Source organism: Drosophila innubila (assembly GCF_004354385.1).
Source record: "Drosophila innubila isolate TH190305 chromosome 2L unlocalized genomic scaffold, UK_Dinn_1.0 4_B_2L, whole genome shotgun sequence".
NCBI classification, from domain to species: Eukaryota; Metazoa; Arthropoda; class Insecta; order Diptera; family Drosophilidae; genus Drosophila; species Drosophila innubila.
In genome coordinates, this window is record NW_022995372.1 from 4,094,343 (window position 1) to 4,368,232 (window position 273,890).

The following is a 273,890-nucleotide window of genomic DNA, read 5'->3' on the forward strand; positions in this document are numbered from 1 at the left end:
TTTTCGAAATTGAAATTGATACTTTAAACGTAATTAATTAATTGATAATTTGATAACAAGCAACATGAAAATCACACACTACACAGTGTCAGTGTAAATGTGAAGGCTATTTTACAGGTTTTTGTTTAAACTAATTTGTAGCAAAGATATAAAAATACCACATATTTCTTTTATATATAAATATTATGTAGAATATCACAATTCAAATTCAACGAGAACAATTGAAATACAAATTTAAAGAAATCACAATTTGTTTGCGTCAAATATGTGGAAATGTTTATTTTATTTATGTGTAGTTATTTTTATTATTATAATTATTATTGATTTTTGCTTCGCATCTATAAATTATAATATGTAGTTGGGTTCAATCGTTATAAATATTATTATTATTATTTGAAAAATGCTATACAAATATTATGATACATAAATAAATATCTATTTTAATTTTAGTGTTTAATTTTATTAAATATGTTTTAAATACGAGAAAAACCTAAATAAAAATTTATATACAATATTTAACAAATACAGTTTTATTTTTATTCATTTACTTGTTTTGCAGTTTAACTCATTATGATGCTAAAATGACAACAACAACGAAAAATATTACAAATTTCTTTAAAAAAAAATTATATATAGAATAACCAATATGTGTAAAGACAAAGGCGATATTAACACTTGGGAAAATAGAAATACCTCTCGTTAAGTTCAAAAACAACCTATAATTAAAAAAAAAAAAAAACGAATACAAATTTATATAAAAATTTAATTACTAGTTACCATAGTATAAAATTAGTATATAATATGATGCAATTTAATAGTTTGCATATTATGCATATACATTTGTTTATATCAATGCTAATTGCAAGTTTCATATAAATTAATCAATAAGAATTAAGATGATAACATTTTTTTAAACGTTGCTAATTGAATTTCAGTTATTTAAGAGGCTACATTTAATACAAGTAAATTAAAAATGTGCAGCAAATCGACAATTAAATACCCTTGCAGAATGAATATACTTTTCACAGTATAATACCATAGAATTTTTGATTATACGATTAGTTTTTCGTCCCAATTTGTGACACGATCATTATAGAATTCTGAAATATTAGTTAGGGGGTTATCACAAAGATAATATTTGTTTATACTGAATAAAACCTCAACCGGATAAATAGAAATTGATAAATAAATGATATACACAAGTATACTGCATTTAGAATATAGGTTTTGAATAATCTCAAGTTATTCAAAGATTATCAAGTACGAGTATATTCATAAATAAATATATACGATAAAGTATAATTAAGTGACTTTGCAAAAGGTTATAGTAAATTTCACACACACAGCAACACAAAAAGTACATATAAAGTGCATTAATGAATTTAAGCATTTAATGAAATTAATTAATTTATAAGCATACAAAATATATAGTTATACACACATATATATTATATATTTAGCAAATAAATATTTACAAAAAAAAAGAATACAAAACAAAAAGAATGAAACAAACATTAAATCTTATATGCATAATAAGAATTAATTAATTAAATTGAATACAATACTAAAGCTAGCTATGAATTATACAGCAACCAGAAAAAAATGATAAATTATAAAAATTTAAAAATCTAAATTACGAATTCCATTTTGATAAATATATTTGAATAAGTTACAAGCACATCTATGTATAAGTTAATTATTATTGTATATATAAGCGATTATAATTTTTTTTAATTTTATTCAGTTTTGAACCAACTATTTCCAGTGTATATATTCGTAATCTCTCTCTCTCTCTCCCTCTATCTTTCTGTCTCTCTTACTCGTAATGCAACCTAGTACCATAAATTTGTACCAAACTAAATGATCATAAAGAAAAACAAAAAAATATTAATAAAATGCAACGCCCTGTACCCGTGCATAAGCCTACAAAAAAGAACCGACAAATGGTTAAAAAATATATATAAACAAAATACTATTTACTAATACGATAATTACAAATACAAAGATGCCCTGAACCGTAATAAGTAGTGCCCAAAATACAAAAACAGAAAATAAACACAAATATATTGTAAAATAAATAGCATTTATAACGTTATTACGAGAAGAATTCTAAAAAAAAAAAATAAAAAAAAAACAGCAGCCTAAACAATTAGCTATACACAAAATAGTCAAAAACAAATAGCACAATTTTGTATAAAAACATATTATTAATAACCATTGCATACTTTCAATACAGAAACGTTATTAGAAAACATATTAAACAGACAGAAACACTTACTCACAGTTATGTCAAAATGTATGGCACCGTTCACACACTCACACACACTCGTACATACATAATTATTTGCATTAGGAAAAGCTGGAAGGAAGGAAAATCTTGTTGATTGGCTGTGTTAAAAATGAACAAAGAAAAATCTGAGGAACGATGAAAGAAACAATGAAATTGATAATGAAAATTGAAAACTGATAAAATGATAAAATGAGAATGAGAACGGGCGAGTTTAGTAGAGTTTTTGGATGAAATATATATGTATAAGCCTAACATAGTTAGTTAGTTAACTGATTCTTGATAGATTTGTTTTTGACAGCTTAAAATCTGTAAAATTGAGGCTGCAAACTCCTCGATTCCGAACCGAATTCCTTTTTAAAATACATCCGTTAAAATCTATTTATATATTGTGATATTATTTGAGATTTATATAAAAAAATTTCATAATTATTTGATTTTCATTAAAAAATTTGATCGAAATGTGTTTTTTTATTATGTACAATTTATAAGAAATTTTCTCCATACCCAAAATGTGAATTTCGGACTGAAATTCGTTTTTTAAACAACCTCATTATTTTTCAACTTCAACATCAATTTCCCTGGTTTTAAATTTTTATTTGAATGTATAGAATCCAAATATGGTTAAATATAAATATGTTACAAAAAAAAAACTAAATGTTATATTGTGTTGTTGTCCATTCACTGTTCAAAATACGAAATAAATAAAAATAATAAAAATAAGTATTGTATTTCTATGTATGACACACATGCCCTCTCCCTCTCTCACACACACTTTTACTCTCTCAGACATACACATAAAATGTAATCGGGGAGAATCAACAATTAAACAAATTAACTACTTAACTTACGAGACATTTGTTTAAACTAAGGAGTAATTAATTAAATGGCTAATTATGCCCTGTACTCATTGTAGATGCAAGGGTATTGTATGTAGCCGTGTACAAATAAAACGTAAAAGAAGAAGACCCGAGCCCGTCTGTCTGAAGATTTCGTAGATATTTTCTGTTTACCCTCGAAATCGAAAAAAAAAAAATAAACGAATTACAAACACAATTTAATTATTTAACCTTACCTAACCTAATCTAGCCTCAAAATTTGTATCGAAATCGGATTAAAAGATATTGAGCTATTTTCGAAAATATTTTCCAAAGAGTTTGCGATTGAAACACATTTTGGGGTATCTCAGAACTGGGTACAGGGTATCTCGTAGTCGTGTCAGTCTCGACTGCAGTGCTCTCACTTTTATTTCAAAATAATGTATGTACAATGTGTAAAATGTAATTTGTAAGAGTTTTGAATTTCTAAAATTTAAGAAATCGCACTTTCAATTGAATTTATATGAATGAATATGTTTAAAAACGATGTGCGCTATGTTTATGTTTATATTTACTTAACAAATCTATTAAAAATAATTAAATTTATTAATTAATTATAAATTAAATATACAATGAAATACAAGAACACAACATTACCATTAACATTAAAAGCAACAACAACATCTACACTTAATGTTTGAAAACTGAACAAAAAGAAAGAAGAAAATTCAAAATGAAAATGAAAATGAGAAAAGGAAAAAGACTAAATAAAATATTAATGAATTAAGAGTAAAATGTGAGTTTATTTAACTTTTTCAGCTGCTTCTCAAATCCACCTGACAATTAAAAGAAGGCGGCTTCGCCCCCTGCTCGCTTCGCTCGCCTACCCCCGGCTCGCTTTGCTCACGGCGAGGTGCGGCTACAGTCGAGCACGCTCCACAGTATGATACCCTGAGCCAGGTGCTCTTTTTTAAAAGTTGATTTTCGACCTATTGTTCCTATGGCAGCTATATGATATAGTGGACCGATTTTAACCAAATCTGCTCAGAATGTACAAAGCCAACATTAATGCATATTCTATTAGCTTGGTTAGGTTCTACCAATCGGTCTTATAACAGCTATATGATATAGTCGTCCGGTTTTAACGAACTTCAGCCAGGAGGGACAAAACCAAGTTAAATGCATATTCTAGCAGTTTCATTTTCATACTAAGACTTAATTTTTGATTGAGCGTCTCTATTGCAGCTATATGATATAGTTGACCGATTTTAACCAAACTTGGTCAGGATGTTGAAAACCAGCCCAGATCAACTTTTGGGGGCCTGCCACGCCCCCTTCTGCCTGTTACATACATTCTGCCAAACACAATATACCCTTTTTTGCCCATTTTCAATGGGCTCAGGGTATAAAAATAGGCGGACTGTGTGGGCGTGGCAAAGTCAGGTGGCTTTATTCAATATTACCTTCTTTCAACTACAATGTTTTTGTCTAAATTTTGCCCTGATACCCTGCAAGAACATTAAAAAACACACACACACAAATAAAGACGTCAGTGTTCTCTTCTTGATAGAAAGAGATGGAAACAGAGACAGCTGAAATAATTGAGAGAGATAATTGAGCTACAGATAGAGGGAAAAAGAGAAAGAAAATGATACACAGATAATGTCAATTTCTTTTATTTAAATATTGTACAAACATGCCAGTTACAAGATAAATTGGGGAATCGCAAAATACAATATAATATAACGGTGCAGAAGATTTAAGCATTGTAGAGTCTTACTGTTCACTTCTTTGGGCGTATCATCATGACGGCTCTTTTGAGGGAGTAATCATGACCCTTAAAATGAAACCAATTGACGCCCTTTTGATTGCTGTCATCATTATACGTCCCCGCCAAGTTGCTGTAAGAATTCAAGTTAGAAAACGAAGCTTTAAAATACAATTAATCTTGATCATACCTGAAATGACATTTGCTGTACCACCAGGCACCAGTGGTCAATACGGCGCAGTTGTCCTTTTCCCAAGTATCATTATCTCGATCAAAAGTGCTGAACTTCATGTCAAGATGAGCAGAGAGAGAATCACCTGCAGTTCCACTCGCTTCGCCCAGGGTATGTAGAACATATTGTTGATCCTCATCGCCGATGGCAAAGCTCTCATACAACTCATAAGTTTCATTTCCCTGGCGGTCCTCTAGGACAACAAGTAATTCCTGATTCGTATCTGCCGTCAATGCGTGTATTTTATCGAGTCCCAGGAAGAACTCTCCATTTAGATCTCCGAATCCCTCTTTGTATTCCGTCCAGGTTCGATAGAAGTTGACACTTCCGTCCATCCTCCTCAGCAAAATTGTCCAACCACCTCCTTTAGTGTTCGCATCGCAGGCCACTTTGAAAGGTTGACTACTGAACTTGGCGAGATGTGCTTCGAAAGTTCCACTGAGCTTGGCCTCGCTACAATTGTGTGGGTTGAACCATGAACTGTGTTTATTTGATTCCTGAACAAGTTCCTCTAGCAGCTTTCCCTGCCGTTCCTGTTCCGATCTGAGAGTTTGATTGTTCAATTGGTTATTTGGTTCACCTATCAATTTCCCTAGACGCTCCAGTTCAGCTGTAAGGAAGTGAATCCTTGATTCCTTATCATCTCCGTCTTTCTTCAGTTGTTGCACTTTCGCTTTCAGCTCATCTACGAGTTTTCCTTGTCGTTCCAGTTCCCCTTTAAGTATTTGAAGATCCATTGCTTTGAATAGTCCCTCAATCATGTTAGCAGAATGTTTCTGCTCCGCTCTAAAAAATCATTTATTTTAGTTTTGACTTTGTGAAAACTTATTACCAGTGATAAGGATCTTACCTCACTTCAGATAATTCTGAAATAATCGATTGAAATAAATCCGTCTCATTGCGTTCAGGTTTCAAAGTTGCATTTGAAAATACAACTAGTAAATTTATTAAACAGATTAAACAAATTAGTTTTTGTAACATTTTGCGACTGAATTTCACTGAGTGCCTTAGAAGACTGACTAAGTCGAAATTTGACTAGTGACCAAGAAGTGAATTTGAAAATGATTTTGAGTCCACGCACTTTATATACTTTGTATATTGTTATCACTGTTTTTGTGTTTTTGCCACAAGTGTCTCTTAATTTTTTGGTTGCGAGGGAATAAGTATGAAATGTTTTTCAAATCTAGTTCATGCGTCTAATCATAAGTTCAGATTCATTAATACACACGCACAACACGAACAGAGTGTTAAAAGAGGTAAAGATAAGAGACAGAATTGAGAAATGGGTTAGAGAGAGCATCTTCTTTTGGGTTAAAGCGGAACTGATAGCTGAGCTGACACTTGAACTTTTTGCCTAGATCTATTTTCTGATGATGCCGTTAGACACGCCGAAAATTTGAGGGCCTTGCAGACCTGTGTATTACATTTAAGTCTGATTTTGCCAATGACAACTATATGATATAAAGAACCGATTTAAAGCATATTTCGTCAGGATATATTATACCAACTGAAATGCATATTTTGTCAGATTAGTTGGGATATCTCAAAAAAAAAAATATTATTAGTACTTTCACTGGAGACCAATCGTTCCTATGGCAGTTATATAAGATAGTCGGCCAATCCAAAAATAGAAACAAACTTGATCTGCTTATTCTATACAGAAACCAGCATACCAAATCTGTAGGCTCATTCAAATTACGCTCCCGAGAGTGGGCGTGGCAAAACTTGAAAATAAACTCGACCTACCTAAAATTACAATGAGTCTACATTCCAAATAGCGTGCTCTTAACTCTTATCATCTCTGAGATCTCCGTGTTCATACGGACAGACGAACAGACGGACGGACGGGGCTATATCGACTCGGCGGAAGATGATGATCAGGAATATATACTTTATGGGGTTTGCCACGCCTTCTTCTATCTGTTACATACTTTGCACAAAATTAATCGGGTTAATTAAGGGTATAAAAATGTGCCTTTATTGGAAACGAATAATACTTGAATAATGTGCTTTGCAGGAAAAATATGGAATAAGATTAATTCAAAAACAAAAAGTTAGGAATTTTAATTTTAATTTTTAAAACCGTAACCGAAATAAAATATTTTTCGAAAACCAAGAACTGGAACATGTGTTCCATTACAGCTTCGGTAAATTTTATCAATAATAATTTTATATGTTATGTATACATAAGATTTTTCTTTATATGAATTTATCTCAGGCGCATGTAAATTACTTTTATGCAAGCCAAAATAGAACCTCTTACCGAAAGTTTTGTTTTAGGACGTTCCGGAGCCGAAACCGGAACCAAAATTTATTTCTAATATTTTTAAATTACACAGAGAGATGAAAACATACTAAATGTAAATTTAAGCTCGATTCGAGCTCTTAAAAATTAAATTAACTTTTTCTAGAAAAATCGTTTCCAATCTGAGTTTCGAATTTATATATCAATAATTTCTTCTTTCTATTGTAGTAAATCTGGAATTTACTTGATTTGCATTTGTTATTTTCAGTAATTCATGCTTAAAATAAGCATGGATTTTATAAGTCGCAAATACCCAATTCAAGATAGCTCCAACTTAAATATAGTATTTTTTTTCTCTTTGTGTAGAATAATTTCAAGAAAAATGTACGAACTGCTTTTCCATTTATTAAACAACAAGTTTATAATAAATAAATATGTATTTCACTTGCTAACAAGAAAAACAAACAATTCTATATGAGATACGGAATTTTTCAGGCTTTAAGATATCTGTAAGTAGAACACTCTAATAGTTTTTTTTTTTCATAATTATTTATTGTATAAAATACTAAATACACGACTGTAGAGCTGTGATTATTCAAATGGAGCATTTGATTCGTATTTTCATTAGGCTTGCACTCGTATAATTAGACAAAACGAGTATAAATCTCTTATTTGTACAGTACATTACACTCACATAATACAATTGACACTCTGTGCAAATGAGATTCCAACAAATTGTTTATTAAATAGATATATACAAGATATTTCAGGTAAGAATATGTAAGATCTCTTGCAACTCTTAGGGAAAATAAGCTAGAATAAATATGAATTAGCCAGAATAAATGGAAAAGAAATGTATGAATATATAATATGAATGTATGAATAAACGCATACATACATATGAATTCATCTCACACATTCATTTATATATTAGATGTTCACTTCCTGCTCATGGGGACAGTTTTTTCAACTTTTCCACATATCGATAAGGTCTAATATTTCAAGATCGTTAAACACTATTTAAGTAAAATTTTGATTTAAAGATTGACAAATGAGTTTTAAATAAGTTTTATTAAAATTTAAAATAAAAAAAAATATATAAATAATATATTTTCGGAGTTTTGTGTACAGAAGATCTATATATCTATATATTTCACCTGTTGAGAAATATTCTAGAACCTTAAAGTTGGAAATTAATCGTTCTTAACCTTATTTAAATTTTACAAGAACAATAAATTTATTTCTACTCGGGTAAAGTAATTTCTGAAATGGTTTATATTTGTGAATATTTGTTTAGGAACAATTTTGAACTGGATAATCAGCGGAAAGAAGATCTATAAGTTTCATTTTACAGATTTATTCCAATAGAATCACTACTAAAAGAATCCTCCATTTTATATATTTCAGGCTGAGATCAATTATAATATAACAATAGATCATAATATCTTCTAATTATTTTTAGAGTATAAAATGAATAATTCAAAGTTTTTTAAATCACACTTTATTTATTTCAGTGAGTATGTTTAGATATTCAGTTAATGATAGATAATTTCGCATGCTGCAACCATGTTAATTAAGCTTATTAACAAATCTCAGAGGATATTTCAAAGATATTGCTTGACGCAATAAGAGAGGTAAGTATGGAAACTGAACTAACAGGGGACTCGCTATAAGGATGGATAATGGAACTGGGATTGATATATATTAAAAAAATTAAAGAGACTAAGAGGAAATTTAAGAAATTTTATGGAATTGCCTGTTTTCTCTTTTTGCAGATGTGGCGACATATCTTATATATCTATCTGATAACTGCGGTTTGTTACTGCTTGGAAAATGGTTTGGCAAGGACCCCTCCGATGGGTTGGTTATCCTGGGAGCGTTTTCGATGTAATACGGATTGTACGAATGATCCCTACAATTGCATAAGGTATTCTAAAATAAAAATAATAATTATATTACAATAAATATATTGAAATATATATGTATTTTAGTGAACGACTCTTTCAAGTAATGGCGGATCTTCTTGTCTCGGAGGGTTACGCTTCAGCGGGATATGAATATGTGAATATCGATGATTGTTGGTTGGAAAAACATCGAGGACCCGCTGGACAGCTTTTATCGGATCATAAACGGTTTCCAAACGGAATCAAAGCATTATCTGATTATGTAAGTACTTTCAGTAATGATGTAAATATATAATACAACGAAAATCGGCAGGTCGATTTTCACAAAAATTATATACAACTTCTTGAACGAGATAATATTTTTAAGGATATTTCGAGGCAACTTAATTTATTTGAAAAATCGGCATATCATCATCAATCAAAGTTGAAATCCCAGTTCATTTTTTACACTTTTTTAAACTAACATAACTTTGTCATGTGTTAACTGATTTGAATGCAGATTGTAAATTTTATCATTATTTGACCTCAAATTTTATTCTACATCAAATTTTAAAAATTTTGAAAAAATGGTGCTGTGGGAAACTTGATATATTATTTGTCGAATGATCGACAACTTGACTCGAATTTTTGGATTTTTAAAATTCGATTTTAAGCTCAATTCACAATTTGGATGTATGTACATGACCTTTTTTTTGAATAAGATCAATAGACTCCTTAACACCTCACTGTCTTCAAAAAATTTTATTTTTAGAGTCGTTACTTTTTAAGATTTTTAATACTTTGAAATTAAGTTTACCAAGTATTTTTAATTATTACATTTATAGCAACTATGTATAATCTAAAATATTTATCAGATTTCACAAACTTTAAACACATTTTTCCTATTTAGATACATGCTCGAGGACTTAAATTTGGAATCTATGAGGACTATGGCAATTATACGTGTGCTGGCTATCCAGGCATTATTGGGTATGAGGAATCGGATGCACTGCAGTTTGCGGCCTGGAATGTAGACTATGTAAAACTGGATGGTTGCTATGCTCAACCATATGATATGGATCGGGGTTACTCGGAGTTCGGCCGATATCTGAATAGCACAGGGAAAGCTATGGTTTATTCCTGCAGTTGGCCTGTTTATCAGATATATGCGGGAATTCAGCCAAACTTTTCGGCGATTCAAAGTCACTGCAATCTGTGGAGGAATTACGATGATATTCAGGATTCTTGGGCATCTGTTGAGAATATCATTGATTATTATGGAAATAATCAGGATATAATTGCGCCCAATGCTGGTCCCGGACACTGGAATGATCCTGACATGGTATTTATACAGTTATTGCAGATGTATTTATTAATATATATATATTTTTTTTTATTTTCCGCCTTCATTTCGATAAATATCAATTAATAAACTTGTAAACTTTTTAATTTCAGTTAATTATAGGAAATTTTGGTCTTAGCTATGAGCAAGCAAAAACTCAGTTTGCAGTTTGGGCAATTTTAGCAGCTCCACTTTTAATGTCTGTAGATTTGAGAACTATACGACCGGAATTCAAGGATATATTACTCAATCGAAAGATAATTGCCGTTGATCAAGATCCATTGGGAATCCAAGGACGCAGGATTTACAAACATAAAGGCATCGAGATTTGGTCGAAACCAATTAGTCCTGTTTATCAAATTTATTACTCATATGCAATCGCATTTATAAATCGAAGAACCGACGGTACACCTTCCGATATATCGGTGACCTTAAAGGAACTGGGACTGATAAATTCTTCTGGCTACAGAGTAGAGGTAAGTTTTTAAGATTGAACTATTATATTTAAAAAAAAATATGTATTCTATTTTTTCATCATTTCAGGATCTATATGAAAATGTTGATTATGGCATACTATACCCGCACACTAAAATCAAGGTTAAGGTCAATCCATCGGGAGTTGTTATGTTAAAAGCCGAAACCCAATATCTGAAAAATGTGTAAATCATATAACAAACCTTTAATGTAAATGTATTGTTGCTTTTGATTAATAAAATATAACGCCAAGTAATCGTAAAGTTAAACCCTTTTAAATTTAAACGTCTTTTCAATTTCAGAACTGCATTTAAAGACCTTTTTAACCCATATAGAAGACATTCTTTCATTGAGTAATTTATTACTTATTAGTTTCTTTTTGTTTTTTTGCAGTAATAAAACATTTGGTACATTAAACTGTATGCGTTTTATTTGTAGTTGTGATTACTATATATATTTAATAAAATTGTTGTATTGTTGATAAGCTATTGACTTATTAAGGAATACTTCTTGTTCTACCGGGCAATATTAGTTGTATTGTGTGCTTCGTAGTCCATTACTTCTTCATAAATTAACTCCTTCCATTGCTCAACTGTGTGCTCCCTTTCATCGACGCTGTGATCATATGGCTCTGGTGCAGGCTGTCAAATACATATACAAGATTAATAACAATATATATAGTTACTTTCAAAAAATAAATAATAAATTCTATTCAAATTCCATAATCTTTGAAAGACAATCAACTGTCAGAAATATTCATTATAAAGAAAAATAAAACTATATTGAAAAGTAAATGTATTTTCAATCAAAATTGACTTATTATAATCAATATATGAACTGATAAATATACTCCCAGCCTCGTATACAATTTTTGTAGTTATAATTTTAGAAGATATATATATATATATCTATAAACAAACGGACAATATATCGAATATATGCTGAATGAAGACTTCGATTAACTAACGAAAGTGTTAATAGACAGTAAAGAGAAATAATGAAATGTTATACACAAAGTGTAATTCATATTTGATAATAGTATTAATTGAAATACGTGTTTTATGATTACTTACAGCATCCACCTCTTCAGCATCGTACCAGACATTAATGTACTCATGCTTTAAAGCTTTATCAACCGATATTCGTAGCTCTGGATCAATGACTAGCATCTTACTGAGCAAATCTCTGGCCTCAGCTGCCTTCCTTCGACTATTTTGATTATTATCCGTAGGAAAGAGGCCATCGGGAAATAGTCTATCAAATGAATATCCAGTATATCTTGGACGATTCTCAACATAATTGCGCACAGTTGGCTGCAATCTCTGCATAAAATTTGGCGATGGTGTACCAAGTTGCTCTGCAAATGAATTGTTTCATATGTTTACAATAATTGATTTGATTTTGTTGTTTTGCATTTACCAATGATTTTATTCCACTGATCAATGTGATCGGTACCGGGGAATAGAACACCGCCTCTGATCATCTCACCCATAATGCAACCAACGGACCAAATGTCCACATTTTCGGTATAACCCATTCCCAAAATAACCTCTGGAGCTCTGTAATATCTGGTAACCACATAGGGAGTCATCATAAATGTAGTACCCGCTGTGCGTGCGAGTCCAAAATCCAATATTTTTAAAGTACAGTCGGCCTTAACAACTATATTGGAAGGTTTTAAATCCTGTGAGAAATAGTAAAACTTTATTGTAATAGTTGTAAATTCAAATTTTTAAATATTAAACTGCATAGTATTAAAAAATTTAATTGTAGTACAAATATAAAGAGCTAATACTTAACTCTATGTATAATTCCGGCGGAATGCAAATGCTTTATTCCGCACAACATTTGATAGAGCAAATACGACATGCGATCATGATCTAGATCCATTTGAATAACTTGACATAGATTGGCATCCATCAACTCCATTACAAGATAAACATCCTGGAATTCATCTAAATTACGCTGAGGCGTAAAAGCGTTAAGCAAACCAATTATCTAAAGAAAATACATACAATAAATCAATTATTTTCAATTTGCAAACACAAAATCAATAATAATTTACTAACATTCTTGTGATTCACAAGCTTCATTAGCTTAAATTCTCTGTATGCTCTTTTAGCATGCGTCACATTTTGGAATGGTCGAGATAGTTTTTTAATAGCGACGTGTTGTTCAGTAATCGTGTCATAAGCAGCACTGTAATAAAACCAGTTTAAAACAATATATTTTAGTGAAATCAATCAATTTATTTGTGTACATATGTTGGTCTGAAAATCATATAAAGCTTGTTTCATCTTCTTCTTTAATTAATCGTTTAATATTTTAAATTTTAATTGATTGTTAATAAATTGTATAGTTTTTAAATGCAATTTTTAGATAAACATATATTGCAAGTCAACTTATAAGTTAGATAAGACTGCGTTTGTACAAGACTACAACTGATTAGATAATAACGAAAGTCATCATCGTTTAAAAATGTTAGAAGTTAAAACTAGTTGAGTGAAAATATTGTCACTTTATTTAATAAAGTAATCAACGCAAACAGAAAACTAATACGTAAGTATTTTTTATATTCTGCACGTATATAACTATTATTTATAAATAGAAATTTCATCAAAAAAAATTTTTCTCTCTAGATCTGTGTTTTGATTTTGGACCAAAGGGTCCCCCCTTTGATATTTTGAAAATTCAAAATTTTAAATTTCAAAACAACACTTTAAATTTGAATCTGGGATCTTTAATTTTTTTGTAAAAAATCATGGGAAATTGAACAAAAATTTTGACTTGTAAAGTTGCAAGATTCAATGTCTGACCTTCAAGCCGTCATAACTCTTGCAAAACTGATCCGATTTTCAAGCGGAATGTCATTTTGATAATGGCCTCCTAATTCATTCTGCATTTAAATTTCATTGATTTTGTTTCTCTTGATTTTGACAATAAACATCAAGTTTCAATTTTTAATCAGCTAGTAATAGTTATTTTAAAACGGAACCGATATTTGTTTTGATTTGATTTCGTGTAACTAACTTTAGAAAAAAATTATGTAAAGGTTTTGTAACATTTATATTACAATTCTGTCCAGCTAAGCAGCTGAACAGATTAAAAAATATGTCACACCTTATGGGTATATATTATAAGGTAGGTAAATAAACACACTTACCAAACTATTCCTTGGGCGCCAGATCCAATAGGCCTTAACTTAATATATCGACTTAGAATTGTGAAATTAGTATCACCTACTTCAACAGTATAATGATGCTGGGCGGCCATAATCACTGAGTTTTTTTATTATTATTATTATTTCCGTTAATGACAATTAATGACCATTTCGTTCTGAAATATTGAAAAATAAGTAAACAATTAGTATTTACCCTGGATTACGGTGCCGGTTACGGTTTTCGTCCAAAAAATAACGCAATGAATATTTGTCTATTTTTTAAACTGTTTTGATATTCACATAACTTATCGAGTTTTGTCTAGCTAAAACATATGATAAAGTGGAATAAAATCCATGTGGCAAAATACTCATAAATTATTTAAACATGATTTCTATATTTAATATTAAATAATGTTTATTTTTATGTGATTTAAGTCTTCTAAGTCGATGATTAAATAGCTATTTAATAGCTAAAAATATTTACTCTCCGCAGTTCCAATAAGAAAATTCGATTCAGAGATGTTTCACTGTGTTAGGACACACACACACATAAGCATGTCTGCACGAATTTACATACATACATACTACATACAGATACATGTATCTGAAGCTGGATCGATATTTTACTTGCATACATAAATTTCTATTGTATCGATCCAGCTTAAAGCTCAATATAATATATCCTTGATGTAATATTCATGTACATGCATACATAGATTCATTTTAAGCAATATTTTCTGTTTAAATAAAGTAGTAACATACAAATATATTTGTACTCACTTCTGTATGAATGTATGTACAAATATGTGTGTATCCAAAATGATTACAGCTACTTCTGTATGTCCGTGTATCTTAAGCCAGCAAAACAATTTAATTTCGAAACTAAAACAAACTTTCTATGCGCATATGTAGATACATTTCTCAATTTTACAATTCGCAGATAAAATGTATACTAGCACTCATAAAACTCATGCAAAATACATACACACATGTAAATTCATATATTTTAGTTGAAATCGCTTGATTTTATTTTTTTTGAGTTACTCATATATTATCAGTAAAAAAAATAAAAGATGAAAACACAATCGTACATATGTATGTACATATGTTAGTATAATAATAATAAATAGTGTTCACAGTGCGTTGCGAAATTACCTCTGAGATTGGGAGTAAAAAAATCGATATTTACACAAAATTGACGCGTAACGTGACGACGGAAAAACGCGAGAAAACTGATATGAAATACTTTTATAGCGCTCTTGTAACAGAGAATTGCATGCTTAAGAATATTTATATATGTTAAAAATGATTTAATTTGTTATAGTTTATACACAAGTGGGACCACTTTCTATGCTTGAAATACCAAATTTCTACTGAATACTAAAATACTTGAGCTGATAAAGTATGGACGGTGCTATCGATAACACATACTCGACCATTTTGCTAGTAGAGTTGATTTCATTCGGAGTATCGATTGCAGCAGCTGTAATTTTTTAAGATTTTTAAATTAACATTATAAATAAAAAAAATAATAAATATAATAGCAGAAATAATAGCATTTTACTAAACTAGATATTCTATTTAGCACTAAATAGGTATCGATACTTTAAATTTAAATTAAGAATTAAGAAGACTGTTCCAGAGCTCCAGAGTTAAACCAATATAATTTCGATAATAGAAAATGATGCTTATATAAAAACAATCTTTTATTTTAATTTCCTGTATGAATATTGTATACACATTAAATTGAGTGTTCTTTTAAATCATTTATTACAACTTAAATTTTATTGAATGCAGCAATATCAACACTCTGTACCAACTCATCAATTTTCTCAATTTCCTCAGTTAACCAATCCAACGAAACTTTCTCATCCTCCACCACACACGAAATGGTCAACTTTTGAATTCCAAATGCGACGGGAACAAATTTGGATGCGCCCCATAGGAGACCATCTAAAGTGATTTTACGAATCTCAGCTTCCATGACTTTTAGGTCGGTTTCATCATCCCATGGCTTCACATCCAGAAGAATGCTCGATTTGGCAATAATGACAGTTTTTGTTGCTTTCTTCTCAGCGTATTTGGCCAAACGTTCTTCTCTTATCCGAATATGTTCAGCATCTTCTTCCTCGCTATCTGAGCCAAACAAGTCAACGCTATCATTATCATCATCATCATTGTCTTTGACTTTCTCATTGACATTGGCATTGTCTTCTTTGTTATTTGATGTCTTGAAATGATTCTCCAACTGTGTAAGGCGATTCAAAATAGCCTGGAATGATTGTTTAAACTCCTTGGCTTCTGCTTCAAGAGATGCAATTCTACTTAAGACTTCGGTATTTGCGCAAGGTTCTAATTTCATTCCGTCCAGCTGAAATGAAAAAAACTTTAGTTATTCATATATACAAATTAATTGGTTGTTGTTTAGGTAATAAAAACTTAAGGATTTAAAAAAAAAAAAGGAAAGGAAACTAAGGATAACAAAACTTATGGGTCGCGATGATTGTTGATAAGCCTGAGTATCTTGTATCTTGTATCTTACCTGTTCCAACGAATTTTGTATGTGCTCTCTTGCTTTAACAATTTCGTTTACCAATGGGCTGCAGTTATTTGTCTTCGTGGCCTTCAAATTACAACAAATATTTATAAATAAATTATTTTCATTTAAATGCATATTAGCTAGCTACATATAAACAACTGAATGTTTTTATCTACACATGCATGTGTGTGTACATTTTGTTGTTGCCTAAACTATTTTTATGCACTTGCACAAAATATCGACAGTTAGTCGAGAAAGTGTTTAGACAGAGTTCAAAAATTAGCCAGAATAACAATTTTAGATTATTTATAATTTTGCCTCGTTCTGTGAAATTTTGTGCAAAATATAAGTGAATTACTTTCGTTCAGTGGAATTGATGCGACAATACTTTTACAAATCACTGTGCTAATCCATTTTTTGAGGTTGGAGCTGCTTCCTCAATACCGTTTTATATTTACATATTTATTGCCACCTCATTATCATACATACATATAAGCATTTTAAAGTAAATTCTACCTTTGGTTATACAAAAAACGTGCTCGCATAGATAAGCGTTATACGTATATACGTATGTACATACATTTATATAATGTATAGATGTATTTGCTTAAACTAGATTCTGTTAATACTTACATTAGACAAGCCTTCATAGTACTGTTTTTCCGCATTGTCATAGCGAGTTTTATCAACCCAAATCTTTTCCAAAGCTTCAACTCTCATATTTAAAAGATGTAAAATGGGATATAAAAACACCGCTTCACAATTTTCCGGCACTAATAGTAAGAATCAAGTGTAAGAATGCTTGTTGCATTCGATAGTCTGTCAGAGACGGTAATCTATCGATATTTTCTGCCGCTTCACTGACAAAACAATCGTATTGAAGCATGTGCCTAGAGATGTCAAACATTACACATATAGTCGAATAAAAGTGTGCTAATCGTGTTTATGAACGTTGTTTATACGTTGACCTTATTTGCTTAACATGAAACCAGAATTCTTTGTGTACAGCATGTTTAATAAATGAAATATATTTTGTGGTTACGAAATAATAACATGTATTTATTTATTGCCATGTTTCATTAGACTTGAAGTGAATTAATTAGCATAAGCGAAAATGCTAAAAATTAAAATTAATAATTACAAATAATAATTTTTTTGAACTTCAATAATGAAGACTTTGATAATTTTAAATAGGTGCATTATATTATTGGGAAAGGCACAGAATAGAAATTGTTGTCAGAAATCGACTTGTTACAATATTTTGATAAAAGTGCGACCACTAATGAAACAATAACTTATCGATTGATAGTGAATGATACAACCCTGTTGCTAGAAATGCACTAAATAATCGAACACATTTAGGAATACGTGTCGAAAAGAATGAAGAAAATGGAATTAAATTGGTTATTTTGTTATGTGGCTATAACATATTTATGTTATCAGGCGACAAATGCTGAAATTATTAACAAGAATGTGGAACGAGTTTTGGATTTGTCATCACAACTCGTGAAGACAACATATAAAATAACAGCTGAGGAGACAACCGGCAAACCCATCAAGGAATATGTGTTTATTGTAACCGAGCCAAATATGTCATTTATTTCGGCTAAGGATGGTTTAAATAAGAAAGTGGAAATCCAACAGATAAAAGAAAGTGGAAGCAATCAGAATTCTTACAAGCTGACTTTTAGCGCTGCTTCATCCAAGCAAAGTGTCGTCATAGAGACAGTCTCCACCAAAAATATACTGCCACATCCATCAGAAATTAAACAAAATGATAAGCAATTGGTGAAATATGTTGGAAAGATTCATCTTTACTCAAAGTATCCAACAACTACACAGAAAACCAACGTAATTCTCAGTTCATCCAATATATTGTCGCACACTCTGGCAAAACCGTTTGCCGTATCATCCAATAAGATAAGTTTTGGACCATTTGAGAATATTCCAGGTTGGTTCATGTCTTAAACTCTTTCAGAACCGGTTTAGTAATTTTCAATAATATATCTTTAGCACAATCCGAAGAGGAGCTTGTTCTGCACTATGAGAATCAGTCGCCCTTCCTGACCGTTAATACCCTGGAACGCACAATTGAAGTGTCGCATTGGGGCAACATAGCCGTTAAGGAGGCCATTCAAATGACGCACTCTGGTGCTAAGCTCAAAGGATCATTTTCTCGCTACGATTTCCAAAAGGATGGTCGCTCCGGACAGTCGGCTGTCAAGTCGTATAAAACCTATTTACCAGCAGCCGCTAATGGTGTCTATTATCGTGACACTAATGGTAACATTTCCACATCCAATATGCATTCAATGCGCGACTTTGTTGATCTCGAATTACGTCCGAGATTCCCATTATTTGGTGGCTGGAAAACGCAATATACTCTCGGTTACAATGTTCCCTCGTACGAGTATCTATTCAGCTCGGGCAACAAATACGTTTTAAAGATGCATCTGATTGATCACATTCACGATAATATGTTGATCGATGAGGCCGTCATCAACATCATTTTACCAGAGGGCTCTACAAATATTGAGCTAGTAACTCCATATAGCGTTAAGCGTCATCAAAATGATTTAATGTATACTTATCTGGATACTGTCGGACGTCCCGTTATCTCCTTCTCAAAACAGAATTTGGTGGAGAATCATATTTCCGACTTTACTCTGAAGTACTCATTCTCAAAGATGTCCTTGCTGCAGGAACCATTGTTGGTCATTGCTTTCATTTATATTATATTCTTATTCACTATTGTCTTTCTGCGATTGGATCTGTCCATAACATCTCATTCCCACAAAGATTAGTGCTATCTATATATACAAAAATAATCTGTAAATGTGAACTTTTCAATTTACCGAAAAGCAAATAAAAACGCAGTTTAATAATATTTTTTGGCTCTGATTATTAAACATTCGATTTGCATTTAATTAAATAAAGGCAGAAATTTTCTAAATACAATGTAATGATCGAATTTTTGTTTATAATAAAAACGACATTAAGCAAATCACAAAACTGCTTTCAATTATAATTGTTTCTGTTAATTTTAAAAGGAAGAATTCACTTAAAAGTCCAATTGAAACAAAATGAACTCAATATCATTTGTCACTTCTCTTAAATCTATTCTGTTCGGCAGTCAGTTGGCTAATAATCAAAATTTATTTCATTTAAAAAAAGAATTGTACACATTATAAATTAAAAAGTTTTATTGTAAAAAATAACAATAGTTTATTTCGATTACTTAATGTTAGCGGTTATTTCTATGTAGTTAAATCAATGGAAATTATTCGGCCAGACGAATATGATTGCTGAACAGCTGAATGATTATCTAAAGTAATTGCATCCTCAGTTTGATTAATGTCTTTTCTGTCTGAACTCCAATCCGAAACACCAGTCACCAATTTTTTGGGTAAATTACAATTCTCCTGGTTATGGGACTGTGAAAATGTGTTGTTGTTTGTTGTTGTATGATTCAGTGCTTTAGCCGTAGAACTATTTGATGCAAGACTAAATCGATTCAATACTGAGTTAGTCTTATAATTTGAAAATATATATACGGATTGTTGCAATGGTTTCAGCGAATTATCGTCGCTTGTTTGCGAATAACTGGACAGTGTTGTGCATTCCGAACTTTCCATTAAATGATGATTTTGTTGCCTGTCATCATTCTTATGCGATAATGCAATTATTGCATAGGTCTCTGAATTGAGAATTTTAGGTGTCACTATCGCCGGGGGGGTGTTGTGATCGTCATCATCATTATCGTCTTCTGAGGAACACAAATCAATTGTATCGACAAGAACTTCGCTTGACGGTGAAATTCTCCATTGGGAATTTAGTGAAGTATCGCGAGTTAATCTAATATTAAGTTTACTATTAGTTACATTTACAGGTAATTGCTCTCCAATATTCTCAGTCAATTTTTTTAATCTGACCGAAATTGGACGGCACTGTTTAATCAACGGCGAATTGAGGAACAAAAAGTTCTGTGTTGTATCTCTTCGTTGCAAAAATTGACGACGCGGAAATGCATAAATATGTGAACTATTCTCTTGCATTTTTTTGAATGTAACATGCACATTACTTGGATTTGGTTTCTTTTCAAATATTTTACAATATTTGTAGCTAGGCTTAACGATTAATGGTGTGTAACAGAAGCGATCCAAACGCTCTTGTCTCTCAAACACATATTCCGATGATATTGCCTGTTTCACTGTCTTCAGTAATTTCTGACCAGCTGGAGACGATATTGGGATAAATGAACATCTGTTGAGGGAAGGCACAGCTCGATTCCTTCGTGCTGATATGCGTTTATTTCGATTTGATGTCACGATTACAGTTTCTTCATTGTGCGAATTTACTCCTTGCGTTTTCTTTGTACAATTCGAATCGGGTTCATTTGATTTCAGATTGAAATTTAGCAGGAATGCATTTCGTAATTCCGTATTCTCATTTTTACTTTCAAGTTTACTTTCTGGTTCCGGAGAGTCACATAATATAACATCATCCTCAATATTACATATTTTTTCATGTTCCTGCAATAACATACAAAAAATTCAACTTTTTAATATCATAAATACAAATATTTATAAGAATATCATTTGCACTAAAAACAGGATTCCAATACACATAACATAAATGCTTAAGTGTATCGCTTTAATAATTCGATGGAAGAACTAGGTATCTATAACTATATAAAGTTCATAGTAAAAATAAAATAAAAAGTTCAAGTAAAATAGAATTAAAAAAAAAATTATCGAGTTAAAGAAATTGATAATTGCTTTTGCGAAAATCGATTTTACAATACTTATATATGTAATTGAATCTAATAATTCCAATATCCCAGGGAATCAAAAAAAAATGTAACAGTTTTGATACAAATGTAAAAAATATAATAGCAAATTTGAATACAAAAATAAAAGTTTGCTTGCAAAATATGTAGTTTTTGAGCAGTGGTGCCAAAAACGCGACTTTTTAGCAAAAATGTCTAATAAATGAATATTATATAGATTGTTGTAGAGCTTTTAAATCAGACTTACCAGAATGGCTTCCTTGGAGTATAGTTCAGCATCACAGTTATCGCAAAGATAAATATCGAACGGTGGTGGTTCGACCATCATATATTGTGAATCATCACCATGAGTATCGGTTTTACTGTTATGATTTAACAAACATTTTCTATTTTTTTGCTGTCGATCATAGGACTAGAAAAAAATAAATGTTTTACTTTGGTCAATATATAGGTACTCAGTGAAGCAAAATTCGTTTCGGTGGCCATCTAATCCATATACAAATATTTAATACTCCGATGAGATCAAATTGAGCAGCCGGAAAAGGGATTGGCGTTGCCCAACAATGTTTTAGCTTTTCAAAATATTGCAAGGCATTAGCTGAATAGATATTAAACATTTTGCGTGGGGCTAACGACTTATCTCATCTGAGCACCAAACTAAAATTAAGTTATCTTACCATGTTTTCATTCCGAAACGTCACCAGTAGTTTATTATTTCTTCTATCGTACAAGGATGTAGTTGAGTTATAGTTGTTGATAAACCTTAAGCTTGCGTGCTCGTACGCCGCCAAATCATTACAGAATCGTAATAAAAATAGGCTTTTATGAAACTGATAACAAATAACTACAATTTCCTTCATTTTTTCCATCCAATTCTGTAAGCATATAAATAGTTAGACAGAACAATTTAAGGACCACGTAAACTGGTTCGATAAAAACTTACGCCAAAAAAGTGTTTTGGCTTTTTCAGGGGAATGCCAAAAGGCGCATTTTCTGGCCACCATTCCGGCTCGCTGCAGTCTATTTTCTTTGGCAAATTTATGTGTCCCAAAGAACATTGCACCATAAATGGTATAAAATTTTCCAGTTGAGACTCGGTAATCTTCTCCAGGGAAGTCGGATACCCATTTGCAAACAAAAGCGGCAGATTGGATATCATATTTTGTTGCGATTTGTCCGTTTCGTCCATTGCCACTAAAATTATAAGATAAATACAATCAAAATTAAGGACATCTCTTATTTTTGGAATAATCTTAGCTACAAAAAAACATCTATATCTTTTCTTTTCTAATGAAATAACAGCCCTGTGGGATTTAAGGCGATTTGGTGAGACAAATCTATAAATATTTCTTAAGGAAATGTAGGGATCAAATATTTATAGGTACATATATACGGTTCGAAACGACTTCCACTTGCGATACGATCCCTGCTTATTTCTGCAAATAATTCATTTTACTTCATTTTAGAATGGTTTTAAATGCGAAGGCGGGACTTCAACTTTTTACTTCAAATTCTTTAATTCTTGAACAACGCTTATTCGGTACAAGGACTTCGTAGCATCGCAGAACGGTGTCGACTCTTCAAAATCATTCTTTAACTGGGCATTTTATTCAATGACAGACTTTATATAATATTTTGGACCACCTCCGTTGTAAGAATAAAAAAAAAGATTATCATAATACATACGTAAAGCGTTTTTTTTGACATGGCACGACGTCCTATAGGTATTGTCTTTCAAAATAATCTTTAAATAAGTATTTAAATATGTTTCGGTCAAAAACTCGCAAATTATCAACAAAACAATTTAGCATAGCTCAAAAAAAGAAGAAGACAACACACAAAGCACATAGTTTGGGGTTTTTTTCAGAGTTCCTTATCGCCTTCGGTGTGTATCGATAATCTTTCATATTACGATCTGAAATTTGCGGCAAACTGTCTTCACTATGATCAATTACTAATTGCACTTAGGAGCTAATTGTCTGTTAGCAAAACTTGTAATGAAAAATGTCAGGATCAGTGTGTAATTTTCCCGGAGTTCAGATCTTGGAATAAATTAAATTCGAAACTCAAATTTTATGAATAACTATTAAGTTTGCTGTTAAAAAAATTTGGTTATTTGTTTAGCTCTTTTTCTTTGCAATCTCAGCTATACTTTTTTCATCAGAAACAGCTATTTTTTCCCTAAAATGTAGGCAGCCCTGATTCCAAGTGATCCGTCGATATGGAAACAAGCCTGAAGCTGGAAATGATTTGGCTTGCATTCAAATGGAGTGGCTTAGAAAGTATCCATTAAAACAAACGATCGATTTCCCAGTAGCATAACCATCAATTCCATAACATATAAGATTTAGCGTCGTAATTTTGTCAATGTTTGCTCCTTATTTCGAATTGTAAATAGGGTCGATAGTTTTGCGTTAAGGAATGTTGATATACATATGTATATACATACATACATACATATTTACAATACATGGGTAGATATGTGTGTGTCAAAAATAAATATCTCTCTATGTACACATGTGCTTATTATCATTATGTGTATATTGTCACTATATACATAGTTATGTACAGATTAAAAAACATAGTTTTTGTTCATTTTTAGATTCACAAATGTGTTACATTGGACACTCTTGCATGTGAATTTGTACATACTTATACACACAAATATATCTCTATATATAATAAATATATATATATAATGCTGCATACGTACACATATATTCTTTTCAACACGTATATAAATCTTCCCGTTGGTTTTTTTTAAGCAATTCAAAGCGTACGCTGTTATTTATATGTCGTTTTTATTATAAAATTGGGTTTAGTTTATCCAGACACATTCGTGAATGCATACATACATATGCATGTATTCACTCATCATTTAGTTTTTCGTTACCAAGGCATTTAAAGTTACTATATTTGAAATATAAATTCCAAATTTTTGTAAACACATTAATAACTTTATCTTTATTTCGTTAAAGATTAAGAACTACAAATTAATTACATATTTTACACCGTCAATGAATTTTTTTTTATATTTTTTATAATCTGTTATCGCTTAACAATCGGAACGATGAAAATAGAACAGAATACATTTTGATGATGGACAGTTCTGCTGTTGTTATCGCAATCATGAGAGAACATCTGTTATTATGCATATACATTCCCTATTTTTCTGCTCTATACATATTGTTGAGGGACAACTTCAAGGGCGAAATTAAAATCATTTTAGATAAGAGATTACCTTAAAAATTATTTTATTGGTAGAAAACGCTTTCAAAATATTTTACTTTGCCAGGAGCTCGAGATGACGATAATAATACAGAGGCTAGCGAATTCGAGTTCTTTGACCACACTGTTGCGTCAGCTGGTTCACTGGGATAAACTCCATATAAAAAAAGCAGTGGCGAAACGAAAGATAAATAATCTCGCTTGACTTTCGCTGGTGCGGTACCCACAAAATGCATAAAAATAAGAGTTGCCAGATAAGGTGTGACGTTTTTCAACACTGTTTTTAACAGCTGATATTTCTATGTCGACCGAATAAATATATTTATTTATTTATTTTATAATGTAGACACATCACAGCTGACCCACCAATGTTACCATTCAAAATTTGGTTACTTTTTGGTGTTGCGTTGGTCACACTAATTTTCGTCGCTGAGCGTCCAAATTTATCACTTTTTCTTTTCGTCCTCACAAGCTTTAGTGAGTATTAAGCATACAGAACAGATTTGGACGAAAAAAGGCAATGGGAAATGTCATATATGTGTCTTTCTCAATCTTTTTCCTCCATTTCCTCAATTTTTTTTAAGTATTTGTCTAATATGTGAAACAGTTTTTAATAAAATATATTTCGAGACTATTTCTCTAAAAAAATTAATATTATACATAATTTGGTCTTACAGCTTGTTTTAGTCTTAGAAACTTTGTTTATCCGACGTGAGTACCTAGATAAAGCAAGCACTTACTGTTTTCACTCTAAAGGTCCGTAACGAGTAGACCAGAAAACGTTTTGGTAGGTCGAAATTTTATATAAAAATTTGGGTGCCGTAAAGAGAAAAAGAATTTGACAACTATTCCATAGAAAACTTTCCGCCCGCGAAAATTTGTGGTCTACTCGAAACTGGCCTGATTAGAGGATATCGAAAACTGTTTCATATATCGACAAAAATTTCACGTCTCGTTTCGTACGTTTTACAATCTACGCTATCTTACCGATTTAAATTTTCGATGTCAACATTTAAAATAAAGTCTGTTTTTGTCAAAGTTTTTGTAGTTGTAGTTTATATAAACAGTGTAGCAGGATGAATGCTCTGCGGGTTCTTAGAAATAATTGGAAGAAAAGTGTATTTATATCTGGATTGATGGGCTATGGCTTATCCACCTTAAAAACAAACATAGAGCAAGTAGTGTAATATTTGATTCATATGGTAGTTTTAATTTATGTTTGTATATTATTGCAGAATTAAACAATATATGAATGAATTCTCAAATGACGTTCTTCACGCTGGGCATCAACATGGTTCGCCTCAAAACGTTCTTGTGGTTATGAATCCAATCGCTAACAATAAAAAGGCCGAAAACTTGGTAAGCAATCATACATATATATTCAAATAAAGTAAATGTTCATTTATGAATTTAACGTTTTTATTGTAGTTTAAAAAGTATTGTGAGCCTGTGCTGCATTTAGCTGGATACTCGGTGGAAATACTCCGAACTAATTATATTGGCCATGCCAAAGCATATGTCGAGGAAATGAACAAGTTGCCCGATGTGATTGTTGTTGCTGGTGGAGATGGCACCAAATCTGAGGTTATAACCGGATTGCTGCGTCGTCAGGGGAATCTCTGTCCCATTTCATTCATTCCCCTCGGACGCGATAGACAACCGCATTCGAGTTTCTTTAGTTTCAGCAAACAGCATGAATTGGACTATGTGATAACTTTGAGTAAATCGCTGGTGCCGCTGTTAAAGAACCAGTCCAAGTACGAGAGTGTCATCCAATACGATGTGCTCAATAATCCCGCCGATGAAAACCCGAATCAACTGAAGCCAATCTTTGGTTTGAACGGTTTCTCCTGGGGTCTTCTAAAAGACATTGACACCAGGAAAGATAAATATTGGTATCTTGGTCCACTCAAGCATCATATTGCTGCATTTCTAAGATCATTCTCCGGCACTGTTGATTGGAATATGGATACAGATTATGTGTATACACCGCCTTGTAGTGGCTGCAGTAATTGTCGTGTCCAAAAGGAAAAGACACCCAATACGGGTTTCTTCCTGACCAAACTGGTGACAACTCAAAACGGAAACGGGGATTCCCAGGACTCCCAGATGCACATTGTAAATGATGAGTGCGCCACAAATCTGCAGGGATCCATTAAATCGAACCAAATTAACATAACGCTAAATCAAAATAGTCAAAACTTTGCCGAACTGGAAAGCAAATTCATAGATTCATTACAACCTGGCTGGGATTTTATCAAGAAAATTCCGAATATCACCAATAAGTCAATTGAACCAAATTTAATACTTAAAAGTAGAACTATTAAGCTTTATCCAGCGACAAGTAATCCGAATATATTCTATTCCATCGATGGAGAGGAATACGAACCGCGTCCCATTAAAGTATCTATTGTTCCCAATGCAATTAAAGTGTTTTGTTGAGATCTTATAATACTGCTGTTTATTTTTATTAATTATCAACAAATCATTAGTATAGCATTACACATTCACAGCAAAAATTGACAGCGATTTCCTCCCATATCCAGAGTTGTGTATAATCATTGATGAATTCATCGGATGTGATGAGAATTAGTTTGTCGCTCACATGAATACATGAACCGGGCTTTCTTCGCAACACTTTAATGGTAAAGGATTTGGGCTTGCAATTGAAATGGCCGTACCAACATTTCTTGGCAATACATTCAATCGAACGAATGTAGCGTGGAAAGTAATTCAAACCCAAGTCGATCCAGTTTATGATTGAAGAGCATTCCCAAGGACGGGTCTTGAACATATCATGTTTAGCTGGTCCACTGCCCTCAAATATATTCCTAACATGAATTGTTTTCTTCTTCAGTGAGTCTTCCTCCTTCTTCTCGAAATATGTGAAATGGTTAGTATCCCAAGCGGGAAAACTTCCCAATGAAAGTACATCATCGTCGGCATAGAATGGAATATCAACTGAAGATCTTTTGGATCCAAATTTCGATTGATCCTCTTTAGGTCCATTTCCTCCTCCTCCTCCGCCAGGTGGTTCAATACTCATATAGCGTGGATTGTAGGCTTGGCCCAAAATCAGGCTAAGCGACTTTGGTGATAGTTCCGCACAATAATCCTCCAGTGCCGGACTACACATAAATCCTGCTGTGCAGTATAACTCGCAGATCCAAAACAAACTCAAATTCCTATGGGATACAATAATACCCATTTTGATAAAACAATATCTGTCTACATCTGTATAATGAAAGAAAGGTTACTCTTAAATTAAATTTATTTATACTACAACTGGTTCTTACATATTCAAAACAATTTAATAAACCGCAACAAATACAAACTTTATTTAGGTATGGGAAAACTTTCAAACTCTAAGCTCGGTACGCAGCTCAATCTGTACAAAAAATATTCATTACTACAAATGGAAACAATTTAAATTATTATATGATTTGAAATTGCAATAGGAATAAAAGTTCGTCCTAATTGTGCATGCCGACATTTCATATATTGAATAAGAACACAGTTCAGTGAGGGAAGTGATTTAAAACCACTTTGGTTTAATCAGCTTTAGCTCCTTATAAACATGGCAGCTACTGCAGGCTTTATTAATTGATTTTAAGAACTACAAAATTTTTAACACCATAATAAAGTATTTCATGAAACATATTTAAGTGTGATTTAGTTTTGCCATCAGGTGCTCAAGACAAGACTCCCAGGACACACTTAAAGAATTAATGAAAGCATTTTTTGTTTATAAATAATTTTTTTTAGCATTCGTTCCGTTAATTTTACTTTTCGCTTGCCAATCAGCTCTGCAGTCAGGCTGCCAGCTGTTCACTTGGCTAAATCCAATCAGTGCGTTAACAGCGTTCTAATTTGCTTCAGGAGATTCCCTAGTGTTCTTTCATCATGATATCGTTTAACTCGTGAAATATCGATTAATTTAATATTAAAAGTGACAACACAAAATGTCATTTTCGATAAATATTGTGTATGTGACAGCTTTGCTCATCACTAATATATTTGGATTGTCATCATTCAACAACCAACAAAATACGCCGACGATTTTTCTAAAAAATGGTATAAAGTACAAAATGCATTTGTGCAACATTATGAAATTTAACATTTTATTTATTTATGCAGTTTCGCAATCAATATGATAGTGATGTCACAGTGTGGAGCCCTCAGGGTCGACTGCATCAGGTTGAGTACGCCATGGCGGCTGTCAAACTTGGAACCGCAACCGTGGGCCTAAAGACGCGTGACTATGCGGTTTTGGTTGCACTGTGCAAGCCGGCTTCCGAGCTGTCTGCATCCCAGAGGAAAATAATTCCGATTGACGATCATCTGGGTATATCAATTGCTGGCATTACGGCTGACGCACGAGTTCTAAGCAAGTACTTGCGATCGGAGTGTTTGAGCTATAAGCATTCCTATGGATCGACATACCCTGTGTCTCGATTGATCACCAATTTGGGCAACAAAATGCAGTCCACCACTCAGAGATATGATCGTCGGCCATATGGCGTGGGATTACTGCTGGCTGGTTACGATGAGAAGGGACCTCACATCTATAAGGTGGAACCCTCGGCGAATTTCTTCAATTGCAAAGCAATGACCATCGGATCACGTTCCCAGAGTGCTCGCACTTATTTGGAGCGTCACTTGTCCACATTTAATGCCTGCTCCAAGGATGATATCATTTGCCATGGCATTCACGCTATTCGCAGCACATTGCCGAACGATGAGCTCGTTTCCAAAGATGATGGCGGCTCTCAATTGGTATTTTACTTGATTTTCATTTGATTTACATATTTTAACACACTTTTTTTTCAAGAATATCAATGTTGCAATTGTTGGCAAAGATCAGCCATTTAAGATACTGTCGGATGAGGAGAATCTGAAATATTTGGAAATGGCCAAGCAACGAGGTGCAGCAATTGTGGTAACCAAGTCAGACGAGGATGATGACACGCCATCTACTGGCGATAGTCAGGAACCTTCGACTTCTCGTGATCCACAAGTCGCAGTTGCCACCATGGAGAATCCTTAAAATATATAATGTTTAGTCTTTGTAAGCATCTAATAAAGGTGACTGAAATATTATACATAGTCCAACTATCATTTTACTCTGCATATATATTAGATAATAATGTTTAGGGAATAACACCGGAACTGGTACCGAAGCCGTAACCTATATTGTTTCGGTTTGATTCCCTGGTAATGTTTATTATCTTGGAAGCGTCTGGGATCTGTTTTAAAAAGTATGAGTTTAAAAATTCGTCATTCGAAAGGGAATTCAACAATTTCTTCACAAAACTCGGGAATTCATTAAGATTCTTACTAAAATTAGTTGATATTTTTTTATTTCTCTATATCTATGTTATTTACTTATATCGATTTTTCTTTTTATTAAAATTATTTTTTGCGCGCCCCATGGCGCCACGAAGGAGTTTTTCCGCTGGCTGTGTTGAGTCAACTAGTTGAATGGCTTCTGAAATGTATTCAAATAATATTAGTACAAGTATGAAATAGATTAAATGTATATATTAAAATATATTTACCTAAGAGAGCCGAAAGAAAAGATTCATATGAATTTAAACTCTTTTTGTTGCTGACTCCATTTATATTGTGATCGAAAATTATCTTTTCTATCATAATACTTTTTAATGATTTTGATAGTACGTTTTCGCTGAGCAAACTTTTCATAATATTTACCTGCGAACAACATAAAATTAGTTTATTTATTAAATATTTGGATATTAGAAAAAATTAACAATATTTATGCTGTCTGTTTTTAGAGATATATAGATAGATTATGTTATAGTTAGCTTTCCTGAACTTACATATGTTTCCTTATTTGCCGGTGTAATGTCGTCCTCAATCCTCATCAGATCCTTTTCAGATCTGATGGGGAACGGGAATCTCACCGTCTCGGGTTCTTCTTCATTCAACTCGGGAATCTCTACGCTTTGCGGTGTTTTCTCCTCGTTCATCTGCATCAGTTCCAGTTCAGATCTGAGAGGAAATGTTGATTCCAGATCCTCGCACTTGTTCTGATTCCGCTTAAGGAGTAGCTTTATATACGCCGTTTGGGATTCCACAGCCTCGGTAAGAACAAACAGTTCCGTCCTCATGTCATCCATTGCATTCTTCAGAAATGTCACCATCTCCCGCAAATCTCTATTTTCTATTTGCTCTAAATGAATATTTCCTTGATTCTTTTCTAGACACTCAGCTTCTCTTCGGCTTCGCTTAGCAGCTCTTATTTTCTCGCGTAATACTTCCCTTTCCCTCTTGATTATATGTCTTACATTAACCATTTTAGTGAATATTTAATATCTTTGTCTGGCTTAAGTGTCAGATTTGGGTTGTTTTAATTATAATTTTTATTTTTTTAATATTTTAAAAAATTGAAAGAGAAAATATACATAAACATTATTAGTAAAATCAATTATAAATATCACATCAAACATATGTACATAAAAAAGCATTTGTTTTTAAACTATTTAAGGTCGAATAAATTTTAATACTACTATTTTGAACGCAGCTGTTAAATGCCAAACAATAGTATTATTAGAGTTTTTTAATTTAAATAGTTTAAAGGTAATTAAAAAAAGAATGTTTCTTGATAACGTTAAAACTTTCTATGACTCTATATTTTTGACCGCCACTGTAGATTCGATTTATGGGCAAAGGCGGTACTATTTATTTAAACACAGCTGAACACAGGGGAATTGATTTGCACGGGTTTGCACTGTTTGCTTTGTTATTAAATTGCAAGGTTGTACAACAATAATAATATTATACGTGCATGAAAGCTTTTGGTCACATTTTGTGCATAAAACTAATTAAAGTTATACCTTCTGTCACATGAAATCTTGCGATTGTATCAATTCAATTTGCTTGAGTGCATTTAACTCTCACTAAACTTAATTGGGGATGTGAAAAAACAATACAATTTGTGATGTGCAAAGCAGCGAATAATCGATTTTTGTCAAATGCGATGTTTCCGACTTTCATTCGATGTGAAGTTTTCGATTTATCGATGAATGGTTTCCAATTTACATTAGTACTATTTGTCTGCGAATTCTAAACCTGGTTTCCGTTGCTATTTTTTTTATATCCCTGTTTTAAGTTTACTCGAAATTTTATTAATTTCTTTTTTACTTGTTGCTATCAATACGACTACCGAGTACCTCACCGTCGAGCTCGCCCGACTGTAGCGTTCTTGTTTGTTTATTTAATTCTCGCGATATAAAACCATATTAGCCGGATTTCGACTATTGACATTTCGCCACTTGCTGTATGCTGTTACTAAATCGCATGCAAACACCCATTGATGCCCCCCTCCCACTTTGTGTTTAATAGCCATTATCGATTGTTTATTGCAACTTTAAAACTTTGTTACTTTACAATTAACAAAAGCGCAAGTTGAACCCAAACGGACTTTAATCAAAAACGTTGCATTAGCACAATTTTCATCGATTCTCCAACAGTGGGGGTAAGTTTTGCAAACACAAATATCGATTAGCATTTAATGCAGTTTGAGTGTGGGGACGGATCAGACATATGTATGTAAATTAAACCATTAAACAACTTAGAGCTGTCGATTTAAGTAAACAACGGTGAATGTTCTGAAATCGGTGACAATTTGATAGATTTTGGCATCTTTGAAAATGAATTCGATTATAAAAGTTTTCTTATATAGTTTTACGAAAGATCTCCTCGCAGATCTCGTTTAAATTAAATACAAAAACAACCTTGTGTAAAAATTCAAGTTCAACTTTCAAGCTTTTGCGGTTTTTGCTGTGCATTGTCGGCACAAATACAGCATATCAAGTAAATATTTTGACAACGAAATCAATTCTGATATTTATTAATATGGATATTTTTCTTTTATTTTCTAAAACAATTAAAACAAAATATATTAAAAATTAATTTTTTATTTATTTAGATTTTTTGTTGTCACAATAATTATTTAACATACTGTATTTGAAATTGACAATTACATTGAGATTTATATGTATATGCATAGGTGTTTACATATGTATACTCCATATTTATAAAATTGATTGATTGCTTTCATTATCGAAATGGAAAGGAAAGCTTACGATGTACATATGTATGTATGTACCTACATGTGAATGTATTTTCTTACTTAGAATTGGAAACGACGGAAACAAGTGGTGAAATAACTTCTAAAAACGAACTAGTATATAAAATAATTAGGAATAATATTACATACGTTTGTATGTATGTATGTACAAGCAACTCTAAAAAGGTAGAGTTGTAAATCAGTTTGCCTTTTCACTGAATAAATAAAAACAACACTGCATATGTGAGTACACGAATATACAACATGTGAGCCAAAACATTCAATCTACATTTCCACACACAAACATATGTACGTAGCGGCACGCACTTGTCGCATTCTCTTTTTATTTGTATCAAATGCAGTAAATATACATGTATGTGTACAAATCTTTGTAATTTAACACCAAAGTATGTAACTCAGTCATCTGTACATACATTTATAAATTTAAACGCTCATCTGTATGTATGTTCGTACGTTCACACGCACTAAATTCAAAGCGACGCACACATGTTCACGTATATGTAAGTGAATTTGTATGTACTTCTATGTACGTACACAGTTCAGTTGAGAATTGTTATCAAAGTAAAATATGATGCGGAAGTGTTTCAATTCCGAAACAGTTCAAGATACGTGGAAATGAATTTAATGCTATTCACGAAGCGATAAATTTTATGCTTTCAGTTGACGGAAGAAAATTCTTTATAAATAATATTATATAATGTTAAACTTTGCTAATTTACATTTAATTCCTTCAAAATATGCTGAAAAAGGTATTAAATCGTGCTACAAAACTTAAAGAAAAAGAATATTGATATCTGTACACAATAAAATACACTACTCCGCGATTAAGTTATCTGATCATGTTAAGATAAATTGTAAAAATGTGTATGAGATAGAAACGAAACGGCTTACAATTCTATATTTCGTTCGTTCCGCTTTATTTGAAAAATGCATTGTGACAATCGATAAATATTGGATAAATTTTTTTAAATTAAATTTATCGAACCATATGCGCGGTTGAATTCAACGGCGTTAACTTTATATTAGGAGATGTTGCGATCTGCGTACCGCAATCGAATTTTTCGTACAACGTTGATTGTGTTTCTAAAGATAATAATTAAAATTTTATTTTTTGCAGAACTTCTTACTTATGAAACGGACAAGTATTGCACCAACATAATGTATTCTGGACCAATTAAAAAAGCACGACCGATTTCAAATCGGTCAAGTCTTGGAGGTAAGTTTCTATGTACATTTTTCGCATTTTTGTATGTTTTTATAGAAACATTAATTACTGCTTTTATTTTTATGTTTGCTAATTTTAATTGCAGATAAAATTCCCGCGAGAGTGGTTTTATATTTCCTATCCTGGTCTGGGTTTCTAGTATCGTTCATGATGCGTAATGACATGAATATTGCATTGGTTGCAATGATTACAAATGGCAACGATACGCAATATCAGAACAATAACCATTCCTATGATTTAAATATGGTAATTCTCAACTTTTAAGTAATTAGTAATGATATTGGAATACAACGAAATATCGAAAACTTGATTTACGCGAATGCGGTATTTTAGTACTTTAACTCGTTCAATTTTTTTTTGATGATCTATCGAGTTGATTTAATTCATTTTACCGAAAATCGGTATCTTACTGGAGCTTGTATTAATTCTTCGTTATATCGACAACTCGATTTATTTCCTTTTTTTGTTGTCGATTTAAAATTTCGATATAAAAGTAGATTTTAAGCTTAAACTCATATCGTTAGTAATTTCCATTATAGAAATGACGTTAATGTTTTATTACTATATCTATTACAGGGCGGTGCAACAGCGGACCAGACATCTATAATTAAATCTGTGATAATCGGCTCATTCTACTGTTGGTATGTGCTATCCCAAGTCGTCGGTGGAATCGCGACCCAAGCGCTGGGAACAAAGTGGGTGTTCGGATGGTCGCAGCTGGCAACGGCGTTATGCAGTCTGCTAATGCCATTGGCAGCAGAAGTCCATTATGCAGTGGTGATCGTTTTACGCTCAATTCAGGGATTCGCTTCGGGTTTAACTTGGCCGGCGATGTACGCAATGGTTGGATACTGGATACCGTTGTCGGAGCGTTCGCGATTCATGTCAAGCTTTCAAGGATTTAGTATCGGAATTGGATTAACATATCCGTTGTGTGGTTTTATTATAACCACGGTCGGATGGCCATTTGTTTTTTATACAACTGGTCTACTGGGTGTTGGATGGTGCATTTTGTGGTATACTTTGGCCTACAACACACCTAGGGAACATCCTCGAATAACTAAAGAGGAGTTAAACTATATTGAGCAGAATGTCGGTGAAGATGTTTTAACTTCAGTCACGGTTAAAGTTCCATGGATACAGATATTCACATCTCTGCCCGTTTGGGCAGTTGCAATTACAACATTCGGTCGAATATTTGTACATTATGTATTTATAACGAGTGGTCCGACATTTATGAATGACATACTTAAGTTTAAGTTCTCAACCAATGGACTTTTGTCGGGAATGCCATTCCTTTGCTCATATGTATCTTCTGTATTCTTTTGTTATATTGCCGATAAGCTCTTATTGAATAATGTCTTAAGCCTAACTAATGTAAGAAAACTATTCACTGCTCTCTCGCAAATTGTTCCAGGAGTCCTAATTCTATTTATTGGCTACATAGATAATATTGTAATTCTGTTGATAGTCTGGTTTACAGCTGTAATCTTTATAACGGCATCCTATGCGGGAGCAATGGCCAATATTATAGATCTTGCACCAAATTATGGACATTCTGGAGCAGTATTAGCATTCTGTCAAACAATTCATATGTCAGCATCCTTCATCTCGCCATTGACCGCTGGATATGTTGTTACCATAAAGGTAATCTTTTTTTTTTCAATTTCATTAATTCAAGTATAATTTTTTCTCTTTACTTTTTAGGACTCTATCGATCAATGGCGAATATTTTTTGAAATCTCAGGAATTATTGCTGTGGTGACTTACTTCTTTTATCAGTGGTTTGGTTCCGCAGAAATACAACCTTGGAATGCCTTACGGTCGATTAATGATTCGCCAGATGAGGAGTCAAAGATGTTTCCTAAAGAAAACGGAAAAACTGAGTACATTCCCAAATCTAAATAAGCAAAGGAAACCAACTATTATTTGTAAATAGGATTACGTTATGTTGTTAACTAGATTGATACCTTTGACACTATTGATATAAGGTTGTAGATACTGTTGGTTGGGACTAACATTCTAAATTTTTTGGAGTAGAAATAGAAAATTCTACTAAATATAAAATTTTTTCCTATTTCTAGAACAATATAAACTTTCTTTGAATTATATACCAATGATGATCATTTAAAAAATAAATGTTATAAAATGTATCTTATACATATTCACAGCATCATGCAAAATTTTGAATTACCCTCCTGAATTCGATAGATTTTTATGAAAACATCTCCGATAGATTTTAAATCAAAGCTATCGAATGTTAATACAACAACAAACATTAATCCCATCTTTAAACTATTTAATTTTCAAAAGAGCTTAGCAATATTTAATCCCTTAAGTTTCTTAACATATTAAATTATGCAAAAAAAATCGAACAAATCAGTAGCATAAAAACATCGATGCTTTTTCGAATCACAACGATATCGATAGCAAATCAGCTGATTTCACTACTCTAGTTTAATTACATGAACGTGTTTATATAGAAACTAAGTTTTGCGTAAGCATATTTTAATAGTTAAATAACATACTTCTATTATTATTAAGGTAACTTAACATGTAAACTACATACATGTATATTGCGATTAACTCGTTAAATGTTCAGCTCAGAAAAGAGCGCAACGAATATGTTTGTGAAAACAAAATAGATGCATGCATAACATGCATATGAATGTGTTTATTTACATATAAAACATAATTTGATATGAAAGACTCCAAAAACTGTGCATATGCTCAACATAAGATTCGATTATAATGCGTATTGAGTATCGGAAACCCGACTTAAAAATGTGGAAGTCTTTAAATTTTGCCGGTTTCTGTGAAGCTGCATACATACAGTGGCTCTCAGCTTATTTGATCCACTACTCTGCTACTACTGCAAACATTAAATTAATTTATGTTTTAGCTGGAAGGAGATAAAAATAAACTTTAAACGCAGAAGAAATATAAGAAAGATTGGGTTTTATAAAGAACTTATTACAGCTTTTCATATTAACGACAAAAATATTATTTTAAATAAATATATAATTAAATAATATTTTGATATAAATAATAAAATACAAACAAATCTAGTTACTAAAAAATTTGTTAATTATAATTGTTAATTGTAGATAAATTATAAATATTTGATTTTATTATAATGCATGTTTAAATCGTCTTTCAGGATAAGATGGCCTGGGGTGAACTTATCGCCAGTCTTTCAACAAATCCGTATTTCGGTGCCGGATTCGGTTTATTCGGAGTTGGCGCCAGTGCAGCGATACTAAGGAAGGGTCTACAAGGTGCGGTGGTTTTATTTCGTCGACATTATTTGATTACCTTGGAGGTACCCTGTAGAGATAAATCGTACCAATGGCTTTTGAAATGGATAACCATTAGAGGAGCTAAGAAGACACAACACTTGAGTGTGGAAACGACGTTCTTACAGAACGATAATGGACAGGTGAAAACGAGTTATGACTTTATACCGAGTATTGGAAAACATTTATTTCGGTATAAACGCAATTGGATTCAAGTGGAGCGGACAAGGGAGCAACAAACATTGGATTTACACATGGGAGTTCCATGGGAATCTGTTACGCTGACAGCGTTGGGAAGCAACAAGCAAATGTATTTTGAAATTCTGGAAGAAGCCCGTCAATTGGCGTTACAAGCGACAGAGGGAAAAACACTTATGTATACCGCAATGGGTTCGGAATGGAGGCCATTTGGTCATCCCCGAAGACGCAGACCGACGACTTCAGTAGTATTAGATGAAGGAATTTCCAAAAGGATCATTGCGGACTGCAACGATTTCATTGGGAATTCTTTGTGGTATACACAGCGAGGAATTCCCTATCGCAGAGGCTATTTATTATATGGACCACCTGGATGCGGTAAATCAAGCTTTATAACTGCCTTGGCCGGAGAATTAGAGTATGGCATCTGCTTGCTAAACTTATCGGAACGGGGACTTACAGATGATAGACTGAATCACCTATTAAATGTCGCCCCAGAGCAAACGATAATATTACTCGAAGATATTGATGCTGCATTTGTTTCTCGAGAATCAACGTTACAGCAAAAATCTGCTTACGATGGCTTAAACCGTATAACATTTAGCGGATTGTTAAACTGCCTTGATGGCGTTGCTTCCACCGAAGCACGTATCGTTTTTATGACTACGAATTACTTAGATCGCTTAGATCCCGCCCTAATTAGACCCGGCCGAATTGATTTAAAGGAATACATCGGTTATTGCAGTCAATATCAGCTCGAACAAATGTTTCGACAATTTTTTGGAGATCAGGCAAAGTCAGCATCTACAGAATTCGCTCAACGAATTATTGATACCGGCCGTACAGTGAGTCCGGCGCAAATCCAAGGTTTTTTCATGAAACACAAAATGTCGCCACCGCAAGTTGTGGTCGACAGTTGCCAAAGTATTTGGGAAGACGATCCGAAGTAACTGTTAATTTTAATTAATACAATTTTATTATTTAAATTGTTTTATTACCCAAATGTTGTGTACAAAAATAAATTTGTAAATTAAAACTGAAAACATATGTAACTTCGATTGTTGTTTTGGTTTTTTCTTTGGCTATACATTCTGCTAAGTCTGCATATTAAAATCTAAACTTTTGAATCTTTTGGAATAATACATTTTATTTGATTTAAATTTTGGCTCTATAACCGATTTCAACATCGCCAATGGAATATATCGATGCGTCAGTGCATCAGATATTTCGAAATCGATTTAAAAATCGAAAACATCGGCATTGCATAAATCGACGTATCGATGCTCCCATAATTTTACCATCACTAATTGCAGACAATTCACTGAAGCTGTCAAAACCGCGCATTTGCAATTTGCGAACAATTGGGCCTTGAAAATGATAAATACATAAAACATTCAACTAAATAAGAAATTGAAAGTTATTTTCTTATTATGGGTAAGGAGAAGCCGAGGACACGAAGTGCGGAGACGCCCAAGTCGACGGAATGCATACCAAATAAACGTCAAAGAAAAACATTACAGAAGTGTAATGAGAATGCCAAGAAAAGTTTGGCAAAAAGTAAACAGAATTCAAAAATGTCAGGTAAAGGCAACAATTCCACCAAATCGAACAAGATCGAAAAGAAAAAGGCGTTGAAGGCTGTGCCTTTAACTGATCTGAACGATTTAAAAGAAGCCGAAGCAAAGAAAACGGCGAAAGAGGGCAAAACAAATGCATGTAACAAAAACAACAATTGTATTAATATGGAGGAGCAAGAGGAATCGAATAAAGAGTGGAAGCGCCAGGGGAAACTATTGGAGGCTCTGTGCGACGCACTTGCGGAACCGCCGGAGAAGGAGCCCGAAACCGGCTATACGCACGATGATCTCAAGCAGTTCCTGCTGAACTCGACTATAAAGGACGTGTTTCCTTTTGCCTTGGAGATAAAGAGCACCACTGCGGTGAGCAATTGATTACTTTTTACTCTTAAATATGTGTATACGTTTAGTAAACAAGGAAATAATAGAGTTGGCTCGTTTCGTTCTAAAAAGTTTAGATGAACGGGTCATCAAAATGAATGAGTGAACTTATTCAGCACATTGAACTAGAAATCGCAACCCAAAAACCTTCGCAAAAAATTGATATATCGATAAAGTACATTAAGTATTGTTATCGATAAACATGTCAATGATTGATGTTATATTATATATCAATATATATATTATATTAACAAAGTTGGTCATCTAAACTTATCGATATATTATGTTAACAGACGAAGTATTCAAATTCAAGTGTAAATTATTTTATATATGTATAATCATGTGCATATTTCTATTGCAGCTCTTTCAGCGTCTCATCAGCGCCATATACGAACTGGAGACGGTGCAGTTGGATCAACTGCTCGATCTTTATCATCTGGCTATAATAATGCAGAATTATCAACAGTTGGAGACACACATGGGCTATCGTCACGAGTTATTGGATGCTGTGGGCGAACTATCAGTTGAGCTGCAGCCAAATCATATAGAATATATAGGCATTAGTTTATGTGATCGATTGGTAATTGGCACGGGCATGAAACGCATGGAGAAAGTCGTCGATATGCACAGTTCCATCGTGCTACTGATCAAAAATAGCGATGTCAATTGTAAAATCGCCATGACAACGCTCTTGGCCACAATCTCAAAGATCGCTGGCGTGAATATCCCAGAACAGGACACTGACGTTGTGAGTAGAATATTATCAATTGTAGAATCCATACAAAAATTAATCTATTTGCAGATTAAGAAAGCTTTTGAAATGGCTAAGCTAGTGGATTGGGCGCAACTTGTGGAGTCGGGTCGTGAGGCAGATATGTTTGCGATAGTTCGCAGCTTTTCGCTAATCATAAACACCAAAGAAAATCGCAGCTCGCATCTCAATTGGCATCAGGAAATGGGCAGCGATATACACAAGTTCTTTATGACGGTATTACGCACCGTGCGCTTCTCCAGAAATTACAATTTCTTTGCCATGATGGTGAGCAATTTCCCCATTTTCATTTCTATATTTTTATTTCGTTCCATATCTTGCAGATTGAACGTTATATTGCTTTTTGTGTTGTTCGAGGGGCCACACCACGGTAAGTTTAGATTCAACAATATATTTAAAATGTAATTGAAAATCATAAATAAGGATCAATGAAAATCAAGAATCATTTTAAAAACATTGCAAAGGTTTTTTTGAAAGGTTCATATTCAATTCTTCCTTTTCTTACACATGTGCTTATTGCTTGTCGTTGATTTTTTGATTTCAACAAAAATAAGAATAATCAATATTTATGATTCCTAAAATTTAATGCTTGTAATAAATTTTCATTCTTTACAGTGCCTACTCCCAGCTATAATTTTCCAAATACGGTATTTAGCTTTTATTTTATTATAAACTGAGCTCATTATAAATGGGAATGTTTGTTTATAAAAAAAAAGGAAAACAAGAAAAACATTTTATATGGTCGCGATCTATTCTGAAATTTTCAAAACGATCGGATCTGTTTTTAATTGACATAGCATGCATGGAAAGGAAGAAGCAGCACTCTTGACTACGTTGTTTTTTTTAATTTGAATGTTTTTGATTTTTGAATTTATTTTTATTTTGTTATGTGTTCGACTCTACTGCATGTGATGTCAACAAGTGTTGAAATTTTTGCTTAGTTGTTCTTAAAGTAAGCAAAGTAAAGGACTCGCTAACCTAAAACATTTAAACAAATAAATAAATAAAGAAGTACCAAAATATAACTGAATAAATAAATACAAAAACTTTAAGTTAAATTGTGGGGCATATTTATTTTTAGTGTTCTTTTTTTTTTTAAATAAATAATTATTATGTTAACTTACGTGTTGTCTTATTAGTTTTTATTTATATCGATTATAGCATACCATCAAATCGATTAAATAAGTTGCGTGTCGATGTTTTTACAGTTCGAATCAGAATTCTAACCAAGTGTGAATTGCCTATCGATCACGATAACATACATAAGGGAACAGGAAGCCCAAATTTTAGACAGTGATTAACAAGTGTTCGTCGCGTTTAGTTTGCATCAGCTGGAAAAAATGAGTTTCAAGAGTCAACCAAAAGGTTTTGCCACCAAATCAATCCACGCTGGCCAGGATCCAGAGCAATGGAAAAGTGCCGCTGTTATACCTCCAATTTCACTGAGCACAACCTTTAAACAAGATGCACCTGGAGAACATCGTGTAAGATAACATACGTACATACATGCGTGTGTACATTTATGAATGCTCTCTTAGGACTGTAAATATATATTAATAAATACTAAGTGTTTTGTTTTCACTTGTGGAAAATACCCGCAGGTAAAGTACGTACATATGTATGTACACATGATGGTACACACGCATACATGCACCCATGCAACTTAATTGTTATCTTATTAATGTTGTTGTTGTGAGATAATCAACGCCGGCATAATTGACAGATAATTCTGTCAACTCAGCTGGGAGTCACTGTTAAAGTGTATACTTATATTTATGTACATAGATTTATAAATATGTAACTATGCGATTCACACAAACAAATATACTTACTATGCATATGTACATATACGCGTTAACATTGGTACAGTGGCTCATATCAAATATCATCCATTCTATGTAGAACATCTGACAGGTACAGTGGCTCGCAGCTTAATTTAACCAGTCACTTGTTAGCCTAATAATGTTTTAACATATTAAATACAATTAATTTTATTGGTTATGCATTTTTTTCAAAAATATTTTTAAACTACTTTAAACTAAAAAATCAACCAAAACAGCTTATTTCAAACAGGTAACAACTTTAATTTAAAACGGAAATAATAGAAAAGGGGAATTTGGAAACAAACAGGTTTCACTTTTAAAGTTATAATTGTATTAATTATTAAATTAACCAATATATATGATTGTAAATTTATAACTGTAAAGACAAAGATTAAATAAAATGGAAACAAGGAGAATTTTATTTTTAAAATTATTAAATTATATTTATATAAATAATTATTCGTGGATTGTAATAGAATTATTTATACAATTTTCGTAGGATCAAATAATGTCTAGAATTTTACTATATTTTCTAGACTATCAGCTGTTCTTGTTTGTGAGTTAAGAAAAACAATCATCGAAAGTGTTTTATATTTAGAAAATAGAAATATGTAAAGGTCTACCGAGTTCAGCTTTTTTGCAGATAAGTGTTTCAGGCAACAGTGATCTCTGTTGTCCATGAGATATGATATTTCTAATTTGCCGAATCATGATATTTATTTTCAAATGTATATATACCAAATAAGACTATCAATGAACAAAATGCAAGCTCATTATATTAAATTAATTGAATAGACATTTTATTTCAATAAATATATACACAAAATATATTAAGGGCCCCCTAAAAGATTTTGTGCTTAGAAAACAAAAAATTATAGTGCATTATATTTAAATATTTATTAAAATTGATATTTCATCTTACTTATATAGGGCTTTGAATACTCGAGGAGTGGCAATCCCACCCGCAATGTGCTGGAACAATGCTTGGCAGCACTGGATAATGCCAAGTATGGATTGACCTTCTCGTCTGGTCTGGGAGCAACAACCGCTGTGCTCACCATGCTCAGCAGTGGCGATCATATCATAATGGGAGACGATGTCTATGGTGGAACCAACAGACTCATTAGGTAAGTTTCGACTACAAGTTTAAATATTAACTCAAATTATTTATTTTATTTTCAGACAAGTCGCTGCTCGTTTGGGAATATCTGCTACTTTTGTGGATCCTACTAAATTGGAAAATATTAAAGCTGCTTTCAAACCTGAAACAAAGGTATACCAAAAGAAGATTTAAAAATTCAATTGAGTATTTATCATAAATCTATTGCAGCTTGTTTGGATTGAATCGCCAACGAATCCTTTACTCAAAGTTGCGGACATTGCAGCCATTAGCAAACTTTGCCATGATCATGGCAAAATTATTGTGGCTGTAGACAATACTTTCCTCACCTCGTACTTCCAAAGGCCCTTGGAGCTGGGAGCTGATTTAGTTTGCTATTCGTTGACCAAATATATGAATGGACACACCGATGTTGTAATGGGCGGCATAACAATGAACTGTGAAGATCTATACAACAGATTGAAGTTCTTGCAAAATGGTAAGTAAACTTATATACAGATATAGTTGAATAATGGTTTTGATAAGTTAAAAAATTAATAACTTTTATTTTGCAAAGAAAAAAAATTCACTTCTCTTTGTTTTTTCTTATTTTATTAATTTTTTCGTATGGTTTAAAAATGAAATATTGAGTTCTTTGGACTTGAATATTATTAAGAAAACATATTATTTATTTATCAAAACCCAAATATGGTTAGTTTTTGCTAAATTAAACAGTATGTGCATTTTTTATTATATCTTAACATTGACTTGACTTTTTATTAATTGAATCTTTGTTTAATTCCCTTTTTTCGGCAGCTGTTGGCATTGTTCCCTCGCCATTTGATTGTTACCAAGTTAATCGCAGTCTCAAAACATTGGCACTACGTATGGAACAGCATCAGAAAAATGCCATTCAAGTTGCAAAGTTCCTTGAGTCACATGACTTTGTTGAAAAGGTTTTGCATCCAGGATTGCCTTCTCATCCTCAGCATAAATTGGCACTAAAGCAGACTTATGGCTATAGCGGTGTATTCTCTTTTTATATCAAGGGCGGCACTTTAAAACAATCATCTGCATTCTTGAAGGCTCTGCAATTGTTTACACTTGCCGAAAGTCTTGGCGGATATGAAAGCTTGGCTGAATTACCGTAAGTATTCTCAAGTCTAGTATAAATACTGCAAGGGATTATAAATTTCAATGGGATATGAATAAATTCTTATAAGCATTTTCATATTTTATGATTGTTTAATTTTTGTTTTAATCCTAGATCTGTCATGACTCATGCCTCTGTTCCTGCTGAAGACAGAAAAACTTTGGGTATTACAGATGGTCTCATCCGTTTGTCTGTTGGTCTTGAAGACGCCGAGGATTTGATAAATGATATAAGCCGTGCTCTGGACATTGCAGCAAAGGCTTAAAAAGTAATCCGCACAAACACCATATAAATTTTCCATATTGTCCTGTTAAACAATAAAATGTTGTATACTGCAATGATCCACAAATTAATGTGACTATTCATTAGTATCAAATATATTTATTTAACTTAAAGCAGTTGATGAAAAAATAAAAATATTTAAAATAATATTACAAATGAAAATTATCAACTTTAAGTATATATTACAATGAAAACTGAAAGAAAATAAATTGTTTTATAAAATTCAAATAATCTTGTCATTTAAATATTTAAATTTCAAAAACAATTAATTTGTGTTTGTATCGAAGAACTTATTTGATATCGATATTTGTAGCGATATCGCAGCTAGTGCAATACATCGCAAGCGACCATGTTGGACTTAATCGATACTGGCAGTCGTACATCGATATGCATCGCTACAGTAGTCACATCCCTAATCAGAATGAAATGATAACAATAAAATTATTTTTATAGCCAGGAAAGATGATGTCTGAGTTGGCAGCCACGGCTTTTGTGGCCTTATCACTAAGATCGATTATCTCACTGAACTCCTATTCCGGAAATAACAAGCCGCCGATGTTCGGTGATTATGAAGCTCAGCGCCACTGGCAGGAAGTGACAGTGAATTTGGAGGCAAAACATTGGTACACGAATGGCACAGATAACGACCTGCAATATTGGGGGCTGGATTATCCGCCTCTTACAGCATATCACAGCTACCTTATGGGCCATGTAGCCAAATCACATAACTCCAGTTTTGTGGAATTACACACTAGCCGAGGCATCGAAACAAAGGAGCACAAGAGTTTTATGCGCCTCACGGTTTTGGCAGCAGATTCATTTGTTTATTTTCCAGCAATTTGGGCATTATGCGTTGGCTTAGATCGTGCTTTTCAGAGCAATGTGAAGCAACTCTTGTTGTTGCTACTCGCCTTTTATCCAGGACAAGTGCTGATCGACAACGGACATTTCCAGTATAACAACATTTCCCTTGGATTGGCAGCTGCTGCGATTGCTGCCGTGCTCTGGAATAAACATTATTCTGCCGCCTTTGCCTTCACATTGGCTCTGAACTATAAACAAATGGAATTGTATCACGCTTTGCCATTCTTTTCATATCTTCTCGCTACAACTTTATCACAAAAAAGGTAATATATAAACGAAGCTTAAATTTATTTATCAAAAAACTGTCTTATATGAGATCAGAGCTGTCAAAGCTACGAGGGTGGGTTGAAAAGTTAAGTAGGAAATTTAAATTAATACATCATTTTTTTGGATATTTATTTTAAAGAATTTGCATAATTTTATTATTTAAAAAGTGTATAGAAGCTACCACTAGATAAAATTAATTACTCTATTACCTTTATTTGAAAAGTTTCGCTTAAAAGTTTTTTTTCGCAATATTTGTGGACCGAAAACTAAGACCTATTTTTCATATAAAATCTAAGCATCATATTTTCAATTAGGAAGAATACTACAATTTATTTGAGGGAAATTATGTATAATTGATCATTAATTTCTCTTGCAGCCTTAAATCATTTGCAATTCAGTTAACAACAATAGCTAGCATTGTATTAACAGTATTTGCAATATTATGGTTACCTTGGTTGCATTCACTGGACGCAGCTTCCCAAGTTATACATCGACTGTTTCCACTTGGACGCGGTGTTTTTGAAGATAAAGTTGCCAATGTTTGGTGCAGCATTAATGTTATATTTAAATTAAAGTGAGTAAAACTATAATTACAATTAATCTTATTATAACAATTTATCCATCAATCATTTTCTTTTGTAGAAAACATTTCCTGAATCATCAGATGGCTTTAATCTGTCTGGGATCCACTTTATTAGCTGTGCTTCCCACTAATATCATACTCTTTTGGCGACGCAGCAAATATATGTTCCTGTTAACATTATTTAATACATCAGCAGCGTTTTTCCTATTCTCATTTCAAGTAAGAACTTTAACTTTCAATTATCAAACTTAACAAATTTATTTTGCAGGTTCATGAGAAGTCGATTTTGCTGATTGCCTTGCCAGCTATTTGCTTATTTAACTGGTGGCCTAAAGAGATGCTTTGGTTTCTGGAAGTCTCTGTATTTAGCATGATTCCACTATTAAAACGGGATCAATTATTGGTTTCTACTGTGGCAGCAACTTTTATTTTTCATTTAATCTTTAAATGCGATTACTTAAAAACTAAACAGCAAATTCTGTATGAAAATAATCTGCTAGATTCGGTTATTGTAATATCAGAAATTTTAATGATTTCCATTTTAATTGGCTTTCTAACAATTGAACCAACTCCCAAGTACCCAGACATTTGGCCTTTAATAATTTCCGTTGTAAGCTGTGCACATATTTTCCTGTTTCTAGTTTGGGGATATGTAAAACAGTTTAGCAAAAGTGATTTTTAGTTTAGAGAAATTTGTTCAATAAAAATATATGTCTGAAAACCAAATTGAACCACTATTATACTATAATATTATCACCAAAAAGGGGTTCCCCCAACGATACCAAGTTGTAATTAAAATTGGAAATGGAAAACGTTCCTGATTGAGAGTTTATTCAATTTATTGAACATTACGAGTATGTTGCATTCCATTTAAATAGAGAACACAACGCCATTACACTTTATAATTATTTTTTGTTTTTAGTTTTTTTTTTGTTTTTCTCCAATTTGCACAATGTCTTTAATATCTTTACATTTTTATTTGAACAAGTGTGATGGTGACATAAAGAAATTTTCTAATGATTTACGAAGTGTTTAATTTTGGTTTTCATTTCATTTTAGCACTATTTTTTTTTTATTTGATCTGGAAAAGTCTGCTGATGTGTAGACAATGAGAGTCGGACTACAACCTGTCGGTTATCTTTCCGTCAGGCGCCTCCACACGATGATCTTCTATTCGAGTTGGCTTGAAATTGACCGCATGATTTTAGTTCAGTGAATACTTCTGTGAAGAAAGCTGGCTCTGCATTTATTTTCAGCATTTTATTACTCAATCGGTTCACGATCACGAGGCATCTATAATCAAATGACACAGGTAACAAAAAAAAGTATTCCATAAGTTTAAAATTTTGAAATCCAACTGAATTCTTACCTGTCCCAAAAGTTCTCTTTGGAGTCTTCAACTAGAAATGGCTTGAGGGGATAACTAATCTCGTTACCCATGTATGAATATGACAAATACAAACAAGTAAGAACAGATGCCTGAAGATCAGATTCCTTTGTTTCCTCTCCGCTGACAAGTTCACGAACTAACATGTAGACGAATACAACATTTGCTGGATTTATGAATGCCACATCCTGAAAGCGAAATTATTCTTTTAATTGTCTGCAAAAATCACATTCATCTCTTCCACTATTCACAAATGATAAATGATAATAAAACTAGGCTTAACTTTTGTATATACTATCTAAGCATTAGAAAAATTTCAGTGTGGAAAGATCAAGTTTATTTTCAAACTTTAAAATGTCCCGCAATTAAATAAACTTACAGAATGGGAAAACCAGTATTAGCGCCACCTAGTGGTGTGTAGCTAGCAAATGGTTCAATGGTGTTCGGGTTTTGTTTTCAGAGTTTTAAGGGAATGCAAATATGAGTACATAATATTGGGCTTAGAATATGTAAAAGTCAAGTACTATTTTTGGAGAAAATATTGCGGAATGATATATTAATGACAACATATTTTTTTAATTGTTTTTCAACTTTTTAAAAAATCAAAATTTTTATTAAACTATTCTAAAAACTATTAGCAACCGTAATAAAATAGGCATATATTGCTTTAATCAAGAAAACAAAAATTTTTTTATGTGTCAAGGCTTTGTTTTGTCAGCGTATTAAATATAGAATAAAAATGGATTTTTACCTGCCAGCCTTGCAAGAGGAGGCTACGATCGACGGCTCTTAGCCACATGACAGCATCTCCAGGGTCGAAATTGTTTAACCGATGGCATCGATAATGCAAGAACATGCCTAGGCATTTAAGTAGCTCCGAAGTCGAAGCCTTTTAAATACGTAAATAAATTAATTAGATAAGATAAACTATTATAAGTTATTCGACATGCTTCGATTATCGCAAACTATTGATGTAAATTTGGATTTAAATCGAGTTTTAAGCCCAAACGCAAAAATCGAAAAAAAAGAAACGAGTTTTCGATTTATCGGAAAATAATACGTCGAGCTAAAAATATTGAATTAAAAAAATCGTTATCTGAAGTTGTACCAAAAAAAAAACCGATAACCGGAGCATGGAGTACATACAATGATTTTTAAACAGTGGTGTTCCAGAAATCCAAACCAAACAAAAATGTATGGGTTTTTGGTTAGTTTTCGGTAGATTTGTTTTTTAGGAACACCCTAATGTATCAACAGTGATTTTTTTTTCTCAATTGCGTATTACCTGAATAACGGTTTTGCGTGGAATGTGATTTTGATTGGTGTTCTTAATTTGTATCGAAGAAGCCTGTAACTGCTGGGGCAGTGTCAATGTTAAAGGCTGCTTTTGGATCAGTTTGTTGTGGTTGGTAATGGAATTGGTGTTGTTAACGCGTCCCAATTCCTTAGCTGTTGATGGCTTTTGTGTTTTGGTCGATGGAAAGAATGGCAGTTCCCTGATGACCTGATTTTGATTGCAGTGATGTTGTTGTTGATTTTGATGCTGTTGTTGATGCTGATGCTGATGCTCCTCGATGTGGTTACAGTGGAGTTGAATATTCTTATTTTTATCAGCTGCCGAGGAGGGATACGATGCCTCCAGTAATTGGGCCTTAAAGCAGGCCGACGGAATATTGGCGCATTTATTTTTATTCTCTACTTTCTTCTTGTTATGCGATGTGGATAGTTTTTTCCAGGAGAGCGCATTAATAAATAGCGAATGCTTTTTCAAACTCTTCTCAATCGAACTCTTCTCGGAGATGACAATCGAATTCTCGTTATGCGAGTCCAAATCATTGTTAATCGTATCTTTTGACGTAACTGTTAGATTATTAAAGTTGTGCGAATTGATTTGCGTATGCATATTAAATTGCATGCCTGAATTTGGATTTCTGGAGATTTGATGCGAAATCCCCGATTTCTTATTCTCACGGTTTTTCGCATTGTTCAGCTGCTCATAGGAGAAATTATTCAAATGCGAATCAATTGATCCCGCTGTATCGTTGATTTTCTCCGCCTGATTCTCGGCGGATTGATTGTATGGAAAATTGGGCTGTGACGAATATATAGGATGTCTATCCCGTGGATTAAAACTTAAAACCGTGCCCATGTTGACTACAACAACAAATAAAAGCAATCATACAATCGTATTAGAATTAGCATTAGTATTATATAAGCATTAGAAATCTTTAAATCTCAATAGACATCATGCATTTAATGTATTCCAAGTTATTGATTTATTAAGACACACGTCCAGACTCTTTGTATACATATTTTCACTACGTATTCCACAAATAAATACAGCTTATTTATTAGCCAAGTTAAGGTCCTAAGGAATTTCATATAAAATCACCTAGTTGGATTACCTAAATTCGTGATTTAAAATCAACTCAATTGATTTTAGTAGATTTTCTTTCTGCTGGTTATTTTTCTTGTTTTAATTTGTTTACGTTAGATTTGGATTAAATTAATTTAATCTTATTTATCTAAAGTTTAATTAATAGTCTTGCACTTTACACATTTTTCTGTATAATATTCAGTTATTATTAATATTCAACATATTTTTGAAACACATTAAACTAAAGAACTTCCGAAATATTACTTAAATCGATTTCTTACATGCGAAAATTCTTCTCAAGGGTTGGAATTTCATTAGCCATCACGGAGCATGCTCAGTAAGTATTTCACATTTTTTTGTTACCCCTATTTATGCGGGGATATTTTCTAAATATTTCTTACATATACAATTGTAGAAATCTAAAGGTATTTTTTCTATGTATTAGCAATGAATAATAAAAAAACTTCCTATCTATTAGTTCTAAGGGTTCTAATACAATTCCGATTTGTCTATTTGTCAAGCAACATATTATATACAATATTCGATTTGAGTATATAATATTTTGATTAGCTTAATTGCAGAGATTTAAATAATTAATATTCTTTTAAGTATTTATTAAATTGTTTAATTGAATGTATGACTTTCCATTTTGTTTTACCCATTGCAGATTCCTGAAGTTCTCGATTTTGACATCGCATCTTAAACATTAATTCAAATCTTTCTGGAAATTGTTGTTGTCTTGGACACATAGTTGATATTGTTAGTTATACTTAATTTTCGTTAGTTCATTAAAAACTCAGATGGGATTTTCTTTGATTACTTAAAGATATTTCTAAGATGTCAATGACTTTTAAATCCATGCAGCAAAGATATTGTAATAATCTATCAAACCGTAACAAATATATTTCTGGTACCTCTCGAAACAACTATTTCAGTAAAAGTTTATATTTCGGGTTTGTGCTTTCGGTTTCGGTAGCAGTACAGGTATGTAAACTCTTTATGCTTTTTCAAAATCTTCAAACTCTCATAACTTTGCTAAAACTTACCCGATTTTCTTCCGGAATACTATTTTGATCATTATTTGGCATCCAAATTGATTCTGCATCCAAATTTTGACTATCTAGAAAATTTATTTTTTTGGTCTTCACTGTCCAATTCACTGTCCACTTATTCCGTATTTTCGACTTGACGCTTTTTCAAAATCTTCAAACTCGCATAACTTTGCCAAAACTTACTCGATTTTGATGCGGAATATCATTTTGATCATTATTTGGCCTCCAAATTGATTCTGCATCAAAATTTATTAATTTAAAAAAATTCATTTTTTTGGTCTTCACTGTCCATTTCACTGTCCACTTATTCCATACTTTCCCCATTGACGCTTTTTCAAAATTTTAAACTCTCATAGCTCTGTAAAAACTTACTCGATTTTGATGCGGAATATCATTTTGATCATTATTTGGCCACCAAATTGATTCTTCATCCAAATTTTGACAATCTAGAAAATTCATTTTTTTTTTGTCTTCACTGTCCAATTCACTGTCCACTTATTCCGTATTTTCGACTTGACGCTTTTTCAAAATCTTCAAACTCGCATAACTTTGCCAAAACTTACTCGATTTTGATGCGGAATATCATTTTGATCATTATTTGACCTCCAAATTGATTCTGCATCAAAATTTATTAATTTAAAAAATTCATTTTTTGGTCTTCACTGTCCATTTTACTGTCCACTTATTCCATACTTTTCCCATTGACGCTTTTCAAAATTTTAAACTCTCATAGCTCTGCAAAACTTACTCGATTTTGATGCGAATATCATTTTGATCACTTTGCCACCAAATTGATTCTGCATCCAAATTTTGACAATCTAGAAAATTCATTTTTTTTTGTCTTCACTGTCCAATTCACTGTCCACTTATTCCGTATTTTGACTTGACGCTTCAAAATCTTCAAACTCGCATAACTTTGCCAAAACTTACTCGAGTTTGATGCGGAATATCATTTTGATCATTATTTGGCCTCCAAATTGATTCTGCATCAAAATTTATTAATTTAAAAATAATTAATTTTTTTGGTCTTCACTGTCCATTTTACTGTCCACTTATTCCGTATTTTCGACTTGACGCTTTTTCAAAATCTTCAAACTCGCATAACTTTGCCAAAACTTACTCGATTTTGATGCGGAATATCATTTTGATCATTATTTGGCCTCCAAATTGATTCTGCATCAAAATTTATTAATTTAAAAATAATTAATTTTTTTGGTCTTCACTGTCCATTTTACTGTCCACTTATTCCGTATTTTCGACTTGACGCTTTTTCAAAATCTTCAAACTCGCATAACTTTGCCAAAACTCACTCGATTTTGATGCGGAATACCATTTTGATCATTATTTGGCCTCCAAATTGATTCTGCAAATTTATTAATAAAAAAAAAATCATTATTTTGGTCTTCACTGTCCACTTATTCCTTAGTTTCTCCTTTTTAGAAAATCTTCCAACTCCCATAACTTTGCCAAAACGTACCCTATTTTCACGGAAAATATCAGTTTAATAATTTTTTTGACTAATAATTGATGCTGCAGTAATTTTTATAAAGTTACACTTTATATGTTTAGATACAATAAAAATATCAGTAAATTATAGGTATAGGTTATCTTAATTCGGAAACTCTATTGTACTAAATAAATGTAAAAAAAACTAATATAAATTAAATACAGTTGCAAAAAACTTTTGGTATTTTTTAATAACTGCTTGAAACATGTTGTGTAAACACTTTATCGTTATTTTTCTTCCCCCCAATGCGCATGGCGAAAATAAATGCAGTGGAAAGGAAGGCGAGGAGGGGAAGGGAAAGCGATAGCGAAAGGATAAGCGTTTGTTGAAAAATTACATAGTGTCAAGCTTTGCTTAAATAGTTTAAGTGTTAAATGTCTGCTTAGAAACAAATTGAGACCACAAATCAAATGATGAATGGGTCGCGAATTTGTCGGATTTTAGTTTATATTTGTAAGTTTGGCAGTTGTGCGATAAAATTGAAATCTTTCGTTTGGTATCAAGACTTGTTTTTACCTGAGTGATAACATACGTGTACATAAAATAATATATTGTATCTCAACAGTGTTTTCTAGAGCAACACTATGCCAACGCAGTTATTTCGATCCAAAAGCGAATAATTCGGATATGTTTATGCTAGGGGACGATGTGAATGGCTTCAACATGAATGAGGACCAAATTGTTAAGTTCATAAAGCCACTCGACAGGGGACCCTATTTTGATACATCCGCCACCAAAAATGTGACTTCGTTAGTTGGTAAAACGGGCCATCTCAATTGCCGGATCAAGAATCTTGGCAATAAAACGGTTTGTAGAGCTGGAATTAAAAATCATTATAATTTTAACACAATTTATTGCCGATTTTAGGTATCTTGGATACGACATAGGGACCTACATCTTTTAACGGTAGCTGAAAGCACTTACACATCGGACCAAAGATTTTCATCCATCTATAATAAGCAAACTGGCGATTGGTCCTTACAGGTAAATTTAGGAATAATATTCTTAATATTAATAATATGACACATTACTTTATTTAGTAACTTAAAACCATTTTAAACTTTTTAAAAAACGTGTATTTATTTTATTTAGATCAAATATCCTCAAATAAGAGATTCTGGAGTTTACGAATGTCAAGTCTCAACGACTCCTCCAGTGGGTTATACAATGCTCTTCTCTGTTGTTGGTAAGTTAAAGATATTATATCCAGATCAGAATTTTTTAAGCTTGAAAAATGATATATGTAAAACAATTATCATAGTCGAAAAATATAATAGGTATATGTTTTTGATATCAATAATAAATCGATAACTTTTCTTTCAGAACCAATAACAAGTATTCCGGGGGGTCCCGAATTATACATCGACTTGGGCTCAACGGTTAATTTGACATGCATCGTGAAACATCTTCCGGATCCGCCTTTAATGGTGCACTGGACCCACAATAATCAGGTGAGATTTGTTTGCCAAAAACGATTTGAAAACCATAATTTAATTAAAGTTTATCTTTCAGGAAATAAATTACGATTCGCCAAGGGGAGGAGTATCGGTAATTACCGAAAAGGGGGATATAACTACATCATATCTGCTAATACAACGTGCGCAAATATCCGATTCTGGCAGGTATTCCTGTTTGCCGTCAAATGCGAACTCCAAGTCCGTTAATGTTCACATCTTAAATGGTATGTAGATTTTGTAAATATTATCCTAGCGAAGAATAACCTATTATTTTCTGGATTTATGTAGGAGATCACCCGGCGGCTGTTCAAGGTGCAAACACAATTTTAGGACATAGTTTAAATGTGCTAGTTTTTATAATGGTTATCGCACGTATATAAGATTATTATTATTATATAATAATAAATTTGATTATCTTGTAAATATATAAATACAAAGTACTTACAGAAATTAAAATAAATAAAAAATTAGAAATTTCAAATAATGTATTTTAGTTTCTCCTATCATTTCTGAGTTCTGATTTAACTCTCTAAATCTTTCCTATAACTACAAGATACAAGATCGTTGTTCCAACTAATAATAAAAATGTTCCAGTCCTTTTTAAATAATATCGTAGTATCATCAAGCTATTTATTTATTATTATTTATAATTACTCTTTGGACCAATTGACAATCATTATGTTGAATTTATTAAATTAAAGGGACTATAAAAAGAATGGAAACAGACATATTGGAGGTTTTTTTTATCTTGAAACAACTCAACAAATAATTATTATAATAATCTCTTCAAATGCTTGTTACTACACTGCGATTTATGTACAATTTGAAGCGACGTTTTGACTTTGATTGAATTTAATTTGGTTCGCTAAAAGCTTTATCTTCAGCTAAAAAACCAACGATGGAAGCGGCAGAATCTTCACTTAGCCAGATGAGTCCGATAAATAGAGCTTCAATAACTCCGATTAATGCGCCAGCGCAAACATCCAAAATATAATGGCGTTTTAATATGAGTCTAGAAAGCACAACGCTTACAGCCCATGCAGTAATTGGCATCCAGAAAATAATTGGTAGCGAGTGAAGTTTGGTGAAAAAGATTAGCACATAAAAAGCTCTGGATGCGTGTCCTGAGGGAAAACTGAATTTATCAGGACCAATTGTTAACATATCGGTAGCAGCCACCGGTCGTCGTCTGCGCACGAATGCCTTTAACACAGCCACAATAAGAATGTCCAAGAGTAGGCCGATCAGCATATTGACTTGCATTTGATATAGATCTCTGGAATTCAACAGCCATATGAAGGCAATCCACGTACAAAGCCAAGCAATTCCATCGCAAGACACTTCTAGGAATTTGCAGTGTATCTTGAGAGATTTGAACGATGCAAACTGAAGCAGAAAAGTAACAAAGCGATCTGTCAGCTTAACATCTTTCTCCAGTATGGACTTTAATACAGGTGACATTTGATTCTGCAATTGAATTCATGAATTTCTAATCAATATTTATATATGTATACACATTACCGATTTCATGTTGAACGCTGCTTTTTAGTTTATTACTTTAATACGTAAACAAAGAAAGTTTTATTCAACTGATAAAAATAAACATTTTCTGATGAGTTGTTCATATGTGGTTTTTAGTGATGCTAGACACTGATGCTATCGATGTTTTACTATTCACTATCGTTGTGAAACCGATATATCGAAACTAACAAAGTTTTTCAAGACATCGATGACTTCACTGTTCGCAAACATCGATGGTTTAACTATCAAATGTATTAAAAAGAAAACCTAATAATTATTTTTGATTGAATGTTAAATAAACAATTCAATTTTTGAAACACATTAATAGCTACAAATATATAAATAAATAAAATTATATATATAAAAATTATAGTGAACCGAAACTGACAATTCTCGAGGGCATTGTCATGACTTACCATTAAGTTCAAAACCATTTCCACAACATCGACATCTTTAAATGTTAAAAAACAGCAGCGCTTTGGCAGTACCAAGAAATACCAGAACAATAATACACATGTTTAATTCAATTAATAAATTTATTATAACCGTTAGAAGATTTTGAGATTATTAAATTCGAAAAAATAAATGTGTAACTTTTTCTTAGCTTAATGATTTATTTAATATTACATTATTAAGATCGAAAACTGCATTTGCTTTTGATATTAAGAATCTCTTATTAGAAATATAAATATTTGTTCAATATTTGCTTGAAACTTTAGCATGGTATTATGAATATTGCTTTAAATTGCATAGTTTAACTATTTAAAAATTGTGGAGATTATTTTATTATCACATTATTTTCATTTACAGGCAAGAGATTTTACAAATGTTTTCTAGCTATATAAATCTGCTGATTAAAAAATAAAATGTTTGTTTGTTTCTTTGTTTTTAAACATAGTTCGGATCAAAATATACAGATATATTGCCAAACATACTGCATTACAAATTAAATACACTAAACAATCATTTTCATCAAAAAATGTTTTTAATGATTTAAGCAACACAATACTCAGATTATTATAAAAATTTGAAAGACAGGAATTTAATTCGAAATTTTTCAAAGTTATTTGAAATTACAAATTCGTTTAGCTCAATAGCACATAACTTTCTTTTTGTGATATTTCTATTTTTGACAACCAAATTTTATATCTTTTGCAGAATTACATTTAAATGAGTTTCGAACTACAAAAAATGACAATATTATAATTTTTGTTTACAAAAAATATTCTTTTGAAGCAGTTGATTTAAAAAAAATATACATATTAGCTTCAAAGCCTACAATGGTTATAAATACTTGTCTTACAACTAAATCTGGCAACGACAATATAAACTATAAACTTTTTTTTATCACTTATTGTCGAGCATTTTATAATTCATTTTGAAAAATTTATTTTGATTGATATAAAAATGAATTTAAAATTATATATATATATATAATTATGTTGTTCTGTTAAATTCATTTTTATAAGGATCAATTCCTAGACTATTCAATTTAGAATTTAATAAAGATTGATTAGTAAACCAAAATGGATAATTAATAAAAAACTATCTATGGGATACCCAAACTAAGTTATTGTATCAAAAATTTGTTGAAAATATCTATACCTAACAGCAAGTATCTTTTCATTCAAGCTTGAGCGTTATAGATATGTCCGAGTGAAATCAAAAGGTATAAAAAGAAAAGTGTTTAAGCTTAGTTTGCGATATCCCGTAGTGATGTGAACTAATTGATTTTTTTCGCTTTTTGTTTAGTTAGTGTTTGATTAGAATGCTGAAATGAGTGCATTTGGTTTGTGATAATATAGTTTTGTCGATGGTGTCGTTTTATAATGCCAAGCTACTTAAGTGTGTCATTAAATGTTAAAAATACTGAAGCATGTATTTCAATAAATATCAATATCTCTTTAATTGCTTAAATTTTTATTTTATTTATAAAAAGCATTAAGTAATTCTGTCCGTGCTTAAGTTAATTTATTTCACACCATAAAATTAAAACTTTGAACCGAGTTTTTTTTTTAGTATTTTGGTATTAGTTTCTAAGAATACAAATTAATATGAGTATGAGTATATATGTATATATATACATATGTAAGTATATATCGTGTGTGACACTCTACGTGTATATATAGATTTTAATATATACATATATATAAATTTGAATTTATATATGTATATTTATATTTATATTAGTGTTTAAATTTTATTTTGTTGTTTTCTATTTGTTGTTGGTTTTGAGTTCATAAATAAAATTGTGTGCGCTTGAAGGCTTGATTACTTGATTTCTTTTTTATTTGGCGTTGTATGTTAACTTTGCATTATTTTCACTGGAAACAAGGTTAAGAGGTACAGATAGTTCCTCGCCTTCGCAGGTATCATTAAACTCAGGCAAAGATTGTGATTTTTTTCGTTTTAAAATAACATCTTTTAGTGTTGCTGCCGCTCCTCCTGTTTCAGATAATTCCGATTTGTATTTCTAAAAACAAAAAAAACAAAAGAAGGTTTGCTAAGTTTAAATCAAAAATCATTTATGCTGAGCCTTTTTTTTAGCATTCTTTCAATATTAGTTTTACCTCTTATCCTTTTATTACTTTCTTCAATTCTAACTATTTTTAACTGTCAATAATTGGCAACAGTGGACACAATACTTACGTTAAATACTAGATCTGAAATACTGAGTGTTTCCTGATTTATTGATAAATCCAGTTTCTTGCATTCAACGGGACTACTGATGTTATGCGTTTCATACTCTACCGCCGAATTGCAGGGTAATTGTCGGTTTCCTGCAAATTGTTAACAAAAGTTTATTAATCAAAAATGATTATTCAATAAAAAGAAAAACTTACTTTTCTTCGATTTCTCACATTCTTTTGGACGCCTGCGCCGAGTATGGATGGTATCGCGTCTCATTGAATGGGGTCGATTAACGCCATGTAGCTTAAAGTACAATCCGCAAGCATTACAAACCATTTCACCTCTGACACTACGTCGCCAAATTGTTGTTGTTAAGGTTCCACAATTCGAGCAAGACATGTCCTTCTGTGATGTAGACAGAGCACTTGTGCTGTTGCATTTTAAGCTCTGCGAATGTGAGGTTTTAAATAGAATTAGTATTTAATTAATTGAATTAATACATGCCTTTTTGTCTTTGATTCCTTCTGTCAATGTATTTGATACACTTTCGGAACGAACGAAAGTATCGGTCACCTTAATATCTGGAGACTCGATGCAATCTGTTTTTGTAGGAAAACTTTGCTTTCTTCTACATATTTTGACAACACTCGATTGAGATTCAGACATATCCTAGTCCACAAAAAATAAATATATCGTGTGTTTACGTACATATTTAATAGAATATATATATTTAAATCATATCATTATGTTACCTTTAATAGTGGTAATGGTTCTTCAGGTACTTTTGTCAATGCTATGGTCGACGGCACAGGAAATACAAAAGTTTGATTCATCATGTTTCGCAATAATTGCGATGCTCGACTTTCCTCTTTGTTTTTTGCTAAAATCAAATGAAAAATTAATTGTAATTTTTTAAATACATTTTGTTAAAAATTAAGATTTTCATTAAAAATATGATTTTATAATTATAAAAATATTTTTTATGGAAATAAAATGGAGATTTTAAATTTCCAATTAACAAATTTCTATTTGTCTGATACTTATTTATGGTGCAAAAGAAAGGTAATACAACATTTTTACATAATAACTGTGACAGCTATGTTGTATGAAAATGTCAGCCTCCTAGGTCTTATGGTTTGGGCTGTGCAATGATCAGTCAGTCAGTGAGTGAGTCAGGACAAAGAGTTTTATATATGTATGTATATAGTGCTTACCAGCGGATCGTGCCAATGCTTGCCAAAGTTGTGTCGTCGCCGCATCTGTTGCATGATCAGAATTAACGCTCTCCGGAGTCTTTCGATCGTTCATAGCAGATGCAATATCCATTTCTAGTTTATTCGAATCAGAGCTGTCCTCAGAGTCCGATAGACAAGTGGTAGCAATACTTTCGGTATTCAGTTTTTTAGTGTTCAATTGGTATCCAGACGAGCCAACATCATTAATAGTAATACTATAATTTTTAGGATCGCCATCGCCAATCCTTATAGGATTCGCCTGGATATCAAGTATTGGAGGTTGACCAAATGTGTTACGTGTTGTTGCTGTTGTTGCTATTGTGGCTATTGTTGTTGCTGTTGTTGGAGCTACAACATTCCGTTCAGTGGAATATTCAATTTTCTTCTTTTTCACGGACAAGTCGATTTCAACACTATCTTGCATCTCATTATCGATTGATGGACGTTTTGATTTTATCACAGAACTTTTAATACTTGTATCTACAATTGCAGAGAGACAAGGAGATTGGGGATTCGAGCATGGTGGTGAAATGACAATCTTTTTACTTATATCCATAAGCACTGCGGCAGTCTCTAATTGCTGTTGCAAGCTTTTATATTGCTCAACATCTGGATCTTTTGAATTCATCGCCGTACCGTTATCTAATTCAAAATATTTCTCAGTTTTAATTGTTGCTGTTCGCGCTGTCATTAGATTTGAATCTTGAATCTTCATCGGCTCTCTTTCAATAGCATTACTGGATGTTTGTGATTGGGATGGACTTTCAAATAAGTTTGAATACATTAAAGGCGTCTGAATGTCTCTTATGTTATTCTCCATATGTCGCTCCAGATTCTTTGCTGAATTTAAAGGACCATCAAGTTTTGGTTGCCGTTGGCTATATCTGGTTTTTGAAGATTTGCTTAGTTCAGTCAGTGCCTTTGCCGCTATTGCCTCGGATGTGGACTTTAAAATTTCATCAAGTTTTGATTCCAAATGATTTGTATCCTGCAATTAAATTATTTCAAAATATTAATTAATTTTTTGTTAACTTTAATATTACTATATTTATTTTTTTTTTTTATCAAATATTTATACATTAACTCTTAGCTTATTTGATTCACAATATTGTAAAAATTTTAATCAAATGTATCTTTTAATGGAGTGAAGATACAAATAAAATTTAAGCGTTATTTTTTTTTATTAATATTTTAACTTAAGCAAAATATTTTTATTATTTTTTTAAATTATATTGTTTCTGAGTTAAACAATAAAAACAAAAATGTTGTGGGTCACTTAATTATAATTATATTTAAATGAAATCGTTATATGCTTAAGTAGATAAATCACTTACAAGCTTCGACGATTCCGATATTGTTAAAAATTCTCTTAATGCCAAATGTGAATTCAACGCCATGTTGCGAAACTTCCAAAACGATTCAAGCTTTGTACGACACTCACGGCAGATAACTGTAGGGAATCCATCATTCGGTAATGGCTGAAAAAGACAAGTTTGAAAATTAATCAAAATCTATTTTATTTACTCAGGTACTCTTTTATAAAAGTTTATTTTCGACCATTTCTTCCTATGGCAGCTATATGATATATGGAACCGATTTGAACCAAATGTGGTCAGAATGTACAAAACCAACATTAATGCATATTCTATCAGTTTGGTTCTGATATCTCAACAAACAAAAAAATTTTTCATACTAAAACTTAATTTTCGATGTATCGTTCCTATGGCAGCTATATGATATAGTGGTTCGATCCAAAAATAAAAACAAACTAGATCTGCCTATGGTATCCAGGAACATACGTAACAAGTTTGAAGTCTCTAGCTCTTATGGTTTCTGAGTTCGACGCGTTCAAACAGACGGACAGACAAACAGACGGACATGGCTCAGTCGACTTGGCTGTTGATCCTGACCAAGAATTTATTTCTGCCAGGCCCCTTCTACCTGTTACATACATTCTGACAAACATATTATACCCTTTTTTGCGCATTTTCAATGGGCTCAGGGTATAAAAAGTTAAAACGAATCTTATAATAAATAAATATAGCTATATTAATATAATAAATTTATATAAAAACCAAAGGACAGGTATATTTATATTTCAAAATAAAATACCTACTTTTTTGTGTGGTCAAAACTATTACTTGACTAACTGTAAGTTGCATTAGAGCGGTTAGTCAGTTCGATAACGATAACAATATTTTACTCCTCAAAATAAATGCAAGCAATAGGATTGTAAAATTTAAAGTTATATATTCAAGAACAGACAATAAAGTGTAAGTCGCTTATCATTATCTAGGTGGAAATATATATACATATCTAAGATAATTTGCATTCAGATATTTCGATCAAACGTATCGAATTTTTGATTAAGTACATCCTACCTAACATATCGATGTCTTGTGGCCAATTGGTCCAATAAGAATACATAATGAACTTTGTATGAATTTCTTTTACCTTTTTTCTTTTTGACAACTTCAATTTGTTGTTAAAACAAAATAAAGCAATTGGTATAATTGGAAGAATTTGAAAGGGTATCTAAGTTTCGGTATATATTGCAGATACGCATGTTGTCAATAGCGACAAATGTTTATAAAATAAAAATATAAAACACTTTGTCTCACTCGCACCTATCAGTAATTCATAAGATGCTGAATGTTGTAAAAGTGAGGTGTATAAACGTAATTCCAGCATAATGTATTAATATTTAAGTTGCTGTGTATGTGTATGCATGTATGCCTGTATGTTTTCACATGTGTGCATATGTATGCATGTACCACAATAGAATGGATATTATAGTAATTTATTTAAACACATATTTATTCAAATATACTTAAAAGTACTCGAAATATATATTAACATATGTTTGCAGCTAAGTATAAAAGTATAAAAAGTTGCACGGAAAGGCAACTAACTCAGAGCAGACATTTCTTTTATTTTTGAAGTGATGGTAGCGTAATCACACACAATCACATGTATGTATGTATGTATGCATGTATGAATGTGCATGCATACAAACATCGTGAGCAGACACACACGCACAAGTGCGCTCATACATACCTCGTACATATACACATCGATATATTCATACATGTGTGGGTTTCTGTGTGTGAGTGTGTGTTGTGTGTGTGTGTGTTGAATTAAAAACAACTTTGCCTTACCTTAATAGAGAGACAGTTGAATATCTGAATTGTAATGTGCGGTGATGAATCATCTTTATGCTCTTGATTGTAATTTTCGTTGCTTGAAGTATTTTCGCCGATATCATGAAATACATGATGTTTTGTTGCTGATGATGACTTAGTGGCATTATCGTAAAGAACAATATCATGTTGCTGCTGCTTCTTGTTGTTGTTGTTGTTGTGTATAAATTGTTGTTGCTGCTCCTGGCCAATTGGATTTGTTGCTTCGCTCGTTATTATTACTTCATTTTCCGATTGATTGGAAAACATGCGTGCATACATAATATTGTTGTTGTCAATTTTGCAGGGCGGGTTGGCAATAGCAGAAGGCACACTCGGTGTATAATTGTTTTTATTTGTATTTTTATGTTGAGGATTCGGTTTTGGATTTGGATTATTGCTTTGCACTGCTGATAACGAGTTATCACATTGGCAGCAACATGTATTTGGATTTGGGTCCAATGCATTGCATACACATTTCGAATTCGAATTCGATGCATTCTCATTTATATTGCACTGATTAACATATAATTGGTGTTGGCTACTGCCAACTGTTTCATTTGCGCTTGTCTCACTATTATAAATTTGTAGATCTCCGATATCGCACTCATTAACCAAAGTGAGGCACAATCGACAAACTTGGCGATACTTATGTGGTACATTATACATAATTATGTGTTATTTTTTTATTTGCTTACACTTTTAATCAAATTTACACACACTCTTATTCTGCGTTATATTAAAAATTATAACTTTAAAACAAATTAGAAAACAAATGTAAACACTATTTGTCACTTTTTCATTGTTTTACAATCCACATTCAGCTCACTGAAAATAATTCAGTTCAGTAGTTCGTTTCGACTGCGATAACATCGTGAACTACTAGTTCGCTTCAACTTAATTGATAGCACCACATTGCTGTTGTACTATTAATGGACGTTGAGACTACATACATTTCGATAAATTCAGACATGTTAGAGTAGAATATAATATTTAAGTAAGGCAAAGATGTTACAGGACATTGATGATGATAACATTGTATGCTACGGATATTATTCGGCAAACATCTGCAATAGTAGTAAATAAAATATTATTTATTATTTATTCACTGAACTTAAACCCATTTCCACCTGCAATAAAAATCGATAGACCAGCCATTTATCTCTCCAGTGAGCTTAAGCCAATTTCCACTTGCTATACTATAGGCAGTTATTTTTTACGAGAACTTCACAATATAGGTGTTCTAAACGATGAGTGAAAGTCTTACAAAAATTTACAAATTGAAATTGTTTATTTTGAATAGATTTAAAATATAATATTCCGTAAACTGTTAGAATTCCTCTTGAAAATTAATATAAATATTTTTAAATGTCATTATATGAATAAAAGCAACAAACAAGTTTGCAATATTACTGCCATCTACAGAGATAGGAAAAACTTAGGACAAACATTGTACGCTGCCGCATTTTATAAATTGCTTGTAGAATAAAAAAAAAGATAGTTAGAAAGCCATACATATTAAAAGAGAGCAGCTGTTCTATCTTGGCAAACGTGTTTATTTTTGCTTTTTGAGAATTATTTCTTATCGCCTAACATTGTTTTTTTCGATAACTGCGTCAATAATACAAATTTTACTCGTATGCAATTGTGTACGAAGTATGCAATCAATCGACGTTCTAAGGTGATGTGCGACTAATCGATATTTTCTGTTGCAACCCAACTCTTAATTGGGCGTTCTACGATAAGTTTGATTGCTTACTAGTGCCACCACTATATTTAAAAAAAATCATTAGATTATAAATTAATACATGCATAAATATATATATGCCAATTGAATTCGGAGTATGTATCCTGCATTTATTTATAGCGAATATACAAAATAACTCTCCTTGCATACCGAAACCATATTTGTGCGCAGCAGAATTCGAGCAATATCTAATATTCACAAATATATACACCCGTATGTAGTGTGTACATATGCTTATACATACTTTATATGTGCACATGTATGTAACGGAATGCATGCATATGTATGCGTTAAATGTGTGTTTATAGTACATACATATATACGCACATTGTCTATAGAGTCTTATAGTAACAACGTAGTAAGTCCTTGGGAGCACTTTTTTTTTTACAACACTCGTACCTTTTTTTTTCATTGTTTACGATTGTTGTTTGTGAGTCGCATACGCGAATTACATACATACATAGAATGAACATGTGTATGTTGTTTATGCATAAATGTAATTAAATGGTGTTTAAACAAATGAAAGCCTGTGGATGCAATTACATGGGTCAAATATCAGTTTGTAATAATCTTAAATTTATACAATTCATTTATTTATACATACATGTATGTATAGAAATTGCTAGATTTTCGCTTAAAAAGTGCAAATAAATGTTAAATATTGTTGTTGCTTTCAAGCAAACTATGTAATTAATAAAATTGTTGTTATATTTTTTAAATGATCTATTTGTTAATAGTTATAACAAATAAAACATAACTAATGTTATGTTATATCCAATAATTGTTTTGACAAAGAAAATAATTTATTTATTCAAATAGCTAAATGTAAAAAATTTAATGTTTCTTTTTAAATAAAAAATATGAGATTTACATATGTGAATTGTCGATATTGTCAAAACAAATAAATACTGCAACTGTGTCACTAGGTCAGTAATATAAGTATCTTTGATTGTCTCGCCATATCCTTTAAAGTAAAGCATAAATGTTAATTTAAATGATTTATATTTCTTAATTGCAGTTAACATAATTTAGTGGATTTATGATGGCTTCCACATCAGACAACGGATTAGTTCTAAGCGGATACCAAAAGAAATTGAAAACTATGAAAAAGAAGTTTTTCGTATTGTATAAGGAAACAACGGATAAAGCTGCACGTTTGGAATATTATGATACGGAAAAGAAGTTTTTGCAAAAAACAGATCCAAAGCGGATTATCTATCTGAAGAGTTGCTTTAACATTAATCGACGCATCGATACAAAACATAAATTTGTATTGGCCCTGTCATCCAGAGAAGGTGGCTTTGGAATCGTTTTGAATTCGGAGAATGAGTTACGCAAATGGTTGGATAATCTCTTATCCATACAAAGAGATAATGCAAATAGATCGGATCAAGTCTATACACCTTATGGTAAGTTGAATTAAATCGTACATTTTCATTATATTTTATTCTTTGTATTTTCCTTAAATATATCGCTTCATCATTTTAGAACATGTTTGGCAAGTTATTGTCCAAAGGAAGGGAATGTCGGAAAATGCGGGGATCACTGGAAGCTATCATTGTTGCCTCACATCAAAGTCCCTAACATTTATATGCATAGGACCTGAGAAGTTACCCAACGGAGAGGATCGAATTCTTAAAGTTGAGGTTCTTTTAACAACAATTAGACGGTAAAAAGATTCTTGTTATTGTTATTCTTATTATAACTATTAATATTCGTTCGTTTTATTGCAGATGTGGACACGCTTCCCCACAAAGCATTTTTTATATGGAATTAGGCCGCCAAAGTGTTTTGGGTTCTGGTGAACTGTGGATGGAAACAGAGGATGCTACAATTGCAAAAAATATGCACGACATGATATTAAAGTAAGTATTTGTTCCTTTTTAGAGAAGGCGGCAAAGTCTGTCGAAATAATAGCTATTTAATAGCTATAAAATTTAAAATTATTTGATTGTATCAGTACGATGAAATGTTTAACTATAATTTTATATATGCCAAATAGTTTTAAAAAGTTGTATATTCTTGGCGTCGAAAGATGCTTTAGAAAATCTATCATAACAAAAACATAAAGTATTTATTAAAGAAGTATTATTACTAATTTCTAAAACCCTTTCATATATTTTTAGCGCAATGTCAGCCAAAACGGAGTCTAACATGAACTTGCTAAACGTCTACAAAGGGAAATCGGAATTAAGTAATGAACCAATGAGGAAACGTTCATCATCAGCAACTGAGGCTTCCAAGCCAATAAATGTTTTACAAAAACGACACAATACTATTGAAACTAGAAATAGTTTTTCTCCACAGTACAACAGTAAGTTAAATAATAGCATTCCTTTGTTGACAATATAAGTTACAATATTTTGTACAAACCATATTTTGTTTTTAATTTAAAAATACAAAGGGAATGAGAATATGGCAATTGAAAAGTTGTGCGATTTTTTTTTTTTTTTTTTTGCCAATTATGGTTAAAGTGCAGGTAGAATCATTGATCGTTATTTCTTTAAAATTTAGGCTGAAACTTTTCAGTGAAGTTTACTTTAAATGGAATAATATAATGTCAGAGATTGTTCTTACGGATGACAATCAAGATTCTAACACTTTATTAACACTTTTACTATATGGGCAGGAATATACTTAAGCGGAGACTGTACGATTTTATTCCATTGAGTGACCCGTAAGATATTATTCCATTTAGAGACTAATCGCTCAAGGTAATTGTAAGAGATCGCAGACACGGTTCAAAATTCATTGATATAATTGTGTTGGGTCAAAATACTTCGTTGTGATTCAGCTCGATATTCTAGACTTAAGATAGACTGGACGTTAAATTCATTTATTAACAATAGGGTTAGAAAATACTAATAATATTTAATTTTAGCTAACAAATATTGACCTTAAATAAATTATATAAATATAAATATATAACAAATATTTGCATTTACTTGTAGGCTATGGAAGAGAACGGTGCGACAGTTTACCAACGCGAAATCGAACACTAAGCGAATGCAGCACCCAAACATACATTGCACTAAAACACGGCCATCGATGTAACACAATATCGGGTTCCCGGCCATATACAACCCAACATACAAGACACAGTGATAGCCCTCCAATAACCACACCAATGAAATGCTCTGAAAGTGAAGAATCTTCAATAAGTATCGATGAAGCGGACGATAAAGCCATGATTGATGCGTATCGAATAAAGTAAGTGACGCTTCAAATATGTGAGATACGAGACTCGTATTTAGAAATTTTATTTTCAGTTCAAGAACTTCAAAGGGCGTAATACTAGAGGAAAATATTGATGATTTAAATGTTTCCGATAACAGCAAATTGTCTGGAATCAATGGTAGTTTTCCATTACAAGGTAATATTGTTCGAAATGCTTTTTAATTAATTCTTTTTCATTCATAGAAAATATTGAAAACTATATTTCTATGACCCCAATCAAATCCACGTATGAAAACATAAATGCCAATCATCTGAATCACTGCATAGGATCAAACACCATATTGAGTGTTGCCGATGAGCACTTGAATTACGATTTTCCCGAGCACTCATCCGAAAAGCTTGGAAAAGACTCGGATGTCGATACCCAGTAAGTTTCAAATAAATATTGAACTTGTACATTTAGTTAAGGATCGGATATAAAATCTATATCTTTATATCACTAGACCTAAAAAGTAGAATACAATTTTCATATTTGTAATTTTTGTTTTACAATAATATTTGTATTATTATTTTTTTTTATATAGTTTACTTGATTGTATTTTTGATGATATGATAGTAATGTATATGTGCTCTTTTTAGGTGCGAACGTCCAACGCGGGCTTATTCAATTGGAAATAAAGTGGAGCACACAAAGATGAACAAACTTCTTAAAAATCTAAATGAAGTAGATAATAGTTCAACGCGGGTACGAGCATATTCAGTTGGATCCAAGTCAAAAATACCTCGCTGCGATATTCAGCGTGGCGTTCTTTTCTCAAAAGCTAAAAAAGGCTTAGCCGATATTAATCAATGCACCGAAGTTGTTGGATTTAACACTCCGCGGGCAATTAAGTCAACAAGCGCTCCGCTTTTGAATTTAAGACATTATATAAACACTGATCGAATGAGTGATTTAATGGAAATTGATTTCTCCAATGTCTCCACACCTTCCACGTCATCGCAAGAGCAAAAATCCTTTCAAAATATCCAAATGTCTAATCCTTCTAATCCACATTTATCTTCAAATGGAAATATCATTTGCAATACATTAAAAAATGATTTGCAGAGGCAAGATGAATCACCGAATAAACATTCAATAACAAAATGTGTGGAAAGCTCGGACAATGGATATTTGGAAATGAAACCCGTTGGCAAAGCACCTTTAAATTCCAAACAAACGAGCCTTGAGGATCAGTTAAAAAAGTTACGGCTGCAAAATACGTTACTATCGCCACAGGATGAACCTATGGACAGTTGTAATTCCAGCACTTTAGTATCTGAAAAGAGTTCAATTCAAAGCTTAAGCCCTGTCAAACCCATTAGAAGATTTACCGAGGATAGAAAGGTCGAACCGAGGCCCGATACTAGTACAGATTTAGCAAAAACTACAAACTTGAATAACACTGAGAAGTTGAATAGTTCTCAGCATAAAACTGATAAAACTGACGAGAATACCAAATTGGAAAACAATAAAATAGAAAATACAATATTAAATATTGCCTTAGATATAAGCAGCGCTGCCGCAGTCGGAAGAAAGTTGATACATTCAATAAGTAATGAAGACTATACAAAACATGTTAATAAACCATATGATGCAGCTGATACTAAAGAAGTTGGTTACCAAATTCTGCAGATCAAAAGTGATAGTTCCCTAATTTCAAAAAAGAAAAATCAAAGGCCAATTTATAAGCCACATCAATGTGGTCGACAATTACTGGAAGGTGTAAATAGTCCGGTTCTTGAAACAAATAAGAGTCCCAAATCCAAATTGATATCGACAAATCTTAAGGATTCAGCAACAGATGGTCCTTTAAACAAGGATGATAAGGAATCATCAGCGTCGGGATCGTGTGAACATGAACTGTATTACGCTAGTTTAGATCTTCCTCAGTGTAGCGGACAAATCACCCCAAAATGTCTTAAGAGCGCCACATGTGAATCTCCGCCAGTTGCAGTTTCTTTTGAAAATCGAAATTCTTATGCTAAAATTGATTTTGACCAATCTGATTCATCCTCTGCTTCATCAAAAATTTTTAATGTTTAAAATGTAACAAAAATATATGAATTTTTTCTTAAAAACAGAAATGTCACTGTTGTTTTTTTTTATTTATTCATCTTCTTTAAAATATTTGAAAGTGTCTTCAAAAAGTACCATTTTGCACTGTGTTTGTGTTTTGGTACTCTCAGAAATTTGGTCCACCTTGTAGAACATTCAAGAAGATGGTAGGTAGTCCTCTAACTATTCTAGCTCTTTTCAGATATAATCAATTTGTCTGTTATGAATGTATCTTTCTGAACAGTGTATATTTTTGAATTATGTCGATTTTTTGTTTTTGGAATTAAATTTGTAACTTCTCTCCCCGGGAGTGACGAACTTCAAACCGTTTTTAAAATTATACCCTTATTCTATTTAATTTCGTATTTGAAAATTTCATCACATTTAAATTATTTATTGCAAAGTTATTGCAATTTGAAATTTTATGACTAGAATTTAAATTTAAGGTCTAAAAATCCTGTGTTGAAAAACGACTGCATAAAGTATCGAAACTGAACTATCTCAAGATTTTCATCGATTAGTTTTTCATGTGTTGTATCGATGTCTATTTCACATCTCGAACTTTAATTGTCAACAAAGTTTTTTGTGAAAAAAAGAAATGAAATCTACAAAATTAAAACGAAATTTTTGGCTTACTGCAGAAATAGAATGCATGCTTAACTTAATAAAAGAGGTTAAAACCGAGCAAGGAGCTACGCCAACCACGACGACTCATCACACGTTCACACAAATTGCAAGCAAAATGAAAAAACATGGATTTCCAAACAAATCGCCAACACAAGTTCGTCGAAAATGGTTTCAAATGAAGTCTGCATATCTTTGCTACAAAAAGGGAAACGTAGATCGCTTGTTTCTAATACCAGAGAAGTTTCGTAATGTGATCGCCCAATTTGTAGAAAGTGGTAGCAAATTCGCACACACTCCACCGCCGTCCACAGAGCGTAAATTGAAACCAAAAGATAAACCAGCACCAAAAGGTAAATTGAAAAAAAAAATCATCCTGTATAGTGCATCTTAAAACAAATTATTATTTTTTAGTAGTTACAGTAGCAAAGCCCATGTCTGCAGTGGATACGTTTATGGCCCAAGTGAAGCAGAACAACAAATTACTGAATGCTGAATTCTACAAGCTAGAAGAGACACTTTTAAATTATGAACAAAGGTGTCAAACTATGAGAGACTACAATATTATTAAATATTTAAATAACTAAATAATAAATAAACCACCAATATTTAGCGTCCTTAGTATGTACATACATAATTTAAGCATTGCAATTACAGAAAACCTTGTCAAAAGCTTGAATTAAATCAACGTATATAAATAAATCACATAGTTCTTTTTATTTAATAAAAACAATTTAAATTGTTAATATGCAACCAAAAATAATACTTTTCGATTTGCGTATCTTTTACCAAAAAAAATACTTTTGTATTTGCAGTATCTTTTACGAATTCGAACAAACTGGTAGTCTTGAATCCCCGAAAAAAAATATCGCCAGTTTGAACGTCTGGCAGCCTATCGATTAAGACTTAGTGCCATTGTGAAAAATTTATATTTTGAATTAAGGTATACAACGTCTTCCATCGAAGGCAGACAAACTTCCAACCTTCACAAAAATGAACATCTTTTTATCTAATATTAAATTAAAAATGAGCATCAAATTTAATAATTTATTGCTTAGTGAATGTTCACATTTCAGATGCGCGCGGCCATCGATCAGGTTAAGTTTATTGGAGATACTATCGATACCTTACCAGAACATGAGCTAGTGCAATTGAGCTTGAGCCCGGCAAAAAGAACTAAGTTCTCGATAAGCTAAATAAAACACATGATTTGTAGTGTCATCTCTAAAGAAAATAAAAATATACATTGCAAAAATGATTTAAATATTAAAAAAGTTTCAAAGTCAACGACAAATCAAGTAATATGTTTCGCACACTATCTAAAATAACTTCAATCGATTACTTAACATCTCAGTTAATCCCTGTGCAAATCAATCTGATAAGAGTAAGTTATCAAATTGTTATGCAACGGCATTTGTTGACTTGTATTTATATTGTTATCAGTGTTCTGCAAGCGCCAGGCAAACTCCCAACTGTAAATCCCCTGCAACACATAATGTGACACCAGCAATTGAAGCTCTCGCAGTGCCCGCGCATATTTTAAATGAACCGGAAGCAATACAAAGTCAAAAACAAAAAGTATCCGTAGAGTATCTGCCATGGATGCCAAGTCCGTACACAAATGCGGGAGGACCGTTGAGTCAATATAAAAAGCTGTCCAAGTTTCGTTTGACATGTAAGTAAATGCAATTTGTAATGTGATTCATTAATTAATCCATCTGCACTTTCGATAGCTTTGGTCGTGATAACAACAATGGGAGGATATGCATTGGCGCCGGCTGCATTTGATTTAACCACATTCGTGCTGTGCTCAGTTGGCACAGGATTGGTTTCAGCAGCAGCGAATTCAGTTAATCAATATCACGAAGTACCTTTTGATTCGCAAATGTCGAGAACGAAAAATCGTGTATTGGTCACTGGACAAATAACTCCACTGAAAGCTGTTGGATTCGCTGTGGTATCAGCGACAACTGGATTGAGCTTACTGTATTTCGGAGTTAATGGATTAACAGCAGCATTGGGTGCTGGCAATCTATTTCTATATACCTCAATATACACACCAATGAAACGGATGAGCATCGCCAACACATGGGTAGGCTCCATTGTGGGTGCAATTCCACCGCTAATGGGATGGGCTGGTTGCGCCGGTTCTCTGGACATGGGAGCAATGATTCTTGCCGGAATTCTGTACGCCTGGCAGTTCCCCCATTTCAATGCTCTGTCATGGAACCTTAGGCCGGATTATTCCCGTGCTGGATACCGTATGATGGCTGTTACCAATCCGGGCCTCTGCCGCCGTACCGCATTAAGATATTCGTTTGTGATTGGGGGTCTTTCATTGCTTGCACCAGTTGCTGATGTTACCAATTACTGGTTTGCGTTGGAAACATTGCCTTTGAATGCATACTTTTGTTACCTCGGTAAGTACAATAAATTCATGGAATTTCATATTTATTTGTAGACTATTTTAAAGTCTTATAATAGGATGAAAAACAAGTATCAGAAATTTTATCAAACATTTCAAATTTGCGAGACTCGATATGTATGTGCGATCTTATCGATACTTATCGGTCTACCACCACTTCTGATCCACCAAAACAGCTGGCTTGGTTGTTTTTATGAAAATCGCACAAAGTCGATATTTATATCGCACGCATGAAACCTCAAAATGTTGTCTATAATGAGCTATCGAATTATTGAATCATCTCATATTATTTGTTTTTTTATTAAAAATATTTTTATAATTCGAACTTCTAAAATTTGTAACGTTATTTGCAGCTTACAAATTTCATTACAAATCGGACAGTGGAAGTTCTCGCAAACTGTTTCGTTTCTCCTTAATCCACCTTCCTGCGCTGATGTTATTGTTTTTAGCAAACAAAAAACACTGGTACTTTAATGATGCTGTCGATGAAGAAAATGTAAAAAACGATAAAACGTTCATTTCTGCCCTTCCTACGTCACCACCAAGGGGCCTGGAAAAAGTATTACCAGTTGCTGTGACGGAGGGCTCAAGATGATCGTCCTGACAACTATTGGTTGCAACTGGATACCAAAATTAAAAGGGTATATGTTATTCCTAATAGTGAAAAAAAAAAATACATGTTTGTAAAAAAAAGAATAAACAGAATTGTTTACTTTCAAGTGCTTCTTACTTTATTTAAATAATTAAAAAGGGTAGTGTTTTTATATCTCAATTCCACTGAGCAAAAATGTTATAAATAAAAAAAATGTTTAAAATGTTTTCCAAATCAAGCATGAAGAAGGCTGTGATAAATCGATCAAATCTAGAATTTTATTGCGGGAATACCATCAATAAAATATAATTTCTAAGAAAATATGATTATCGATATTTATATTCGATATTTTTCACCATCTACCTATTTTCTGGTTTCCTCTTTGTGCATTATCGTCTGTCTGCTTCGTTATTCGTTTCGTTCGCAATAATTGTTGGTCGAAAACTAGGTACTTGGATTAGTAATAACTCTAAAACCTTTATCCTATGTAAGCTATCGTTCGCGATCCAATACGTTACTGCAAAAGCACATTAAGTATACAATTAGTGTATTTAGTTAAATATATTTTAAGACTGAGACACACGCACACATTCATACGTGTACTATATACTTAAATATGTATGTATGTGCATACATATGCATGTGTAAATATGTATGTCTCTCTAACTAACTTCGTTTTTCTCTTTTGATTCATTGAAACATATGTATGTACATTATATATACATATGTATGTGTATGTGATAAACAGTTTTTTCGCCAATTTAATTTTTCTCCGTGTCTTGTCATTTACATACATTTATTAATTATTATTCGTGCGAGTTAACAATTTGCCAACTTTCAAAGACTTGCAGTGACAGTTCTATTTATTGTTTCTTTTATTGTCAAAGGTAAATAGCAATATTTATACTATACATATGTATTACGTATTACATACATCCTCATATTGATGTGAATTGATGTACATATGTATGTATGTACAATGCGTGTGTACATAATTGATTTGGATTTATGGTAAAAGCGTTTATTTATTTTCGATCCATAAATGCACATTGCGTATGTACTGAATATATTTTATTTAAATATGTACATGGCGTTATGTATATGTATGTGTGTGTGTGTATTTGTTAAATACTCTCGAAACTGCATTCTATTTTTATTTTTATTTTATACAATATGTTCCACGACAACAACAACAAATATACATATTTATGCTGTGTGCAAAATAAAAAGAGTATTGTTATTGTTATTGTCTAATAGCAACAACCACATATCTGTATTAATTATTTGTATATTTACTTTCACAATATTGTAAATACGTCACACTAAAATATTTACATATTTATACATACAGTGGCTCACAGCTTATTTCACACACTATATTTATAACTGTGCTTTGTTTATATTGTCTAATTCTTATATAAATTGAATAATATATTTCCTTTAAAATTCCCATTACAAGATATATTTATCTTATATTTGTAAATTGTAAGAGTTGTAAGTCAAATAAGTTGTGAGCCACTGTAAATACATACTTAAATATGTTAAATGTCAAGGATACCCTGTTATAAATTGTATTATGGTCTAGCTTGACAATTAATTAAATAAACATATCTAAGATAAGTTCTTGATATCTAAGTTAATGAAGCGTGAAATTAAAAAAATACAAGAGTTCAAGCTCAAATTTTATTTATTTATAAATTAATTATAAATATAGTAGCCTGATTAACTGACTTTCTAATAGCTTAATATTTTAATCCACTAGTCTAGGTCATGATTATATATTATATACCATAATCGTAAAGTAACAAAGTGAAAACATTAAGTAAAAAGCAGTGAATAAAGTGAGATACTGTAGAGAAATAGTATAGAAGGATTGGAATATTGGGGGTGGTTTAGTCTCTTCTCTCAGTCACTACATAATATAGAAAAAAGTAGTTTTTATAACATTTGCCACTTCCTATTGGCGACACTCTACAAATCCTTTCCTTATCTACAATTCAAGTGATTTATTTTAAGTAACTTCTTGACCATAATGAATCCCGAATATTATTATTAAGAATATGATTATGTGGCTAAGATATTTTGATTATCACAGGCTATTTTTTTTGTGTAATTATGAAAATTATCATTAACAAGACAAATATTTAAGTTAAAAGTAATTTAAAAGTCCTACAAGTTTTTAGGATATTTGATTCTTGAGTCTTGATAATAACCTGATTGGGTTTTACGGAGTTTCTCCCAATTTCACCCAATTCTCCCAATTTAGTATTATTGGCTTTGACAAATAACGAAATGAATAACTTGACAAACTGTATGATGACTCATTTAGGTCTCCACCAATTACTGACCAGTTACTTTTTAACAAACTAACCCAACATAATTCAACATAACTTAATAAAAGCGTCTTTAGTCTTAAAGATGATTCATTTTCAGCTGTAGTTTTCTGATCGGAAATTCGATAATACCCATTTCCTGTTCATTACTATAAGAAGTATATAATAACATTATGATTTTATCAACATTTACTAATTAAATGTATTATCTTTATAAAATTTCGCTTTGCAATCAACTTATATATATAATTTATTTTGTTAGTTAATTTAACAACAAAACAATAAATTAATTATATAATAATTAAAAGTCGATACATCTATATTGGATATGGAAAGAATAAAATAATCGAATCTACTTTTTATTATTTCATATTTAAGGTTTTAATATACTTAAATTTATTTTGTATATTTTTTACAGCGATACTACAGCTTCAGTCTCAAAACCCGATTACTAGTTAAAAGTGTATTATACCTTTATCAACTAAATAATGAACGGCCTGGCTAACAACAATGATGACTCTGTAGAGTGCCCTTTGTGTATGGAACCTCTGGAGGTGGATGATCTAACTTTTTTCCCATGTACTTGCGGATATCAAGTGAGTTTAACCAATAATCAAATTAAATCGAATCGAATTCTAAATCTAAATGTCGACAAATTCATTACAGATTTGTAGATTCTGCTGGCACAGAATTCGTACGGATGAAAATAAACTGTGCCCAGCATGTCGAAAAGAGTATCCCGAGAATCCAGCTGACTTTAAGCCTTTATCGCAGGAAGAAGTAAGTTTTTTTAAAATTATTTTATACTAATTAAATACTATTTATTTCATTTATTTTTTTTTTTTGTGCGGTTCTCCTTAAAACTTTTCAAAAGTCCTACATTAATAGTTAAACAAAGTTTTAAAGCTATACAGGTTTATTTATTTAACGTTTCTTATATATAATTTTAATATAGAATTTCCCATTTTCCCAGCATGTGAGCAAATTTTTCGTAAAAAGAAAACATGTGTTAAATCATTGGGACAAAGAATCAAAAAAATTTGCGTAAAATAAATAGTTTTGCAGTCAATTAGTCATGCACTCAGTTATCACAAAGAGTTTTATATTTACCTATAGATATCTACATATGTGACTAATTTATGCAATTAACTTCGAAAACTGCATACTGCATCCTAAATTTTCGGAAAATTTTAAAACGTATTTTTTTTTTTAATTTTAAATAAATTTACATTTGTGTGTACAATTCCCAAATTAGGTTTATTTTTTATAAGAGAAATAGTGTAAATACATTATAAATCTAGTTCAATAAGAGATGGAGTCATATAATTTTTTACATATGTTGGTTCTAACAGATCACAGTGAAACTTTATTTTATTGCTGCATAACTGCAATGTGTTTAATCATATACATATATTAAAAGTAGTTAATTCTTTAATAAAACATTGATAGATGATCGCGTTCAAGTCTCAAAAGCGACAAAGGGATCAACAACGGAAGCAGAAAATTACGGAAAATCGGAAACATTTAGCCAATGTTCGTGTAGTGCAAAAGAATTTGGTATTTGTTGTTGGTCTGCCTCCTCGACTGGCAGATGCAGATGTGAGTAATTATAATGGATAAACATTTTTTATATCTTTTATTATGTAATACATGTATTTACAATACTTACAGATACTAAAAAAGCACGAATACTTTGGCAAGTATGGAAAAATACATAAAGTGGTGATAAACCCGAGTACAACTTACGCTGGAGTGCAGGTGAGAGTTATATAATAATATAGATTACAATCAGAGGTCACAGATACCGCGCAACACTTAAATAATTGTTTAGCTATTATAAATATCTGCAGTTTTGTATAAAAATGTTATTCTTAGTTATAACTGTACACACTTTTGTGTTATTTACAAATGTTTGTTGATAGGAGAAACCAATCTGAAAATACTAATGTGATGAGTGTTATTTGCGACCTCCGCTTCACTCTAAGTTACAATTTTTTAAAATATACGATTCAATTCGATTCCAGGGTCCATCAGCGTCGGCATATGTCACCTATGTGCATAATACAGATGCACTGCGGGCTATACAGAGTGTTAACAATATCATGATAGATGGGCGACTGATCAAGACCAGCTTGGGGACAACCAAATACTGTAGCCACTTCATGAAGAACCAACAGTGTCCCAAAGGCGACTGTATGTACTTACACGAGCTGGGCGATTCAGAAGCTAGTTTCACCAAGGAGGTACAAGTTAAATGTCGACATTTCTTTATTTAAAACTCAACTAAATGTGGTTCAAATTGCAATGTGTTGAAGGAAATGCATCAAGGCAAGCATCAGGAGTATGAGAAACGTTTACACGATGCTTTGATCGCGGCTTCTGGGGCGAATAATGTGACGGGAATCGGGGGATCAGGACCTGGATCAGGATCAGCCAATGGTACAGCTGTAAGCGCTAGTGGAACTTCAAAAGCAACTGGTGAATCCCATGCATTTCAATGTATTTCTAAATTATAATCTAATATACATATAATTTTGTGCAGCTTCAACAACAATGTCATCGTCGTCATCATCATCAGCATCAACATCGTCGGTTTCAATTGCAAATACTTCAACCACAGCAAGTGCCCAACAGAAGGAGGCTTGGCCCAGTTTATCAGTATCACCAGTTAACAGTAAGGAAACATTGGCAAGTGCCTGTAACGGAAGTAGTGGAAAAAGCAAAAAGGAAAAGTTACGCAATGAGAAAACGCGTCATGAGAAAAACAAATCGAAAAGCAAACAAAATGCCTATCCAACATCAAATGCTGCATCCAACAAGGAGAACTTTGTTCCAGAGTCCAAGGGCAATACAAGTGCATCAGCGGCAACAGTGACTGTTTCCACCGATGAGACGTCCACGAAAACGGATGACAATGTTGCCAGCAATCGATCCAAAACGGAACGTAATAAGGAAAGAATTTCGTTAAATCGAACAACTGCTGCAAAGGATCAACGTGAAACTAAGGAGACGAATCAAACACAAAGTAATCAACATTTGGATCATTCTGAAGATGCTTTAAATACCAACAAGGACACGGACACTGACACGTCCAAAGGCAGTGAGAATAACAAGTTATTCGCATTACCAAAAAGATCCTCGCCCAATGTACATCGGTCCCATAGCTCAAGCAGTGAAAACAGTGATGATCCCATATCGGAGAGCAGTGCGAGTGGAAAAAGTTCACCTGGTAATTTTAAGGAGACCCAATCGAATGCTAGTTCAAATGCCGAGGGTCAAACTGAAATTCCGATCAATAATATCAATCATAATAGTAGCGCATTAGAAAACGGTGTGTTTGTAAATACGGATGATGTAAATACTACAGATAGCATTCAGAAAACTTGCGATTCCGACAGTAGAACAAAAGATGAGCTAAATCGGACATCTCAACAAGCAACTGAATTATTGAATCCTGCTGAAAATGACTGTGAAAAGGAAGTCACGGGTAAGATTTCTTTTTACAGCAACTTTTAGACACAACTGTCAACAACTAATTGCATTTGATATCTTTCAGATGCTCTCTCCAAGCTGAACATCTTCGATGACAGCAACAGCTTCTTCTCATCGTCACCCGCATTCCAGCAGTCGCTGTTGTTGAAGAACAAAGTTGAGGGAGATATGCGACAGCCTCAAGTAACATCCTCTCATTTGCCTGACCTGCTGAATGGTAATTTATTTACTCTACTTGTTTTTACTTGCACTTTCTTTAAGTTTCACATATTCAAAGTGAACGCAAAGCTCGAAAATAATTTGTAAAAATATAACGATTTATCAAAAACTTCAGATTCCCCTTCGCACTTCGTCAAAAACTTTAAACTGTCATAAATTTGTCAAATCTTTTCCGATTTTCATGCGGAATATCATTTTGATCATTATTTGGCCTCTTTATTGATTGTGCATCAAAATTTTATGAACCTAGAAAAATTAATTTTTTGCTCATCACTGTCCAATTTTTCCGTAATTTTCTCGTACTTTCTTCTTGACACTTTATTAAAAACTTTAAACTGTCATAACTTTGCCAAAACTTATTCGATTTTTATGGGGAATATCATTTTGATCATTATTTGGCCTCTAATTTGATTCTGCATCAAAATTTTAGTAACTTAAAAAATTTAATTTTTTGGTCATCACTGTCTGTTTTTTCGGTACTTTTCCATACTTTCACTTTTTAAAAAACTTCAAACTGTCATAACTTTGCCAAAACTTATTCGATTTTTATGGGGAATATCATTTTGTACATTATTTGGCCTCTAAATTGATTCTGCATCAAAATTTTAGTACCTTAAAAAATTTAATTTTTTGGTCATCACTGTCTGTTTTTTCGGTACTTCTGCATACTTTCCCCTTGACACTTTTTCAAAAACTTCAAACTGTCATAACTTTGCCAAAACTTCACCGATTTGCCGGAGGAATATCATTTTGATCATTATTTGGCCTCTTAATTAAGTCTGCATCATAATTTTAGTAACTTAAAAAAATTAATTATTTGGTCATCACTGTCTGTTTTTTCGGTACTTTTCCATACTTTCTCCTTGACACTTTTTCAAAAATTTTAAACTGTCATAACTCTGCCAAATCTTCACCGATTTGCAAGCGGATAATCATTTTGATCATTATTTGGCCTCTAATTTGATTCTGCATCAAAATTGTATGAACCTAGAAAAATTAATTTTTTGGTCATCACAGTCCAATTTTTCCGTACATCTCCCGTACTTTCCCCTTGACCCATTTTTAAAGACTTCATTCCTAGTTAAAATTTTTTTTTTATAAATTATAAATCACTAATTAATTTATTACGTATTTCTATATCACTTTCTATGCCGTCGTTACTATTTATTAACTATAAATCTAAATAAATATTTCAGGCATTGATGGATACCAGAAACCAACCAATACAAATGGTAATTATCTCTTTTTATTTTACTTGTATTTCTTTAAATGAGTTACATGATAAGCAAATAGTTATTCAAGTTTAGGCCAGTTATTAATATAGATAAAATTACTACTAATAAAAATAAATAAATGAATTTAGTCGAAATATAATTTATAGTTAAGCTATACAGTGGTTATATACAAAAAATTATTTATTTTTTTTGTTGAGTTAATCTTGTAGATACGAAAAAATTAATACCTAATTGTGTTATTTGTGACTACAGAATGGGAGGAAGCCTTTAAGAATGTGATGATACGCAACACGCGGCAAGTGGAGGAGCAAGTGTTGCATCAACAACACCTGCAACTGCAACAGCAGCATCATCACCAGCAAGTGCTGCAACAGCAGGAAGAATTTCTACGTATGCATGATTTGCAGAAGCGAAATAATTTGGTTAACGGTATGGGAATTGGTCCACTCGCTGGTACGTTATCTACTATACACATATTTATAAAGAAACCAATTTAATAATTGATTTTGAATTTCTAGATTTCCCAAGCCATTTTCATAGCAACACAGTGGACGGCAATAGGAGCCAACCCCATGGACCTCTGCCTCAGCAGCATCTTCTACAGCAGCCGGATGAAAATCAGTTGAATGTAAATAACGCATTTGGTGGAAATATGTCCAAGTTCTTTGACTTTCACAAAAGTCAGCAGCAATTGCATCAGCAGTACATTAATGGGCATTCTCTGCTAAATAATGGTGATTCTCATCGGTTAGCAGTATTTTTGGAAAATAGCCGTGTTAATCCTTCGCTTTTTGATAATGGTAATTGCCTCCCCTTTTTCATTAATAACACATAGTTAATAATTTTTGTTGTTAATTGTAGGAATTTTAAATCAACAAACTCAAGTACAAAAGCAGAGATTAATGGGAGCTTTTGATAAAATCGTAAGTTCATATTCATTTTTAAATTCTTTTATATTATAAATCCGCTAGCGAAAATACTCGTCACAAATATGAAAAAGATTTTTAACTAAATAAATAAATGTAAAAAATATGTTATTAATTCGTCTATCAATATAAAAATTTTATCTTTTTATTTTATTTTTAGTCTCCAAACCAACAACAAAGCACTCAATCACCACAAAATCGATTTTCACAAAGCTCTTTAGTGGACGATGATTTAGGTAATCTATGAACCTGCTTGTTACTTATTATGCAATATAATATACAATCAATACATTATAAACTGTAAAGATAAAAGTTCTTTTTAGAGATAATGGATTTGTTAATCGATAATTGATAATTTAAAATTTCAGTTTCTTGTTATCATAATTATTAGTATAATTCAATCATTATATTAACATGTATATTTTTATTCACATATTAGGTTTCGATCCGTTCACTGAAACCCAAAAGGGACTTGCTGAACTTATGGAGAATGAAGTAGTTCAACAGAATGTCAACATTGGAAATGTTGTACCCAAGCTACCACAACAACAGCAGCATCAGCAACAACAGCAGCAGCAACTACAACAACAACAGTCGCAGGCAACACATCAGCAATTGCTTGACAACATGCAGCGTGCCCGGATGCCTCCTCCAGGCTTTAATCATATGAATGCCTTAGGATTTGATGGCGCCGCTCGCGTACATTCGAGTAAAATTCTGCCCTATTTAAATATGCCCGGCAATGGACTCGGAAATAACAGTACACCGGTCGAGCAACAGCATCAAATTCAAATGGCAACCAACTGGAATCCCCATTTGGCAACACTGCACCAACAACAGCAGCAGCAACAACAACAACAACAACAGGGACCGGGTATTGCCGACTCCCATTTACAGCATCAAATGGCACAAGCTGCTGCTGCTGCCGCTGCTGGCAACCACAACAAAGGCAAGAATCATTATATTTGTTATTTTTAAATACACACTTTATATTCAGTATTCAGGCAACAATTGTTGAAATTTAGTATTAAAAAGAAAGGGTATAATAAAAATGTCTATTAGACAAAACGAAGCTTGTTCGGCCTTACAGGGTATACATTCCACAGTTGTGCCTACTAGCATTATCATTATTATAGCCATATAACAAAAAAACAAGTTATACAGCCACAGAAAACGAAATCAACCGAAAATCTCCAAAAACTTCATACATTTTAGGGAGATTTTCGGTTTGTTTTGTTTTCTGTGGCACTCCTGATAATGAACTCACATTTCACAAGCATAAAAAATTATTATAATGAAATGATTTATTTTTAAAATTAAATAAATGCAGGTGAATGTTTTGGCATTAAAATTTTTTAGTAAATTTAATTTAAATATAAATCATTTCATTATAATAATTTTTTAATGCGTGTGAAAAGTTAATGCACATTTCACAAGCATTCAAATATAAATATAATGAAATGATTTATATTTAAAATTAAATTAATAAAGTTGTATGTTTTGGCATTAAATAATTTTAGTAAATTTAATGAGCAAATAAATTTATTTATTGAATTATTCCTTTTTTTTTGCAAAATTGAAATATTTCTAAGATACCAATACTTTTAAATATTTTCCATAATGTCAATGAATACTCAATTGACTATTTCTTACGAACTTTAAATATATTTTAAGTTTTAAATTATTATTTTTATTATTGCCTGTTTTAAATGTTTACCATAGTTTAAGTCTCCTTTCCTAACATGTTGTATGGAAATTGTGATTGTTTTTAAAAAAAATTCAAATTAACAATATATATATATTATCATTAAACAGGATATAGTAGTAGTGACTGGACGTCAATGGATCCGGCTATACTGTCTTTCCGACAATATTCATCGTTTCCGCATCAAGCTCAAATGCCACTCCATCAACAACAACAAGACCTATTTCTGCAACATTTAGCCCAAAATCAACAACAACAAAACGGTCAAGGTGAGTCTCTACCTCTCTCCCTCCCTCTCTGTCACTAACTAAGCGTTTATTTTAAATTATTTTCACAGGGTTCAGCAATCAATCTCAACAAATGCTTCCTGGTATGAACATGCCTAACAATTTGATTAATGGACAGTCATCTCAGACACAGGTCAATGCCAATGTACAGGGTATGCTGGAGTTCTTAAAAAACCGTCAATTTGTTTAAATAATGTCTGAATATAATAGATTTGTTTACCTGTACTACTTATTAAATACTTATTACAATACATGCATATAGAAAAATCGAATATAAAAAATCGAAAAAAAAAAAAAATGTACATTGCTTTTAATATACGTACACTTATTTTGGAAAGTGTGAATTTCCAACAACGTTATTTAAATAGTCGTTCAACTCTACGTTTATGACATTCAATGTTTTATTTTAAATATTATAGAACGGTGTATTACAATTCGCATTCATTCTTATGGATTTAAGTGTACAATAATAATAGGTATATAAATAATGTTTAAGATCCGCAGGACAAGCATGCATCCTTGTTTTCAAGAGAACACACCATATCAGCCATTTTGCGTTCTCGCTCAATGTCCGTCTCGGTGCTGTTGCTGACATTTAGATCTATTGAAGAATGTTGTTCTGTGGAGTTCTGTCCATTAACTTCCAACAGTGGCCGATTTTTATCTACTGTGAATTGAATAGCATTCGCCGCTGGCTTAGTACGTAGATAATACATTCCGGTCTTGAGACCAGCTTTCCAAGAGTAGAAATGAATGGATGTCAATTTGCCATAGTTGGGTTCAGCAACATGAATATTAAATGACTGGCTTTGATCAATAAACGCTCCTCGATCTGCTGCCATTTTGATAGTTGACTTTACGGATATTTCCCATACGGTTTTATACAGTTCGCGAACTTCTTGGGGAATGGATTCAATATTTTGTATAGATCCGCGACTGGCAATGATTTGATTCTTCATATCATCATCCCACAAGTCCAGCTCGGTTAAATCACGCAACAGATGATGATTTACCACTTGGAATTCCCCGGACAATACTCGTCGTGTGTAAATATTCGAAGTGTACGGTTCAAAGGATTCGTTATTACCCATAATTTGTGCAGTAGATGCTGTGGGCATCGGAGCAACAAGCAAAGAATTCCTTATTCCATGCTCCTTGATAGCCGCCTTAAGGACCTGCCAATCCCAGAGATCGGTCGGTGTCTTGTCCCACATTTCATACTGCAGAATGCCTTTGCTAACTGGACATCCAGCATAGGTTTCATATGGTCCTTCTTTTTGGGCCAGCTCACAACTGGCTTCCAATGCTCCATAGTAGATGGTTTCAAAGATTTGTTGATTCAAAAGAACAGCTTTATCGCTTTCATATGCATAACGCATTAGAATTAAAGCATCCGCCAATCCCTGAATTCCAATTCCAATTGGACGATGTCTTAAATTGGATTTTTTTGCCTCAGGCAATGGATAGAAATTGATGTCGATTATTTTATTCAAGTTTTTGGTAACGATCTTTGTAACTTCCTTCAGTTTCTTGAAATCATATGTCTTTTGGGGTGTCACAAACATATTTAGAGCAATGGATGCCAAATTGCAAACGGCTATTTCATCGGGAGCCGAATATTCAACAATTTCTGTACATAGATTACTGCATTTAATGGTGCCAACATTTTGTTGATTGCTCTTGCGGTTGCAAGAGTCCTTGAAGAGCATGTATGGAGTGCCAGTTTCCACTTGCGATTCAATGATGGCAAACCAAAGAGATTGCGCTTTAATTACACGATTAGCGCGTCCCTCTTGCTCATATTTGGTATAAAGCGTATCAAATTCATCACCCCAAACATCTTCCAAGCCGGGACACTTGTGTGGACACATCAACGACCAATCCCCATTGGCTTCAACGCGTTTCATAAAGAGATCAGGAATCCATAAGGCATAAAACAGATCTCTAGCACGATGTTCTTCTTTGCCCGTGTTCTTCTTCAGATCTAAAAACTCAAAGACATCGGAATGCCAAGGCTCCAGATAAATGGCAAATGCTCCTGGTCTTTTGCCACCACCTTGATCCACATAACGAGCCACATTGTTAAAGACTCGCAGCATGGGAACCAAGCCATTTGAGGTGCCATTTGTGCCACAAATCGAAGTGCCCTTGGCACGAATACAATGCACATTGAGTCCAATGCCACCGGCTGATTTGGAGATCATCGCACATTGTTCAACGGATTTAAAGATGCCTTCAATTGAATCCGCTACCATGGTTAACAGAAAACACGATGACAATTGTGGACGATTTGTGGCAGCAGCAAAAAGTGTTGGCGATGCATGTGTAAAATATCGTTCCGACAATAAATTATATGTCTCCACGGCGGAATCGATGTCTTCACCATGGATTCCAATGGCCACACGCATCAACAAGTGCTGTGGACGTTCAGCAATTTTGCCATTGATCTTTAACAAATAGGAGCGCTCCAGAGTCTTGAATCCAAAATAGTTATAGCCAAAGTCACGATCATAAATGATGGCAGAGTTGAGACGATCTGAATTCTTTTTAACCACGTTGTAATGGAAATCGGAAACCATTGGTGATGCCTGTCCAGTTTCCTTGTTAACGTTCCTATAAAGATCCTCAAACACATCTGCAATGACACAATTGAAATTTGTTATTTAAATGCATTTATAATTGTGTTTATTAGGCGACTTTTTTGTTACCTGAAAATACTTTTCTGGTCTCCTTGTGAAGATTGGAAACTGCAATTCTGGCCGCCAATTGCGCATAATCCGCATGTTGCGTGGTTAAACTCGCTGCAATTTCCGCAGCCAAATTGTCTAATTCTTGGGTTGTTACTCCACAGTACAGGCCATTTATAACTTTCAGGGTGATGGATACCTAAGTAAATTGATACAGAATCATATGGAAATAATGACATTACTTATGATGCTTACACTGTACACTGAAGTACACTGCTTTTTTATTATAATTTTTGTTGTCAGAATATTTACTTGACATACTGTATGCATTTATGTGCGAATACCTGTTGCTGTTATCATTATCGGGACTCACACAGTCGAGCACACTCTTAGTTTTTTTTTTTTTTTTCTGTCAAAACAATTAATTGACTAACTGTATGTAGTGTCAATTAATGTCTGCTGTTAATTTCACCATAAAACATTTATACTATGTGAAGATTAGTACATAATGCTGTCTTCGAATTTATAGGCCGGTATTCAAGCCACTGCATATTTATCACTTTTGGTTTAAAATTAGAATTAACATAAACACTTATTTAATTGCACTACTGCGCATTTCCACGTAATGCAAAAAAACCCTATTTCATTAGCGAAAAGTTTAGAAAAACAATACATACATATCTACTTACATACCATACAATTCACCTTATACTAATTTGGCAGCTTCAGCAGTACTAACCAAAACAGTTGTTAATATCAAAAGTTTTAAATACTTTCATTTTGTTTGACTCACTCTGCATACATTGAACACACATTCACATTTGCACAAAGGAAAATTTCAATATTTTAATACATGCGCGTGTACATTGTAAGTGTTTAGAAAAATCTTAAATACTTACAGGATCCACAAAGTCCATATTCAAATTATAACATAGCTTCTGTATTCTGGATGTAATTTTATCAAAATGTACTTCCTCCTGCCTTCCATCTGCAAATTGATTTTATTTTTTTGCGTTAATACCGGCACACATCAATCAACATATGTGCATATGTAAATATAGTGAGAAATTACCTCTTTTTATAACATATAGTTTGGTTGACTTCATTGTCTTGGATTTATTCATGATTAATTTATGCACACGCAACTGTAAACTTTTCACAAATGATAAATCTGATCGCCAATTACACTAAATGCGCGCCAAAATGCTCTATTGCCGCACATTCACATGGTTCGATAAGCAAAACGATAACAAATTATAATACATACTTCGGCTCGATCACTTCAATGTTTTAGTCAAGGTAGCGTTGAATTTTTATTTGATAAACAGTGAAATTGGCACATAATTATAAATTTGTCAAAATATGTATTAAGGAATATGTATGATTTAAGAAAATTTTTCGAACTAATTTATAATTATATGTATAGTTCATTTGCGTAAGGCTTTACTAATTTGAATATTTCTTACAAAAATGAACATAAATCAACTGATTCTCATATACCAATATTCCTTATGCTTAAAACGTAAACATAAAAAAATATTTAAGTGGCCACTTTAAACACTAAAAATAGAATTGTTTTACGATAAAACTATTTAAGCTATGTCTGTTTTAGCTGCTTTACAAACTGCCCATCGATGGCTGATACTTCTATTGCTTACATACTTTCAGAATAGCTACCTCTATGGAGGACAACAGTGTTATACACGTCACCTTATATACACACACCTCTCTCTCTAGCCTATTCTACACTAAGTCTTGTACATAGCGGAATGCCCAATGCTTCAACTTGAAATTGAGGTTTCTGTCTGCCACACTCGGATCAAGTTTCATTTCAATTTTATATGCCTCACGCTCCAGTCAGCAAAAAAAAAATAAAATCTAAATCCAATAATAAAACAATTATGTGTATGAGATGAGAATTTCATCTATACGCAACTTTTCTGTCTGCATATACCAAAAATGTGTCCTTCGATGCTATCATTCTGCTACAAGCTTTTTATATGGGAAAAAGATGCAGAACATATCGATTGGAAAATTTAAATCGAATAACATAGGGCTACTTAAACTTTAGTTTTATACTTGCTTAAGATAAGAGGAAACATTTGATTTATATAGCCACTGCTAAAATTCTTCGATACTAAAATGCATTTAAATATTTATTTTAAATAATAAATAATTTTAAACTTAGATAATTTATAATACTGTTAAAATAAATACATGTGTACATAAACATTTACATATTATTATATATTTAAATTCTATGTACCCAATTATTGTGACTGATGTGCAGTTATTTTCAATTCTTATTGCCCCTTTTACGCTTTAGCTAATTTTACATACGTATATACGAACATACATATACGTGTCAAGTGTTAATGTAAGCACTTATGTACATATGGATGTGTGTGTGTAAGACGCGAACCTACTCATGGGGTATATTAGGGTATAATAAACTATGCAAATATACAAAATTAAAATAATTTATTTCCTAAAATTTAAACACGGATTTGTTAACTAATTTTATACCCAAAAATTTTAAAAACAAATTGAAGGAATTGTAACTTAAATTTACCACTAACATAAAATAAAAAATGATATAATTAACCAAGTTAAGTCCTTATATGAAGTGCACTGCTTGCCAGATTACACGGTATGCTGTAGTCTGGTACGCTACACTCACTTAAATGAGCTACTTTAAAGCAGTGCAACAACAACAGCATGCAATAATGCTGAGTTTTGATTGCTCGTGTCACAAGTTCACAAACTACATACACACACACACACCCACACACACACATGCATTTCCTAGCCTATAGGGTATCATATGCACTTTATTCAAGCAAACATACATACATACTTACAAGTAAACCAAATATTCAATACGTGCATAAATACATGCAAATATGTATGTATGTATGTATGTTTGTAAATATGTGATTAATGTTGGCATATTCAATTGTTGCGATTTTGCATTTCATTTGCGATTAGCAATTCAGGGCGTCCCGTCGGTTAATCAAGATTATTATTATTTTTCGAAACAAATTAAGCGACTTTTTCTAAATGTTTGAATGTATTCTCATACGTATGTATGCATGTAAATGTATCTGTATCTGTGATCATTTCTCATTTATATGAACTTGATCTTTTTGTAGTCTATTTACAGTTAAAGTGCTCTTTCTAGTAAGTAGGTTGACATTGCATATATACATATGTACATACATATACATTTTCCAGCATACACACTTACATACATACAAGTCAGTGTTACCAAATATACATACATATATCCCGGTTAACGGCCAACATTGGCACCTACAAAGTTAGCTGCAACAGGAATAAAACTTTTTTTTTGTGATATTTTTGTTTATTTTTTTTTGTGAATTTCGAAGTTGGACATGTGAATTAAGAATTAAAAACCATTAATCTTAATCGGAGCTCGGGTTAATTGAAAAAGTCTTAAATGTTACAAACATAATCCAAATATAATAACATCTAAATAAGAATGAAAAGAAACTTCGCATTAAAATATTATTTTGTATTGTAGAAAAAAGTATTCATCTCTGACGCAATAAAAAATATATATAGACGTCAAACTGTGTAAAGTGGAGACTCCAAAATTTGAAATCTATATGTACTTACAGTGGTTCTCAGCTTTTTTGACCCACTACTATTACATACTACAAATTTTAAATGTATTTATCTTTTAATTACAAGGAAATAACAATAAATTTAAAACGCGAATTTGTTAATTAATTTTTAAACCATGGAAACAAAACCTTGCTAAAAATGTAGTGGATCAAATAAGCTGTGAACCACAGTATATAAATATATTGTGCATTGATTTTCCCCCATTAACATGACATCATTCTATCCAAAACTTTTGGTCAGACTTTAATCAATCGTAGCATCTATTTATGATATTTGAGATTAGCTAATATTTCTTAGGTAAGTAATTCGGTATACAAAGTATATGATTTGAAAACTGTTTTTTCTGAACAATCTATTAAAGTTACTTTCTTATTTACAGGCAGCATTATGCACTCTACTTTATTAACGAAAACTTCGACGGCTGAAGGATCTATGGAGGGAAATTATATACGGACAAAGACAAGTAATTAACTCAAATACTTTTTACTCGATTTAAAAAACAAGCCTTTCTTTAAATAAATTATGCTTATAAATTAAGAAAAAATGTCAAGGCTATACCATGATCAAAATGACATTCCGCTTGGAAATTGGTCCAGTTTTGACAAAGCTATGAATGTTTGAAGTTGGTCTAACCTTTGACTTAGCAACTTTACAAGTCAAAATTTTGATCCAATTTGACATGAGTTTTTACAAAACATTAAAGGTCTCAGAATCAAGTGTAAAGTGTTGTTTTATGCTTATTATGATATAAGGAGTTGATTAAAAGTAAAAACTTGAGATTTAAAATTTTCAATTTTCAAAATATCAAAGGGGGGACCATCAAAATCGAATTCTGGCAAAAAATATTGTTTTAATAAATTAATAAAATTTAAATGCAGAATGGATAAATAGGCCAATCCATGATCAAAATGGCACTCCGCTTAAAAAACGGTTTAGTTTGGCCAAAGTTATGAAAGTTTGAAGTTGGTCAAACACTGAAAATAGCAATTTAACTAGTCTAAATTTTTGTTCAATTTTCCTTTAATATTGACAAAAAAATGAAGGATCTTAGAATCAATTTTAAAGTGTTGTTTTATACTCATTATAATATAAGGAGTTGATTAAAAGTAAAAACTTGAGATTTAAAATTTTCAATTTTCAAAATTCCAAAGGGGGGACCCTTAGCATCAAAATCCATGTATGGAATCTAGGGAAGAAAAACTTTTTGATCGAATTTAATAACATTTAAATGCAGAATAAATTTAAATTTTAAAATGAAAAGTCTCAGAAAAAAGTTAATGTGTTGCTTTAAAGCAAGTGACCTTTAATGGTAAAATTGTACCAATTTGGGTACATATAACAGTTTTGAAAAAAACGTACCATTTTTGGTACACGTTTGAAAAGTGTGAGCTGTGTGAACCGCTGCTTTGCGTGCACTGCTTGCAGTGCGTGTGCATATTACTGCAAGCAGTGCATCTATTTAGAGAAATTGATCGGTGTATTTTTTAAATTTATTTTTTTTTTGGGTAAGTTGTAATGCGAACTGATGCTTGTTTCACAGAGTTACCGAAGATGTCTCAAATACGCTGAAAGCTAAGCCACCCTACAGCTACGTTGCCTTGATAGCAATGGCCATACAGGTAAATAAATAACCATTAAGTTAGTTCAATTTTGTTATTATCTTTTGTATGTTTCAGAACTCAACAATGAAGAGAGCCACATTAAATGAAATATACAATTTTATTGCTTTAAAGTTCCCATACTTTGAGCAAAATAAAAAGGGTTGGCAAAACTCGATTCGTCATAATCTGAGTTTAAATGAATGCTTCATCAAAGTGCCAAGAGAGGGAGCGGGCGATAGAAAGGGGAATTATTGGACCCTCGATGTACATTACGAGGATATGTTCGAGAACGGCAATTACCGAAGAAGGCGGCGAATGAAACGGCCATATCGCAATATCAGTCAGTTTTCTGGTTCGCACTCTTTAACCGATACATTCAAGTCAAAATCAACAACAACAACATTGCATCAAATACCGAGTCAAGCCATTTACCAGTACAATTCCAGGTAAATAGAAATATATATCTATATATTTTATATAAATCATGCTCTAATGTTTTTAATTTTAGCTCCCAATGGATGGCTACACAAACATCTCATATTAATGGGTACACTTCTAGAATGAATAACTCCAAAAACTGCATGGTAATATATTAATTTAAAAATCAAAAATTATTTATACTAATCCAATTTTTAGAATTAATCCCAAATTAATTTTAAACTTTATAAAATTATTAATATTTGTAATATTCAGCAAAAAAACAGAGTGCAAATCAATAATTTATTAATTTAAAGATACTTTTTGATTTCTTTTTTTAGATGTATTCACAACAATCGAATTTGGGAGCTGGCAACAATTATGGCAATAAAGTTAACTTGGGTAATAATTTTCCAAAGTATATTTAGAGAAAATATTTTATCTATTATTTTTAGAAATTAAACCTTTTATAAAATATTCAAACCAATACAAAAACACATTACTGATTTACAGAGAGACCTAGTCACTTTATAAAAATTATTAATATTTATTAGAAGTAGTTACAACTTTCTAAATATAATTTAAATTGTCAATTTTGTTATATTTGTTTGTTTATTACTTATAATTTTTTGCCAATAGCTTTTACTTGATGTTAAATAAAATAAAAACTCTCGCACACTAAATTCTCCAGTAATTGTTAAAGCAAGAATGCAATTAATTCCAATTATATAATATTTTAATATCTAACATAAATTTCAGATTTTATGCACGAAAATATCCCTATTGATTGCTCCAAAATATTTGATGGTCATGCAGTTGCTTCTTGGGAAGCAGAAGGTAAGTATATATCCGGATATATACAAATGAAATTACTTTCGTTATTTTAAAGTATTTTCTGAGATAATAGAGAGTTTATTGAATTAAATTTTTAAACAAGGGATTTTCCAATGTTCTTCTCATTTCAGCGTATTATCAATCAATCAAAAGAGAGGGTCCATTTGAGTTATCCACAAGTATAACCAACTACCAAAACTCATATTTATCACAACAATAATTATTGTTTATATAATAAACTGCATTTCTTGTGTCATCACCTAACTTAAGAATAATTTTAGTATAAACGCTTTTAATAAAATACGCATTAATAAAATACGCCATTTTACTACAGTAAATATTCATTATTTAATTTAATATCAAACATACAAAAATGTATATTATTTTTCTGCTAATTAATTCATCAAACTTTTGTTTTCCGTATACAAACTTTACGGAATATTCAAAGTATAAATAAAACAGGTAGTTTATTTTTTTTCCCACTTGATTTCAATCAAGAGTCTGGAGTTTTCAAGACAGGGATTACACAGATGGACAGACAGATGTCGGAGCTGTTCATTTCCGTTTTGCACCTCAATTATTATTTTTAATACCCTCTCAATGGACACAGGGTATGTGCATGCACAGCATGGAAAATGTAATATATTTGATTTCCTACAAGAATTCTCAAAATTGGGGAAACGAAATTGGGAACACAAAAGCTAGGACAAAAACTCGTAATACGGAAATAATGACTATGAAACCAAAATTAGAAACACGGTAAATAGAAAATCAGAATTCGAAAAAACTTTACTCGCTCGATAAAATAAAAATGAAAAGTAATTAATTGAAAGATAGTGCAAACGGATGTTTCCATACTTTCTAAAATTGTATATGCTGAGGGTTTTTCTTGTTTTAATTTTTTGGAATTTTATAATAATAATGACATTGAAGTAAATACCTTGATCCAGAGGAATCATATTTTTTGAGCGAATTTAACATAATTTGAATGCAGAATAAATTATGAGGCCAAACCATGATCAAAGTGACATTCCGCTTGAAGATCGGGACAGTTTTGTTCAAGTTATGACAGTTCAAAGTTGCTCAAGCCTCTGATCTAGCAACTTTACAAGTCAAAATTTTTATTAATTTTGACATGATTTTTTACAAGAAAATGAAAGGTCTCAGAATCAAATTTAAAGTGTTGTCTTATAATAATTACGATATATGGATTTGATTAAAAGTGAAAACTTGAGATTTAAAATTTTGAATTTTCGAAATTTTAAAGGGGGGACCCTTACCAACAAAATCGAGTCTTGGTCGAAAATAATTAAATTTTCTAAATGAATTAAATTTGAATTCAGAATAAATTTGGAGGCCAAACCATGATCAAAATGATATTCCCCTCGAAAATTGGGTCAATTTTGATCAAGTTATGACAGTTGGAAGTTGGTCAACTCTTTAACCTAGCCACTTTACCACAACCGTGTTGGTACGAGCGTTTCGGTTCTCAGTTCTTCTACGGTTTTAGTATCGGTACTAAAAAAGAAACGGTTAGTTTCGGTTAATGGTTCCGATTCCGGTTACGGTGTTATTCCCTGATTTTATCTATGAGAGTTTATTGAAAATATTTGTGCAACATTGTCGTAAGATTTGAACCACTGTTACAGGGTATCAAAAGGGGCGTGTCTTAGCCATTCACCTTAAGAAAAAGAAAGAGACGCCAATAGCGGCGAGCAGTCAAGCCAATATTCTTAGCACAATTCCACTCAAGTTTAAGAAACCGGATCTTGACTAGACACTTGAGTTACGAGAAAATAATCGACTCGAATTTTAGTTATGAATGGGAGTAGTAGTTGTAGGCCAAGTGCCTGCACCTGTTCCATCCAGATGTGGAAATGTGTGTGCGAGTATGTGTTGAGTGTATCTCAATAAGCATCTTATCCAATAGAGAGAGAGCGAGAGCAACAGAGAGTGAGCGAGAATGTCCGAGTGAGAAAGATGGAGCAGGGGAGAGGGATGAGTTGTGGGAAGCGCAAGAATTTGAAGCGAGCTCTGTCAATGATCCTGAGTAAAAGCAGCTCAATGCGCGACTGCGAAATTTCATTCAGGTAAACACATAATGGCCATGTTAACTCCACAAGAGTAAAAACAACAACGCTATAGTCTAGTGCCCGACTATACGATACCTGGTACATCATTTTAATACACATTTTTTAATCTTAAGCTTTCAAATGCCAAATATTATATAATAATTGCATACATTTGGGCGCAACAACTTAAAACTCTCAAAGCTACCCTTATATTTATTCGTTCTTGATGCGATTAATATTAATTAATATTAGTATTAAGAAGAAGTATTTACTTGCCGAAAAGAGTGTTTTGTTTTTAAAACTAAGAGTTGTAAACAGTTTTTTTTGCGGCAGAAATCGTTAGATATTTGAAAAATAAAAATTTTCATGTTTTTGATATAAATTCGCATCGATATATCGATTTGAGAGTAGCTTGCTTTTATAATGTAGGTGCAAGAGGGTTTTTATTGTATTGCGGGAGCTTCGAAAACGTTGATATTTATTTCAGAGAGTCAAGAATTGCAATAATCTTAAGCTATAACTTTTTTGTGCTACTAGCAGCATCAAATAAATAAATTGTTTTAGAATATTTTTAAAATATTACAAAGAAAATTCAATTGATTGACGAAATTAAGTTCATGTTTCTGCCAGGCGATCATTCACTGTTGTACTCAACGAGTACCGGGTATATTGATACAAACGGCAGCAAAAACCAAGGAAGCTGAAGCCGATGCCGAAGTCAAAGACGAAGACGAAGTCAAAGACGAAGTCGAGGCAAACTGAGGCAACGATAACAAGCCGCTCGCTCACCTAACAATGCAACAGGTGATGGACGGCAAAAGCGGTCTGCGTCTTGGAGAAAAGTCAAGTTGCTACCTGTTAAAATATATGTATGTATTTGTGTGTGTTTGTACATCAAACGAAGCCTACAAGCAGTAAGCAAGTAGTGTACACGCATACAAGCACAACTGAGTGACTGTGAGCAGTAAGTGCACTGTGGGAATTTTCAACATTTTTCTGGTATTTATAATACAAACATAATACGTAGTAATAATACGTAACAAATTTTTGTAATAAAATCAAATAAATACACAAGTCTTCTTATTTTTGGCCAATATGTAAATGCAACTGTAAGTGTTTTTGATTTTTTTTTTTAATTTTAATAATATTTTATATCCTAGCACTTTAGGAATTTTCTTACATTTTTCTTGTTCTTTTACATTTTGATTCTTATGGCTAGCATGTGTTTTTCAAACCTATTTATAAGCCTTTTTAAGTTATTATGTTTTTTAGTGTGTTTCAAATATTCTGGAAACAAATAAAATTTTCATCCGTTAATGTTATGGAAAAAGAAGACCAGTTTCTCAAAAATTTTATAAAATATGTAGAAGAATATTAAAAATATTTTTGCTTAAAGAAATTTCGACGTTGAAAGATAATTAATTGATGACCAAAAAAGAGGTATGAAGTGCCCATAGTATATTGTACACATATACTGACCGTGTGACTGTGTGCCAGTGTGTGCCAGTGTGTGTATGAGTGTGTGTGTGGCCAAACGTGCACAGGTGCTCGTTGCTCGTGCCAGAGCGTTCAAGACGAGTTTGTTTGAGATCAATTGATAGCCGTAGCGTTCGTTGTGTAATGTTGATCTTGTTTTGGTAACGTAGTGGAGCATTGAGTTAAATGAGCCCGGCTCTTAATTTTGCTTGTTGCCTGCTGGTCTTGTCCGCAAGACGACTTTTTTCTTTAATACATACTCGTATATTTAGTAGTGTGAGTATTGTGAGTAGTCGCATGAGTCTGAATGGTATTGGTATTTCAAGTGTTTTGCAGTTTTCCTCTCAGAAGGTCATGGCCGATTCAAGCGATCCTGATCACGCAGTATTTGTTGAGCATTGAAAGAAATGGGTGCGCTAACTCACTCGTTAACCAAAATAAACTAAACTAAACTAAATTAAATCATACGAATTTTCCTTATGCACTTGTTCCCTTCATCGCATTGCGGAATAATAAAAATAATAATAATAGTAATAATAATAAAGAAATCAATAAATTAACTCTTCTCGAAAATGGAATCGTGCGTTTTGATACCAAAAGAGTTCGGTTTAGCGCAGACTTTGTTATCGGCGAAAAGCGAGTGTCTCTTAACGGTTTGTGCAACTGCCAATATCAAAAAAGGATCACTCTTTTATCCCTTCCAGGGTACAATTCGTACCGACAAAATCGATAACCTCAAATATCCCAACGAAAATGATGTAAGTATATTTTGTATATTTTCATTTGTATTTTGTAAAGCAAATCTAAGTATTAATAGCTATTATAGATATTAATTTAAGATAATTCCATTCAATTTTGATTTTGACTTAAAAAAAAATATATCATTCACAAAAATTTTAAATAAGGGTAATTTTTTCTTAGATCAGATTTAAAATGAAATCTCTCCCTACACTATGCAGAAATTAAGAAATGTATTTTTAAAAAAATCTTTCATTAAACCGTTAAAATGTTATCTACAGATAATTGAGCATAATATATGACATTTTCTTGATTTAAACAAGTTTCAGTTTGGTAACTATATCTTTTATTAAACTGCTGAATTATGATCGAAAGACATATTATGGTATTTATTACCTTGAACTTATTTTAACCTATAATCAGGTTCAGTCAGAAAAATTTATAAATAGAATTATTAACATTAATGTAGAAATTGTTAATCTTAGTCAAATCTATCCTTAAATTCGCTGTAAATCAGCTTACGTACATTTGAAACATTGGTTGAGAGCAGAAGAAGTCAAGAGAAATGCTGTTAATTTGTGGATGTATATAAATCGTTTTTCAAGAGTTGAAAGCAGGTATTACTTAATCTGCAATTTTTAATTGCTCCCCCTGCCTAGCATCTCATTTTTAAGCGAATTTCAACCGCATTTCAAGTCAACTTGACGTGCTCCGGTTTTTGCAATGCAAAAAGTCTGCAATTTGATCGTTTGCAATTAAATTGCAAAAAGTGCTTGCTTAAAGTAAATTGCATATTAACGAGAAATCTCTACTCGTAAAACTGATTTTATACTGTTCTCGGATGCTTGAAAATGATACCTAGGATTTTAAATATGCAGATATCCTAAAGTAAGAATCTTTAATCTATTATACGCAAAAATCAAATTAAAAGTAATTATTATAAGTATTTATTTTAAAGTTTTTTAAAATAACGCAATTAAACAAACTGTACATTAAAGTTTCAAAATAAAAAGTTTTCCAATTTTAAAAATCCTTCAGAAGCATTCTTCCATATAGCCGAAAATTGTCATAGATTTTATAAGATAGGGTGTCTCTGTCTTCTTCAATAACCGTGAGAAATTTCACATGCTCCTCTATATTTAAGATATAATACTAATTTAGCTTTGACTCGACTGCCCCGGAAGATCAACGTCTATTCTTCCAGAGCCATAACTTGCTTCACATTGTGTGTGTGTGTGTGTGTGTGCGTTTTTCATGCATCGTTGGTGCAGAATTATTTTGGACAAACATGCTTATAAGTATGTACGATTCAGTCCCTCCTAAGTTTTCCCAGACTTGCGTTGAATAATTGCTGAAGCATTAAAGAAAACTGTGAGAACTTCTTTAAAACGTCTTAGGTTCGTCTTTAAGAGTTCCCAACGTCATGGGAGAGTGATCACCCCATAGACTTTATATAAAAATAATTTCCGTAACACATTCCTGTTTACAAATACATACACCCACACACACCCCAATATATCCACACCTACACACACGTATGATTTTTTTTCCCACAAATTAAGATCAAGTGCATTATAATTGTTTAATTTTTTTAAATAACGTTTTTAATGTCATAATTTTATACAAGTTTTTGAAATAAAGAATTGAGAGCCAATTTTGGAAACTAATTGGACCACGATTACACACATAAATATATTCTCTTGACATTTAGAATTATCTAAGATATTAAATCTCATTTCATATTTGATATAATCCAATTATTTCTAAAAAATTTATTGTTTGCATTAAGTAAATAACAGCCCCTAAAAAGTCCTGAAATATTTTAAACTAATTTCCAAATTGGTTCAAACTTCAAATAATAAAAAATATCGATTTGTAGAAGGAAAACGGTTTTAAATAAAGATTTTAACGTTGACTGTTAAGAAATAACTTAGCATTCTATTATTCATTTTCAAATTGATTATCAATTAAGAAAAAACGGTAAATATTAGAAAATTTAATTATGACCGGAATCAAAAAGGTCAATGACATTATTAGGTTATATATAAAAAAAAACAGTCTCTTTGAAATGCAGAAAGCGGGAGGTTCCGAAAAAAAAAATTGAATGAAACCTCAATACCAAATTTGATCTAATTGATTTTTAAAGCTTATAAGATTGAAGCGTTCTTGCCGACGGATATTTTATTTATTCCACATTCGACTGAGTCGTTTTGGCTGTTGAGGCTAAACCAGAATGAGATCACTGAGAGCTATGAGTTTTTATAGATATATGTATCAATGCAAGTTAATGTATATTGAAGCATCCCATCAACTGATCAGTTTAATTAAAACATCCGAAGCATACATCCTTAGGCAAATAAATCTATATTGGAGAGTAATCAAATAAATGTACATATGTGAGTACATAAGTGTGGATGCTTTAGCAACAGTCTGCAATGGTATTAAATCTTCGGCACCTCGAAGATTACAATCCTTGCTGGCAACATATTCAAACGCTTCAGGCTAACCTGTTGTGTCTGAGAGCAAGAGTATCTCTCTTTCAAGTTGCAAGTTGCGATCTGCGAGTTGCGAGTTGCAGCAGAGGTACGGACAGGTATTTACGAGTACAACCGGAAGCGGCTACTGCACAGATAGAGCAACATATATTTATATAAACTTGTGCGCCCATAAATTCTCTTGTACCTGGAACAGTAGCATATGCAACACGTAGCGTTATAAATTATCGAATCAATATATATTTAGCCAGCTGCCCTACCAATTATATATGAAGAGATTGTCTATTTTAACTTTAACTTTGTAATAAATATTTCAAGTCATTTCATTTAAAAATAGATTCAATAATAAATAAGAATATTTTTTAAAACTATTCTGATCATTAATTTTTATTTAAAATAAAATTTCATAAAATTAAATTTAAAAACAATGGTCAATAACTCAGCGCAAAAAAATATTAAGTTATTGTAATAAAATATTTCAGCTTTTTTCTAATTAGACAACATTCCATGGTATTTAGAGTGTGGAATGGAATAAATCCGTCGCTATAGAGTATATGTATCCTTGATCAGCATCAAGAATCTAGTCTAAAAATATAAAGTATAAAAAGGTTATATTTTTTCTTGAAATACGAAATATGTATGGTAAATGAAATCGGAGATAATTATTGTCCTATGACCTGTAATCGATATAAATATAGTTACATTTTTTATTCCATTGTGTATTCCCCAATCCTTGCAACAAATGTTGGATCATTTATAATTATTTGCATAATTTTAATTTTTAATAAATAAAAAATTTGTTTAATCAATATAAATAGATTATAATTATTAATTTTAATTTATGTAAGTTTTATTTACTGAAAATATTTATAAATTTCAGAGGATTAAAAAGGATCATAATAGTGTAGTATTTAAGTGACGTGCCGTTAGACAGATACCCAAGTTACGCATATTGCATATTTGAGGACCCTTAGACATATGCATCCCTCCCCAAGGCTTGTCATGTTGTTGTTGTTCTTACACACACAGATATATGTATATATATATCGAATGTGGCTGAAAAGAGTATTTTAACTCGTAAAACCGGCACATCCAGTTCTGCAACCTCGGCATAATGAATGGCAAATTGCATCTGCTCTTAGCATACGGGTATGAGTATGAGTATGAGTATGAGTACGGATACGAATACGAGTGCAAGGCATCAGTAGGAGGGTTTACAAAAATAGTTAATTGAGAACCAATGATTTCCACTCTCCTCGTTATGCGACTACCAACAACTGGAAAAGCAGTATTTTTAATAAAAAAAATATATTTATCTATGAACATAACAATACAAATTAATAAAAATGGTTATTAAAAATTTTAGTTCTAACCAGAGCAGGAGCATCAATTAATGGAAGCGTGCTCGATGAGTCGATACCCTGTTTCCAATACTCAGAAACCCAAACTAACATGTGCACTCACACAGACACACACATATGCAACTAAGCGAATTAAAACACACACACACGAGAAAACACCTTGCAACGCACGCCAGGTGACGCCAGTACAAAGTGCTACCCCTGCTTCAGGCTGTAGAAAATTGCTACTGGAATAACTTCTTTGTTTATCTGTATACCAAATTTTGAACATATGCATAGCGGCTATTTACTTGGTGGCAAATTCGAATTCTCTCTAAGCGTCAAAATATGTTCATATAATATATTTTGCGAAAAACTACCAAACCAACATGTAGTATTCGTCTCAATATCGGCCGTTATTCGAATGTTCACAATAAAGACAAGTAAAGTAAGCAGTACGCCGGAAGTGCACTGCTTGAAAGTACTGCTTGCGGTGAATGTTTTTGAATGCATATACCGGGGCTTTTAGTTGCACGATTACGTTTGGATTACGATTACATTATTTTGGATACCACTGTGCTAATTATTTTAGATTAAAGTCAAGTGTCAAGTTTCTATATAACTAAAAGGAAGCTCCTTTTGCACTACGTTGGCAGATAAATTGTGAGAAGGGACTTGTAATTTATCTTTAAAATGCTTCTTAAGACTATATTCGGTGTTTGAAGAGGAACTATCTTGGTCTTTGTCTGTCAAAGCTTCAAGTAAAATTATGCAACTTTCAGCTTCACAGTGGCTTTTCAAAAATAATTTTAGGAAATGCGAGTTTTATTCCAACAGAATTTGATATGGTAATTTTGGGAGCAATGTAAAATCTAAATTTCGATAACCGTTTAGTTGTTATGTATAGCATTGGAACAAGGAAATGGAACACTTGGTATACATTTTATTAAGTGTTGGTTAGTGTACGTTAAATTGTGTGTCCAGAAATCTTCTAAAGACTATAGGACTAATATCAAACAAGTGATCTTAGATCTTTCAAAAATCAAAATATATTAGATATTCCACTACATATTTATCCTAACAATATTTATATAAATTTGAGTTTTATTTATATTTCAGTTGAGATATCGGTATGGGCTGTATCATGAGGTGTCACACAAGTATGGAACTCGTGTACACCATTGTAATTGGATTAGATTCCTCAGAACCGCTGGCTCGTTCTCCTCTGATGTAAATCTTATCTGTACAATGGTCAAGGGAGATCCATTGTATGAAGTTATTAAGCCAATTAAAACCTACCAAGAACTAGTTGCATATTATCTACCCGAACGTCCGGAAGAGAGTATATTTATGAACCTACGCTCAACGCTTTATAGACAGGCAATGGACTCGATTCTACAAGGTACTTATTCAAAAATATATATACAGAATATGTTGCTAATTTGTCTATTCTACTTATTAGATACTCCACTGGATTTGTCATTAACCTTAATGTATAAAATACCAAATCTACCACTTTCTCCACCTTCAAGTGAGGATGAGCAAAAGTCCATGCTGAGCGATTCTTCTGGTTCGTTATGTTCACTCAATGAAAGCACAAATGACAATTCAACGACATCGTCAACGTCGCTTGAAGAAATGAAGAAAACGATTTATGAGGATGATACAGTTATCTCACAAAAAAGCAACATAAACCATACAAATTATCAATACTCAGCGTCAAAAAAACGCATAGGGCGCAGTGAAAGATCGCTGCTACCGTGTGAAGTCTGCAGAAAAGCCTTCGATAGACCGAGTCTTCTGAAAAGGCATATGAGAACTCATACGGGTAAATATTACGACAAATTTAAGAAAAAATCTAGTTCTTTCAGGAAATAATCTTTATTAATACGATTTCATTCTTTTTTATTAGGTGAAAAGCCACATATTTGTTTGGTTTGTGGTAAGGGATTCAGTACATCAAGTTCATTAAATACTCATAGGTAAGAAATTATATATTATTAATGTTTATTAAAAATATATAACTCAAATTCTTCCTTTCTAATAACACAGGAGAATTCATTCAGGGGAAAAACCGCACGAATGTCAGGTGTGTGGAAAACGGTTTACAGCGAGCAGTAATCTTTATTATCATAGGATGACACACATCAAGGTAATATACCACCAACAGTTTTGTTATTAAATTTTTAATTGTTTAAGCCTTTATTTAAATACTCTCAATCATTCCCATAAAACCGTATGTAATCTTTAAATATATTGTTTATTATTGTATCCATACAGGAAAAACCACATAAGTGTAATTTATGCGCAAAATCGTTTCCCACTCCTGGAGATTTAAAGTCCCATAAGTACGTCCACAGCGGATCTTGGCCTTTTAAATGTTCGATTTGCTTCCGCGGTTTCTCAAAGCAAACAAATTTAAAGAATCATTTGTTTCTGCATAGTGGTAAGTTCTCTTCAAAATCATTTTAAGTACTCATAAAAGAACTTGTATTTTTGAATTTTTAGGGGATAAACCGCATGGCTGCGAGTTATGTAAAAAAAGATTTGCATTGGCATGCAACTTGAGGGCACATATGAAGACACACGATGGTAAGCTAATCCTGTTTTGTATATATTTCGATTACTACTAAATGTACACTTGAAATTAATCCTACACTTTTATATTACTATGACTATCAACAAGCAAACCTATGAAACCCGAATCTATTAGATCAAATCAAACATTCTTTATGAGAAAAATCCCAAGTCATTTCACTAGTTTTCTTTTATTTCTGTTCTTCTAGGTAATCCACAAGACGGATGCATTAGATGTGGAAAAGTGTTTGTTGTCACGGGCAGCGATCCGCAGCAAAGCAAAAAGTGTACGAAATGTCTGGATTTAAGTGATTCGACTGATGACGGAGAGAAATCTGGTTTTCAATCAGACCAAAGTATTTCGACCGAAGAAGAAGAATATGAGTCTTCAAATGGTGCAACAGAATATAGTGACAAATGAATGAATGAAGAATTATGTTATGTGTATGTGTACTTACGATTACGAGGCCATTCTTTAAGGATCACTTTATAGACCGACCGATGACTGATGCTAATATAATAAATTATTCAGAATTAGTATCAGTAGTTTTAGAATATGACCAAAAATTTTAAATTTTTATATCAATTTATCGATTTGTGTGATTTTATATAACAAACAACGCTTACAAACACAATAAACGAAAACGGATTTAATTTATTAACATACAAATTACACAAATATTATAATTATACCAGTTAAAATAAACATTTTATCTGAGATCAGATAAATTATTATATTCATATTTGTAAATTTAAGTTTGTTTAATTTTTGGTAAAGCGATTGATTTATTTAACATTTTAATTGGTAGCAACAAGCATTTGGCGATTTTTGGTTTTAGGTATGTTTCGAGAAATTATCGGTTTCCAAATGCTTGATAAATTAGTAAGGATTAGCCAGTGAACAAAAAAGCATGCATTTGATGATGGCTAGCGATGGTCAGTGTGTCCGATGTAACACCAAAAAGTAGTTAAGAGTTAAACAAATTCAAATGTAGACAGCGTTAAGCTACGCCAACCGTTTCTGACAACTCTATTTTATCTCATCTGAGTACTGAAAAGCTGATATTCTTGTCAAGTCCCTATCCCGATACATTTTAATTGAGATGGCAGCCCAAGAACACGGAATCAGCTTTACTGAGTACCATGCTTACTGTCCTAGTCTTTGTCGGTGGATAAATATAAAGATGAGCCAGCCGATTTTTAGAATAGTGTGACTTAGTTTATTCGCAGCATTACACGCATTTTATAATTTGAAGAACATTTGATCAAATTTAGACAGAGTTTTTTCAAGTTATATCGCATTAAAAAAAATAGGTTAGCAACTCTCATTATATGTACACTATATGCTGAGAAAAAATATCAGGGAACTAGTTCTTTTGGATAACGGCCCTTGTTTATCCAACTTGTTTTAAGTATTTTATATAAATAGAAAAATAAATTAGAGAATGATAGGTTTATTAAAACTATAATATGCATTAAAATATTACAAAAATTAATAACAATGGCTTAATCAGTTTGAGTTATATTGCGGCGCTAGCTTGACAAAAAGTATTGGGAATACCATTAATACGTGTATCGCAAACGTCCGCAGTAACACGAAAACTAAATGACACATAACTCTTGAAATGCATAGCAATCAGCATTTATACATGAGTGTCGGCCATGTTGGCTTAACACTCGCCATTTGCAGCAAATTAATAAATAAAGTAAAAATTAGTAAAACATAGCTGACGAAAAATACAAATAAATATTGCGTTAAATATGGGATATCGAATCACATAATGGTTACCACAATCAACAGCTACATGAAGAGCTATTCGCATTTATTGCATATGTAATTTTTATAAGACAACCATCCATGGATATTATAGCAATTTACAAACGATGTGCAATTGTATAAATTTGTTTTGCACAAATCAACTGTTCTATTGGTGATAATGTTTGTGCTGGTCTCAGTGTAATAAATATGTGCTTAAAGTGTACAATAGTTATATACATATGCACATATATAGGAATATCATACATTTGTATGTGCATACATAAGAATCTTGCCTACATTTTCTTAACATACATGCGTACATACATATATATGCGTGTATGTTTGGATATAAAGTTTGAACACATTCGAGTTGCAAAATTTAAAGTGCATTGATATCACGAGATATATATATATATTTATATGTTTAAGAAAATTAAATGTCATTTCAAATCAAAACAAAACTGTTTTTCCCCTTCCTCAGATTTGGCAGACATCAGTTTGATTGAAATTATATATTCGTATCTATCAGTTAACTATATCTATAATGGGGGACCGTGACATCCCAAGTGTTCCCGTCACAACATTAGCTGGCCTAACCAGCACTTCGGATTGTAAGTATTCATATATTGTTTATATTTATATATTGTTAATTTAATGAATAACACAAATCTAATGTATTTCAGTGCTCAGCGAATTACCAGTGTCCGATTCCCTTCAGAGTGCAGCATCCTTTAATAAATCGCTACTATTCCATTCGCTGGTGGCCAACGAATCCAACAATTTACTGTCTGTGCGTGATGAGAACCTCGTCAGACAATTAGTGAATGCCATCGAGCAAACAAACTCTGATAATATGTACGTATGTTTGTAAGAAATGCTTTTAAATGATGATAATTGTATATTCCTCCAATTTATCTACAGAGAACTTAAGCCGCAATATAGCATTCAACAACATGGAACCAACATTAGTACATATCCTGAACTATTGCAGGGTATTTACAATTATCGCCCAACTGTATTTAACACGCCCCGTAGAACAGGTAAATATTTGTGGTAACAACTCATTTAATTCATATTAATCAGCATCTATAATTTATATTTGTAGTTATCAGCGATAATACGACACAGCAACACATCCTCCAGGAACATTCACAAATTGAGAGCACCACTGTGCAATGTCAGTCCATGGGGATTGTTAATGAGATATGTCAAACAGCTTACAATTTGAATGCTGATCATAATCAGCTTCATCAGCATAATCAGCATAGGCAACCGAAAGATTATATAGAACAAACAATCAGGTGGGTATCGTTATGTTCATTTAAAACGATAAAAGATCTTTAAAAACTCTTCTTGTATCAATCTTACTACAATGTTTAGTATATTTTATTTAACAAGTCGATATTAATTCTTTAATTTGCATCTTTTAGCCAAGACGGGGCAAGATTAAACAGGATACAGGAGGAATCCATGGAAAAACACATTCAAGTACAACAAATGCCAACATTGGAAGTTTTTCAGTCAACTTTATCGATGCAGGAAGGGCATCAGTCGTCTGTGATCCAAGCGGTGAATCAACATGGACACCAAACGCAAACTTTTTATCCAAATCAGCTAAAGGAACAGCTTGATCCGACCGAGACAAGATCATCCATTTTTCAACATCATCATCAAGTCAATCATCATCAAGTCAATCAGCATCAAGTTAATCAGCATCAAGTCAATCCGCATCAAGTAAATCAGCTTTCCCAGTTAACAGATACAATGCAACCGACGTCATTTCAATCTCAAGTACCAACAACAACAACGTCGACGATACAAGGCAATTTTCAGAATGTATTAAATCTGCAAAGACAACAGATTGCTGAAGTCGCTGCAGCACAGAATCAAGAACAACAACAGCAGCAGCAACAACATTGTGTTACACCTCAAACGGCAGCTCCGCAACCGTTCATACCTGCTGCAACAACAACAATACACGGTAGCAGCACAGCATTTGGTAGTGAATTCAATCCGACATCAACAGCAACATCAACGTCCACATCTTCAAGCGGCAAATCCCAGGTTCGGGTATGTATAAATCGTCTTAACGTTGAAGATGCTCGTCTTATGCAGCAGAGTATTAAAAAGTTTGTACAAAAGTCACCAGAATTGGCTAGAAATCTGGGGTTGCTACAGGACAGTCAAAGATATTTGACTGGTGGTGGTGAATTCAATTCCGTTCCTACAACAGAAGCTACCGCACAATCTTCTGCTTCAGTTGATATGTTTACTGTTATTAAAGCTGATGAGAAACGTGGTGGTACTAAAAGGAAATTGGCCATTTCCCTTGGCGATATTCCGCCAGAACAAATATGTAAGTTGAATCTTGAATATCCATCATCATAGTCCTATTAATCATATACATTTCAGTTTCAAAACCCAAATTGCGTCGCGTCGAGCGAAATACATCGTTATCAACACCAAAAGGTACAAAAGAAGAAGTTACACGTTCCCAAACCTATCAACAATTTATGAGAAACATGGAACAAATTATTGAAATGTTGGATGACACGGAATCGCCCAACTTTGATTCAGGTAATGCAGAAAATTTATGTTGAAAATAAAATGTTAAATTAGATTGGTAACTAGGATTTTAAATTAATTACATCTACTATATATGTATAAAACATGTTTGTCCTGGCTGATTTATTTATCAATCTTACTTTGGTTGCGAGGAACCCAAAATAAACCAAACAACTTAATCAATTAATAACTGCATAAAAATCTGTATCTATTTACAGAGGACGTCGATGAGAATATTGAGTGCATTTCACCGAAACTTCTTAACACAATGAGTGATGATGTAGCCAAATTGAAGGCCAAACAAGCTCTAGATTCAATACCGAAAAACAAATTAACGCTTCTTATTAACTACGCCATGCGAAATGTTTATTTGGCCAGAAACTATTCTGCGGGCCCGGTATGTAATTTTTTGTGTTTAACTCTATATTCATATTTATAAAAAAAAAACATTTAATATTTTTATATTTTATAGGAAGACGATGATGAAATTGTCGATGACGAAGTCATAGATAAAATATTAAATGCTATGGATGCTTGTTTGCTCATTTGCAACATTTACTCAACAGTGAGCGACCTGAAGTTTTTGCAAGAGGACAATATATCGCACATCATTAAATTTGCTCAATTTCAACTACGTGAAACTATATTTCCATTACACGATCCTGTATATACGGTGAAGAATGTGAAAAAATCGAGTCAACGTAAAAAAACAAAGTCACATCAAAATCATCATCGCAGTCTGCAGATATTCTACTCGAAAGTTGTTGAACTTTTGAAGGTATTCGTGGCCCTCTTCGATAAATGTATATTTGTCGATACCATTGTATTACCACTGTCAACGCTCGCTATAGAGCCGTTTTTTGTAGACAATATTGAAACACTGCAATTTGTTTGCTTGGAGCTGGTTACAACCGTGAGTACAATACATATTTCAAAAAGGAGCTTATTTAAAAATTCGGAACCGTAGCACATATTATTTCTAAAATACAAATTGTCAAATGCAAATTATTTGATGATTTTTGTTATTTACTTTAAAATTACTTACTTTCGATTTACATCAAGAGTTTAAATCAATTTTAATAATTAAAGTTAAACATGAGATTTTATCCTTTTCCAGAATAGCGCATCCAAAAACTAGCTTATTTGGGATTTCTCTCATTTATCCACAGAATATGTTTCGTGCTCGATTTAATTAAACTAATCTAAGATTGTAATTTAAAGCCAATTTAAACTCGTAACTTGAATTTGTGCTCCCTGCTTATAATTACAAATAATGTAACTAATTTCATATTTTTCTTGTTTAAATTTTAGATATTTCGAAAGGAAAGATACGATAAAATACGCAACAGTATCCTAGGCGATATATTATCGTCAATCGATCGCTTGCCTTCGTCAAAAAAGAATCTGCGTCCATATAAGCTAACAAATAACGGTGGCAATATTCAAATGGTTACTGCACTTGTGCTGCAATTAATTCAATGTGCAACAATACTGACTGATTCTCTGGCTGATATCGGTAGAGCCAATGCCAAAGTTCAAGCAATTCATGATTTGGACGATGATCTTCCAAGCGGTGCATCGCAAATAATAAAGCCAAATCAAGATATACTTGTGCTTAAGAAATATGATGTTGCTGTCAGTATTGGCGGTAACTTTTTAACGACTTTTTTAAACAAATGCAAGTCGCGTAACAATGAAACGGACTTTCGGCCGCTTTTTGAGAACTTTATTCATGATCTATTGGCTACCGTTAATAAACCCGAATGGCCAGCCTCAGAATTGTTGCTGTCATTGTTGGGAACCATGTTGGTTCGCTATGTGTCGGATAAGTCTATAGAACAAAGTATTCGACTTGTCTCCTTGGATTATTTGGGAATCGTAGCTGCTCGTTTGCGCAAGGATACAGTCGAGTCACGCTGCAAAGTGAATATAATTGATTCAATGATTAAATCAATTAAAGCTGAACAGGAAAAGGAGGGCGATTTAATCCTAACTGATGTGAGTATTTTCTTAATTATGTTTATTTTTAATGTTATTAACAAAATGTATTTATAATTTAGTCAAAAATCGAGCTACATCCGGAAGAACAACGTACGGAATTTCTGCAAAAAATACTACTTGATTTTCTGGCCGTAAATGCACAGGAAGAGAATTTGATCTGGGACTATGCTCGACATTTTTACTTGGCACAGTGGTATCGGGATGTTATCTATCAAAGACGTCGAATAAAGGAGGGCGAAAAGGGATTTGCTTCAAAGAAGCCAAAGTCTCGCCTAAAACAAAGATCTGGTAAGTTCTTAAAATGTATAAATTAAAGTCTTAAAAAAAATAATTATTATTAAATATTGCTTTTTACTGGAGATAAGTTTTTCTTTTTAAATTTTATAAGAAAAATTTCAATTCTTTTATTATTTAAGGAGACTATTCCGACACCTCAGACTCTGGATCCTGCGATGAAAACGACCCGGAAGACTCAAATAAAAATGGAAATCGTGCTGTCGACGCTGTTGACTATGAACTCAATTTGGAAATTTTTAATGTTTTGGAAGAACGAAAAAAATACTTGATCAGCAAAATAAAACCGTATTCGGTGACTGGCGAACACAACCATACATCACTTCAACACATTAAGACTTATATAGATTATAACAATGCACAATTGATAGCACAATATTTGGCTACAAAGCGACCATTTAGTCAATCGTTTGATGGATGTCTTAAAAAAATCATTTTAGTCGTAAAGTAAGTTTAGCATTCTTGTAATTATGTTCATTTATATTCATATAATTAATGTAATCTCATTTAATAACAGTGAGCCATCAATTGCTGTAAGGACTCGTGCAATGAAATGTCTAGCGAACATAGTCGAGGTAGATCCTTTGGTTCTTAAGCGAAAGGACATGCAAATGGGTGTTAATCAGAAATTTCTGGACACAGCTATATCAGTGCGTGAAGCTGCAGTTGATTTAGTTGGCAAATTTGTGCTAAGCAATCAAGAATTAATAGATCAATACTACGACATGTTATCTACTCGAATATTGGTAAGATAAGATATAACATTTAAATTGAGTCGATCAATTGAAAACTATATGCATTTCTCTTACAGGACACCGGTGTTTCAGTGCGCAAACGTGTTATAAAAATATTGCGCGATATTTGTATAGAATATCCGGATTTCGAAAAGATTCCCGAAATCTGTGTGAAAATGATTCGTCGGGTTAACGACGAGGAAGGCATCCAAAAGCTTGTCACGGAAGTATTTATGAAAATGTGGTTTACGCCGTGTATAAAGAATGACAAGGTATGTCTAAATTCATGTCTTATTTATATTTTATTATAAATTTTAACTATAACTGAAAATTACAGCACGGCATACAGCGCAAAATTAATCAAATTATTGATGTGGTGAACACGGCTCATGACACGGGCACCACATGGTTGGAGGGACTCTTAATGAGTGTAAGTGCATTAACAGTTGGTTAAGTAATTGTTTTGACAATATAAAAAAAGCATACTTTATTTTGCAAAAACAAATAAAGTAGCTATTGATGATTTAATTCTTTAATTCTAAATAAGTTACTGGTTTCTGGTCAAAGCCTTTACCTAACTAGGTGTATTTAAATTTTTATTGTGGTTTTTAAATAATTAATTTATTTTAATTTAATTTCTTTAAATTAAGATCTTCAAACCAAAAGAAAATATGCTTAAGCTGGATGGAAGTGCACAGGAGCCGGTGAAAAAGAATACAGAACCACCACAAGAGATTGTATTAGCTTGCCAGCAGTTAGCTGATGGTCTTGTTGACCGCCTAATTGAATTAGAGGATACGGACAATGCTAGAATGCTTGGCTGCATAACAACACTTCATCTGTTAGCTAAAGTGCGACCTCAACTGTTGATTCGGCACGCAATGACCATCGAACCATATTTGAACATTAAATGCCATTCATCTTCAGCTGCGAAATTTATTTGTGCCGTTGCCGATATTCTCGAAAAGGTTGTGCCACTTGTTAACAATGCTAGTGAATCATTTTTGGCATCGCTGGAGGAACATTTGATGCTTCTTGTGGTTTCACGAAACCAAGCTGAAGTTACCAGTTGTGTTTCCTGCTTGGGTGCCCTCGTAAATAAAATAACAAAGAATTATAAACTAATTCGCGATTGTTTTCAAAAGTATGTATTTATTATCAGCAATTTTGCTTACACCTTACTTAAATACCCTTATCTTATAGGTTCTACCGTGTACTCGATCTGTCCCGAAATCAAGTTGTGCAAAACGGTTTTAATATCGATCATATTTACACGCCCAGTTTTCGAAGAAGCCTGTTTACAATTGGTATTCTAATGCGGTATTTTGATTTTAAATCCCCCAATACTCTAGGTAATTATAAATTTATTTGAATATTTTATATTTTGAATTATAAACGAATCTTTCTCTAGGTGAATCCAATAATGGACTTCCCGCTTCAATATGCGACAATGTATTTGAGTGCTTAATGTTCTTTTGTGGTTGCTCCAATCATGAAATTCGAAAACAAGCACTCATATCACTCGGCTCTTTTTGTGTTATGAACGACGATTATCTGACGCGAACAGAGCTTAAGCAATTTTACTGTGATTTACTAAGCTCATCATCAAACGATGGTGGCATTAAAATTATATGTATGCGTAATATTTGGGTTTACTTGACTGAATCCGAAATGTTTATGCACAACAAAGAAAAAGAATGTAAGTAATTTGCATTTTTCTAATACATTTTCTGTAATTCATTATATTGAAATGCCAAAATTGGTATAAGAAAATATAAACACAATACTATATATCTTGTAAAACAAAATTCAGAAAACACAATTAAAAAACAGAAATTAAAATATGAAAATGGTTAAAATTAGAAATACTCAATAATTCGACTTTGGCACTTTTGTCAATATTTTGATAGTGTTTCGTAAATATTCTTCAAAATAAACCAGTAAATACCTTTATAGATTTTCCAATTTTTGCACTGTGTATGTTCGAATTGAACTGTTTAGTTTTATTTTGCTTTTTTCTTTCTTTGCTTATTTTAGTTTCTTGTTATTTTTTTGGTCATTGTCTTTGGAATTCTCTAATTTTCAACATATTGTTGTTTTAGGGGAAAAGCAATCAAAACATGAAGACCTTAAGGAAATGAATGACGTTTCTTCTGGCATGGCGAGTCGAATTATTCAACTGTATTTGGAAGAAATTCTGGACTGTTTTCTTAATCGTGATGACACTGTACGTCTTTGGGCAGTAAAAGTCGTACAAATTGTTTTGCGGCAAGGTCTGGTGCATCCAGTCAGAATGGTGCCCTATTTGATATGTTTGAGCACCGATTGCAAAGTCGAGGTTGGTAACAAATACGCCAATAATATAACTAATGATTAATTCAAATCCGATCAACTATTTATATTTTCTTTACAGTCGGCGCATAGAGCAGATGCCTTGCTGAAAGACATTGACAAAACATATTCGGGCTTTGTAAATATGAAAGTTCAATTTGGACTTCAGCTTTGCTTTAAACTGCAAGAAATTTTGCAAGTTAATAACAAGGCGAAAAATGAAATAATTCGTGGTTATGCGTAAGTTGGACAACAAATAAATTTCAAAATCGATTTGTTAAACTTAATGCAATATTTATTTACAGTAAACGCGGACCAGATCTAGTAACGACAGCTTTAAATGATTTCTTGTATACATTGTTGCGAACAACAAAACCACAAAGACGCGCCTTAGTTCAAACAGTAACGAAACAATTTGATGATCAAAAAACATCGTTACAGCAAATGCTATATATTGCCGATAATCTGGCGTACTTTCCATATGCCGTACAGGATGAGCCATTATATCTGATACATCAAATTGATTTGCTAATATCCATGGCTGGCACACATCTGTTAACCACATTTAAAGAGCATCTCAGACCAAGTGATAAGGGCGGCGATGTCCTTGAGGATGATGACGATGAGGAGGATCCACATGTACTTTTCAACCGATTACCTGAGGATATGACCGAAATCAAGAAGTGCATAACGTCTGCCCAAGCGTGTATGCTACTTCTGGTACTTAAAGAACATTTAAAGGAAATGTACGGACTAACCGATGGCAAAATATCGCGATATTCGCCATCTGAGCAGAAAATCTATGAAAAAGCTGTAACGCGTCGAAGCGTTGCCGATTTTAATCCAAGAACAACAATTGATGTGATTAAAAAGCAACAGTCGCAAAATTACACAAACACTGAATCTGAAAGTTTTTTGAGACCCCTCACAGATGAGGAAAAATTAGATCTTGTCGTGAAATACTTGGATGTATGTATTATAAATTTAATTTTGTTGTTATGCGTACAATTATTTACTCAACTTTCAATTTAAATTCTAGTTCAAACAGCTTATGCTCAAACTGGATCCGGAAGATGCAGATTCTGATGCAGATGAATCTCGCGAAAAATCGAAATTGAATAATTCTGGAGTTTTGGATGATTCAATGAATCAATCTTTGAATTCGAGCAGGACAGGACACATACTAAATGAAAAACCCAACTCACTTTCCACGCCAAACGTTAACAATAGCAACATGCAATCAGCGACTGTTGTAACGGCGGTAAGCTTGAAATAAACATTGTAAAGACTTGTAAATTTTGATAGATAATTTGTAATATAGGAAAACCTAGGTGCGGTGATGCCCTCGCCTCGCTCCACAAAATCAGCACTCTCCCCTGCAAAGTTAATCGCGCGAAAGCCGAGCCAACAGCGAAGTAAAAAGAAGCGACGCAAAATCGTGTCATCCGATGAAGATGATGAATACAGTGGCGAAGACTATGCGTGAGATAAACTGTTTTAGTCTTATTGGTTAAACCATAGTTTGTAAGAATAAGAAGGAGAAGCACATAAAATAATATAAGATGCCTAGGCTTAAAGTGTAATAATGATCTTAAGTAGTGCTACATGTATGTATGTATTATTTATTTTCTAAAATAGTAGTGTATAAATAGCAATAAACATTAACTTTAATCGAAAACGTCTAAAATAAGAAAAATATCTTTTGTAGTATATAAATTCAGTCTTAGTAGTTGTTGTTTAAGGCAAAACAATATAATAAAATACTAAACGTGTATATTTTTTATATCGTATCGTAATATTTTTATGTATTATTTAGCATATATATATATATATATATATATATATATATATATATATATATATATATATATATATATATATATATATATATATATATATGTGTAAAGTTACTCTAGATACATCTAAGTCCAGACTTAAATCGACTACAATAATTTTATACACCGAAGCTAATATACCGTTGCAGAATGACATAATTCAAATTTTTAGTTTTGTTCAAAAATGTAAAAAGCTAACAAAGTCAGAAGTGACTAAAGTTGTATTTTTAAGAAACAAATAAGTTTTCATTCGGGTGATTTTTTCTGAATTCTTCAATTGTCTGGTACTTATCAGACCTCTTAATATATAGATAATCATTCTAAAACACACACACATTTATTTTCAATTTTTTGTAATCGCAAACAACTTTGACTCTTTGTATACCTACCACAATGTACTATAATACAAATGTCTGCAAGGCTAAAGAAAGGAATTTATTACACTCTTATTTTAAACAAAAATCGAGAGCAGACACATATGAAACTAATAGGCGCCACTAAGTGTAACGATGTAAATGGCGAAGCTTTAATAGATCCCCACTACTATGGATCAAATTCAGCCATATCGAATAATGTACATTATTTTAATTCATAGTTGCAAAATTCAAGCTCTAACTAACTTTATTTAAAATCGCACATATATGTACATAAATCTATATTTATTTCATTTAAACAATGATGCAGATATTATAAATATTTATTAATATATGTAGCTAAATTAATGTTGAATAAAAATCTAATTATAAGATCCAAATGGTCAAAGTAATTCAATTTCCATTGTTTTTTTCTCTGAGGGGTTGAGTAAAATTGTGTTAATAAAATAAAGCTGGTATTAAGTAAAGCGTAAGAACTACAATGTGTTTCATTTATCTTATTGGAAATATTTAGAAAAACTTTCGAATTGCGCCTTTTTTCAAACACGATTTTAGTAGAGCCTTTTCTAAAAACCGTTTTTTAGATGTTATCGATAACGGACCTAGTATTTTATTGCAAGCTGCAAATGTGGAATGTGGCTACGCTAACGGTATTTATTTCAATTTATTTTCAGATATTTAAATTAAATTTAAGCAGCTGTCAGTTAATTCTTTATTTCAATGCCACAATAATATAATATAGATAATTATGTTCATGTCTATTAATATTTTTTAATAAATTCTAAATAATTCCAAAGTTCACTGAAATTTTTCATAAACTGTGAATTTAGAAGAAAAAAATGCTGTTTCTGGTTGAATATCAATTTTGCGTGCATTATTGCATAGCTTAAGAAGAAATCCTAATAGCAAAACATAGCTTAATATATATTAAAAATAACTATATTCCGGTAAATAGAAATTTTAACATTTTTCTAGCAATCGAACTTTGAAAATAGCCAGAGCTGGCTATAAAATAGCTAAGCTGGCAACAATAATTGATGGGAAAATAAAATGTTCTAGCAACACTGGTCATCAAAGAGAAAATATGTACAAAACAACAACAACTACTAACAAAAGCACTCTCTTAATGCAATCATCCCTTTTATGCAAAAGTAAATATGTATGTATAAGTGCAACTTATGGTTTTCTCTTATAAAATATACACACCGCAAATATGTACATGTGTGTGTGAATGCATACAAATGAGAATACACACATACTATTTGTATTTGTATTGTAGCACTGTTTAATTCGAGAAACGAATGCGATTGCGTGAGTTACGCAGAGTAGAGAATAATACTTGTTGTCAACTCTAATTTAGTCTCCGTATGGCGCTTCGGGAAAGAGGTCCTTTAAGTAAAGCAATTCGCGTAGCGGCTTCAAATTAGTGTAAATTTGATTTGTGCATTTCACTTCATACAAACATACATAAATACGCATACATGTGTAAGAATAATTGATTTGTTCTTAATGCTCATAATCGGTGAAGAAAATGAATAAAATCCTGTTTAAAATACAAATACAAAATTCAAAAAGTTAATGCATAAATGTGTATACATATGTACATACATGCATACAAACATATATATGTAAATCAAATACACATAATGTGGTTGCACACAAACAGGCATACATATGTTTCTGTGTGTGTGTATGTATGTATGTTTGTAGCTTAATTAATAGAGTAGAATTAAATGCGATAAAGGAGTCTTAGAAAAATGTGTTTACTCGAAATTAATTAGCCTGAAGTACACTCATACACACATGTACTCATGTGTGTGTGTATATATAATCTTGTATTCCAAATTACAACAATTAAACTTTTTTTTACAGTTAGTCAAGAAAGTCATTTGATAAAATATAAAATTCACACATTTTCTCCTGCAAATAATATATACATATTTATTTTATTATTCTTAATGTGTGGTTCTTAAAACAAGTAAAGAAAAGAAATACTAATTTAATTAAATTGAACTATTTTTTTTTTAATTTATTGTCAAAATACTTTTTAAAACAACTGTATGTATTTACATAAGGATGTAACTTTTTTTTTAAAGTTTGTACAAGTGAAATAACCAATATTTGAAAAGTGCATTAAATTTGTCTGTATGTATATATTTATATACATATGTGCGTATTTTTGTAGTTGTATGCCTACCTAAACTGCATACACATACATACTTACATAAATATGTACACTTTAATAAATTCTTAGCAATAAGTTGTTATTTAACACGAGTAGTTAAATTTAAATCAACATCAATTTGTATTTGTACATAAAAGTATATTAAATGCATGTGCAAGAAATTTTTGGCAACAAATATCAGATCAAGTTTATGGAGCACATGCAGTTTATATATGTATATAGATACACTCCTTTGCACTTGAATAGGACAGCCGCTTCAGTGAGTTACATTAGACAGTTGATTTTTTTGTATTATTAAGGTTAAATTTTTGGAGCAACAAAAATATTTAATTCAAAGTCTCTAAATATAAACAACAAATTATTAAACAAAAAAACCGACAAAATTTGGCGTCTTCATATTGCGGGGGTGTCCTATTCAAATGGCGGGGAGTGTATAATTACGCACAACCACATGTGTTGTATACACTTATGTAAATATAAATAATACAAGTTAATGCATTCACATATTTTAATTAAATGATATACTTAATTCTTTTCAGCTAATTACCAAAGAATAAGTTTCCAATTTTAACGAAACATGTTTCATGCGCAAAACATTAATCGTAAATAAGAAATTCGATAGAAAATATAAATGTTGAAATAATGGAATCGAAAAAATGGCATATCCGAATAAGTTTATTTTTGCTTTTAATAACTTCAACATATTCAAGTAAGTTGTACAAATATTTTATTTAGATATATATACATATTTTTTTAAATGATTTATTTATTTGTTTCCACTCTTTATTTTTAATTTTAAAGACTTTTTTTTGATATTTTTCTTAACATCAAAGTGGAGGTTACGGATCTACAAAGTTTTAACAGAGTTACTATTTTACAAATATTTTAGTTAATACTCAATTTGCTCATATTTTTATTAATTTAAAAGATCTAAATTTATTATAAATATTTCAGATTTAGGAAAGATGACGTCTTCTCAAAATCATTTTGGGAACAGCTTGCAGAGTCAATTCAACACCAAAAATAATACTCGGGTCATCGCTCAGAAAGGAGGACTTGCCATTTTACCATGCGTCGTTAAAGTCAATTCTCCGGCTACGGTAAATAATAAGCCCATTGAAAATGGGTAAAAAGAGTATAATTTCTATTTACATACGTCAATCTAAAGAAAAAAAAAATTAAATCTGTATGTATATAATCTGTTTTGAAAGTGAATATATAGGATTATCTATAATTTAATTTGGTATGGTAAAGCTTCTTCTGGACTTTTTTCTATTAATGTTTAATTCTTTTTAAATACATATTTTTTTTTATAATTTTTGGGTTCTAAATGCCCATCTTATTTAAATTTACTGGTGTCTCCTCTTCTCTCTTGTTTTATTTAAATTTTGTACTTAGTTTTTATTCTACTGTCTTCTTTTTTTTTTTGTAATTTATAAAAAAATTAAAATTCAAAGGAGGCAACAGTAAATAGATGCTCACATTTTATATAACTTTACCCGTTTCATTAATTTTCCTTTATCGAAAGTTAATTTAAATTTCCGTTTATACACTCCATGAGACGAAATTTAGCTTGCTTCCGGTTATGGTCTAGAAATAGATTGCACTGCCGTGGATTGAAAACAGTATTCGGCATTTTGTGATAATTTTCAGCATTCTGTTGAAGGAATATTCTTTTTAGACATGTCAAAAAGTTGAGGAGATTGTAAGATTTCTGTGTAGATGCTTAAAATTATCAACTAAAACGTTGATCTGATCCAACAAAGATAAAGAATCGAATCTCTTGTAATTTTATTATAATAAAATAATAATGGTTGATTTATAATAATAATTATAAGGTTTCTCGCAGTTTGTTCAAAGGTTTTTTTGTAATTACATAATTTTCTTGTTTGTTTTTTAGGTTTCTTGGATTCGAAGAAAAGATTTTCAGTTGCTGACAGTGGGTTTATCAACTCATAGCAGCGATAAGCGATTTCTAGTTGAGCACACGCGACACATGGGCCACTGGTCGCTCAGGATTAAAGCTGTGAAGGAGGAGGATCGAGGATTTTACGAGTGTCAATTGTCTATTTATCCAACTCAATCAATTTTAATAGAATTAAAAATTGTTGGTAAGTACATATGATATTTGATCTGCTCTTTTTTTTCTGTTTTTTAAATGTGTTTATTCTGACTCTATTCATTAATTTACATTAAAATCATAGAAGCGGTAGCTGAAATATCAAATGCATCCGATATTCTCATTGATGAAACTTCCACTCTACAACTGCAGTGCAAACTTAAGGGGGCTACGGAAAATCCTTCGTTTGTCTTTTGGTAAGTTACAACGTTGTAAATTATTTTTTATTCGGAATTCTATCTCAAGCATTTTTCGCTTATGCTATTGATATAACAAATATATCTTAATAAACATAAAAAATTTCAAAATTAACTATATATGATTCAGGGAATCGAACCGTAGCAAACATAGGTTCCGGTTTCGGTTTCGGTAAGTCCCGAGTCAACTATTTTGATAAAAGGAAACATTTTAACCTGTTCAGGGGTAGTTTTAAAATAATAAGTTGGTTAAAATGAAATTCGCCTTGAAAATCTGTTAAGTTTTGAGAAAGCTATGATTGTTTTGAGTTGGTCAGACTTCTGATCTAGTAACTTTACGAATCAAACTTAAAGTGTTGTTCTATGCTAATTACGATATCAGAAGTTGATTAAAGGTGAAAACTTAAGATTTAAAACTTTCCATTTTCAAAATTCAAAATTTTCATTAAAATCAAAACAAGATCTATAGGAAAAATATTTTTGTAAAAAATATTAGCAAAATTTGAATGCACAGTGCATTAAGAGGCCAAAAGATGATTAAAATGACATTCCGAATGCAAATCGGTTGAATTTTGATAAAGTTATGAATTTTGGAATGTATTCAGCCAGTATATTTATTTATTATATTAATGATACTTATATAATTATTTTAGGGTATGGACATAATTTTGGATTTTATAACAATATTATATACTTATTTTTTAAGGTATCACGAAAACAAAATGGTTAACTATGATGCACAAGGAGGCTTCGTGGTCACGTCCATAATAGAGAATGCGATCCCTGGATTAGAGAATGTACAACATTTACCGACAAGGGGAAACGGTGGTAAAAATAAAACACTACGCAGCACAATGGAATCAAATGTTGACAACGCGATCGGAGCTGCAACAACTGCAATGCCATATGTATCTCCTTCGCCAATAAGTCCTTTTACAATGTTGCAAATGCAACAATACAAATCCCCATATCTTCCGAATTCTTCAATGAGTGTGCTTACCATAAAAACGGTGACATTTCATCATGCTGGAAATTACACATGTGCACCGTCAAATGCAAGGCCGGCCAGCATTACGGTCCACGTACTAAGAGGTGAGTTTTATTTAATTTAATTAATTGCAATTATATTATTTATCTTTATCTCATTATTTAGGAGAAAAGCCAGCAGCAATGCAACATGCGAACCGAAGCATTCTTGATGGCGAGAATATTTCCAACAACAACAACAGCAACAGCTTTGGATTGAGCAGTATTAAAGGATTCAATGGAACGAATAGTCTACTGGTTACCGTACCCTCACTGTTGTTATCCGTTCTCTGTTTGTTAGCTAATTTGCCTTCTGCATCCCAATTACAAAAGCAGACACCAATGATATTCTTCGTATATCTATTATGTACTTTTAATAGCTGAAAATGCTTAGAGATATTTGAAGCACACTAGATGATTCGTGTAATTTCAATCAATTGACTTTGGCAATTGTAATTAAGGAATTGTATATAATTAATTACATACATAACATACACGTACATAAAATAGATACTCATGCATACCGTAAATACGAATACATAAGTATCACGATACAATTATTAAGATGTTTAAGTTGATAATTGTAAAAAGGACTTGGTTATATGATAAATGAATGAATGCTGTCTTCGGCAAACCAAAACTGATATATCGATGTAGACTTATTCAAAAGTTGTTCCTACGGTAGCTATATGGTAGTTTTGTCACGTTCGATTTATGCATTTCTTATTCTACAAATGGCGGCTATCGGGGTTCAATTAAGGTCTCAGTGTATAGACTGTGATATAATTTGATATAAAATGTAATCAAAAACATTGTCAGTTTAAAAAGAATTGTTCGAAATTTGTTGCTCCCCCCTTAAAAAGTTAAATTTATACTGACTTCACTGTAGAAACTTGTTGAAAGAAACATTTTTCGATTTTATCTCAGACACGCATTATAATCTTTCAATGTAGTTAGTCATTTTAGAAATCAAAACTAATAAAAAACAACATTTTAAATATAAATTTTAAATTACTTGGGCCAAAAGTCTCGTGTATTTCATTATACTAAAGCCGTTGAAACGCATTCGATCAAGATTATTTTTTAGAAATTCAATTAAATATACGTAAATTAAAAATTTGTAAAATAATTGAGCAATGATTTGATGAGATAGAAATATAATTAAGTTTCGAAAATGTAAGTATTAAACAGGCTGAAGCTAAAACTGTTAAGAATGCTACATAGAATGTTTTTGTTTACATATGAATCTATGAAAAAAATTATTTTTAGTAATTCGGAGAATTTTGAAAAAGGCACTTCCGACATTTAGTTAAAATGACAGGGAAAATACAATTTGTATAAATAGATATGAATATAATATGATTAACAAATTGAATTCATAAAATTATATTGAGATACAGTTGAATTACTCTGATTACTTTTAATAAATTTAAAATATTTAATTGATTTTCTAACCAATGTAAAATTCTAAAATTTGCGAGACTCGTTTATTTTAATAGTTTTAATTGTTTGTATATAGTCTCAGTATTTGGGATGATCCTTAAGAGTTGTTTGGAAAATTAAAATGAAAAAGGTTGCTGCCTAGTGTAATCCCATTAGTTAAATTAGTATAATCTTTCGAATAAAATTAATATTTGGGCTTAAAAATATTTTTGCTGATTAGCAATGATAGGTTTTTAGGGATATTTAGCTACCTATATATTCAAAGCGAAGAGTATAGTCTCCTGTACACCATAAACTTCCGATTGTTCCCAGAGCTAACTCTAGTTAAGAGACATATAATGTTTAGACTATATTATAATTATTATTTACATTACATACTACTCTGTTTAAGCCACATTCTTACAGACCGTCTTGTACAGACCATAACTTCAACTTGATGATATGCTTTTGATTAAAAAATGCGGATAGTAAGGGGGTAAAGTTATTAAGTAAAGTGTGCATATAATCTTAAAAGTTAAGCACAGTCTACTTTTCATATTTGCACTAATTTTTTCATTAGCTTATCAGCGTCATCTCTAAAAAATTTAATTTTTTAAATATTGTATAAGCACTGAAGTTTATTAGAATGTATCTAGCGCAGTTTATTAGAATGTATCTACAACTTAAAGTTAGTTTCTCTAACACATAAACATGGGTTTCTTCTGGTAGAGCTTTTAAATTAAGTGTGTGTGGATGAAGAAAAACTATAAACTGGTTCTGAAAATTTAAAAATCAATGATCAATCATGCATTCTTTTTATTTACTGTGAATCTTAAAAGATATCTCGTACTTTGTATATACGGATAAAGGACAGATCAACTGAATTTTTAATTTGGATAGTTTTTAGACTTCTAAGAAACCTTTGTATATTATATTTTAAATGGTTATTCGTTTGTTTTCAATATATGGAACAGGAATCTATTTATATACTTTATAGGATCAGAGACGCCCGTCTCTCCTGACTGTCACATTACCATCCATAGCCATCCATACTTTGTAAAATCTATACTGGAAACTATGTATTTATCGTATAAAATCGGATAACTATTTCATATAGCCGCCAAAGGAATAAACATTTAAATAAACCAAATCTTATACTAATGAAAAATATACATATTCTAAATCTTGGGAGGAATTAAATTGAAGTATTTAAGTATTTCGTAAGTCAAAGTATCACTTAACCTTGAACAAAGTATTTCTGATATAATATTTTGAGAAATGTTATTATATATACTGAGATATAATGTGGAATCGATTGGATGGTAAAACTACTTATACCATATAGCTGCCATGGGGACAGTTGTTAAAATTAAATGATTAAGAACTTAAAACTACCATAGGAACAATCTGCAAGAGTTGAATCTTCTATCTTGTTAAAATTAATTGATGAAACAAAAATCAAATATTGGTGTACAACAAATACAAAAAAATTAGTTTCTCATCCACTTACTTCAAAATTGTTCAACAATTAATGTAAATAAATGGTCTGTTAATGAAATAAGAATATAGCGAGAAACCAATTATTGAAATTTGAAAACGCTTTGTAAACTAAGCATAATATACTCACATTAGTTTTAAAATTGTAAATAAATTATATCTCCCTTATATGTATGCATTTACTATTGTGATTACGTTATGTTTATTGCAAAATAAACACAACTCTCGTAATAAACTATAAATTTTAAAATACTCATAAGTTGTTATTTATCGTTGAATAAATTAATGCAATAACATATTTATTTGCAAACACCATAAAATGTTTTATTATTGTTTTAATTTTTCTTTTTTATTAAGTCCAGCAGAATATTGGAATATTACAAATTTCGACTGTCTTTTCTCTTTCGTTGAGAAACTTCAATGATCATCAGCTGACGACAATCCCAATGATCGACTGGGTATTTCTTATGTTTTTTTACGCTTACAGATCGGCAATTTGGGGTTCTTTGAAGACAAAACTTTGCTAAACGAAAGGATACCTTCTGTTTTTTTAGTTCGAATTCCAATTTGATTCTTTAATTTCGTGTTTTTAACTATTATAATAAATGTACTTATTTCTTATACTTTTTTTTATTTACCCATGGATAAATAAACTAAATTTATTAACGTCCTTTAGCTTTAACTTATGCGCTAGGTTATTCGCGTTATTTAATTCTCACGTAAACATTTAATATTTAAGAGCGTTTAAAAAACGCGTCTTAAATTAGCACTGTTTATTTTTATAATGATTATCACCCCGAAGATAGCTGATTTTTCTTATATTTATTGTGGTATTTAGTATGTCTATTATCATTACTGAAGCTGGATGCAAAAACTAAGTTTTGATATTTTGTTTTAATTAGATCGAATTTTAAAATATAGAAATACAAATAATGAACTATGGTCTAAAATATATGTTATTTAAGTTAAAATATATAATTATATTAGTCCTTTGATCTTCTTGGTCTTCCGACTTTTCCTTTCCGTTGTGCTAATGTTCCATTAGAATTTGAAGGATTTTTAAGCAATTTATGCCAATCTTGTTCACAAACCAGACTAGCTCCTACCATTGCGTACCTAAAACATAAGATATAAAAATAAATATTATATCATTTTCTGTTATATTTATTTTAAGAATCTATTCATTTTGTAAGTTGTTTCATATATTTGATAAAAATTAACTTACCTATCACCAGGACGCAAATTAGAGCCACATTTTGCGCAACTGAAGCATCTAAGATGAAATACACAATTTATAATTTGTTTTTGTTGATTTTGTAAATCGATATTGTTGATTCCAGAAAGAGCCTTTGCTACCATCTCATTCGGGGGTATACTTTCCCCACATCCCGAACAAACCCCGGAAGTGCCGAACATACTGCAAAAATAACAAGGAAATTATATATTAGGTTTAATAAATATATAACAATACAGCTCTCAGTATGTCAAATCGATTTTCATTGTTTTAAAACTTTGTATATTCTCCTCAATACAATTTCAAATTTTGAATTTTCGAAATTTCAAAGGGGGGACCCTTACCATCAAAATCGAGTCTTGGTCAAAAATAATTAAATTTTTTAAATGAATTAAATTTGATTACAGAATGAATAAAGAGGCCAAACCATGATTAAAATGACATTCCGCTTGAAAATCGGTACAGTTTTGCCAAAGTTATGACATTTCGAAGTTGCTCAAGCCTCTGACCTAGCAACTTTACAAGTCAAACTTTTTCTTAATTTTGACATGATTTTTTACAAGAAAATGAAAGGTCTCAGAATCAAGTTTAAAGTGTTGTTTTATACTAATTACAGTATAAGGAGTTGATTAAAAGTGAAAACTTGAGATTTAAAATTTTGAATTTTCGAAAATTTCAAAGGGGGGACCCTTACCATCAAAATCGAGTCTTGGTCAAATATAATGAAATTTTTTAAATTAATTAAATTTGAATACAGAATGAATATAGAAGCCAAACCATGATTAAAATGACATTCCGCTTGAAAATCGGTACAGTTTTGCCAAAGTTATGACATTTCGAAGTTGCTCAAGCCTCTGACTTAGCCAACTTTACATGTCAAAATATTTCTTAATTTTGACATGATTTTTTACAAGAAAAATATAGACATGTCTAGGCAATTCCCTTTTTATTTAAACTTACACTACAGATGATCATATCATTGATTATCGATTCCATCATACCTGGAATAGTCCTTTTTACAGAGTATAAAACCGCGCCTTGTAAAACAACTGGAGCCGACGTCGGCTAACATCGCTCCACAGATGGTACATTTTAGGCAACCGTTATGCCAATATCTGTCTAAAGCATATAAAAGATATCTATCACTTATTTTATCTATGAAAATATAGAAAAAGAAAGAAATTTGTTAGTGCATCAAATATAAAAGGGATATTATTTTGAGATATGTTATATGTATGTTTTGGGCAAATGCAACAATTAGAATAAACATATATGTATTCAGTTGGGAATATACATATACGATATTAAAGAAAGTTAGTCACATATACTGTGTCCTAATTACAACATAGTTAAACTATTAAGTCTTATATTATAAATATATATTCTTATATACTAGACTATTAAATAAGATTCCAGCTAAATTATTGATTTTGTTGTGAAATCAAAAACAGCACAATAAACTCTATTTTTAAAGCTATTCATAAATCCATTCGTTTTTGTTTATAATTTTAGCTTATTTAAATAATTGTAAGGCTTGAAAAGTGTTGAAACTTACCTCCACAACCGGCACACAACTTAGTTAATGTGCTGGGATTTATTAACTGTTGGTTATTGAAGTCATTCGAAGATTCATCCATAAACGACAATTGAGACGATGATATATTTGAGTTACTTTCAGCAATATCCTTGTTGTGGTTCGTCCGATAACCAATAACTACTGATGGAAAGTTTTCCGGACTAGAGGAATCCTGCTGATGTGCCGCTAGTATATCAGTATATGAATGGAACGATGCATTCATTGCAACAAATTGTAATTTCTATGAATTACATTAATAAAGGCATAAAGGTGCTGTTTATTGCACGGAGATTTCTGCAAGTACACAATTAAACAAACAATGTCAGTATTATTATTATGATTTTAAAATATATTATGTTTCTATAATACTATAGGTTTATTATAATAAATTACCATATTTAATTAATCATTAAAGTAATGATTGAAATTTAACAATAAGAATCCACCCAAATTCTTCTAGTTAGTCAAAATACATAATTAATACATTGGTTTTAATTTTTAAAAACAAACAAATTAAGCACAACAAAATTTTGTCAATTTTATTTAACTGCCAAAGTATATTAAAAATATATAAAACCAAGAGATGGCATTTTAAAAATTATGTTAAAACAATTAGTTGACCAACTGTATGTATTCTTAAACCAACACATACGTTTGTATATGTACATATGTATGCACGTGCATACAAAATAAGTTATTCAGTCGCAGAGACTCCCAACCGGTAAATGATTTGGGCTGTCTATGTATATATGTATGTGGATATATGTATGTATTTAGCTGTATGTGCATGTATGTACGTACTGTTGTACATATTTAATTTGCTTGACTATTGAAAAACAAATAATTATTAATACATGCGTATGTATATCTGCATGTGCATGTTGTGTGTATATATGTACTATATATATGTGCAAAGGATTTCTGGTCAAAATGTTGCCGCTTGTTTTTTTGTATTTGGTGTTCGATTTGCATTTTAGTACTTGTTGATGAAACATACATACCTACATACCATACAAATGTATGTATTAGCATATATACATATTAACATGCAAATACTTACAAACACATATACATATTCTGAATGACTTGATAGTTTCACACTATACATATTTACATTTAAGTAATTATGTACATATATGCTTAATTATTTCAATTTGGATTTATGTACATTAATATTGTTCGTTTGCACACTTTCAAATATGTGCAAATACACATACATAACTATTCACAAATGAAACATAAATAGCATTGAAGATTGTTTTTGCAACACAAGTTTCGAGTGCCGGAATGCCCTACTATCGATTACTACTTACATGTCAAAGATATTAAACTAAATTCGGTTTTCCCGTAAACACTTTGGCTCTAATATATAATAACAAAGGTGTTTTGATAATAAATAGCGTTCCTAATGTTAAATACAAAATTCATAGAGATGAAAGTGCTGACAATCGATAACTCTAAGGATGTGGCAAATCTTGATCAATAGAAACATTGCGATTTCTATCGGTTCCAACTACAATAAGTTGATTAATTACTTTTATGAAACATGAAATTTATATTTGCATATTTTACATGTGTTTTGTGTTCATTTTTATTATCTGTGTAGTGTATCTGTGTATCTGAGTTATCCTATAAAATGTAATGTATTATGCCAGCTGAGAAGTTATAAATACATTAAAAGGTTTTTTTAAAGTTCTACTAGATTAAAAGATAAAGTAGAATAGTAATTAGTTGTTTATAAATATAGATGTTATAACAATCATAAATCATTTCGAGCAAATTGTATTATAAAAATTTCTGGTTTAATTTAGTACTCAGGTAATCAGAAAATTCTGCTAGCCCAGTGTGCATATTTTTGATTATGTTTAAGGGCCGTATCGAGTAGAACAAAAAACGTTCTGGTAGGTCTAAGCTTCATATAAAAAAGGCCCTTTTTTAAATGGAGTTGAAACCAGCAGAATCGATTATGCTTATCTAATTACCTAGATATATTAGTCATTGTCAGTGGATTGCAGCTTAATTTTCTGGTCGCATGTGAATCGCTAATCTCCTCTGGGTCTCTTTAAAATTGAATACATATTTTTTTTGCTGATGAGCTTTATTTACTTTATTCACTTCATTGCTAAGCACAAGTTGGCTAAATATTCATTGCTTTCCTTATTGATTTTTATTTTATCTTCTTTTTAACTGAAGGCTAGTAATTTGTTCGTGGTCTGGTTTACTGCTTCTTTATAGCTTGGAACGTCCAATTCGTGTGCAATTTTGCTATTATTTAAACCTACATTGACTTGGATGTTTTCATCATTTTGGAATATATATATATATTTTATTCTTATCAAAATATTTTTAATCACCCATAAATAAAATTTAAAGAAAAATGCAATGAAGTAACCAAAATTGGTCAAAGTATCTAATATAGGTAAAGCTGTGGTTATAATATGTACAATTTTTAAAAATTGTAAACTCAAATGTTTTAAAAAATTATGTAATTTTTTAGAAAATAATTTTCAAAAGTTTAGCAATAATGCGAATTCAAAATAAAATAAAGGCATATTTAAAATACTTAACAACTTTGTAGAAATGTTTGATTATGTGAACTAAATAGATTTTGTCAAAGATATAACAAAAAATACTTACAATATTCAAAAATGTATTTAAAACAAGTAACAGTGCTCTAGTGAAGAGGTCGACTAGAAGATACCATGTAAAAATAAAATTTTTTGTAATTACCATTAATCGCTTTTCGAGTCACAAACGAATGGCACATTATATTTTTACATTCAGATGGACTTTAATACGATTAAAAGGAAAGATATATGCATGTTTTAAAACTTAAAACTTACAAATCTAATGCACTCACTATTGTGAATTTAAGTATAACGACTCCAATGTTTATGGAAAGTGGAGTTTTTGACATTCGTTCTTGTTTAAGCTTTCAGAATAACCCGCTTTTGCTATATGCAGGGTGTTTTGTAGCAGAGCAACACAGAAATGCATTTATGCGGGCTCGTACTTAAAAGGTGAAAGATGAAATTTCGGCAGCCTGCAATACAAATAACAAGAATTTCAAAGAACATTTTGCGAAATGCTCTTTACAATAGGTTATGCGTACACTAAAAATATATTTGCTCGCACGTATGCCTGCCTTATTGCAATTTATTTATCATTTATTTATATAAAAGTAAGTGTATACATATATATATATATTTATATATGTACATTTATATATATAATATATATATGTATGTTTACAATACAATATATGTTAATTTATTTATAGATAATGTTTAGATTCACTTATAAAATAAATCGAATGTTGCAAAAGAAATGCTCTCGTCAATAAAAACTTTAGTTAGTTTGAATTAAGCGAATCTTAAGGTAGTTTAGAAAATCACTACACTGATATATGTACATATATTAGATCATAAGAAGTGTCAATAAAAAAACAAACTTGTCATTATTTTCGTTTAAGAGTTTTATGAATATTTAACGAACAGTGTTCATAATGGCTTACTCTTGGGATAATCGAGTTGACTTCGTTGTGCGATATATGTATGGTAAGTTTTCGAAATAAATGCGTTACTATCATATAATTATTATTAAAGTATTTACCAACACTTTATTTAATTTACTTACATTTATCAATTAACTATTAAAGATTTTAAGAATTATTTTATTACAATTAAACAAATCCTGTAAGGAACCTGTAATATTAAATAACGATGTTCATAGCAATTTTCGACAATTGGGTTATGAGTGAATGTCTGTCAAGTTTCAAGGATTGCAAATACCTTTATTTCAAATATTACATTTATTAAAAAAAAAAGACTACTGCCATTAAAATCGAATTAAAAAGTGCTCGGAGACAGTGGCAAAAACTTACATTATAATTTCCTACATTTATTTCACCTAAAAATAGCTAATATAACAATAAATAGCTACGAGCTAAATAGTTAAAAATAGATTATTTTAGGGTTTCGCGACAAAACGGGTCGAGCTAAGTATTATAATTAATTAACATTGACCGAAAAAACTAATTGAGGAAGCATTGATGCAATATATCAAGGAAAAGCATATAGATTTATAAATAAATTTTAAACTCAACGTTTGTTAACATTTTATATCAACAAATAACTTGATAAATATTGGGAGAAAATGGTTAAGAATTAAAGAAATTTTTACATTATTTGATAAAAAAGGAGTCTATACTAAATAATGCAAGTACAAAAAAAATTTCTTGAAAATAAAGTCCTTTGCTTCAAGGAATACAAATCTTAATGATTCTACAATTAATAAATGAATAATGAAACAAATGATTGTTCGGAACTTCAAAATCTTTTAATTGAAAGTATTAGGACATCGATAGCTGGGGATATAAATATATCTAATGCATAAACATGTAAATAAATAGAACAAAGAAGACACAAATGAAAGTAATTCGGTTCAGAGAAACGAGAGACACTTTTATGAAGGTAAAGCACACAAAGGAACACATCTTAAGCCCAGACAAACGTTCTGAATTTATAATAGTTCTGAAAATACTTCGAATATTAAATAAATTTGCCATTGCTTTAAAATATTGTTTAACAAATCGCATTAAAATTCATTCTCAGTTTTTTATTTTTTATTTTTGAAAGAATTTCTTTAATCGAATTTGGTTTTGAAAAAGAAAAATATAAGTTTAGAAAAATCATTTTCAATTTATTTTGTTATTATTTAGTGCTTCAATCTATTACAGGGGCACAAAGTGAATGTATAAATAGAATTTAGCTTTAATTGGTACTACTTTAAGAATTTCGACATAAATATTAAGATGTATTCTCGTTACTATGCCTTTACTTTCAGATATCGACAACAATGGATTCCTGGACCAAAACGACTTCCAATGCATGGCAGTGCGAGCTTGCGTTGTGGAAGGAAAGGGAGACTGCAGTGCTGGCCGATTGGAAGACTACAGAAAGTTAATGAAGAATCTGTGGGATGAGATTTCTGCCATTGCTGATGACGACAAGGTAAGTTCATTAAAGAATAAAATAAAGTGACATATTGCAAAATTATACTGTTATTTTTTTGCATTATAGGATGGAAAGATTTCCAACCAAGAATTCAAGGATGCCGTGAAAAAGACTTGCGTAGGAAAGAAATATGATGAATTCCCACAGGTAAGATATATGTTCTGAGATTAGAATGTGGTGGTCAAACGGTACAAAATATTGAAAACACTAGGATGCAAAATCCACCCCAAATTATTGCATTTTCTAATATGTAAATATATTTATCGATAAACTTAAAGGCAATGCGCGCATTCATTGAGTCCAACTTTAAACTTCTTGATATTGATAATGACGGAATTGTGGGTATTAAGGAATACCGCTACAACTGCATTACAAGGGTGGCTATTGATGATATTTCACCCGTTGACAAAGCTTTTGAGTCTCTATTGAATGTAAGTGATCTTTACTTTACTAGCTCCTAGTATATTTAAAATTTGTATAAATTTAACAATTCTCTATCTATAGGATGATGACAGGAAGCGTGGTGGACTTTCGCTTGACCGATACAAAGAGCTTTACGGGCAATTTTTGGGTAATACGGCTGATAATCATCCAGCGGTCAATCTATTTGGCCCCTTATAACTTAATTATTTAAAATATTATTGTCTTCGCTGTTGTTCAACTACTATTTTTTTAAGTTTAATATGTAATTACTATGACTTTAAATTAACTAGGTTAAATGCATTCATATCATTTGTGTAGAATCGTCAGATGAACAGTTCGTTAACTTTAAAATGATTTTATAATTAGAATAGATATTTGCTCTCCGAAGTTAACCTCAGCATAAAATGTTGATTTTCTCTCAGATGAAAGCTCTTACAAAATGTTTCTCTCTCCAAACCAAATCTTGTAACATTTATTCAAATTGTTATTATGTTATGTTTATTTAGAAAAGGGTTTTGTGTAAAAGCGAATAAACTAAGCTAAAAGCGAAAATACACTTTGTCTTCAAATACTCGTACAATAAAATTATTGTCAATGGAAAGCTGCAATGAATTTTGGTATAATTTCAGAATCAGAATACCAGAAGGTATCTTTATGGAATACGTTGATAAACTGCCAAGTCTGATATTGAAAAATTAATCAAATCATAATTTTAAAGCTGATACATTTTAACATGTTGAAATAATAATTGAAAATGTTTTACGAGGGCTGTTCAATAAATTCCTACAAAACCTAAGAAATGTCTAAAATTTATCGATACTTATCGGAACAATCTGTTGTGCAACTAAAATCAATTATTGCAATATTGTTGGGATAAAAGCAAATAGATATCAGCTAAATGAACAGCTAGTTGAATGGCCGGGAGAATAAGCAGTTTATGGCAAAAAAAAAAGTCTTCTATAAAGGTAAGCACTTCAAATTCAATGGCAGAAGACAATATATTTTTTATTTCAACGCATCACTTACAAAAAAAAAAAAGGTCCCGTCTAAAATAAAAGTAAAAGCGACACTAATTAAATTGAATAGAAAATTACGTTTATGACTTTATTTCTAGTATTTTCCATCGTAGTAAAAGATGTTATGAATTAATGCAGATATGACAACAAATGTCTATAATTTCTATATTTTTGAACGGAAGAATTATGAAAAACTGTCATATGAGTCTTTAATCGGTTATGATATGAATTTCACAAATTTTAAAAAGTTTTCTTAAATACTTTAAAAAGTTTGTAATGACTTCAATCTTGAACAAAAAGATTTGTATGGCACAAGCAGCTCGATAATTTATTGATAGTAGGCTGATCAATTTGAACTGAAAATTTGTAAATGGAAAAGGTGCTTTCGTATTGACAGTATTACTGAAATCAAAATAAAAGTCTTATTAATTTAGCAAATGTAAAAAAATTTTAAGCAAATATATAACAGCAAAATGCAAAAACATTTCACTCTTGACGTTAAATGTTATCGACATCGGAAATGCCACAATTCTGCTTGATAGAAACGATAAATTATATTATCTTTTAGATTTTAACAATTTGTATTAACAAAACAAACTATTATTTAAATGGCTATAATATATTTTTACTACTATAAATTGTATAAGTCTGTATAAAAATTGTGAGGTTGTTTCTAATTTTTATTGTATACGTCAACACTTATCGACTTTTTAGTCTTTACACATCACTCACTTGCATGCGTTTCTCTACCTATTTTTTTTTTCGAGTGATTGTTTTCGTGTCATTGGTACTATTGATATCAAGTTGTAAGGCTGTAAAGGTTTTTATCGCTCGTTAGAGGTTGTATTTGTGATATTAATGAGCCGTTATAATAAACTCCCTCTGATATTCTGCTTTTTATACTGCTCGGAGCAACCGTAAAACAAAAGAACACTAATTATCAAGTTACAAACAATATTTAATAAAGCAGGTAAAATCAAATCCGTAATCTCTTACAAAATGTGCACAAATAAATTGAAACACCTATATTGTATCTTTAGATCGTAGCTACACTGACAGAATTATAAAATAAAATTGAATAAACCGAAACCGCAAGGATGATGACAGAGAAAATTGTACCCGGTCACTCAAGTTTGGTTAACAAGGGGTATGTATGCATATTAAACGTGTTTTCATTTCAATCTCATTAACTTATTTCCATGTATACACATTCGAATTTGTCTGTGTCTGCATTATAACATCTATAATTTATATATTTTGTAAGTTACGTTAACTACATATTTTATACATGCAAATGTGCGTACATATGTATCTCTATGTGTGTATGTATGTTTATATATGTATGCACGTATTTAAACATGTACTCATGTATGTATTAATATCAAATTTGTTATGTTTTATAAGTTACACATTATGTTTAAGCATCTACATTTCAACAATTACATTACATTCTTTGTTTTTACACGCGTAAAATATTCATCAATAAGTATAATTTTTTATTGTACAGCGTACATAGATATGTACATACATACACTCATGGACAACCAAATAGTTGCAGGCCATTTTCTTTTTTAAGCCTATGAGATTTACAGTTTCTTAAAATTGTATACAGTCGGTCTAGTAATTCGTTTGACACACAAAACTTAAAAAAGATAAGATATTGTAAAGTGAAGTTTTTTCGCTGTAACTATTTAAAAAGTTAAAGAAAAATGTGAATTTTTTTTTTTTCAAAACACAGTCGATATACTGTAAGCTGCAACCTGTTACAGGAAGAATCTTCAAGATATCTGTTGAGGTTAAATTTTAGCAGGAACATAACCTTTAAAACTAAGACTTAGCTTTTAGATTTGCAGAAACTGATGGAAAAATAATTATGTATGTGTTATAAAATAATTTGACAAACTAAATAAATAATTAGTTTAAACTCAATAAATAATTGCAGCTTTTAAGTGATTCTAATAATATTTATTAAAACTTTCGTATTTGTATAACCATGGGAATTTATTAGCACACATACAGTTAGTCCAGCCACTATTATTTATCAACACAATTACTGAAATTAGTGTACATTTATATTGTAATTCGAATTTTTAAGAAACTTAATTTTATTTTTGTAATTTTAAGAGTAATTAAATTTTTTGGTCACTATTAATTTTTTTTTTAATGCTTTAATATATTTGAAGGATGTTGAGTGACCATCAAATTGCGAGCAATCTAAGTGATGATATGGGTTGGAAATCTAAACTGAAACTCCCCCCTAAGGATAATCGATTCAAAACGACAGTAAGTTGAAAAACAGAAATATATATTTTCGAAAAGATGTGCAGTTTATTTGGAAATTAATCGAATGTAAAGTTAAGATATTGTTATTTATATTGATAATTTGTTATATTTTCTAGGATGTGACTGATACACGTGGCAACGAGTTTGAAGAATTTTGCCTTAAGCGAGAACTTTTAATGGGTATTTTCGAAAAGGGTTGGGAACGTCCATCTCCAATTCAAGAAGCTGCCATACCGATTGCTTTAAGTGGAAAAGATGTCTTGGCTCGTGCTAAAAATGGTACTGGAAAAACTGGAGCATATTGCATTCCCGTTTTGGAGCAAATCGATCCAACTAAAGACTACATCCAAGCATTAGTGATGGTCCCCACACGAGAACTTGCCTTGCAGACCTCACAGATATGTATTGAACTAGCTAAGCATCTGGATATTCGGGTAATGGTCACAACTGGAGGCACAATTCTAAAGGATGACATTCTTCGTATATATCAAAAAGGTATACCAACTCATTGAGTAACTAAAATTTGTAAAAATTATATAATTAGCAACAACTGCCCAAGAAAAATTAGATCAAAATTAGCAAATATTTATAATTTATTAAGAAATTAATGTATCTAAAATATATATATATCTTCATTTTCAGTACAATTAATAATTGCAACTCCGGGACGAATTTTGGATTTAATGGATAAGAAAGTAGCGGATATGTCTCATTGCAAGATCTTAGTTTTGGATGAAGCCGATAAACTGCTCTCATTAGATTTTCAAGGCATGCTGGATCATGTTATTTTAAAATTACCGAAAGATCCACAGATATTGCTGTTTTCAGCAACATTTCCATTGACGGTGAAAAACTTTATGGAGAAGCATTTGCGAGAGCCGTACGAGATAAATCTTATGGAGGAGCTGACACTGAAGGGTGTCACCCAGTACTATGCATTTGTGCAGGAGCGACAGAAGGTGCACTGCTTGAATACCCTATTTTCCAAATTGCAAATCAATCAATCAATCATTTTTTGCAATTCAACGCAACGTGTCGAGCTCTTGGCCAAAAAGATCACTGAGCTCGGCTATTGCTGTTATTACATTCATGCCAAAATGGCTCAGGCACACAGAAACCGAGTATTTCATGATTTCCGACAGGGTCTATGCAGAAATTTGGTCTGCTCTGATCTGTTTACCCGTGGTATCGATGTCCAGGCCGTTAATGTCGTTATCAACTTTGATTTTCCACGAATGGCTGAAACATATTTACATCGAATTGGACGATCTGGTCGATTTGGTCATTTAGGTAAGTTTAGAGTTTTTAAATACTTGCCGTTTGTTAAACCTACTTTGAACTTCATTTTCTTTTAGGTATTGCTATTAATTTAATAACCTACGAGGATCGATTTGACCTACATCGCATTGAAAAGGAGTTAGGAACGGAAATTAAACCCATACCGAAAGTAATTGATCCAGCACTTTATGTGGCAAACGTGGGTGGTGTATCATCTGCAGAAACATGCAACAATAGTGATCTGAATAATTCAACAAATGAAGAAGGCAATGTTAGTAAATAGAAAATTAAAAAATTGGTTTTAAAAAATAAAAGAAAAGTTTTGAAATATCTAAAACATGGAAACAATAAACGAAATCTAATATTGCAGTAAATTTGATTCATTTTATTCATAAAGATTTTCAATAGGGACAGGTGGTTTTTCTAATCATTTGAGCAACTAATAATATTATCAGCTGCTATCAAGGAATCAATCCGAAACAAGTATGGGTTACGGTTTCGGTTCCGATGCTTTCCGAAACAACTATTTCGGAAAAAGATTCTATTTCAGTTTTATTCGTTCGGCTTCAGTATCGGTACGCAACGGTAAAACAAAAAAATGTTGAAACATTTTGAAACAAAAAAATGAAAGGTCTCAGAATCAAGTTTAAAGTGTTGTTTTATACTCATTATGATATAAGGAGTTGATTAAAAGTGAAAACTTGAGATTTAAAATTTTCAATTTTAGAAATTTCAAAGGGGGCACCCTTTCCATCAAAATCGAGTCTTGGTCAAAAATAATAAAATTTTTAAATAAATTTAATTTAATTACAGAATGAATAAAGAGGCCAAACCATGACTTAAATGACATTCCGCTTGAAAATCGGTTGGGTTTTCGCGAAGCTAGGACAGTTCGAAGTTGCTCAAGCCTCTGACCTAGCAACTTTACAAGTCAACATTTTACTTAATTTTGACATGATTTTTTACAAGAAAATGAAAAGTCTCAGAATCAAGTTTAAAGTGTTGTTTTATACTAATTATGATATAAGAAGTTGATTAAAAGTGAAAACTTGAGATTTAAAATTTTGAAATTTCAAAATTTCAAAGGGGGGGACGCTTACCATTAAAATCGAGTCTTGGTCAAAAATAATTAAATTTTCTAAATGAATTAAGTTTGAATACAAAATGAATCTAGAGGCCAAAACATGATTAAAATGACATTCCGCTTGAAAATCGGGTCAGTTTTGATCAAGTTATGACAGCTGGAAGTTGGTCAACTCTTTGACCTAGCGACTTTACCACAACCGTAGCGGTACGAACGTTTCAATTTTTGGTTCTTGTTAGAGCATTAATTTCGGCTACGGTTTTAGTTTCGGTACTAAAAAAGAAACGGTTAGTTCCGGTTAACAATTCCCATACCGGTTACGGTGTTATTCCCTAGCTGCTATATTTAATAAAATTATTATATTTATATCATACTTTATCGATCACCTTTACAACAGGTCAGATAGAAATGAACTGTAGGTTGATATTTTTATTAAATAAACAGATCCTACCCCAAGCTGAAATACCTAGTATTATTTCAAATCTAGACAATCTCTCAGTACTTCAAATTATTTGGAATAATAACATATTCACAATATTAATTAATTCACAAAACATAAATTCTAATAAGTTTTATTTTCGTTTCGAATAGAGTATGAGTTTTGTCTTTGCTTAAATACAAATACATTAATAAATTATTTAATTAGCCAGAAGCTACGCCTAATGCAATTCCTCCAACGAATGCGGTTAAGAAAATGTGCAGATCATTTATTTTTGGGCCATCCTCATCGCCAATGTATTTAGCGTACCATTTCTTCACTTTCAAAGCTTTTCCCCTTAATTGATTTTCGGCTTTGTCCAGTTTACGGTCCACAAATCTCTCCGTCTGCAAATAAATTTGAAATTACAAGATAATCAGTTAAAGCTTAAATTATGTTTACCTTATCAATCCAGCTTGGATCTTGGCCAGATATGGAAGACTCCATCTTTTCAGCAATCTTGTCAACACCTCTAGTTAACTTCGGCCAGTCAATTTTGATGAATCCTTCCTGGTGAGCTATTTCAATTAATATAATACTGCCACCAATTGCAAAAGCCGCAAACTTTCCAAACTTCATGGTTGTGTATCCAGTCGCCCTATAAAAATAAACAACAACAAAACACAAGCTAAAATTAAAATTTTTTGATTAAATTAATTACTATTTTTGTTTGCCTATTTATACTGTTTATTATTAATTAATGGTAAATAAATATATCTAATACACAGATAGTACAACTTTAATCTAATAATTCAATTACCAAAAATAAAGTAAATTAATGGGCTCGAAAATGCCTAATTTTATATATCTTAAAAAAATTTAATTAAATATAATTTAAATAAGAGATAACTGAGTTTAAAAAAATATACTAAAATTGTACTCTTTTGGAGGTTCCCAAATTAAATAGTCTATTCACTTCTTGGATTGATTTCAGGTTTCTAAGCTTTCAGTATGATTCATAACAAATTCAATTAAAACAAGATCAAAATGTCACAGTGATCATAAAATCGGCATAGATTAATTATATTCACGTATATAGTCGGCTTATCACACGTCGCAGAAGCACGCGAATCTTCAATCAAATACAAAGCGAAGCCCGCGAAGATTTCCAGATCAAGTAATCTGTATGAGGACGACAATTCAAACATCAGTTTCAGACGCGATCGGAATCGTATTGCACTCAGTTCAGTGCCTAAAATAATACTCATGAAAAGTGTTATAATAAACTGATTAATTGCACAACCTACAGTCAAATTTATAGGAGATATCGAAATTTGTAAGTATTAAAATTTCGTGTATACCCAATTTCTTCAAAGAAAAGATCATTTTTGTCCTATACAGCTAGTAAAATAATTCTTCTGACAAATTATTAATTCAATAATTGTATTTTACAAAAAAAAAATAAATAAATAAATATGCTCATTTTTTGCTGGTAAAAACAATAACTTGAGTCACTTTAATTTATAATTAATAATCGACGATTTGTCTGCATAACATTATTATATAATGTGACAAAAATGATGGAAATACAAAGAAAATAACCAAAATAAAACAAATGCACAGGTCTGTGATTAAAAATTGTTTTACAGAAAATTTAATAAAAATTAAATATGCTTTTAATTCTTCTCGAATTTGTTCAAAGTTATAAAGATGCAAAGAGATTAATTGTTATCTGATGAATTTGTATGAACAGTGAGTCAAATTTATGTTTTGATAAAATCCAAACGAATGGAATTCTTTTTTCCTTTGTCTGAACATTTACTTGACATACTGTATGCAAATTGTTAGCATTAATCGCCGTACAAGCCGGGCAAATAAATGGATGATTTTTTTTGGTTTGGCTAATACGTAAATGTCTATTTTTGTATGTACTCGTACATCTGAATGTAAATACATATTAACAGGCGACGTACATACTATTTGCACAAAGCGCATACCTATAAACATACATACACACATAATAAGCTGCATTACGCATCACATCTGTATGTAGATATGTACTTAGATATAAAGCTGCGTAAAATCACAAGTGGTTAATTCTCAAACTTAGTTCTAGTCGTACCATCCTGAAGTAACGCCAATCAGCATTTGTGAGTAGGCTGAACGGCTGCTTATATCGCCTAAGACTCCTTTTAGAAACTTCGATGCTCCGTCCATCCTCGGGTTCTTTAAAATTTGTTTGCTAACTTTTTGACAGAATCTGCGATAGTTTAAATGACGAGGTAGAGGTGACACAATATATAAATAATATCGATGTTACAATTAATATCGGTAGTTCCTTTTTAGAGCAGCAATATCTTAGAACTTTCGATAGCTTCACCTCACCGCTCATGGTGTATTAAAATAAGATGGTATCACTAATTATTTCAGGTGCATTGTGTTTGCTGCCAGATCACATTTGATCTGAAAGTAGCCTCTATCATTTTCACACGAATTTCCAACTATCCATATACAGTCAGTAAACATTGTGTCGTCCATCAAAAGTAGATTAAAAATGTCACTTGATCTCTTTAATTAGTAGGTTTAAGTCTTTTATTGGAAGACACGCTTATTTTCAATTTCACTTAGATTAAATCGATTAATAGCTAAATCTACTGTTTTTGGCAATTCAACTAAAATGGTACGACTTGCCAGATCGAAAATTTTTCTTTAACCAACCATTTGGGCCGGGTGGCAGCCCCGAAGTATATAAAAGAGTAAAAAATTAACCAACAAGTTGAATAAGTCAGAAGGTTTAAAGTTGCATTAACTTTAATGCCATTAGGTGCCTATATAAAATAAAACATTTGTGTGAACAGTCGTAGTATGAACAATAAAGTTAACTTGTAGGTATTATGACTAATCTTTCTAAATACACTTGTATATCAAATACATACATACACTCAGTCATACTTATGTGCATAGTTACACACAACACAACACAAATACAAAGTGCAAATTAGACTGTTTATTTCTTTGTTTGGAAATACACAAAGATATGTATACATACAAACTTATGTATGTTGACTAGTTTTCCTTAAAATGATAACATTGGTGTGATATGTACATATATATACAACAATATCGACATGCGTAAATATGTGACGCATTAAAAAGTCATCGGTAACTCGTATGCACATATGTATGTATGTACATATATGTATATGTGAAGCGAAGCTATTTACATATGTAAATATACATGGACACATTGTTATTCCGCGTACCCAATGAAAATTGATAAGACGCGAATAAACAAAGTTGTGCAAATGTACAGATATATGTACATATGTAACAGGCAAAAGGTGCTATCTTCGATTCTATAAAGCAAGTCTGTAACGGTTCCTCAGCGTCAATAGCCGATTTGATTTTCTCGTCTCCGCCAGTCTGTCGTTCTGTCTGTCTGTCCGTCTCTGAATTCGGATACACGCGTAGGTCTCAGAGACTCCAGGAACTTGGTATGTAAATAAAAGTACGGGCTTATTTTTCCTGCAGACCTAGGCAATATTTATTTTATTTTTTTAAACCATTCAAAATATTACAGTATATGTATGTTTAATATTTTTTTAACAGCTGAAGTTAATTAGTTGTTTTAATATTAATATTTTTTCACATATCCAAATGGGATCACAAAATTTGTGTTGCAAGCTTCACTGATTTTAAACATCAATATTAAATAAAATAGTTATTATAAATATATTAGCCGATATCAGAAATTGTCTGGGTAAAAAAGCTAGTACAAGGTTTGATTTTAAACACAGTGAGTCTGGTAATTGCTTTGACAAAATGTAAAGAAAATTACGTATTTTTATCTATTAATTTGTTCTGTGATTCATAAGCAACTAAGTTTGATAAAATGACATAAACAAAATAAGTGTATCAAAATAATTACTTGACTAACTGTACATGCTTTAATTACTTCATAAAGAGTTAATCGATATGTGTTTTTTTCGGTTTTGGAATACCCCTTTCAATATTTACATATGTAAATACATATGTAGCGGGGAAATGGTTAGAAAGCTGTAACATGTGTTTTGTTTTTCGTGTGATTGACTTTAAACTAATTAAACTTAAGTAAACCTGATTACAATGACTCTCAGCTTATTTGACACACTACTCTTACATATTACAAAGTTTTGTCATGATCTGTTAATGTACGTAATGTTAATAATACTTAAACGCAGATTTGTTAATAATTGTTTATACTTAAGTAAAATATTTTCTTTTTATTTTTAATGCATGTTTTTATCTCAATGATGCAATAAAAACGAAAAAATTCAAAGTGCAGTGGGTCAAATTTGCTGTGAGCAACTGTATACATATTTTGTGGTTCATCAGGTTGTTGCTAATAGTTTTCACCTCACATTTATTAGCTCATTTACAATGTTGTTCGGTTGATTCATTCCCGTCCGTCTGTTTCACAGAGTGCGTCAATCTGAGCAGCTAAACTAATTCGAGGAATCAGATTGTAAGTTCCAAAATATACATATAGTACATATGTACATTCTTAGGTCACATCTATTTATTTGTTGTGTAACGCATTCCATTATCTGTATACATTTAAGTTTTCTTGGCCCCTGTGTTTATCTATTTGTCTGTTTCCATGTAAACCATGAATGACTCCAGCAAAAGATGTTTCCAGCTCATATTCGCCGAGACTGGCTCGATTTTATTGTCATAAGACTGATTTCAAAATTATCACATGCAAACTATATTTAATTACAGCATGAGTCATTTTCTTCACCCATTAAAGCGTCAGCTTAAAGTATACGCTAACAAATTCATGACCATTCAAGCCTTAAATAAACATTTTAAGTGCTTTATGAATCCATATCTTACTAATTACTATGTATCCATTGCGAATCAATAAAAAAAATTGAACTTTAAGAATAAAAAATACATTTTTTACTGACTTGGGATACCCTTTAAACGGCAACATTTACGCTAAATTAATTGTTTAATTCCTTACTTAATAAATAAATCATTAAATTGTTGATTCTTTCTCCCCGAAATTATTTAAGATTTCAGCGATATTATCTTTAAAATATCAATGAAAGGACAAATCATCTTTTTTTTTTTAAATCAGTTGCTACGTTCTATTTTATTCTTAACCCCTAAAATCTCTTAACTTTCATAATTTTTTCGTTATTTTTTGACAAATTGAAGACTTCTTCGAGCAATATCCGCCCTGACACGAGATATAATAACAGTTTTCTATAATGTACACATTGAAAAATGAATTTTTCTGTGAAATTGGTAAATTTAACAAATTTGAGATTCAGCTGCGAATATGTAAAGCAAAAACGGATAGTGATACAAAATATATATCTGACACAGAAACAATCTGTTACTTTTCACAACTGTAAATACATATATGCATTTATGTATAGGTATATATGTAAAATCACACTTTCAATTGTAGCGAATAAGTTGAATAAATTTTCTGATCCACTGAAGTGCCTCTTTCAAGTTGAAAGTTTCAACTATATTTTCGAAATATATTTCAGTTATTTACTGAAATCTATGCAGTTCGGTTAGTTTCTCGAAACTGTAGTGATAAATATTTGTAAATCTTAAGAATTTCTGCAATTTATTGTATATGACAACATTCAACTATTTTACTTTCTAGATATGTTTAAGAAGACTTTATAATCGACTACAAGATGATTGTACTACCAAGTACTTCAACTGGAGTGTATATCCTCATAGTTGGCATACTGGTTTCCTTTATTGGTATTTCGAAACAGGTTAGTTACAGCCAATAATATTTATTCATTTGATTTTGGCATGATTAATAAATCGAATTTACTTATTTTTCCAGGACTGTGTGTGGTATGGTGTGTGTAATAAAGATGCGTTTGGTCACAATCAATATTGTTCCTACAATGGCACAGCAAAAGCAATGAATGATGAAGGATTGCAATTGCTGGCAGAAAGATGTAGTTTTTTACTTAAATCTGAGCAAAAGAATTTTTGCTGTGACGTTGCGCAGGTAATATCAAAAACATTTCTCTTTTTATTTCAATAGAAAAGAATTCATGTATAAAATAATATTATTTTTTTAGGTAAAAATATTAAACGAACAAGTGAAATTAGCGGCGAATTTTCTTGATCGTTGTCCAGCATGTATGTCCAACTTAGTTCGCCATATTTGCGAATTCTCTTGCTCTCCATCGCAATCTGAATTCGTCAAAGTGGTTGAAACAAAACCAAATAAAAATGGTAATATACAAAACTATATATTTTTGCTAAAAAAAATATTTGTTATTGGAATATATAGAAAAGACAGCATTTTGATGAGTTAAACAATTATAGTTTCAGATGTTCCTTATATAACTTCTATCGACTTACACATAACGGAGGGATATATCAACAAGACTTACAAGTCGTGCTCTCAGGTTGGTAATATTTGTGTTATAAAAGCTTAGTGGCTAGTGCAGTAACTTAAAAGTTTTACTTTTAGCGCTAGGATAAGCCAATAAATTAAATATATAAATAAAGTGATAGCGCTTAAGGCTTAGATTATATAAATATTTGTATTTTCAGGTATCTGTGCCACAGACCGGTCAATTAGCATTAGATCTAATGTGTGGAGCTTATCCAGCGTCACGTTGCAGTCCTACCAAATGGTTTACTTATATGGGAGATAAGCAAAACAATTATTACGTTCCGTTTCAAATAACATATGTTCAACATCAAACAAACTCAACTAAGGATGGCTTTACTCCAGCAGATCCAAAGACTACTCCTTGCGATAAGGCTGTAAATGTGAGTTTTTAATTGAAGCCTTATTTTTATAAATTACAAAAACAATAACAAAAAAAAATTAAAGAATTTGTAATTAGAATGAAAAAGAAAATAATCGAAACTATCATATAGGGAAACATTTGGAATACAACAATTTGGAAACGTTAATATTAGGGAAAATATTTATTTTATTTTTTATTTCTTTTAGAGTGAACTTCCTGCATGCTCATGTTCAGATTGTGATTCGTCATGCCCAATAGCTCCAGTTGATCCGGTAATACCGCCCTCATTTAAAATTGCTGGATTTGATGCGTTTACGGTTATTATGACTGTTGTATTTTCGGTTGGTACGCTTATTTTCCTAATGGGATCATTTCTATTCACCAAAGACTCAATAAATGGTAAGTCGATTTTATAGTATTTGATATCCCACAAAAAAAAACCTCTACACAAGGTAAAAGTCTAGTGACGAAAGCAATTTCTAGCCCCAAAATTTCTGATATCCAATTTTGTGACGAACAAAATTCAGTTTAATCTAAAAATTTTAAATAAAAATATAAATTAATAAAAAAAGGCGAAAATTGGCATTGTGCACTGTGAGCAAAAAGGGTGAGCTTCTTTGTACATAAAAATTACTTTTTGCGCAGTGCCGAATGCCAATTTTCGCTTTTTTTTTATTAATTTATATTTTTATTTAAAATTTTTAGATTAAACTGAATTTTGTTCGTCACAAAATTGGATATCAGAAATTTTGGGGCTAGAAATTGCTTTCGTCACTAGACTTTTACCTTGTGTAGAGGTTTTTTTTGTGGGATATCAGAAATTTTTACAATTGCTTTTGCTTTTGACATTGTAACTTTATCATTAATGCATGCAAATAGTAAAATATATAAATTTAGTTGTTGAACGTATTTCATATTTAAGCAATTTTTGTTCTTTAATTATAAAGAAAAACTAGGGGGCTCCACCCCCTGCTCGCTTTGCTCGCGTTGCTACAGCCGAGCATACTCTACTGTCGGAGATCCGTACTTACTATGAAAAAAAGTTTTCATACTAATACTCGGATTTCGCCCGATCGGTCCTATGACAGCTATATGATATAGTGGTTCGATTAGAACCAACTTTGGTCAGGATATACAAGTCTAACTTAAATGCATATTCTATTAGTTTGGTTAAGATTTCTCATAAAACAATAAAGTTTTTCCGTACTAAAACCTAATTTTGACCCGATCGGTTCTATGACAGCTATATGATATAGTGGTCTGATTTAAACCAACTTTTGTCAGGATATATAAAACCAAGTTAAATGCATATTGTATCAGTTTGGTTGAGATATCTCATAAAACCAAAAAGTTGTTCGTACTAAAACGTGATTTTCGACCGATAGAAAAATGTATTTATTCACTTAACAGATAATATCTTCCAAACCCCTCAACCAAAATTTATGTTTCATATACCAAAAAACGCGAAATTGTACATATAACAACATATTTAACAAAAATCGTTAGAGCCGTTTTGTCAGAAATCGCCAAAATGTAAGCTAAAAACTTTATTTCACCTGTAAAATGTTACCTGAGTGCTTTAGAGCTTGAACCTGTTTCTACGTCCGACTGCGTGCTGTGGAAAATATTTCATGAATAAAATTCCTTGCTCATTCGTCGCGTATTTTGATAAGCTTACAGCTCCGAGCTCTGCACCGATGTCGGTTCCTAAGACCACAGTCAAGACTTCAGTCCTAAGTCAGCCTTGATGACGATGGTCCAATGCAGCGCCGGCTTTATCGACGTTGCGCTTGGAGGCTTTTTGGCAGTTATCACCAGCACTTTACCCCTCACTTAACCCATTCCCAGCTGAGGTCCCAATTTCAATTTCAGCTCCAACCCAAGCTATAACTCCAGCTACAGCAGAGTGTTGTGCGTGTTTTCTTAATGGTTTTCTGCCTAATGTCTGGGCGCTGTTGTGGGTCCCAAAGGGCTACAATTGATTTTGAATTATATGCCCACACTTGGCTGCCCATTCAGACTCTGAATTTTGACTGGAAAGTTATCAAGCCGCAGAATCTACACTCAATAGGGAATATGTAATAGTTTTTAGCATTTTCTGCATTTATTAAAATGCTCAATTCTCAATCAGTACAGATGTTTAATATGAAATGTTTGAATATTCGCCGAAAAATTAAGTATAAAAATTAATGGAACCACAATTTGATAAGAGCAACCCATAAAAATACTTATTCTCGATCAAATATACGGGTCAAACTTCTTTCCGATAAGTAAAACCAATGCTCGAAAGTAGTTAATGAATAAATTATAAGGAAACGAAAGTTATACAATGTTTTGTCAATATTAAGCTTTATCTAGCTTAAGATAATAAATATTTAAAGAATAATGTGCTTAACTGCCTCAGTAATTAAATATTTCAACCCAGTTATGTTTATTTTGTTCTAAGAAAATTAGTTTTCTATGAAAAATATTTGTTTATTTCCATTCAAGTTAAGCGCACTTTGAACTGTTATTTTTAGGAATATATGGTGTTTAAAAAATAAGCGAATATTTAATAATTGTTGTCAATGATCTCAATATGAATATTGAAAAAATACGATTCGATCGACTGTCATTTTATAACTTACTAAAGGGCTCCGGCTTTATCGACGTTGCGCTTGGAGGCTTTTGGCATTTATCACCAGCACTTTACCCCTCACTTAACCCATTCCCAGCTGAGGTCCCAATTTCAATTTCAGCTCCAACCCAAGCTATAACTCCAGCTACAGCAGAGTGTTGTGCGTGTTTTCTTAATGGTTTTCTGCCTAATGTCTGGACGCTGTTGTGGGTCGCAAAGGGCTACAATTGATTTTGAATTATATGCCCACACTTGGCTGCCCATTCGGACTCTGAATTTTGACTGGAAAGTTATCAAGCCGCAGAATCTACACTCAATAGGGAATATGTAATAGTTTTTAGCATTTTCTGCATTTATTAAAATGCTCAATTCTCAATCAGTACAGATGTTTAATATGAAATGTTTGAATATTCGCCGAAAAATTAAGTATAAAAATTAATGGAACCACAATTTGATAAGAGCAACCCATAAAAATACTTATTCTCGATCAAATATACGGGTCAAACTTCTTTCCGATAAGTAAAACCAATGCTCGAAAGTAGTTAATGAATAAATTATAAGGAAACGAAAGTTATACAATGTTTTGTCAATATTAAGCTTTATCTAGCTTAAGATAATAAATATTTAAAGAATAATGTGCTTAACTGCCTCAGTAATTTAATATTTCAACCCAGTTATGTTTATTTTGTTCTAAGAAAATCAGTTTTCTATGAAAAATATTTGTTTATTTCCATTCAAGTTAAGCGCACTTTGAACTGTTATTTTTAGGAATATATGGTGTTTAAAAAATAAGTGAATATTTAATAATTGTTGTCAATGATCTCAATATGAATATTGAAAAATACGATTCGATCGACTATCATTTTATATAAGGCTCCGCCTGTTTCGCTCGCCAATACGCGGCTCGTTAGTTATTATATATATTATGAATCAATAAATATTAAATAATTTGTTAACAGAAATTGTTAGAGCCATTTTGTCAGAAATCGCCAAAACGTAAGCTAAAAAACTTTATTTCACCTGTAAAATGTTACCTGAGTGCTTTAGAAAAAAAGTTTAAGGGTAAGCATAAAAGCCCTCAATCACACCTTTCAAATGATATATAGAACATATCGGTAGCTTTTATTTAGCGTTTTCCCGCTAAACTAGCGGTTTTTTCAAAAAGTCGTAGAACAAACATTTCTAGATTTTCGAAAAGGAATAAATCCCCATCACTACATTTAAGCTTCTTTAGCGCTTTGATGCAAACAGACAAACAAACTGACTTTTCATTTCATTTTGAGAAGTCCACTAAAATTTTCAACTTTATTTATCTTTTGAACCAGTTATGGAATTTGGGTGATTGAGGTATCAATCGACGCGTATTTTTAAGTAGAATTTTTAAAAATTAAATTTAAATTTAATTAAATTTTACCAAAAGGCCCCAACAGCCCCATTAGCTGCAATCATCTAAATTTTTCCCCTCCCACTTACACCTCCGTATCTCATGACCCAGGTTGGTTAGAAAAAGTTTTAGTATGCCATTTTGTAAGTTAGGACTAAACCTTTCGATCGGTATAACTCCACTGATCGAACAGTCGTAGCAAATTTTCCAACTTAGCTGTATATATAGTTAGTCGCCTTTCGCACCCTTCGTGATGCTTTCGTCACTAACGCGAACTGCCGTCCGCAGTGATTAAATAGTTTAATTAGATTCAAATTCAACTTATTAATCATGTTGTTGTGAAATCTGCACCATTAATCGACTAAATATTTACATGCACAATATGCAATTCTATACAAACTTTAACTTTTCCAGATGAAGATTTTCAAGTTGGCAATGATGGTGCCACAGACGATTCTATGTATAAACAGGAACCCAGATATTTTGAAAAGCTTGGAGCACGCACAGAATTCTTTTTGGAAAACTTTTTCACCAGATGGGGCACATTTTTTGCAAGCTATCCGTGGATAACATTACTTGGCGGCATTGTCCTTGTTGTGGCGTTCGGATATGGTATAACATTTGTGCAAATTACCACAGATCCTGTCAAACTCTGGGCATCGCCTACATCAAAATCCAGAATCGAAAGAGAATATTTTGACTCCAAATTTGAGCCATTCTTTAGAGTTGAGCAGGTAAATTAGAATACAAGATGCATAAATTTAATGTTTTCTAATGATATACTATATTATATTTTAGATTATAATCAAGGCCGTAGACTTGCCATATATCAATCACAATACATCGAATGGACCAATTAAATTTGGTCCTATTTTCAAAAAGGATTTTCTAGCCAATGTCCTAGATCTGCAGGAACAAATAAAAAGTCTCGATGCAAATGGTACATTTCTGAATGATATATGCTATGCACCTTTAAAGGATGACGGCAGTACTGTAATGGCTTCAGATTGTGTTGTACAATCAATTTGGGGCTACTTTCAAGATAATATAGATCGATTAGAGGATAGTGAGGAAGATAATGGTTATAATGTGAGTATTGAGAAGATAACAAATATGCCATGAATGCTGGAATATAAATATATGTTTATATGATGTAGTTTTATTTATTTAACATTAAATGTTTTTTTTTTCTTTTTCAGGTTACCTATTTGGATGAATTGTATCAGTGCATGAGTAATCCATATTTATGTTTAGCTTCTTATGGTGGACCCATAGATCCAGCTATTGCTTTAGGCGGGTTCTTAAAGCCCGGTGATCAGCTGACAGGCAGTACTAAATTTGAGCTTGCTGATGCGATCATTTTAACATTTTTAGTTCGAAATCATCATGATAAAGCGCAATTAGTTCGTGCATTAGAATGGGAGAAACGTTTTGTTGAGTTTATGACTGACTATATAAAGAATACTAAGAGTGCCTCAATGGATATTGCATTCACAACTGAGCGATCTATAGAGGATGAATTAAATAGAGAATCGCAGTCGGATGTATTAACGATTTTAGTGTCATATATTATCATGTTTATTTATATAGCAATATCTCTAGGACATGTACAGGAGCTTAAGCGATCACTGATCGATAGTAAAATAACATTGGGTATTGGCGGTGTTATCATAGTCTTAGCATCGGTTGTCTCTTCGGTTGGCATTTTCGGTTACATCGGCCTGCCAGCAACTTTAATTATCGTGGAAGTGATACCGTTTTTGGTACTGGCCGTTGGAGTCGATAATATCTTTATTCTGGTTCAGACCTATCAAAGGGATCAGCGTCGAACAGATGAAGCAATCGAGCAGCAGGTGGGACGTGTCCTTGGACGTGTGGGTCCTAGTATGCTCCTAACTTCCGTTAGTGAATGCTGTTGTTTCTTCCTTGGCGGATTGTCTGATATGCCGGCGGTTAGAGCATTTGCATTGTACGCCGGAGTAGCTTTGTTAATTGATTTCATTTTGCAAATCACATGCTTTGTGGGCTTGTTCACCTTGGATATTAAACGCAAAGAGGAGAATCGCTTAGATATATGTTGTTTTATCAAATGTAAAAAGTCGGACATTATGCACAGTAGCGAAGGTCTTTTGTATAAGATCATCAGTGGCGCCTTTGTTCCCTTCCTGATGAAAAAGGTTGTTCGAGCATTTGTAATGATCATATTCTTCGCTTGGTTCTGTGCTAGCATTGCGCTTGTTCCAAAAATTGATATTGGTCTTGATCAGGAGTTGGCTATGCCCGAGGATAGTTTTGTTTTACATTATATTAAATCTTTGAACGAACATCTCAACATTGGACCCCCAGTATATTTTGTTCTCAAGGGCGATATTGATTTTGCCAATACTTCCAATCAGAATTTGGTGTGCTCGGGACGATATTGCAATGATGATAGTGCTTTAACACAGTTATACTTGGCTAGCCGAAGATCCAACTTGACGTACATTGCTCGACCTGCTTCCAGTTGGATTGATGATTATTTCGATTGGACGGCGTCAACATCCTGTTGCAAATTTCATCCTGATAATGGCAGCTTCTGTCCTCATGAAGGTAAGTTGTAATAAATGATTGTTATTAAAGATTTCTACAACATTTCATTTTGTATTTTGCAGATACAACCTGTTCAAAATGCAATATAAGTAAAAATCATCTGAAGCGACCAGATACACATGATTTTGGCGAATATCTGCCGTTTTTCTTAAAGGATAATCCAGATGATTCCTGTGTCAAGGGCGGTCACGCTGCCTATAGCGGAGCAGTGCGATACAATTATGATAGAAAGTCTTTAAATGTGGACGCTTCATATTTTATGGCATACCACTCGATATTGAAAACATCGTCAGACTATTTCCTAGCTTTAGAGTCAGCCAGAAAAATATCGGCAAATATTACGCAAATGTTGCAGCGCAATCTTATTTCGAACGGTCTACCAATGGACTTGGCACTGCAAGTCGAAGTATTTCCCTATTCAGTATTTTATGTGTTCTATGAACAATATTTAACCATGTGGTCAGATACATTACAAAGCATGGGCATTTCAATACTTTCCATATTTATAGTTACGTTTATTTTAATGGGCTTTGATATACATTCCGCTCTTGTTGTAATTATCACAATAACAATGATAGTCGTTAACCTTGGAGGCCTTATGTATTATTGGAATATCTCTCTCAATGCTGTTTCTTTAGTCAATCTTGTTATGGCTGTTGGAATTTCTGTAGAGTTTTGTTCGCATCTTGTGCACAGTTTCTCTCTCTCCAAAGAGCAGAGTCAAGTAAATAGAGCTGCTGATAGCTTATCAAAAATGGGTAGTTCAATATTTTCAGGCATAACGCTTACCAAATTTGCGGGGATATTAGTGTTAGCTTTTGCAAAAAGTCAAATATTCCAAGTATTTTACTTCCGTATGTACTTTGGAATTGTTGTTATCGGTGCAACTCACGGGCTAATCTTTCTGCCTGTGCTCCTAAGTTATATTGGTAAGTAAAGATACATTTTTATTTTTCATTATTCATTTCAATAATATTTCTCATTTTTACTTTCAGGTGCACCGCAAAATAATGCACGGCTTGAATCTCATCACCAAGAAAATGGTGAACAGGAAACATCCTTATCTGGGGTTAGATAATTATTAGTTGTAAGACATTTATAGAAGGAGTATACAAATCTCTATGAACTCAAAATTGTTATAAATCAAAATAATTTTGTTTAGGTCTCGACATGTTGTCAGAAATTGTATTATTATAATTTTGTTGATAGACATTTAATAGGAATTTACGAGTATGTGACACCATTGAATTGTTTAGTTTTTGTTTTATTTTACAAACTGTACATGTAAACTGGCTAAGGTGTGATAATTTTTAATCAATATTTATGTAAATAGCTATACAGCGCTAATAAAGAACTACATGAAAAACTTGTTTCTATCTATGTTGAACACATATTACAAAAAAAAAACATATCAAATAGCAAAGAAGATTTTTAGAATGAAACAAAAAAATTGAAACATAATTGCCGTTTGAAAATGAATTCAGTTTTGTTAAAGTTATGAAAGTTTGAAGTTGTTACACGTCAAAATTTTTGTTGAATTTGACATGATTTTTTAACGGGAAAATTAAATTTTTCAGAATCGAATTTAAAGTGTTGTATTAAACTAATTATGATATAATTAGTTGATTAAAAGTAAAATCTTGAGATTTCAAAATTTCAAAGGGGCTAAATTGAATTTTCACCTTTACAAGTCAACATTTTTATTATTTCTTAATATAAAGCTAAATTATAAATAAAAGAAATAACATAAATTATTTTTGGAAAAAATGTTCGGTACTACAAATAAAACGGTTAGTTTCGATTAAAGTTTTCGGTACTGGTATTATTCGCTGATCCAAACCATTGAATATATGCGTAGTACACATATCTGTTCCGATTTTAAATTGAGTACAACAATAAGTTTTCAGTATTATAAATTTATTTGTATTATACAAAGTGAAACTATTTCTTAGCATTCGATATGTGTGCTTGCATATAAATATAGCTGCCTGTATATCCATAACAAGACATTAATAGCTTCATGGGCTTGGTCACTTTGGAAATCCGGTATCTCCAAAGAGAAGATCCTGTCTTCTTGCTGTACGCCCACGCACCTTTGGACTCTTGTCGGAAGAGCTAATATTAAAAAATAATATAAAATAATAGAAATCAATTTGTGAGTTACTAACATAAGCCACATCTTAATAATCCGAGAACTTGCATACTGTTTCAAATAATTGGTTGATTGTTGAATAAGCTTCGTTCTTTTTTAATCGAATTGTGAGCATTCCCAATTTTCTTGCATCATGTAAAAAAATTAAAAAATTCTTTCTGTTTTTAAAGCAAATTAATTACATTTAGTTAATGATATCGTGCATCGAATTTTAGCACACGAAATTCAAGAAGTAAATGTAAAAAATTATTACAAAAGGACTAATTTGTCAATCGAAATTATTGCTAAATAAACAATATATTAAAAAAACAATATCTTACGTTTCAATTGTAGTGTTAGGTGATGCACACTTGGTTTTCGAAAACGGTTCCTCGTTAAGGGAGCCATATTGTAATGCTTCGGACCGGGGAATATCGTAAGTCCCATTGCTGATCAACGATTTCTGGGACCAACTTCGATTTAAATTGTTGATATTAAGTTTGTCATCAAGATTCAATGAATCAAATAGATCGGATATTTGCACATTGGTATTGTTTGACAGAAAATATTGCAATAATTGTTGTTGTATGCCACTTTCATGTTGGGCTTCCTTAAGTAATGCCTCACGCTCTTGCATCCGGCTTTCGATCATTGATGAATTGCATGTCATATAGATAGCGTTGTCCGACAATTTTTGTAGCAGATATTTGGCTTCCTCAATTGTGTTGATTTTGTCAAATATATTTTGTATTTTACTTGTATCACTATGCACCGGGTCCTTGACATCTTCAAATTCCATAATTGCCTTCTGAACATGCTCAATATTTTCTTGTAAATATCCAATGTTGGTTTTCAAATTATCCTCTTCATTTGAATATTCAGATGCTCTTTCTAGATTTTCGGGATCCTGAATACGTGCCAGTTCACGGCAAAGTTCTTCCCTTTCCTTAACTAGACGTTCCAATTCAGTTTCCAGCTGTGTTATCAGTTGCTTGTTTCTCGCCGAATGCAATATCGTACGAGATAAAGTTTCCCAGCGATGATGTGGAGAACGATTCTGATCCATTTTCGATACTGACTGTCGACCCATTCTTTGAAATGTAAGTCCGCGTTGGCTTTTACGCAGTGCCGACACTTCCTCGGACTTTCTTTTCAATATTTGTTCCTTGGCATTCATTTTTGCCTGCAATGTCAAAACTGCATTCTTTTGCCGGCGTTGCTCTTTGCGTAACTGAGCAATTTCTCGAGTTTTTCTTGTGTTTTCCTCTTTGTGACGATTGCATTGCTCAGAGATTTTCTTCATTAGCCTTACCTGAAATATTTAAATTGCATTAATAACAGTATTAGACCAATTATCAATGTCAGTACATACCTTACTGCATTTCAATTCATTCAGCTCCATTCGTAAGTTTTGTAATTTAACTTCCTGTGTTTTGAGCTCTTTTTGTTGACGAATATGTTCGCGTTGTGTTTGTTGTAATCTTTTCATTTCACGATTCATGTCATTCAGTTTACGTTCATATTCCATCTTAACAGCCTTTAAGTTGTCTTTGGGGTTGTTTGTCGAACCGGAAACGGAACCTGCTAATTAAATAGATACATATTTATTAATACGTATGGTAATGCATCTACATACACATTTACCCATGTTTGCTAAAACTTCATCTCTTTCTTTTTGTGTGTTGAAAATTTTCGAAGTTAAAGCCGTTAGTTTCTCCTCATAATGTTGCCGCATTAGTTGAATTCTCTCTTGCGACAGTTCCAACTGTTCAATTAATTTAGTTTTTATCTCTATATCTGAATTAATTTCATTCAAGTTTTCTTCCATTTCCATTTCTGTAAAGATAACATTTATTTTCAAGTTTATTTAATTAAATTTTAGTTTTAATTTACCATTTGAATCACTTCCACTATCAGAAGACTCCAAATCCACTTGCTGATTACTGTCATTCGGTATGCCAGGCAATGAACGAGACATCAAGAGTTCTCGATCTTTTTCCAAGCCTCGTTTAGCTATATTTATAATGACATTTGGATCTGCAAAAAATCATTTTTTATTTTTTAACCAGGGTGTCAATTTTCTTATTTTAATCGAGGATAATTAAGATAAATAATTTTAAAAGTTCGATTTTCAATCTTACCATCGTAGGCACTTTTTGTTGCACGTGGCGAATTCCCAGTTGAACTTAATTTATTTAATTGTTGGCACATAGATTCCGATTCTATTACTTTTGCTTGTAATTTTTCAATTTCGCCCAAATAATTGCCAACCAAATTGGCGACCGCCAACTCTGTGCTCTCGTTCCTTGTCCATTCATGAGCTTGTTTCTCCAGTTTGAGCTGAGCATTTCGATCCGTTAAGATGTCTATAGTCTGTTGCATTGACTTCAGTCGCTGCTGCAAACGCTTATTATCAGCTAATAGCATTGAGTTCTCATAAAATGTATCCGATATTAATGTATTTCCTTCCGAGTCTAATACACGTTTTCCCTGCAAAATATATATAATATTCAAGATTAAAATATAGCTTGGGTTTTATAATTTTGTATTATTACCTGTTTATATTCCAAAAGCTCTAATTGCAATGCAGCTATATCCCTTCGCAATAGGGAAATGGTTCGAGATGTTTGATCCTGGTTAATTTGAACCTTATTTTTAATATTGCGGGCTCTATTGGCATACTTTAATGTATTCAGTGTTTCCATAAAGTCCCGATCACTTGGCGATATGCAAGCAATCATCAATGTTTGGCTATTGCCACCCAATGAATCCTGAAGCAGACGTGTCAACTTCGAGTCTCGATAGGGCACATGCGACACCCTCTTTGACTTGTCACCCAGAGCTGAAATACAGTTGCCAAGTGCCAAGAGTCCACAATTAATGGATATGCCTTCCCGGGCCCGCTCTCCTGTTGCCAATGTTCGCTTCAATCGTTCTGAGCCAGCTAAATCAACAAAATGAAACTTGGATGTCAACGTTTCAAAGTCATTATCTGTGAAATTGTTTTTAGATTCCAGTACGTGTTGGCGCCGTACAAACAATGTGAAAACCGCATGAGATCGAGATGACAAATCATTCATCTTGGTTGACGCTGTGGTTCGTGCCAAGGCACCTTGCTGGAGCAATCTGCAATAAAAACAACAATTTATACCATATTGTAATAAGCAAAGACCGCAACGATTATAACTCCTATTGTAAAATACAAATTTTTCACATCACAGTATTTCATTATTTTCTTTTAGTATAAACTTACTTAAGTGCATCTTGTGGTTCATTTATTGGTTTAATGGTAGCACCTGATATTGTTATTTGTCCAGTTCCACTTTCATGAATTTTAAAGGTTGTACTCTTGTTAAATGGATCCAAAAGGTCGATAATGTCCTCGTTGTAGAGCTCTATAAATTGAACAGCCACACTAAACTGTGGAGCTGTACCGGAGGAGCCTTCATTATTTTCTGTATACTGCGCTCCATCGATGCCAGCAAATATATGGCGAATCGCTCGTGGTATTATGCCAAGTTGATGGTCCCCAGAGGCCTGATCGAAGCCTGTTCCCATTGTGTAGGTCTTGCCAGAGCCCGTCTGTCCATATGCAAGTACTGTGGCATTGTAACCATGCAAGGTTCCCTCAACTAAACGATCCACACATTCGGTATATATATCACACTATCAGACAGATAAATTAGTGAAGCATTTTAGTTGTTAAGGCCAGATAACTTACCTGATTTGAGTCCACATCATAGACATAATCAAAGGTGAAGGCCTTGTCAGATCCTAAAACAATTTGTTGCTCGCCTGGAGTTACCGTAGTGCATACTCGACACATGTCAATCAACTCTCTTGAATTTTGTGGACGAATTCTAAGCAAATAACAATTGTATCATTAGCTATTAGAAATTATGTAAGACAATGTACGAGGGTGCTGTTGTTTTTCATGGAAATAAATTTACTATTCAATCAAATCCTTATTTGGAGCAATTTAATTAAACTGGCACAATTAATTTAATTAAAATTTTAATATTTGAAAATATTGACTGGTTTTTATCGAACAAAAAAATAGTTATAGAAATGTTAGAAAAACATTAAAGTATAAGCCAAAATTCGTTCATTTAAAAAAAATCTAAATATGATCACTATTTAAATGAAAAATCAAAATTGGTTTGAAAAACGACGATTTCATCATAAAAACATAATTAAATGTAATGTTTGATTAAAAGAAAACTAACCGTTTTACATGAATCGGTGACTAATCGGTTCGGTATTTTCGTTTGCGCTATTAAAAAAAGATTTTAGGCTGTTTGGGGTGGTTCAGTTAATACCGGTTAAAGGAGACGATTTTGATAACGGTTTTAGACCCTGTGTTCAGGTGTCTTTCTACATAGGTAATGGCTATGATATTAATCATCCTTATTTCATATGAAATTATATCTTACCGCACGGCCACTCGAACTAAACAATCCTTGTCTATAGCATCACTTTCAGCAGCCATAATGGATTTCCACACTAAAAATATACAAAATATTGTGTGTGACTAAGTAAAAATATATGATATTAATTACATATTAACAAAAAAGAGCAATTTGCTTATATGGATGGTGACTGATATTGCTTATAAATAAACGAAAATTCTACAAGACGAGACAAATTTAAAATCGTTCACTTCATCTACCCTTTTTTGGAATTGAATATATACACATACACATATAAAAATAATACAATATTTTCGTTATGAATGTATGTATGTAAGTATACTAAATATCGCAAATCCATCGTATTTTAATCTGGCAACAGGCTCATTAGTTGTTGAGATCTCTGATCTTGAACTTAATTGTTGGAATACACCTATTTGCATTAATTTCATTACAGATAATTTGGTCACAGTAAATACTACATGTATTCGTTTAACAATAAACATGTATGTGTATGTATATACCATATGTATACAAATGTATGTATGTATGTGTAACCTGCATTTAATTGAATACAACCTGGCTTAAACCATTAGACACCTGCTGCTTAAAAATACGTACAGAACTTTATTAAAGTATAAATACATATATAAATCAGTTTATATATTATTTTAGTGGCATACCAACAAATATAATTCACATTTACGCTGTTGAAATACTCACAAACTTATTAACTCTTATTATTTTCCAGATAAACAGATTATACGTGCATTTATATTTTTACACACGCAAATACATATGTAAACACTTAACAGCTGACAACAGCTGATGACATTAGAGATGGCCAATATTTTTATATTCACCAATGAGTGTTGTGCCAGGCTACCATCACTCGATTTCTATTCAAAACTTTACAAGATATCGATAGCATAGATGAAAATAAATATAAAATCCGACCATTTACATGTAATTTAAAGCTTTAAATTATGACTAAATATTTAATTACAATCATTTCTGCTCATGAAAGAATTTTATCATGAATAAAAATGCGAAATTAATATATCGATATATGATGGCATTGTTACGTGCTATTTTTTTTTTTAAGAAACACATCTCTAATACAAATAATTATTGATATACAACAAATCAACATTGGATTAGTTCATTCAACAAATACTTGAATAAAGCAGAGATACAACACAACAAGGGTCAGGACGATGGCACAAGCAAGTGAACTTAATTTTAAAGGAAAAAAGAGTAAATATTGAATACATCATGTACATTATTTAATTTTTCATCAACATTTCCTTTTTAATTTCAGCTTCAGAAAAAATATCCGAAAACATACATATTTTTGCCAATGACCCCTCCTTGGCTTTCTTTCGGATTCAGGTTGTTTTTCATTATTAGAGAATTGCCAATGAAACTAAGTGTATGCTTTGATTTTAGGAACACATTCGTAAGGTCCTACCTGCAATTCTAGAGAAACGAACTGAAGTCTTAAGTTTGCAAAGCAGTTTGCAAGGACATTGCTATGACATGGAATATGGTGTCCAAGCACTTAAGTCGATAGAAAAATCAGAAAATTCATTCCACAATATCCAAGAAATGATAAAGACTTCAATATTTCTGAAGCAACAGCTAAAATATGAAGAAAGTAAAAAAAGAACAAAAAAGGATAGCGTGAAAAACTCGGTGTATAAACGTTTTTCGGCACACCTCGCATTAGATCTTCCAGATTTGCCCGATTTCAGTGTTGTAATGCGCGACACGACCCAACGAATGGAGACAATAATTGCACCAGGTCAAGGACGTACAGAAACCACAAACTCTCTATCTAATTCGGGGGAACTTCAAAGATCGCACACCACATTACATTAAAAATATATTTTTAAATTATTGAATACTTACTGGCATTGTGTGCAAAAGCTAAGAATGGATTTTCGACGAAATTAATAATTAGTCTGGTCTCATAATTATAAAAAAAAAAAGAAAAATTAAAAACAAAGAAGTTGTTTTTTTTCAAGGGCGTAGGCAGGGGGGTGAGCATTGACCCTACATTCATCCAAAGTGTTATAACACCACATCAAATATTAAAAAAAATTCAAACTGGATTTTGCGTTGAATAAGTGTTAAGTAATTGCAAAACCATTCGGCGAATTTTAATGCAGTATATCAAATACTAAAACTTTTCTCCAAAATATTGTTTTTCTCGGCATGCATCTACATATTTATCAAAAAGAAAAAATTCTTGCTTATCTTTGAGATTGTTGACATTTTATTATTACATATTATCTGTTTAAAACAATTTATATTTGTGGAGTACCGTTCATTAATAAATAATATCGATATCTTCTCAACGATATTTCTGTCATATTTACCTATGCATCGCAAAATTTATAAAGCACATCACTAATTCTGATTATTACAATGCGATATTTGTATCATCAACGTCAGTGCAAATTCATTGTTCGTGCATTATATCTTGGAACTGCAAGCAAACGTAAGTATTAAGCAAACCATATATGCATGAATTTGGTGGAACTTTTTGTTAATTTCTATGCCACGCTAATTTAGGTACGCTAAGTATTAACAACGGTATGGCAGAACAGACTGTAAACGTTGCTAAAACAATTAAAGAAAAATTCGTGTATCCGGTTGCCCGCAAGGATACAACAATTGAGGATAACTTTCATGGCGTTAAAGTACAGGACGTTTACCGTTGGCTTGAGGATCCCGACTCGGCTGAAACACAAAAATATGTCGATGGCCAAAATAATATAAGCCAACCATTTCTTGAGAACTGCGAACAGTGGAAAAAAGTAAATAGTAAACTGACCAAGTTATGGAACTATCCGAAATATGGATGTCCGATGCAATATGGCAAATACTATTACTTTTTCATGAATACCGGCTTGCAAAATCAAAGGTAATTACATTTTATCAAACACTAGGGGTATTCCTGCAACACATTAAAATTAATCATTTGTTTGTCATTTTTAATCTTATCTTTTCTAATCTTATCTCAGTGTTATGTATCAGCAAGACTCTTTAGATGGAGAGAGCAAAGTATTTCTTGATCCCAACAGTCTATCGGAGGATGGCACGATCGCCCTATCCCAAAAATCCTTCTCCGACGATGGTAAATATATGGCATATGGACTTAGTGAAAGTGGCTCCGATTGGATTAAGATTCGCATACGAAATGCTGAAACCGGTAAGGACTTTGACGAAGTACTCGAAAAGGTAAAATTTTCGGATATTTCATGGACAAAGGACAACAAGGGATTCTTTTACGGAGTATGTTAAACAAACCGAAAATAATATGTACCATACTAAAGCAAATCATTTTAATCAACAGAGATATCCCGATCAGGACGGTAAAACTGATGGTTCAGAAACGCAACAAAATCAGAACCAGAAACTTTACTATCATCTCATTGGCGAAAGTCAGGATAAGGATGTGTTGGTTGTTCAGATTCCCAAGGAACCATCGTGGCGTTTGTATGAAATTATTATTTAAAAAACTTGAGATTTTCTATCTTAGAAATATGCATTAAATCGTTCCTTTATTACATTTACACATTTAGCCAAACTGTTGTATCCGACTGTGGAAAATATTTGATACTGGCTATTGTTAAGGATTGCCGTGACAATATAATATACTATGCTGATCTTATACCTGGAGAGGATATTAAGTCTGAACTGGATGTCAAGATCATCGTAGATAAGTTTGAGTCGGACTATGACGTAAGTGAACTGGTGTTTCTAATTTTATAAAGTTTTCTAATGGTTAGTTCTTATATGTATTTTTAGTATGTCACCAATGTCGGCTCAAAAGTATATTTCCGTACAAATAAAAATGCACCAAATTATCGCATCATATGCATCGATTTTGAAAATCCAGCTGAAGAAAATTGGGAAACCCTTATACCGGTAAGTACATACTAAACATGGTACAAATTTTAACCCATTATAAAATGTATCAAATTGTACTTTAAAGGAACACGAAAAAGATGTTTTGGACTGGGCCAAATGCGTCAATGAGGATAAGATTCTTCTTTGTTATATTAGAGATGTTAAAGTGAGTTTATTTGCATAACAATATCTTCATTAATAACCGACAATTTACAATTAGACAATCTTGCAAGCCAATTCGCTACAAACTGGAAAACTTATACGCGAATTTGATTTGGATATTGGCACTATTGTTGGCACCTCTGGCAAAAAGAAATATTCCGAAATCTTTTATAATTTCTCATCATTTTTAAATCCGGGCACGATTTATCATTATGATTTCAAAACACCAGATGAGCCACCAAAAGTGTTTCGGGAAATTGAACTCAATTTGGAAGGATTCAAGCGGGAAGACTACACAGTTGAGCAAATCTTCTACTCCAGCAAAGATGGTACCCAGGTGCCAATGTTTATAATTCGCAAGAAGCGAGATACTATCAAACCCCGACCATGTTTACTATATGGTTATGGCGGTTTCAACATTAGCATGCTGCCATCATTTGGACTTACGGGGTAAATACCTATTATATAAACTTGATCAATAACAACTTCCTAAACCAAACGAATATAGTCTTATGTTTGTAGACACCTTCGATGGCGTTTTGGCCTATCCCAATATTCGTGGAGGTGGCGAATACGGCGAAAGATGGCACAACGGCGGACGTTTGCTAAACAAGCAGAATGTATTTGATGATTTTCAATGTGCTGCTGAATACTTGATCAAGCACAACTATACGTCCAAGGACCGACTGGCGATTCAAGGAGGCTCCAACGGCGGTCTTCTAGTCGGTGCCTGTATCAATCAACGGCCAGATTTGTTTGGAGCAGCTGTTGCTCAAGTCGGGTAAGTACATAGATTTAAGAATCTTGCATTTTTATTCATTGTTTTTAAAGAATAAAATACAAGGATTTAGGAGAATGTAAGGCATATCCCGATTATATTGTGAAGAAGATATTCAATAAGACAAAAATAATTCAGAGTACAACATATAGGAATTTTCCGACTTTTGTTCTAGAATTATCTTGGGTTATCTTTTTAAAAAGTATTTAAATATTTTTCCTAAAAATACTATGTCACACTTAACTGATTCCACAAGATTTTAGGTATATGGTCCGATAAAGTGTATTATGTGCAAGTTCCTCGATTACAATAGTTATGATTTTATTTTTTCTAAAATGAATCATATTTTTATTAAATATCCAACTGTTTTAAATTTCTAAATTAATATTTTTGTATTTTTATTTTCCAATACAAAAAAACTGTACTTTTTATAAATTAATATATACAATTTCTTTTTTGACAGTGTTATGGATATGTTACGTTTCCATAAGTTCACCATAGGACACGCTTGGTGCTCGGACTATGGCAATCCCTCTGAGAAGGAGCACTTTGACAATCTTTACAAGTTTTCGCCCCTGCACAACGTCCACACCCCGAACAGTGAGAGCAAAGAATATCCTTCCACACTGATTTTAACTGCAGATCATGACGATCGCGTCAGTCCATTGCATTCATTGAAGTTTGCTGCCGCATTGCAAGATGCTGTACGCGAATCACAAGTCCAAAAAAATCCGGTGCTACTGCGCGTATATAAAAAAGCTGGTCACGGTTCCGGAAAACCAACATCCAAGAGAATCGAGGAGGCCACGGACATTATTACATTCATGATAAGGAGCCTTAACGTGGACGTCATTAATCTATAATCAATTAATTTACATTTTTACATGATTTTATTTGCAACAAATTTCTTATGTCTATTAAAATTGCAGTGATGTAAAAATCGTGTGTACCCAAAATAAAGTGCATTTACATTTGAATGATTCAGCAGAATAACTAAAATGTAATATTTTCTGAAAACTAATTTATTATTTTTAGCAACTCGGGTGGAATATCTATTATATGGGAGTAATTTAATTTATTTTGCAGTCTAAAGTATCTTTATACCTGAACTAAATTGTTTACAATATATTAGCGATCATTCGAAAATTTAAATGTAAGTGTATAAAGTCGTAGGCGTGCCTAAAATATCTTTAATTTATTGTTTTATTGTTTATTATAAACCTATCTGACGATTAAGCTGGTTAAAGCCACATTCTGAAATTTTTTTAGGAAATCATCGAAGAAACTGTTGCCATCGAGAGTAATTGAAAGTCTCAGTAACAGAAACGTGTATTATTTCTAGAATTAGCTAACTTTTTATAAGATTAGAAATTGGTGTCATATTTTGTTAATGCCTTGCAATTTGATAACAGGCAATATAACTGGAATATCATCTTTTTGTTGTACATAAATGGATTCTTTAGAATGTTCAACAGTTTGCATAAAAAGTAACTACAGAAATATTTAAAACAAATAATACAAAAGATAGATTTCAGGCAAATCAATTCATTTTATTAATTCAATTACACTGTTTTTTGAACTGATGCCTCACTTAATACGCCATCATCATCCCAGTCTACTTTACTTTTCTTCTGGTTTGCTGAACACAAAAGTCAAGTTGCATTTGCCGCAGTAGTGACGATCCTCGTGAGCAGCCATAAAGACTCCAGCACCACAGTTCTCTCCGGGACACTCACGTCTCAGACGATGGATCTTTCCATTCTCGTCAACCTGTAACATACAACAACAAATTAAAGGAAAACAAACACATAAATGATGTTGGAGCAGGAAAATGTAAATAGATTTGAGCGGAGCACTTAACCAAACCTAACAGTCAAGTCAATAAGCCCAAGATCAAGACTCAAGAATTCCAAGAACAGATCAAAGTATTGCTACTGTGGTTACTCTGTTTAAATTGATTGATGGATGTATACCTTGTAGTATTTCAAGACAGCTAGCTTGACCTTCTTCCTCTTGTGCTTGATCTTCTTGGGTGTGGAGTAATTCTTCTTCTTGCGCTTCTTGGCACCACCACGAAGACGGAGCACCAAGTGCAACGTGGATTCTTTCTGAATGTTGTAATCGGAAAGAGTGCGTCCATCTTCCAGCTGCTTGCCGGCAAAGATCAAACGTTGCTGATCTGGTGGAATTCCTTCTTTGTCCTGAATCTTGGCTTTGACATTTTCGATGGTATCCGACGGTTCGACCTCAAGAGTGATGGTCTTACCCGTGAGGGTTTTGACGAAGATCTGCATCGTACACTTCAGTCACCAACTGCAAAATACAAATAAATATATTGGAATCATTAATATTAGTACACTTTTATAAACACTAGACTATTACTATAGTTATACAAATACAAACACATGTTGCATGTTTTGTTTTAATATTTATTTATTTGTAGTTTTGTTTGTTTGGAAATCACTTAGAATCTAATTACACAAGTAATACAGCATTTATGACGCCATCGTTCTCGGGATTGTTTGTGACTTGTGCGTATTTACCCCAAACAACTTTGCCGGTTTGCGTTACCAAACCCAGCTCCGAGATGTTGACCTCAATCACTGTACCCTTGGTGATGACTCCCAGCGATGTGAACATTGGCGAGCTTGGATTCTTCTTCACCCCAATGATGGGCAGATGAAAGGTGGCCTTTAATTCGGGATGCGTTACATGCGCCTTCTTCATGCGCAGTGCCATCGGTCGGATGAAGCGTTCAAACTTGGGCGGTTTCCGTGTAAAGTTCTCGCCAACAAATGTGACTTTTGTGACCATACGCTTCCAGGCCTTTCGCTTTGTTTTTCCCGTCCTCAGCACCTTGAATACCTCGGCATCCGATTGGGCGCGCACTTTTGGTATGGGCACATCCCATTTGCCGGCCTTCTCCTTGCGCTTCTGCTTAATCATGTTGGACAGGACCTTGGCACTCGATTGGATGCCTCTGTCCAGTAGATAGTGTGGCAGTGCTCCATCTTCAACCTTTTCCTCCTGCTTCTTCACCTTCTTCTCTTCATGGGCTTGAATCTTCTTCTTGATCTGAATCTTTTCGTTGCGTCGCTCCTTGTTAAACAACTTGGCCTTGATGCCGCGCAACTTGCGGGCTTTGCGTGCCCGATCCTTGGGAAGACGTGCTTCCTTCTTGCGTTTACGCTCCTCATAATCGAGTCGTCTACCGTATAATTTACGGTGACGTTCCATATACTCATTCTGCGGCATGGTTTGTGTGTGTGTGTCTTCTGCAGACCTGCAACATTCAATGATATCGGTAAAAACAACAAGAACATTACAATTTGAAAAATATGTGCACTGTGAACTATCAAAAGTACATACATACATATATACGTACATACATAATCGCTTTACTTTTGACGATCCACAAGTGACATATTTAATAAATTTTATCATCACTCACCTTCATCATGTTAATTGCATATTTCTTTCACACAAGTTGTATGTATGTACATATGTATATATTATTTTAAACTTATTATAAAACATAACCACATGCATTAAATACGACAATGGCGGCACACATACATGCACATGTGTGTGTGTGCGTATGTACGTATGCATGTAGTCATATGAAATTCACGCGATCACAAATTTGATAAAAACCTTACAATTAATATACACTAAACTATATTTAGAACATATTCTCTTGATCTACTGTATTACTAGCACAATTATTTAACTTATTTACTAGCAAATTAACATAGAGAAAAATTCACCCACCTTAGTCTGGCAAAAGTACGATAGGAAAGAGTTCAGCACACGCGGCGTAGACAGGAAATGGAACTGACAACATGCAGAGTTGCTTTGAAGTATTCATTTATCGAGCCAGTCTCAAATGAACCAACAAAAGAACTTTATTCAAGCAATGTCAAACCTTAGGAACGTCGGAATGAAATGCAAATATAAAATGACAATTTTTTATACATTAAAAACGTTTTTAAATTATTTTTTATTAAATTGTTTATATAAATTAATTACCCTTAATGAGATAGCACATTCAAGTAAGTAGTTAAATCGAAGTAATTCTACACGATTGGATACAACACCGGTTTCGGATTATAATGATAATTTTTATGAATTTTGGCAGTTCGCCACTTTTATAATTAACTCTAAAAGTGAAAGTCGACAAAAATTCTAATTGATCCCTTGTTCTGGGAAACAGAACTCTTGTTTTCGAGGTCAAGGCTGCCAAACCGTTTGGGTTTTGAAAGTACCATACAAGAATTCCCCGATGCTGTGACCGTGAAATGCCAAATTTCATAGACACATCAACTAATTTTTTTTTCCATCAATCTTAGTTTAAAAAAAGGGTTTGGAAAACTTTGCATTCGAAGACATTACCATGAAGTAAATTTTTGAATATATATTCGAATAACTTAAAAAAGACTATTCGCCCGGGTGATCCATAATTTAATTCGACTGTATGAACTCGTTAGAATTTTTCAAGATTATATTTTATTAATACATTTATTTTTATACATTTAAAAGAAGTTTCTTGATTTCGTCTTTTTCTGCTACGTCAACATAGCTCTGGCCATCTGGAGTTGCTCCATTTTTATCTGCACCCTTTAATTGAAAAAATATAAAATTGGAAATATTTTTTATATTTTTATTAAACTTACATTTTCTAATAGATACGCCACGCAGTTTGTGTGTCCTTCCCATACGGCAGCCAAAAGAGGAGTAATACCATGTTTGTCTTTTCTCTGTATCAAAAATAGAATAAAATTAGAAATGATATTTGTCATTTGTTTGGGGATAAAAATTATATATATGTATGTACACATATGTGTATACAAATTGTAATACATGTAAATGTAATTTTTAAATTTTTGTTACCAATCCAACTTTAGAAAAAGACAAAACTTCCTATAAAATAGCTAACTTGGCAGCACTGATGCGAATACGCCAACTAATATAATTTAGTGTTTCATCTGATACCTAGTTACCACCACCAATTCCCTAGGTTTTCCCCGGTCATTCGTACCGCAGGGTAGTTGCCGGTAGTCGAATTTCCAGTAGATTGATAACAACTGTGTCATCGCTGATCTTATAAATTACCTAAAATTTAGTAATCACTTTCAATTACTGAGATATTTAAAAAATTATATACATATCAGCATAAACTAATTTGTTACACCAATACTTATTGCTTAAAGGCTTTTCAACTAAGCCGACTTTAACTTGTGCATGTATATATGTACATATGTATGTAAATATATTAATTAAACTATAAATGTAAAATACATACAACCTGTAGACACCTTATGTATACAACTCCATATACATATGTATGTATGTCTGTCAGTTTGTTGTACACTCGTACACATCTACATATTCGAATATGAGTAATGTATAAAGTATGTATACATTTGTATATATGAAGATAAGTTTTTTGGTTTGCAAAAAAATTGCACATGCTTACATTCACATCAGCCCCTAATTTAATAAGAAACTTGAGCACATTGAGCTGACCAAAATCCGCAGCATAATGTATTGGAAATCGTCCTTTGATCTCGTCGTTAACTTTCTGAGTCTGCAAAAAAAATTGAATTGTTAGTCTGGCAGTATTTGACGAATTATTCGTACGCACATCATTGCTAAACGTGGTTTGCACGGCATCTAATTCTCCATTCTTTATAGTCCAGATTATATTTTCATTATTATCTTCGCTCATATTTTGACAATATTAATTATAACCTTTTTATACTTTGTCCAAATAAGAAAATAAGTGCAAAAATTGTTGATGTTTCATCGATACTTTCGATAACTTAATGTGCGATACGATAACGCTGCGATGGTATTAGGGATGGCATTGGGTTACGCATGTGTTATTAAAAAAATATTAAAATCATTAAATATTTTACTTTAAAATTGAGGTATAATTTAATTAACATGAAATAAAAAAATAAATATATTATTGAAAGGAATATTCGATAGCTCGATTGAATGATTGGATGTTAAACTGGCGCCACCTGTCGCTTATATTTTGCATTAAAAGCCTTGCATTACGCGTTATCACTGATAACAGGTTTCCCGTGCTTTTTACGACCAATACGAGCAATATCTGATAAGATTAGATAAACGTCGGGCGAAATAAGTTGGCTTAGCCTAAAAACGAAATGTTCACTACTTTAGTTGTTAGTTAGTTATTTTTGAACGTGCATCGTTGAGTTCATATAATTTTTTAGTGATTAAAATTGTTGGTCATAAGATATCATGAAAAAAGTAATACATATTACATTTCTTCTAACGGCGCTTCTACTTCTATTACCTGCGAGCTACACACTCGCTGATTCCCAAAATGACGCACCAAAAACTACAGCAAATACAACAACAAATACAACAACAACTCCGAAGGTTTGAATTACGCATTTAATTACTGTTACTTACATTGTGTAATAGATTTTTGAAAATATATGTATAGGTTGATCAATAAGTTCTATATCTGACTCATAACGGTGCACACTCATGTACATATGTATATAAATATAAATACGTCCATACTTAAAGATATGATAAGCTTATGGCTCTTTAATTATTTAGCCGTGTATAAAAAATGACGAAGTTGCAATACCCTTCTTAGCAGTTTGAGGACACACCCTGTTTAGTTTTATCGCATATGTAAGCTTATTTAAAAATAACGGCCATTTTTATTTAGCCTATGCCCCGGTTAACCGCTTAGTTGAAAATATTCGTATATTTTTTTACTACAAAATTTATATATTTTAGTTTTTTGTTATACAAATATATTTGAGCTCATATTTTTGATTTCTTTAATGCCAATTGGACATCAGAATAAAAAGGAAATATAAAAAAAAAAACCATATAAAAATTTTGTTTATTGCAGCCAAAAACAGATGTTATGACAAGCAAAATATGCAAAAAGTGCAATTGCGATTCAGACAATAGTCTGATAGATTGTACAAATAAACTGGACGGTTGGTTTTCTGCAGATGAATGGGAAATTCTTCAAAATGGAAAAATAACGTTTGAAACTATTAGATTATCACACAACAATTTTACAAATATTCCCATATTGCCAACATATGGAGTGAAAAATTTGTTCTTGGATTATAATCAGATTTCAACGATTACAATCGGAGCTTTTCAGAATTTGACAAAGCTTACGAAACTTGATTTGTCCAACAATAAGTTGACTAAAAAGGCTTTAGTACCCGATGTATTCAAAGGTCCATATTCGGCTCAGGACTTTTTGCCATTGGAAAATCTTAAATCACTGAATTTAGGATATAATCAATTGCATTCCTTGGATGATGATTTATTTGAGCATGTTCCACATCTTGAGGAGCTGATTTTATGCTCAAACATTTTTCAAGTGATCGATAAACTTACAGAAACTGCACTCTCAGGATGTTCGTCATTAAAGGTAATTACATTTGATATTATTTTCAAATTGTAAATAAAGTAAAGGAGACTTTTATTCTTTTTTAAATTTAGATTTTGGATATATCTTATATGGAACTTAAAACCTTACCTGATACAATCCTTCATGGTCCCCGAGATCTGGATACGCTTATTGCCTCTGGAAATCTATTTGACAAATTACCCAAAGCTTTAATGTATGCAAAGAACTTGAAAACTCTGGTTCTAGACGAGAACCCTATCACAAACTTGGAAGGAGACAAGTATGTGTTAGGCAAAATTAATTAAATGAAATTTTGTACTTAATTTGTTTACATTTTCAGTGTTTTTCCTGCAATGACAAGCTTAACATATCTTAGTCTGTGTTATATGCCCGATATCTATAAAATTGGTCCAGGTGCTCTGAGCGAACTTCAAAGTATGAATATTAATACTAATTTTAAGCTAAAATCTAATATGTATAATATTTGTATTTATAATTCTTTGCAGATCTAACTGAATTAATTTTAAATGAAAACACGCACCTTTTCGAAATAGACCCTCTTGCTTTCTCAAAGAATGTAACAGGAGGTGACTATTTGGACTATCCTGCACTTGAGAAGGTAAATTCTTTCTATATAGTAATATAACTCTTATTTATCAATTTTTTTTCATTATAGATTTATTTAAATAATTGCAACCTTACTGTGTTACCAAGAGACTTAATTATTCGCTGGGATAAATTGCACGCTTTGGATCTGCGTTTTAATCCATGGTCATGCGATATGTCTAACGAATATATGATTAACTATCTAATTCAACATGTTAACAAAACAACACCAACCTTAGCAACAGGTGTTACTTGTGTTTATCCAAATGAACTCAAAGGTGTTGAAATTCTGAAAGTTTCTAATGACAAACTGATGGAAGCTTCACACTCGGGAACCAGTTGGATTTGGATTGTTTTACTAACCGTTCTATTATCCATATTGCTTGTCTTGATGGGTATCGTATCATATCGACGGGGATACTGCGGATTGGGGAAGAGAAGGGAGGCAGCTAGACGAGCATTGTATAATCGCACAAGTTTTAATGAAGACTTTCATATATAATTTATAAATGTATGTAACCAAAAATTATTTTCCTTAAATAAATAAAATATAATAAAATTGTGTTCTTATATATATATGTTCTTTTCAAACGGAGAACTGAAAGTTTGATAGATATCAAATAATATAGTCATCTATATAGTTATGGATTCTTTTTCATGTATAGTCAACCAGTTTATACATTTCATTAGCTTTATTAATTTCTCTCGTTAGTAAATAATTGTATATTTGGTTTTTAATATTTTCTTTTCATACTTTTAAAAAGTAATTATATATTTTGTTCGTATATTAACAAGCACTGACTATAAGAAAATAGTAGTTATGAGTTGATATTTTATAATCGAGTGTATACAAATAAATTTTTTTTGCTTAGGTGTGTATACATGTAGTTAAAAAAAATATTTGACAAAAACAATTGAAGATTATTCACTAAACTTAATGTGCAAAATAAATACATATTGTATGTAAGGTAATAGCTTTACAGGTCTTTTAAGTTACATTTGATTTTTTCTAGTTTTTTTTGTTTGTTCTTTTAATTTCACTACCAATTAAATCAACAACAATTCCCATGCACGTGATAAACTTTGATAAATGTGCTTTTAACATTTACTTTGACGCATAATTAATTTAAAATACTATTCTCTATATTATGTTAAATATATATGAATTACTCATTTTTAAGGTCAACATTGTATATATATCAAATATGCAAATATGCATATAGTGTATTCAGTTAGTCGATTATTGTATTACAAATCAGTACACGTGGATTGTTCTTTCCTATGGATTTTTTTTGCTTTGTCGTGCGAACAACATTTAGTCATATCAATAACAAAAATTCACAAGACACGCACATAAGACGATTAAACATTATGTAAAATAAATTTGTATATAGTATAACAATATCTGGCCAACAATAATGTCGAGTATATTGGTACATATTTGACTTCGTTGTGCTCTTATTGTTTTTTGTTCTTTTCTTTTCAACTTTTTTTTTTATTTTAATTTTTTCTACTGTGCTTTTCAAGGCATTCCTGATAGGCCAGTCAAGGTGCCTCCAACAAGATGCTGCTGCTGTTGCTGCTGTTGATGTATGAGGTTGACGCGTGCTCTTTGCTGTTCAAGTCGTTGAACGGTGGCTGTCAAATGTGAATTCTCCACATATAATTCCTTGACAAGAATGTCAGCATTCTGCAGACGTTGAGTCTGATCCGCTAGCATAACTGTCTGCGCTTCTATCCGACCATGCAAATCATTGAGATCCACTTGATGCTGTCGCCAGGATTCTGTAAAATAACACATGTATTTTATGATTAACTATAACAAATAATACTGAAAACCATTTTTTCTTTGTCTAGTTAGGGTCTCAGCTAAATAACTGACACATATTTTTGTACGTAGAATTTTTAGAATTCAAAAATAACTCTTCGTTTAAATTTAACTGGACTACCAAAACAAGAAACTGGTAGTTAGAAAACCAAAATTACGTTAAATGTCATAAAGTAATTAAAATCAGAAAATAAAATTAAATAGTGCATAATTATAAATACAAAAATCATCTTTTCTTGAGATTCTTTAAATTTGATTCCTAGTATTTTTTGATTTTGTTATTTTAAAATAAATATTTAGAATTAATTTGGCATTTATTTTAAGCACTCGTACTTACGCTGCATCAGGGACTCGGTGTATTTTTGTTGCTGCTTGATCACATTTTGCAAATGACGATTACGCAATTCTAGTTGGTTAAGTCGTTGCTGCAGCGTCGGATGCGTTGTTCGCTGAAAACCGAAAGCGGATTTAAATAACAGAATTACTAACAAATCGATCGATTAATACTGTAATTTATCTCACCGCATAAGCCTTCTCGAGCACGGGACGCGCCTCCTGCAACTGTTGCAGTTCCATTACCAAACCGTCACGTTGCAGGCTCAAGTCCTTAATCTGCTCCTTGAGTGAGAGCTCGAAGAACTTGAGGCGCTTCAGCTCCTCCTTTAAAAGGCTTGGACTGTTGCACTTCTCGTTGCTGAGGCAAGATGTTTTGCTGGTCGACACAAGACTGTGCGAATCAAAGCTCTTGTTCGATGCTGTTGATGAGGTCTCACAATCCGCAATCTCACCCTCCGACTGCGTCTGCTTGGGCTTACAAATGGGCGGAGGCGGACACGCGGATGAGGCATATGTTGTATCGATGTTTGTGGGCGATGGACCCGACGATGAACTATCTAGCGGTGTAGTACTAAAGATGGAGGTCTCCGATGTGGTAAGATTGTTTCTAAAAGATACAGTCTCATTAGCATAAACTCAACACAAAGAAATGCCTCGATTAAATGCTATTTTCTATATATTTAAATATAGGCTTAATAATAAATAATAATAAGCAAGTTAGAATTATTTTGTCGAGAGATATTTATTTAGACATGTTCTACGGATCGTACAGCATTTAAAACCCTGCCAAGGTATTCTTAAATGTAAAAATTTAACTTGTTTTTTATTATACTTATTACACAAAATAATAAAATCATAAAGTATTTAATGTATATCAATCAGGAATCTAAAAAAGATCCTAAAAAAATGTCCAATACATAATTTTTTGTTAAAGTACCCTGTAAAGGATTCATTTTTTTTTTTATTTTAAAAAATATTTTTATGTTTATATTTGATGTTGATAAAAAAATAAGCCCAGGTTTTTTTTTCAGTGAATTTAGAAATGGAAAATAGGAGTTTTTCAGTTTTCATTTTAAATAATAAGTGAAATTTAATTTATGTATATTTATTTTATTGATAGAAATCCATATTAATAATTTTTAATTTAAAAGAATAAGAGCGCTACTAAAAAATGTAAATGTACAAAATCGTACGAAAGTAAATACGTACTTATAAAATCAGCTTAAATTAATTTAAATTAAAATCTAGAATGTTTATTTATTTAAAAGGAAATACTAAATAAGTAATAAATTTAGAGGAAACATAAAACATTAAGTTACGCACAAAAACATGGACACTGGACAGCTGCAAAACATTCATACACAAAAATCAGAGATGTGAATTAATTTACTCACCGGCTGGTGGCTTTGTGTGTGGGAGATCCAGCAAGCAAAGCCATGTTGTTAGCATTACTTTCCTCTGTGGCGCCATCAAAGGATTTGATGGGTTCTTGGATGGTGCTTTGGTGCCATAGATAGCTAATGGGTGAACTGGCCGGACTCTGGCCGACCTGCACATTGATCTGATGCAGTGCATCGGGATTAATCTCGCTGGCACCCGTGAGTATTTCCACACTCTCGCCGAGACGCGTGCGCAGATCCTCAACCTCGCATTGCAATTGACTAATTTGCTGTGATTTTTCCTCCAGCATGCGTATGGAATTGGTGCGCAGTGTGGTGGCCTCTTCTTCGAGTTCCATGTACTGCTGCTCCAGCATATCGCGCTCGTCGATGGGCGACAGTCGTCCATCCTTGCTGAACTGCTCCTCGTATTCGCGCACCTTTTCCATTAGTTCGGTGAACTTCTTGTCGCTCTCCAGCTGCTCATCCTCATAGATGTGTCGCTCCTTCTCAAACATTTGTCGTTCCTCGCTGAGTTTCGATTGCCAGTAGTCCTCGCAATCTTCGTACGCCCGCTGCATTTGCTCCAGACTGCTTTCCAGCTCCTTACAGCGTGTCTCCGGCGTGGTGGCACGACTGTCATTCCCACTTCCACTTGCCACTGCTGCCTTTGGCGTTGCTGCCTGCAATTGCTGTTCCAACTGTGCGACACTCTGTCGCAAGTTGGCAATCTCCTCCTCATGGCTTTTACAGCGTTGCAGCTCGGAATTGAGTGCCAACCAATCTCCGCTATTGTCGCTCACCTCGCCATCTTCCGAGCACTTGCGCTGTTTGCCCAGACGCGGACTTTCCTCGGTTATGTGCGTCTTGCTTGGCGAGTCTCCACGCCGCTTGGTGGCCAATCCCACCGATACCGCCTCCAGCTCATCGTAATCTTGTTTCTTTTTTTGCCTAGACTTTGTGCGCGCCAAGTCAACACATAAATTCTCAATTTCCATGGTAAGCTCATCGGTTTTGTCACGCAATTGTGCGTTCTCCATTTGCAATGCCGTCATTTTCTCAATCACATGCAACATGTCATCATCTTCCGAGATCTTATCCTTGCTAACGCTCTCCTCTGGCTTGTTCAGCGGCTGCACAAGCTCACAACTGGCCAGATCCTGATTCAATTTAATATTTTGTTCCAGCAATTCAGTCATTTGCAGCTGTGCATTTTGCTGTTCCATCTCCAGTTCGGAGTTCTCGTTACGCACCAGCTCCAGTTCGGTCTTTAGTTTAATCTCCTCCTGCTCTAGGGTTTTAATTTGCGCTTCTAGCTTGGCCGTCATGCTCGTCCAATGGTCACGATCGTTGCTCATGCGCTGCGTAAATTCGCGTACCATACTCGCATGTTTCTGCTCCAGCTGAAGCACCTGCTGCTTGCAATTGTCCTCCATCATGGCATGACGCTCATCCACCTCGGCGGCCAGCATTGCCACACGCTGATTGGCCGCCTTGTTATCCGCTCGCAGCTTGAGATTCTCCTCGTGCTGCTGCCGGAATGCCTGACGCACTGATCCCAACTCCATTGACTGCAGGGATACCAAGGCACGTAACATATTCGTTTGCGGATCCATCTCTAGGCCACGCAATTCCTCTTCCAGCACTTTGGTCAGCTGACTGAGGTTCACCTCCTCTTCATCAAAGCCCAGGGCGTGCAACAATCCGTGACTGTTGACAATACTTGACATTTCCCAGCTCTCAATAATACTGTGCGCACTTACGCTCTCCAGTTGCTGTGGAGTCACAATATCTGCAATTATTTATTTAGAACAATTAATTGACCATTGAAATATATAATAGTTGATATGCAATACACTGTATACACTAGGAGTTGTAGCCCAAATTACCAGATGGAAAATGTAGACGAAAGCTTAAATGGTTGCATCTCATAGAAGCGTTACATTAATTTAAAAAACAGATAATTCAAACATCTGATTAGCTCTACCGTATCATCATACAAAAAGATAATACTACTGACTACAAATATGAGGAGTTTAATAAATGCCTATCTATAATTAATCAATAATCTTACTAACAAAATTAATTTGTTTGCTTTTTTTTCGAAACATTTTGTAGACAGTACCTTGCAGTAAATATCCTGTTACTTTTCTAGCAAATATTGTGAAATTTTTCGAAATAACTTTGAATTAATTTGTATTTTAAAAATGTAAAATATAAATTTGTTCTCTTGTATTATGCCTTATGTATCGAAAATAGATTTGAAATTTTCTCAATTAGCCAGATATTTGTTGTTGGGTCTGCTTTTTTTTTAACTCATAATTCCTATTGCCAATGACAAATTTTTAGACCCAATTTTTAAAAATTCTGTGCATATTTGAATTTTTTCAATTTTGCAGCTATGTAAAAAAATTAAAAGCAACTTTTATGTAGTGCCTATTTAATAAATTTCTCTAAAAAGTTAGGTGATGTTTCTCTCAAGAAATATCTCACGATGTTCCTGTGGAAACTGTTATCTAAATAAAATGTTCTATTCTTCAAAAACGCAACTAGGGAGTAAAGAAATGATTTTTTTTTTGGCTTAAACAGTGCAGAACAGAGTGCGAATATGATAAAGTGGTTTTGTTGTTGTTGTTGTTTAAAAGGGGAAAAGGTGGATCTGAGGTTTATGCTTTTACAGTGTTACTGTGTGTGTTTCCGAATACGGACAAACCTTTGCAACTCAAACGGCATCCGGCGCTGCAGTGCTCTAACCGTGCTGACTGATGATGCCCTGCAGTGTGTGTAGAACCAACAAGTGTTCATTATAATTATCATTATAATTACAATTACATAATTGGTAAACTGGGCTAACGGCTAAGAGTGTTTGAATGTTGTGTCTCTCTATCTCTCTCTCTCACTTGGCACTTACCCAACGATTCCACGCTACTACATTCTTGATTCGCCTCTCGAAGATTACTTCGATTACTACTACTACATCTATTATTGCCAACCTGAGTGGCGACTGTTGTCGATTTCGTTGTTATTGTCGTGGAAGGCAGCATTTTAAATTGAAGATTCTTGCGCGCTGGTAACGAGGCACAGCGTTTAAGCTTGCTGCCACTTGTGTGGATGGAACGCATACGCCGGCTGCCTGGCAGATCGCTTTGCGATGATGAACGTTGCACCTGCAAAATTGAAAAATCAGTATTTATTTGGAATTTTTAAATGCAAACCCTAAACCAAACAATTTAAAAAACCAAAATAGGATGCAAAAAATATAGCATAAATTTCGAACAGAAAATCAAACCGAAACAACTATCGGTTTCGGTATTATTCAACGATTAGAATATTCATTAAGAAGCGTCCAGTTCATTAATATAAGGACAACATTGCACTTATTTTTATACAGGAATGTTCCAGAAATGACCACCCAAATGCAACGTGAAAAATCACATTTTTTTAAATCAGATAAAATAGGAAGTGAAAACCGGAGCAGGCCTGTACACCCTTTTTCATGATATTTTAATTAAGTGTTCCTCTAATGTTTGTTTCCTAATTTTAATATTATAATTTAAAGTTACCTAGTTTTGTTTTGCTAATAATTTCTTTGCCCTATTTTGGAATTCTTTATATTATTTGTTTAAATTAGAAACTCACTTGCGCTAACTGTTCGTTACAGCCATTGAGACTTCGGTGCGGATCTTCATCGGTATTGTCGGAATCCGTAGCCGAAAGCGCATTGAGACCAAGATCTTGTTGCGGTCTTGAACGTCGTCCGTATTTCTTGGTGCCCACTATTAGCTTAGGTGATACCTCACGATCGGACGCCTCGGCCTCTGGTGGACTCTCAACATATGTGCTGGTTGGTTCGTCACTAATGACTAGGGAACGCTCTAGAAATATAAAAACATAATTATATATCAAAAGATGTTTAATATGTCCTCTGTAACGTATTAAGTTAATTAATATGTCAATACGTAACTAAATAGAGTGAAAAATTATAGTTTCTTTTTTTATTTATCTAAATAATTTACCAAAGCGAGCTGCCAATTTTTCAATGATTGCATCGGAACCCTTTTTCTGCTTATAATACAGTCGTGTGCCCATCTTGTCACTATTAGCAGCTAATTACAACTGATGTAATAAGTGTGGAACGACCAATATTTATATGTAAATTGTTATACCTGACCGACAGGTTAAATACCTAATGCAGGTAGACACCCCATTTTAGTGTCATAAAAAAGAATTCATCATTTATGATGAGCAGCTGACGCCTGAGCTGTTAATCCTTACCTTTCAAACCAGATGATGTTCCCAATCCCGGTCGTGATGTTGAGCCGTCAAATTCCGTACCTAAAAAATTAAGCAGTGCCTCCTTGAACTGTTCAAACGATACGCCCAGTTTGGGGCTACTATTCGAGGTAAGACTGGATATTAGAGCCGATCCTTGATCACGCAGCTGGAGCAGTTGGCAAAGACGCGTGAGTGAAGCTTCATCGAGCAGACCTTTGTTGTGTTGCTGGGATGTATCGCAGCTTTGGAACATTTGATATAGTTTCTGCTCATATGGATCGGCCGACACTTCCATTATCTAAGCCGTCGCGAATTCAGTTCCCAGCTGATGCTAACATAATTGTAAGCATAAAAAAAACATTATTAATAAAAGTAAATCAATTTTCTAAGCATAGTGAGCATTTTCAAATACCCTTGCAGATTTATTTATTACTAAGAAGTTTGTTTATTTCCAACTAAATGTGACAAGTACCTCATATTTTCGAAATAACTTAAAGAACGACAGAAAATTAGAATATAATTTAAAGAAACCATAAGGATAGAAAAATGAAATTAAATGCTAGAAAATTTTGGAGTAAAAAAGAAAACTATTTTGAAATATTATTAAAATGTAAATGATAATTTTTGTGATCCGAATCATAACACACAAAACCCGCTAGCCGTTACAAAGATCTTGCTGAACCACTTTTAAAATATTCTTAGTATTCAGATGTTTATGTAGATTTAAAAATGGTATACTTTAAGTTGAAACAAATACATTTAAGCAACTACATTTTTCTCGCACATTAACTACATACTCATATATGTAAATATAACAACTTTAAGTACACACATTTTTAGATGGCACTGTTCCCTTACCCATTCGCGTTTAGTCTTATGAGTGCAAATAATTTGTATTTGTTTTTCTTTTACGCATCCGTAATCATTTTTAAGTTCTCTGTTTACGGAAAATGACTTTCTTGAAGATTCATGATTCTATTTGGATATTAATAATAGAAGAAGAATACATTAGATCAAATATATAGAATTCTAATATTATGTTAAGTTTGTATATTGAATTGCTTAATTAATAATGGAAATTATAATACATTACGAAAATGGTTATATTTGCAACAAACAACAATAATAATCAAATATGAACATGCTAAAGACAAATTTCTCGCCTTAAAGACAATAATATATTCATGGAGAAAACCATTTCAGAAGATACTTTTTTGGGAATATACATACATGCATAACTGTTATAGCTCCCAAAAGTGTATTGTTAGAAACACATACATAATAATGAAAAGCTTTAATAAAGCAGCGTCTTAGTTAATTGACAAGGACTATATTATATACACAAGCAGATAAATACATAACAATACTTTTACACAAAGTCCTAACTCTATTTACTATAAGAATGCATATAAACAAGTATATATGTACATACGCACATGCCTACACGCATACATATCTATTTATATATGTACATACAACTCATACATTGTTAACAGTGTATTAAGTAGATTAATCCATTGATGCGTGATATTAATATTAATAAATTCTGCATGGGTACAAACAACAATGAAAAGTTATATAAATTAAATTTGTGTTTATACTGTGTTTAGGTGAAATCGATAAAAGACTACTATTGTGTAGCTGTTGTAAACTCCGCCTCGGCTTCTCAGTTGGTGGTCGATTTGAGCGTTTACAAGTAGAGTTGCAGTTTTTAAACACTTATATGCACGTAATAACATAAATTTAGAGACGAAAAATTGCACGATTTTAATATTTTAGCACTAGATACGTAAATTTTTGAGAATTGATAAAAAACATAATTATAATACAGTAATAAACTAGTGGGGGGTTTTGTTACTTATCGATATTTCGATATCTTAGCTATAAACGATATGTCATTAAATTAAACATGTTTCCATGGTAACGTGTTTTACAGAACGCGAGTAGACCGATACATTGAACTTCCTACATTTCAAGTAATTTTCCGATAACGTTGTAAGTAAATTGTATGCCAAATTTGAAAAAAAAAAACAGTATACGATATATAAAAAAAACCTGATGTAAAGTAGAGATAAAATATTTAAAGTCTATAGATCGTTTATACCATAAAATATAATTTTATATATTATAATTATATAAATAATTTCTCTTTTCACATCCGATCAGTGAATGTAATATATGTCTTATAAAGCTGGTTTCCGTGAAGCAAGGTGCTCCGATGTTTAGTTCTGTGGTAACGCACACAATCTGAGAGCTAATGAATGGCAAAGAACCAAACCCATTTTATTTTTTATTTGCTTATATTATTAATTAAATAAAACAATTATGTTAAATATAAATATATATTATGTGTACAATTGGAATTTGTTTTTGCTCTATGTGCAGTAAATGGTTAATGTTTACATCGATAACTTTCAGAATTTAGTATTTGTGCGATAGGAATACTCTATATTTGCTTATCACCATATGCATTTATGTAACAGGATTGCTTCGAGTAATATCGTTTTGCCACCACAAAAACGTAGCGATAGTTTTGCAGCTCCACAGCGACATAAAAAACATAAAAATAAGACAAAATTTTTTGAATTGTTAATAGTTATTGAGTGCAAAAGTAAAAGCATGTGAAACACAAAATTAAACACTAAAGACTATAAGAAGAGTGTTAACATTGCATGTTATTTGTCGTTGACATACCCACTTCCTCCCCCCACCTCTGACACTTCCTCGGTCAAAGAGCAGTTTTTAAATAATTTTTCATTTATTACGAAACTGGGGAAAACGCATGCAAATGCATTAAAGCAATCAAACAACGGACCGGCTTGCAATCCGGCAACTTGTCAAATAGCAACATCAGTATGGCCATGCATTCGTATATGCGGGCCAACGCGAACCCGAATCCGAACCAAAACCAAACAAACACAGTGAGCGTCAATTTGAGTGCCGATGAGATGCACAGCTTCCTTAAGGACAAACAGGCATGGGAGCATGCCATATCGCTATACCAGGGACCCGATCCGCTAGATCATTGGTACAATTACATCTGCTGGTATGAGAATCACGCACACAGCGATCCAGAACTCAAGTTTCGTGAGACGCTCGAACGTTGTCTCACTGTCTATGAGCACAATGATTACTATCGACAGGATGTCCGACTAGTGCGTCTCTGGCTCAAGTACATTGCCATGCAGACGGACCAGTTGCGCTTCTATCAGGTGCTCTTCCAGCGTGGCACTGGACGACATGTGGCCGCCTTTTATATAGGCTGGGCCAGCTACTATGAGGCGCGGGAGCAGTTCAAGGATGCCGAAGCAGTATTCAATCTGGCCTTCCAGGAGAAGGCACAGAGCAATGCCGAGCTGCAGAATGCGCATACCAAGTTTACATACGTTCGTTCCTTGTTCTATCAGCAGCAGCAACATCTGCAGCAGCAACAGCAGCTGCAACAACAACAACAACAGCTGCATCAGCCAGCACCTCATGATGCACTACAACAGCTGACCACATACACACAACAGGCACAACATCATGCACAGCAGTCGCCACAAGTCTATCCCCATCCAGCCCCCGCCCCTGCCCCTGCCCCAACGACACCATCGCGTCTGCATCAGCTGCCCCAGCTTCCACAGCTGCCCCAAGAGAACTATCATCAATATCAACCGCATCCGCAAGAGCTCGCATATCATTCTCAACAACAGGCGGCGCCACAAACGCACTATCAGCATCCAGAACAGGTAATCTTCAGGAAATTAACTCAATATCATATACAAGAGAGTTACTTTTGGAAATATACATAAATATTATATTACAAAATCATTACCTATAAGAATTTCGTCAAATAATACTAAGGAGACAAAAATGAAAAACAGTCAAAGACAATTAGAAAAACAAATCAAGCACAATTTTAAAAATTAAATAAATATAACGCCAAATTCAGTTAGAAAATTAAAATGAGGAAAAGAAACAAATTTGCAATGTTTGCCTACTACTTTTAAAAAATAAATCAATAAAATATAATAGTAGTTGCATAATAAATTCAAAATGTATATTACAAGCGGAATCTACAAAAAATCAAAGCTACATTTAGTCAATTATTAATTAACTAGTTTTTTCTACAGTATACAATTTTTTTATTTGATTTTTCTACCTTTTGCTTTCTTTCTTTTTATTTTATAACTAGTCATTTTGACTTTGAATTGATATCAGTTACCTAAAGAGTCGATTTAATTTATATTTTCTTTGCAGCCGCCACCGCCAACGCGCTATGAGCCAGAGTTCCAACATTCGGCACCTGCAGCTGCACAAAATCAACCGCTTCAACATCCGCATTATCCACAACAGATGGTGCAAGAAACTCGGGTAAGCAGAACAGAACTGCAACATTCTAGACATTGTAAATAGTTGTTATTAATGCTGTTAATTTGTTTGTAGCCCGCCACAAATCCACATGCACCCTATGAGCCACAGCTGCAGCCGCAGCTTGAGCAGGTGACAGGTGCCACCGAAGAGGCCAACGTGATGCCAACGATTCAGCCAGAATTGGAGACACAATCAGCGAATGTTGCTGACACGTCAACGGAAATTGCTGGCATACGTTTGCCGCGAAATTTTCATGCATATGGCCGGAATAATCATGAGACGTGGAAGCCAGCGTTGACACTGGAGGAGCCGGATGATCCCTCACGGGTCTGTCACTATGCCAAACAGCTGGTTTATCCGGCAGGCGCTGGCATCGAGTACAGTCCTGAAGAGCTCTTGGCCCGCAAATATGCACATGTGCTGGAACAGCGCAAACAGCAATCTCAAGGGCAACAGTTGAAAGAAGAGACTGCTTATCCAGCTGGACAGCAGCTGGAGCAACTGGAGCAACAGCAACAACCATTGTACAATTCCTACGAATCGGAGAATTCATATTATATGACTGCTATGAATGGTCAAATCTTTGAACAGCACGCAAACGAGGCTGAGGAGGAGCAGGAGCAGGAGGAAGAGGAGGAACACTCGGAGGCTGAGGATGCAGCAGAGCAGGCACAGCAATCAACGCAATCCGCTGAGGAGTCGGAGGCTGAGGAATCCGACGAGGAGGAGGACGAGGACAACGATGATGACAATGATGATGATGATGATGATGGCAATGAGCCAGTGAAGCAGCCATATACAAATGGCGTGGCAGCGGAAATGCAATTCCGTGCACACACAACGTTCGAGCAACAGAATCGCTCCATCAAGATGAAGTTTAAGAAGGAGCGAACGCTGGAGAGCAGCACCTACAGTGCCTATACCATCGAAAGCATTTATCATCATCAGCAACAGGAATTGCCAGCAACAGCGACTGCAGCAACAATAAATACACTACCCGCTTCACCCAAGACGGCACAGGATTGGAATGCAGCTGGATTAGGAGTTGGAACTGCTACAACTGCAGCCGGCACAGTGTCACAGCGTCAGCGTAATGGTGGCCATCATTTCCATCCCTATATGCTGGGTCAAACGTCGACGCCAAAGAGCACAATCCATGACAATCGGCGAGCGCGCGTCAAGTCGAAACTGGGCAAATTCCAAGTGGAATCGCACAGCAATAGCAACTCCTCCTGTTCGGTGGCAGATCAGGCGGCCAATGGTGTTGATGCATTGCCACCACCACCATCAACATCAACCATACACAATGCTACCTTCAATGACAATGCCAACTTTTCATTCTCCAGTGCCGGTGGCTTGGATAATTCGAATAGCTCTTTGGCCTTGGCCGTGGGTAGACTTCATTTTCGTGATGCCTCGCAAGTGGCCAACAAAACGCTGCAGAACAATAACAATAATAACAACAACAACCTGACGACACCAACAACTGCAACAGCAATAACAAGAACCACATTGAATGACTTTTCCACGTTCCAGGAGAACTCTTATTTTGCCACACAACATGATGTGGAGGCGCAGGAGCGTCGTCTTTCCAAGGCGCTGGAGACAATCGAACGCCATTTGGCCAAAGAAGCCATCGATCCATTTAACAGCGAACTTTGCCGTGCATTTCTGGCCAAACTCAATTTTCCAGGGGACGATGATGCTCATGCCAGCTATAAAGTTGTGCAAACCCTACTGCCAAAAATCTCCAACACTCGCACTCTCAATGTACTCGAAAGCGTGCAGTTCAACATTGACAAGGAAGTGGGTCGTGGCTCCTACGGATCCGTCTACAAAGCCACCGACACTCGCACCTCCAGCGTTGTGGCACTCAAGTATCAAAAGCCCCCAAACACTTGGGAGATCTATATCTGCGATCAGGTGAGTTAAGCAGTTAAACTTATAGTTTTCCCCTCTGTATCTTGGTAAGGATTTAAATCCCTTGTGTTTTTAAGAAATAGGAACATTTTAAAACTCAAATTTTAACTTTTACTCAACTTCACTTTAAATTAAATTCAGAGACTTTTCATTTTCCTTTAAAAAATCATGCCAAATTCAACAAAATTTTGACTTGTAAAGTTGCTACATCAAAGATCGGGCCAACTTCAAACTTTCATAACTTTATCAAACCTGACCCGATTTTCAAACGAAATGTCATTTTGATCATGGTTTGGCCTCTAAATTTATTCTGCATTCAAATTTAATTAATTAAAAAAAATATTATTCTTCTAGATCTTGTTTTTGATTTTAATGCTAAGGGTCCCCCCTTTGGAATTTCAAAAAATTTTAATTTTAAAAACTCATATTTTCATTTTTAGTCAACTCCTGATACCGTTATTAGTATAAAACAACACTTTAAATTCAATTCTGAGACTTTTCATTATCCTGTAAAAAATTATGTCAAGTTCAATAAAAATTTGGACTTGTAAAGATCAAAGATCGGAAAAACTGCAAACTTTCATAGCTTTATCAAAACTGAACCGATTTTAAAGCGGAATGTCATTTTGATTATGATTTAGCCTTAAAATTCATTCTATGTTCAATTTAATTGATCTCGTTAAAAAAATTTTTCGTCTTGATTTTGATGCAAGTATAGGAAAATAGACAGTGTCTTGGAAAAATTCGATTTTTTAATTTTGATGCAAAAAAAAAAATAAGAACACAAATAACACTAATTTTAACATATCGCAGGTTTATCTGTTAAGATTTGACAAAGTTATGACTGAAGTTTTTGAAAAAGTGTAGTGTTCAAGAAGTAGAACTTACAATTTCGATGCAGCATCAAATAAAAGTCCAAATAATGATAAATATTCTGTTTTTTTTTTTCAACAGGTACTAAAGCGTGTCAAAGAGGCGGAGGTGCTTCCCGGACTGATGGACATATCGACGGCGATAATAGCACCCAATGCGAGTCTAATTGCGACTGAATTCTCGCCATTTGGCTCCCTGCTGGACATCAACAACAAGATACGTCAGGCGACCACAAAGGTGATGCACGAATCCCTGGTGATGCACTTCTCAGCCCAGATCTGTAACATTGTCGATCACCTACATCGTCAGCATATAATACATGCGGATATCAAACCGGATAACTTTTTGCTGATGCGTGTGCCAAGTGTGGACAGTGTGGAGCCATCATTGCGTCTGATTGATTTTGGCTGTGCGATTGACATGTCCCTCTTCCCGGATGCCGAGCATACCAAGTTCCGGAAGGTGGTACAAACGGATGGCTTCACATGCATCGAGATGCAGGAGGGTCGTCCCTGGTCATATGAAACGGATCTGTTCTGCATTGCCAGCACGGTGCATGTGATGCTCTTTGGCGAATATATGCAGCCGCAAAAACGACCGGCTGGTTGGGAAATTCGCCAAAAATTGCCGCGATATCTGAAGAAGCACGTGTGGTCAAAGTTCTTTACGGATCTGCTCAACATGCAGGCCAATAATTTACCCGAATTGCAGCCGATGCGTAAGATCTTTGAGGAGGAATGCTATCGCATGGACTCGGAACTGCAGAAACAAATTCGCACTCTATCCAATATCCTGCATCGGCGATAACCAAACTCATTACAACAACTCATCATTGTCATTGTTAACGTTGTCCGTTTTAGCCACGTTTATAGTTTAAACTTTCTTGTATTCTCAGTTGAACAAATGGTTGGTTAATCAATTCAACAATCTGATCTTTAAAACAACTGGTTGGAAATTTATAGCCAAAAAAGATATTTTGATTGTTTATTTATTACACTTCACTTAACATATTTAATTTTCAATTGAAAACAAACCAATTTTTCATGTTTTCCAGTGAAACTTAAATATTTAAATTGTCTTTTGGAACCAAAAAACTTTTCATGTTTTCAAGTTAAACTTAAAATATTTAATATCCTATTGAAAACAAACAAACTTTTTATGTTTTTAAGTCAAACCTAAAAATTTTAATTGTCTTTTTGGAGCAAACAAACTTTTCATGATTTTAAGATAAACTTAAAAATTTAAATACTAATTTTTCATATTTTCAATAGGAACTTGAGCAAAATTGAACAATTTGTATTTATTATAATATTTTGGTTTATACAAAAAAGAAATTTTGTATTGGAGACAAAAATCTGTTTGAACAAAATAATTATTATACACATTTTCTTATTTCAATTTAGTTTAATCATTCTAAATTCAAAATAAAAAATTATATAGAAAATCAGTTTGACTCCACATGCAAAATACCTAAAAATTTGACGTTTAACGTTTGACTTAAAGATACTTTTGAGTTTGACCTGAAGTACTAGTCAAGGGATTTAAACTTGATTCACGATCTTTAACTTGATTTGTCAACAAAATTCTTACTCACATTCAATCACATTATTCATATGCTATTCATAATTTGAAAAAATAGTTTTTTTCAACTGGACCACAAACTAATTAATTAATTGGCTGATAACTTTTTTAATTTGTTTAAAAATTTACTTAACATGTAAATATTGCGCACAATTGTAAAAAGTTTTGTGCGCTAAATTATCAAAGAGCAAAGAAATAATTATTTTAATTTTTCATGTACAGGAGAAAATGCATAATAAGAAAACTGAAAGAAAAAAAAATAAAATAAAAGTTAAGATCGTTTAACGCAATGTAAAATAAAAAAAAATATATTGTAAGATTTGCTGTACTATTGAGTAATATATATGATTAACTTAAATGATAGAGAATAATAAAAATTGAGGAAATGTGTTAAATGAAAAGTTTAATGAAAAAAAGAAAAGAAACTGAGAAAAGACAAAGAAAAGAGAAAATCATCGTGGTAACCCATTTTCGCGTAAATGAAATGCAAATGCCAGAAAAACGAAATTCACAATTTGCCCCGCTTGGCAATTGTCAAGTAAGTGCAGCATGCAACAAGTAACAAGAGCCGTGTGGCAGCAACATAACGACAACAGCAACAACAACGACAACAACAATCATGGGCCACAATGCTGCGCTTGACCCACTTTTCCTTTTTGCCAACAGGCAACGGTAAACAATTTCCACCAAGCAAGCGACTGGAAAAAGTTGCAACTTTTCATGCAACACACTCACACACACACATAATCTGCAAGCGACACAAAGTCAAAGTCGACGGCGTCGTTAACGCTGACGTCAACGTCGGCAGCGCTGCAGCTGCTGCGCCGTTACTGTGCAAGCCAGTGTTGCCAAATTTTGAGAAGTATAAAAAAGAGCTAACGAAAAAACAGCTAAATTTGCAATCAAGAAAAAATATTGAAACATTTTTATGCTTAATTTCAATAGCATCCAATATCCTTCACAAATGCATTATAAATATGTGGCGCCAAAGCATTTTTTAAGATGTTTGAACGTAAGCACGATTATCTTGATTTATTAATTAGGGTGTACCTGAAACGGTTTCTAATTAGATTTTCATTTTATTAAATATCTGAATCAGTTCCAGCAACGATCCTTTTAGCCAACTGATTGGATTTGATTATGTGAATTTTAAACATTAGATGCGAAAAAACAAAAAGACAAATAATTACTTTTTAAGACTTTTTAATAATAGTTTACTTGCAGTATAGTAAAATTAGCATGCTACAATCTAGATTTAATGCTTAGACTGCAATTTAAACATTATCTAATCTGAGTTTTTTTTTCAGAAATACCGGTAATGTTAAGTGCAGAATAAGGCTAAAATTTTTACTGATTTGGCGGGAAAAACAATCTGTTGTGGCAACACTGGTGGAAGCGACCATGCGCGATTGCAGTTTGCAGTTGCATTCGCAATTCGAATTCGACGCTGACTCTCGCCAAGTGAAAGTAAAGTGGGACAAATGTAATTATTATTACTTCTAGTAACCGTAACCGAGTTAGAAGCCTCCATTGCAGTTGGAAAGTTGGCAACAACGACGACAGCGACGCAGACGGCGACGTCGACGTTGACGTCAACGACGACGACTTTTACACAATATTTTATTTAATCAAATTGCAAAGAGAAAATTGCAGCAAATGCTAGCAACTGCAACAGGCAAATAATGCAACACGAAAAACTTTCTATTTTTTGTGTGTCGGCTTTGACGTCAACTTTGATTGCAACTGCAGCATTCACACACACACATACACGCTACTCTCATTTTGCATAAAATGCACACACATACAAACATTAGGTGTTTGCAGCTTGTTGCATGCATGAATTAATGAGTGTGCCCCAGTTTGCAACACGTTGGCGATTGGCTTTGAATTTGAGTGACAAACTAATTTGTGTGACACAAAGAATTGAAATCAATTTGGGAAACAGAGCGCGCATAACAGTCAAAAGTTTCTTCGATCATAGTGTTGGGACTCAAATCGATTTTTAATCGATTATTATTAGTTTTGTGTAGATCGATTTAGTTTTATAAAGTTCTTTGAACGAAATAGAACTAGGACTAAAACAAACGAAAGAACTGGACAGGACTTTTATTCTGTTCATTTAGTTCATTTATTGGCTTGTTCCTTTCTCCACAACTATACAAATTTTTTTTGTATCAGATCATTTTTAGTTTGAAGCCATTCTCGTTATTTTTGAGTTCCTTTGTGTTTCAATCTCGTTCGTTCCTTTGCTTACGTTGCACTTTTGTTAGAAATCATTTAACAAACTCTGAAATTCTATATTAATAGCGCATTGCAGGATATCTCGTACACGTATGTATGTATTAAATTACTCTACTTGTTGTTAATTTAAAATTTCGATTAGCATGTGAAAGGACGTTTCACCCACATACTCTAAAGTTGCCCCTCTATTAGTCATTTGATGGTCATGACCAACTTAACACTGTTGTTGCTGTTTCCCCCTTTCCTCTTTCCACATGGAGTGGCATGGATAATACTATGCAACGCCATAGCACAAATTGCACAGCAATGTGAAACTGGGAAAATAGTTAAGTAATTTGCAGTGAAAAGCGGCGTGAAGTTTGCGCATTGGTGAAATTTGCTTTTGTTGCACTGTCGGTTATTATACGCTAGCGGTAAGGGTATTTTGATTTTGTCAAACGATATGTGACGATCTGCAAATATGAAATTGAACATAAATTTGGACTTGTAAAGTGGCTAAATCTGCAGTCTGATCAGCAAAACTGAACCGATTTTCAACAGATTGTCATTTTGATCATGATTTGGCCTCTAAATACATTCTACATTCAAATATTTTTAAATTCGTTCAAAATTCGTTTTTTGCCCTAGGCCTGCTTATTTGGATGTCATATTTATTATAAAACGAAATCTTAAAATTTTAAAATGTTTCAAAATTGATTTGCTAAATCTTATAATTTAACGCACTAGTCACTACATTTACTAGCTGAAACTAAATGTAAGGGTATCACAATCTTCGACAATCCAAAAAGGCCAGTTTTTTTTTGCTTTTTTGCTTGGGTTGTTGTTGTTACTGCTGTTGCATTTGGCACACATAATGCGGCTGCTGCGATCCACATCCGTTAGCAGTTGTAGCCGCAATTTCAGCTGCAGCCGTTGCATGTGGCAGTTGCAGTTGCATTAGAAAGTTTCAGCTTTTCTTTTCCCCCACCCGCGCAATAAACCAGATTCAAAAACAGATACAAACATATCTGAACAAACTGTTTGCCTAGTTATTCATATGTACTCGCTTATTACACTCAATTGTTGGCCCATTCCAAATAATCGTTTAATAATGATGACAAAAGATTTCAATCAATTTTAACTTATTTAGTTCAATCATTATGCTGTTCGGAGAGAGTTCCCAGCCTAGCAAATAAAACCAAAAGAATACCTATTTGCTCTTATTTAATAGATGATAATCATTTTTAGCTTTAAGAAGTTTCTAAATAAAAGAATATTTTCAGTTAACACATTATTTTAATAGGAAGCTGAAGATTTTTATATTTTCAAATAGTTTTATTATTTATTTCAATGTGGGTATAATTGGATAACTTAAACTTAACTTCTAAACTTGAAAAAAAAAAAAAAACAAATACACATATTTTAAAATCCATATTTACATTCTATGTACAATATTTGAGATGGTAATGCTCTAAAAAAGGTTACCAAAGTACAACTGAGTAAATACGTGAACATTCTACGGCACTTTCAGGACAGACGCCAGGGCAGCGACACTTCGTCTGTTGACCGTGGAAAGGACCTTGCACTTGCTGGAGGTTCAAGTCAATGGCCAAAAGGAGAGCCGCAAAATATCCTACGCAATATATCCTAAATATATACATATGTACTATTATTGTTGTTGCTTTCGTAACGTGGCAAAGTTCGACGGCATCCGAAATTACAAGACCCTTCTTGCAAACTCGGCAGTCGTCGTCTGATGAACCGCCCCCCAAACCACAAGAGGGTTGACGCTTCCGTCGACTCACCAATCCCAAAAGTGAAAGGTTATTATAACAATAAGGAGCAGTCGTGGCCAATGTCTGGGCCAAGTCTAATAACCTTTCCCTTTCACTGAGCACAGCAGCAGACAACGCACACATCCAGAACAATAACAAGGACAACACCCCTGAATCCTATCCCGTGTAGGGGTGCGGATAGGGAGAGGAACGACAGTCCTCGTCCCTGTGCAGCTTACAGTGGTTCATTATCACCTAAAATATATTTTCTTTTTTTTAATACTAGCAAATTAATTCAACGTATAAAAAATGTACCATAAAATACAAATTTCTTTAGTTTTTCAAAAAATATTTGTAATTAATCAACCAAAACCAATCTTTAATCAGATAAAATATATTATAGTAAGACCATCAAAAAGTGAATGCTAGAATAAATTATTATTATAAATTATTATATTTATTATATGTATAATATTTACATCCTTTAGAGACCATTTTGAGGCTTTTTGTTAAATTTTTGGAGCACCTGCAACGTAATTATTTAACCTTTGAAGGCTGATTCAAGTCCTTTTCAAGTGTTGGTTGAAATAAGCTGTGAGCCAATGTACATACATATGTATGTATGTATATGCAAAAGTTTTGCAGCAAAACTAATAAAAAATTGACAGTCTGTCGCGCACATACAAACAGATATATTACATATACTTGTGTGTATGTAAGTACTTATTTATTTGTGAGCATTAAGTGTAAAAGTATTAGTGTTCGGCTGCGACAAACGGGCAATTTTTCCATTTGCTTAAGGACGTCCTGCATGCCGGTCTATATAGTACATACATACAAACATACAGCCATAAGCTCGAACGAACGAAGCATAGTGTGCATCCTGAGAATGCGAACGTGAGCAATAACAAGAAGACGGGCAGACATTGTGCAGACGAGAGAACGTAAGAACACGAGAGAGAGAGAGAGAGAGAGGACACGCACACTGAAACGCAAGTGATAATATCAGCAGACAATTGTCAAGCAATAAGAACAAGCCGATTGCAGAGTCAAGCTATCAATGATATTTGCTTAATTAACTCTAATAAACATGTGTATGTATGTATGTATAAAGTGCATTGTATATGTTTATCTATATTTATAACACTCTTTGTTCTATTATAAATATAAATACAGAGTATGAAGGTAGACATTCTTGCAAAATTGGTTCCACTGTCAAACGGTCGATGCCTCTCTGGCAACCAAATGTCATTGGACGACGCCGGCAAGCTTAACCTTGAAAGTGGGCAGCAACAAAAAGGACGAACAAGAACTGAGAGGCAGATGCATAAAGGCGAGAGAGCGAGATAAGTAGAGAGACTGGAAGAGTGTGAGAAGTTCAAGAGTAAAGAGTCGTTGGACTTTACAGCTGAGTCACAGTCGTGGGTTCATTACAAATTTGATGATAATACATATTTACATATGTATGTATGTACGTACCTATGTAAGTATTTATATACATATGTTAATACATAGAAATGGAAATTAAATCAAAAGTTCACATTGGCGCAAGAAATGAGAACAAATTCAAAACATAGCGCAGCATATCAATTGACTTGGCCAAAATAAAAAGAGAAAGCGGGCCTCCGCTTAAAGAACACTAAGCACCAAATCGTGGAGATGGGGACAACTAACAGCAACAACAACAACAAAATAAGCGGCCAACATAAAATTACTACCAACAACAACAGCAAAAAAAAGCAACGGCAACAAATAATAAAACTGGGTCGGCACGCTGCTGCTGCGCTCGTTTTAAACGAACCCGGCTCGCTCGAACATGTTCGATGTTGTGAGTCTGCGTTTGAGTCGGACGGTGCAGTTGTATTCCAATTGGACAATAATACACATAGGACCTAAGCATACACATACATGCATGTATACAGAAACGATCTCTCTGCAAGACACATTGCAGGCTTTGAACTCTGCAGCAAGAACTCTTTCTCTCTCTCAGAACGCAAAGCACAGAGAACCCAGAGAGCGCACTGTGACCGCAGGAAGAGCAGCAGATTCAGTTTTCTTGAGGCGGCAGTTTTATAACACGCCTTTTGGTCACTTGTTGTGTAATTTGTGAGCGATAAACAAAATTGAGATAAATTTTAATGAAATCAAGAAATTGCAATAAACTGATCAAGTGACTGTACGGGTACTTTAAGTCAAGAAAGTCTTTTGACAAACATAACTAAAAGTGTATACATTTAATTTGGCAAAAAATATAAATATTTTTCGTGGGATATTTATTATAATTCTTATTTTAAAATTAAGTTAAAAAAAGAATATTTTTTTATTGAATTTTACTGTTTTTTAAATTAAAATACATATATTATTTATATTGCTTAAAAAAATAATTGTGAATTAATGAATCTTGTTTATTTTATTTAAACTGGTTTTAAGATCCATGAGCAATTTTAATAAAATTTAAAACAAAATAGAATTTGAACATTTTTTAATTTGTCAAAACAGTTGCTCGACTAACTGTATTTTTTTTTTTTACCATGTGTGTTAAGGTGCATGAATGTGTAAGTATGTTATGCAGCCTTCGGCCACGCCCACGCCTTTGACACGAGCAACGAAGACTTGATCAAAACAAACAGCTGAAGATTCTTAAAACAAACAGGTAAGTAATATATATATATGTACATACAATACACACATATATATGTAAGTATATTTAAATATATATATTACATAAATGCATTTAAGGTGTTCTTTTATTAGATTTACAAACTTATAATATGTATGTATTTATACATATGTATATTCATCTTTATCCTTTCTTTCATTTAGCAAAGCTTAATTTGACTGCTTCGTGCTCTATGGTTGTATTACTTACTCTCTGTCATACTCTCTCTTTCTCTCTCTGTCTTCTTATGTAGCACTGAGTCACGCTTCTGCTGCAACGTCGCTGCGCTGCGCTTCTCTGCTGCTGTTGTTGCTGTTTGTGTAGTTCTTGTGATTAAGCTGTTTGTCCTCCAAATTCGAGTGTCGTTTGATTCTTGATCGCGTTTCTCGCTCTGGAATTGCTTTCGTTCGTTCATTCATGAACTTTAAAGTTTTCCTGGTCCCTCAGATAAAATCGTTACACAAATACTAAACACAAGTGCGCCAGACGACGTTGACGTCGACAGTGAAGTCGACGGAGGCGTCATTTGATTTGCGATTACACGCAATTCTCACACGCGGAAGTCGTTGGACTTGACAACAACAACAACAGCAATGCAATGTCACAGTGCAACGGAAAAGTTGTTCCTTTGTTTCGCAATAAATGTACATATTTATGCATACATATGTATGTATTTATTTACATACAGTTATGTTAATAACATTTTTGTAAGTGTGCATTCATGTGATATCAGAATTTAACCAGAAGTCATAAGACATTGATAGAAAAGTAAAGTTTTTGTCAATATGTATTAATTACTGCATTTATTATTTAATTAGAAATACATACATACATACATACATACAGAAAACTTACAATTGTTCACTATTCACATACAACATACACACCAATTTGCAGTGTTTTGTAAGTGTATAACAGTTTCAACGTATGACAGTTATTGGCAGCGTTTAAAAAAAAATTGTGATGGACTTCGGTAAAATAGTTTGATGTATTTATTTTTTTAAAATAAGTATTAAATGTTATAGTAAATAATTTAGCCAATATTGTAAGTGTATTTCATATTTTATATATGTACATAAGAAAGTTTCAAGACATTTTTCTTAAAAAATAGCCAAACTTGTCTTAAGCGTCTTCAAGCTGTTTCCTTATTTACTTTGCTAATTAAAAATTTCAAATCTTGAGTTATTTATTTGATTACGATTTGTTTTATCTATAACAAAGCACGTTTTTCGGTATAAAACTCGATTCGCAGTTTGAGCTCACATCACTAGCATACAGTATAACAATTTAAAAATATGACAGTTATTGTTTTCACCTTCAATTAGATCGATAAGTTTTAATGCATACCAACACTTGAGTTGTAAGTGTGTTTGTGTGTGTGAGAGTGTATGTGTGTTTGCATGCATTTATGTAAATAAACAGATGGGGAGACAGAGTGTAACAATCTCAAGGTCTTGCGTCAGAACATGTGCAATGTTGTGTGGGGTCAGGCAAATGCAAAATTCGAAGTTCGAGACTGAATATGAAATACAAATACTTGCACAAATACATATGAATATTTCAAGATGCATACCTATGCATATTACATGTATGTACATATGTATGTATGCATGTGTGTATTGTGGGTGTGTGTGCATTGAACAAAACAAAAAACAGAAACAAAAATAAAATGCAGCAGGCCAAGCCCAAGTCCAGGTCCCGTCACAAAGAATGAAATAAATACACACACACAAACATGTTGTTGTTATTATTTTTATAACTCCCCACTCAACGGTGCAAATGTGTGGGTATCTGTCGCTGTCGTCGTCTCTGTCGCCCGATCGGCAGTAGGTTCAAGGCCAACGCCTGAAAGGTTCAAAATGCTCACCGCGCGCCTCTGTGTGTGTGTGTGTGTGTGTGTATGTGTGTGAATGCAGAGAGCAGTCAGCAAAAAAGGGAAACGATCGCTTGACTGTATGTGTGTTCCTATGCACATATACATACATATGCATAATTACCCCACACCCACATACATACATACAGGATTCTTACATAAAGACAAAACTTATCGCTTTGTTGATCTCCATTTATTGCTGCTTATGTAATACAATCCTGTATGAGGGTGCATACATACATACATATATACATACAGTGTGCTTACAAATATACAGTTAGTCAAGAAAGTGTTTTGACAAATTTAAATATAATTTCTTTGTTTAAGCTTAAGCACTAATTAACAAGATTGCATTTACATTTTATTTACATGCAGACATATGTTTAACCATTAAAAGATAAATTCATTTAAAAATTATAGCAAAAATAAGAGTAGTGGGTCAAATAAGCTGTGAGCCACTGTACATAACTAAATTTCCTGTGTGTGAGTGTAGAGTATGACAAAACCGCATTCTAGATTCTAGATTACATAAAGCAACAGCACAGCCTACAAAGAGATCAGACAGCGCCAACAGACAGACATATGTACATACATATAAATGCAGGCCGTACAAAAATTCTTACTCGCAGTTGCCCTCTCTTGAATACACACACACGCATGCTTTAGCAACAACAAAAAATTCTGTTTTTTTTGCAAACACAAGCAGCGCAGTTGCTTTCGTAGCTGTTGTGTGCGTGCGTTTGTGTGTCTCGGATTGTGTGTATTTGCTCGGCCGCAGAGTTAATGCACTCCAATGAGAAGTTCAAGGCTGAACAAATCAGTCGTTCGCTCAGCTTGTTCATGTTCATGGCGTCAAGGCATATGTATGTATGTTTTGTATGTGTGTATGTATGTAAATAAAACTTATGCAGGACAGTGTGAGCACATCTGTATCTTTTTCCAATAAGATCATTTTAGCTGCAGCAAAAGAATAAAACAAAAACAACAAGACTATGAAGAAGGGAGAGAATAAGGGTAAAGTGTTGCCGCCTTTTTTGTTGTTTATTGTAAATATGTAAATTTGCATAGGATTAAGCAGTATGTATGCATGTATTTACAATTTTTAAATAAAGTTAAGAAAGTTAAAAATTCAAATAACCCAATAATAAAAAGGATATCGTTAAAAAACAGAAGTTTGTTCTTTGTCAAAACAATTTCAAACAAATATGTACATACATATGTATATTAATTAATGCATCGAATATAAATATGTATGTGCTTTATTTACATACATTTTTGCATTACATTCAAAAACATGTTCATTTATTTAATTTGTTTACCTCAAATGTTGTTGCTTATCTGAATCTTGGCCAACGCAATAATAATCAGTGCTTCATAATTCACCCAGCTGGGTTGGGGAGGTGGGGGAGTGTAAGGGTCGTTGCCACGACGGCAAAAGTTCACACATCCATACATATATACATATTGTACGCAAAGTTCATGTTTTGGATACCATAATTTGAGTATATGTATCTTGTTCTATTTGATTGCTGATGTTGTTGTTGTTCTTATTGGCAATGTTCCGGCTGCAACTGCGCAAATTGCTTAACTGAGCGCCGAGCAGAAGCTCGCAATTAAGAGAGCCAAACACAGTAAGTGAGCTAGAGAGAGAGCGCTTGCGAGAGAACAGTTTCTGGTTTATTGAATGACCAATCAACCTACTGCTTGGTGGGGGTTGCAGTCAACTGCTGCGTCGACTGCAGCTGAGGAGGATTTTGAATGTGTTGTGATGATGGCGCGGTTGAAGAGGGATTGGAGACTGCTGTTGTTGCTGTTGCTGCTGCTCTAAATTTAGCATTTCTTAAGAATTTGTGATGAGTGCGAAGCGACGCGACGATCGCTGCCTGCGCCGTTGGCATTTTCTCCTATAAAAGGGATAATACGTTGTTGCGTCTGCTCGTTCTAGAACTGTTGAATACATACATACAAGCATCCGTATTTACATATGTATGTCGGTATGTGTGTAAAAGCATGTGCATCTGTCGGTATATGCAATTGTGCATGTGTCGCTGTACTTTTTCTCTTGTTTTCTCTTATTTTTTAGTATGCATTTCGTTTTTGCTGTTGTGCTGCGCATTTCATTCTTATTCTTCGTTTATTTCGTAATAATCGCAACATCCGCTGCGATCAGAAATGGGGTGTGGTGTCACCAAGGGCGTAGTCAGGAATTTGCAGGAGGTGCAGACCACCCCACACCCTCCCCCACCTCGAGGTGAAGGAGGGAAATTTAATTTATTATCTTGAGTAATTCTATCAAAAAATGTAATCTAAGTTCATTTAAGCTTTCGCAATTTACATCAAAATATGTTCAATAGTCTGTCATTATATCAGTAACTTTAAAATAAAGTAAGTAAGGATTATGAAAATAAATCAATAAATTTGACCAAATTAAACTTGTCGGAAATATTTCATCTTATTTAATTTTTTAATTGTTTAATTATATCTTCATTATTATTTGTAAAAAACTTAAGGAAATCAGAAATTTTAGTTTTCTTTTCATTTAATTATATCTTCATTGTTGTTAGTAAAAAATTAAGGAAATCAGAAATTTATATAAAAACTTAAATTTAAATAATCATATGATGTCGCAAATGTAAGTACAACTATAACACCCTTTTTCTAAGTTTAAAAATATATATATATTGAAATTAATATACATATTTTGTTTCGAATTCCTACAAAAGTCTATAAATCGATGAATCGAGTTGCTTTACATCACTAATTACAATTAGTGTGATCTTCATTCTAATCTATAAGCTTTTTCAAACTATTTGGGAATCGAGGCCACTAATTTTTATACCCTGTGCTCTTAAAAATGGGCAAAAAGAGTAATTTTTGGTAGCTTCAGCATTGATTATTGACCATTCTTCAATAGGAGTTGAATTTAATATATATGAACGTATGTATATCTAAACCCCTCTAAATTCATATATCTGTATTCTGACTACGCCCATGTGTGTGTTGTTCGGTTTTTGCTTTGTTCTTTGTATCTCTGCGCCTGTTGTAAGAAGAGGCGTCGTAATAAAAATGACTCTTTGTTGGCTAAATGATTGCAATACCAATCTCACTGTGCCTTTATTTATTTATTTTTTGTTGTGCTTATCTTTGCATGTATTATATAATTGTAATTAACAGCCTATTTGTTCGTAAACAAGATGTACTACATATTTGCATACATACATGCATATGTATATACTTTATTATTTCATGAGATATATCATGTTCAATTGACAATTGTTAAATGCTAGAGTTTTCTATTTGGCAACAAGTGTAAATGAAAAGAGCTAAATAACTGGACAATGGTAACTGTAGAAGCAACAACAATTAGACAAAATAGCAACGAAAGCAATTTGGAAAGTTTTAGTTGCTGAAATGCATAATTCATTTGTATGTGTGTATGTATGTACGTATCTATGTATGTATGACTCGTTCGACGTACAGTTGACACATTAGCAATAGACGCAGACACAATTGCAAAATGGCTAGCAAAAGAATTAAAGTCGCAGCCAAGTGAAAAGCCAAAGTCAAGCGCGAAAGCAACTGACGAACGATCAGCGCACTATGGAACAATTGGCTAAAGAACGTGGCAAAAATATTGATATGGTTATAATATATATTTTAAAGATATTACTGAATGTGAAAAAGGCCTTGAAAAGTAGATCTCAGAGACTATAAGAGATAGAGAAAACAAACTTTTATCCACAGACTCCAAATGCGTTGGAGCAGGTCAAGTTTGTTTTACATTTTTGACACCCCCCTTTCGCCCCCGCAAATCGCGTTCGTTCGTTCGTTCGTCTGTATAAACAAAAGGATCTCAGAGACTTAAAGTGATAGTAGTTTCTTGAAAGTACTTTTATATATATTGAAATAAGTAACGGGTATCCTATGGTCGGGATCTCGACAAAAGCCTTTCCCACTTGTTTTTATAACGAACTTTATAACAAAAACATTAAAATAGCAAATACAATTATTTTGTTTTATTTCTATGAACCGAAAATTAATGTTATCGGTTCTTAAACGTTGAAGCACTGCAATTTAGTTTTGATCATTATTTTAAGCACTTTCTCATGCCACGCCTACTCTTATTTTGTTGTCTTGATTTTCTTTGAAGTGTTTACAATATATATTTAAAATTTCAAACCGATATCTTTATAAGTTGAAAAGTTACAGTTTATTGCCAACTAATTTTCTAAATTGAGCCATAGTGCGAAGAAGATTGAAGTGGAGTGAGGCGATGGAAGAGAAGAGAAGCGTCACGAAGGAAGAGAAGGGCAGAGAAGATGTTGTCAAATGAACAACAAATGAAGCGCATTGTGCAAAACTTTTACTCAGTGGTTATTGACACCGCAACGCATACATACACACATAAATGTGTATCTATGTGCATATAAGTCGAGTAGCTTCTACTCGCATACAAGTGGCAAGAAGCAAAATTAATTAAACAATCAATTGGCGTAACACTTTCTCTTCTTGAGCAATAAAACCGAAGAAAGAAACAAAAGATCTTTATAGCGTTGCCATAATGGGCATTGAGCATTGGGCGTGAGTGAACGTTCTAAACCGGTGTCTCTTGCCCACCGTCTAGCTCATTATTATTTTCACCAGGTGGAGAGTTGAAATGTAGAACACACACGCACACACACACACACACACACACACACACATGCACTGCATATCACATCATACATACAAAGTGAAGTTCGAGCTTAAAACGTTTCGTTGCAGCATGTTTGACCCGCAACCTGCATGAAAGCTACAATGCCGGCCACTAGGTGAGCAGAGCGACAGCGCGAGAGCGAGAACGCAATCGAAAGAGAGCGTCAACCGGTTTCTTGTGCTCTGAATTTGAAATTCGGTTTCTGTGCTGAGCCGCGCAGACAAAAAACGGACAAGAAGCGGTGAAGTGAGTGATGATGACGCAGCTTTGGAGCTTTGATACGTTCTTGAGCTGATCTTGCCACAGCAGAAGTTTTGTTTGTATGTTTGACTGTGTGTTGCTGTTGCTGCTGCCACGCAAGAGGCAAATACACAAATCCGTTATTTGACCCAATTCTAAACTGGAAACGAAAGACGAAAAGTTTCAAAAAATAAAAACGTTGCAGCAGCGACAGAACGTTAATGCTAAGAGAAGAGAGACGCGCATACACTCTTACATCTGCACATGACTTGTGTGTGTGTGTGTGTCTTGCGTGAAAGTTTCGTAATTACATGATGTGTGTTGTGTTGTGTGTTGTGTTTGTTAATCGTGCTCTGTCGGCCTACTTAAATGGAGAAAGTAAGAACGAACTCTCCAATCGGGCTTTCTTTCATTATCATTATTCTTATTGTAATTGATTACATAAGACGAAAATCTTGCGCGCTCTTTTTATTTTTGTATCGCTTCGCTTACGTTGCTTTGTTGTCTAACTGACTGACTGACTGAGCAACTGGCTGACTGACCCATTGATCGTCGCTCTTACGGTTCTTGTCCTCCGCTTCGCATAACGGCATTCTGGTCTCGAAATGTGTCTAATAATGCTGTTTACCTAATTCTGAAAACTTGTTTTTAGCATTGTCTTTCGTTGCGCTTTATCGGTGTGTGTGTGCTTTGTGTACCATTTTCACCGTTTACTATTTGACCCGATTAACTATCAACAATGTAGATTCTACATACACACATACATACACATTTAACTACAAAGATACAGATACAAAATTAAGGTGCTTAATCTATTGAAGTTACATAATTGCACGCACACACACACTCAAAAAGATATACGAGTTTATTCAAAAATGAGTTTTTAATGGTAAAAAAAAATCGAAATTAATATTTTAGGTTTATACCCGATTCAAATGAACTACAGATAAGCTGTAATCAATTTCATATTATTTATTATAAATACTTGAGATTCTTTCATAATTTGTTCATTTAAATTAAAATTTTAGGTTTATACCCGATTCAAATGAACTACAGATAAGCTATAATCAATTTCATATTATTTGTTATCAATACTTGAGATTCTTTTGCTGGAATTTTTATTGTTTTTTTTTTTTAAATGGTATATTTTTGAATTTACGTGACAAATTTTAAAATTGAGGAAATTTAACCGCGGAATTATATAAAATTTTTGGAAAGGAATATTCCATGCAAATTGACCCATATATCTTTTATGTATGTTATCAATACCAAAAACCCATGCGTTTGCTTGGTTTTCGGTTGGTTTACATTTTTGGAACCCGACTGAATAAATTTCTTTTTTTATAAATTACACAAGTTTTAAAAATAATACTTAATTTTTTTTTGGTAATTCCTTAAATTACGTACATATTTTAAAATCTGGAAAAATTGTGTTGATAGAAGTTTTGTAGATTCGGAAGTAGACATAATAAATGTCACAGGTCTCAGCACCAAAACCCCACAATTTTAATGAGAAACAGAAAAAAAGTACGACACATTAAACACAAAATAATTGTTTAATTGTCTATATATAAATATTGTCATAATCATAAATTAAAATACAAATTACATAAGAGCCAAATATAAATTTGTATAAGAACCATAATTACGTAAGAGTTATTCGAAAACCATTTTGTATAACTTAGCATTATATCGAACAATTTTTCGTCTGGTTCTTAAAGTATTTCTAGTCTTGTTTGTTAAGAATTCATTGAATTTAGAAATTTTATATAGTAAGATCTGCTACAGAGTTTACCAAGAAAAAAAAAAGATTTAAAGAGCTCTTAATCAAATTAAATCCGCAATACGAAAACAAAGATCTGCAATTCAAGATGGCCAACTCAGATTTCTATTCTTTTTCGTACGGTATACAGATTTATTAGCGATTATTTTTATTGCGCAGACTTAATTTATGCAATTTTGGTATATACCAATGTACATACCAAAGAAATAAGAAAAAAACACCAAGTAAACAAATTAATTTCGTCAATTATAATAATAATTAGCAGCTTAGACTTGATTTGCCACAATGCCAAAGACATTATGTGAAATTCTAATAATAATTTCATTACGAAAAAGAAAGCAAGCACAATAAACATGTCACGTTGTTGTTGTTATTGTTAATGTTGTTGTTATTGTTCAAATTTAAGCTGCTTTGCGTCGCGTCGCTGTCGCTGCGTGCATTGACTTTCCATTCTTCTGCGAGGGGGGGAGGAGAGCTTTTGTGCTGTGTGTGTGTGTGTGTGTGTGTGTGTGTGTGTGTGTGTGTGTGTGTGTGTGTGTTTGTGTGTGTGTGACTGTGTGATATTTGCTTTCATTATTCTATTTTTTTCTTATTTTTAATAAAGGCAAACAAACATGTACTTATAATATGTATTATCAATTATTAAAAAAAATGTATAAACAAAGTGATAAATGAAATAAAATTGAATAAGCAATAATTATTTGAATATTACATATTAAAAATGTATATTTACACTTCGAATGGCATATTTTTCTGAGTGTATGTATGTGAGTACACGTGTATGTATGTGCACACGTATGACAAATTTCTTTCATACACTTATTGACAACAACGCAACGCAAAAGTTGCACGATAAAAAGAAAGCAGAAAGCGATGACCGTCATCCCCCCACTCACACCTCACCCTCCCCCATTCATTTCATTCCCGTCCGCTCTGTCTGTCCACTCTGTCTGTCCGCTTCTGTCTGCGCGTAGACGTTTCTATATATGACGCGTGAGTTCTGCACAACGCAAGAGAGCTCACACTCCCTCTCTCTCTCTCTCTCTCTCTCTCTCTCTCTCTCTCTCTCTCTCTCTTTGTTGCGCTCTTGCATACACTGAGCTTTTATTTTTTTTGGCTTTGCAATCGATCATTGAACTTTGGTTGTGAAAACTAGAGCAAGACCCAAATTTCTTCATTGCTTAGGAGTCTTTGACAGCGGGTGCGCAACTGCGTATGTATGCGTGCACACACATACGCATACATATGTAGGCGCTTTGCTTGTGTTATCAGCTTCTCGCTCTTTCGCTCTCAATCTGCTGTGGCGTCGACTGCTTTCTTTCTGCGTTGCGTTGCGTCGCTGCGATTGCGATTGTTGCTTATGTCAAATGATTTCTCAAGTGCCCGATAAAAAAGAAATCAAATGCTTTTTGTTGCTCACTGTGATAAGCGACAATTATGGAGTATGTGTGTATATACATACATACATATGTAAATGTGCACACATATTTACATATGTATGTATTAATGCATTTACATACATTTTTAACTATGTTTTGTTTTTCTTATTATATTTAGACATAACAAATAAAAACATTAATAAATCAATCTACGTTTAATTTTTTACTTATAAAAATAAATAAATTCGTTTAAAGTTTCCAATATGTAACAGTAGTGAAACAAATAAGCTGAAAGCCACTGTATGCCAAAATATGTACTAATTATACCAGTTAGCAATTGGTCGGCTTAGAATAGCACAGTATATCAGTTTGACAGAGTGGTGGGAGGGGGGAAGCTCTACCTTTCACATGTGTAAGCGTCTGTTTTCAACTGCTGCGTGAAAGTTATAAGCCAACAGTATTATTTTTGTTGCTTTTGTTTTGTTTGTCGAGATTTTGTTGGTTCGCTTTGGTTTGGCAGAACGGCGAGAGTGAGCGAGCAAGTGTGAGTGTGAGTGTGTGAGTGAGTAGCTATGGCTGCGTGTGCGTCTGCGGCAAGTTCATTCACATTTGCACTCATTACGCGGCCAAAGACAACGCCAACGCCGACGCTGACGCCGATGCGAACGTCAACGTCGCTGCTCTTGAAATTGAAACTGCTGCGAGCAGTCGAAAACTGCAAGAGAGGTCAGCATCAATAATGTTGCCACAGTTTGTCATGTAATTGTTTTCTCAAAACAAAAAATGCACATACATATGAACATTGAGTCAAGTAATTGTTGTGACAATGAGACTAAAGTCACCTATTGGTTTTTCTTTTTGAAAAATTGTTAACTCAAATGGATCTATTTTTTTGCTTTTAATTTAAAAAGTATAATAAGAAACTAGGCTAAAGTAATAAAATAAAATAATATGCATACATATGTAATTTTCAAATTATGTCCAAACAATTATTTGACTAACTGTATGCTGTTGTTATTTTAATTATAATAAAAAATAAAACAGTATTTGAACTTCGGCTTGTTAACTGAACTGGGTTCGATTCCTACAAAATCTGTTATACATAGTACCTGTCTTGTTAAAATTCCTGCTATGACACTGAAAATGCTTTAATTTGCTTTAATAATAGAAATAATGTACCATTAAAATAAATAAATAAATAAATTATATTTGCAAGAATAAATTTATTGACGTCCCCATTTTTATCACGTGGCAGGCTCACAGGTGAGCATCTGATTGCCGCATGCTGTAAGCATTGGATTGTCTGTCATGCAATAACATATATAGTACATATTCTACACATATGAATAATTTCCCCAAGGGCGTACGCAAATATTGACAGGGGGTGATGCTTCAAAATAAAGAATAAAAAAACCTATTAAGTATTTTACTCTAAGTAGAAAAATTAAAATAATGATTTTAAAAATGTATCAAAATCAATGCAATTAGATAATCCGTTCAAAAATCATTATTGAGGCAAGCATTTTTAAGCTAATAAATACAAAGTTGGACTCCGCTTTAAAAACTTTTCTGTAATACTATTTTTTTTAAATCTTATTTCCATAGGGTAGTTTGCATATTTGAACATTATAAGAGGATCTCAATGCCGAATTACACATGTTAAAAGAATAATTACATATATATTTTTAAAATAAACAAAATATATATTTTTTTTTATATTTTCGATTGGGATTTTATTTCCGAGGGTAGAAGGATGATTTCAGCATTTCTGATTATTCAAGATATAATATTTTTGGCGCGATCTTTTCGAAGATGTAAAAATTTTTCCAAACAATTGTATTTATAATCTTTTAGGGGGATTTTTAAAAAGTCTATTAAAAATACCTAAATAAATACTATTTTAAAATAAATTTCTGCTCTGTCCCCCCTTTAAATTTGTATACTGCGTGCGCCATTGAATTTCCCCTTCTACAAATCGAACAATCATATTTGCAGTCTCGCCTCTCTCCCCTCCCTTCCATCTCTTACTGCCTTCGTTCGTCAACGTGCCAGCAACATACAATGTAAATTGCTCAATCGAAGCACCCCCTGCCCCATAACCCACCCCCCGCTAGCGTCATCACCTGTTCAGTAGGCCAGCTTGATATCGTATCGAACTTGCCGTCACGTTTGCCGTCTTGGCCTACTCACGTTTTTCCAGCAGCACTGCCGACGTCGCACTTAAAACAGCATCGAACATGCTCGACTGCAACTGACAACGTAACGAACGAATGACAAATGATGGGTTAGAAGTTTCAGCAGAAGATGGTAAACGTAGCGAAGGGGAGGGGGAAGGGGAAACGTTGGTTTTGTAATGCAACAAATTTTGACTCTTCTCACGTTGCACAGCCGCGTTCCATACATAGAAGTTGAAGTATCAAAAGTTCGTTTCGAGGTCATATTGGGTGGGCGAGTGAAAAGTTTACAGATTTCTGTGCTTAGTTCCCGTTACCAGTTCCAGTTCCAGTTTAGCTTCAACTTTATCTTGGATCGCTTGGTACCTTCTAAGACCCTCAAAATTGGAGCAATTCTTAAAAAAAAATTATGTATCCAAAATTATTTAATTCTTTATCGCAATTACAAATCTTGACAAATTCTATAATCAATTTAGGACTCCACTAAATAGTGATATTTTAAGTAATTTACATTTTGTAGCCCTCGAAAATGCAGAACAAAGAACGAATCGAATAAGCGAAGTCAAGAACAAATATGTTACTGACAATAGAATATTTGATATAAAATATATATAGTTTTATATTTAGTTTGGTGAAATCTCTAAATTTTCATTTAGAAGTTCAAATATTTATGTTTTTGCAATATATATAGTATACTTTATAGGGCTGTAAGTAGTTGCATACGTCTCTAGTGCAAATGTTGTACTCGCTTATTATACCCGTTCTTTTTAATTATTGGCAAACAAATGCAGGGTATGGTCGTAATAAATAAATGCATTAGCACAACTTAATAAAAATTTGCATATTTCATCGTCAGTTGTAGACAAAGGAAAGTACAAATGGGTATATTTGTTGTAAATATTGAACCCAGTTTATGTTAGTGTAGTATTGCTTATAACATGTAAATTATTTAATATTTCTCTGTAAGAAAAATAAAATGATCTACAATATTTTATTAAATTAAAAATATCATAGCAATAGAAGAAATTTCATGAAATAATTCAAAAGCAATTGAGATTATAACCTTTTGAGATCTTTGATAAAATATTAAAAATGTTCCTAATGCGGTCAGCAGTTGTCTTCAAGAAAATAAATCATGCATAAAACAAAAAAAATTTGAAAAGAATGAACCAAATATTATTTAAATAAAGTGTGGTTAATTTATAATGATTTAGTTCTTAGGAAAATTAACAATGGACAAGTTATAAATAGGAAGAAAAATGAATTTATTTAACTAATATATACTTTAATAGATAAAAACTTTAAGTAAATGATAAAGTAAATAAATAAACAAAAAATATTTACATACATAAATAAAAAAAAGAAAAGAGAAATGAAAAATGAAAGCGAGAGAAAGGGAAATAAATTAAGTAATATTTTTAAAAAATAGAACTGAAGTAAATAATAGTTTATTTATTATAATGCAATTTTACTTAATAGGAATAAAAAAAAAAATATATATATATATATATATTTAAATATAGACTACAATAAATTTGAATTATAATAAATTCACAATAGCTTCTGCTCTGTTGCTTAATATTGCGTTAACGCCTTGCTTACAGGGTATTTACGCTTCAGTTCTGTTTGCGTTGTGTTCATTTGCGTTATCAGTGGTTACAGTTACATCAGCGGCAATCACGTTGCTAGTGCAACGATAAGCATCTAAATTTCAGCTGAGAACTAAAATCAATGCATAACACAACCAAAGCGAGTCTCTCCCCCTCTACCGCCTACACTCAGGTAAAATGTTGTATTATTTAAGGCGACAACAACATCAACAACAACAACAACAAAGAGTAGTAAGTAGTAAAATAAGCATAACAATTACAATTCTAAAATAAGCGCAAAAACCAGAAAGAGAAACAGAGAAAAAAAGCTCATTTCCATAGCGGACTCAAGTCGCGAACATGTGAGCTGACGCGTCGCGGGAGCGTTGCACTGACGACTGCACATTGTGTGACACGTGACCAGCGTCAGGGCCCGCCAAGTATTAAGTGTAAGTGCGAGAGAGTCAGTGAGTGAGTGAGTGAGAAGGGCAGCAGATATGCATGGGATAAAGGCATGTAGAGCAGGAGAGCGGGAGAGCGAGCTTAATGGCGATAGCTTATATTACGTTCTTGTTGCTGCTGCGCTGCTGACTTTGACGTCGACGCCAGCAGTGACGTTGTTTCGTAACAGCTTGACGTCTTATTCGCTGTGTGTGTGTGCGTAGTCAGCAAGATTGTAACAGCAGCAATTCTCGACAACGTGAACCCACCCCTCGTTATACCCACCACATTGACCGCATGTGGCGTAAACAATGAGTGAACCCGCAATTATTTATATTTATATTTTATTAAAAATCATAATTTTCTTAATTCCCCAATTAAATAGCAGCTAAAGTAATTTTTAAAAATTTAAGTTGTGACCGACTTTTAATTTCGCCTTTTTCTAATGCATTTTTTCAAGTTATTTTCTTATTAAAGTCTTAGACGATTAAAAAAAAATTTTTTTTTTTAATTTGTTGACGAATTTGAGTATTTTTTTTTATTACATTTTAATTCTCAAGATAATAACTTACTATTTAGCACTAAAACTCTTAAATTTATAAATTAATATAGTATTCAAGTGATATATTGGTAAATATATAAAATTTAAGTAATACGCATAAATTTTTTATAATATGTGAATGACTATATTTCCCATATTTCAAGAGGCGTAAAATCTAAGCTCTAAAAAAAATTATTAAAAATATAAAATTTTAATAGACATAAAATAAGTTTTAGCATAGAAATGTTGGTTTGGTAACATTTAAAAAGAAAAATTTATTTTTTCCTTCCCAGTGTTACCTAAGTCAACGAGAACAAGTCATATTCAAACTCACCCTCATATTCAAATTCACATTCTTTCGCTCTGTCAATTTCCATGGAAAAACGTTAGTTGAACTTCAACACATGATTGTGTTTATACATGTTCATGTTAAATCATCATGATGTTTGGAGTGGGCTGTAGGGTGGGGTGAGGGGTAGCGGATGTGGCGCGATTGGCTGGACCACGTGAGTGTATCGACTCACGTGTAACGGAAACTGGACCTGTAGAATTGACGCCATAATCATTTTGTAATCATGCAAATTATTTATTCCTCTTAAATATTGAATATAAACTAAGAGAAGTATGATTATAAATCGTTAAACAGCTCTTGTCACCTGTTGAGCATACTCATACGAGTACTTTTAACACTAACTGTAAATATAACGTACAAGATTAATCTACGACTTAAAGATAAATTCAAAACTGAATCGATAATTGCTTCAGAAATTCCAAAGAAACCAAAACTAGCTTGAACATTTTTTGCTTGTTTTCAAAACTTAAAAAAAAGTCTCTATTTTTCAAGTATATATCTGCTCTACATATATTTTTATAATTTTTAGAACCCATTTAGCTAAACATATCTAAATATTTTTTCAGCCTATACCATTTTTAATCTCATAATTACAAAGAAAAGTGAAGTAATTAAGGTAAAATATGTATTTAGTTTTTTCATTGGATCAGATTCTTAAGCTTATATGTTCAGCAACAAATTAATTCGTATTGCATAAGAATGTTTGAATACAAAATTAGCAGTTTTTTTGTTTTGTTGTTATTTCACACTTTTTGTAATAAATTATAGGGGCAGAGACAATTGCATAAGTAGCTCAAGTAAATAAATTAACTGATAAGGTTATTCAAGTCGAGTATACTTATACATATGTAATTCTTTCCCGCATAATATTAAAAATCTTATAATAAATGTATATTATTAATTCAAGTTAGCTTTTATATATAATAACTATATTATTATTCATTGTTAGAAAATGCAGTATTACTTGATAACCACAAATTTTTGACCTCTTTTCTACTCTTTCCCCCTCAATTTATAGTCGTTTAATTCCAAGATTTTTTTAACGGCTCTACATGTTATATACTTGTATGTATATGTATTTTATATGTGCTGGCATTTTGTAATCACAATTGAGTATATTTTAATACTAATTCCGTAGAATTCACAGTTTAGCAAGTCAATTAGCCAGTCATTCTTTCAGTCGGTCGGTCAGTTAGTCATACTTGTCCATAATGATCGCTCGTAAAACTTACATAATGTCTCCCGACCTAACTCTAGCTCGTCTGCACATGTTCCTGCCCCTGTCTATATCTATTCTCTCTGTTATACCCTGCACACATCAAATAATGGGTATATTGTGCAAATCAGTTTCATCTACATGTTATGTTCGATCAGGAAGAAAATGGTTTCTATTTAATAAAAAATAAAAAAAAAATATAGTACTTAAGTATATAGTCTTGTTTTGTCTAAAAGAAAATATTTTCCTGCGTTTTAAAGAAAATTGTTATTATATTTTGAATAATAAAATAAAAGTTTTTTCCTTGCTAAAGATAATAGTTTTTTTCTTTCTATAGACAACAATTGTATTTATTTCTTAAAGAAAATAGTTTCTTTTCTTCCCAAAAAATTTTTATATTTTCTCCATGATGAAAGTAGCACCTTTTTTCTGGAAAGAAGAAGTTATTTTCAAAGTGGAAATGTAAACTTTTTTCTTTAGGAATAAATTATACAATTTTCTTCCTAGGAAGAAAATAGTTTAAGTTTTTTCTCAGTATATGTATATAAAGTATACGCATACTAGTTTTTATATCTTACATATTTCATTAATATCAAATAAAATAGACATAATATTGAAGGATTTAAGTGCATAATATTCTTTGGTTACTTTCCCCTTGGGTCTAGGGTATATACCAATCGGGTACGGTCGACTATACAATAGTTTCTTCATTCAATTGCAACAATATTTTTATTGGGGGGTCGTAAATGCATTAGCTTCCTGATAAGATAATTTCAATGACTTTAAACAAGCGACTCGAATTGCTTGAGGGTGTTTTTTTGTTTGAAAAATAAGTAGACTTGTATCAGACCGAAGGGTATATATATAATCTAGAGCTATCAACAAATAACTGTACTTTTTATACACTTTCTATCAGAAAATAGGCAGTTGTCAATTCAATTTCCAGCTGTGGAAAGTATAACAGTTTGCATTACTTAAATGGGTAAAAGAAGAATAGAAGTAAAAACTGCAATGTTAATTAACATCTGAAAAAGAAGAATAGGTAACATAGTCCTGTTTAGCGCTGATAATTAACATAACATAGAAGTTGCGTGTGGAATGTAGACACGCATGAAGTTAACATACTTGCAATCCTGCCAAGCGCTGTTAATTAACATAACATAAAAGTTCCGCTCGATCTGTTTGCAGGCTTGGAAGTATTTTCCTAAATGTTTTACTTTTGCAATTAATAATGATGCAAAATAAATTATACATTCTATCATATTATTTAACAGGTGTTTAATATTATGTATAAAGAACTCAATTAGCAGCGATCGAAGCGTGGCGAATTTCTGTGTCAACTTATGTAAGGTGTAAAATATTTCAAATAATATTTAGACTTAAATTACCGTGGAATGTTGAATTTAGAAAGGGACAACAAGTAGAACTCAATTGCATATTGAATCGCCGTCAGATTATGATGATTCGTTTGTACTTTGAGTATTTTGTTGTCGGTGTTGTTGTTGTTGGAAGCGCTTGCGTCACCTCAAGACAAACTGGCACAGTGTACTTACAGTTAGTCATGCAATTGTGTTGACAACATGTAGAATTTAGATACTGGTTTTTTAATTCTTAAAATTGGCACAGTCAGGAATAATGGAACTGGTTCCGGAACCACTAACAGAAATTAGAAATTTAATCGGAGCCGTAACCAAATTATATTCTTTTTTTCGGTATACATTTATAATGTAATAAAACAGATTAAAAATATAAAGTCCAAGAATAAAATATATAAATTTATTATTTTGTCAAAGCAATTACTTGACATACTGTATGTATATATAGAATATATTCATATATATAGAATATATTCAAACAAAGCACCTTCCCGTCTTCCCGTCATCATATTCTGCCCTCTGCCCTTTCCCCACTTTTCCGCCCTTCGTCTGTATTCGGCGCAATCATGTTCTAGTTTCCAAATGTGCAGCTTAAAACGATACCAGATTGACGCTGATTACTCAACAGCCGAACAGTCGAACAGCTGAACAGCTGAACAGAGAGGCAGAGAAATGTGATCGGTTGCAACGCGCAACAGGCAAACGTCAGTCCAAGTCCAATCAGACGCAAAATTTCACTTTTACCCATGCCACGCCGAGCTGAGCGATTGCTTCAAACAAGTTCGATGCTCGACGCTCGAAGCGTTGTCGCGTGTCGCTACTGCGTGCAGCGACAACGTGACCAGGCTCCGATTCGACTGCGGCTGTCGAGTGAAATGCTTTTACAAATTCAATTGCGATTCAGCATTCGTTCGAAGCGGTTGTGAATGCGCTCGCGAGTCGCGCTACAAATTTGTGAGATTAACAGATGAAAGCAAAAAAAAATATTAAAAGCTACAAGTGTTAACCGTTAAAAGTGTTTAGGCCAGAAACACATCAAAACATTGGCCAGCAACAAAACAAATTAGAGAAACAATTACAAATACTTAATAATTTAAGATCGTCACAAAGATCTCGAAAAGTGCAAGAAATAACAACTTTTAAAACAAAAAATTCTGACGGTTACAATTTGAATTGTTGTGAAAGTGTTTCTTGATAAAAATGCAAATTTAAAAAGGAATATAATAAATTTGTATTTAATCGAAACTGAAGAAATCGAATGGAATTTAACGTTGCAATTTGAAAACATTATGTCGATTGTGTGCACGTTAGAACAGAAAGTGCAATTGTTTAAAGAGGCTGCAACCAACAACAATTTTCTTATACTCAAGAACAACAACAGCAACAACAACTGCAGGGATAATATTAATAACACTCACTTTACGCAGTTTACAACATCAACAACAACAAATAACAACAGCAACGCACAATGTAAGTGCAACAATAAAAAAAAAAACTGAATAAATTTGTTTATAAGTTAACAACGCAAAATAAACTCATGCGAAATATGTAGGCAGCAAGAGAGTGAGAGAGTGTGTAAGAGTGTGGAGAGCATGAGAGAAAGAGAGCGCAGCAGCAGCGCGCTTAGTCATGTTGTTTTTGTGAATTTCGAATCAAGCAGCCGACTGCGGCTGCGACGCTGACTGCGACTGCAAATGGGGCTGTGCCGTCGGCGTAGGAGTCGTAGGGGTTGCCGGCGGCAGCGACGTTGGCAGCGTCTGGCTGCTGACGTGAGTAAGCCAGTTTATGGGGAATGAGAATAACTGACTGTGAATGTGTGCGAGTGTGTGTTTGCTGTAGCACATTGAACTGCAAATGCCAATTCGATGGTCACGGTGAGGGTGAGAGACGACAACGACAACAACGAACACAAACACAGACACAGACACTAACAAATCTTTCCGTGTGATTTCTTGTTTACGTTGCCATTGCCATTCTCATGCATACATACAGTGGCTCACAGCTTATTTGATCTACTGCATTTTAAATTGATTAATTCAGATATAATGTAAAAAATAATACATTTAAAATATGTTTAAGTCTTAACATTTAAAAATAAATCAGCGCTTTAATTATTTATTTTTGTGTACTTATATGTAATTATATATCATTTCCATTAAAAGATAAATTAATTTAAAATTTGTGATACGATCAAATAAGCTGAGGGCCACTGTGCAAATGTATGTATGCATGTGTGTGTATATGTGCTGCCCTTGTGTTGGTGCTGTCGTCTAATTCGCTGATTCTTGCATCATTTGCCGTAATCATTGTGTAAAAATGAAAGCAAATGTGCACTCACACAAATGCACCCACATACATACTATGTATGCAATATATGTGTATATGTATTTTCATACATATTTTGTCTATTGTCGTCGTATTTTGGGAGAGCGAGAGCGAGAACAAGTGTAAGGCCAAGGACTAGACAAAGGAACACACACACATGCACATCTATAATTGCACGCGCGTATGTGTGAGTGTGTGTGTGTGTGTGCTTTCACTAGCTCTTATTAGACTGTTTGGCGTTGGCTGCGTTCTCATTGTCTGCACTCACATTTTAAACTCGATTAGGGTCGATTGTCTGATTAGAACATTAGGCCAATTCATTGATAAGACTTTAGTGTTCAATTGATTGATTAGGCGAGAGTTAACAAATTAATATATCAGATGAAATCTAAATATATTCTAATTGGAATTACACTACAATAGAAGTTTTTTTTGTAATATTTGAAATCAAAATTTATATGATGTAATGTTTATTATTTTCTCAATGCTAATGCAGTCGGATGGGAATGTTCTACAATTTTCGATTCTATCTATAAATTTAATATACAAACAATATAATAAATATTACAATTTGCATTTCACTTAAATTATTTCCTTTGGTTAGTGAGTATCTAGTTGGGTCTAATTGGAACATTATAAATACAGGTTAATTGCAAAATAGAAAAATAATTATAAATGATCATTATGATGATCGTTGACCACTGCCAAGTACTAGAAAATTTACAGAATAGGAAAGAGAAAGTGGAATATGTTTGCTTATTTATTATTCCGACTTTTAAAAGTTAAATGACTATAAAATATTATTTCACAAGCAAAAAAACTTGGGAAATTTTAAAGATAAGGTAAAATTCATAATAATTATTTGTTTTTTTTGGCTTGTTGATTAAAATTCCAATTGGAGTCGTCATGCTCTGGAAATTCCGCTTGAATTTAGAATCAGCTAGTTAAAAAATCCGGGAATTTCTAATTGATAGACATATTAAAAGAACATAAATCTAAAATTCTTCAAAAAGAAACCAATTGCGAAAAATTAAAAGTTTTAAAATTAATAAAATAAGCATGTACTTGTAAATTTTATATAACGGTTTAAGTGTTGTTTAAAATTAAAGGGAAAATTTACAAATAAATTCTTTATTTATAAATATAAAATTGGATATATCGTTAATGAGGTTATAATAGGAAATTGTTATAAACATATGAGAGAAATTATAAAATGTACATGGCTTGTCTTTAATTATGAATTAAAATATAAATTTAGATTTTCCGACTTATCTAATTATCTTCAATTTTTTTTTTTGCTCTATTTTGCAGTTGTGCAGGAGAATAAGCTGAAAGTGCAGTATTATTCTGTGCAGGATCAGCATAGAGAGTATTTGACGCGTCAACTGTTGCACTCCGTGGCACTTAAGCAAGAGCAGGGGAGCGAACAGGAGCAGGAACAGAAACAGGAAGTAACAATACCGACGGCAATGCCCGAGGTGCTCACCCAGAATCACAACAAAGCCTCCTCCATGATCATGAGCAGAATGACGACAATATCACCAACGCTGTCCATGAACGGCAGCTCCAATGAAGCCACAAATTGTAAGTAATCATTAATAGGCATCAAATAGATCTCTTTAATAACAAAATGTCACTCTTTGCTGCAGTGCATCCATTGTCCATGTATGGCGGATCCATCAGTCCACAGTCCAATGACAGCGGCATGTCGGACAGTCACAGTATGGCCAGATCTGGCTATGGCGAGAGTCACGGTCACGGTCACAGTCACAATCTGATGGGCAAACCAAGTAATGGAGGTGGAGGTGGCGGTGGAGGCGGAGGTGGAGGTGGATCACAATCCACATTGACAGCCGCACAGAAGGAGCTCTTCTCGCAGCGCAAACAACGCGAATTTACGCCGGATAATAAGAAGGATGAAAGCTATTGGGATCGTCGGAGGCGCAACAATGAGGCAGCTAAGCGGAGTCGCGAAAAGAGACGCTACAATGACATGGTGCTGGAACAGCGTGTCATTGAGCTGACCAAGGAGAATCATGTGCTCAAAGCCCAACTCGATGCCATACGCGACAAGTTCAACATCTCTGGCGAGAATCTGGTCAGTGTGGAGAAGATACTGGCATCGCTGCCCACCAGCGAACAGGTGCTCAGCAATACCAAACGGGCCAAGATGAGCAGCGGCTCATGCTCCTCCTCATCGTCCTCCTCCTCCTCATCCTCATCCTGCTCGGCCTCGTCGTCGTCGGGAGCGTCACCCGCTGGTGCCGGTGATGGTTACAGCGTTGCAGGCGTTGCTCCTCCCCTGTCACCCATCATCTATGGTCCCAGCTCGAATGCACGCGCCAATGAGGCGACATCCCAGAAGAGCGGCCATCATCATCACCATGTGCAACAGTTGCCACATGGCGCAGCTGCTCCGAGCGCTCCTCCTCCGCATCTACAGTCGCATCTGCAGTCGCATCCACATCCACATGCGTATCAGCAACAGTTGCATGCGGATGCAGTTGCTCCTGCCAATGAACGTCCGCCCAACAACAACAATCACAGCAACAGCAACAATGCCATTGCCAATCTGCATGTGCTGCAACAGGCGCTGCATCGCAATGTGCGTCCCGAGGATTTGGACAGCTTGCGCAAGGTTGTCGCCGTCGGAGCTCTGTACAATGCCGGAGTCGGAGTGGGAGTGGGAGCAACGGTAACGGGCGCAACCGGAACAGGTACGGTAACGGGAGCTGCTCTGTATGCCAGCTCTGCTGCCACGCCCACATCCGCCTATGTCAGCATAAGCAAGGAGCAACTGGAGGCGGCCAATTATCTGCATAATCACAGCATCGATGCTGCCGTCAGCAGCAGCGCCGTGGATGCAGTGAGCAGCACCTGCTCCTCCTCCAACTCTAACTCCAACGCCTCCAACTCCAACTCCGCCACCTCCAGCTCCAACTCTCACTCTTCGTCGTCTGCTGTGAGTTCCGCCGCCGCCAGCGTCTTGAATCTGTCGAGGCGTGCCTGCTCCCCCAGCTATGAGCACATGTTGTCCTCGACCACATCCTCGACACATCACTCGTCCGCCTCCTCAGCTCTCTCGTCCGCCTCATCGTCGGGCGCCGTTTCCGGTGACGATGAGCAGGACCACGACATGGCCGAGGAGACAACGCATCCACATCCGCATTCACATCCGCCTCCGCATGGGCTTCCACATGGCGTTCACTTGGCACCGCCAGCGAGTGACGCCAACAATTGTCTGCCCCTCAAGCTGCGTCACAAATCCCATCTGGGGGACAAGGATGCGGCTGCCACCGCGCTCCTCTCGCTGCAGCACATCAAGCAGGAGCCAAACTGCAATCGGGCATCCCCGCCAGCGTGGAACGATGGTGGTGACAACTCCAGCGATGAGCGCGACTCGGGCATCTCCATTGCCAGCGCCGAGTGGACAGCACAGTTCCAAAGGAAACTCCTGGCACCTAAAGAGGTCGCAGTTGGAGTCGCAGTCGGAGTTGGAGTTGTCTCCAATGTGGAGCGGGAGCAGATGCTTAAGAGCCAGCTGGAACGCTTGGAGTCGGAGGTGGCAAGCATCAAGAGCATGATGATTCTCGCCGATTAAACACAGCGGCGCAAAGAGTATAGAAGAGAAGAGAAGAGAAGAGAAAGTGTGAGAGAAAGATAGAGAGGAGAGGAGAGAGAGCGAAGAGACAGACAAAATTTGTAAAAAGGCAGAGACTTTGGTTCGAGATATTTGAATTCAATGAGAAGGCTAATGCTAATGCTAATGTGAAAGCTGATGATGATGTTGATGCTAATGCTAATGTGAAAGCTGATGTTAATGTTGATGCGAGAGCTGATGCTAAAGCTCAAGCCGAATCTGATGCAAATGCTAATGCTAATGGTAATAAAAAAGCTAATGAACATGGCAATGCAATAGCTTATGAAGATGCCAATTCATTAGGAGTGAATGCAAAAGTTGATGATAACACTTTAATGCTTAACTAATGCAAAATGCTGATGCTGATGCTAATGATAATGCTAATGAAAAAGCCTACGCAAATGATAATTCTGATGCTAAAGCTGGACTTGATTAAGTTGATGGTAAAGCAAATGCTAATGGAAAAACTAATGCAATGGCTAATGCTAATGCTAATGCACACGTACTATATAAAATTGTTTATTCAATTAACTATTTCTGTGTAGAGTTTTTTTCTTAAACGTATCTAAAAAACATATGTATTTCTAAAAACTTATATATATGCGATAAAAACTTTATAGATCTCGTCTTAAACGGACTTCAGTCCAATCAAAAATCAATTAAGAGAATTTTTCATTTCACACACACTCAAACACATATAAAGAATTCATTTATTGTTAAAAAAAAAAAAAAACATCAATTATTTGTGTGTTTAAAAACTATTATTCATTGTTGTTCTCTAAGTTTCCTTATTCGCAAAATGATTATCTATGTATAGATATAGACATATGTTTATACTCTATACAACTTATTTAAAATATATATGTATATTTATATGTTGCTAAGTATTTGCTATTGTTACCAATTTGTTTAAGATAACTACCATAAGAGAAAATATCAACTATATAATTTGTAATTCCAACTGATGAGTCAGAGGAATAAAATCCTATATTATCACTGTACATACATAGTTGTAAGCTTAGCTTACTTATATATTAATTAAAAAGTATATATATTCACACCAGATCATAAAGCAAATAGAAACACTTATATAAAATGCGAGATTAAACTATAAACATTATATTTAATACACATTTTCAATTGGAAGAAACTTTTTTAAAGAAGTTTCAGATTTTACCTTAACAGAGTTTTAAAAAATTATAAAAAAAAAAACATTTTAAATGATATGTGTATATGTATTGATGTAATATAGAATGGAAAGTGAGATGTTATCATGCCAATACCCCGCCACGCCCCCTTTCTCCCCCTCTTACTCGTATTTATATTGTGTTGTACTTGTAGTTTCTGTGTAAACGCTTAAGAAGCTTAAGCTTAGTTATTTTTTAAGTACTAAGTTGTATTATTGTTAATTTATTTACCCATAATTATATATTACAATATATTTATACATATGTATATCTATATAGAATACACGCACCACTATAAAGGTTTTACTACTTTTATTTATGTATCTAGAATTAGTTAAGTGAGAGGTAAATGAGAATAATTACATATGTACATAGTACATATGTATGTACATACAATATATACATACATTGTGTACGATGCGACTCTCTAAATACATACAGACGCATACCAACTAAATACATATATTAAATCGTTTGTTCTGATCAATGAAAATAAATATACAATATTAATATTGAATTAACCAGGTGTAGTTTCAATTTGGGGACTATTATATAATGATAATACGGAAAGAAAAGAGCTCAGATCCAACTATGTAAAAAATCCATGTTAGAAAATTTTGTCAAAATTTAGAATGATGTTAGCTAAAATAATTCAAATGTTTTTTGCTTTATTATTTTTCTTGGCGTCGTGGCACGTGAAAGCCAAACTATTGCTTAGGAGATCGGATATATCACTCGATCCCAATGGCTTTGAAGTGTGCATAGAAAAGGATTTGTTCTCGTTGAGTTCTATGTCCCCGAATGTGTGCAGTGTACGCGTCTATATACCCTATTAACTGAATTGAAATTCACAGTAGAAGAAGAAAGCATCAGCTATAGAAATATCACAGTTGCCGCGATTAATTGCACGAAATATGAAGAATTTTGTACTGATAAGAATATTACAACCTATCCAAGTTTATTATTATTCGAAAAAAATAATAAATTCAGAGAACTTTCGATCTATCTCGATCTGATCGCTTTATTGAAGCTATTGGGATTTCCAAACACAAAAACTTGCAGCTCTGGCGAGGTATTTAAACTGAAACCTCATAACTTCAATTCAACGATTTCTCAGGGAAAATATTTTGTTAAATTTTTTAAGCCCAGTTGTCCCAAATGCGTTTTATTGGCTCCGATATGGAAAGATTTAGCCAAGGAAATGAAAAATGAGACCAACTTATGTGTAACCGAATACAATTGTGAGTCGAACATTTCCGTTTGTCGAGATTTAAATATTCGAACAGTACCGCAGATTCTCTGGTTTGAAAATGGAATAAATGTTCGACAGTACAAAGGCGGACGAAACGTGACGGCCTTGAAGAGATTTGCCGAAGAAATGATCAGATCCGATGGAATCTATAGATCTGGAACTCTATCAACATTTGTAGTTAATAAAATAACTACTTTGAGTGTATCTATAATAATTATAAAACTGTACATTTCTGAAATTTGATCAAAAAATACAATATTTTAATTTGCATAAATCTCAAGTATACAAGACATAAAAAATGTCACTTATTTTAATATTACCAGACCTACTTTCTTACAAATCTGATATTGTCTTTTCTATTTTAATTATTTTTTTTACCTTGTCCTTAACAATGTTTAATGAAGACTCGTTTTCTAAACAATTTTAAAGATCTTGCACACTTAAGGATTTTTTTTGAGACGAGATTGACTGATTTTCTTATAACTCATAAAAACTATACATACAAGATAAATAATAACTCACTATTATCGGAATTTCGTGCAGTAAAATGTGTGAATTTGTAACCAATGTCCTAAAGTTTTCAATAATAAAATATATCACAGCTTTGTATTAGAGATTTATTTATTAGAATTTTTCTTTTGCTTACAACGAAAAAAGGTTGAAAATACTTATATATTTAGAATAATATCATGTATCCCTAAATTTACATTTGTTGCACGCTGTCGGTTAAATTAATATGAAATACAATCCAAAATGAGTATATTAATTAAATTACTTTAAATGTTATTCATGTATATATCTGAATATACATATATATGTATAATATTTATTATGTAATATATATTTTTTATGTGTAAATGTAAATCTTAAACATCACATGAAAAGTTTCTAGTTTTGTTTCTTTTACGGGGAATATTTGCAAATTTGTTGATCGTTATCAATATCGTTATCTTTGGTTTATCGTTCACAAAAAAATCGTTCGTTTGTTATCGTTATCGTTCTTGCAATCGTTATCGTTAGCCTAGGAAAAGCCATCCAGTCCACAAAAGTTAAAGACGTAGGATGAAGACCTGTTTTATAAATTTCATATAAGTGCATATGTAGTATGTATGGTTGTATGTATGTATGTACGTATAAAAGATGCCATACATACATACCTATGAATGTGTGTAGATATTGTACATATGGATTAAGGGAAAAGGGAAATGATTCTAAATAGGATTTGGTTGTAAACATTCTGTATGTATGTCAAGTAATTGTTTTAACAAATTTAACAATTCACTTATTATTATTACTCTTATTATTTAAAATAAAATAAAGAATTAATAAAGAAATTTTTTGTCTTAAACTATTTTCTAATAAATTATAAACAATGCATTTTTTATATGATCTAAACAATTACTTGACTAACTGTATTTGTATTTAACTATTGGTGTACGTGATGCATATATATATATATGTATATATATATATATATATTGTATTTTTTTGTGTCCTTAAATCTTCGATTTGAAAAACAGCAGGCGAGATATTTGTATAGAGGTCGGTTTCTGACGTATTTAGATACATCGATTGTTTAAGTAAAATTTAAGGTGTAACTGTAAATTGTAAGTACTTAGCACTAACTACGAGACCACAATGGCACCTAAAAAGATGCTCCCCATTACAGTTGTAAATTTATTTCGATTTCATTTCATTTTCATTATATTTTTGTTTCGTTTTTTCTGAAAAAAATCCATCAAAATTCGTCTTTCTATCTACAAAGATTTGGGTTTTCTTGATTTGCATGAATTTCTTGTTGCTTTTTTTTTCTTTGGCATTATCTAAGAGAGGTCGAAAGTTTAACGTTTTTGGAAAACGTTGATTTTGGCCTTAAATATTTTGGTAAATTTGGTAAATTTGGTAGATTTGGTAAACTTGGTAGTTTCGGTTGGGTTTCGGTTCATTTTTTGGTGTGATCTTGTGTAAAAGGTACATGAATAAGATTGTTAATCGTGAGCTTCAGTTGCTAGAGATGTGGATAGAGGTGTGGTTCCACTTCCAACTGGTTGGGTACTCTGCTCCTGATTCCATGGATGCACCATGTCGTAATACTTGATGTAATCGTAATCGAACAGCTCGAAGTCGATGCGATATATCTTGAGCAATTGGTCCAATGTTGAGCGATCGAGATCGGCAAAATAACGTTCCACCAACGCCTCGGATTTGATGCCACTCTTGGCCAGATTCCCAATCTTGCGCAGCTTGCGACGTGGCAGTTTTCCCAGCAGCAGAGACTCGAGACCCGCCTGGCGTATGATAAACTCCGAGTCCCTCTGGAATGTCTCCGTTTTCCCAATAATGCTGAAATTTACACTGCACGGCGTGCAGAAACTATAAACTGGTGCCCAGTGCTCATCGAATCGTCGTCTTGCCCTGTGCTCCGCGATGAGAAAGCGCACAAACTCCTCAAAGGTGGGACCGCAACGTGGCCAAGGACCTCCCATACTTTTCTGTCGAAAGCGATGCACAATCTTCGTTCCCAGCGCCTTGTAGAAACTGTTGCGATTCCCCTCCAACTTGTTGCGATACGCGCTCAGAATCCGCTCAAAAGGATCGCGTACAAACAGAAAGGATAACGCACTCGGCAACAGTTCCAGCAGCTCGGACAGCTCTGGACGCGGAAATCGCTGTCTCGCCAATTCCAGAGGCTGCACCTCCGTTCGCTGCAGATACTTGAGATCGTAGCCAGCTGTTGGAATGAATTTAAGCAATCCATTTAACAAATCTATGACAGTATGGAGCTTTTAAAAACTATCAAGAGGAAAGTAAGGACAAAGTAGACAAGAATGGCCAAAAAATTAAATTTTCTAGCTAAATTAAATAAATGATGCAAAATAAATTTAGGGGCCAAATAAAAATAAAAACGATATTCCTCATTAAAATCGGATAAGTTTTGGCAAAGTTATGACAGTTTGAAGTTTATGAAAAAATGTCGAGGGGAAAGTATGGAAAAGTACCGAAAAAACAGATAGTAATGACCAAAAAATTAATTTTTTTAAGTAACTAAAATTTTGATGCAGAATCAATTTAAAGGCCAAAAAATGATCAAAATTGTATTCCGCATGGAAATCGGTAAAGTTTTCGCAAAGTTCTGCCAGTTTGAATTTCTTGAAAAAGTGTCAAGGGGAAAGTATAGAAAAGTAGCCAAAACTCAGACAGTGATGCCCACAAAATTTAATTTTTTAAGTTACGAAAATTTTGATGTAAAATTAATTTAGGGTCCAAATAATGATCAAAATGGTATTCCGCATGAAAATCGGTCAATTTTTGGCAAAGTTATAACAGTTTGAAGTCTTTGAAAAAGTGTCAAGGGGGAAGGATGGAAACCTACGGAAAAAACAGACAGTGATGACGAAAAAATTAATTTTTTTAAGTTACTAAAATTTTAATGCAGAATCAATTTAAAGGCCAAATAATAATGAAAACGATATTCCGCATGAAAATCGGATAAGATTTGGCAAAGTTATGACGGGTTGACGTTTGCGGAAAAGTGTCAAGGGGGGAGTACGGTGAAAGTACAAGAAAATGGTCAGTGATGACCAAAAAATAAATTTTGAATAGTTGCTTAAATTATGATGCAGAATCAATTGCGAGGCCAAATAATGATCAAAATGATATTCCGCATGAGAATCGGTTAAGTTTTGGCAAAGTCATGAGAGTTTAAAGTTTTTGAAAAAGTGTCAAGGGGAAAGTATGGAAAAGTAGCGAAAAAACCGACAGTGATGACCAAAAAATTAATTTTTTTAAGTTACTAAAATTTTAATGCAGAATCAATTTATAGATCAAATAATGATCAAAATGATACTCCGCATGAAAATCGGGTAATTTTTGGCAAAGTTATGGCAGTTTGAAATTTTTGTAAACATGCCAAGGGAAATAATCGACAGTGATGAAAAAAAATTTGTGTTTTCTAACCATGATGCTGAATCAAATAAGAGTTGAGTTGTTGTTTTTCCATGAAAATCGTTAGAATTAATTCGATTGATCAACAAAAAATAAATCGAGATAAACTAGTTGAGAATCGATTCCACTAAAATCTAGCTGTCGATTTAACGATGGATTTTCATACGTATAAAGTTTTAAGTAGTTTAAAGTAATATGTATAATAAAAATTGAAAAATAAATGTGGCTTAAAAATTATAATACTCAAGCACTCACCTAGTATGTTAAAGTAGTACATCCAGGTGCTGCTGGCCGCCTTGAAGACATTGCACCACACAAGATTGTTGTGGCCGGGCGAGATAAAGAACTCCCAGGGATTCGGTGGGTACTTTTCCTGCAGATTGTATCGCTCGCAGACCGTCGCCAAATGTTCGCGACGCAGCTTCAAGTCACGTTCAGTGCGACTGTGAAGCTCCTCGGAGTACTCGTAAACCGGGTTAAGAGTGCTAACAGGAATTTCCGTTGTCCTGACGGCAATTGCAGAGCTTCCATTGCCATTGCTATTGTTATTGGCAGTAGCTGAGTTGGCTCGTTGCTGATCAATTAATCGCTGACGTTGAAGTTGTTGGCGTTTCAGCTTGAGCTGTTGCTTCGATGGCTCCGTGAATTCCGCCGCCTCCAATTCGGCGGCCGTTGCCCGCTCCCGATGCTCGAAGGCGTTGAGCGACTCCCGAAAGAGGAAGGCAAAGTAAAAGACGCCCACCAGGACACAGGTGCCGATCTTCAGGTACGTCTGCAGGCGACGGCTCGATCGCAAGCGAAGGTGCATTTTGTGGATTCGGATCCCTATTCTCCTGTTCTCCAGACACCGCACAGCAGCTACTACATGTTCCAGATATCTGTAAGATGGCAGTTATTCAACCGATCAATTAACATACAAATTTATTATTTATTTATTTTTATTTTTCTATCTACTCCCTTGTACTGTGAATATTTTTCTTAGTTGAATTTATTAGTTTTATTATTCTATTTTTTGCTCATCCTTATTTTCTTTTCTTAAAGAGTATAAATCTTTGTTTTTGGTATGCCTAAAAAAAATATTCGGAATTCGTATGAGGTAGTAATCTGTGAACTTTTTAAATAAAAGTAAATAAAATACACTCGTCTTCAAAGCGGACAGTCGAACTCAATAGGAAACGACACTTGTTGGTGAGTGTACATACACACATACACACAATCACATTTACTGGGTTGCTGGCAATCTACGTCACACTTGAGGCACACACACACACACACACACACACACACACACACATTCATTTAGTCAACACACTCGAAAAATAGGACATCATCCTTAAGTGTCAACATTTGCTTTTGTTTCTGTGAGATTTCATGCTGTCACCCGCAGTTTGACTAGTCCCTGTCTCCCCTCCCCACTCCTTCTACTCCTGCTACTCCTCCACCTTCCAACAGTTATCGCTTTATTTATAGAACTAAGGATTTCTTTTCACTGTACATTTGCTTTAATCCCTTGAGGGAAATTCACAGTTCATATTTGTAAATTCACCAGCATACTTAATGTACTTTATATATATGTATGTATATACAATATGTGCGGTGTTTGTATGTCTTGCAACAACAAATAAAAGATAGTTAAGGTGTCACCACTTTATACTTAATATCCCCACCTGGGAGTATTGGTTATGGCCTCTTTCTTTGGTATCCTGCCTGACAGCTCAACCGTGCTGCTCCCGACGGCGACTCGCACTCAACTGTCGACTGTCGTTTTGCTGGCCGCCTGTGATGCCTTTGGATGAGACTTCCATCCCAAGTCGATTGCTCCTGCGCTTTGCGCATGCCCTTGGAGAGCAACTCATCGGACTGTAACTTGGTGAGTGTAACGAATGGAATTTGAATACTTGGTCGCATTCAGCGTCCAATTACAAAGGCTAGCATTATTTAACAAAATAAAAATCCTGTTGATCTCAAAATTTGTGAAATAATAATTATTATTTCAATTATAATTGGTTTTAAATTTTTACTTATAAATTATAACATAAACTCTTTTACTAATTTTTTATATACGTACTATAATCAAAAAATAAAAGTTATATTTCCATTTGTATTAAAATAAATGAAAAACAATTTTAATTTTTTTTTTAACAAAACTTGAAATTTAATCATTATTTCATAGTATTTATTTTTGGTTCAAAAAATAAAAAAAATAAATTTTTTTCATGAAAAAAATTAAAGTTAAGGTTTATCTTGTTTCCGGAATATTGCACCCCGAAAAAGTACGTCTAACGCTATCCCATTCATATAGTCCATTATGAGGTTTGAAATCATAACTTTTATATACGATTCCTGGATATAAGTATTTGCATTTTCGAATTCTTGCATTTGAATAAAAATCAACGTTTTATTTTTGCATTTTTGTGTATATTAAATCTTTGTATTTTCTTTTTTTCTATAAATAATTTTTTACTTTAAAGTTAAAGTACAAACAAATAATTAATAATAAACTTCTAATACTACGTTTTAAGACACTTTCGTTTTTGTTGTTGTTGTTCTTCTTCATCTTGTGTTGTTGTTTAATGCAATTTTCTTTTAAAATATATTATATATTTTTCCTTTTTCTTTTTCTATATGTGTGTGTATGTCTTTGTTGCATGTATTTGTGTATTGTTGTTGTTGTTCTCTTGTTATTGGTATATAAAAATTAATTATGCTTTTTACAATTCTGTCATTAACATTTTTGCTGCTAATTATTGTGATAAATTTAAATTTGTTATTGTTTTTGCATTTTGTGTAGGGAAAGGTTTGAAAACGGCACTAAATATGCTTTAAATTGTTGACATCCAATAGATTTTTATTGTTTTTTTTTGGGCTTTTGTATGCATAAACGAATCTGCTTTATATATGTATACATAAATTTAATATATACATATATCGGTTCTATATATGCTCGTTATTCTAAGGGGTATTGTAAGGTTTTTGTATTGTGTTCTTCCTTTCTTTAAAATAAACATGTACAAAGTATCAAAAGTCTTATTTAATATAGCAATCATACAATACACATAAGATAATAATATTGAACAATATATATATGCGTGTGAAGAAATATATATATATAATATATACACATACATGAAACACACATAAGTAAATAAATACATATATTAAGATATATATTTATTTATACATAAATATGCCCATATATGTATATATCTATACTTTGTTTTAAATGTGTTTTTGTTTAGCGCTTTGCTTTTGCTGTGCATCTTTGTTTTCCCCTTATTTGTTCAAATAACATTTAGCAAAAATAGAGCCTGCCTTATATACAATGTACAATACAACTGTTGTTGCTGTGGTTTATTTTTTCATTTCTTTTTCTTTTGTATTTTTTTTTTTGTTTTTTGTGGTTTTGTGTAAGCAAAATATATAACATTATATACGATTTGTTTCTCATCTATTATTTGTATATAAGTATATACAGATGTGTTCACTCGCTTTGCAAAACGACAAACAGTTTTCTTATATAATTTTCTCTGTTTCTCTGTGGATATTACGCGGTTCTCCCTGTGAGTTGCCTTGACTAACTTATTGCAGAGGTTTTCATGCGCATATTGTATTGGTAAAGGAGTTTCGTTAATATAATGCATGACTTACAATCTAGTTTTTAAAACTAAAAAACAAATTTTATTCTTTTCGAAACAACGCAAACTTATATAAATATATATATATATATGGTATTATATATAAATATACATATATAAATATGTATGGTAATACATAATAATATACACATATATAGATATATAAAACTATATAGACTATCTGTATATCTTGTGCCTATATATCTAAGAAATTATTAAATAAAAAGTTGTTCTAAATGTATGGTCTGTTTTTTTCTAATGTTCGACTTGCATTAGCGTGCTAAAGATAACCTTTTGTTTTGTTTTTCGTATGTTGCATTTATCAGAATTATGTCTAAAATATATACAATAGCTGAGATGTGAAAAAGAAATACGCATGCGTGTCAGAGCAGGGTGTCTCGGTCTCGGTTAACTACTTTCTTATATAGATGGTAATATATATTTCTGCACATACAATATATTTGATTTTCAACTAATTTGTTCAAGTTTCTTGTTTTCATTTTCATTTAATTTTTTGTAAATTTTTTTTTTTTTCTGTTTTTAATGGTTTTTTGAGCTATACACAAATTGTCTGTTCCACTTGACTAGCAAATCCATTTACCAAGGGATAATTGATGGAAAGTAGCGCTAAATTAGCAGGGGAATAAGTAAGTCTCAAGTCTAAAATTAAAGGCAAAGAATATATAAACATCATAGATGGGCGTATGAGTGTGTGTGTGTGATGCTGCTCGCTTTGAGATGCAACATTATTGCAACCTTTGGATACAACTAACTATACAAAATTCAATACAGTATAATGTGCTTAATTGCACAATTATCGACAATTCGTCAATTAAGCGTATCATACTGTATATATTCAAAAATTAAACACCTTTTTAAATTACAAAACGAAATCGAAAAGTGAGTTAAATATTTACAAGCAACATTATAAACAATTGAGTAACTAATCGTCACTAGGCCAATTGCGACGAGCTGCTGCTGCCGGAACGATCATCGGCAGTCACACTTGACTCGGTAGAAAACTCCTGAAAGGTCAGCCCTAAATTATTATTTAATGGCACTATGCTGAGTACATCGCTGACATCATGCCACTGCGGATGTTGATGTTGGTGCTGGTTCTTGCCAGCATTCAAATTCGAGTCGGGGTTGACAGCGAGTTCCTCGTCATTGTCCTGCTCGCTGAGTATGTTGTTCAGACACATGTTAAACTCATCATAATCCACATAATTGCCACAGTCCAAGGCTGTTGCATTGGCCAATTCCGGCATTAGCAAGCTAACCGCATCGACATTCACATCAGTTTCCGTGTAGCTGCTCCTGCTGCTGTTGTGATAATTCAACATGTGCAGATGATCGGTCTCATCGGCCCCCTCAGCACTCTCAATGAGACTTAACGCTGAAGAGAGATCCACAAGATGCTCTTCATGGTCATCGCCAACATCTCCATCATCATTATCATCGTTCGCCTGTGACTCGCCATCAATGTTTTGCGCCTGGACCAAAGGGAAACTAGTGCTGAAATCAAACCGCTCCACAGCATCCAGTTCGATCAGCTCGATCAAGTCATCCTCGTTAGCATCGCCTGCATGGTTCAAACCCTTAGCCAAGGCGCAAAACTCTGGTCACTTGTAGTCACGCGATGTTCTTCTCCGTCGTCCCTCGGTCAACATGGACTCGCCAATTACTGCAATTTGGAATTTCGTTAGTTGCAATTTCTCTCTCTTAATTCTCTCTTCCCTCACCTGCACTTCGTGTCTTGCGACGCGCTTCTGCCACACTCTCAATATTTGCACTTGTTGCATTCGAATTATTTGCACCAAGAACTCCAGTTGCGCCGCCTCCTCCTCCTCCTGCAGCTTTGCCAGGCGTCCCTTTGGCTCTGCCGCGGCAGCTGCAGCCGCTGCAGCAGCTGCTGCATTGCTGCGACTGTAAATGATCTTGTTGGCAGCTGCACTTGCTCTCACGCTTCTCCTCGTGCCGATCTTCTCGTCTGTTGGCGAGCTCGCATTCATGTTGTTGTTGACTGTGTTGCTGCTGGTAGCAGCTGCTGCTGTTGCACCTCGTGTTGCATGCACAACATTCGAGTTGTTGCTAATGTTGGATGTTGTTGCTGCTGCTGCTACTGCTGTTGTTGCTGCTGCTGCATTGCTGACCGACTGCAACGTTGCACTGGGACTATTGCTGTTGTTTGTGGCAGCAACTGGCTGTGTTTTGCCTGCCTTCTGCACCTGAGTGGCTGCAGCATTCACATGGATCGCTTCTGTAAAGTGAGAAGGAATTAATAAACAACAGAATCTTATATTTTTGTAATTACTAAAACAATGTTAATAATACTTGGAATAAAATTTAACGAAGTTTAAGTCGAGATGGAAAAAAAAGAAATCCATCTAGTTAATAATTGGTTAATTTATTAATATTTCTTTCCAATAGATTTAAAATCCGTCGTTGTGGAACATTCATTAAATTATATGACTGTAACTTAGCTGGCTAAAGATATATATTTATGACTTTTCCTTTAGCTTGGCAACTTGGTATTCGTACCCACATTTTTAATTTACAAACTGTAGTTCGATAATAATTTTGGTATTCTTAGTATTATTAGTCAAATTTCTAATAGGAGCAATCATTTATAAATAAAAATAATAATAATAATCTAACTGCAATTTGTGTCAACTCACTTGGCTGTTGCTGTTGTTGTTGGGCTTGTTGTTGTTGCTGAGCATTGCGTCGGGTCACGTGTTTTTCCTCGACCTGCGCCTTCGAATTTCGCACCTTGCCGGCAACTTCAATTAACGGCTCATCCGAATCCGAAGACTCAATCTCAATCTTTTTCGTAATCAGATGATTGAGACCCGTTGATGACTCAGTGCTCTCAGCATTGTTGTTGTTGCTGCTGCCGCTGCTGATGCGTGTGCGTTTGCTGCTGATGTTGTTGTTGTTGCCACTGTTGGTCTCAGCACCAACAACAAGTGTGGCATCTGTGGCATCATCATTGCTGCTGCCACACTCGGACTCCTGGCGACGTCGCTTGTTGTTGTTGTTGTTGCTGCTGCTACTGCTACTGTTGTTGTTGTTGTTGTGAATTGGCGTTGGCGTGCCCAGGCGAGGACTTGCAACTGACAATACACGTGCTGCACTCTCACCAGAATTGCTGGCGATGCTGCTGCTGCTGTTGTTGTTGTTGTCGTTGTTGCTGATGTTGTTACTAGTGCTTCCGGACTGGGTTTCTGCGCATCCAGGGGACTCTCCAGGCGACTGCTGGCACGTGTTCTTTTCCGTGGCGTCTCCGCAGGAATTTCAATCGATATGGGCTGCAGTGACTCAGTCTGTGGCTTCTCTTGCTCTTCATTGATCTCTTTGCTCTCTTTGCTCGTCACAGTTTCCAGTTTCTCTTCGCTTTTCGACTCTTTCTTCTGCTCTGCTGTAACTGGCTCCTTTTTAATCGCGTGTAGTGTTGGCAATTCCTCCTGCTTAATCTTCTCCAGCTTCACTTTCACTTCAGTTTTTTCAGCAACAACCTTGTTATCATCTTTGTTACCGATGTTGTCCGTCAGCTTCTTGATGAGATCATCGTGCTCGAGTATTTCACTTTTCACTTTTGTATTGTTGGGCGTCAAGTTGAAACCACAGTTCATATTCGACGCTGCCGTCTCCTTCAGTACACTGGCCACAATGTTCTCCAAGTCGTCGGGAAAGTCGCCTTCCATTTTGGCCAGTGCCTTTTCAATCTCATCATCCGCATGTTGCAGCTGCAGTTTGTTGCTGTTGCAACTACCCGCTGTTGTTTTTGTTGTTGTCACAGCGACACCAACTGTTGCTGATGGTGTTGCTGTTGTTGTTGCTGCTGTGGCAGTTGTAGTTGACGTTGCCGGCGTGTTCTGTTTACTAACCAATTGCTGCTGTATGGGACTGCTGGAGGATTGCTGATGTGGACTCTTCTCGGAGAGCGCATCCATGGACTCGATGCCACTATCCTCGCCACCGCCATTGTTGCCGTGTCCGGGCGTGCCACTGCCATTGCTGGCGGGCGAGTTACGCAATGTGTTGGCTAAAACGGCAGCTGGCGTTGGTGACGCTGTGTTGGCCACAGTCTGCTGGCTCACATGGTTATTTTTTTGTTGCACAGTTGCTGGCAGCTCACATACATTATTGAGTTGTTGCTGTTGCTGCTGTTGTTGTTGCTGTTGTTGTTGCTGTTGCTGCTGTTGTTGCTGCTGTTGCAGGTTGCTGTTCATTGAGAGCGCCACTGGCAACTTTCTATCGGCAAGCGTTGCTGTTGAGGTTGATGTTGCAGTTGTTGTTGGTGCTGCTGCTGTTGCTGCTGTGGAGGGTGAGGTTGTTGTTGTTACAGTTGTTATTGTTGCTGCATCTGCTGCTGTTGGGGCCACTTTTGTTATTTCGACACGCTTCAGCGTCGTCGCACTGGGCAACATTGTTACGGCCGCCGCCAGTTGTTGTTGCTGCTGTTGCTGTTGCTGCTTCTGTAGCTGCAGCTGTTGCACGGCGGTTATATATGGCGGCGGCTTATGGTTTTTTGTCAACGGTTTGCCACCCAAAATGGGTGTGATGGTCGCTGCAGTCTTGATGGGATTCTTCAGACTCAAATTGCTGAGCATGCGACTGTTGTTGTTGTTGTTGCTGCTGTTGATGTTTGTATTGCAGCTGGCATTGTTATTGTTATTACTGCTGCTGTTATTATTATTATTGTTGTTATTGTTGCTGTTATTATTATTATTGTTGTTGGTGTTGCTGGTGATTGCACTCAGTGTTATGCTGCTTGGCAGCGATGTTGCAATTTTGCTGAGCTGCTGCTGCTGTTGCTGCAACGTTGTGGCTGTTCCCGTATTGGTTGAACCCACCGACAACAGTTGCCCATCGACAATTTGTGATTGCGATTGCGTCTTGTGCGCCTCAACAATCGCACTAATTGTCAGCCCATTCTTGCCAGCAACAATTGTTGTTGTCTTGGCATTTGCCGGCAACTGTTGTTGTTGCTGTTGCTGAGCTGGTTGTGTGCTGGTTTTTTGTATAACAACACTCGAGTTGGGCAAACCATTTACATGCGTTGTTGTTGGCGTTGTTGTTGCTGCTGTTAACTTGGTCTGCTTATTCTCAGTCGCTCCATCTATAATCACTAGTTGCTGCTGCTGCTGCGTTTCCTGCTCGCTAAATACGCGTTTGAGCTGACGAATCTTGTGCTCCTCCTCCGCATTAACGGTTGCCTTCTTTCGCTCCTTTCGTGTATTCTTCACAACCACCGAGTTTTTGCCGCGTAAACGTATTTGCAATGGTGGAACACGTGGCTCGTTGAGTCCAGCAGCAGCAGCAACTTGTTGCTGTTGTCCGGTTTGTTGCTGCTGTGCCATGTTGCTGTAGACGGGATGATGCTGTTGCGGTTGTTGAAGGTGTTGTTGCTGATGCTGTTGTGCTTGCAGAGGTTGTGGTTGTAGATGTTGCTGTTGAAGGTGTTGCTGCTGTTGCAGATGTTGCTGCTGCTGTTGTGGCAACGTTAGCAACTGCGTCTGCAACGGCATTTGTTGCTGCTGCTGATTATGATTATTATCCATGATGGCATTGAGTTGCATGTGCTGCTGTTGTTGTTGTTGTTGTTGTTGCTGCTGCTGCTGTTGCTCATAGGCAACTTGCGGCATATCTACTTTGTCTAGCTTCAGTCGCAGCTTAATTTTCTCCTCAGCCATTGCTGCTGCTGCAGCTGCTGCCGCCGTCGCTGCCGCCGTTTTAGCCTTGGCATTGCCCTTGGCACGTTCCCGCTTCGGTTTTGGAGTCGTTGTCATCGTCGTCGTCGGTGTTGTTGTTGTTGCATCCTTGGATTTACGCTCCTTAACACCTTGTTGCAGTTTCTCACGCAGCAGATTGGGCTTAGCCTTCTTGTTGTTGCTGCTGGTGGCAAGCGGAGAATTGCTGCCAATCAATGGCGAACTATTGCCAGATCGTGGTGAATCTGCACTGCCCGTGGACAACTGTTGCAGCTGCTGCATTTGTTGTATTTGCATTTGCATGGGATGGCATGAGTTTGCCATTTGCTGTTGCTGTTGTTGTTGCTGCTTTTGATTGCTGTGATTCACCTTCAGTAGCGGCGTTTTTCTTGCCCGATTTGTTGCCGATTTGTTGGAGTTGAGTGAGTCACGTGAACGCTCCTGATCGCTGTTAATTGCCAGCGGCAACTGCTGACCACCGCCTGACATGGCCGAGTTGGAATCCTCCTCGGAGAAGAGATTGTTCGGCAGCAGCATATCATTGGCAGGATTGAAGCCACCATAACCACTTAAGCCACTCGAAATGCTTCGGAATTGCAGCTGCGTCGTTTCTTGTTCCGCCTCCGTGTCGCTATCGTCGCTGGCCATTGGTTCCATGTCGCCAGTGTGCGGATTAATAATGAATTGCTTCTGCTGCACATTGCCAATACGTTGTGGTTGCGGCTGCTGCTGTTGTTGTTGTTGCTGCTGCAACTGTTGCAATTTCTTTTGAGCTACCAATTGCTGTTGTTGTTGCATTTGCAATGGTTGCTGCTGTTGCCCACGTTGTACCACTTGTTGCTGTTGCTGTTGTTGAAGTTGCATCTGACGCTGCAACTGCTGTCGCTGCTGTTGTTGCAGCTGTTGCATCTGAGTCAGTTGATGCCGCTGCTGTTGTTGTTGCTGTTGCAGCATTTGTTGTTGATTATAGGGCTGCATATCGAGCATTTGTGATTGTTGCTGTGTCTGCTGTTGCTGCGTTGGTTGTTGCTCCAAGCAATTGGGGGCATCTTGCAGCGTGCTGAGTGCATCTCCCACATCCATGCCCACCGCTGACAAATTATCCTCGATCAAGTCCAAGTCCAGATCCTTAGCATCCTGCAGCAACGATTCGAGCTCATTCTTATCCTCGAGGCTCAGCGTTGAGTCGAGATCACAGTTTAGAGTTGGCAGTAAAGCGTCCAAGTCGTTGGTGGTTAAGGCGTCCAGGTCGGACAATGAAATCAGCGGATCATTTAGGCCATGGCCAACAGACGAAGTGTTTGCCACATTCGCCTGTGTTTGCTGGGTTTGTTGTTGTTGTGCTGCCATTTGTTGAACTGGCATTGGCAGCAGTTGTTGTGGCTGTTGTTGTTGTGGTTGTTGCTGCTGCTGTGGTTGTTGTTGTTGCTGCTGCTGCTGCAACTGTTGCTGTTGCCGTTGTCCTGTTGGTGGCACCAGTTCCACTGCATTCGCTGCTGTCTGCATTGGGCCATTGCCCAAGTTGATTTGTTGCTGCTGCTGCTGTAGATTGTATTGCATCTGATAGCGTGTAAACTCCTGAAAGCTGCTCTTCGTAGCTGAATCCATCGGTTTATTAAGCGCCGGCCAGCGTGAATTTGCCGCCGCCTGGTTATAGTCCGGAGGCGGTGCTACAGGTACAAGGTGTGCATTTTGCATATTAGAGATTGAACTCAGCTCTTTCTGTTGCTGCTGCTGTTGTTGCTGTTGCTGTTGAAGCTGCGCTAATTGCTGCGGGTGCGGGCTATTGGGCGCTGTAGAGGGCGACAACATTGAAGATGGCGGCAGCGGCGCTGTCTGGTGATTTGACATCAACGGACTGTGCATCGAGTGGTGGCTGGAGGCAGGTGAATGGGCAATCGGCGAGGCACCGCCATGACCCATAAACTGCTGAGCTTGTGGCGATGCCAACGGCATGCTCATAAGTCGCTGCTGCTGCTGTTGATGTTGCTGTTGCGGATGTGGTGGCGGCGGTGGCAGACCGGCTCGGATTTGCTGCTGTCTCAACTGTTGCTGCGGCTGTTGCAGGTTTAAATTACTGAAGCAATCTGTGGGAATAAAGAATATTGAGTGAGTATCTATTTCTGTTAATTAATACATATCCAAAAGGTGATTCATTTAAAACCTTTTTTAAATTAATAAATAATAAATAAATCACTTGAAATAGAAGAAACATAATTTTGTGTTAGTCAAATTTGATTCAATTATTTTTTTTTTTATTGAAACGTTACTAAGACATAAAAGCAGAATCTCTAACAAATAATTGTTAAATATAATTTAATTCAATGGTGACGTCTATAAACCAAATTGTTGCCAAAACAATATATAAATTGGTAACATTCGAGTGAACATTTCTATGAAATTATATTTAACAATTAGTGTTCGCAGATTGTTCTTTTGGTTCACAATAAAGATTCCTCTTTTAAGTGTTTCGTTTAAAATAATCATATAATTAAGTCTAAATGAATCAGCTTTTACTTACCATTTGGCTGTTGTTGTGGAATAAACTGTTGCTGCTGCTGTTGTTGTGGTGGCATAAAGCGTGGTGGCATTCCTTGCAACTGATGTTGGCGCTGCTGAAGCAACTGCTGCTGCTGCACCTGCTGCTGTTGCACCTGTTGCTGGTGCCGCAAACCTGTCGCGTGTGGAAAGCGATGTGTTGCTGGCCCTTGGTTATACAGATTCGGTGTGCTGCTGGGACTGAGAAGCAATTGTTGCTGCTGCTGCTGTTGTTGTTGTTGCTGCTGTTGTTGTTGTTGCTGCTGCTGTAGATGCTGCATGCCTCGGATTACCACGGACCCGCCGCCTGTCGGAGATGAGGGCACATTCCCGTTGTCGAGTGACGCCAAGTGGACAAAATCACTGGGTGTCGCCGGTAACGAGCATGGACGCAAAGGTGAGGAGCTGCAGTCCATCAATTGTGGTGACTTCAATTGGCTTGTCAACGCATTGCCATCGTTTTGCAGCAGATTAACCAACAATGGGGATGATATTGCAATGTTGTTACTGCCCGTCGACGTGGCTGTTGGCGTGACTGCTCCTCCTCCTCCTCCAGGTGCAACTCCTCCTGCTGCAGCTGCTGATGATGACGATGATGAGGACGTTGGCATGTGATAGCTTTGCGTTGGCTTTGTACACGCACTCGGTGCGACAGCTGCTGAATTGCTGTTATTGCTTGTTGCAGTCAGACTCGAACTCGGTCCCAGACCAGGATATGGCGGTGGCGGATGTATGAACTGAGATTTATTGGACACGCCTTCGCCATTTGGTGCCGCTTGATTGTTTAATAGCTTGAGAGTTACATTTGGGGGCGGCGGCGGTGGCCCAAGACCGCCAATGACGGGCGTGCCCGCCGTCGTCTCCCTGCCCTGTAGGACACGTGCCTGCCGCATGCTTTCGAACGGGAAATCCCTTGGCACGTTGAGTGCCCCAGCAGGCGATGGCAACAGCGGCACCTTGCCCTCCATTGGACACACCGTATTGGGGGACTTGAAAACGGGCGGCGTTGTGGCCGCATTATTGTTGTACGGCGAGGGTGGCGTCTGTGGCGGCGGCAACGTTTGTTGTTGCATTATTTTCTGCTGCGGCAGCACATTCCTCCTCTGCTGTTGTTGTTGCTGTTGTTGTAGGTGCTGTTGGCTTGAGATTGCATCGACAAGTCGCTGTTGTTGTTGCTGTTGTTGCTGCTGCTGCAAATAAGCTGCCTTGCTTGTACTGGGGCCATCGAATGCGGGCACCGACAAATGTGTCGTCCCGGTGAGAGCGGCTTTGTTGGAAGACGTGCCAGCCGCCTCAATTGCACCGCCTGCGACATCGTTTAAATGATCTGCAAATGACAACCGCAATTAGCACGCAAATGGCATTGCAACAATTAATATAAGTACATACCCTTGATTTTAATATCTTTTCCTCCAACTTTTAAAGTTATCACAGAATCGCCTTCAGGCTGCACGGACAGAATTCCGAGGGCACGCAGTGTGGGATTCCCCTCGGCGGCCAGTTGACGCAGACGTTGTGCTGCATCCCAGGGCAGAGACACCGATATCCGCACTGACGGTTCAAGCTGCTGCAATATTTATAGCAATATTTATGTCATTATTTAAAAATAATTTTTTTTTTTGCGCATTTTGTATAATTCTTAAGCTATCGAATTGATAAACTTAATTTATATCTAAATTGGAATTTAACTTTTGTAATTTTGCAAAATTAAACATTTCTTCAAATTTTTTTTATTTAATTTACGCGCTTAGATTACTTCTGGGTCCGAACACTCGACAGTTATCGATGTATTTGCATTTATCGACTATCGGTGACAGCAATTGCAGCCCTGGTCCAGTTAGCCACACAGAGTATTCGTATGCTATGTACATACGCTTGTATTTACAGTGTATTCAGCACTTAAGCATAACTGCTAAGTTGTCTAATTATTTATTCAAAAATTGTTTAATAATGTAACTAACTAACTAATTTCCGCTGTATTGTTGAAATACACAGTGGCAGAAAAAACCAATTAAACATTTTGACATTTCTGTTTTGTGCTGCTGCTTTGTGCAGAGTGCGAGCGAGATGGTTATATGAACTTGTTGGAAATTCCAACAACAATTTATTTCAACAACAGAAATATTATATGGACTTAAATCCGAATTTATCAAACTAATGCACTCATTGAAAAGCCATTAAAATATTTATTAAAACTTCTTTAGAAAAAAGTAAAATAACAACATTTCGCCTTGATTAGTGGCCACAGGTTGCTCACGTTCTCATTTTAGTGTCTTGTTATCGATACCCCGTCGCCATTTTTCTTCTGGCTGTTGGAAGGGTGTGTGTGCAAGAGGGAAAAGGTAACCAAAATACTGCTGCTCTGTCCACCTTCGTTCGTAAACGGCAGGCAGTGGATCGCGCCTCAATAAAATCCCAAAAAATAGAACCACACACACAGACACACGAACACACACATATGCTCACTGAACGCATGACACGTCCAAAAAAAAAGAGTTTTTCTGTAAATGAAAACTACGTGGGTGACGCAAGTGTTTAATAAGCACCCGCGACTCCCACTCCCCCCGCCCCATCCATCAGCCAACACTAGCGCCATCTATAACTTCCTCATAGCAAATGCAATAATCTTAGATCAGCTGTTTTTGCACACTTGATGGCGGCAAAAAGAAAGAAAGCTAAAGACACGGACACAATTTTTGGAGAAGAGAAGAGGAGAGGAGAATGCACTTGTACTTAGTTAGTTTATTAAATGTTTACTCACCTGTTTAAGTGGCATATCATCACACGGCAATCGCACCCGTCGTAGATTTAATTGGCAAAGTGATGCAAAAATTTTGCATTTAGCACAAAATCACACACAATTCTTGCTATTTCGTTTTGAATTTGTATAATCACGAATGCGTATCGAAATCATCATTGTGACCAACAATAAATGAATTCTTTATAAAATTTATAAGCCGCTCATTTGGTTTATCTCGTCCTTTGCATTTAAGCAATTGCATCTTTGCACTACGCGCATTTTTAACAATTTATCGTAATCTTGTTGTTTCCTTTATGTATATTTATATATACCGATTACCGACTCCCACACTTTGAATTGTTTTTGCTCACGTTACACACTCTTGTGGTTGCTGTTGTTTTTGTTGTCTTTGTCCGTCTCAGCGGCTGATGCTTGTATACATGCATGCATCCACATACATATGCATATATATGTATGTTTATCTGTAGCTAAAAATTAATTTGTTGTTATTTTACTTTATTTAACTTTAACCTCTGCATCTTTTGTTGTTGCCGACGCGTTTTTCGTTTCGTTTTTGAGACAACGTGCGGAGCGGAGCGGACACGGACGGGCAGCACTTGGGCGCTCCTCTGCTAGCTTCTCTGCTGCTGCTGCTTCTACTGCCGATTGCGATTTTCGTGAGTTTTTCAACGTTTTTAAATGCTGTTAACTGCATGAAAACGCGCACATTGCTATTTACAAATTTGATAATGCACTTTTCACAGCTTTAAGTGAACTATTATGATAACACTGTTGTTCATTTTATGCATACAAACTAATAATATTGCTTTTCACTGGGCGCTGAATCTTTTTCTTGTCACGATTTGCGTTTCGAAGCACAATTTCTGGCGTAAATTAAGACGATGTGCGAGCGGGTAAAAAGTTTTTAACCACACATGCAGTTAACTGATTAATTATATTTGCTTTTTAGCTTATTGCTATGTCTATAGCGTAGTGTTTTTGTTGTTTATTTTGTACAAAAATCTTCTTAATTATTGAAATTCCACGAACAATAACAACCGCCATTTGCATTCGCCTTCAGTGGTAGCCATTTTTATTTTCCAGTCAGTGTTTACCTACTGTGCTGGTACAAAATACACTAAATATTACCAAAGTATTTAATTTCAGGGCTACCATGTAACACGATTGTACAGAGTAATCGTATAATATACTTTAAATCATTGATTGAATTTGATCGATATTTATTTAGTTGCAAGTCTTGGCTTAAATGAGACTATTGTGTTAAGCACAATTTTAGAATTGTGGAAGATGATACTTTCAATTCAATAGATCGATAAATACTGAAATTATAGTATAATTTACTTATAATCATTGATTGAATTTTATCGATTTTTATTTACTTGCAAGTCTTGGCTTAAATGAGACTATTGTGTTAAGCACAATTTTAGAATTGTTGAAGATGATACTTTCAATTCAATAATTCAATAGATCGATAAATACTGAAATTCTAGAAAATATCGAAAAATTTTATAGATATCGCACACATGTCCAGCCACTATTGCCAATTTCTACATTTTATAGCTAGTTTTGACTATTTTTCTTTTAATTTTAGTTGCTAGAAAAATCTTAAAATTGCTAATAGCCGTAAATATGTCCGTTTTTAATATATATTCAGCTATGTTTTGCAAGTATTTCATAGAAAACTATGCAAAAGTGCGCGCAAATATGATTCCAGTCAAAAACAGCTAAATTTTCCGCTAAAAAGTTGGCAGCACTATGTCCAGCATAATCTTGTTGATACAGTGATGCCACAATTAAAAAGAAAATACATGACAGCTTTATTTAGCTTAAATTTTTAATCATCCAAGCTGTATGTTTAGTAATAAACAAAATTGTGTTGCTACATTTGCTGCAGCGTCATGTATCCCAGCATACATAATTAGAGATGGTGGCAACCATATAGAAATGAGAACAGTGTGGCAGCATTTATCACGCATTTATATAGTTTGGCAACATTGAACAGTGAATATTCTTTGCGAAATGTGAGTAATTGAAATAAAAACTACAATTACAATTTTTAAATATTGGTCTATATCGAACTAGCCCAAAGAGTATTTAATCCAATGAATATGACCAAATTTACAAACTGTAATTGTTTGCAAAATGCAGAGTTGTGATGAACGATAAATGTTGCACAAAAAGTTACATAACACAGCTGACCGATGAAATTTGTCTTTGCAGTCCCCGTTTGTAATAAAGGTTAACATGGCCAACACTCCAGCAACGTCGTCGAGCAGCGCCGGACCCGTGCTGCGTGGTCTGCACAATGCTACCATCAAGCGTAATCTGGCCGTGGCACTCGGTCTGACAGCTGTCGTCACGGTTGCCTACAAACTGCTCATCAACGATCCCAAGAAGGCCGCCTATGCTGAGTTCTACCAGTGAGTATTGAATTTTCCCAACATCCATTGAGAACTGAAAACTGATCTGATTATAATTGCAGGAAATATGACGCCAACAAATCCTTTGAGCGCATGAAGGCCGCTGGCCGTTTCCAGTCGTGCTAAGCGATAAGTGGATTAGTCTAAGACATAAAGTGTGTTACTATCCTGTATTGAAAACTAAATAAGATTTCAATTCCGGTTGAGCTGTTTTATTTGAATGACCCTGCCCCGCCCGCACCCACGCCCACACCCCTTGAAGTCAAGGTCGTTGCTGTGTCTGGTATTATAACCATTTATTTACTGGAATTTACAATCTTATCGAAATAGTCCACATAACAAACACGAAAACTAGAAATATATAGAAGTATGATCGCATACTTGTAGAAAGTACATTTAAAATCTAATGGCAAAGTCCTTGTAATCCAGTCGGTTCAAATTGCTTTGATTTCGCAGCTCGCATCGCTCGATCTGACAACCCGGCGAGCCTTCGCTGGATAGCCAGGTGATCCTATTAAATATATTAATTAGATAGGAACTTGTAGTCGATTGTAATACATACATTTTGTCCACTTCCTCTTTGGGACCTTGCATCTTTCCCACTATTGTGCCACGCTTACTGTTCTTCACCCATCCCGTTATTCCCGCCTTGGTGCAACGATCGCGCGTGTCTTTTGTGAGATTCAGGCCTGTCGATTACACAAGCAGTGAGTCTTTTATAATTACTTTCGTCTCTTTATAAGACCCTGTACTTGAAAAGTATCTAGGGTCTATGAAGTTTACCTCCGGAATGAGGTATATCATAGACTAGTCACCAGAAGTCCCTTATTGATGGCATGATTTTTAAAATAATTTTTTCAAATTTTTTTATTGCTATTAATTTTCATGCAGGTCAAATCGCAAATCAAAATATAAAAACAGCCTTGTGTTATGGCACACATGGTAACAATTAATACGATTAAGATTATAATCGTAGTCCCTATATGTCCTTTAAATTTAATTACGATCGGATAATAGACACGTTACTTTTTTTTTTATAAACAATTTGTCCGTCCAAGGAAAGAAGAAGATAACACTGACGTAGATTTGTTGGATTGCGTCATTGACATTATTTGATTTTAAACAAGATTCGAATTTTTACACAATAAGTACCGGGTCTCTCATAGTCTAGTTTATTCTACTGCAGACTTTTGTACCAGTTTACTGCTAAATTCAAAATAAAACAATGGAAGACGAAACAAAGCCAAGGACATTTAAATAACGAGCTACTGTCTATAGCTTATTTTTAGCATATGGCTATTTCTATACTTTGATATATAATAAATCCCCGTCTGCATATTCTACACTCCACCTTGTACATGTCCGTACACCTCGAATTCCAGTGTGATCAGATGACGTATATCCGGAATGCCCATCATGAATAAATTTTATTTTCTTCTCCCTTTTATCAGAGAGCTTCCTCGCGATTATATAAAGCTGCGATCGATATTATAAAGTTTTAGTTTGTTTTCAGACACAACGATTAACGCGTGGACTTTAATACATATTAATATGATAGTAATAAAAATTATATACTATAGTTATGTCAGATATATAAATGTGCAACTATTTTTGTTGCAATTGCGGGTGTGTTTTTCAGCAAACCGTCGACAAATTGAAACTAAAATGCCAATTTTCTTTATTTTACGCCTTGCTAGCAATATCAATTGCTTTCTATTTTGCGCTTTCGATTTGTATTTACGTGTTTATTTTAGCTGCGCATTTTTTGTCCCCCAGTTTCCTTTTACTTTTTTATTTTAAGCAAAATTGGCCTGACGATTCGGGCACAACAATCGCTGTGTTCCCTACACGTGTTCTAAGAGAATCTACAAGAGCTCGGGACATAGTTGGTACAGGCTGTGAGTCCTTGACCAAGTCTTGAATGTTATCATAGATAAAGGGAAGGCCATTTAATTAAAATGTTTTTTTTTGCTTCAAAAGTATACCAAATATGTAACTATGTACATAATATTTATTAAAATACCATGATTAAAATGTATTCCGCTTAAAAAGCGGTTCGGTTTTCCCAGTGTTATGACAGTTTGAAGTTGTCCCGATCTTTGATCCAGCATCTTTACAAGTCAAAATTTTGGTCCTATTTGGCATGATTTTTTACAGGAAAATGAAATGTCTCAGAATCGAATTTAAAGTGTTGTTTTATACTAATTACGATATCAGGAGTTGATTAAAGGTGAAAATTATAGTTTTAAAACTTTCAATTTTCAAAATTCCAAAGGGGCGACCCTTAGCATTAAAATCAAGATCTAGAGAGAAAATATTTTTTTTTTAAAGTTAATTAAATTTGAATGCAGAATGAATTTGGAGGCAAAACCATGACCAAAATGGCATTGCGTTTGAAAATCAGTTTAGTTTTGACTAAGTTATGAAAGTTTGAAGTTGGTCAAGCCTTTGAACTAGCAGCTTTACAAGCCAAAAGTTCTCATGAATTTGACATTATTTTTTACAGGAAAATTAAATATCTAAGAATCGAATTTAAAGTGTTGTTTTATACTAATTACGATATCAGGAGCTCTTTAAACGTGAAAACTTGAGATTTAAAACTATCAAATCTATATAATTATACGTGTCAGAGTAAAATTTAAAGCGTAGTTTTATACCAATTACGATATAAGGAGTTGATCGGTTAATCGGTTTTTATTTTTAGAAAAATGTGTACCATTTAAAATGGTCTCATTTCAGGCAACCGTGTCTTTATGTACAGGCACATGTCTTATAATGATGACATTGATGAAATTAACATTGTTCTTGTTATTAAAGGGAAATAAATCAGAGATAAATCTGTTTTAAGTATGTAGACTTCTACGTATGCACGCTTTTGGTAATGCCAGGAATGACAAGTGCATGGGTTGTACCTCGAAAAGTTTTCTAGACGAAAGAAAATATATTTCATTATATTTGTCTTTTGTATTTACAAATATTTATTATGTGTGTGTGTATGTTTGTGTATTGAAAGCGAAATTGAAATTTCAATGTACAATGTACTTATAAAATGAAATCGAAAACAGAAATAAAAAACAATAAAAAAAAACAGAAATAGAAATGCAATAGGAAATTTCTAAGAACATATGTGTGTATATATAATCGTATGGTAGAGTACTCGAATATAATATTATAATTATTTTGTACAGTTCTAGATAAAAATATAGAGGGCCCAATGTTAACAATGCAGGCTTTTTAAGTATGCTTGATTTAACCAAGCACGAGTTACAATTAAGTTAATGCATTTAAAATTAGTTTAACACCTAGTATACAATATTATACTTATATAGTTTAAAATAGCTTAATGGTAACGGAAAGAGTATCTGGAATTCACCCTCTTAAATGATCTGTGCTGCGGTGTGCGGTTTCTCGATAAGACTGTGCTGTGCCTCCTTGTCCTTCTCCAAATGCTTCCCCAGCGTCGCATGCTCCCCCTTCAGATAATAATGTGGGGGTTCCGAATGTCCGGAATGCCCGGAGTGTCGATATTGTTCAGATTCCAATTTCTTGCGACGTTCTCGCAAGAAATGTAAACGAATATAGTTAATCGGTAAGTGGACACATTCGGCTCCTGATCCCTCGGCATCGATGAATACTCCACGCACTAGGATGGAGTTGGAACACTTAAGTGCGGCGAGCAGCAGAAAGGGAATAATGTGTGTGATCCAGAAGCTCAATATGCGATCATCTGTAGTACAAATATAAATATATTATATTTATTTAAATTTAATATATTTATTTAAATTTAAAAAAACATTACAATGTACAGTAATGGTATTAACAACAATAAGAAAATTAAGAAAAACTCTGCACCAAATATCAAATATATTTGAAAGAAGTACTAAACCAAACACATGGAAAATTAGATTAAAATAAAGAGTACCAAAATAACAATAAAAATAAGAAAGCCAAAACAAGGAAATTCAAATAAATACTAAAAAGATTGTTTTTTTTACTCTGGTATAATTTTCTTTTCATAATATATATTTCTTTATTATTGTCCGAATTATTTTAAGTACTAACGGTTTTGATTTCCAACTATGGAGAAATATACTAAAGAAGTGCATGATAAAATTTTATCTTATTTGCTTTTCGCTTGTATGGAATGTTTACTGTATAAGCTGTTCTGCTGGTTCTTTTTTTAGAGTATATTTTTAACTTAACAAATATATAAATCAGTAGTAGGAAAAAATGGATAAGGCGATATTAAAAATAAAGCAGGAGCGTTGTTTAATAAAATATTTTTTCTAACCCGGTTTTTCATAACTTTTTCCTCCCAAATTATATATATTTTTGTAATAATTTGCCTAGTTTAGTTTGCGATCCTTATTTTTTATTATTCCAAGTTGTTATGGGGAATCAAAAAACAAAGATTGAAAATATTTTAAATTTCCATACTTTACCTGGATACACATAAACATCGAGCAGATTCCAAATGCCACGCCATGCATTAACCGCTCCAAAGAAGATCATCAGATAGTAAATATCGCAAATGATTAGCTTCAAGATGCCGTTGATGCGACGGCAGACATAACGCATTAGGGGTTGTATGACAAAGGTAACAAAAACAGTTAGGTAACCAATGAGCTGGAGAAAAGTAGAAGATTTAAACAGGTCAATCACGACATGAAAAGGTCGGAAAGGTCAGGTGCTTACCAGTGAACCCCATGCTGACTTTGCCTTGTCCTGTGGAAATAAGGTTAAATCAAAGATGCCCCACAGACCGCGCCAGGCAATTACCACTAAGGTACCAATTACGAAAACCGAGAACAACGTGTCCAGCAGGTAGAGACCTGGTTGATCGAAGCCCTTAAAAATAAAATATTTTAATAATTAATAATATTTAATAATACACTTAATTAATTATATATATTGGTAAAGGTAAATAAAAACCAGCTCTTCTCATTTCTCATTCAAGTTGTACAACCATTATTAGAATAATTATTTAAATTGCTGACGAACCTGTCGCATTACTTTCCTGACAAATAGCTGTTTTTCCGTCTTTTGGAATTTTAGAAAACAAGAACTTCTGTGCAACAAATGATGATGTAATTTTTGCACTTAATAAACAGTTTCATAAAGTCATATTCTTGCCATAGAACATTATTCTTTGTAATACAATTTCAAGAGAGTAATTAAAAAAAACAGAGTCAATATGTTTACCCTTACTTTAAAGTTCTTAAAATTTATATTTTTCTACGAACTTTCGTAAAAACTGTGTCGAGAACACAATTCTTTAGTTTAATCAGTGTGATCAATCTAATAATCTTGATTCTATGGATGGGTGTATTAAATTAATGAATTTTATTTAATTTATTCAATTATTAGGCTATATATAAAATGAATAGGAGCAGTTCCTTCTGTAGTTGTGAAAGTCGAAATCTACGAAATATATCGAAAAGTATATTTCAACTTACCGATATTTTGAACATAGTGTCCACCTCGAAATAGTCGCTCTTGTGATCCATGGTGACAGTGTAGGGAGCAGCGCCAAGATTGCGTAGAGTGCGAGTTCCGACCAAGAAGAGAAGTGCGACGAGAGTCACCACTGAGATGATGGCCAGGGAATCGATGCTCGTTAACCAATCGCAGATCATCCACGAACCACGCCACATATTGACACAGATGATGCCAAAGACGGCGGTGTAAATGCGTGAGATGACATAGTAGGTGAGTCGTCGCTTGTCGGGATGTATGTGATCCTTGAAGAAGTTCTGTGTCATTATGAATATAAAGTGTCCCAGTCCGCCAATGACAAAGGAGCACAGCGCCGACAGCGGCAAACTGCTGGGGAAGAGCAGGACGCCCATGAGCTCCCAAGTGCCGCGCCAATAGGCGATCACACAGGGTGCAACGACAAGGCAGGAGAGCAGCAGGTCCAGCAGTTCCAGCAGCAGCTCATGGAGATTTCGACGCGGTGCATCCGCTGAGTATTTCTGTGAATGTGTGTGAGTGTGCTGCAGATTCGAATGGGAATGGGGATGAGTAAGGGGATGATGATGGGTATGGGAATGGGAATGGGGATGCTGTAGATGCTGCTCCGCTGTCTGGCATTGAGATTTGCAACTGCTGACGATGATCGGCGTTGGGGCAACTGATGTGCACTTATCCGTGGTTAACATTTTGAATTAATTTCTTAACTGCTAATTACGAATTATTGTTTTTATTTTCCGATTTTATTTATTTTTTTTTGGGAACTGCGCTTGTTACACGGGCACGATCTCGACCTCAACCTGAACCTGAACGCCTCTCAACTGTTCATCGGGGTTTTAATACTGTTTTTGCAGTGTTTTCGGTTTTGGCGAATCGCAAATGTTGACATTGTGTTGATTACGGAGAGCTCGCTTCCTCCTCCACTTGCTCCTCCTCTTCTTCTCCCCCTCCTCCCTCTCCTCTTCCTGTTGCTCTTGCCTGCCAGTCGCCTCTTAATGATCGTTGCACCGCTGCACTGATAATACTCCGTGCACTGATAATTATTATAGTAGTTAACTATTTGTCTGATTGCCTCAGTCTCTCAGTCCGTCCAGCTGCCAGCCGCCATTCGTCTATCTCGGTTGTATAATCCACAATCCCATCCACATTCACAATCACATCCCAACCAAATTCTTATTCTTCTTGTTGCTGTTGCTGCAAAATCCAATAAATAAAGAGAAACATCATTAAATAATGCCACGCGATTTGCATTTGTTTTATGACAACTCGAATCGAGTTGACGTAGATATTATGGCCAGGTTTATTCTATTAACTTTATGAGTTTGTTTTGTATGCAATTCAGTTAATCTAGTCTTTATTAATTTACTACATTTCAGGTAAACAATTAATTGCGAGCATCGCAATTGATATTTCGAGAAGAATATACTAAAAACAAACTTCCAATTTTACGCAAAGGCAAGGAATATGGTTTGGAATGACTTTTTTATTAATATATGAAAATAATAATAAAGAATTATTACATTTGGATTTATAAAATAAAAATATAGCAGCTATCTGGGGACTTATTTAATAAAGCTCAACAAATAACTATTAAAAATTGGTTTTAGATATAAATATTAAAATTATTTTGTCACTGATAATGTTTTCCAGTTTAATTTATCAAAGAATCGCTCAAAAATGTCCATTACTTTTGGAAACTTTTTGCTTTTACTAAATAAACTTAAGTTCAAAAAATAATGAATTAAACTGATATAAACTAATGCTCGTGATTAATTTGCTTACTGAATGACCTACGACCTGTAATTCCGATTGGCTTTTCGCAATGTGATCCACATGGGGGTTGGGGATGTTCAATAGAGGGTGTGCGTGTGAGTGCCCCTACTGTTCACTTAAATATCGCTTCAGTCAAGTGCTTAATGGATTCAATTTAAGATGTCATGAGCATAGCTAAAATAAAAGTAAAATCCACAACGTGACAAAAGCGAAAGTGTTCACAGCTCAAGACACAGACAAGACATTGACAGAGGCTCAGAATTGAATTGTCATTTGTACATATGTATTCTATGTACCTATTATATACATATTTACAAATGTAAATATTATTGTGGATAGGTGACTATTGGGGTTGAATATGATTTGAACTGCGAACGTGTCAAGGCTTAAGGTAAATTTTAATACCAGAGAGTATTCTAAATTAGACATGGACTATATATTTCAAATCTTAAGAACAATCGCCCGAGAATACCATATTTTAATGTGAACAACTTTTTGTTTCTTAAGCTATCTCAGTCAATCTTAGATATTTTCTAAAATCGGGCTACTACATTGCATAATATATAGCTAACATAGGAATCAACAGTCCAGAGTTGAATATTGGGCTCTGCAAATATATTTCTTATATGAATACATCAATGGCGTCTTAACGATACTAGTAATCTTTTAATTTAGGCATGCCAGAGCCTACTTAAAGACCTGATATATTTACAGTATAAACATAGATATATATACGATATATGTGCATGTTAACAGTGCAGAACAACGCTTGATGAGTGTGTTGCTAATTAGACAAAACCCAAAACATATGTCTGAATTGAAATGAATGAATTTAAACAGCGCAGGATGTTTGTGATTTGCTATTTCGAGAGCGTAATAATTAAACATTCTGACGCGAATCGCACTTGGAATAGGTCTCTGTCTCTGACTCTTTCTCTATCTCTTCTCTCTATCGTTGGCATTGACTAGTTGAAGGTTCAGCTAGTGCGACTGCAAAAGCATCAAAAATACAAATACAAAACGTTGCTGAGTTTGGGTCAAGCGCATTCGCATTTATATCAAAGTGGTGAATTCACTAGATAACTGTAATGAAAGTCCCGCTGAGCAGCTCATTAAAGTTGTGGGCCTCCCAGCAAGACTTCCTCGTAATTCCAGGGGTCCCCAGTTGATGGTACTGATCCAATGATTATATGTTATGGAAAATTATACTAGGCCTACACTTAGCGAAAAATGCCTTAAACATTTCCATTTTAAAATATTTCAAAGCATACTATATATATATACATTTTTTAGGCTTTAAAGACTTGAACTAAAATTTAAGATTTCTAAAATCTTTTACACTTAACTTAACTTTAAATGAACTTAAAATTTGGATAGTCCATTTATACTTTTTTATCAATGTCTATTTTTCCCTACTTTCCCGCTTTTTTAAAAAAAAACTTCAGATTATCATAACTTTATCATAACTTAACCGATTTCCTTGTGGAATACCAATTTTATCAATATTCGCCACTTTTTAGATTCTGCATTTAAATAACAATCTTTTTCCATCACTGTACATTTTTTTTTATTCCTTCCCTTGACACTTTCAAAAAATAAGTGATTTGGGAAAACTCGATATATGTAACTCGATGTGTTATTTGCCAATCGAACGTCAACTTGATTCTTTTTTCTTCCGATTTAACAATTGATTAATTCACAATTAAGATTGATTACGATAGATTCACAATTTGGATTTGCATCACTATTTAAAATCAAATATGACCGAATTTATCGTTTGCAATGAATTTTTTAGCTGTGTGTACCACATGCATTTCAAGATCAACAGGGACAGTAATAGAATGTGAGTGAGAGCGAGAGGGATGTGACCCAACAAACATTATTCAAGTTCAAATCTAAAAGTAGACCAACTAACACGTACCATTCCAATCACATTGTACTCCAATTATCTCAGCCAATTTACAAGGAACGGGTGACAATACAAATTTCAATTGCAACTTTTTGCAAGGCTTATCAGAACAACCCCCAGATCTGCTTAGCTCTAAGCTAATTACATTTATCAACAAAGATCTACAGCTACAATATTAAATGATATATGTACATTTATGTATATGGCATAAGTATGTCTCTAATCGAATGTTTGCTTTAGTATAACTGCCTCTATTGTAAAGCACTTGTGAATATTATTACCTTTTACAGCTTTCCCGCGAGATTCTTGTACAAACAGGTGGAGATTTGCATAAGACTCAAACTTAACACACAACTGTTGCCCCTATTTTTATCATTTTTTATGCCCCGATTTGCTTTATTCATTAACATTAGAAGATCTATATAAATTGCGAAAACGACAACAGTTGAATATTGTTCTCAAATAGCTCGTCAGTCTAAAATTACATAAATTTTAGACAAAGGAGAGCTGTGATTACTTTTTTTTGTAAATGCGTTTAGTTCGCAAAGATTGTGTTCTTCTGAATACAATTTTTTATTTAAATTTATAACTAATGGACAGACATTATAAATGAAGAAAACTAAAATTAAATAAATATATATTTTTTTTTAAAATTTTATCTCTGGCTATTAAGGCGATTTTGATATTGAAAGTACGTGTTGATTTGTCACATTACTAGAACTTCAGTTTGAAAAAAAAAATTTATTATATTCCTGTCGTTTTAAAAATCTCCTCATATGAAACAGAAAAGTATGTCTGCGTTTTCTAAAATTTCCTTAAACAAAAAAACATTATCAAATACCTTTTACAGAAGTTAATTTGATTTTCTTACTAAGCTTAATGTTTTTTTTAATTTTCGAGCGCTTAGTTTGAAAATATTTAAAGAATTTCAAGTCGATATTAAAAAATATTTTTTATGTTTGATGTTTATAATAAAAATACGAGCAATGTCGGATAAGAGTCCACTAAGAACTGTGTTGGCGCCAATCACGCAAAATGTCTATCTTATCAGAAAAGCGAGTCTTATCAACTATCGATTTACAATCCTGAACGAGAAATCAATTAAACAAAAGGAAACAATACTTAGTCCGAGTATAACTTATGCAAAATAACAACAAAATATATATAACAATAAAAAAAAATACACAAATATAATCACACTTCATAGCGGTAGCAATTGTTTACCGTTCAAAATTAGCAGCAGAGCAGTTATGCTGTGACGGCGTCGACGTCAGCGTCTGCGTCGGCGTCTCCGGCGACTGCAATTGTGGGTGCGTGTGCGAAAGAGTGCGATAGAGAGAGGGGACAAGTCGATTTGTATTTTTTATATACATATATATACATATAAGTATAAATATGTATATACTTTAGCTATAACAATATGTATTTGTCAATTATTCGCACTGATTGTGAAACACGTGTAAATTGTAGAAAACGTAAATGATTTTCTAATCGAAAGCTTCGGCCATCTTCCAGGCTTTCAGTCTTCCAGCCTTCCAATGGACGCGACACACCGGAAGTGAACTGTATCTTTTTCTTTTATTTCCTATCGAACTTCGATTTCGATTGTTTTCGATTTATGATCCGTTACACTTTGACGTTTGTCGAAGAAGTTTGATGTTCGAATGAGCAGACGCGACTTTTGGCGCTACTATATATACTTATATAGAAATGGACAGACACACATACAGACAGAGACAAACATACACACACTGAGACAAATGCAATCTAGTTTATTTGTACGGTTATTTGAACTCGGAGATATTTTTGCGCGTCGCGCTTACGGCACTTGGAGGCTGCAACCGTCGGACTCGTCGTCAGTCGTCAGTCGTCAATGGCAGCAAAAGCTGAACTGCGTTTCATATGAGATTCGGATTTGAACTGAGTTAGGGTCGTCAGCCGTAGCCGTCGCCGTAGCCATAACCATGTCTCGCTACCCAGATTTCACATTTCACACGAGTGCCCGGTGAGCGAGCTTATCAAAATATAGTTCGTAGCGTCACATCAGCAGCAATCGGTTGTTTTGGATAAACCATACTGTCGTACCAACGTCGTACCGTCGTTTTACCGATCTGACGATCTCTGAGCTTAGCATAAAGCATGCTCACTCTGTTGATAACGATCTCCGAATTCGGAATCCATCTCTTTAATTGTTTGATTCTATACCGTTCTTTTTTTTTTATTTGTTTTTTTTTGAATGTGCAGCTTTTTACTGAGCTTTCTGAGTTGTTATACTTTTCCGAGAAAAATATATCCCGAAAAACTTAATAGATTTTCATACAAAAATACATATAGTCTGATTTTAATCAAATTTAATAAGATTATGTAAGACAATACCAATTACCCAGTCATCAAGAGTATTTATTCCTTTGTACTGCCTTACACATAACGAGATACAATTTGGAATATGATGACACGTGTCCGAAAAATGGCAAGTAAATTTAAAAATTAGTATATTATGACGCGGCGGAAGTGTTAAGCTTTGTATCGCTTTTAGCATGTATCTATTTAATTCTACATCTGTTTAAATACTTGAAGCATTAATATAATTTAACAATGAATTGTTAAAGGTGCAAAAATAGGCAAATTATCAAGAAATTCTTCTATTTAATTTCCCAACTTATGAAAGAATTAACTAATTTTCTTATTTGGGGTCCAATGCAATAAGCAAAAGAAAATCTGTTGTAGTAGAAGAATTGCAATAAGTAAACTGATGGCGCACTTAGCACTTGGACTTATTAAACCTAGAATATCTAATAAAACTTTAAAATCACTTGCACTTAATAAACTCATAAGAATACATTACGATCTACTTAGTAAATAAATATTCATTTTACAATTCTCATGAGAAACTGCAACTGATACAACTGCTATTTGGTGACCAACTTTCCCCTTTACTTCTCGTCGTTAATTTATGCGTGAATAAAATTAATATTAGATAACAGAAAATATTAAAATATCATTACTACTATTGTGTAAATATCAAATTCACTCAATCAGCAATTCTATTCGATAATCAGCCGATATATAATGATACAATTTAATGACTTTTCTATCGTTCGCAGATCTTTAAGTTGTGTTTCGCATATAGTTTAATTTTTCTTATACATTTTTTAAAAATTATTTTGTAGGCAATTATACGTACTTTCGTAGAAACCGCAAGTTTCCCACCAAGGGAATAGCATAACATTTATAGAAACTTTTCTATCAAGTTTTCTACCTTTTCCTAGATCGATTATTCGCATCTATCAAATTTTTCTTATTGAATTTTGAACACAGATTTAAGTCAATCGTATTTAGATTTTACTTTAGCCCATTCAACCTTGAAAAGTAAATTTCCCACCAAGGGGGCAACATTAATACTTACGAGTGTTAAGCATATATGTACACATGAATAAACAAATGCACTCACGCCTTAATATCTTGAAGTATTGACTGTAATTATCGGAAATTAAAAGATAGCTCTAATCAGCAATTGCGATTTTTTATGATTTTTTTGTCTTCACAATTCCCAATATTCCTTATGAGAACAATAATAATCATTAATAATCAAGTATATAAAAAAGGTTCGGCATGGAATAAACAGTTTTATAAATTTTATACTTTTGCAATGTAATTAGAAATAAATGAATGAATCATAATTAAATGTAATATTATGTTAGATTCATTAAAAAATTGTCAAATTTGTTATTAAACAAATTTATCGTTTATTATTAATAATAATAAACGAAAATTGAAAAAATATGGCTATTTTGTTGCATTTAACTTATTTTCTTCAGTTTAATGAATTTTAAATATATAGATACTGAATTTTGGTAGACTCATTTTTCATATTGAAGTTAAATTTAAGCTTTTTTTGAACTTATCATAACATTTTAAAATCAATTTGCTGGCTTACAACATAATAAAACTTATCCGATCATAATTAGGAAAGTTATATAATATAAAATTTTTCCTTAGTCTAGACTCTAGAGAAATAGAATGAATATGGGTTCCAGGTAAAATGCTCGCCAAGATGATTAGAAATATTTATAATGCTCGTCAAGATAAATATAAATATCTATAATGCTCTTACAAACACTTACAGTATTTGCAAACTATAAAATGATAATGGAAAAATTTAACATGAAGATCGCATGTAACATTTACTCAAGTATTCGATTATTGGATTAGCATATATAAAATGTGCGAGACATGATTATGATGCGGCTATAACTGACCTAGCATAAAGTTCATTTAATAAAACTGTTTTCGATTCCAATATGCAAATTCATGTGACACACATTTTATTTCAGATCAACTTACTGTTTGTTATGCTCAAGATATCTATGTGTTAGTTTTAAAGCAATTACCTATGCAAATTAATTGGCGTTGATAACTAAATCGATGAGGTATTAACTAGCTAATTATTAGCTTATTAGTATAAATTAATGTCGGCCACAACAAATTTAAGTCTTTCAATTCGAACGCTTGTCTTCCGTAAACTGAAAACTTGTCAAATATTTGGGCAAAATACTAAGTTCCCGAATTCAATCCAACCCAAATCAGACCAGACTGTGGCTTATCAGCAGTGATAAGGGTAATTTGGAGGAATATAGGTACATATTTATAATCCATATAAATATTCTTGTTCTTAATACAATGTGTATATTTATTTTATTCTATTAATTTTGAGACAACGCGACAATTGTGAAATCACACACATTTAAAGGCGTGCGAAAACAAACAATTGACAGTAAAGTCGGGAATGCAATACTAACAGATACCCTGTAGAAGATTTGATATTCGTGCTACATTTTAATCTCAGAGCAATTAATGTAGCATACTTTTAGGATCCCACAATGCTTCTGCATTCAGAAAGTTTATCTTCAGGTTGATTTAGATTTAGATAGCTAAATTACAAGATATCATTTAGTGATTAACTCTTACTGCTATTCAAAACAATGCATTAAAATTGTTTATATAAATAAGTACAGAGTATACAAAAGTTTTGCAATTAGACTACAAAGTTAAGGGTCATAAAACTCGGGCAATGGCTTCTTATCAATTGCTTATCAATATACCAGTGCACAAGTAAGAATAAACGACTATTAAACTCATTTTAATTTTTTTTGTATACTTCTCATTATACTCTTAAATAATAAAACAATCAAGTGTGCGCTAATTGAAAGTGCTTGGCTGCGAGATACCCTATAATTGAGTTTCGCTATCTGTAATTGATCTTAGAGAAACAGTAAAAGAAACGTTTGTATATATTAATATTTTGTATTCAACATAAAAACCCCAAACTAATCAACCTGGTATTTATTGTCTGCCTGTCTGTTTATCTACAGAGAGTATCTACGCCAATAATGGTTGCTCTTTCCACTAAGAAATGAATTCTTAATTCTAAGCCGATCCATGTAAATTTATTGTATTCATTCCTTAAGCATGTAGACTTACTTTAAAATAATTTGTTAATCCTTTCACAGATTGCAAAACTGTTAATCTTCCAATAACAAGATATAGTCGATTTCAATATATTCCAGGGAATCAAACCGATACAAATATAGGTTACGGGTTTGGTTCCGGTACGTCCCGAAATTCCTATTTCGGGAAAAGGTTTTATTTCAGTTTTTTTCTTTCGGTTCCGGTATCAGTACCGGTACGTAACGGTACAACAAATCAATTTTGAAACATTTTAAAATTTTAGGATGTCGTTTTATATAATAAATATGACATGGAAATAAATAGCTAGACCTAGAGCATAACAATTTTTTAAACTAGTTTAAAAATATTTAAATGCAGAATGTATTTAAAGGCCAAATCATGACATTCCGCTTGAAAATCGGCTCAGTTTTGATCAAGCTATGACAGTTTGAAGTTGGTCAGACTTTGGAGCTACTCAATTTACAAGTCAAAACTTTTGTTAAATTTCACGATTTTTTACAAAAAAACGAAAGGTCTCAGAATCAAGTTTGAAGTGTTGTTTTATACTAATTACGGTACAAGGACTTGATTAAAAGTGAAAACTTGAGATTTAAAATTTTTAATTTTCGAAATTTCAAAGGGGGGACCCTTACCATCAAAATCAAATCGTGGTCGAAAATAATTAAATTTTCTACATTGAATGCAGAATGAATTTAGACCAAAATGACATTCCAATTGAAAATCGGTTTAGTTTTGATCAAGTTATGACAGTTTGAAGTTGGTCAGACTTGAGATTTAATTTTAAATTTTCATGATTTTTAAATGAAGGGTCTCAGAATCAAGTTTTAAGTGTTGTTTTATACTAATTGCGATATAACGAGTTGGTTACCATCAAAATCGAATCTTAGTCGAAAATAATTAAATTTTCTAAATGAAAAAAAATGGAACACAGAAAGAATTAAGAGGCCAAATCATGATCAAAATGACATTCCGTTTGAAAATCTATTCAATTTTGATCAAGTTATCACAGTTGGAAGTTGGACAACTCCTTGACCTAGCAACTTTACCACAACCGTAGGGGTTCTTGTTCTTGACAGAGAATTTTCATTCGGTTGCGGTTTCAGTTCCGGTACTAAAAATGAACGGTTAGTTTCGGTTAACGGTTCCGGTGTTATTCCCTGGTATACTCTGTTAATGATCCTTAATTAATTGTACGTTTTTTAAGTGTCTCTCTAAAGAAAGACAAACTAAAAGAAAGCCGATTGATCCCGCTATTTAGTCTAATATCAACAATAAATGTCGTGTATCAAATGTTTTACTTTCATTTGTTCTTAAGATTTTTCTTTGAATTAAATTCTTCGCATTAAATGAAATAACAATTTGAAATGGATATTTTTGAAGTTTTTTTTGTTTATTTATATTGATTTTATATATGCCCAATAATTATGAGTGATAATTTTGTACGTCTATTTTATACATCAAAATAACAAACAGGATTAGTTTGATTTTTGTTTGTTCATATTTTTTTTTTTTTTTTTGTATAGATTAGGAATGAAACTCATTACATGTGAGACTATAAACATCTTTAGACTTAGGATACTAATTAAAACTAAAAGATGCGACAAATGTGCACATATTTATAGCGTATATATATATATATATAGATATATTTGGTAAGTTGGGACGTCTAGTGCCGTAGCTGTGGCTCTCAAGGAATGCTGCTATTCCCGTATGCTTATAATGAAGTTAGGTAGAGAACTGCCAGGAATCGCAGAGGATGTTGACAACATTTTTGGACCTGGATGAGAACAGACTCTGCAAGACGGCAGTTCCAAATGATTTGTGATGATTCCGTAGATGATTTAGTGCTAAGCATTCCTTGTAGCGCGATTATATAAATTCATTAACTAAATGTGCTAGCTAGAATTACAATGTTACGATGAAGCTGTGCATTTTCCTTTTTTAAAAAAAGGATAGAGAGCGAAGGAGATTTCCATATATATAACTATATATATGGATTACAGAAAACATGAGTATTCTTTATGTTTATGTGCGCGTGTTTCCAAAATCTGGCTAAGATAGCTAATTGAAGAGTCGCTTCAATATACTCTGTATGGTTGCCAGGGACTGATCCTCAATCAGGAACGTGCGATGGTTGCCCTCTACTGTGTGCACCTCAACGGGTTTTGTGCAGACCTTAATGGAAACAAAAACAAGTTAATAAAAGAAAAAGATAGTTTTCTATCTATCCATCTCAACGCACCTCTTTAAGACGATAGTCCTCGTCCAACTTGGCTGAATTATCTGTTGGCTTGACCAGCGTGACCTTTGACTTTAGCTTCAGCGTTGGCTTATAGGTGTCGGCCAGCACTAGTTTCTTGTAGAACAGTTTAGCCGCTGTGCGAATCTATGTATTAGATTAAGATGGATTAGTCACTGTTTAAAGAAGAAGTGCGTGTGAAGTAACTTACAGTTTCCTCGGGCTTCTTAATTTCCACACTTATCATCTCGGCAAATTTCTCGAGTTTTTCCTCCCACGTGGGTATCAAGAGTAGCAAGCGAACCAGCTGTAAAAGAAGATTCAAGGTGTTATTAAGGGATAGTATTTTTAGAGTTTGTACTTAAAGAAACCTAGAATTTAAGACCCCAGATCTGATGTCATGACGTTAGGATAATAAACTCGCAAGCTATTCAAAATACAAGTGTCGTACAGGGTGTTTTGCAGTCGGGTTGCCTCGACTGTAGTATTTGCGATTTTACACTTACCGCCTTGTAGTCAATGTTGGCCAACACGATGCCAAAGTAGGCCAGGCCGTAGCTCTGTTTGCTGTTGTCGTCATCGACATCATAACGCTGCTTGAAGCTGCTTGTGAACCAGTTGACATAGGTGGGTGCTCCGTCCAGCATGATGACGCTGGCAATCTCGTTGGTCTCCTCGAGGAGGGCAGCCATCACGTACGTAAGCAGGCAGCCAAAGGAGTAGCCGGCCAGTTTGTAGGGTCCCTTGGGTTGCACTGTGCGCAGTTGCTTCACATAGAATCTCGCGGCCGACTCGATGGAGTCCATGGGCACCTCGTTTGTGAACTGCAGGCCGTAGGCTGGCACCTCCAATCTCTTGGCAAGGGGAGCAAGTGCCGTGGCAAATCCCTCAATGGGTGACATGAAGAAAATGGGCGTCTGTTTGCTATTTGCCGGAGCTTGTGTCTCCAGACGCACAATCTCCTCTGTGGGTATGAGATCCCTGGTGAAGACCACCTGGGTGCCATCGCCCAATGGACTGGCCGTTCTCGATGGCGCCACCGTATTGGCAACCGGCTCCGTTGTGGCAACTGACGCTGTCGCTGTGGCTGTGGCTGTCGCCGGCTTCACCTCGGCTCCTCCGTCCATTTGCTTGAGTGCTCCGAAGCTGAGTTGACGAATCTCTTGCGTGGACAGCACAATGTCAAAGTTACGCTCCAAGGTTTGCTTGATTTCCGCTCCCATCAGCGAATCCATGCCCAGATCGGCCAGGGAAGCGGCATCCTGAATGTTCTTGGTGTCACGTAATCCCAAAATATTCGAAATGGTGGAAATGAGACTAACACCTGCCGAGGAGTCGGATTTGCGTTTCTCTGCGACCACCATGGAGGCGAGCACGGGATGTGGTTGTTGCAGGAACAGATCGATGGTCTGCAGGCAAGATGGCATCCGTTGAGGCAATGTGCCTCCAATAACCGTATCATTGTCACCGAGGTTCTCCAGCACCAATCCCGTGTCTCCGATGGCGCCCCATTGGATGGCTGTGCCGGGGAAGCCACTAATCTGTCGCTGCTCGCAGATTCGCTCCATGGCTGAGTTGGCCAGGCCGTAGTTGGATTGACCAATGTTGCCACGTCCGCAGGACACGCTGGAGAAGCAGATGAAGTAGTCCAACTCGGTGCAAATGGTGCGGGAGTACTGATCCAAGAACTTGGTCGCTGTCACCTTGGGATCGGCAACGGTCTTAAAGTCCTTGGCCGTCTGATCCTCAATCAGAGCATCGCGCAGCACGGCGGCCAGGTTAAAGATGCCTCCAACCAGGGCCAACTTATTGCTGCTCTCCAGGAGCTTCTTGGCACCATCCGCTGTGGTCACATCATTGGTATCGATCACCACCTTAACGCCACGTTCCTGCCAGCGACGGATCATAAGTCCCTGGTAGCCGGTCTTCACTCCCGAACGGGAGGTAAGCACAATATAACGGGCACCACGGGTCACCAGCCAGTTGGTCAACTCCAAGCCGAAACCGCCGAGACCTCCAACCAGGATGTAGCTCTTCTCCGGATGCATATAAGTACGGGGAATGGCGTTGATCAGACGCGCCTTGGGCACCAGAGCCTTCTTGCCGTCCTCCTCGTCGCGCACCTTGATGACCACCTTGCCAATGTGCTTTCCGGATGCCATGAAACGGAACGCCTGCTCTACCTGCTTGTCGTTGAACACGGAGGTCGGCAGAGGCACAACAGCTCCGTTCTTGATGCCCTCGGCAACGAGGGATACCACCTGATCCTGCATTGCCTCCTCGCCCTCCATCACACTGTCGAGCAGAATGCCATGGAACGAGGTGTTCTTCAGGAACACGGACATACCCAGTGGACTGTTGTTGCTCAAATCAAATTTGCCAATCTCCAAGAAGCGTCCATTGAGTCCCAGACAGCGTACGGATGCCTGGAGTTTCTCCTCGGACAACGAATTGAGCACAAGGTCAACACCCTGTCCCTTTGTCTCCATCATGACCAGTTGCTCAAAGGATGTGTCTCGGGAGTTGCCAATGTTGCGATCCTGGAGCTTGGGGAAACGCTTCAAGAGGAACTCGCGCTTCTCCTTGCTTCCCACCGTGGTGAAGACCGTCAGTCCATGATGCAAGGCCACGGAGATGGCAGCCTGGCCCACACCGCCAGATCCTGCATGGATCAGGATGCGTTCACCCTTCTTCATCTGTCCACGGACAACCAGAGCGTAGTAGACGGTAGCATAGACACAGGGCACCGTGGAGGCCTCCTCCATGGTCCACTTGTCGGGGATTTGCCACATCATGCGCTTGCTGGCCAGACACGTGGTGGCCAGGGACTTGGCCGGCACCATGGCCATCACGACGTCCGGTGGTGTCACGTCCGGCAAACTCCAGACCCAGCACACAATCCTGCTCGGCCAAATCACCTGGTAGAGCATCGGCAGCCAGTTTTCCCGAGGACAACATCACGTCACGGAAGTTAACGGGAGCATAGTAAACGGTACAGGTCTCCAGATCCTTCTTAATGGAGCCATCCGACTTGGCGCCCTCGATCCACTTGAGGGAGGCCAAGTCACCCTTGACGAGAGCATTCACATAGGCATGCTCCACCTGCAGGGTGGCTTGTTGGGTCTCCAGCTTCAGATGACGGAAGGTGCCCCAGTTGCCGTTCTTCAGTACATTCGAGATGAGATCCTTCTCCAGCTGATTGGCGTAAATGGGTGCCGTCAAGGAGAACTTGTCAGACACCTTGTCCTGGACAAAGACCAGACGTGCCAGCTTGCCGCCATTCTCATTCTTGATGCAGGTCATCAGACCGACGGCGCCGAAGAGCTCCTCATTCTGGCACACCACATAGACGTACTGCTCCTCCGTGGCGGCTGTGGCCAGAGCCACCTTGAGGTCATCCACCCAGCTGAAGTTCTGTTCCGTGACCTGGACAACAATGGACTTGCGGGTCTTTAGGTCAACCCGACGACGTGCCAAGATCAGAATGCGAGTACCTCCGAGAGTCTGCTCCTGCACGGGCACGAAACCGAACTTGCCGAGCAAAGCACGTCCGGACTTGGTGTAAGTGGTTAGACCCTCCTCCAATATGAGGAATCCCGTGTCCCGGATGCTGGCAATGCTATTCTCCAGCGTTTTCGTATCCGGACGGGACAGCACATCGATGCCGTAGACAAAGTGACAGTTCTGCTCAACCGGTTCCTTCACAACATCCTTGGACACGACACGCACGCCGGAGTCACCCAGGGAGCTGGCAATGAGCTCCTCATTGTTGTTGGAGGTGACAACAGCGACGTCACCGGTGAGGACTGGTTCACCCTCGATGATCTGCAGCAGATGATTGGCCATCAGGACATCGGGATTGCGTCCGTTGGCGAGTTCCACACCCTTGAGTTTCACCGCACCACTGGAATTCTCAATGATGAGCTGGATGGCCACGTCCAAGGCATGCAGACGCGCCTTATCCGTGTTCTCGTTCAATTCCGTGGTATTGTTGTTGGCCACAAAGCTGTAGCGTTCCAATGTGGGAGGATTCTGTGTGCCAGGACGACGCTGAGCCAGCGAGGCCTTCAATCCCCGCAGCTCCACGCCACCGCTCTTGATGACATTGATGCTGTCATACCAGGAGACGGGCAAACCCACATTTGTCTGCGATTCCTTGCTGAGTCCGTTGATCAGCTGCAAATGCTTGAGGGGATTGATGACAGCCTTCTCAATGCGAGTGGGTAAATAGAGCTCCCGCAGATTCTTGCTGAGAATGCTGAACTGCAGCATTGTATCCATAAAGCTAACCCAATTCTCCACCCACTGCAAGTGTCCAGCCGAAGCAAACGTATCTGAATTGACAATACCACGGAAGATTCCGGAGTAATCGTAACCACGAAGACGCAACTCCTTGTAGACATCATTAGTGGCCAGCTGCTTGGCCACATTGCTGGCCATCTGAGGCTCCAGGGGCAGCTCCTCGCTGTCAATGCTCTCGGGGATGCTGATCTTTCCAGAGACGGCCAAGCTGCCGCTCTCACAGATCTCAAAGTTGCCGGTGCCGTCAAAGAAATTGATGCCGAACTTGACCACAGCGCTCTTATTGAGAATCGTGGCACGATGGAACACCAGATTCTCCATGACAACCGGCGTCTTGTGGAACTCGCCACCCCGCATCTTGGCGTAGGACATCCAGGCGAGAGTCATGTAGCCGGTGGCCGGGAATAGGATGCGTCCATCAATGGTATGGCCAGCGAGGAAGGCGTCCTCCTCCTTGGACAGATCCACCTCAATGATGGTCTCACCCGACGACGTTTCCTTGTCAAACTTGGCCACCAGCCACTTCTGGCTGTGATCCCATCCAATCTTCGAGTTCAACATGGGAGTACCACGACCCACGGGATAACTGATGGGACGCACCAGATTCAACACCTGAGGCTGAGCACCGGCGGCAAACAGTTTACCCACATTGGTCAGGAAGAACTCGACGTTGTTCTCATGTCCACGCTTCACCAGGCTCAAGTTGGTGGCCTCCGCACCCAGAGCACGCTTAAGAATGGCCTGCAGGAGACCATGGGGCGCAATCTCAATGGCAATGGCATTCTTGGGCACATGCTGCAGTGCCTCATGGAACAGCACCGGCGACAGCAAGTTGTTCACATGATAAGCAGCCGAAGATTGCATCGCAACTGGTGTTCCCCAGGCGGATTCCGGAATGCTGGTGCTCACCCAGCGTGCGGTACGGTTCTTGGCATTCGGTATAATCTTCTCCAGACTCTTGCGCAATTTGGGACCAGCGTCGGCAATGTATTTGCTGTGGAACGCATAGCCACTGCTGTTGACCGCCTTGGCGAAGACCTCCTGTCCGTTAAGCTTGGCCACGAACGCCTCGATGGATGCATCCGGTCCAGAAATCGTGCAGTTATCCTCGCTGTTGTGACAGACGGGGAAACAATCGCTGGGCACACGCTTATGGGCCTCATCCCAGCTCAGGCCGATAGCGGCCATCTTACCCTTGGGTAGCTGGGTGTCCAGGATGCTCTTGCCACGCCAGTAGGCAGCTAGGACAGTCTGCTCCGGGGTGAAACAGCCGTCGGCATAGGCGCAACCCAATTCACCCACCGAGTGACCGATAATGCCATCGGGATGGATGTTCAGGGAGGTCAGGAGATCGGTCAAAGCCACCTGCATGGCGGCAATCGAGATGAACGAGTTGAGAATGTTCTCAAAGCTCTTATCCGTGGATCGGGTAAGGACATCGATAAGATCGACGCCCTCGGGCTTTAGGACATCGGCGCAACGTTGAATCGTCTTGGCAAAGACATCGATCTGCATGAGATCCTTGGCCATGCTGGCCCACTGGCTGCCCATGCCCGAATAGATGTACCACACCGGACGCTTTTCATCGCTGGAATCCAGCACCTCCCGCTGCAGAGATCCCTTGTTGTTCACCACACTGTAGCCCCGGAAATAGTGCAGGGGAATGGGCTTGGAATGGATGTCGTTGAGGAGCTGCAAGTATTCATCATCATCAGAGTGGATTGCTGTGGATTCCAGCAACTGTTGGACGGCCTCAAAGGTACGGCCCGAGGCAACCACTAGCTTGGGTGCCGTATTCAGAGGAGTCACCGTCTTGGGCTTGGGATTCGATTTGAGAATGACGTGAGCATTGGCGCCGCCAAAGCCAAAGGAGTTGAGACCAATGATGCCACCATTCCATGGTAGATTCTTGTCCACCACCTTGAGGCGACCATCGACCAGACCGTATAGATCCGGATTGGGTTTGTTATAGTGCAGATTGGCGGGAATGACGCCCTCCTCCATGGCAATCAGGATCTTGGCCACAGAGCAAACACCCGAAGCGGGTTCCGAGTGACCCATGTTGGATTTGACGGAGCCAATCAACAGCGGAGTCGTGCGATTCTTGCAAAAGAAGTCCGTAATGGAGTTAACCTCCTGGGGATCGCCGACCTTGGTACCAGTGCCGTGGGCCTCCACATAGACCACTTCGTTGGGATTGAGGCCAATCTCCTCATAGGTTTCGCGTATCAAACGATTCTGCATGCTGCCAATGGGATACGTGATTCCCTGCTCCTTGTAGCCATCTGTATTGGTGCGCACATTCAAGATGGAGGCGTACACACGCTTGGCAGCCGATGTCCGCTGAAGTAGAAGGACCACACAGCCCTCGGAGCGTACATATCCATTGCCGGATTCATCAAAGGCCTTGCAACTTCCATCCGGACTCAACATGTTCAATCTCTTGAACTGCAGCGACATGGTTGGCTTCAGGATCAAACCACAGCCGGCGACCAAGGCATTATCGATCTTGCCCTCCTTCATGTCCGAGAAGGCCTGCTCCATCGCATACAACGAACTGGAGCAGGCAGTGTCAATGCTGTAACTGGGACCCTTGAAATCGAATGTAAACGATATACGATTGGCGAACATGGCCCTTGCACATCCAGTCAATCCATAGCCATTTACACGATCCGCATCATGGCACCAATGCTGCTCGGTCTCCGATGTGGACACACCAATGTAGACCCCAGTGCGAGATCCGCGCAAATCTACCGGATTCAGACCAGCATCGATAATTGCCTCGTGTGTCAATTCGAGCATTATCCGAAGCATGGGATCCATGCACTCCGCTTGCTTCTGATGCACACCAAAGAACTGCTGATCAAAGTTCTCCAGATCGCTCTGCTTGAGCTTGCCAATCCTGTCCGGCAAGCCATAAAGACCTTAGAAGATACAAGACAAAATATTTAGATAAATTATACATATATTTATTTTGGAATCTAAACTGAACTTAGATTGTAAACATCGCCAATGAAAACATTAAATTGTCGATTCATCGGGATAATTAAATATGTATTATTATTTACATGCAATTTCTACGAAAGGAAATGAAACCGATTTTCCGCACAAAATTTTCAAATATTGAAAAAAAAAAATGTAATTTTTAGTTCTTGGTTTTATTTTTGGATATTATTTATATGTCATTTATAGAGAAAAAAGTAGACGAATTAATAGATTCAAAGATTTTTTCTTACAAATTTTTAAATATTCTAAAAAATAGAATGTTGCTTATATTTCTTTGGTACTGTATATTTTTGGATATTAGTATAATGCAAATTTAATATTTTTTTTTTGGCAGATTTGATATGATCATCGATTCATTTTATTCCATTCATATTAAAAAAAAAACGCATATAATTAAAGTATCTAATAATCATAGATGTATCGATGTTTCGTTGTTTCGTTGTACATATTTATACATCACTAATTACAGTTTGCAAGAAAAACTAAAGTAAATGATAAAGGACTCACCCCGCTCCCAACGTCTAGGTTCATCGTTGACCATGTCGACGCCATCGAATAGATTCTGCTTAAACTCCTCAATGGTGGAACTCTCGGGCAGACGGCCGGAGAAGCCAGTGATGGCAATCTCATCGTTCAACAGGTGCTGCTGCTGCTGCCGGGACGCATAGTGTCCACCACCCAGGTCCAATTGGGGGGCAGTACGCGTCGCTGGCTCAGCGGTGATGACGTCATCGGCAAATCGGGCTGGCATCTTGTTGTTATCGGTTATCGAATCTTCTTTTTCGCAGTGGAAATTGGAGGTGCTCGGTGTTAGCTGCTCGTTGTTGGGCTTGGGATCCTCAAAGCAGTCAGGTTGTTGCGAATTTTGTTGCTTCTTATTGCGACGGCGACGGCGACGCAGCGCCCGTGCACTTTTACCGTTATTCTCTGCAGTCTGCGGGCTTTTGTTGTTGTTATTGTGCTTGACCGCAACAGCTTGCTGATCCACGGCTTTCAACAGCTTCTCGCGACTGCAAGAAAAAACCCAAATACCAACATAAATACTCTGTCTTGTTTTGTAATAAAAGTATATCATGAAGTAATATAGTTACTATGTTTACCATAATATATATAATCAGAAAATATGTATTTATAAATATAAGTCATAAACCAAGTAATTCCACTCTGTCATCATCTTATCATAAACAGTCGACTCCATGTCTTCATTTCCCAATTTAAAACAAAAACTATAAAAGCTATATATATCAAATTTAATACCTACTATAGATACACACATACCATAAAATTATTGGGTTTCTTTTATCTTTTCAATAATTTCTTTAGCTCCCCTAAAATATGTAATAAAACTGTTTCTCGACGTTAGATAAAAATGAAATTTAAATTTAGATACTAATATACTCAAAATTTTACAAATAATTTGAACTATTGGCAACACTTAAAAAGCAATTTGAAACTTTATTATTATGAGACGAAATTTATATTTTGTAAATTCTGTTAACAGTAGCTAACTTGATCTATGAATATTGATAAGACTTGCGCGTGGCATTTTGAGATACATTGCTTACTTTCATTGCATTAAGTAAAATTATAGCAGATTTCACTGAGAAAACAATATAACTGTAAAACATTTCACTAAAAAATAATATAATTTCCATGACTATTTTTTAAAATACTGCTTAATATTTTTTTAGATACATTCGTCATAGATACACTGGTGGCAAATTTGAGGGATCTAATGCTGCTATGTTAACATACAGTGTTTCTACAGCCGCTGTTAAAAGTGTTTACTGCTAACGCAAAGCTTTTTAATGTTTTTCTCTATGGAGCTTAGCAGCAGCAGCCCGGCCGGTCGTCGGTTGTACTGGAAAGTTAGTAGTAATTGAAAATCAGGTGATTTCTGGAGAAGCTGTGCGCGTGCATTGACTGCTGCCTGTGGCGTGATTAGTGAATGCCCAACTGTAGATGTACATGCATACATATATTATACGTGTGTATGTAATATATGTACATCTCTCTGTAGCAAGCATAACAGTGCAACGTAAAATATGTTAACATAGGAGTGCGCATCGCAGCTGACAGCTTACTCATACAAACAAACAAACATTGGGCACGCTGCTTTCTTATTCGCCGACAAAACTCGTACGATGTGCAGAATGAGAATGGCACAACAAAAGGAAAAGAGAATTAGGCAGTTAAAGTTGAACCGGTGGTTGGCAAGTTTGTTTGTATGCCAAATAAGACGAATAGCGCGCCACAAGAGCAGTTCTTACATACATACATACAGTGACTGACAGCTTTTTAGAATTTATCTTTTAATAAGATACAAAAAAAATTGATTTTTTTGATAAAGATAAATAAATAAGAGATATTTTTATTTCAAATTTAACAAATAAGATTTATTCTGTATTTTTTTGATTTTATAAATTAAAATAAAATGTAAGGCTTAGTCAAAACTGAGGTTTAAACAAGCTGTGAGCCACTGTATGTTTGTTTATATGTATGTATGTATGTATGTAGATGTGTGAGCATGTGTACATAGAAACAATGAAAACAATAACAGAAAGCTTTCTCTGAATATTTAACACAGCAGCTATACGTGCATAAAAACATATTTATATACTTATTAAGGTATTAAAACAATAATTGTGTTGCGTAGGTTATGAACACATGTATGTACATTTAAACCGATAACTTAGTACAAATGTACAGATGACTGCGATTAGAATAGGTTACTCAATTTTTTTTATCTTTAACACATATGCACCTAGAATATGTACATAAAATGTTTGCTCTGCCGGCAAAATCGTAAACCAAGGGTGCACACAGTCATGCATATACAATATGTGTTTATGTTTATTATAGAGGAAAGAGCGGCAAACAGTGAGGGAGCTTGCGATAGTAACAGAAGAGAGACGCTAACTTTTTTTCGGCATAATTTTGCACGACAGCCGGCAACGCACAAAACCACATATATATATGTATGTATGCTCTCTCTCATACACACGCAGCCACACACGCACATTGTGACATGAGCATGACGCCTGTTCATGAGCAATTTGTAGAGAGTGAGATAAGGTGGCGTGATTTCCTCAAGTTCAATGAAGTATAATTTCTACATACATATGTATGTACATATTTCTGTTAGTTTTAAGCGTCGTCATCTCTGTCTAATTTCGTATTGTTATTTGTTTTGATTCATTTTATTTGCCTATGGCAACAATCATTCGCATATCCTTTTTCTTTAATTACTTAGACAGCGTAAATATCTACATATATATAGATCTATACATATATATATTGATTATCAGCACTTTTGTGGCAACACAATCCGAAAATTGCGTCATTGGATACATAAACAAAAGTGTAAACAAAAGTGTCCACTACCAGTATTAAGTATTGAGTACATCCCCTCACACTTGCATTATTTATTTATGCACTTAGTTCTATTTCCACAATTATCGATTATGGGACACATTTGCACCTGCTGTTAAAATACAGTGTCACCAAGCACGCATCTATCGCCCACGCTTCGGGTCGTACGAGGAACGCGCCTCAAGTTCATTGCCAATGATAAGCGGGAAAATGGGGTGATTACCGCGAATTGACTCAGCATAGCGATAAGGCGATCTCCTTAGTCAAGTAATTGTTTTGACAAAATATGTATTAATGCATATACAGTGACTCCCAGATTATTTAAGCCACTCAATATTTGACTATGCTTTATTTTTAATGCTTAATTTAGATATAATATATTTAGGCCGGTTTTTCATAGTCTAGCTAAACTATATCTGAGAAATATATAATATTAGAAAGTAAAATTATAGAAGTTATAAAACGAAAGTATTTTGTTCAAACTATAATTAAAAAATCTGCCTTAAAATTGTATTTATATTCACTTTTCGTTTAAAATGTAATCAAAAATTGTATTATTTAAAGTAATAATACAAATTATAAGTAATATTTAAATAATAAGCTGAGAACCACAGTACCTAATTTATTTTGCTAAATAGATAGAATTTCTTAGTTTTTTTTTTTCAATTTAAAAATAACTGAGTTTCATTCGGCCTAAAAAAAAACCGTTATAGTTGGCTAAGATACTGTTTTGACGTATTACAAAAGCCGCTAATTTTATTTAAAAAAAAAAAATGATCTAGTTATTTTTTTTAATGTTTTTTATATTATACACACTATATGGTTTCTAAAAAAATACAATTATAAACAAATCAATATTCAACTATATTTAAAAATAAAAAAAGCATACATTTATTATATGTTATTTTGTGAGGTTCAGTATTATTTGTATAATCTGACCAAACAATTTCTAAACTAACTGTGTGCAATTGGTTTTAGTAGTCTTGATATTGTCTGTACGTGAAAGCAAATGAAATTTTCCAATCAATTAAGTCATCTAATTTTCCCTTTCTTTTGTTTGAAAGGAAATCGTAGAAATCGAACAACTTGTCAATTAGTAGCTGAAACCCTATCAAGTTCCTTACACTCAGAATGAAGCCTTTAAGCATTAGTTCATAGGAGTCGCAATTTGACCAGTTTTTTTTTTACTATTTTGAGACAATGGCAATATAAATTTTGGGGAATTTGGACTTAAGGTAAAATAATTAACAAAAATTTACTAAGGGAGGCTGCAGTTAAGCGCTGTATAATTTGTCTGGGTATTTAAAAAATATTAAAGTGAGCCCAAAGGTTTGAAAGGTCAACTCTTACATGACAGGTGTGAAATGAGAGATAAAGTTCAAATTTAGACCACTTAGTCAGCTGATTTATGGCAAACAATAGGACGGGAAATTTAAAATTCTACATTTTGGAATTTATCTTAATTTCAAGTTCAAATGCTAGATGGTTAAGTTGAGCTTTAAAGCCCGCGTTTCATCTTCACTAACACTAATACATCATTATTTTCTCTCCCTTTTGAACTCATTCACTCCACAATTTGCACACATAAAACTACATACATATATACATACATATTTATGTACTTCTCTATAGATGTATGTATGTATGCTTGCAGAATACATACCTAAAAATCAGGCGATTCCTCGACAGCTGTTTTGTGAGTCAACAGCAACCACTTGCCCCTGGGAGCTTCTCTCTGGTTTATGGGAGTGATAAAAGTCGATAGGAGTTTTGGGACAGTTGGTCCTTACTGTTGGCCAAAAACCATTGACAACTTTTAATTAACTCTTAGATCCAAAGCTGCAATGCAGATCTTAGCCAAAACTTTTGTTTTGGTCTATTGTTGGGCACTTTCGAGCACTTTTCGTATTTTCGTAAACGTTTGATTTATTTAAATTTTAAAATATTTTTAAATTCAAATTGCCATATACACTTTACTGAGTGCAATTGATGCGAAGCACTTGTAAATGCGGGGGTGTTGGGTGGTAGCGGTTAATGGCAAAAACTACCGTACAAATTTGCGCGATCTAACGACGAAATGTGAATAACGAATATTCGCGGCATCAGGTGAGCGCTCGCTTTTATACGACAGCAACAGCGGCTACAGCGACGATGGCGCAAAAGCTTCTCTTCTCTGCGCACTGAGAGTAAGAGAGCCAGCCGCGGCAGAAGCAGCATCGAAAGCTCTCTTTTGTTCGCTGTTAACCTTTCATTGTAGGGCAGCTGTAATGCTCTTGCGCTGTTGTTGTTGCCGCCCTTGTTTAACATTATGTTTCTGCGTTAGTAGTTAACAGCTGTTTGTACGTTAAGTTTAAATTTTAGTTATGAAAATTGCAATATCCAATAAATTATTACATTTGACAAAAATTTGAAATTCGAAATTAAATAAAATGAAGATAAAACGGTTGCGTGACAGTTGGGAAATCGGCAGACATCACAATCGGACCATTTTTTTTTTTTTTTGTTCAAGTCAATATAAATACATATACAGTATGAAATATGTACACATTTAGTATAAATTGATAGACAAAAGCAATAAGCGGGAGCAGTTATGGGCTGATTAATAATCTCCTTATAGATGAGTGGCGTTGATAAAAATATATAATAAGTGTTTGCCCATTAAAAGTGTGTTCTTATTATGAAATGATTTGCTTAGCGAAAAGGTTCCGTTGAATTTTTCAAGGGTCATGAGAAGGCAGACTGACGTCTGAATCATCAATTAAACGAGTGAATTAGGAAAAAGAAAACAATATTTTATAGAACTTAAATTTGTGAAAGACTTAAACAATTTAAAGTTGATATATTAATTGTGTAGCTAATTGAAACTTGCACATTATATGGTAGTATTAAGCTATTAATTTAATGAAAGTTAATTGGTCTACGGTGACTATTTGCTCAAAACACGCTCGATGATCTGTAACGTCTGGGCCTCCTTAAGGAAAGTTCGGTGTGTGCCCTCAACAACATGCATATCAATCTGGGCAGTGCAAATCTATAGAGATTTTTAAGATAAATATTTTCCAAAAATTTCCAAACACTTGTATTTTTTTTGATCGCTTACCTCTTTAAGACCGTAGTCGTCTTGTGACATTATCGCATTGTGTTCCGCCGATTTGATCAGTACAACATCACTGTTAAGCTGCTTTACTCCCTTGTAGCTCTCGGATAACAAAAGCTTCTGCTTGAAGCATGATCGGCAGCTGTTCTTGATCGTGACTGAACATGCAATTTAATGTATATTTATTTCTTGGAATTAAATGAAATTGTTATCAATATGTTTAGTTGTGTTTAAAATGCTTAAAAATTATTATTTTTTTATTTATTTTATCTTATATAGACATTTTCAGTGTTGACCAAAATTAAATAAGTTAGTTGCAGACTCCCAAATAATGATGTGCCACATGAAAATCGAGTCTTGGCTAAGTTATGACAGTTTGAAGTTTTTTATGGAAAAGTCCCAAAGTGATCAAAATTGCCAAATAATGATCAAAATGGCATGAAAATCGGATAGATTTGGCAAAGTTATGCAGTTTGAAGTTTTTCTAGTTCAAAATAATGATGAAAATTACGCATGAAAAAAAGCAAAGTTAAACAGACGAAAAGTAAAGTTCGGTGGAGTTTTTTCCTATCACTGAACATTGATATTTAAGTGGCTAGACACTCACCACGTCCTTGGTTTGCTGAGTGTGCGCTGCCAGGGTATCCGCCAGCTTGTCCAGCTTTAATGTCCAGGTCTTGACGCCGTCGAGCAGTTGCAATAGCTGCCAAAGTTATAAAATATTAGTTTAAAAAATTGTTAGGGGAGTGAATGTGAGATAATGACCTGGTTGTAGTCCACATCGGCGAGCAGTGCTCCAAAGTAAGCCAGTGTCATGGATTGCTGGCGATTTAGGTCGTCAGTCTGCTTCTTGGCCTCCTGGACATAGCCACTGGCCATGGTGGGAGCTCCGTCCAACATAATGACTTTGACGCCACATCGACGCTGCTCCAAGGCGACCCCAATGGCATGAGCCAGAAGGCAGCCATAGGAGTAGCCCACAATGTTGTAGGGACCACGCGGCTGAAGTTTCTGTATCTGTTGCAAGTAGTATGCGGCACAGGCTTCAACTGAGTCGAGGGGCACCTGCTCCGTGCACTGCAGTCCGTACGCTGGGCAGGTGAGGGAGGCGGCGAGGGCCTCAACGGCTATTGTGAAACCCTCGATGGGGGCAAGGAAGAAGACGGCCGGTTCGCTGGACTCCTTGGTCGCCATGGAATCCAGACGCACAAGTACGTCCTGGGGTAATACTTCCTTGGCGAATACCTTGCGGGTTTCATCAGTTTGTGCAATGGTCGTCGACTGATTCGCCGACGGATTCGATGTGGCAATTGACGCAGAGCCAGCTGTTGATGAAGTCGGTGCCACTTGTGTCGCCTGGCTATCAATCTGTTTGAGTGCACTAAAGTCCAACTGTCGGATTTCCTGCGCTGACAAGACCAAATCAAAGTTCCTCTCCAGCGTTTGTTTTATCTCCGTGCTCATTAGGGAATCCATGCCCAAGTCAAATAGTGTCGTCTTATCCTGAATGCTATTCACGTCCCGCAGTCCCATGATATTGGCTATGGTTGAGATGAGACTTTGTCCGGTTGATGCCTCCGCCTTACGCTTTTCCGCCAGCACCATCGATGCCAGGACAGGATGAGGCTGTTGCATGAAGATATCCAATGTTTGGAGGCAGCTACCCATACGCTGGGGCAGAGTCCCTCCGATGACAGTATCATTGTTTCCCATATGCTCGATAATGAGGCCCGTATCTCCGATTGCTCCCCATTGGATGGCAGTACCAGGATAACCCTCAGCCTGTCGTTGCTCACAGATGCGCTCCATAGCCGAGTTTGCCAGCCCGTAGCTGGTCTGTCCCGGATTACCCTTCCAGATGCCAAGCTGGAGAAGCAAATGAAGTGTTCCAGAGCTGGGCACATACTCCGCGAGTATTGGTCTAGGTGCTTTGTGATTAATATCTTGGGCGCTGCGACTGCCTCGAAGTTCTTTATCGTTTGTTCCTCAAAAAGTGAATCTCTTAGCACCGCGGCCAG

The 273,890-nt window shown here is 34.0% G+C and overlaps 49 protein-coding genes and 1 long non-coding RNA gene across 65 annotated transcripts in view; 26 read left to right on the forward strand and 24 right to left on the reverse strand.

The window, feature by feature from the left end:
- Nucleotides 1–4,809: 4,809 nt before the first annotated feature.
- LOC117780850 (microfibril-associated glycoprotein 4-like) lies at nucleotides 4,810–5,978 on the reverse strand. The gene is made up of 3 exons (XM_034617525.1): nucleotides 5,956–5,978; nucleotides 5,064–5,891; nucleotides 4,810–5,006 (listed from the first exon to the last, which is right to left on the reverse strand). The coding sequence occupies exons 2-3, from the start codon at nucleotides 5,864–5,866 to the stop codon at nucleotides 4,889–4,891; spliced, it is 921 nt and encodes a 306-aa protein (XP_034473416.1). The 5' UTR covers nucleotides 5,867–5,891; nucleotides 5,956–5,978; the 3' UTR covers nucleotides 4,810–4,888.
- A 2,917-nt stretch (nucleotides 5,979–8,895) lies between these two features.
- Nucleotides 8,896–11,312, forward strand: LOC117781411 (alpha-N-acetylgalactosaminidase). Its single transcript, XM_034618163.1, has 6 exons — nucleotides 8,896–8,984; nucleotides 9,126–9,277; nucleotides 9,342–9,516; nucleotides 10,144–10,575; nucleotides 10,689–11,051; nucleotides 11,119–11,312. Exons 2-6 carry the CDS (start codon nucleotides 9,126–9,128, stop codon nucleotides 11,236–11,238), a joined length of 1,242 nt encoding a protein of 413 aa, XP_034474054.1. The 5' UTR covers nucleotides 8,896–8,984; the 3' UTR covers nucleotides 11,239–11,312.
- A 119-nt stretch (nucleotides 11,313–11,431) lies between these two features.
- LOC117781412 (stress-activated protein kinase JNK) lies at nucleotides 11,432–15,571 on the reverse strand. Its single transcript, XM_034618164.1, has 7 exons — nucleotides 15,365–15,571; nucleotides 14,213–14,385; nucleotides 13,119–13,248; nucleotides 12,850–13,047; nucleotides 12,469–12,733; nucleotides 12,123–12,406; nucleotides 11,432–11,690 (listed from the first exon to the last, which is right to left on the reverse strand). Exons 2-7 carry the CDS (start codon nucleotides 14,320–14,322, stop codon nucleotides 11,565–11,567), a joined length of 1,113 nt encoding a protein of 370 aa, XP_034474055.1. The 5' UTR covers nucleotides 14,323–14,385; nucleotides 15,365–15,571; the 3' UTR covers nucleotides 11,432–11,564.
- A 368-nt stretch (nucleotides 15,572–15,939) lies between these two features.
- LOC117780872 (probable elongation factor 1-delta) lies at nucleotides 15,940–17,541 on the reverse strand. Of its 2 annotated transcripts, XM_034617550.1 has the most exons (3): nucleotides 17,382–17,541; nucleotides 16,752–16,832; nucleotides 15,940–16,580 (listed from the first exon to the last, which is right to left on the reverse strand). In XM_034617550.1, exons 1-3 carry the CDS (start codon nucleotides 17,466–17,468, stop codon nucleotides 15,987–15,989), a joined length of 762 nt encoding a protein of 253 aa, XP_034473441.1. In that variant the 5' UTR covers nucleotides 17,469–17,541; the 3' UTR covers nucleotides 15,940–15,986. The 2 variants fall into 2 exon arrangements, with proteins under 2 accessions (XP_034473441.1, XP_034473442.1); XM_034617551.1 differs by lacking the exon at nucleotides 16,752–16,832.
- A 548-nt stretch (nucleotides 17,542–18,089) lies between these two features.
- On the forward strand, nucleotides 18,090–19,635 carry LOC117780403 (dolichyl-diphosphooligosaccharide--protein glycosyltransferase subunit 1). The gene is made up of 2 exons (XM_034616917.1): nucleotides 18,090–18,699; nucleotides 18,762–19,635. The coding sequence occupies exons 1-2, from the start codon at nucleotides 18,129–18,131 to the stop codon at nucleotides 19,550–19,552; spliced, it is 1,362 nt and encodes a 453-aa protein (XP_034472808.1). The 5' UTR covers nucleotides 18,090–18,128; the 3' UTR covers nucleotides 19,553–19,635.
- A 2,134-nt stretch (nucleotides 19,636–21,769) lies between these two features.
- On the reverse strand, nucleotides 21,770–24,542 carry LOC117779670. Its single transcript, XM_034615941.1, has 4 exons — nucleotides 24,251–24,542; nucleotides 22,481–22,731; nucleotides 22,215–22,412; nucleotides 21,770–21,949 (listed from the first exon to the last, which is right to left on the reverse strand). The coding sequence occupies exons 1-4, from the start codon at nucleotides 24,252–24,254 to the stop codon at nucleotides 21,770–21,772; spliced, it is 633 nt and encodes a 210-aa protein (XP_034471832.1). The 5' UTR covers nucleotides 24,255–24,542.
- Nucleotides 24,543–25,799: 1,257 nt separating this feature from the next.
- LOC117781577 (acylglycerol kinase, mitochondrial) lies at nucleotides 25,800–27,217 on the forward strand. The gene is made up of 3 exons (XM_034618348.1): nucleotides 25,800–25,939; nucleotides 26,001–26,124; nucleotides 26,194–27,217. The coding sequence occupies exons 1-3, from the start codon at nucleotides 25,842–25,844 to the stop codon at nucleotides 27,205–27,207; spliced, it is 1,236 nt and encodes a 411-aa protein (XP_034474239.1). The 5' UTR covers nucleotides 25,800–25,841; the 3' UTR covers nucleotides 27,208–27,217.
- Nucleotides 27,204–28,128, reverse strand: LOC117781578 (protein trunk). The gene is made up of 2 exons (XM_034618349.1): nucleotides 28,062–28,128; nucleotides 27,204–27,999 (listed from the first exon to the last, which is right to left on the reverse strand). The coding sequence occupies exon 2, from the start codon at nucleotides 27,971–27,973 to the stop codon at nucleotides 27,254–27,256; it is 720 nt and encodes a 239-aa protein (XP_034474240.1). The 5' UTR covers nucleotides 27,974–27,999; nucleotides 28,062–28,128; the 3' UTR covers nucleotides 27,204–27,253.
- A 615-nt stretch (nucleotides 28,129–28,743) lies between these two features.
- Nucleotides 28,744–36,146, forward strand: LOC117779673 (sialin). The gene is made up of 8 exons (XM_034615943.1): nucleotides 28,744–28,839; nucleotides 28,903–29,541; nucleotides 29,597–29,810; nucleotides 32,188–32,262; nucleotides 33,996–34,094; nucleotides 34,189–34,349; nucleotides 34,680–35,750; nucleotides 35,811–36,146. The coding sequence occupies exons 1-8, from the start codon at nucleotides 28,837–28,839 to the stop codon at nucleotides 36,009–36,011; spliced, it is 2,463 nt and encodes an 820-aa protein (XP_034471834.1). The 5' UTR covers nucleotides 28,744–28,836; the 3' UTR covers nucleotides 36,012–36,146.
- LOC117780252 lies at nucleotides 30,087–31,666 on the reverse strand. Its single transcript, XM_034616703.1, has 4 exons — nucleotides 31,623–31,666; nucleotides 30,606–31,107; nucleotides 30,324–30,477; nucleotides 30,087–30,253 (listed from the first exon to the last, which is right to left on the reverse strand). The coding sequence occupies exons 2-4, from the start codon at nucleotides 31,080–31,082 to the stop codon at nucleotides 30,147–30,149; spliced, it is 738 nt and encodes a 245-aa protein (XP_034472594.1). The 5' UTR covers nucleotides 31,083–31,107; nucleotides 31,623–31,666; the 3' UTR covers nucleotides 30,087–30,146.
- A 365-nt stretch (nucleotides 36,147–36,511) lies between the features above and the next one.
- Nucleotides 36,512–38,594, forward strand: LOC117781989 (mitochondrial chaperone BCS1). Of its 2 annotated transcripts, none has more exons than XM_034618887.1 (2): nucleotides 36,512–36,600; nucleotides 37,264–38,594. In XM_034618887.1, exon 2 carries the CDS (start codon nucleotides 37,270–37,272, stop codon nucleotides 38,545–38,547), a length of 1,278 nt encoding a protein of 425 aa, XP_034474778.1. In that variant the 5' UTR covers nucleotides 36,512–36,600; nucleotides 37,264–37,269; the 3' UTR covers nucleotides 38,548–38,594. The 2 variants fall into 2 exon arrangements, with proteins under 2 accessions (XP_034474778.1, XP_034474777.1); XM_034618886.1 differs by having other exon boundaries at nucleotides 36,563–36,647.
- A 274-nt stretch (nucleotides 38,595–38,868) lies between these two features.
- Nucleotides 38,869–41,283, forward strand: LOC117781945. The gene is made up of 5 exons (XM_034618833.1): nucleotides 38,869–39,537; nucleotides 39,917–40,303; nucleotides 40,358–40,594; nucleotides 40,651–40,697; nucleotides 40,943–41,283. The coding sequence occupies exons 1-5, from the start codon at nucleotides 39,028–39,030 to the stop codon at nucleotides 40,959–40,961; spliced, it is 1,200 nt and encodes a 399-aa protein (XP_034474724.1). The 5' UTR covers nucleotides 38,869–39,027; the 3' UTR covers nucleotides 40,962–41,283.
- A 384-nt stretch (nucleotides 41,284–41,667) lies between these two features.
- LOC117781410 (cystathionine gamma-lyase) lies at nucleotides 41,668–44,755 on the forward strand. The gene is made up of 6 exons (XM_034618161.1): nucleotides 41,668–41,811; nucleotides 43,081–43,277; nucleotides 43,333–43,423; nucleotides 43,481–43,748; nucleotides 44,066–44,396; nucleotides 44,517–44,755. The coding sequence occupies exons 1-6, from the start codon at nucleotides 41,668–41,670 to the stop codon at nucleotides 44,665–44,667; spliced, it is 1,182 nt and encodes a 393-aa protein (XP_034474052.1). The 3' UTR covers nucleotides 44,668–44,755.
- A 347-nt stretch (nucleotides 44,756–45,102) lies between these two features.
- On the forward strand, nucleotides 45,103–47,124 carry LOC117781489 (probable dolichyl pyrophosphate Man9GlcNAc2 alpha-1,3-glucosyltransferase). The gene is made up of 4 exons (XM_034618258.1): nucleotides 45,103–45,811; nucleotides 46,192–46,389; nucleotides 46,458–46,617; nucleotides 46,667–47,124. Exons 1-4 carry the CDS (start codon nucleotides 45,147–45,149, stop codon nucleotides 47,078–47,080), a joined length of 1,437 nt encoding a protein of 478 aa, XP_034474149.1. The 5' UTR covers nucleotides 45,103–45,146; the 3' UTR covers nucleotides 47,081–47,124.
- A 95-nt stretch (nucleotides 47,125–47,219) lies between these two features.
- LOC117781490 (cyclin-dependent kinase 5 activator 1) lies at nucleotides 47,220–50,244 on the reverse strand. The gene is made up of 5 exons (XM_034618259.1): nucleotides 50,191–50,244; nucleotides 49,071–49,939; nucleotides 48,537–48,674; nucleotides 47,768–47,973; nucleotides 47,220–47,691 (listed from the first exon to the last, which is right to left on the reverse strand). Exons 2-5 carry the CDS (start codon nucleotides 49,932–49,934, stop codon nucleotides 47,544–47,546), a joined length of 1,356 nt encoding a protein of 451 aa, XP_034474150.1. The 5' UTR covers nucleotides 49,935–49,939; nucleotides 50,191–50,244; the 3' UTR covers nucleotides 47,220–47,543.
- Nucleotides 50,245–53,059: 2,815 nt separating this feature from the next.
- Nucleotides 53,060–54,602, forward strand: LOC117780145 (hemicentin-1). Its single transcript, XM_034616568.1, has 7 exons — nucleotides 53,060–53,174; nucleotides 53,287–53,528; nucleotides 53,589–53,705; nucleotides 53,814–53,907; nucleotides 54,045–54,172; nucleotides 54,234–54,402; nucleotides 54,467–54,602. Exons 1-7 carry the CDS (start codon nucleotides 53,132–53,134, stop codon nucleotides 54,556–54,558), a joined length of 885 nt encoding a protein of 294 aa, XP_034472459.1. The 5' UTR covers nucleotides 53,060–53,131; the 3' UTR covers nucleotides 54,559–54,602.
- A 230-nt stretch (nucleotides 54,603–54,832) lies between these two features.
- LOC117780146 (phospholipid phosphatase 6) lies at nucleotides 54,833–55,838 on the reverse strand. The gene is made up of 2 exons (XM_034616569.1): nucleotides 55,700–55,838; nucleotides 54,833–55,645 (listed from the first exon to the last, which is right to left on the reverse strand). The coding sequence occupies exons 1-2, from the start codon at nucleotides 55,706–55,708 to the stop codon at nucleotides 55,031–55,033; spliced, it is 624 nt and encodes a 207-aa protein (XP_034472460.1). The 5' UTR covers nucleotides 55,709–55,838; the 3' UTR covers nucleotides 54,833–55,030.
- A 1,619-nt stretch (nucleotides 55,839–57,457) lies between these two features.
- On the reverse strand, nucleotides 57,458–63,573 carry LOC117780144. 2 transcript variants are annotated; one of them, XM_034616565.1, is made up of 8 exons: nucleotides 62,724–63,573; nucleotides 60,900–61,043; nucleotides 59,545–60,553; nucleotides 59,083–59,210; nucleotides 58,835–58,999; nucleotides 58,543–58,777; nucleotides 58,349–58,479; nucleotides 57,458–58,172 (listed from the first exon to the last, which is right to left on the reverse strand). In XM_034616565.1, the coding sequence occupies exons 1-8, from the start codon at nucleotides 63,411–63,413 to the stop codon at nucleotides 57,987–57,989; spliced, it is 2,688 nt and encodes an 895-aa protein (XP_034472456.1). In that variant the 5' UTR covers nucleotides 63,414–63,573; the 3' UTR covers nucleotides 57,458–57,986. The 2 variants fall into 2 exon arrangements, with proteins under 2 accessions (XP_034472456.1, XP_034472457.1); XM_034616566.1 differs by lacking the exon at nucleotides 58,835–58,999 and having other exon boundaries at nucleotides 62,724–63,572.
- An 862-nt stretch (nucleotides 63,574–64,435) lies between these two features.
- Nucleotides 64,436–69,792, forward strand: LOC117780558 (insulin receptor substrate 1). Of its 3 annotated transcripts, none has more exons than XM_034617130.1 (9): nucleotides 64,436–64,586; nucleotides 65,510–65,900; nucleotides 65,980–66,160; nucleotides 66,225–66,356; nucleotides 66,618–66,805; nucleotides 67,443–67,701; nucleotides 67,761–67,864; nucleotides 67,996–68,095; nucleotides 68,308–69,792. In XM_034617130.1, the coding sequence occupies exons 2-9, from the start codon at nucleotides 65,531–65,533 to the stop codon at nucleotides 69,749–69,751; spliced, it is 2,778 nt and encodes a 925-aa protein (XP_034473021.1). In that variant the 5' UTR covers nucleotides 64,436–64,586; nucleotides 65,510–65,530; the 3' UTR covers nucleotides 69,752–69,792. The 3 variants fall into 3 exon arrangements, with proteins under 3 accessions (XP_034473021.1, XP_034473019.1, XP_034473020.1); XM_034617128.1 differs by having other exon boundaries at nucleotides 67,761–67,846; nucleotides 67,912–68,095; XM_034617129.1 differs by lacking the exon at nucleotides 64,436–64,586 and adding an exon at nucleotides 64,702–64,849 and having other exon boundaries at nucleotides 67,761–67,846; nucleotides 67,912–68,095.
- A 521-nt stretch (nucleotides 69,793–70,313) lies between these two features.
- LOC117780488 lies at nucleotides 70,314–71,089 on the forward strand. The gene is made up of 2 exons (XM_034617046.1): nucleotides 70,314–70,740; nucleotides 70,802–71,089. Exons 1-2 carry the CDS (start codon nucleotides 70,362–70,364, stop codon nucleotides 70,972–70,974), a joined length of 552 nt encoding a protein of 183 aa, XP_034472937.1. The 5' UTR covers nucleotides 70,314–70,361; the 3' UTR covers nucleotides 70,975–71,089.
- Nucleotides 71,090–71,544: 455 nt separating this feature from the next.
- Nucleotides 71,545–73,496, forward strand: LOC117781417 (protoheme IX farnesyltransferase, mitochondrial). Its single transcript, XM_034618171.1, has 4 exons — nucleotides 71,545–71,771; nucleotides 71,831–72,062; nucleotides 72,121–72,807; nucleotides 73,166–73,496. Exons 1-4 carry the CDS (start codon nucleotides 71,691–71,693, stop codon nucleotides 73,405–73,407), a joined length of 1,242 nt encoding a protein of 413 aa, XP_034474062.1. The 5' UTR covers nucleotides 71,545–71,690; the 3' UTR covers nucleotides 73,408–73,496.
- Nucleotides 73,497–73,776: 280 nt separating this feature from the next.
- LOC117782401 (hormone receptor 4) lies at nucleotides 73,777–83,899 on the forward strand. 2 transcript variants are annotated; one of them, XM_034619519.1, is made up of 17 exons: nucleotides 73,777–73,891; nucleotides 76,156–76,333; nucleotides 76,404–76,517; nucleotides 77,187–77,336; nucleotides 77,409–77,495; nucleotides 77,762–77,980; nucleotides 78,053–78,215; nucleotides 78,280–79,224; nucleotides 79,294–79,446; nucleotides 80,645–80,680; nucleotides 80,936–81,136; nucleotides 81,202–81,483; nucleotides 81,545–81,606; nucleotides 81,770–81,845; nucleotides 82,049–82,558; nucleotides 83,425–83,583; nucleotides 83,652–83,899. In XM_034619519.1, exons 2-17 carry the CDS (start codon nucleotides 76,226–76,228, stop codon nucleotides 83,789–83,791), a joined length of 3,405 nt encoding a protein of 1,134 aa, XP_034475410.1. In that variant the 5' UTR covers nucleotides 73,777–73,891; nucleotides 76,156–76,225; the 3' UTR covers nucleotides 83,792–83,899. The 2 variants fall into 2 exon arrangements, with proteins under 2 accessions (XP_034475410.1, XP_034475409.1); XM_034619518.1 differs by having other exon boundaries at nucleotides 73,836–73,852; nucleotides 83,652–83,791.
- Nucleotides 83,900–83,978: 79 nt separating this feature from the next.
- On the reverse strand, nucleotides 83,979–87,475 carry LOC117782403 (ribonucleoside-diphosphate reductase large subunit). The gene is made up of 4 exons (XM_034619520.1): nucleotides 87,361–87,475; nucleotides 87,188–87,276; nucleotides 86,310–86,487; nucleotides 83,979–86,236 (listed from the first exon to the last, which is right to left on the reverse strand). Exons 1-4 carry the CDS (start codon nucleotides 87,410–87,412, stop codon nucleotides 84,093–84,095), a joined length of 2,463 nt encoding a protein of 820 aa, XP_034475411.1. The 5' UTR covers nucleotides 87,413–87,475; the 3' UTR covers nucleotides 83,979–84,092.
- A 1,917-nt stretch (nucleotides 87,476–89,392) lies between these two features.
- On the forward strand, nucleotides 89,393–93,121 carry LOC117780778 (forkhead box protein E4-like). Of its 2 annotated transcripts, none has more exons than XM_034617428.1 (8): nucleotides 89,393–89,468; nucleotides 90,316–90,399; nucleotides 91,477–91,555; nucleotides 91,613–91,983; nucleotides 92,046–92,121; nucleotides 92,296–92,356; nucleotides 92,714–92,791; nucleotides 92,920–93,121. In XM_034617428.1, exons 3-8 carry the CDS (start codon nucleotides 91,544–91,546, stop codon nucleotides 93,006–93,008), a joined length of 687 nt encoding a protein of 228 aa, XP_034473319.1. In that variant the 5' UTR covers nucleotides 89,393–89,468; nucleotides 90,316–90,399; nucleotides 91,477–91,543; the 3' UTR covers nucleotides 93,009–93,121. The 2 variants fall into 2 exon arrangements, with proteins under 2 accessions (XP_034473319.1, XP_034473318.1); XM_034617427.1 differs by lacking the exon at nucleotides 89,393–89,468 and adding an exon at nucleotides 90,170–90,233.
- A 10,192-nt stretch (nucleotides 93,122–103,313) lies between these two features.
- LOC117781463 lies at nucleotides 103,314–104,153 on the forward strand. Its single transcript, XR_004617166.1, has 3 exons — nucleotides 103,314–103,355; nucleotides 103,418–103,501; nucleotides 103,696–104,153. It is a non-coding gene; the product is annotated as an uncharacterized LOC117781463 (long non-coding RNA).
- A 973-nt stretch (nucleotides 104,154–105,126) lies between these two features.
- Nucleotides 105,127–114,704, forward strand: LOC117779761 (nipped-B protein). Its single transcript, XM_034616066.1, has 24 exons — nucleotides 105,127–105,270; nucleotides 105,727–105,856; nucleotides 105,929–106,100; nucleotides 106,167–106,285; nucleotides 106,351–106,546; nucleotides 106,676–107,315; nucleotides 107,388–107,601; nucleotides 107,658–107,822; nucleotides 108,029–108,207; nucleotides 108,283–108,723; nucleotides 109,122–109,808; nucleotides 109,871–110,099; nucleotides 110,228–110,552; nucleotides 110,623–110,851; nucleotides 110,917–111,111; nucleotides 111,177–111,269; nucleotides 111,490–111,983; nucleotides 112,043–112,191; nucleotides 112,251–112,538; nucleotides 112,942–113,177; nucleotides 113,253–113,410; nucleotides 113,476–114,139; nucleotides 114,210–114,431; nucleotides 114,492–114,704. Exons 2-24 carry the CDS (start codon nucleotides 105,790–105,792, stop codon nucleotides 114,654–114,656), a joined length of 6,327 nt encoding a protein of 2,108 aa, XP_034471957.1. The 5' UTR covers nucleotides 105,127–105,270; nucleotides 105,727–105,789; the 3' UTR covers nucleotides 114,657–114,704.
- Nucleotides 114,705–116,704: 2,000 nt separating this feature from the next.
- On the forward strand, nucleotides 116,705–121,716 carry LOC117782039. Of its 3 annotated transcripts, none has more exons than XM_034618954.1 (7): nucleotides 116,705–116,774; nucleotides 118,117–118,273; nucleotides 118,519–118,664; nucleotides 119,465–119,675; nucleotides 119,769–119,880; nucleotides 120,587–120,972; nucleotides 121,034–121,716. In XM_034618954.1, the coding sequence occupies exons 2-7, from the start codon at nucleotides 118,207–118,209 to the stop codon at nucleotides 121,288–121,290; spliced, it is 1,179 nt and encodes a 392-aa protein (XP_034474845.1). In that variant the 5' UTR covers nucleotides 116,705–116,774; nucleotides 118,117–118,206; the 3' UTR covers nucleotides 121,291–121,716. The 3 variants fall into 3 exon arrangements, with proteins under 3 accessions (XP_034474845.1, XP_034474843.1, XP_034474844.1); XM_034618952.1 differs by having other exon boundaries at nucleotides 116,716–116,864; nucleotides 118,104–118,273; XM_034618953.1 differs by having other exon boundaries at nucleotides 116,716–116,864.
- A 2,750-nt stretch (nucleotides 121,717–124,466) lies between these two features.
- On the reverse strand, nucleotides 124,467–128,088 carry LOC117780066 (LIM domain transcription factor LMO4.2). 2 transcript variants are annotated; one of them, XM_034616450.1, is made up of 5 exons: nucleotides 127,949–128,088; nucleotides 126,615–126,929; nucleotides 126,061–126,178; nucleotides 125,051–125,242; nucleotides 124,467–124,941 (listed from the first exon to the last, which is right to left on the reverse strand). In XM_034616450.1, the coding sequence occupies exons 2-5, from the start codon at nucleotides 126,856–126,858 to the stop codon at nucleotides 124,809–124,811; spliced, it is 687 nt and encodes a 228-aa protein (XP_034472341.1). In that variant the 5' UTR covers nucleotides 126,859–126,929; nucleotides 127,949–128,088; the 3' UTR covers nucleotides 124,467–124,808. The 2 variants fall into 2 exon arrangements, with proteins under 2 accessions (XP_034472341.1, XP_034472340.1); XM_034616449.1 differs by having other exon boundaries at nucleotides 126,061–126,214.
- Nucleotides 128,089–130,000: 1,912 nt separating this feature from the next.
- LOC117780820 (sarcoplasmic calcium-binding protein, alpha-B and -A chains) lies at nucleotides 130,001–132,670 on the forward strand. Its single transcript, XM_034617487.1, has 6 exons — nucleotides 130,001–130,016; nucleotides 130,110–130,192; nucleotides 131,481–131,647; nucleotides 131,717–131,797; nucleotides 131,929–132,081; nucleotides 132,155–132,670. The coding sequence occupies exons 2-6, from the start codon at nucleotides 130,141–130,143 to the stop codon at nucleotides 132,269–132,271; spliced, it is 570 nt and encodes a 189-aa protein (XP_034473378.1). The 5' UTR covers nucleotides 130,001–130,016; nucleotides 130,110–130,140; the 3' UTR covers nucleotides 132,272–132,670.
- Nucleotides 132,671–133,850: 1,180 nt separating this feature from the next.
- On the forward strand, nucleotides 133,851–136,952 carry LOC117780547 (ATP-dependent RNA helicase me31b). The gene is made up of 6 exons (XM_034617112.1): nucleotides 133,851–134,059; nucleotides 134,130–134,236; nucleotides 135,273–135,372; nucleotides 135,489–135,867; nucleotides 136,015–136,662; nucleotides 136,728–136,952. The coding sequence occupies exons 2-6, from the start codon at nucleotides 134,187–134,189 to the stop codon at nucleotides 136,931–136,933; spliced, it is 1,383 nt and encodes a 460-aa protein (XP_034473003.1). The 5' UTR covers nucleotides 133,851–134,059; nucleotides 134,130–134,186; the 3' UTR covers nucleotides 136,934–136,952.
- A 1,340-nt stretch (nucleotides 136,953–138,292) lies between these two features.
- On the reverse strand, nucleotides 138,293–140,430 carry LOC117780050 (FUN14 domain-containing protein 2). Its single transcript, XM_034616428.1, has 3 exons — nucleotides 140,275–140,430; nucleotides 138,615–138,810; nucleotides 138,293–138,559 (listed from the first exon to the last, which is right to left on the reverse strand). The coding sequence occupies exons 1-3, from the start codon at nucleotides 140,367–140,369 to the stop codon at nucleotides 138,377–138,379; spliced, it is 474 nt and encodes a 157-aa protein (XP_034472319.1). The 5' UTR covers nucleotides 140,370–140,430; the 3' UTR covers nucleotides 138,293–138,376.
- A 461-nt stretch (nucleotides 140,431–140,891) lies between these two features.
- Nucleotides 140,892–152,893, forward strand: LOC117780277 (NPC intracellular cholesterol transporter 1). Of its 3 annotated transcripts, none has more exons than XM_034616731.1 (12): nucleotides 140,892–141,037; nucleotides 143,818–143,935; nucleotides 144,010–144,180; nucleotides 144,254–144,410; nucleotides 144,510–144,586; nucleotides 144,735–144,956; nucleotides 145,144–145,336; nucleotides 149,353–149,672; nucleotides 149,737–150,027; nucleotides 150,138–151,527; nucleotides 151,590–152,456; nucleotides 152,523–152,893. In XM_034616731.1, the coding sequence occupies exons 2-12, from the start codon at nucleotides 143,852–143,854 to the stop codon at nucleotides 152,603–152,605; spliced, it is 3,855 nt and encodes a 1,284-aa protein (XP_034472622.1). In that variant the 5' UTR covers nucleotides 140,892–141,037; nucleotides 143,818–143,851; the 3' UTR covers nucleotides 152,606–152,893. The 3 variants fall into 3 exon arrangements, with proteins under 3 accessions (XP_034472622.1, XP_034472625.1, XP_034472624.1); XM_034616734.1 differs by having other exon boundaries at nucleotides 140,958–140,976; XM_034616733.1 differs by lacking the exon at nucleotides 140,892–141,037 and adding an exon at nucleotides 141,551–141,646.
- A 534-nt stretch (nucleotides 152,894–153,427) lies between these two features.
- Nucleotides 153,428–158,884, reverse strand: LOC117781371 (kinesin-like protein KIF21A). 2 transcript variants are annotated; one of them, XM_034618121.1, is made up of 11 exons: nucleotides 158,791–158,884; nucleotides 158,092–158,161; nucleotides 157,380–157,518; nucleotides 156,912–157,324; nucleotides 156,214–156,784; nucleotides 155,800–156,148; nucleotides 155,552–155,695; nucleotides 155,303–155,494; nucleotides 155,031–155,239; nucleotides 154,000–154,970; nucleotides 153,428–153,642 (listed from the first exon to the last, which is right to left on the reverse strand). In XM_034618121.1, exons 2-11 carry the CDS (start codon nucleotides 158,145–158,147, stop codon nucleotides 153,558–153,560), a joined length of 3,129 nt encoding a protein of 1,042 aa, XP_034474012.1. In that variant the 5' UTR covers nucleotides 158,148–158,161; nucleotides 158,791–158,884; the 3' UTR covers nucleotides 153,428–153,557. The 2 variants fall into 2 exon arrangements, with proteins under 2 accessions (XP_034474012.1, XP_034474010.1); XM_034618119.1 differs by having other exon boundaries at nucleotides 155,031–155,242.
- Nucleotides 158,885–159,219: 335 nt separating this feature from the next.
- On the forward strand, nucleotides 159,220–159,951 carry LOC117781374 (BLOC-1-related complex subunit 8 homolog). The gene is made up of 3 exons (XM_034618124.1): nucleotides 159,220–159,324; nucleotides 159,389–159,459; nucleotides 159,517–159,951. The coding sequence occupies exons 1-3, from the start codon at nucleotides 159,285–159,287 to the stop codon at nucleotides 159,946–159,948; spliced, it is 543 nt and encodes a 180-aa protein (XP_034474015.1). The 5' UTR covers nucleotides 159,220–159,284; the 3' UTR covers nucleotides 159,949–159,951.
- A 481-nt stretch (nucleotides 159,952–160,432) lies between these two features.
- On the forward strand, nucleotides 160,433–163,918 carry LOC117781372 (prolyl endopeptidase). The gene is made up of 10 exons (XM_034618122.1): nucleotides 160,433–160,570; nucleotides 160,645–160,996; nucleotides 161,097–161,367; nucleotides 161,429–161,571; nucleotides 161,658–161,817; nucleotides 161,884–162,003; nucleotides 162,071–162,151; nucleotides 162,206–162,597; nucleotides 162,656–162,928; nucleotides 163,389–163,918. Exons 1-10 carry the CDS (start codon nucleotides 160,498–160,500, stop codon nucleotides 163,786–163,788), a joined length of 2,265 nt encoding a protein of 754 aa, XP_034474013.1. The 5' UTR covers nucleotides 160,433–160,497; the 3' UTR covers nucleotides 163,789–163,918.
- A 536-nt stretch (nucleotides 163,919–164,454) lies between these two features.
- LOC117781375 (ubiquitin-40S ribosomal protein S27a) lies at nucleotides 164,455–166,778 on the reverse strand. The gene is made up of 3 exons (XM_034618125.1): nucleotides 166,697–166,778; nucleotides 164,899–165,238; nucleotides 164,455–164,695 (listed from the first exon to the last, which is right to left on the reverse strand). The coding sequence occupies exons 2-3, from the start codon at nucleotides 165,217–165,219 to the stop codon at nucleotides 164,546–164,548; spliced, it is 471 nt and encodes a 156-aa protein (XP_034474016.1). The 5' UTR covers nucleotides 165,220–165,238; nucleotides 166,697–166,778; the 3' UTR covers nucleotides 164,455–164,545.
- Nucleotides 165,339–166,816, reverse strand: LOC117781373 (ribosome biogenesis protein NSA2 homolog). Its single transcript, XM_034618123.1, has 2 exons — nucleotides 166,697–166,816; nucleotides 165,339–166,208 (listed from the first exon to the last, which is right to left on the reverse strand). Exon 2 carries the CDS (start codon nucleotides 166,178–166,180, stop codon nucleotides 165,401–165,403), a length of 780 nt encoding a protein of 259 aa, XP_034474014.1. The 5' UTR covers nucleotides 166,181–166,208; nucleotides 166,697–166,816; the 3' UTR covers nucleotides 165,339–165,400.
- Nucleotides 166,817–167,408: 592 nt separating this feature from the next.
- Nucleotides 167,409–168,727, reverse strand: LOC117780341 (myotrophin). The gene is made up of 4 exons (XM_034616826.1): nucleotides 168,570–168,727; nucleotides 168,402–168,512; nucleotides 167,599–167,682; nucleotides 167,409–167,542 (listed from the first exon to the last, which is right to left on the reverse strand). The coding sequence occupies exons 1-4, from the start codon at nucleotides 168,651–168,653 to the stop codon at nucleotides 167,450–167,452; spliced, it is 372 nt and encodes a 123-aa protein (XP_034472717.1). The 5' UTR covers nucleotides 168,654–168,727; the 3' UTR covers nucleotides 167,409–167,449.
- A 380-nt stretch (nucleotides 168,728–169,107) lies between these two features.
- On the forward strand, nucleotides 169,108–171,511 carry LOC117794508 (leucine-rich repeat neuronal protein 1). Its single transcript, XM_034635145.1, has 6 exons — nucleotides 169,108–169,336; nucleotides 169,827–170,366; nucleotides 170,438–170,625; nucleotides 170,686–170,780; nucleotides 170,852–170,964; nucleotides 171,022–171,511. The coding sequence occupies exons 1-6, from the start codon at nucleotides 169,196–169,198 to the stop codon at nucleotides 171,451–171,453; spliced, it is 1,509 nt and encodes a 502-aa protein (XP_034491036.1). The 5' UTR covers nucleotides 169,108–169,195; the 3' UTR covers nucleotides 171,454–171,511.
- A 732-nt stretch (nucleotides 171,512–172,243) lies between these two features.
- LOC117794507 (blastoderm-specific protein 25D) lies at nucleotides 172,244–180,617 on the reverse strand. 3 transcript variants are annotated; one of them, XM_034635142.1, is made up of 9 exons: nucleotides 180,371–180,612; nucleotides 178,770–179,100; nucleotides 178,134–178,369; nucleotides 177,406–177,661; nucleotides 177,208–177,267; nucleotides 174,510–176,286; nucleotides 173,302–173,722; nucleotides 173,117–173,228; nucleotides 172,244–172,736 (listed from the first exon to the last, which is right to left on the reverse strand). In XM_034635142.1, the coding sequence occupies exons 2-9, from the start codon at nucleotides 179,062–179,064 to the stop codon at nucleotides 172,474–172,476; spliced, it is 3,420 nt and encodes a 1,139-aa protein (XP_034491033.1). In that variant the 5' UTR covers nucleotides 179,065–179,100; nucleotides 180,371–180,612; the 3' UTR covers nucleotides 172,244–172,473. The 3 variants fall into 3 exon arrangements, with proteins under 3 accessions (XP_034491033.1, XP_034491034.1, XP_034491035.1); XM_034635143.1 differs by lacking the exons at nucleotides 177,208–177,267; nucleotides 180,371–180,612; XM_034635144.1 differs by lacking the exons at nucleotides 172,244–172,736; nucleotides 173,117–173,228; nucleotides 173,302–173,722; nucleotides 177,208–177,267 and adding an exon at nucleotides 179,628–179,744 and having other exon boundaries at nucleotides 174,506–176,286; nucleotides 180,371–180,617.
- Nucleotides 180,618–181,277: 660 nt separating this feature from the next.
- LOC117781337 lies at nucleotides 181,278–186,917 on the forward strand. The gene is made up of 4 exons (XM_034618081.1): nucleotides 181,278–182,500; nucleotides 183,012–183,125; nucleotides 183,198–185,048; nucleotides 186,000–186,917. The coding sequence occupies exons 1-4, from the start codon at nucleotides 181,625–181,627 to the stop codon at nucleotides 186,723–186,725; spliced, it is 3,567 nt and encodes a 1,188-aa protein (XP_034473972.1). The 5' UTR covers nucleotides 181,278–181,624; the 3' UTR covers nucleotides 186,726–186,917.
- A 25,778-nt stretch (nucleotides 186,918–212,695) lies between these two features.
- On the forward strand, nucleotides 212,696–217,773 carry LOC117781153 (putative uncharacterized protein DDB_G0286901). Its single transcript, XM_034617893.1, has 3 exons — nucleotides 212,696–213,283; nucleotides 215,450–215,722; nucleotides 215,788–217,773. Exons 1-3 carry the CDS (start codon nucleotides 213,103–213,105, stop codon nucleotides 217,737–217,739), a joined length of 2,406 nt encoding a protein of 801 aa, XP_034473784.1. The 5' UTR covers nucleotides 212,696–213,102; the 3' UTR covers nucleotides 217,740–217,773.
- Nucleotides 217,774–221,700: 3,927 nt separating this feature from the next.
- On the reverse strand, nucleotides 221,701–225,931 carry LOC117781154 (carbohydrate sulfotransferase 11). Its single transcript, XM_034617894.1, has 3 exons — nucleotides 225,830–225,931; nucleotides 224,418–225,040; nucleotides 221,701–222,948 (listed from the first exon to the last, which is right to left on the reverse strand). Exons 2-3 carry the CDS (start codon nucleotides 224,968–224,970, stop codon nucleotides 222,206–222,208), a joined length of 1,296 nt encoding a protein of 431 aa, XP_034473785.1. The 5' UTR covers nucleotides 224,971–225,040; nucleotides 225,830–225,931; the 3' UTR covers nucleotides 221,701–222,205.
- A 2,175-nt stretch (nucleotides 225,932–228,106) lies between these two features.
- LOC117781152 (putative mediator of RNA polymerase II transcription subunit 26) lies at nucleotides 228,107–236,547 on the reverse strand. The gene is given in 8 exon segments (XM_034617892.1): nucleotides 228,107–229,481; nucleotides 229,540–229,630; nucleotides 229,633–230,057; nucleotides 230,476–230,953; nucleotides 230,956–231,237; nucleotides 231,277–231,964; nucleotides 232,019–235,601; nucleotides 236,036–236,547. Coding segments are annotated over 8 exon segments (6,711 nt in total). The 5' UTR covers nucleotides 236,469–236,547; the 3' UTR covers nucleotides 228,107–228,750.
- On the reverse strand, nucleotides 236,468–239,917 carry LOC117779674 (mediator of RNA polymerase II transcription subunit 15-like). Its single transcript, XM_034615944.1, has 4 exons — nucleotides 238,814–239,917; nucleotides 237,442–237,619; nucleotides 236,533–237,379; nucleotides 236,468–236,480 (listed from the first exon to the last, which is right to left on the reverse strand). The coding sequence occupies exons 1-4, from the start codon at nucleotides 238,826–238,828 to the stop codon at nucleotides 236,468–236,470; spliced, it is 1,053 nt and encodes a 350-aa protein (XP_034471835.1). The 5' UTR covers nucleotides 238,829–239,917.
- A 900-nt stretch (nucleotides 239,918–240,817) lies between these two features.
- On the forward strand, nucleotides 240,818–241,437 carry LOC117781157 (cytochrome c oxidase subunit 6C). The gene is made up of 3 exons (XM_034617896.1): nucleotides 240,818–240,834; nucleotides 241,034–241,233; nucleotides 241,296–241,437. Exons 2-3 carry the CDS (start codon nucleotides 241,058–241,060, stop codon nucleotides 241,357–241,359), a joined length of 240 nt encoding a protein of 79 aa, XP_034473787.1. The 5' UTR covers nucleotides 240,818–240,834; nucleotides 241,034–241,057; the 3' UTR covers nucleotides 241,360–241,437.
- Nucleotides 241,438–241,512: 75 nt separating this feature from the next.
- On the reverse strand, nucleotides 241,513–242,806 carry LOC117781155 (acylphosphatase-2). Its single transcript, XM_034617895.1, has 3 exons — nucleotides 242,585–242,806; nucleotides 241,796–241,922; nucleotides 241,513–241,744 (listed from the first exon to the last, which is right to left on the reverse strand). Exons 1-3 carry the CDS (start codon nucleotides 242,649–242,651, stop codon nucleotides 241,630–241,632), a joined length of 309 nt encoding a protein of 102 aa, XP_034473786.1. The 5' UTR covers nucleotides 242,652–242,806; the 3' UTR covers nucleotides 241,513–241,629.
- Nucleotides 242,807–244,367: 1,561 nt separating this feature from the next.
- LOC117780598 lies at nucleotides 244,368–247,891 on the reverse strand. Its single transcript, XM_034617188.1, has 4 exons — nucleotides 246,690–247,891; nucleotides 245,929–246,081; nucleotides 245,676–245,859; nucleotides 244,368–244,960 (listed from the first exon to the last, which is right to left on the reverse strand). The coding sequence occupies exons 1-4, from the start codon at nucleotides 247,392–247,394 to the stop codon at nucleotides 244,611–244,613; spliced, it is 1,392 nt and encodes a 463-aa protein (XP_034473079.1). The 5' UTR covers nucleotides 247,395–247,891; the 3' UTR covers nucleotides 244,368–244,610.
- Nucleotides 247,892–257,225: 9,334 nt separating this feature from the next.
- On the reverse strand, nucleotides 257,226–270,882 carry LOC117782084 (fatty acid synthase). Its single transcript, XM_034619029.1, is given in 7 exon segments — nucleotides 257,226–258,031; nucleotides 258,099–258,242; nucleotides 258,307–258,402; nucleotides 258,602–260,945; nucleotides 260,947–265,321; nucleotides 265,911–266,413; nucleotides 270,439–270,882. Coding segments are annotated over 6 exon segments (7,317 nt in total). The 5' UTR covers nucleotides 266,155–266,413; nucleotides 270,439–270,882; the 3' UTR covers nucleotides 257,226–257,917.
- A 465-nt stretch (nucleotides 270,883–271,347) lies between these two features.
- The window catches only part of LOC117780165 (fatty acid synthase), a 10,783-nt gene continuing 8,240 nt past the window's right edge, over nucleotides 271,348–273,890 (reverse strand). Inside the window, 5 exon segments of the mRNA XM_034616590.1 lie at nucleotides 271,348–271,806; nucleotides 271,876–272,026; nucleotides 272,481–272,575; nucleotides 272,638–273,725; nucleotides 273,728–273,890. The exon segment at nucleotides 273,728–273,890 is cut by the window's right edge and continues 5,453 nt beyond it. Of these exon segments, the coding sequence (XP_034472481.1) occupies nucleotides 271,702–271,806; nucleotides 271,876–272,026; nucleotides 272,481–272,575; nucleotides 272,638–273,725; nucleotides 273,728–273,890 (1,602 nt within the window). The 3' untranslated portion in view covers nucleotides 271,348–271,701.

Excerpts from the sequence above, each read along its gene's own strand:
- LOC117780144 (XM_034616565.1), bottom strand. The coding sequence starts at position 63,413 with ATGTATAATGTACCACATAAGTATCGCCAAGTTTGTCGATTGTGCCTC. Across the intron at positions 61,044-62,723 it reads TCAACTGTCTCTCTATTAAG|CCATTACCGAATGATGGATT; the intron begins GTAAGGCAAAGT and ends TGTCTTTTTCAG. Across the intron at positions 59,000-59,082 it reads AACCATTACCACTATTAAAG|GATATGTCTGAATCTCAATC; the intron begins GTAACATAATGA and ends TTTGTGGACTAG.
- LOC117781153 (XM_034617893.1), top strand. The coding sequence starts at position 213,103 with ATGTCGATTGTGTGCACGTTAGAACAGAAAGTGCAATTGTTTAAAGAG. Across the intron at positions 213,284-215,449 it reads TAACAACAGCAACGCACAAT|TTGTGCAGGAGAATAAGCTG; the intron begins GTAAGTGCAACA and ends TCTATTTTGCAG. Across the intron at positions 215,723-215,787 it reads CTCCAATGAAGCCACAAATT|TGCATCCATTGTCCATGTAT; the intron begins GTAAGTAATCAT and ends TCTTTGCTGCAG.
- LOC117780066 (XM_034616449.1), bottom strand. The coding sequence starts at position 126,858 with ATGAATGCATCGTTCCATTCATATACTGATATACTAGCGGCACATCAG. Across the intron at positions 125,243-126,060 it reads TGTAAAAAGGACTATTCCAG|TATGTTCGGCACTTCCGGGG; the intron begins GTATGATGGAAT and ends TTATTTTTGCAG. Across the intron at positions 124,942-125,050 it reads AATTTGCGTCCTGGTGATAG|GTACGCAATGGTAGGAGCTA; the intron begins GTAAGTTAATTT and ends CTTATGTTTTAG.
- LOC117780872 (XM_034617550.1), bottom strand. The coding sequence starts at position 17,468 with ATGAGAGTTGAAGCTTTGGAAAAGATTTGGGTTGATAAAACTCGCTAT. Across the intron at positions 16,833-17,381 it reads ACTATGAAGGCTTGTCTAAT|GCCACGAAGACAAATAACTG; the intron begins GTAAGTATTAAC and ends TGTAATTTGAAG. Across the intron at positions 16,581-16,751 it reads TACAAAATTCGTTGGAACAG|CTGGACGGAATGAAATTAGA; the intron begins GTAAGATACAAG and ends TTTTCATTTCAG.
- LOC117781337 (XM_034618081.1), top strand. The coding sequence starts at position 181,625 with ATGGCCATGCATTCGTATATGCGGGCCAACGCGAACCCGAATCCGAAC. Across the intron at positions 183,126-183,197 it reads AGATGGTGCAAGAAACTCGG|CCCGCCACAAATCCACATGC; the intron begins GTAAGCAGAACA and ends ATTTGTTTGTAG. Across the intron at positions 185,049-185,999 it reads AGATCTATATCTGCGATCAG|GTACTAAAGCGTGTCAAAGA; the intron begins GTGAGTTAAGCA and ends TTTTTTCAACAG.
- LOC117781945 (XM_034618833.1), top strand. The coding sequence starts at position 39,028 with ATGGGTAAGGAGAAGCCGAGGACACGAAGTGCGGAGACGCCCAAGTCG. Across the intron at positions 40,304-40,357 it reads CAGAACAGGACACTGACGTT|ATTAAGAAAGCTTTTGAAAT; the intron begins GTGAGTAGAATA and ends ATCTATTTGCAG. Across the intron at positions 40,595-40,650 it reads ACAATTTCTTTGCCATGATG|ATTGAACGTTATATTGCTTT; the intron begins GTGAGCAATTTC and ends CATATCTTGCAG.
- LOC117780341 (XM_034616826.1), bottom strand. The coding sequence starts at position 168,653 with ATGAGCGAAGATAATAATGAAAATATAATCTGGACTATAAAGAATGGA. Across the intron at positions 168,513-168,569 it reads AAACCACGTTTAGCAATGAT|ACTCAGAAAGTTAACGACGA; the intron begins GTGCGTACGAAT and ends TTTTTTTTGCAG. Across the intron at positions 167,683-168,401 it reads AATTAGGGGCTGATGTGAAT|AGAAAAGACAAACATGGTAT; the intron begins GTAAGCATGTGC and ends TTTTTGATACAG.
- LOC117780778 (XM_034617428.1), top strand. Across the intron at positions 92,357-92,713 it reads TGGCAATAAAGTTAACTTGG|ATTTTATGCACGAAAATATC; the intron begins GTAATAATTTTC and ends CATAAATTTCAG. Across the intron at positions 92,792-92,919 it reads TGCTTCTTGGGAAGCAGAAG|CGTATTATCAATCAATCAAA; the intron begins GTAAGTATATAT and ends TTCTCATTTCAG.
- LOC117780252 (XM_034616703.1), bottom strand. The coding sequence starts at position 31,082 with ATGGTTAATGTAAGACATATAATCAAGAGGGAAAGGGAAGTATTACGC. Across the intron at positions 30,478-30,605 it reads CGGCAAATAAGGAAACATAT|GTAAATATTATGAAAAGTTT; the intron begins GTAAGTTCAGGA and ends TGTTGTTCGCAG. Across the intron at positions 30,254-30,323 it reads TTTTCTTTCGGCTCTCTTAG|AAGCCATTCAACTAGTTGAC; the intron begins GTAAATATATTT and ends AATACATTTCAG.
- LOC117780403 (XM_034616917.1), top strand. The coding sequence starts at position 18,129 with ATGAAGAAAATGGAATTAAATTGGTTATTTTGTTATGTGGCTATAACA. Across the intron at positions 18,700-18,761 it reads ACCATTTGAGAATATTCCAG|CACAATCCGAAGAGGAGCTT; the intron begins GTTGGTTCATGT and ends ATATATCTTTAG.
- LOC117781578 (XM_034618349.1), bottom strand. The coding sequence starts at position 27,973 with ATGGGTATTATTGTATCCCATAGGAATTTGAGTTTGTTTTGGATCTGC.
- LOC117780050 (XM_034616428.1), bottom strand. The coding sequence starts at position 140,369 with ATGGACGGAGCATCGAAGTTTCTAAAAGGAGTCTTAGGCGATATAAGC. Across the intron at positions 138,811-140,274 it reads ATTGGCGTTACTTCAGGATG|GGCGACTGGATACACAACCA; the intron begins GTACGACTAGAA and ends TTATTTTTATAG. Across the intron at positions 138,560-138,614 it reads ATCCAAGCTGGATTGATAAG|ACGGAGAGATTTGTGGACCG; the intron begins GTAAACATAATT and ends ATTTATTTGCAG.
- LOC117781372 (XM_034618122.1), top strand. The coding sequence starts at position 160,498 with ATGCGATATTTGTATCATCAACGTCAGTGCAAATTCATTGTTCGTGCA. Across the intron at positions 162,598-162,655 it reads CCATCATTTGGACTTACGGG|TCTTATGTTTGTAGACACCT; the intron begins GTAAATACCTAT and ends AAACGAATATAG. Across the intron at positions 162,929-163,388 it reads GCAGCTGTTGCTCAAGTCGG|TGTTATGGATATGTTACGTT; the intron begins GTAAGTACATAG and ends CTTTTTTGACAG.
- LOC117794507 (XM_034635142.1), bottom strand. The coding sequence starts at position 179,064 with ATGGAAGTGTCGGCCGATCCATATGAGCAGAAACTATATCAAATGTTC. Across the intron at positions 177,662-178,133 it reads GTAACGAACAGTTAGCGCAA|GTGCAACGTTCATCATCGCA; the intron begins GTGAGTTTCTAA and ends TCAATTTTGCAG. Across the intron at positions 177,268-177,405 it reads TAGTAGCGTGGAATCGTTGG|GGCATCATCAGTCAGCACGG; the intron begins GTAAGTGCCAAG and ends CACACACTGCAG.
- LOC117781374 (XM_034618124.1), top strand. The coding sequence starts at position 159,285 with ATGGCACAAGCAAGTGAACTTAATTTTAAAGGAAAAAAGA. Across the intron at positions 159,325-159,388 it reads TAATTTTAAAGGAAAAAAGA|CTTCAGAAAAAATATCCGAA; the intron begins GTAAATATTGAA and ends TTTTAATTTCAG. Across the intron at positions 159,460-159,516 it reads TGGCTTTCTTTCGGATTCAG|GAACACATTCGTAAGGTCCT; the intron begins GTTGTTTTTCAT and ends CTTTGATTTTAG.
- LOC117782039 (XM_034618954.1), top strand. The coding sequence starts at position 118,207 with ATGGAATCGAAAAAATGGCATATCCGAATAAGTTTATTTTTGCTTTTA. Across the intron at positions 118,665-119,464 it reads AAGTCAATTCTCCGGCTACG|GTTTCTTGGATTCGAAGAAA; the intron begins GTAAATAATAAG and ends TTTGTTTTTTAG. Across the intron at positions 120,973-121,033 it reads TACGGTCCACGTACTAAGAG|GAGAAAAGCCAGCAGCAATG; the intron begins GTGAGTTTTATT and ends CTCATTATTTAG.
- LOC117781373 (XM_034618123.1), bottom strand. The coding sequence starts at position 166,180 with ATGCCGCAGAATGAGTATATGGAACGTCACCGTAAATTATACGGTAGA.
- LOC117780488 (XM_034617046.1), top strand. The coding sequence starts at position 70,362 with ATGAAATCTACAAAATTAAAACGAAATTTTTGGCTTACTGCAGAAATA. Across the intron at positions 70,741-70,801 it reads AGATAAACCAGCACCAAAAG|TAGTTACAGTAGCAAAGCCC; the intron begins GTAAATTGAAAA and ends ATTATTTTTTAG.
- LOC117781490 (XM_034618259.1), bottom strand. The coding sequence starts at position 49,934 with ATGGGCACGGTTTTAAGTTTTAATCCACGGGATAGACATCCTATATAT. Across the intron at positions 48,675-49,070 it reads CACGCAAAACCGTTATTCAG|GCTTCGACTTCGGAGCTACT; the intron begins GTAATACGCAAT and ends CGTATTTAAAAG. Across the intron at positions 47,974-48,536 it reads TCCTCTTGCAAGGCTGGCAG|GATGTGGCATTCATAAATCC; the intron begins GTAAAAATCCAT and ends TTTCGCTTTCAG.
- LOC117779761 (XM_034616066.1), top strand. The coding sequence starts at position 105,790 with ATGGGGGACCGTGACATCCCAAGTGTTCCCGTCACAACATTAGCTGGC. Across the intron at positions 108,208-108,282 it reads GAAACTATTCTGCGGGCCCG|GAAGACGATGATGAAATTGT; the intron begins GTATGTAATTTT and ends TATATTTTATAG. Across the intron at positions 111,984-112,042 it reads ATTCGCGATTGTTTTCAAAA|GTTCTACCGTGTACTCGATC; the intron begins GTATGTATTTAT and ends CTTATCTTATAG.
- LOC117781989 (XM_034618887.1), top strand. The coding sequence starts at position 37,270 with ATGGCCTGGGGTGAACTTATCGCCAGTCTTTCAACAAATCCGTATTTC.
- LOC117781577 (XM_034618348.1), top strand. The coding sequence starts at position 25,842 with ATGAATGCTCTGCGGGTTCTTAGAAATAATTGGAAGAAAAGTGTATTT. Across the intron at positions 25,940-26,000 it reads ACCTTAAAAACAAACATAGA|AATTAAACAATATATGAATG; the intron begins GCAAGTAGTGTA and ends ATATTATTGCAG. Across the intron at positions 26,125-26,193 it reads ATAAAAAGGCCGAAAACTTG|TTTAAAAAGTATTGTGAGCC; the intron begins GTAAGCAATCAT and ends TTTTTATTGTAG.
- LOC117781411 (XM_034618163.1), top strand. The coding sequence starts at position 9,126 with ATGTGGCGACATATCTTATATATCTATCTGATAACTGCGGTTTGTTAC. Across the intron at positions 9,278-9,341 it reads GATCCCTACAATTGCATAAG|TGAACGACTCTTTCAAGTAA; the intron begins GTATTCTAAAAT and ends TATGTATTTTAG. Across the intron at positions 10,576-10,688 it reads ACTGGAATGATCCTGACATG|TTAATTATAGGAAATTTTGG; the intron begins GTATTTATACAG and ends TTTTAATTTCAG.
- LOC117781157 (XM_034617896.1), top strand. The coding sequence starts at position 241,058 with ATGGCCAACACTCCAGCAACGTCGTCGAGCAGCGCCGGACCCGTGCTG. Across the intron at positions 241,234-241,295 it reads GCCTATGCTGAGTTCTACCA|GAAATATGACGCCAACAAAT; the intron begins GTGAGTATTGAA and ends TTATAATTGCAG.
- LOC117781410 (XM_034618161.1), top strand. The coding sequence starts at position 41,668 with ATGAGTTTCAAGAGTCAACCAAAAGGTTTTGCCACCAAATCAATCCAC. Across the intron at positions 43,749-44,065 it reads ATTGAAGTTCTTGCAAAATG|CTGTTGGCATTGTTCCCTCG; the intron begins GTAAGTAAACTT and ends TTTTTTCGGCAG. Across the intron at positions 44,397-44,516 it reads GAAAGCTTGGCTGAATTACC|ATCTGTCATGACTCATGCCT; the intron begins GTAAGTATTCTC and ends TTTTAATCCTAG.
- LOC117780820 (XM_034617487.1), top strand. The coding sequence starts at position 130,141 with ATGGCTTACTCTTGGGATAATCGAGTTGACTTCGTTGTGCGATATATG. Across the intron at positions 131,648-131,716 it reads CCATTGCTGATGACGACAAG|GATGGAAAGATTTCCAACCA; the intron begins GTAAGTTCATTA and ends TTTGCATTATAG. Across the intron at positions 131,798-131,928 it reads AATATGATGAATTCCCACAG|GCAATGCGCGCATTCATTGA; the intron begins GTAAGATATATG and ends ATAAACTTAAAG.
- LOC117781375 (XM_034618125.1), bottom strand. The coding sequence starts at position 165,219 with ATGCAGATCTTCGTCAAAACCCTCACGGGTAAGACCATCACTCTTGAG. Across the intron at positions 164,696-164,898 it reads CTGTCTTGAAATACTACAAG|GTTGACGAGAATGGAAAGAT; the intron begins GTATACATCCAT and ends TGTATGTTACAG.
- LOC117780145 (XM_034616568.1), top strand. The coding sequence starts at position 53,132 with ATGATGAATGGGTCGCGAATTTGTCGGATTTTAGTTTATATTT. Across the intron at positions 53,175-53,286 it reads TCGGATTTTAGTTTATATTT|TGTTTTCTAGAGCAACACTA; the intron begins GTAAGTTTGGCA and ends GTATCTCAACAG. Across the intron at positions 53,706-53,813 it reads CTGGCGATTGGTCCTTACAG|ATCAAATATCCTCAAATAAG; the intron begins GTAAATTTAGGA and ends TATTTTATTTAG.
- LOC117780558 (XM_034617128.1), top strand. The coding sequence starts at position 65,531 with ATGATGGCTTCCACATCAGACAACGGATTAGTTCTAAGCGGATACCAA. Across the intron at positions 66,161-66,224 it reads CTTTTAACAACAATTAGACG|ATGTGGACACGCTTCCCCAC; the intron begins GTAAAAAGATTC and ends GTTTTATTGCAG. Across the intron at positions 66,806-67,442 it reads TTTTTCTCCACAGTACAACA|GCTATGGAAGAGAACGGTGC; the intron begins GTAAGTTAAATA and ends ATTTACTTGTAG.
- LOC117794508 (XM_034635145.1), top strand. The coding sequence starts at position 169,196 with ATGAAAAAAGTAATACATATTACATTTCTTCTAACGGCGCTTCTACTT. Across the intron at positions 170,781-170,851 it reads TGCTCTGAGCGAACTTCAAA|ATCTAACTGAATTAATTTTA; the intron begins GTATGAATATTA and ends AATTCTTTGCAG. Across the intron at positions 170,965-171,021 it reads ACTATCCTGCACTTGAGAAG|ATTTATTTAAATAATTGCAA; the intron begins GTAAATTCTTTC and ends TTTTCATTATAG.
- LOC117780277 (XM_034616731.1), top strand. The coding sequence starts at position 143,852 with ATGATTGTACTACCAAGTACTTCAACTGGAGTGTATATCCTCATAGTT. Across the intron at positions 144,181-144,253 it reads TTTGCTGTGACGTTGCGCAG|GTAAAAATATTAAACGAACA; the intron begins GTAATATCAAAA and ends TTATTTTTTTAG. Across the intron at positions 152,457-152,522 it reads TGTGCTCCTAAGTTATATTG|GTGCACCGCAAAATAATGCA; the intron begins GTAAGTAAAGAT and ends TTTTACTTTCAG.
- LOC117779674 (XM_034615944.1), bottom strand. Across the intron at positions 237,380-237,441 it reads AAAAGATATTAAAATCAAGG|ATCATTTAAACGATGTCGCA; the intron begins GTATGTACTTAT and ends TGTCATTTGCAG.
- LOC117780547 (XM_034617112.1), top strand. The coding sequence starts at position 134,187 with ATGATGACAGAGAAAATTGTACCCGGTCACTCAAGTTTGGTTAACAAG. Across the intron at positions 135,868-136,014 it reads TCTTCGTATATATCAAAAAG|TACAATTAATAATTGCAACT; the intron begins GTATACCAACTC and ends CTTCATTTTCAG. Across the intron at positions 136,663-136,727 it reads TGGTCGATTTGGTCATTTAG|GTATTGCTATTAATTTAATA; the intron begins GTAAGTTTAGAG and ends ATTTTCTTTTAG.
- LOC117782401 (XM_034619519.1), top strand. The coding sequence starts at position 76,226 with ATGAACGGCCTGGCTAACAACAATGATGACTCTGTAGAGTGCCCTTTG. Across the intron at positions 76,334-76,403 it reads CATGTACTTGCGGATATCAA|ATTTGTAGATTCTGCTGGCA; the intron begins GTGAGTTTAACC and ends AATTCATTACAG. Across the intron at positions 77,337-77,408 it reads CTCGACTGGCAGATGCAGAT|ATACTAAAAAAGCACGAATA; the intron begins GTGAGTAATTAT and ends CAATACTTACAG.
- LOC117782403 (XM_034619520.1), bottom strand. The coding sequence starts at position 87,412 with ATGAATAAATCCAAGACAATGAAGTCAACCAAACTATATGTTATAAAA. Across the intron at positions 86,488-87,187 it reads ATATGGACTTTGTGGATCCT|GTATCCATCACCCTGAAAGT; the intron begins GTAAGTATTTAA and ends CAATTTACTTAG. Across the intron at positions 86,237-86,309 it reads GACCAGAAAAGTATTTTCAG|ATGTGTTTGAGGATCTTTAT; the intron begins GTAACAAAAAAG and ends GTGTCATTGCAG.
- LOC117779670 (XM_034615941.1), bottom strand. Across the intron at positions 22,413-22,480 it reads AGCCAAAACACTTTTTTGGC|AATTGGATGGAAAAAATGAA; the intron begins GTAAGTTTTTAT and ends ATATGCTTACAG. Across the intron at positions 21,950-22,214 it reads CGTTTCGGAATGAAAACATG|TCCTATGATCGACAGCAAAA; the intron begins GTAAGATAACTT and ends ATTTTTTTCTAG.
- LOC117781412 (XM_034618164.1), bottom strand. The coding sequence starts at position 14,322 with ATGGCCGCCCAGCATCATTATACTGTTGAAGTAGGTGATACTAATTTC. Across the intron at positions 13,249-14,212 it reads GGCGCCCAAGGAATAGTTTG|TGCTGCTTATGACACGATTA; the intron begins GTAAGTGTGTTT and ends GTTTTATTACAG. Across the intron at positions 11,691-12,122 it reads ATGCTGAAGAGGTGGATGCT|CCTGCACCAGAGCCATATGA; the intron begins GTAAGTAATCAT and ends TGTATTTGACAG.
- LOC117780850 (XM_034617525.1), bottom strand. The coding sequence starts at position 5,866 with ATGATTGAGGGACTATTCAAAGCAATGGATCTTCAAATACTTAAAGGG. Across the intron at positions 5,007-5,063 it reads TACAGCAAATGTCATTTCAG|CAACTTGGCGGGGACGTATA; the intron begins GTATGATCAAGA and ends GAATTCTTACAG.
- LOC117779673 (XM_034615943.1), top strand. Across the intron at positions 32,263-33,995 it reads ATCGATTCTCCAACAGTGGG|AACTTCTTACTTATGAAACG; the intron begins GGTAAGTTTTGC and ends TATTTTTTGCAG. Across the intron at positions 34,095-34,188 it reads AAATCGGTCAAGTCTTGGAG|ATAAAATTCCCGCGAGAGTG; the intron begins GTAAGTTTCTAT and ends TTTTAATTGCAG.
- LOC117781154 (XM_034617894.1), bottom strand. The coding sequence starts at position 224,970 with ATGCACCTTCGCTTGCGATCGAGCCGTCGCCTGCAGACGTACCTGAAG. Across the intron at positions 222,949-224,417 it reads GTACTACTTTAACATACTAG|CTGGCTACGATCTCAAGTAT; the intron begins GTGAGTGCTTGA and ends TCATTCCAACAG.
- LOC117781371 (XM_034618119.1), bottom strand. The coding sequence starts at position 158,147 with ATGGCTGCTGAAAGTGATGCTATAGACAAGGATTGTTTAGTTCGAGTG. Across the intron at positions 155,495-155,551 it reads TAGTGGAAGTGATTCAAATG|AAATGGAAATGGAAGAAAAC; the intron begins GTAAATTAAAAC and ends TTATCTTTACAG. Across the intron at positions 155,243-155,302 it reads TGAAGTTTTAGCAAACATGG|CAGGTTCCGTTTCCGGTTCG; the intron begins GTAAATGTGTAT and ends CTATTTAATTAG.
- LOC117781417 (XM_034618171.1), top strand. The coding sequence starts at position 71,691 with ATGTTTCGCACACTATCTAAAATAACTTCAATCGATTACTTAACATCT. Across the intron at positions 72,063-72,120 it reads GTCCAAGTTTCGTTTGACAT|CTTTGGTCGTGATAACAACA; the intron begins GTAAGTAAATGC and ends CACTTTCGATAG. Across the intron at positions 72,808-73,165 it reads TGCATACTTTTGTTACCTCG|CTTACAAATTTCATTACAAA; the intron begins GTAAGTACAATA and ends CGTTATTTGCAG.
- LOC117781155 (XM_034617895.1), bottom strand. The coding sequence starts at position 242,651 with ATGATGGGCATTCCGGATATACGTCATCTGATCACACTGGAATTCGAG. Across the intron at positions 241,923-242,584 it reads GGTGTACGGACATGTACAAG|GCCTGAATCTCACAAAAGAC; the intron begins GTGGAGTGTAGA and ends TGTAATCGACAG. Across the intron at positions 241,745-241,795 it reads AAAGAGGAAGTGGACAAAAT|GATCACCTGGCTATCCAGCG; the intron begins GTATGTATTACA and ends TATATTTAATAG.
- LOC117780598 (XM_034617188.1), bottom strand. The coding sequence starts at position 247,394 with ATGTTAACCACGGATAAGTGCACATCAGTTGCCCCAACGCCGATCATC. Across the intron at positions 246,082-246,689 it reads ACACTATGTTCAAAATATCG|GGCTTCGATCAACCAGGTCT; the intron begins GTAAGTTGAAAT and ends TTTATTTTTAAG. Across the intron at positions 245,860-245,928 it reads AGTCAGCATGGGGTTCACTG|CTCATTGGTTACCTAACTGT; the intron begins GTAAGCACCTGA and ends ACTTTTCTCCAG.
- LOC117781489 (XM_034618258.1), top strand. The coding sequence starts at position 45,147 with ATGATGTCTGAGTTGGCAGCCACGGCTTTTGTGGCCTTATCACTAAGA. Across the intron at positions 46,390-46,457 it reads AATGTTATATTTAAATTAAA|AAAACATTTCCTGAATCATC; the intron begins GTGAGTAAAACT and ends TTTCTTTTGTAG. Across the intron at positions 46,618-46,666 it reads TTTTCCTATTCTCATTTCAA|GTTCATGAGAAGTCGATTTT; the intron begins GTAAGAACTTTA and ends TTTATTTTGCAG.